Source organism: Symphalangus syndactylus, chromosome 3 (assembly GCF_028878055.3).
Source record: "Symphalangus syndactylus isolate Jambi chromosome 3, NHGRI_mSymSyn1-v2.1_pri, whole genome shotgun sequence".
NCBI classification, from domain to species: domain Eukaryota; kingdom Metazoa; phylum Chordata; class Mammalia; order Primates; family Hylobatidae; genus Symphalangus; species Symphalangus syndactylus.
The window spans coordinates 8,895,635-9,175,262 of NC_072425.2; the positions used below are offsets into that span (position 1 = coordinate 8,895,635).

Genomic DNA, 279,628 nt, shown 5'->3' on the forward strand with positions numbered 1-279,628 from the left:
TGGCCAACATGGTGAAACCCCGCATCTACTAAAAATACAAAAAAATAAAAAATAAAAAAATAAATAAATTAGCCAGGTGTGGTGGCGTGCTCCTGTAATCCCAGCTACTCGGGAGGCTGAGGCAGGAGAATCACTTGAACCTGGGAGGCAGAGGCTGCAGTGAGCGGAGATCACGCCACTGCACTCCAGCCTGGGCAACAGAGCCAGACTCCGTCTAAAAAAAAAAAAAAAAAAAAAAAAAAAAAGGCCGGGATTGGTGGCTCATGCCTGTAATCTCAGCACTTTGGGAGGCCGAGGCAGGCGGATCACGAGGTCAGGAGTTTGGCGGGCCCTGTAATCCCAGCTACTCCAGAGGCTGAGGCAGGAGAATCACTTGAACCCAGGAAATGAAGGTTGCAGTGAGCCAAGATCGCACCACTGCACTTCACCCTGGGCAACAAGAGGGAAACTCCATTTCAAAAAGGAGAGTCTGTGTGGGGTGGCTCATGCCTGTAATCCCAGCACTTTGGGAGACTGAGGCAGGCAGATCACCTGAGGTCAGGAGTTTAAGACCAGCTTGGCCAACATGGTAAAACACTGTCTCTACTAAAAATATAAACATTAGCTGGGCATGGTGGCAGGCACCCATAATCCCAGCTACTTGGGAGGCTGAGACAGCAGAATCGCTTGAACCTTGGAGGTGGAGGTTGCAGTGAGCCGAGATCGGGCCACTGCACTCCAGCCTGGCAACAGAGCAAGACTCAAAAACAAAAAACAAAAACCTAAAAAACAAAACGAACCACTGTCATTAGGGGAGATGGTAATATGTTGAAATTACCTCTTTACAAAAATTAAAAAAAAAAAAAGGCTGGGCACGGAGGCTGACACCTGTAATCCCAGTGCTTTGGGAGACTGAGGTGGCAGGATCGCTTGAGCCCAGGAGTTCGAGACCAGGCTGGGCAACATGAGACCCTGTCTCTATTATTTTTTTAATAATAAATGACCTCCTTACAGTGAGGTGAGCAAGTGTCAGCCTGCAGGCCAGATGCCCAGGAGCATGGGCTCACCCTGCCCTGACTTCCAACTAGGCTGGGGGCCAGGTGGGGAAAAGTCCTGTGCCCCTCCTGAGGGGGTGCAGGGCCCGATTTGGAAGGCCTGGGTCCAGGGCGGAACACTGCCACCTTTACGACGCTTGTGTGAGCTTGTTGCCCAGGGAGGGTCTGATGCGCTGGCCCGCTGGGGATATCTGGGCTACCAGTTGGGCCGTCCTGGGGCCACTGAGGAGGCAAAGGTCGCAGAGCTCAGCCAGGCCACGGGGCCAGGGTTTCGTGTCTCATCGCTCCCCACTCCTCTGTCCATGCCCAGGGGCATCCACAGGGCTGGTCTGGGGCCGCCAGAGGCTGTGAGGGCCAGAAGGCCTCACCCGGGTCACCACCCAGAGCAGAAGGTGAGCTGGGGGCACGGGAGCAAAGGGGAGGCAGGCAGACTCAGGGGGAAAAGCCCCAGGAGGCAGGTGTTCGGTTAGGGTTAGGGTTAGGAAGGAGGGGAGGGGATGTGTGGGTGATGGTGCATTTTGCCTTCCCCAGCAGCTGGGGCTGAAATGCTTGGGGATCAGGTCACCCAGGAGGGTGGGGTGACCAGAGGCCAGGGTTCCAGAAAGGGCCGGCACCTGACCATGTTGGACTAGGGTGACAGGGACTGAGTCCATGTGCCACAATCCACACAAGGGTGTCCCATTTGTCCCTCTACCTCCCCCCACGGAGGTGGGAACCTGGGGCTGGTGAGGGTGATGGCACCTCCCTGCAGGGCCCCCAGATTCCTGATGCATAAGGAAACAGTGCCCACTCGCCCCACTTCTCAGGTTGCTGACCACCAGCAGTCATGGAACACCGGGGGATGATCCACGCAGCATGACAGGTAAGCGGGGCCAGAGCCGGGGAGCCCGAGGCGGCCTCAGAGAGCACCTCTGTGGAGGGAGGCCCAGGGGTGTCCTGGGCTCGCCTGTCCCAGGAGCCCGATGGCCGGCCGAGCAGTGTGAGAGAGGACAGAGCCCAGTGGACGGGCAAACCCAGGAGGTGTCTGGGAGCACCAAGAGCAGACAGCTGCTCCAGTGGGAGAACAGCGTGCAGCTGCTCTTGGGGAAGGAATGTGCGTGAGGCTGAAACTCGGGTGTTCACCAGGTCTCGGGTGGCACAGACCTCTTAGCTATCCTATGGCGTGGCCGTTCAAAGCTCACCCCTACCTGGCAAAATCGCATTCCTTACTATTTAATTTCTCTCAAAAGGGAGAAATTGAATTTAATTCACTTAATTAAATTAGCATTTCCTCCTTGGGGGAGTGATAATGTGTTACGGCCAGGAAGCCCTGCTTTAAGTGTGCCTGGCTGGGTGCCACCTGTGCCAGCCTGGAGCGACCTGGCCGGAGTGTTAGGGGCTGTGATGTTCGGTGGGTATCCAGGTCTGATGGGAGATGGTCCGACTCCCTTGCATACTTGTAGAGAGTGACATTTTTCAGTGGAAGTGTCCACAGGTTTCCTCCCCAATGGTGGGTTAGCCGTGGGATGGGAGGTCTGTGAGCACCCCTGTTGGGTCCTCCCAGGGCTGGGCCCGCACCCAGCAGACAGTGCCAGGCCTGGTTCAGGCCTCAGGAGAAGCAGCCCTGAGATTCAGAGGCCAATGTCCCTAAGTCTCTGAGACTCAACTTTTCACATTTGCAAAGTAGGGGACATCTTGGGGCCCAGGTGCAGCTCCTAGTCCTGGGTCGGCACACAGCAAGTGCCCAGGAGTGGCTGGCAATGTCAGTGTGCCAGGATCTGAGCCTGCCCCGAGGGATTGGGGATGGTGCCCCTAGCCTCCGAGGCTCCCAGCGAAGTGAGGACCCATCCTTAGGGTTCATAGACATGGTGCGCATCCAAAGAGAAACTCAGCAGCTGCAGGGGCACCTCCCAGGTCCCTGGGATAGCTCAGCTTTCAGCGCTCGTGGAGCCCACCCCAACCCCAGCCCCCCATTGTTCCTGCTCGCAGTGCTCACTGCCGTGGCTCACAGGCTCTAAACTACCCCCTCCTGGCAGAACATCCCAGTGGGCCAAAGCAATCCTCCTGCCTCAGCCTCCTGGGTAGCTGGGACCATGGGCACACGCCGCCACACCCAGCTAATTTTTTTGTAGAGGTGGGGTCTTGCTATGTTGCCCAGACTGGTCTTGAGCTCCTGGTTCAAGCGATCCTCCCACCTCGGCCTTTTGGGATTACAGGAGTGCACCACGGCTTCAGTCCATTTTTATTTAACAGGTGGAGTTTTTGTGGTGGCTCTGATGGAGGCCAGAGGGGTCAGAAACCTGCCTCTGAACTACCCTTCCCATGTCACTCCTGGGACTGGGGGTTTCTGGGGTGCCTCCTTGCAAGTCAGCATGAGAGTCCTTCCTCATGTGGAAGAGTCCACAGGGGCTCTGCCGACATCCTTCCTGCTCATTTTCTGCTGAGGGTGTTTTTTGGTAGTTTCAAGATGCCCAGTGAGCTGTGACTTCCTGGGTTCCAGCAGCCCCTGCCACTTCCCCAGAAGCTGGGACTGCAAGTGGGCCCACCACACCCGCTCTTGCAGAACCTGGGAGAGAAGGGGTCAGATAGCATGGGTGGAGCGAGAAGGGGGCTAATGGGGAAGAGTGGGGGAGGTGTGTATGGTGTGGAGACACGTGCAGCGCCTGAGCTGAGGCTCCAACCCTCAGTGGATCCGATCCTGGTGAGACACCGCTGCGCTGTGCACTCCAAGATGATGGGGGCCTGGCACCATGGGGGCACCCGCCGGAGTGCAGAGATTGGAGTGCATTGCAGGTATGCAGGTCAGTGGCATTAAGCAATCACAGCAATGCAGGACCATCACCTCCCTCCATCCACAGCTCTCTCCATCTGCCCACTCTGTCCCCATGAAACACTCACTTCCGTCCCCTCCCCAGCCTGGCAGCCACCTTTCTACTTGTCTCTATGAACCTGATGACTCGGGACTGCCAATGAGTGGAACCACAGGATGTGTCCTTTCGTGACTGGCTCATTTCACTCTGCATAATGTTCTCAAGGCTCATCCGTATTGTAGCGTGGGTCAGAGTTTTCTTCCTTTTTAGGGCTGAGTAGTATTTTCTAGTGTGGTGAGGCCATATTTTCCTTATCCATTATCTGTCCACAGACACTTCAGCTGTTTCCACCCAAGTGGAATAAGCTGCCATGAATCGGGGTGTCCAAACACCCCCTAGAGACCCTTTCAATTACAGGGTCCCATGGTAATTCTGTTTGTCTGAAGAACTTCCATGCTGTTTTTCACAGTGGCTGCACCATTTTACATTCCCAGCAACAGTGCACAGGGCTTCTCGTTTCTCTACATCCTCCCTGGTACTTGCTATTTTCTAGTTTTTTGGTAGCAGCCATTCCAGTGGCTGGGAGGGGGTCTCTCGTGGTTTTTGGTTTGTGTTTCCCTACTGACTAGTGATGTTGAGCATCTTTTCATGTGCTTCTTGGCCACCTGTGTATCTTTTTTGGAGAAGCATCTATGCAAGTCTGTTGCTCATTTTTTAACCACGTTGTTTGGTTTTCTATTTTTGAGTTTTAGGAGTTCTGGATATTAATCCCTTTTCAGATACAATATTTGCAAATATTTTCTCCCATTTTGTAGGTTGTCTTTGTACTCTGATTTTTTTTTTTTTTTTTTTTTTGAGACCGTCTCACTCTGTCACCCAGGCTGGAGTGCAGGGGCACAATCTTGGCTCACTGCAACCTCTGTCTCCTGGGCTGAAGCGATCCTCTTGCCTCAGCTCTGCAAGCAGCTGGGACTATAGGAATGAGCGAGCCACTACCCCCGGCTAATTTTTGTGTTTTTTTGTAGAGATGGGGTTTCACCATGTTGCCCAGGCTGGTCTCCAACTCCTGAGGTCAAGTGATCCACCAGCCTCGGCCTCCCAAAGTGCTAGGATTACAGGCATGAGCCACCATGCCCAGCTTCTGCTGACAGTGTCTTTTAATGCAAGCAGTGTTTTGATTTTGATGATGTCCAATTTATCGTTTCTTTTGTTGCCTGGGCCTTTGGTGTCATATCCAAGAAATCATTGTCAAATTCAGTGTTACGAAGCTTTCGCCCTGTATTTTTCTTTTTTTTTTGCTACAGGGTCTTGCTCTGTCATCCAGGATGGAGTGCAGTGGTTTAATCATGGCTCACTGCGCCTCAAACTCCCGGACTCAAGTGATCCTTCCACCTCAGCCTCCTGAGTAACTGGGACTACAGGTGTGCACCACCACACCTGGCTAATTTTAAAATTTATTGTAGAGATGGGGTCTCTTTCTCTGTTGCTCAGGTTGGTTTCAAACTCCTGGGCTCAAGAGGTCCTCCTTTCTTATTTTTTGAGATGGAGTCTCGCTGTTGCCAGGCTGGAGTGCAGTGGCGCAATCTTGGCTCACTGCAACCTCTACCTACCTCCTGGCTTTAAGTGATTCTCCTGCCTCAGCCTCCTGAGTAGCTGGGACTACCAGCACATGCCACCACGCCCAGCCAATTTTTGTATATTTAGTAGAAACGGGGTTTCACCACTTTGGCCAGGATGGTCTTGATCTCTTGACCTCGTGATCCACCTGCCTCGGCCTCCCAAAGTGCTGGGATTACAGGCGTAAGCCACCACACCCAGCCTCGGGGGTGGGTCCTCCTTTCTCAGACTCCCAAAGTGCTGGCATTACAGGCATGAGCCACTATGCCTGGCTTTGCCCTTTATTTTCTTCTTAGAATTTTATATTTTTGGATCTTACATTTAGGTCTTGGATCCATTTTGAATCTATCTGTGGTAAGATAAGGGCCAAAGTTTATTTTTCTGTGTGTGGATATCCAGTATTCCCAGCACCATTTGCTGAAAAAGACTGTCCTTTCCCCACTGAATGGTCTTGGCACCCTTATTAAAAATCATTTGGCCATGTATGCAAGGGTTTGTTTCTGGGCTCGCTATTCTATTCCATTGGTTTGTATGACTGTCTTTATGCCAGTGTCACATTGCTTACTACAGCTGTGCAGAAAGTTTTGAGATCAGGAAGTGAAAGTCCTTAAACTTTGTTCTTTTTCAGACTGTTTTGGCTAGTCAGGGTCCCTTGAGATTCCAAATGAATTTTAAGATGTTTTTCTGTTCCTGCAAAAAATGTCATTGGGATTTTATAGGGACTGCATTAAATCTGTAGATTGCTTTGGGTAGTACTGACATCTTAACCATATTGTCTTCCAGCCCATGAACACAAAATGTCTCTCCATTTATCTGTGTCTTCTTTAATTTCTTTCAGCAATGTTTTGGAGCTTTCATTGTACCAGTCTTTCACCTCCTTAATTCTTGTTTTATTCTTTTTATGCTATTGTACGTGGAATTGTTTTCATAATTTCCTTTTCAGATTGTTCTTTGTATCCTACTGCTTTGCTGAATTAATTCATTAGTTCTAACAGATCTTTTGTGGAATCTTTGGTATTTTCTTCATATAGGATCATATAATCTGTAAACAGAGATAATTTTACTTCTCCCTCTTCCACTTGGATGCCTTTTATTTTTCTTGCCTAATTGCTCTGGCTAGATCTTAATAGAAGGGACAAAAGTGGATATTTTTGCCTTATTCCTGATTTTAATTTTTTTGAGATGGAGTTTTGCTCTTGTTGCTCAGGCTGGAGTGCAATGGTGTGATCTTGGCTCACCACAACCTCTGCCTCCTGGGTTCAAGTGATTCTCCTGTCGCAGCCTCCCGAGTAGCTGGGATTACAGTTGTGCACCACCACGCCTGGCTAGTTTTCTATTTTTAGTAAAGACATGGTTTCTCCATGTTGCTCAGGCTGGTCTTGAACTCCCAACCTCAGGTGATCTGCTCGCCTTGGCCTCCCAAAGTGCTGGGATTACAGGCATGAGCCATCACACCCGGCCTCTTATTTCTGATTTTACAGGAAAAGTTTTCAGCCTTTCATCACTGAGCAGTGTTAGATGTGGGCATCTATACATAAATGGCTTTTATTATGTTGAGGTAGTTTCCGTCTAGTCCTAATCTGTTGAGTGGTTTTATCATGAAAGGGTGTTGAGTTTTGTCAAATGCTTTTTCTGCATCAATTGAGATGATCATGTAGTTTTTTCCTTCATTCTGTTAGCATAGTGTATTACGCTGATTTTTTTTTGTATGCTGAGCCATCCTTGAATTCCAGGAATAAATCCCCTTGGTCATAGTGTATCATCCTTTCAATATGCTGCTGAAGTTTGCCAGTACTTTGTTGAGGTTTTTTGCATCAGTATTCATAAGGAATATTGGTCTGTAGTTTTCTTTTCTTGTCGTATGTCTGGCTTTGGTACCAGGGTAATGCTGGCCTCACAGAATGAGTTAAGAAGTGTTCCCTTCTCTTCAGTTTTTTGGAAATGTTTGAGAAGGGCTGGTATTAGTTCTTCTTTACACGTTTGGTAGAATTCACCAGGAAACCATCAGGTCTTGGACTTTCCTTTGAGATTCAGATAATGCTTTTAAAATGCCTACAAGATTAAAAATGAAATTAAAATACTTTCATCACAAATTTTAAATGGTGGTACAGTACTGCATACTGCATGTGCTTCTTTATGAATGCATTAATAATGTAATCGAGCAGTTGGTCTAGGAGTTATGGTAATTTTGAAGCAGTGATGAGCAGAATGGTATTCTGTGGCATCTGCAGCAATGGTGATGTGATGTGAGACATCCACGACTTCTGTAGGAGGTGGGAGTCCCAGACATTGCTGATGCTGCTGCAGCAGTTGGTTGCCTAGATTCATAATTCAGGAAAATGTTAAATTTTAGTTAAAGGCCAGTGATGATAAAGATGGTATTTTTTCCTGTCCCAGTTCTCAGTATCAACCTTCTCGGTGTGCTGGATATGGTAACTATCCCAAACACCCCCATGGGCCCATGTCACACATGAACATATTCTGTCATATCTTTCCAGAAAAAAAATGCTGAGAATGACCATAGTAAGGGACGTTTTAGTTTGAAACATTCCCCAGTGTACCCAGCCCTGACCAAGGGCTATGTGGAGGCTGGAGTGTGCAGGTGCAAGGGGTGGTGCCCTGTGCAGGAGGGTGGCCTTGGCTCCTGGGGTGCACAGGCATGGCCTCTCTGCAGGACCTGTGCTTCCACTAGGAGGCTGTGGTGGTTCCATGCTCCTGAGTGTGTTTGGGGAAGGAACTCAGTAATTAGTCACCATGTGTATATGTTTCCTGCAGCTGCTGTGGCAAATTACCACAAATTCAGTGGTCGAAACACAAGTATTTATTCTCTTACAGTTCTGAGGTCAGAAGTCTAAATTATCTCACTGAGGTAAAGCAAGGTGTTGGCAGGGTGGCTCCTTCTGGAGGCTCTAGGGTAGGGGGGAATCTGTCCCTGCCTTTTCCAGCTTCTAGGGGTCTCCACATTCCTTGGCTTGCGGCCCCTTCCTCTGCTTTCAAAGCCAGCATCTTCTCTCCCCTGACCCCTGCTTCTGTGTTCACATCTTCTGTCCAACTGTGAAGCTCCTGCCTCCTCTTATGACTGCACTACCTGGATAGTGCAGGATAACACCCCATCTCAAGGCCCTTCACTTAATCCCATCTCCAAAGTCCCTTTTACCAGGTACGATGATTTAAAAGATGTCATCCCCTCCAAAATTCATGTTGAAACTGAAAGTTGTCAGAATCAAAACAGTGACTAATGTTAAGAAAACCCTAACAAATAGAGCTAGGGAAGGCCATGAAGAGAGGGTCTGTATGCCCGATAACAAAAACTATCACAAAAGACTGCAAAAACCACAACCTTGCACAAAGGCCATTGAATTTTTTTTTTTTTGAGCCCAAGTCTTGCTCTGTCACCCAGGCTGGAGTGCAGTGACGCAATCTTGGCTCACTGAAACCTCTGCCTCCTGGGTTCAAGTGATTCTCCTGCCTCAGCCTCCCAAGTAGCTGGGATTACAGGTGTGCACCACCATGCCTGGCTAATTTTTGTATTTTTAGTGAAGACAGAGTTTCACCATGTTAGCCAGGCTGGTCTTGAACTCCTGACCTCAAGTGATTGGCCCACCTCAGCCTCCCAAAGTACTAGGATTATAGGCGTGAGCCACCACACCTGGCCAAGGCCATTGAAATCTTACACAAGAAAATACTTCTGCAAGGATACCTGCCCAGCAGCTACCTTCCAAACTTGGACCGGTGTCTCCCTTGCTATTAATCTTTGTAGCCAAGGGTAATCATTTCAAAATGATTATGTAATCTTCCTCTTTTCCTTTAAAACTTTTGTCTTCCTTGAACATGCAGTTACCGTAATATGCGTGTTCCCGTTGCAAAGACCTATTCCTGAATAAATATCTCTTTAGAGAGCTCCTCTGTTTGTCATTTAGGTTAACTAACAACAAACTTGGTCCCCAGTGTGGTGAAAGAAGAGGTGGGGCCACTTAGGACTAAGTCACAAGGGCTCCTCTTATAAAAGAGGCTTCCTGTGGAGTCTGGCCTTTTCTTGCCCCTCTGTCCATCCCACCTTGTGAGGACACAGCATTCTTCCCTCCAGAGGAAACAGTAACGAAGTGCCCTCACCAGACAGAGGACATGCCAGTGCCTTGATCTTGGACTTTCCAGCCTTCAGAACCATGAGAAATAAATTTATATTTTTTATAAATTACCCAGTCGGTGGTATTTTGTTATAGTGGCACAAATGAACTAAGACACCAGGTAAGGTCACACATTCACAGGTTCCAGGAATTAAGATGTGGACATCTTTGGGGGAGGGGGGCGTTGCTGTCACTGCACTATTTCGCTAGTGAGGAGTCCAGGGGCCTCATCCTGTTGCTTGTAGAATAAGCCAATGTCCACTTGGTGGGACCCTCAGGATGTGTCTAGGAACAAGAGGGGAAAAGCAGGGCAAACAGGATGAATTCTCCTCTTGTGCTCTCTGTGGGCAGGTGGGAGCCCCTGAAGGAATGTGCCCATCTAACTCCTCCCCAGAAGGCTGGGCCCTGGAGTTACTGGAGCTGTGCCTGAAGAGCTGCTATGCTTGTAGGAGAGTTCTGAGCACCTTCCCTCTACCTTCATTATATCTAATAATGCTGTAACCTAGTCTCAACATTAAAAACGAAACAAAGGGCTGGGCGCAGTGGCTCACGCCTGTAATCCCAGCACTTTGGGAGGCCAAGACGGGCAGATCACGAGGTCGGGAGATGGAGACCATCCTGGCTAACACGGTGAAACCCTGTCTCTACTAAAAATACAAAAAATTAGCCAGGTGTGGTGGTGGGCGCCTGTAGTCCCAGCTACTCAGGAGGCTGAGGCAGGAGAATGGCGTAAACTCGGGAGACAGAGCTTACAGTGAGCCGAAATCGTGCCACTGCACTCCAGCCTGGGCAACAGAGTGAGACTCTGTCTCAAAAAAAAAGACAAAAACAAATAAAACAAAAAAAAGTTCAGCCTGTTTTGCTCTAACAAAAATATTTTTCTCTTTTTCTTTTTTTTTTAGTCAGAGGGTCTTGTTTTGTCACCCAGGCTGGAGTGCAGCAGCACAATCCTGGCTCACTGCAACCTCGACCTTCTGGGCTCAAGTGATCCTCCTACCTCAGCCTCCTGAGTAGCTGGGACCCCAGGGGCACACTATTGCTTCCTTCCATTTTTTTATTTTTTATTTTTTGTAGAGGTGGGGTCTTATTTTGTTGCCCAGCATGGTCTTGAATGCCTGGGCTCAAGCGATCCTTCTGCCTTGGGCTCCCAAAGTGCTGGGATTACAGGTGTGAACTACCATGCTGGGCCAGAATTAGTTGTTTTTTTTTTTCTTTTTTTGGTTTTTTTTTTGAGACAGAGTCTCCCTCTGTCTCCCAGGCTGGAGTACAGTGGCACGATCTTGGCTCACTGCAACCTCTGCCTTCCAGGTTTAAGCAATTCTCCTGCCTCAGCCTCCTGAGTAGTTGGGATTACAGGCACGTGCCACCATGCCCAGCTAATTTTTGTATTTTTAGTAGAGACAGGGTTTTACCATGTTGGCTAGGCTGGTCTTGCAGAATTGGGTTTTAATAAGCAATGAGAAGCATTATAGCAGCCCTGATAATGAAACTTTGATGACATAGAGACTTCTTCCTCTTCTTGTGGTTTGTTCTTTAAGCCTAGGGGGACCTCTGGTCCCTGGACTCTCCTCTCTCCCCACTCCCCACTGAGGTCTGGCATCAGCATGGACCCTCACACATGCCCTCAACTGTTCTGCCCTGGTCAAAACAGCCACTGTCTAGGCTCCACCTTCATCCTGTGTTCTTGGTGAGTGGACATACACCTGAACCACCCGGCCTTCCTGTCCACTTAAGGGATGTCCCCAGAGAGGCGAGAATACTGCCCCACATCCAGCCCAGATAACTATCCTGGGCCTTCTGTGCCTCCAACCTGCCATGCCTCTGCCCTACCCTTAACCAATCATAGGGCCACCAGGGGAAAACCAGCCAGGCTCCCATCCCAGCCCAGCCCTCCTTCAGTCCTGCACCTTGCTGCCTTCTCTTCTGCTGCTGCAGGAAGAAAAAGGGTCTCTCTGCTGGGCTCCTGCTCAAGTGCACATGACACCTGCTCCCCATCATCAGATCCTGTCTACTGCATCACTCCAACGGGCACCTGTCATCACTCCCATCTTAAACACGCCATTCCGCGCCCCATGCCTCTGTCTCGCTGCCCTCCTTTACAGCAAACTCAGGGACAGAATGCAAATACTAATCCTCGGAACTCCTGCCTGTCTTTTGTCCCCACCCAAATCTTATCTTGAATTCCCACGTGTTGTGGGAGGGACCCAGTGGGAGGTAACTGAATCATGGGGCAGGTCTTTCCCATGCTGTTCTCGTGATAGGGAGTAAGTCTCATGAGATCTGACAGTATCATATTAGGGGGAGTTTCCCTGCCCAATCTCGCTCTTTGCCTGCCACCATCCACGTAAGACGTGACTTGCTCCTCCTTGCCTTCCACCATGATTGTGAGGCCTCCCCAGCCATGTGGAAACGTAAGTCATTAAACCTCTTTCTTTTGTAAATTGCCCAGTCTTGGGTGTATCTTTATTAGCACCGTGAAAACGGACTAATACACCACCATTCCACAAAACCTGCACTCGCCAAATCTGAGTCAGCTTCCAGGCCATAAGCTGGGGACCCCTCTCCTGGCTTCTCACCTTTCAGGCTGGCTACTCCCAAGTGCTGCCCCTAGGCCCAAGCACCATGCCTCCACTTCTCCTCCACCGGAGCAATGGCTCCTTGGTGCCTCTTCCTGTCTCACAGCTCTAAAGCCTCTCTCTGTGGTGACTCAACACAGCCAAAGCCACAGCCCGAACTCCGCCGGTATTACATTCGGGGGAGTTTGCGGAAAGGACACAGTGGGAGGTAAAATCTCTGCACCACCCTGCCCTGACCTTTCCCATCTTGGTTAAGGATAACTTTCTCCTTAAAATTGCTTACGCCCAAAACACTGTAACTTAAATAAAATGGACAAATTCCTCTAAAGACACAAACAGACGATCTGAATAGACCTACAACAAATAGAGACTGAATTAGTAATCAAAATAAGTAATCAAAAAAGCCCAGACCCAAATGGCTTCAATAATGAATTCTATCAAACACTTAAACAATTAAAGCTGGGTCCAGTGGCTTGTGCCTGTGATCCCAGCTACTCAGGAGGCTTGAGGTGGGAGGATCAGTTGAAGCCAGGAATTGGTGACCAGCCTGGATGATATAGTGAACACCCATCTTAAAAAAAAAAAGAAGAGGAACACTTCCAACTCATTTTATGAGGCCAGTAGGACACTGATACCGATACTAAAACCAGACACAGACACCACAAGAAAACTTCAGACCAGTATCTATGATGAATATGGATTAAAAAAATCACTCAACAAAATTGTATTAAACTGAATCCAGGAAGACAGATACTCCATGACCAACTGGAATTTATCTGAACGCAGGGGATAAGTGTCCTTTCAATATCTGAAAGTCAATTAATGTAACACACCACATTACTAGAACAAGGAAAAAAAGCACACGATCCTCTCAATGGATGTGGAAAAATCATTTAACCAAATCTGACACCTTTTCATGATAAACACACTCAACAAACTAGAAATAGAAGATACTTCCTCGGCTGGGCGTGGTAGCTCACGCCTATAATCCCAGCATTTTGGGAGGCCGAGGGGGGTGGATTACTGGAAGTCAGGAGTTCAAGACCAGCCTGGCCAACATGGTAAAACCCCATCTCTACTAAAAATATAAAATTAGCTGGGTGTGGTGGCGTGTGCCTGTAGTCCCAGCTACTCGGGAGGCTGAGGCAGAAGAATCACTTGAACCTGGGAGGCAGAGGTTGCAGTGAGCCAAGATCCAGCCACTGCACTCCAGCGTGGGTGACGGAGTGAGACACTGTCTCAAACAAACAAAAAATAGGTTTTATCAGGTTGAGGAAGTACCTTTTTTTTTTTTTTTATTAGTTTCCCTCTTTTAGCTGGGATTACAGGCACCCGCCACCACTCCCAGCTAACTTTTTGTATTTTTAGTAGAGATGGGATTTCTCCATGTTGGCCAGGCTGGTCTCAAACTCTGGACCCCAAGTGATCTGCCTGCCTCGACCTCCCAAAGGGTTGGGATTACAGGCGTGAGCCACTGCGCCCAGCCTGATAAAACCTATTTTTTAAGCACCCACAGCTATCATCATATCCAATGGTGAAAGACTGGATGCCTCCTCCCTGAGATCAGAAGCAAGACAAGGATGTCCACTCTTGCTGCTTCTAGTCAATATTGTACTGGAGGTTCTAGCCAGGGCAGCTAGGCAAGGAGAAGAAATAAAAGACATCCAGACTAAAAAGGAAGAGATAAACTGATTTCTATTCACAGATGACACACTTTTGTATAAAATCCCAAGGAATCCACTAAAAGACCAGAAGAACTAATAAATGCCACTAAAAGACAAGAACTAATACATGGGTTTAGCAAGGTTGCAGGATAAAAGATCAGTATACAAAAAGCCCTTGGAGTCACCCTTGACCTTTCCGGGTCACACTCCACATCCCATCTGACAGTGGATGGCCTCCTGCCTCCTTCTCAGCCGTTCCTAGTCTGTTCTTCACCCAGGAGTCAGAATGACCCTTTTAAAGGGCTAGTCATATCCTTCCCTGTGCTCAGTCTTCTGAAGGCTGCCCATTTCCTGCAAAGAAGGGGCCACAGTTCTGACTGTGCAGGACCTGTCCGCATCCCACCATGTCCCCACCTCCCATTTCCTACCAGTCTTTCCAGCTCCTGGGTTCTCGACTTAGCGGCCTCTGCTGTGTTTCTTACACTCCAAGCTCTGTATCTCAGAGGCTCTGTCTGCCATGCTCCCTGCTCAAGACACTACTTCTGCAGATACCCTCACCCTCGACACCCACGTCCCGCTTGTCTTTGCTCAAGTAAGTGCCTTCCTCCTATGGCTTTCCTTGACCGCTCCGCCCTGTCCACCTCGTGTTCTTTTCAGACGGCTGACTCAAGAAAAAAACAGACAATCTCAACAGACCTATTAACAAGTGAAGAGACTCAATTAGTAACCAAAAAACTACGAATCAAATAAGTCATCAAAAAAGCCCAGGCCCAAATGGCTTCAACGTTGAACTGAAGCCTGCACGTGGGTTGGTATGTGAATGACGGACTGCCTGGGTCCTCTGGGCACCCGGCATTTCATACACGCTCCGCCTCTGGCACGGGGTGTCTCGGCCAGGTACAGACAGGCTGGGAGCCCCGCGCCGGGCGCCCGCTCCCTGGAAGCTCGACCTCTCCCTGCCGTCAAGGCGCCGGTGGCCGGCACGTGGGCCGGCTCTCCCGGGGCAGTTCTCTATTTCCGCGGTGAGGTTCTTAGACCAAATCCTCGGAACGCAAACTCTCACGGCGTTCCCGTAATTCTCAGCCCAGCGCGGGCCCCGACGCAGGCTCCAGGGGAACGAAGACAGCGTCCCTTCCGGGGGATGCGCCGGCGGGGCCGCACCTGTTTCTGCCTCAGGGGTCCAAACGCCCACCTTCCCTGCACCGGGACGGGGGTCTGGAGACTGTGGCACGTCCACCTGGTGCCCGTCTGCCGGGCTGTCGCCTGCCGAGGTCGCCGCCGGCCACACCCACGAGGTCCCCAGGGCGCCGGCGGCGAGAGCTCGGCCGGCCAGGGAGCCGGGCTGTGGCTGAGGTGGGACGAGCCAGGGCCAGGGAGGAGGCTCGGCGCTGAGAGAGGGCGGCTGCGGGCTCGGCAGGATCCCTGCCGCCGACCCACTCCACCCACCCCGCGCCGCCCACTCCGCGCCGCCTACCCCACGCCGCGCACCGCGGGCCTCAGAACTTGAGGGAAGCAGCGGGGCAGGCGCGGACCCGGGCGGGTCCTACTGCGCCTGCGGAAGCGAGCGGAGAGGGGCGGGTCGACGCTCACTGCGCCTGCGGAAAGGGGCGGGGCAGGCACCGGCCGGCGGGTGCCACCTACTGCGCCTGCGGAAAGGTGCGGGGCGGGCGCGGGCCGGCGGGCGGTGCCTACTGCGCCTGCGGAAAGGGGCGGGGCGGGCGCGAGAAGAGAGCGGAGCTGGGGGCGGGGTCGAGGGCGGGGTGGCGGGCGGTGCCTACTGCGCCTGTGCGAGGCCCGGGCGGTGAGCGCGCTCCCGTTCCTTGGCCGCCGCCTCAGCCGCTGTCGCCGCCGCCGCCGCTTACCCGGGGCCGCGCACGCGCTGCCACCGCCCCCGGCCCGCGCCCGCCCCCGCCCCCGGCCCGCGCCCTCTTGCCGCCGCCTCTTTGGGCCGCGGGCTCGGCACCTCCTCCGCCCGGGCTCGGAGCCCGCAGCATGTAGCAGCCGCGGGGGCGGCGACGGCGGCGGCTGTGAGGTGAGGCGGGGGCCGCGCTCGGGCGCCCCTCCCGGCGGGCCGGCTGCGGGGCCGAGTGGGGGCTCGGGGCGCACCGGGCCCGGCGCGGCGAGGGGCGGCGGCGCCTTTGTTGCGGCCGGGCCGCCGCCTCAGCCCTTTGTCTGCAGATGGTGGACGCGAGCGGCCGCGCCGCCGCCGAGGGCTGGAGGAAGATGGAGGCCCCGCCGGACGGCGCCGCCGACCTCGTGCCCCTGGACCGCTACGACGCGGCGCGCGCCAAGATCGCCGCCAACCTGCAGTGGATCTGCGCCAAGGCCTACGGCCGAGGTGGGCCGGGTGGGGGGCGCGGGGCGGGGGGCAGGGGCGCGGGCCGGGGCCGGGGGACGCGGCCGGGGTCGGGCCGGGTCGGGGTCCGCGCGCCGCGCCTTTGTGCCGCGTCCGCACGGCGTCGGGGCTGGGCCGGCCGCCTCCGAGGTCCCGGCGGCGCCCGGGCAACGCGGAGCGTGCGGACGCGGTCACCTGGCGAGTGGGTGTCCCCGCGGCGGAGGGCGGCGTGGGTCGGGGCTTCCGCTCCTATTTCGGGAGTGCCCCCAGCCTCCCGTTGGCGGCGGCGGCGGGAAGGAGCTGCCCGGTTCTGGGCGCAGGGAGGAACCATGGGGACCCGGGGCCGCCGTCTGAGGCGCCGCTTCCCGGCGCGCCGGGCATCGTCCAGTGCTGGACCTGTGATTCTGAGCCTTTCACTTGTTATGAATTTTGATGCTTACAAGCCATCAGCTGTTGAATTCCCCAGCTAGAAATTGCGTATTCCGCGGATTGTGCTTAATCATAATGATCCCCTTTGGTTAATTCCTGTGGAAGAACTAGGTAACCTTGTTGCTGAGTCCAATTTGTTAGGCCCTAATGTGCTTAGTGGATTAAGACGCTTCTGTTTCGTGCCCTGGGAACAGGACAGACCTAGTGATTCCCATAAGTGGCTGACTCCTTTAATTTCAGGTGCTTTGTTTCAGGTGCAATTAAAGGTTAATATTTCTGTAATCCTCTTTTCATTTGAAGCATTCTTTAAAAATTTGCCTTTATTCTGGTGCAAAATTACCCTTTTTAGAGTAGGACTAGAGGAGACAGCCCTTCCAGAGAAGAGTTCAGTTGACCAGTTTGGGAAACGCTGAGTAGGCGTTGCCCTGTTTGACAGTGGCCTGTGTGCCCCAGCTAGACTCGAGTTAGTCATAAGGACAAACGCGTTTTGTAAGTTTTAGGGATTAAATACCTCGCCTTATTTCAAACTGGTTTTTGTACTGTGTAAGTAGTAATTGGGAGAGTTTTTCCTTTGACAGTTTTCAGTTTTACAGTTCTTGTTTACTGGCTCAGTGGAACCTTAGTTTCTGTGTTGTAGTGAGGAAGAAACACTGCTATATCCAAGACTTCACATGAGTTTTTGAGAACGGAATTGGTAAGATGTAGGTATAAAACTTGAGTCAGGTGCAAAGAACAGCCCGAGAGCGGACGCCTGGGTATCTTGCAGTCACTGCCGGCTGCATGGGTTCACCTGCCGCACTCCTTGTGTTGGTCACTGTTTTGCTTTTCTTTGTATTTTGCCGTATGTGCTTACACCACTAACTAGTTTTTACACCTTTGCCAGTGATGTCTCTTTCTGAGACTGGCTTTTGTTATTCCATTATCCCACGTTACGTTCTTAGGTTCTTCTTGACTTCATCTTCACTTTTCCACATTTCCGCTGCTGTGGAGTGTCTCACCGAGGCCTGTCCACCGCAGCTGCTCGTGGGTGCTGGCTGGGCTCCCGTAGGTGCTGTGGAGCCCAGTGCATTCTTGGGCATGGCTGCTGGGATCCGAGCACAAAGTTTTACTCTTGCATGTTTTTTAAGATTTTATATGTGGAGAGGGCTGAGGGCTCAGGCAGCGGATGTTAGACAAATTGCTATAAAAAGAACTTTCATGATCTGCTTTCCAATTTCTTTAGCAAGGTGCATGCATTTTTTATTTCGTTCCATTTAGCTTTGGCATTCAGCATGGGATTTGTCAGCCATCCAGAAATAAATACGCGTGTCTCTGTGTTAGTATTGGGTTCGTCTAGTTTCAGTTCCGGTACCAGATCACTCGTTAATACTTGTTGACTCATCAGGTGATGAATTCACAATCTGATACTAAAATGGGCTTTCGAGTTTTGGAATTATTAAAAGGTGGGCATTTAAAGAAAAGAAACATGAACAGGAGCTGGAGAAGACCGGATACCATCTTAGGAGCTGAGACTGGAATGCCCCTTACTGGTGGGTGGCAGTGCCTTCGCACATCAGACTCCGATTTTAGGAGGTCTGGTTTCCACTTTTTTTTTTTTTTTTTTTTTTTTTGAGACAGTCTCGCTCTATCATCCAGCCTGGAGTGCAGTGACGCGATCTCAGCTCACCGCAACCGCCGCCTCCTGGGTTCAAGCGATTCTTCTGCCTCAGCCTCCCAAGTAGCTGGGATTACAGGCGTGCGCCCCCACTCCCGGCTAGTTTTTGTATTTTTCGTAGAGACGAGGTTACTCCATATTGCCAGGCTGGTCTCGAACTCCTGACCTCATGATCCGCCTGCCTTGGCCTCCCAAAGTGCTGGGATTACAGGCGTGAGCCACCACGCCTGGCCGGTTTCCACTTCTTTTTGCCGAGAGAGGGCTTTTACATTCTGTACTTTGCTTCACAGGGGGAGCATGTGTAATTACAAAAAAAAAGTTTTGAAGCCAGGTGTGGTGGTTTGTACTTATAACTCTAGTGACTCGAAGGCAAAGGTGGGATGATCACTTGAGGCCAGGAGTTTGAGATGGAGTCTGCCTGTGTTTCCCAGGCTGGTCTCCAACTCCTGGGCTCCAGTGATCCTCCTGCTTCAGCTTCGTGTGTAATTTTCTTTTTTCTTTTTTTTTTTTTTTGTGGGGGACAAGGTCTTACTCTGTCGGCCAGGCTGGAGTGCAGTGGTGTGACCTCGGCTCACTGCAGCCTCCGCCTGCCGGGCTCAAGTGATCTTCCCGCCTCAGCCTCCCGAGTGGTTGGGACTACAGGTGCACCACCACGCCTGGCTAACTTTTGTATTTTTTGTAGAGATGGGGGTTTTCTTTAAACAATTTTCATTTTTGTAAAAATGGGGTCTGTTTGCCCAGGCTAGTTTCAAACTCCTGGGCTCAGGTGATCTGCCCGCCTCGGCCTCCCAAAGTGCTAGGATTACAGGCATGAGGCACCATATTTAGTCCTCCTGTGTAAAACTGTACAAATTGAGACTCTATTTAAATTTACAGGTTGGAGAGATCCTAATTCAGATGACCGAAATACTTGCCTCAGCTCAGCTGAAGTGATTTATGTTGTTGGGGTCACAGCCTGGGTGTGAAATGCGCTGCTACCCAGTGTGGTTGTGTCTTGGAAGAGACTGAGTGGGGAGGGGATTTTGGTAGGACAGTGTGGGTCCCCCCAACACTTCTTCTAATCCAGCAGCATCTGCTTTGTTTCTGCTTTTGAATGTCTCCATGCATCTCTCCAGCTTAGTTTTCAGTTAATCAGACATGGTTCTTTCAACATGGATGCTTTAATCGGAAATCGCTTTTGGGAGTATGATGGTGAAAGTGGCTTCAATGTTTAACTTGTTAAAGGATTGTTCATTAGGTTGCTAACGAAAGCCCATCCTCCATTTGTGTAAAGATTGAAAGCATTGAAAGCATGCTGAAACTCCAGGGCTGGCTGCTGTCTTGTTTTGCATTTGTCTTTTGAGATTTTTGGTGTCCTGGGGCCACCAGTCTGCCATTGTAGTAAGTGGGTAGGCTCAGGAGATCTTGCCCTTGGCGAGGCCTTGTGGCATATGGCTGTGCAGAAACACTTCCTCCAGTTTCATTCGTCCCTGGGGCCACAGCCAAGAATTGTGGCCGCCTTGGGCTTTTATTTTTAGGTCTCCTCCCTTTCTTTTGGTAACTCTCTTGTTTCATTGACAGTATTTGCATTTTTTAAAGAAATAATGTGTTGGACCTGTTGAAAATTGTCTGCTCAAAAATGTCTATAAGAAGGTGCAGAACCTGACTAGCCATCACATTTTGTGGTGATGTTTGAGCGAAAGTTGTAATAAACTGGTGAAAAGTTGAGGGGGTGGCTGAAGTTCCGTTTATTTTGCAGCATAGCACGCTGGACTAGAGCAGTGCAGTCCTGGCGTTGATCTCGGCCACTGTGCATTTTATACATGCCCTTAGTTCATTGGTATCTAGGCCTTGGTTTCAGGGGACAATGTGGAGAGCAAGCTTTTATTATCTCTCAAGGACACTGTTAAAAAACAACCCAGGGCAAGTACTAGCATGCACTCAATTCTTTGCAAGGATGTTGCGGTGTAGCTCAGTGGAAACCAGGTTTATCCTTTGCTTGCAGAGCCAAGCTGCCCTGATCCCTAGGGCACTGGATGGGGAGCTTAGGGTTTGCCAGTTCATCCCCTCTCCTTACTGACAGCACCTGGCCCTGTGCAGAAGCCACATGGCCTGCCCAGAGGCACACTGTTGGGAGGAATTGTCTGATCCCCTCTTCTTTTTTTTCTCACTCTTGCTAGAGTAATTTGAACTACTGATTTGGAAACCATGTTATGGAATAAGAAATCAGTGTGAGGATGCTGTGGCCTGTGAAGCCTGGGTTTTAATCCCCATCTCAGGGACCAGCGGTTTCATTATATAGGCAACAAGAAGAGTTTAGAGTCCAGTTTGCTTACTTGACATGATGAATCCCTTTATAATGAACTCCAGAGGGTCGCCATATTGTTTTGTCGTAGTGACTTTTGGTTAAAATGAAATCTGTGCTCAGAGCCCCTTTCCAGCTCCAGAACTTGGCCCTCCTGTGTAAAACTGTGTAAAAATTGAGACCCTTTATTTAAATTTACAGGTGAAACCACTGCGCCTCTTCCTCCCTGCTTTGGCAGGAGGGCAGCAGTGGCTGGAGTCTTGGCTTGAAGAGCCTGCTCTTGATGGCAGCACACTTGTAAGCACATTGCCTTGTTTCTGAAGGTGATGACTTGTTCAGATTATTGGTTTATGAGTTTAGATTGTATATTTAAATTGTCTTTGGTTATTCTTGACAAGGGATTTGGGTGTTTCTGAGATGGGGGTTACAGAGCATCTTCAAATGCTTCCTGAGCACCTGTTAGGTGGTCCTAGATACTGTGGGAGTTGCTGGTTGGTCCAGCTAGCATGACCTTTCCTCTGCAGAGGTGTCCTGAGAACCACCTGCTGCCTAGTTATGTGTGCATCTCTGTGAGGCCGGGGATTATGGTTGTCCCACTTACTGCGGTGTCCACAGTACAGAGTGCTCAAATACTTGTTGAATAGTTAGCCCCTAAGAGCAGAGGGGAGGGCAGCTGGCTACAGCCCTGTGCAGAGGAGAGGTGTCTTCGGGTGTACTGAGTGGATTAACCTTGTTGAGGCGGAGGATTTGTGGACTGAAATAGTGAGTGATTAGTTTGGAAAGTAGTCTGGGGCCAGATTGTTTATGGTGCTCAGGTTGGCTGGGGATTTCTTTGATGATGTGTGCCTGGGAGGGTTTTTAATTAGGGGGATGTCGTGCTGAGAGAGTGAGCCTGGGAAGATGTTTTTAGCAGGTTTGAGTGGGTAGAGGCCATAGACAGGTGTACTACCTGAGAGTTGATGTTGTTAGGCTGGAAATGCCAAATACTTGCCTGGTCTTGTTTTTATTTTTTTGAGACAGGGTCTTGCTCTGTTGCCCAGGCTGGAGTGCAGTGGCACGATCACAGCTTACTGCAGCTTTGACCTCCTTGAGTTCAAGTGATCCTCCCACCTCAGCCTCCCGAGTTGCTAGGATCACAGCTAGGACCACAGGCCTGCACCTCCTGGTCTGGTTAATTATTATTTTTTGTAGAGGTGGAGTTTTCCTGTGTTGCCCAGGCTTCTCAAACTCCTGGGCTCAAGCAGTGCTCCCACCCACCTTGGCTTCCCAAAGTGCTGGGATCACAGGTATGAGTGAGTGAGTTAGTCCACTGTGCCCAGATGGACTTGCCTGTCTGTCGGCAGAGGGAATAGGAAGGGTAGATAGAGCCAACAGATATACAAGCTGTATCTGTGGAGCTGGACTGATTGACAGTGGCTGTGGGAGGTGGCTAAGGGTGAGTTATGGTCAGCTGGACTGCCATGGGGAGCCCAAACACAGTAATGATGGTGCCCTTGACAGGAATATTTAGTCATTATTTCATAGCATTTTTCTACTTTCATAACTTTTGTTATCACTACAGAAAAGATATTTGAGGCCAGGCGTGGTGGCTCATGCCTGTAATCCCAGCACTTTGGGAGGTTGAGGTGGGCAGATCACCTGAGGTCGGGAGTTTGAGACCAGCCTGGCCAGCATGGTGAATCCCTGTCTCTACTAAAAATACAAAATTAGCCGGGCGTGGTGGCGTGCACCTGTAATCCCAGCTACTCAGGAAGCTGAGGCAGGAGAATCACTTAAACCCAGGAGGCGGAGGCTGCGGTGAGCCGAGAGTACGCCACTGCACTCCAGCCTGGGCAACAGAGTGAAACCCTGTCTCAAAAGAAAGAAAGATCTTTGAGTTTTTTCTATTTCTGGCTTTCCTGAGCTCCCACCTAGTCCTCTTTTTTTTTTTTTTTTTTTTTTTTTTTTTGAGACAGAGTCTTGCTCTGTCACCCAGGCTGGAGTGCAGTGGCACGATCTTGGCTCACTGCAAGCTCTGCCTCCCGGGATCACACCATTCTCCTGCCTTGGCCTCCTGAGTAGCTGGGAATACAGGCGCCCGCCACAACGCCCGGCTTATTTTTTGTATTTTTTTAGTAGAGACGGGGTTTCACCGTGTTAGCTGGGATGGTCTCAATCTCCTGACCTCGTGATCTGCCCACCTCAGCCTCCCAAAGTACTGGGATTACAGGCATGAGCCACCGCGCCCGGCCCTCTTTTTCTTAGAGTGGTTTACTATTCCCCAGTCACTCTTCTCCCATCACTTCAAATTCAACTAGTCAAAATTAAACTTATATCTGGGGGTGGAGTGTGGTGGCTCACACCTGAAATCTCAGCACTTTGGGAGGCTGAGGTGGGAGGATTGCTTGAGCCCAGGAGATTGAGACCAGCCTGGGCAACAGAGTGAGACTCCGTCTCTACAAAGAACATAAAAATTAGTTGGGCATGGTGGTGCACGCCTGTGGTCCCAGTTACTTGGGAGGCTGAGGTGGGAAGATCAGTTGAGCCCAGGAGATGGAGGCTGCAGAGAGCCATAATTGTGACACTGCACTTCGGCTTGGGTAACAGAGCAAGATGCTGTCTCAAAAAAAATTAAACTTACATGAGTTCAGTTGGGCATTACATTGTGAACTGTGGGGCGCTTCGTATCCTTTTCAGGCCTCCTGTAGCGATGGAAGTATCTGCATATGCAGAGACCCATAATGACTGGCTGAGGAGGCTGGCTCTCTAAAGGGCAGATGCTACTGGCAGAACAGGGGAGGAGTAGAGGGAGGGAGACTCCCCTGAGGGAATCTGGAATGTTGCATTAGAGTGAAAACTGAGTTTGTAGTCTAGGTGTGTGAGAATCAGATGGAGGTAAGGGAATGAATTAAGAGAAGCAAAGACAATAGGGGTAAGTGGAAGGAGTGCGTGATGTGCACACGATGTGGGAAAGGCTGGTGGCCTCATGAGGGTAGTGGCTGCAGAGTCGGAAGGCAAAATTAGACTGGAAAAAGTGCTGAGGGCACAGCGTAGAATGCTTTGAGTGGCTGATTGGTAGATTGGGGATTTGCTCTGTGAGAATTGGGGAACCACTGAAGGTTTCTGAGGAGGGGAGAGATGTATGAAATCTGAGCTTTTCAGAGAAGTCCCTGCTAGGATACAATGGTTAATGCCCATTGTAAGGTATAAAGTGAAGACTTTTGTTTTGGATTTTTTTTTTTTAATAGAGACAAGTTCTGCCAAGGATGGTCTCGAACTCCTGGGCTCGGGAGTTCCTCCTGTCTTGGCCTCCCAAAGTGCTGGGATTACAGGTGTGAGCCACCACACCCGGACATTTTGGACCTTTGAGAGAACCACTTTTATCGAGGTGTGATTTACATCTGGTAAAGCACACACGTTTTAAGAGTGTAGTTTGAGGAGTTTAAACCACTGTGACCGCAACCACAATCAAGACAGAGCATTCTCATTACCTCCCCAGTTTCCTTTGTGCCCCTCCCCGGTGGGACCCACCCAGGGCTTCACTGCTCTGCTCTGTTACTGTAGATGAGTTTCCTGTGTGCATCTAATCTGGCTTCTTTCACTCAGCATAGTATTTTTGAAATTCATGTTGTGTAGATCTTTTTTGCTTAGTAATAATATTCCATGATATGGTTAGCTCACGTTTTAGATCTCCGTTCATCTGTTGGTGATTATCTGGGGGCATTTCCAGCTTTTGGCTATTATGAATAGAGCTTCTGTGAACATTCATCTATGTGGACAGATGTTTTCATTTATCTTAAACAGCTGTGCTTGGGATTACTGGGTAATAATAAGATACATATGTGTAACTTTGTAAGAAAGTGCCCAGTTGTTTTCCAAAGTGACATACTTATTTGGCCAGCAGCATATGTGAATTCCAGTTGCTTTGCATCCTTGCCAACACTTGATGATGTCAGTCTTTTTGATTTTAGTTATTTAAGTAGGTGGGTTGTATCTCACCGTAGTTTTTGTGTGCATTTCCCTGATGACTAGTGATGAGCATTTTTATATGCTTATTGGCCATTCGAGTACCTTTTTCTATGAAGTATCTTAAAATCCTTGGCTAATTTAAAAAAATTAAATTTTAGTTTTGAGTTAATTGTGTATATATATATATTTTTCTTTAAACAATTTTTATTTTTGTAGAAATGGGCTCTCACTGTGTTGCCCAGACTAGTTTGGAACTTCTGGACTCAAGTGATTCTTCCACCTCAGCCTCCCAAAGTGCTAGGATTACAGGCGGGAGCCACCATGCCTGGCCAGTTGGAGACAGTTGTATGTTAACATGCATTTTAAAGAAATACTATACAGAGATCCTTGGTACCCTTTACTCAGTTTCCGTAATGATGACTTCTTCTAAAATTGTAGCATAATATTACACCAGAATATTGACTTTTATCTAATCCAGGTACAGATCATTCCATCCCACAAGGACCTCTTCTGTTGCCCTTTCCTAGCCACACCTGTCTCCTTCCCTTCTGCTTCCTTTAGGTTTATTTTGCTCTTCTTTTTCTGGTTTCTTGAGCTAGGAACTCGTATTACTGATTTGAGACCTTTGCTCTTTTCTGATGTAAGACTCTAGTGCTGTAAATTTCCCACTTAGTACTGCCACAGCTGCATCTCACATATATGTTGTATTTTCATTTTCATTCAGTTCCAGGTATTTTTAAAAAATTTCCTTTGATAACTACTTCTTTGACTCATTCTCTTAGTCCATTTGGGCTGCTATAATGAAATATAGTAGTCTCCTGTTATCAGCAACCTTTGGTCAACTGTGGCCTGAATATATTACATGGAAAATTTAGAAATAATTCTAAGTTTTAAATTGCATGCTGTTCTGAGTAGCGTGATGAAGTCTCACGCCATCTTTCCTGGTATGTGACTCGTCCCTTTGTCCAGCATGTCTACGCTGTATATGCTGTCTTCGTAAGTCATTGATATCATCTGCTTCTGACATCCCACCGTGGATGTCGTCATGGCTTGATGACCCAGGATCTACTCAAGCAGATAGTCCTCTGTCTGACCTATTGACAGAAGGTTGGGAGTAGCCTAAAGCTAGGTCACTACTATGCCTAATGTCATTCACCTCACTTCATCTCCGCATGCAGGCATTTTCTCCTCGCACATCCTCATAAGAAGTATGAGTAGAGTACAGTGAATTGTATTGAGGGCCAGGCGTGGTGGCTCACACCCGTAATCCAAGCACTTTGGGAAGCCGAGGTAGGAGGATTGCTTGAGTCTAGGAATTTGAGACCAGCCTGGGCAACATAGCAAGACCTAGTCTCTACATTCAAAAAAAGAATTACCTGGGCATGGTGGCTGTGCACCTGTAGTCCCAGCTACTCAGGAGGATGAGGTGGGAGGATCGTTTGAGTCGAGATTTGAGATTACGGTGAGCTATAATTGTACCACTGCACTCCAGCCTGGGCAACAGAGTGAGACCCTGTCTCAAAAAACCTTTTGTGTGTAGGAAAGTATAGTGCTGAGCCCTATATGTATATATTTTGTTTCTGGAATCCCCTGAGGGTCTTGGAGCTTATCCCTTGGGGATAAGAGGGGACAGCTGTACTTTTGAGTAATTTATAAATGACAAAATTGATTGTTCATGGTTCTGGAGGCTAAGAAGTTCAAGATTAAGGTGCCAACAGATTTGGTGTCTGGTGAGGGCCTGTTCCTCATAAATGGCACCTTCTGGGTGTCCTCATATGGCAGAAGGGGACAGGCTCCCTCAAGCCTCCTTAGTCGCGTTCATGAGGATAGGGCCCTTGTGACCTATTCACCCCCGAAAGGCGCCACCTCTCGCCACTGCCACATTGGGGATTAGGTTGCAGTGTGAATTTTGCAGGGACAGAAAACACTCCTCAATGATTTCAAACTCTTAAATTTTCAAGTGTTCAGAGATTTTCCTGTTTTGTCTTATGTATTTCCCATATGATTTCATTAAGATAACCTAATTTGATTTCTTTTCTTTTATTCTTGTTAAGGTTTGTCTTGTGGCCTACGATATGGTCTCTTTTAGTGAATGTTTCATGGGCATTTGGAAAAAAATGAGTATTCTGCTATTATTTGGTGGAGTGTTCTATCAGTTGTATTCTGCTAGTTGGTTGTGTTCTGATTTGTATCTTTGTTGATTTTATGTCTAGTAATTCTGTCTAGGGGGTGTTGAAGTCCCTAGCTATACTTGGAGATTTGTCTGTTCCTCTTTTTAGCTGTGTCAACTTTTTTCATGTACTTTGAGGCTTTATAGTTTGGTGCATGAACTTTCAGGATTTTAAGGTCTTTCTGGTAGATTGATCCTTTTATCATTATGTAATGTCCCTTTTTGCCTCTCGTAATTTTTCTACTTTATTAATGTAGTTCTTTTTTTTTAAAGTGTTTGAATGGCATATCTTTTTTCCCTCCTTTTAGTTTTTAACCTACTTAAGTTGTTGAATTTGAAGTGTATTTCTTGTAAAGAGCATGTAATGATGTTATGTTTTTTAATTTACCCTCTACCAGTCTGTCTTTTGATTGGTGTATTTAGAGTATTTACATTTACTAATAACATTATATTGTTAACAATTAGTACTGATAACGTTAGGACTTGAGTCTGACACTTTATTGTTTGTTTTCTGTTTGTTTCCTCTGTTTCTTGTTCCTGTTTCTCTTCTCTTGACTTCTTATTGGTTAATTGACCATTTTTTAGGATTTTCTCTAGATTTATTTATATTGTTTTTGGGTATATCTCTGTATAATTTCTTATTGACTGCTCTGGGTATTATGGTATACTTATGTGACTTACAACAGTTTACTGATATCCTTATTTTACTGTTTTCAGTGAAATGTGGAAACCTTTTTTCCATTTAGCCACCTTTACTCTCTCCACTTTTAAATACCACTGTCTTGACCATCTGACAGTGTTATAATTTTTGTCATCGTATGTAATTTAAAAAACTCATAAGGAGGGTAGTCTATTGTATTTACTCATTACTCACGTCTCTCCATTTTTTCTTCCTGGTCCTCCAAGATTCCTTATTTTCTTGCTGTTTGGACAGCTTCCTTTAGCCATTCTTTAAGGTTTGACAGATTATTTTATTTTCCTTCACCAGAAAACATCTTTATTTCCTCTTCATTTTTTTAAGGATAGTCTTCCTGGATATGGAATTTGTGGTTGATTGACAGTTCTTTTCCTTCAGCACTTGAAAACTGTGCCACTTCCCTCTGGCCTCCATAGCTTCAGGTGAGAAGTCTTTGGAGCTGGTGTTCCCTTGTATGTATCGTACCATTCCCCTTTGGCTGCTTCAAAATATTTTGTCTGGTTTTAGAAGTTTAGTCATGATGTGTCCTGGTGTGGATTTCTTTAGGTTTATCTTTTTTGGAGTTCACTCAGTTTCTTAAAACATTTCATTCATTCGTGTCATTCAACATGTTTGGGAAGATTTTCTGTCTCTCTGTTGCTCTTTCTCCTCTTTGATCTGGGCTCCGGTGATAGAACCTTTGGATCTTTTGTTATTCTCCCACAGGTCTTGGAGGCTCTGTTCTTCTTTTCTCCATTGCATTTTCTGCCTGTTGTTCAGATTGGGTAAGTTCTCTTGATCTGACTGCAAGGTCAATGATTTTGTCTTCTGTCATCTCGAATATTGCTGAGCCCATCCAGTGAGTTTTAAAATATCTGTTACTATATTTTCCAGTTCTTCATTTGGCTCTCATTACCAAAATTTTCTAGTTTTGTTTCAGGAGAATTTGTGATTACTTGGGAGTGATTTCATGCCAGTTGCTTTAAAATCCTTGTCAGATAGTTCCAACATTTGATTTATCATGGTGTTTGTGCCAGTTCATCGTCCTCTGATTAAAGTTATTTCTGATGGCTTCCTGATCATTTTGGCTATTTTGTTAGGAAACTCTGGGTATTGGTTTTATTTTAGCAGTAGTCACCTTGTTGAGGTTTAGCATGCAGGTCTGTCCTACTTTTGTGACTGTGGTTCTGGTGATAGTCTGACCTTTGTAGCCTTTGTGGTGCTGTTTCAGTTGCTTGACTTAGTCTCTCCCCTGGGGCTCCCATGGGTCCCTGCTGATGTTGCTCGAGGGCAGAAGGAGCTCCCTAGGCTGGGCAGCATGCTGCCTCTGGATGGACATGGGAGTCTGCGCACAGGACCAAGAGCTTCCCAGACTGGGTGTTTGTTTTATACCCCTGCCTCTGGGGGGTGGAACATCTCAGCATCACCGTCAGGTGTGTGGAGTGTGGCTCCTGTGCCGGTGTCCGCCCCTGCCCTCGGATGGCTTCCCTCAGTGGAGAGAGGAGTCCCATGACCAGTGGGGAAGGAGAGTGCCTCCTAGGCCAGGTGCTGGTGATGGTGGTCCCACTTGCTGGATTCCCTTGGTGCAGGGTGTGTCTAGTTTGTGGGAGGGGTGTCTCAGGTCTGCCTGATGGGGAAGGAGAGTGCTTCTGGGCTGAGTGATCTCTTGCTGATGTCCCTGCCTGCTGATTGTTAGTTGGGCTTGGGCTCGCCTGGTGTGGTAGGTGGGACTCCCACTCAATCCAGGGCAGAATAAGTGTACCTGGGTTGCCTCTGTTGCTAGGCAGGGAGTCAGGAAGCTCAGGCCTGGGTCACCTCCTGTTGGGTGGGGGTCATAAGAACACCCTGTTGCTGTGTTGGTCCTCCAGTCCTGAGGCCCCAAGCCAGTTTGCCTTCCTCTTCCACCTTTCAGAGTCCTCCTTTGTCTCTTGGGTTCTCTCCAGGGTTTATGGTTGTGCTTAGAGGAGAGGAGCGGGGAAGAGACAAGTCTGTGCCATTTTGTCCTGGCCAGAAATTCCTTCTGGCTGCTTGAAAAATCGTCGCTTTGTCTTTGGATTTTGTCAGTATTACTGTGAGTTCTTTGGTCTCTAGGTGTCTTTTTTTGAATCCTGCTGGCATTTTGTAGTGCTTCTTGAGACTACGGTTTCATGAGTTTTACAAGTATTGGAAGATTCTCATCCATTATATGTTTACTGTTTCTGCCCCATTTTTTCTTCTCCTTCCTGGGCCTCCAATTACATTTCAGTGGCACAGTGTATGTTATTTCTGTCTCATTGTTCTTCACTCAGGATGCTTTAATTCTCTTATCTGTATCTAATCTGCTCATCAGCCCATTGTATAAATTTAGTTACTGTGTTTTTCTGTTCTACAACCTTCTTTTGTTTTCTTTTCCTTTTTTCCTTTCTCCTTTCCTTTTCTTCTCTTTTCTTTCTTCCTGCCTTTTCTTCTTTTCTTTCTTTTTTTATCTCTCTCCTTCTCGTCTCTCTTCACTTCTCTCTTCTTCTTTCACTGTCCTCCTCTCTCCTTCTCTTCTCTCTTCTCTTCTTTTCTTCTTTCGACGGGATCTCATTCTGTCTCCCAGGCTGGAGTGCAGTGGTGCATTCATGGCTCACTGTAGCCTGGAACTCCTGGGCTCAAGTGATCCTCCAGCCGCAGCTTCTTGAGGAGCAGGGACTACAGGCAGGTTCTACTTTGACCGCCTAATTTTTAAAACTTTTTGTAGAGATAGGGTCTCACCATGTTGCCTAGGCTGGTCTCAAACTGCTGAACTCAAATGATCCTCCTACCTTGGCCTCTCAAAGTGTTGAGTTTATGGATGTGAGCCACTGTGCCCAGCCTAGAATTTCTGATTTGTTCTTTTTTTTTTTTTTTTTTTTTTTTTTTTTTTTTTTTGAGACAGAGTCTTGCTCTGTCGCCCAGGCTGGAGTGCAATGGTGTGATCTTGGCTTACTGCAACCTCTGCTTCCTGGGTTCAAGAGATTCTCCTGCCTCAGCCTCCCGAGTAGCTGGGATTACAGGCACATGCCACCAAGCCTGGCTAATTTTTGTGTTTTTAGTAGAGACGGGGTTTCACCACGTTGGCCAGGATGGTCTTGAACTCCTGACCTTGTGATCCACCCGCCTCGGCCTCCCAAAGTGCTGGGATTACAGGCATGAGCCATTGCACCTGGCCATGATTTGTTGTTTTTTTGAAAAAATTTATTTATAGAGATGGGATCTTGCCATGTTGCCCAGGCTGGTCTCCTGGGCTCAAGTGATGCACCTGCCTTAGCTTTCCAAAGTGCTGGGATTCCAGGTGTGAGCCACCACACCCAGCCTATTTTGTTCTTTTTCTAATCTGTCAAGTTCTTTTTTCTTATTCTTTTGATTTTTTGTAATTTCCACTTTTCTGTCCAAAATTTTAATCGTGTCTTTTTTGTTGCTATTGTTTGAAGCATGGTAACTGAAAGTCTATGGCTGGTACCTCAAGTTTTAGGGTCCTGCAGGCCTGTTTCGTCACCTTTGGTCTTCAGCAGTTTATTATGAACTATGTCTGCACATGGTTTTCTTTGAGTTTATTCTGTTTGGGGTTTTCTAGGCTTCCTGAGCCTGTAAATTGGTGTCTTTCACCAGATTTGGGGAGATTTGGGCCATACTTACTCATATACTTTTTTGCATCAACCTTTTCTCTACCGACACAGTGTTGGAACTTTTGACATCATCTCATACTTCAAGACTTGCCATTTTATCCCATCAGTTTCTTCTCTCTGTTCTTCAGATTGGATTCTTTCTATTGATCTATTTTCAGATTCACTGACTCATCACTCTGTCGTTGCCATTCTGTTGAGCGCATCCAGTGAATTTTATGTTGCCATTGTACTTCTTAGTCCTGAAATTTTCGTTCTAGTTTTTAATTTCTCTGCTGAGAACTCTATTTTTTCATATATTTTAAGAGAGTGTAGCTTTACCTCATGGAACTTATAATAGCTGTTTTAAAGTCTTTGATAACTAACATCTGGGTCATTTTGGGGTTGGCCTCTGTTGGTTGTCTTTTCCTTTGAAAATTGGTCACATTTTCCTGGTTCTTTGTTGAATGATTATGGATTGGGCTCTGGACATTTTGAACATCGTGCTGTGAGACTGGTTTCTGGGTCCTGTTAAAGTCCTTTGGATAATGTTGATTTTGTTTTGCAGCTGGGTTGCAATAAACCCCATTGGGTTCAGCCCAGGAGTCCGTTTTGCTGTCATGGGTGGTGGCTGCGGTGTTGGTTCAGCTTTCACAGCTTTTGCCTGTGGCCCCTGGCCTGCCCAAGGCACACACAGCTCAGGAGTAAGCCCAGATTGTGCAGGCTCATACACGTCTCTGGGGATCCCTCTCCAGCCCTCCTTTTGTGAATTCCCTCCACACTTTCTGGCTCCGAGGAACCTTCTTCCTCAGCCTCTGCCTAGAAAGATGGGCTTTCCTCCTTCCTCATCCCGTGCCTAGGCTTCCCTGTTCCGCTGCTCATGCCGCCACTGCACAGCTCTGTGACTGCAGCCAGCTGGGTCAGGCTGGGAGAGAAAAGTGGGAGCCCTCAGGATTCCCCCTCCAGCTTGTAGGGGCCCCGTTTCCTGGTCCTCTGGCCAGAGAAAGACAGGGTTTCTCTCTGAGCCTGGCTGTCTGGGGCTGCTCTCGGGTCCAGCCAGGGCAGGAAAGAGAAAACGAACCTGAGGAGTCCCCTGTTTTGGGTTCCTTCTTCAGGATGGACCCTCCTCCCCAGTGTGCCTGCTGCGGCTTACTTTCCAGAGTCCTTAGGTAGGTGTTTGTCTTTTGTCCAGAGTTTTTAGCTGTCGTCAGCGGGAGAGAGGGGCTGTCTTGGACTGTCTTCATCTTGGCAGGCTTCAGGAGTCTGGGAGCTTGCTTCTGTTACTGTTTCTGCTGGCTTTTGCTCATGATGTCTTGTCATTTTGCTTAACTGACCATTGTATGTGAAAGATTTTGGAAATAATCTGAGGCCTAAGATGTCATCTTTTCCCAGGGGGGTGTCCGTTGGCTTCCAGCGGTCCCTTGGAGACAGGAACAGATCTGGTAACCCCACACGAGGCCCTGGTGGAGGTGCCTCAGAGCCGCACTCTAGTCTCCTGAGGCTGGGCTGCTTCACGTTCACTCCTACTCCTGGGTGCAGCCCTTCAGGTTTCCCACCCAGAGTATGTGGTAGGCGTCATTGGGCAGGCCCTAGAGTCCAGATTTTGTCCTTAGAAAGGTGTGGTGCCAGAAACACAGCCTGCCATCCTTACCACCTCTCCTGGCACGGACAGCTCCTCCCACGCTCCCTCAGGGGGAAACTGCGGTCTGGGAAGAGGGGTGGGTTCTCTGGATTACGTCTTCTGCCTGAACTTGGCCTGGTGATTCCTCACCACCCGGTTGGCCGGCCAGAGCCTCCCGCAGGTGTGAATTTTGTGTGTGGAGCCTCTGCGGGTGTGAGTTGTATGTGTGTAGCCTCCCGCAGGTGTGGATTGTTTGTGCGGAGGCTCTGTGGGTGTGAGCTGTATGTGTGTGGAGCATTCCACGAGTGTGAGTTGTGCATGCGGAGCCTCCATGGGTGTGGGTTGGGCATGCGGAGCCTCTGCAGGTGTGAGCTGTGTGCATTGTCCTACCGTGTCTGCCACGGGGGCTTACTGGCCTAGCGCGGGGTCCACTGCCTGGAAGGAGGCTCCCTCCCATCCCACCCCGAGAGGCCTCCCATGCTCCTTTGCCCACGTTTGCTCTGTGCTCCCTTTCCAAGCTCAGGCTGTGCAGTTTGTGTTTCGGTTGCAGTGGCTGTGGCCCTTGGGGGCCTCGAGATTTCTTCGTGAGCTTGGGAGAGTGAGCTATGGGTGGGAGCTTACGGGGAGAGGACCTGGTACCAGCACCTTTCCTGCTGGGTCTCTGAGGTGTGAAGGAGGATGGCCGGCCGGGCCTCAGGGGCAGAGCCTCTGGCCTTAGAGTTTGTGCTCCACTCTTACCATCCCTTGCCCTCCCACGGCCTCTCAGAAGAGCTCAGGGGAAGGAGGAGGAGGGACTATGAGGGTTGCCCCTTAGTGTCTTGTCTTCCGGCCCAGTGGGGTCACTGTCGCTGCGCTCATGAGATGGCCCAGGGCGGCTGCTAGCAGGCAGGCTCTGCGGCTCCTCCAGCCTCTCCTCACCAGCACGTGGTCTCTGCTCTGGGCTTGGTCTTTCTCCACACTGGGGCTTCTCTTTGCTGGGAGTTCTCTGAGTTTCTGTGAGAGTTTTTGTTTCGTTCGGGCTTCTGCCTGTGCTTCTTGGAGCATTGTTCCACGGTCACTTTGAATTCCTTGTCAGACAGTCCCAACCTTGGGACGTTGCCTTTTCTCCTGGAAGTTGCAGGTTTTCCTGTGGGTCTTTCTTTTTTGTTAAGAAGCTTTGGGTTGTATGTTGGGCATTTGGAATATAGTATTTGGAGGCCACGGGTCCTGTTGGAAGCCTGAGGTGTTGGTTTTTGGTTTGTTGTAGCAGGTAGTCCACCCAGTTACGTCGAGACTGCAGGCTCCGACCTGCCTCCTGGGGGCTACAGTTGAGCGTAGGTTTCATTTTCGGTCTTCGTCCTGCCTCTCTGGCTGGGCTGTGGGCTGTGGCCCTCAGAGTGGCTGCCGTGCCACTGTAGTTGCTTCAGCAGTGGCCAGGACGTGACACAGATTTAGAGGGTCTCCCTATCCAACCCCCCTCTTCTCTGGGACCCTCTCCCCTCTCTGAAGGTTCCCGAGGGTCTCCCTCCCTGGCCTTCTGGCTGGAAGCCAAGTCTGCACCTGAGCCTGGTGTGGCATGGCCAGGCCAGTGCCCTGTGGGGTGTGCACTTGTCTGTGCACCTGGCGCTCCGCTGTCAAGGTGCAGTTTGTTACTGGTTGTCCCTGGGTGGGGGTCAGGTGGTCTTGGCCCTGTGGGGACCATTACATCAGCTTTTCTTACCCTTGTGTCTAGCCTCTCCAGGATGGAGCTGGGGCGTGGACTCCTGGTCGCTTTTACCTTGAGTTGGAATTATTTCCCTTGACTCCTTATGTCCAAACAGGAAGAGTATCCACGTTTTCCAGGTGGAGACGCTCACAGCCACCTTTGGGGCCTCTGCGGAGGTGTCTGTCTCAGTGTCAAATGCAGATAGCCAGGCCGCCCACGGGGACATTCTGGGAGAGTTGGTCTCAGCTCCCAGGTGGCTCAGACAAGCAACAGAGCAGAGACTCACTGTGCTGCACGTCTCAGGGCTCTGCCTGGCACTGCAGTGGCCTGGTCTTTCTTCCTGAGGCTGAGTTGGAGGCTACGGGAGTAGCTGGCTTTAGGTTGGGCAGTGGCCACAGTTGTGGCACCTGCCAGAGGGGTCTTTGCCCTGTGCTGCCGTGGAAGAGCTGGCGGTCGGTGTGGACACCTCCTCCCGAGCCCCGTGCAGGTGCCGTGGGAGGGCTGCATTCGACAGATGGCCACTTCCTCACCTGCCTTTTCATCCTCATTGCAGTAATAGCGATGGAAGGAATAACAGCTGAGACTCCCGTGTGCATCCACAGAGCTTATGCTCAGCTGGCGCAGGGCAGGAGATAGACCCTTTTGTTGTTCAGAACGGACAGGTAGGGGGCCAAGCCTCAGAGGGATCCAGTAAGAGGCCGAGCTGGGACTCTGGGCCAGGTGGCTGTGCTGGGCCCTGCCCTTGGGAGACCCCAGCGCTCCAACTCCTGCTCTCTGTCAGTTGCCACCCCTCTGAGTTCCTCCTGCACTTAGTGTTGACCCCACTTCCACTGCAGACTGGTTAGAGTCTTCTGACCCCTTCCCAGGGCCTTTCTGTGCGGCTCCCGCGGAGGCCTGCCCCACAGCAGTCCAGCAGCCACCGCGAATGCGTTGCTCATGGGTACTGACGTAGCAGTCCAAGGAGTGACAGTGCTGCCACCCTGACAGTGCCGTTGCCGACTCTGTCTCCAGTCTCCATGGGCGCCTGCCCTGCCTGTGTCCTTGACTTTCGCTCTGCCCCCTGTAGCTGCACTTCTCCCCACTTCCTCCAGGCTGGGCCCTCCCACTCAGCAGATGCCTTGCCTCCTGCTTAACATAGTAAGACAAACTGCAGGTGCTGATGGGCCACCCACCCCTTCCCTGCCTTTGTACCCTGACCCAGTGAAAGACACTGCCCTACCTTGGCCCTGCATCCCTCCCGTCCGCCTCCCGAGGGGCCTCCTTTCTCAGGAGCAGCCTCCTCCTCTTCAGCCTCTCCCATTGATAGGGTTTTCTTTCATCAACATCTCTCCAATCCTTAAAGCAGACACATCTTTTTTCGCCACAATTTCCCCTCAGAGCAGAGGCACAATTCCCACTGTTCTCACTTCCTTCCTTCTGTGCCTGTGGCTGTCTCTTCACCAGTTCTCAGAATGCTCTTCCCGAGGCTGCCAGCTGAGTCCGGCGGGCTCCGTAGTCTTCATGCGTGCATCCTTCTCAGCCTTCCTTGGTGCTCGCTGCCCCTTCAAAACCTCCTCTGGCCTCGGCAGCACCATGTTCTGGCCCCGCCCCACTCTCTGTTCGCATGTCCGTTTCTTTGGCTTCTCTCCCGACGTCTGTCCCGTGGGCTGGGTGTCCTCAGGTTGCCTTGACCAGCTTCTCCCACTGTGCCCGGCTCTCACTGGATGACTCGTCCCCCTGGGCATCGATGGCTGTGTATATGTAATGGGTTCCAAAGCACGTCTCCAGCTGGTCGCTTTACTCTTGCGCTCCCAGTCTCTACGCCTCTCCGTTGGAAAGCTCCCCTTGGGTCCCACAGGCTCATCTCTCCTGTCCCCGACTGCCCTCCTTCTCCACGCTACTTGTTTCCTGTATTAGGAAAAGGGACCGTCCTGCTCCAGGCTGGCAGGAATTATAAGTCTGGTGTCTTTGTTGTACGGCATCAGGCACAGGCCTGCTGCTCACGCCTCCTGGGCAGTGGTGCCCCTTCCCGGGGCTGCCTGCCTGTGGCAGCCTCCATTGTTTCTCCTGGCGGTGACCACAGCAGCCTCCTGGGTCCACGCTCATTCTCCACTCTTGTTTACAGGGAGCTCTAGCAGATGGGGTCTCCTTGTCCTCTGGCTTGTCTGACCCCCTTACTTGACGTGGTCTCGTTCCATTCCTTGTGTGCCCGCCTAAGCCTGTCTCGCTCTGCTGACAGATCCCACAGGGTCCAGTTCCCCCTAGTGCAGGCACGCACAAGAGCCTGGTGAGTTAATGAATGAAACATCCAGTTTGCCTCTTCTGTGCAATTCTGAACTGCTGTCATTTGCTAAAATTCTCTTAACAGGGTCATTTTCATGTTTTCCTCTCGCTGTCTCCTACCCACTCCCCTACTGGCTGCTTCCTTCCCTAAGAAACTTCTCCATCTGCACATCCCACTGCACCACTGCCCCACTCCTCAGTGTGGGACTGGTGTCTCCTGCACCCCAGTCCCCCAGCACTCATCATGTGTGACACCCTCCACATTGCGTGGAAATTACCTGTTGACTTTTCAGTTGTCTTACGAGGCTCAGCCTGAGGACAGTGACTTTATTTCTTCCTGTTTGACTCCCTGGCATTTTTGTACATTTTTTGGCTCACATGGGTACTTAATAATTGTCGAATGAATGTGTATTAATTCTAACAGTCTTACTGGTTTGTAGAAAAAACAAAAAGAAACTATTAGAAATACATTGAAGGCATTACAAAGTTTCTTTTTTAGTAGGTATTGATTTTGATAGAACGTTAAACGTTCTAGAACTGTGCACATCCAGCTCTCGCAGTAGTTGCCTTCACTGAAGCCGGTTACTCATGGACGAGTTCAGTGTCTGAGGGTAGAACTGCCACGGCAGGGCCATGGAGGAGCGTGGCCACTGTCACCCAGTTGGGGGTCCGGCCAGGGTCTTCCTTAGGTCGGATGGGAAGGAGTAACATACAGTTAGGAGGGCTTTGCCACAGTCTGAAGCTCGTGTCTTTAGTAAGTGCGTCATTTTCCTTTAACTCTCATTTTCCTGCATCTGAAATTTATGTGAATTAGTTGTGTTATGCATATTCATATATGATTCAAAAAGGTGATTATATGAATCACTTTATATTGATTAATTTTAAAAGTGGGTCACCCTGTGGCAAACGTTTCTACTTGGTAGATTGTAAAAGAGAAACTTAAATCAGAGCCATGGTTGCTTTTTCCAGTCTGGCCAGGTTTCTGCATCTGTGAGGTAGGCTCTGCCATTCTTCTTGGGGCTCACCCTGCTTCCATCTAATGCCAGCCCTCCACTTACGTGCCTGTCCCATCTCCCACTCCGCACAGAGCCATCACTCTGAGGGGTCCCCCGGAGCCTTTCTCTTGAGCTGTGCCAGTTTCTGCTCTCCTAGGGGGATTGCATCACAGTTGTCTAAGTGGGAGGAGAGGGTGGCTTGGACCAGGCCGGTTAGGCTCGAGGTGCCCCCAGATATCTACATGGAGATGTCAGATAGGCAGTTCAGGGAAGTGGTCAGGGCCAGAAATGTACATTTGGGGATGACTGTGTGTCTGTGGTATTTCTAGCCATGAGACTGAATTAGGTCATTAGGGAGGAGTGAGATAGGAAGTGCCCCTTCCAATATTTGGAGAAATCAGGGGCAGCTGGCCCAGGAGATGGGGATGGAGCAGGCAGCGAGATGGGAGGACAGAGGCCAGGCACCTCGAAAGTCAGGAGAAAGGCAGCTCCCTCCAAGAGCCCTGACTAGGTGGGCTGCTGGTGTGGTCAGTTGAGTAAGAAGAAGGCTGAGAGTGACTGTCACATCTTTCCCCACAGCTGGTGTGAACTGCTGCAAACGTTGTCAGGTTATGGGATCCCTCGCTCAGTGCCCTCCCCTGACTTCCCTCCACGGCCCATGGGTGCACACTCCACAGGCCGCCTGTCTGTCCCTGGCCACCTTGCTCTTGTTTCCTGGGACGTCTCACATCCCGGCGTGTGCGGGGTGGCTCTGTGCTCACCTTTGTAGGTCAGCTTTCCTTGAGCAGTTTGTAAGGAAAGCAGAAGTCTTCCTGCTGTGCTTGGCATTGGGGCCTGTTCCTTGTGTTACTGCTGTGCTCTGTTGTATTTCAAAAGTTCCGATGACTTCAGATTAGGGGGCTACTCGATGTGGTCAGCAAGTATAGGATTTGAGTCTGTTAATGTCCACTAAGCCAGCCTTCCATAGCTGGAGCCCTGGCCGCCCCTGGGTTGCCATGGTGACCTAATCATTGTGTACAACGGTGCTTAAAACAAAAATGCTGTGTAAACGGTGACTGCTGCCGTTTAGAAATAAACAGCTGTGAGGTGCTCAGATTGTGGGGAAATGACCAGACTCCACGGGACCATAATGAAGTGACTAAGGGCTCAGGAAAATAGTGAAGGAAGCCAGAAGAGATGGCAGCAGAGAGACAGAGAGGGGTGCTGTGGGGAACCATCACCGCAGCTGGTTCTTTCCCTGGGGAAGAGCTTAGGAGAGCTTGGCTCAGAGCACAAGACAGGTTTGTGTCCCCGTGAATGTCTCTAGTGTTACTGGTTGAACGGTAGGAGTCAGTGGGGTTTCTTCATGAGCTGTTCTGTGGAGATGGTAGTCCTTTCTAAACTGTGGAGGTGGGAGTGTCTGCACCTCCTAACAGAGTGTTGGGCACGGGGAACATTAAAGACCTGGGGGTCACATGTTTCCCAAATGCATCTGATGCAGACATCCCTCGTCCTCCGTCTTTAGTGGGACAGCTGTTGATGTCTTGTGAGACAGTGTGAGGGGCAGAGCGGCAGGGCTAGAAAAGTGGGTGAGGCCAGCCGTGACACATTCGGTGTCCCGTGTGTATGCTGCTCCTGTGCTGTTTGTGTGGGAGGTGGCGTATGTTGCAGCCGGAAGTATACAGCAGGCTCTCTGGATCAGATTGTGTGGGTTCAGGCTGGTCTCTGCCTCCTGTGGCCTTGAGCATGTCACATACTTTCTCCGTGCCTCAGTTTCTCATTTGTAACGTGCGGATGGTAGTCCTCATTTGAGGGAACTGCAGTGGCAAGATTAAGTAGCATGGTTCATGTCAAGAGTTTGATGCTGCCTGGTCCAAAAATGGATAAAGGCTGATTGCTGCTGCTGCTGTGTCGTCATGGTTACAGTGGCACCACGCCTGCCTGGCTCCCTCTTCTGTAAAGACCATGGGTGTTCAGCCTCTGCTATCACTTCTGATTTTCATGTCAAAAAGAGGATGCCAGGCTCCCTCCCTGGGCTGATGCCGGCCGTGCTCACATGCCGTCTCCGCTGGTGTCACCAGGTGCTACATGGTCCTAGCCTGTGCTGGTTTCCCCTCAGCCCCATTAACACCCTCAGGGCTCCCATGTCTACCTTCTTACTACTGTTAAGTTAGGACAGTCATCTTTTGAGGTCACGGTGGTGGAGGTCACGAAATGATTTCAGTTGTCTGTGTTCACAGAGTAGTCTGAGATGCTACAGTTAGTTGCCTTTGTAAGTACAGAAGACAGTAGAATTATTGAAAAGCCTGGAGCCTTTTCTTGTTGTTAGTTGCTCATTTAGTCAATCAATCAATCAGTTATTTTTTTGAGACTTGGTCTCCCTGTGTTGCCCAGGCCGGAGTACAGTGGCAGTCATAGTTCACTGCAGCCTTGAACTCCTTCCTTTGGGTCTTGTGTGTGGCACTCACCTGGTCATCCCCTTCCTGTCTTAGATAACATCCCTGAGGACCTCAGAGACCCTTTCTACGTTGACCAATATGAGCAGGAGCACATTAAGCCGCCTGTTATCAAGCTTCTCCTGTCCAGCGAGCTGTACTGCCGTGTCTGCAGCCTCATCCTGAAAGGGGACCAGGTGGCCGCCTTACAGGGACACCAGTCTGTCATCCAGGCCCTGTCCCGGAAAGGGATCTATGTGATGGAGAGTGATGACACCCCTGTGACAGAGTCCGACCTCAGTCGCGCACCCATAAAAATGGTGAGTGGTCTGCAGTGGCCGCCCCCAGGGGCCATCCTCTGGAGCCGCGGGCTCTCGTGTGGAGCACCTGGTGCATGGATGGTGTGAACACGGTGTGCAGCGAGATGGTGGAGACCCGTGCTTTTGCACACTGGCGTTCCTTAGGAAACTGCATATCTTTTAAAGCACAAGACTGTTGTGGAGAATGGGGAAAAGAGAGCTTTCATTGAGCTCTTTTTCTCATTGGGAATGCTCTGTGAATGCTGAGATTGGAGTGAGGCCTGTTAATAAAAATACTCAAGGCAGACTTTTTACAGATGAGAAATGTAATTGTTGCGCCCATTCTGTTAGGTTGTTTCATGCATACTTTGTGCTAAAATAACTCAGTCTGCCTTTTTCTCCCCCAAGTATCCCACCCCCATCTTTCTCTGAAGGCTTGCTACTGGTGTGCCTTTTCCAGAGCGTTCTGGGTCAGGGCCATTCTCGGTGCCTCCTGCACTGCCTTTGGTTGCTCCCATGGCATTCCCGGTGAGACTGCGGGTGCCGTGCGGTGGCTGAAGAGAGTGTTACTCCTGTCGTATGAGGAAGCTGCACTAAGGCGTGGTGCAGCTGTAGCAGGTAGAGCTCTGGACTAGGAGCCAGAGCCCTTTGGTGGGCATTTGGCCTGGGGCAGGTCTCCTGTCTGCCGTCCCACAACCACGACGTGGGAGGTGCACCGCCTTTCCTGGGAGTCCCACAGGGCTGTTGAGGAAATAAGAAATGACAGTGTGAGACAGTGCACTACGGGCCACAGGGCTGGCCTGCCTGCCTGAGAACGGACTCCTGGTTCCTAACGGTCTTGAGGCTTGGCCAGAAATGCCAGGCTTGAAACAGTGATGGTGAGGGGGAGGCAGATCTCAAGTCTGAGTATCTCTTCAGACAGAAAGGGCGAGGGATGAAGAAATTAGGTCAGGATTCTGAGTATGAGCAGGTTCCCTGCATCAGAACCTGGTAAGAGGGGTGGGTTTGAGGGATTACAGCTGCTGCCTCTGCTCCTAGAGTGCCCACATGGCGATGGTGGACGCCCTGATGATGGCCTACACTGTGGAGATGATCAGCATCGAGAAGGTGGTGGCCAGTGTCAAGCGCTTCTCAACGTTCAGTGCCTCGAAAGAACTTCCGTACGACCTCGAGGACGCCATGGTGTTCTGGATCAACAAGGTGAGTGCCCTGCCTAGATGTGGCGTGTGACTCTGCTTCTGTGGCTGGTCTCCTTTTCACTTGAGAGCAGCACACTGTCTGTCACGCTGAGACCCAGCCCTTCATTTGGGACGAGTCATATTTTGTGTCCAGAAATGTGTCTGCTGTAGTTAAAAAGAAGCAAAGCAAGCAGGCGTTTCTCCCGCAGGCTGAGAGTAGAGGGTGATGAATTTATATGTGAAAACGCAGCACATGTTGGTGCTTTAAGTGCCTTAAAAATTTTTTTTTTGAGAGAGGGTCTCACTCTGTCCCCCAGGCTGGAGTACAGTGGCACGATCATGGCTCACTGCAGCCTTGACCTCCCAAGCTCCAAGTGATCCTCCCGCCTCAGCCCCCTGAGTAGCTGGGATCAGAGGCAGGTGCTACTATGCTTGGCTAATTCATTTTTTATTTTTATTAGAGAGGGAGTCTCACTGTGTTGCCCAGGCTGGTCTCGAACTCCCGGACTCAAACAGTCCTCCCTCCTTGACCTCCTAAAGTGCTGGGATTACAGGATGAGCCACCACACCTGGCCAGTGAATAATTTCTTCTTATTTTCATAGTATGCACCTATATGCAATAAAGGAGTTTATCAAAATGCCTTTAGAAGGCATTTTGATTATTAAGGAAAAATGGCATTTTCCCAAATGCTATTTTCTCCTTTTACATTTAGAAGCTCATAGTGTAATTTTAAATACAATATATGTAAAGAATGTTTATTTTTAGTAGTGTCTAATTATTTATAAGGTTACCTTACCACAGCCTTTGGTTAGTAAGCATCCTGATATGCAGAAAGGTGTTTAAGTTTGCGCATTAACACAGCAAAGGAACTAGAAGGTTGTGTGGCCCCATGTGAGGCGGTATTAGTGGGCCTGAATAAGAGGCTTACGCAGGATGGTTCTGGAGTTACTGATGGTTAGCTTGCACATGCAGAGCCAGGCCGGTGCTCCATCTGCTGGCTCCCTGGAAGGCCCCTCCGTCGCTGTGGCAGGCGGATCTTTGTCAGGAGTTGGCAGACGTTTGTGTTTTGACTTTTTCTAAGACAGTTGCCCTGCTCTTTAGCTGTTTTCCTACCTAAGCTTGGGGTTGGTGAACCAGGTGGATGGGCAGACTCCTTACGTTTCCTTATCCTGCGGTGAGGTAGGGACAGAAAGCCACAGGGTTTTCTAGGACTCACTGGAGCCTCCGGGCCCTAGTTCAGATTTGGGTGCCAGCTAGTACCATCTCTGCCCCACTCTGCCTCTGCCCATGAGGACGCCTCTTGGTGGCGAGTGCCATGTCTCACTCATCCCTGGCTCTCACCTGACAGCGTGCATGTGGGAAGTGCTTGCAAGAATTCTGTGGAAAATGGTGTTCAGGCCTAGTTCACATTTCCAGAGGAGCCTGAGCTTCGGGGACGCTCCTGTAATGCTAGCGGAGGCTTCCTGTGATCAGAAGTCAAATTTTAGCTTTTCTTTAATATCTTTTATTGATTTTTCCTCGTATTAGAAATGATGTAGTTACAGAAAATGTAGAAACTATGGATGAACAAAAAGAATAAAATGTAAATTACCCATAATCTTATCACCTATGAAAATGGTTAACATTTTGGTAAAAATTCTGATAGTTTTTCTTTATTTGTACAACACAGTGGGGAGCTTACTGTGCTTTCTGTCCTAAGCCACGTTTCTACTTGGTACGGTACTGTGCAGTGAGTTTCTGCCCGTTGGCCGGATATCTGATGCCAGCTGTTCCAGTGACTCCCCTGTGGCTCTTCTGTGATCTTGGTGTTGCTGGAGGTCGAGTTGTCTCCTCTCCATCTGTGCAGCAGTCTCTGTCCAGCCACGATGATTGCCCTCAGGCCACGTTCCTGCGAGGGGAATGGTGGTTCATATTTAAGGACTTTTTTTTTGTTTGCTTGATTTTTTTTGGCCAAATCTGATCCTAAAGATTGTAACATTTCCCTTTCTATTAGTTTGTGTAGGCATCTTTTCCCATGTCTTCCCATATCTACACAGAAAAACGTAATTCTGGGTAAAATTGCAGATTCTGGGTAAGAGCATCTGTCTCTTACCCTCCTTCTCTGGTGAATCACTTGTTTGTTATCTTTGCCCGTATTTCTTTGGGCAGGAGGCTATGTTTCTTTTTCCCCTGCTTGGTCACGTTTCTCATTTGCTGTGCATTTATAAGTGACTTTTCAGGCCGTTGCTGGCCTCTGCGTTTCTGTGGACTTGGCGGATAAATAGAAGGTGGTCTCCTCGTAACCAGAGACATCATTTTCCTTCCATGCTATTCTCGTTTCTGCCTCTGAATTTTAAAGAAATACATTGTATTTCCGGCTCCTGACTCCTCATTTGTGGACATGATCTACTGAGGTAGGATTGTGACAAATGGCAATTACAGTGATTACAGTTCCCATGGCCCTCCACTCCCCTCCTCCTCATTCCCCTGTGGTTGCATTGACAGCTTTGGACACATTCACAGTCAGACTTGATGTTCCTGTGGTCAGGCACCCATTTCCACAGCTCATGTTCCTTTCTTTGTATTATGCTTTGTTTTTCCTGGAGTTAATACTTTAGTTTTCATGACCTTTTCTTTTTTCTCATGCATTATTTACATTTGTATTCAGTGTTTTCCATATTTTACTGTTTTCTTGCCATTTCCATATGAATTTAAGTTCCTTATGTTAGTGGTTTCTCCTTATGTGACTTTCTCCCTGGTGCGAGTCCTCAATGCAGGATGCGGTGTCGGCTGAATGCTTCCAAAGCACCTTTTGCAGTGTGAATGCCCGGGTGTGTAGGAAGTGCGAGTTCCCTGAGCATCCTCTCTCACCCGCGCTGCATTCCTAGGCCCTCTCCAGTGTGGGTTCTCAGATGCTTCACTGGCTTTGAGCTGTGCCCCAAAGCTTTCACTATACAGGTGGGGTTTCTCCCTATTGGAAATTGCTGCATGTTTAATAAGCTTGGGGCTGTTGGTACGATTTCCATAAGGGTGAGTTTTTTCTCCAGCATCAATTCCTTGATGCATAAGGTCTGAATTCCCTTTGGGCACGGGTACCATGTTTCCAAGATGCCTGCTGTGCGCGGGTGCGTTTGAGTGCAGATTTCAGCTTCTCACACCCACACCTGGGTTACTCCCTCCTTGGGTTTGGCTCTGTGTCGTCCTCTGCAGCATCTGTGGGGGAATGGCCACGTTCTGAGTTTCTCCTCCTCTGTGGCATCCCTCTGGGACTCTGTCCTGCCCCTGCCTGCATAGTTGCTGCCCCGGCCACCTGCATGTCTGCCATCCTGGACTTTCCTCCCTTCACCTCTGCTCCAGGCCGCTCACCCGCCTCCTCCTGACCGGGGTCCCTACCTGGGTGCAGGAGCCTCCCTGCCATCTGAGGAAAGGCTAATGCTGTGCATTTCCATGACCATTTCTGAGACAGCTTCTGAAGGAGCCTTCCTCCACCTTTCCTTGGTGATTGTGTAACTAGATGGAAGCGCTTTCCCCAGCTTGAGGGGGTTGCCCAGCTATCTTCTCTCTTCCAGGCTGAGGAATCTGCTGCCATGCGGGTTCCCCATCCTGTGTGTGACCCGGATGACCTCACTCGGGATTTCCTCCTTCCTAGGTGCTCTGAAGTTTCACCATGAACCACCTTGCAGGGGCTCTTTTTATTTTTTATTGATGCCCAGCCAGTTGTTGTTGTCTCTTTCTCTCTCTTTTTTTTTGGAGACAGAGTCTCGTTCTGTGGCCCAGGCTGGAGGTGCAGTTGTGTCACTGCGGCTCACTGCAGCCTGACCTCCCAGGCTCAAGCAATTATCCCTCCCCAGCCTCCTGAGTAGCCGGGATTACAGGCATGCACCACCATGCCTGGCTGATTAAAAAAAATTTTTTTAAATTAGAGACGGGGTCTCGCTATATTGCGCAGGCTAGTTTTGAACTACTGGGCTCAAGCAATTCTCCTGCCTTGGCCTCCCAGAATTGTGGGATTACAGGTGTGAGCCACCACTCTTGGCCTGTTTTTGTCTTTTTTTTTTTAAGACAGCTCTACTGAGATGTATTTTATATGAAGTCAGTGGATCTTTTTCCTTGAGTTTTGATAAGCAGTCATTTGTTTAGCATTCACCACGATCAGGGTAATGTTTCCATCACCCCAAACAAGCTCTTTCATGATCCTTTGCAGTTAATCCTCTGCCCCACAAATGCAGGTAACTACTCATCTGCCTTCTTCACTGTGGATTAGTTTTGCTTTTTTTTTTTTAGGTTTTGATAAAAGTGAAGCTGTGTGTGGTGCGTGCTCTTCTTGTGTTTGGCTTCTTTCCGTGAACAAAGTGTTTCTGAGATTGACCTATGGCATTGCATCTGTCAGAAGTTCTGTTGGTGCTTGGTAGAGTTCCATCGTGTGCGTATACCATGGTTCGTTTATCTGTCCACCTGTTGATGGACACTTGGGTTGTTTCCAGTTTTTGCCTATTTTGAATAAAGCTACTAGGGACATTTGTGTGCAGATATATTTTTATTTCTCTCTCTTTTTTTAGATGTAGTCTCACTCTGCCGCCCAGGCTACAGGGTAGTGGCGAGGTCTCGGCTCACTGCAACCTTCGCCTCCTGGGTTCAAGCGATTCTCTTGCCTCAGCCTCCCAAGTAGCTGAGATTACAGGCGCCCACCACCACATCTGGCTAATTTTTGTGTTTTTAGTAGGCACAGGGTTTCACCATGTTGGCCAGGCTAGTCTTGAACTCCTGACCTCAGATGATCCACCCATCTCGGCCTCCCAAAGTGCTGGGATTACAGGTGTCAGCTACTGTGCCCAGCAATATTTTTATTTCTTTAAGTAAAAATTTAGGAGTAGAATCGCTGGGTCATATGATAAGTATATATAACTTAATATAAGTATGTGTAAGTTCAGTCTTTAGAATAAACCGCCAAAATGTTTTCCAATGATTGTATCATTTAGAACTCCCACTAGCAAGATAGAATTCCAGTTGCTCTACACTTGTTATAGTCCGTCTTTTCTCTTTAGCCATTTGAGTGGATGTGTAACTGTCTCTCATTGTCGTTTTAATTTGTGTTTTCCTGATGGGTAAAGATGCTTGTCTACATTCTTTTATGAAGTGCTTTTTCAAATATTTTGCCCAATTTTTAACTGGGTTGTCTTACCAAGTTGCAAGAGTTTTTAGAAATGTATATATTTGGGAATCAAGGGCTTTGTCAGATGTGTGTATCGTGAAGATCTTCTCCCAGGCCGACTACCTTTTTGTTTCCTTAACAGTGTCTGTCCAAAAGCAAAGGTTGGCTGGGTGTGGTGGCTCACATCTGTAATCACAGCACTTTGGGAGGCCGAGGTGGGCAGATTGCCTGAGGTCAGGAGTTCAAGACCAGCTTGGCCAAAAGTGGTGAAACCCTGTCTGTACTGAAAATACAAACATTAGTCAGGCGTGATGGCAGGCGCCTGTAATCCCAGCTACTCGGGAGGCTGAGGCAGGAGAATCATTTGAACCAGGGAGGCGGAGGTTGCAGTGAGCTGAGAACATACCACTGCACTCTATTCTGGACGACAGAGCAAGACTATGTTTCAAAAAACAAGCAAAGGCTTTTAAAGTTTTCTTTGTAGCCCAATTTATCAGTATTTCCTTTTATGATTTGTCCTTTTGTGTCTTATAGAAGACATCTTTACCTACTCCAAGGCTGTGAGGAGTTTCTCCCATGTTTTCTTCTAGAAGTTTTTTTGTTTTAGCTCTTACATTTGCCTCTGACCCACTTTGAGTTCATTTTTATGAATGATGTGAGGGAAGGGTTGAGGTTCATTTTTTTCTTCATATAGGTAGCAGTTCTGAAACCATTTATGGAAGAGATTTTCCTTTCCTTATTGAATTACTTTGACAGCTTTGTTGACAATCAATAAACCACATATATGTGAGTCTGTTTCTGGATTCTATTCTGTTCCACTGATCTTTGTGTCTGGTTTATAGGAATACTTGAAATTGGACAATGTTAAGTCTCCCAGCCATATCCTTTGTGTTAAAAAATAATTGTTTTCGGCTGGGCTTGGTGGCTCATGCCTGTAATCTCAGCACTTTGGGAGGCTGAGGCGGTGGGTCACTTGAGGTCAGGAGTTCGAGACCAGCCTGCCTAACATGGTGAAACCTCATCTCTACTTAAAATACAAAAAACTAGCCAGGCATGGTGGCACATGCCTGTAATCCCAGCTACTCGGGAGGCTGAGACAGGAGAATCGCTTGAACCTGGGAAGCAGAGGTTGCAGTGAGCTGAGGTCATGCCACTGCACTCCAGCCTGGGCGACAAGAGTAAAATTCCGTGTCAAAAAAAAAAAATTGTTTTCACTATTCTATGTCCTTTGTATGCCTACCCTTAATTTTAGAATCAGCTTGTCAGCTTCTATAGGAACACTTGCTGGATTTTGATTGGGAATGCATTGAAGCTAGATGAATTTCAGGAGAATTGATATGTTATTAATATTGCATATTCCAGCCCACAGACATGCTTATATCTCTCCATTCTGTGTAGACTTAACAGCTTCACAGCTTCTCTCAGCCATGTTTTATGGTTTTTCAGGGTAACATTTTGTATATAGTTTAACTTTATTCTGTATCTTTTGTGTTTTGGATTCTTTTATAAATGGTGTTCTCCTAATTTCATTTTCCAGTTGTTTGTTACTAGTCTGTAGAAACGTAATTAATAATTTGTATATTGACTTTGTATTTTGTGACCTTGCTAAACTTATTTATTCTAGTGGCATTGAGAAAATTCCTTAAGATTTTCTATGTACAAGATCATGTTGTCTGTATATAAAGTCATTTGTATTACTATTTAATATGTATGCTCTTTTTTAATTATAAAGGTGTTTTTTTTTTTTTGCCTTACTGCACTGTTTAGTACCTCAGATAGAATATTGAATAGAATTGGTGAAAGAAGACATTTTTGCTTGTACTTCATCTTAGGGAATAAACATTTACTGTATTAACCATTGAAATGATGGATGTTGGTTGTAATTTTTTTTCATAGATGCTCTTTATTAGGAGTTCCCTGCCCCTGTGCCCCCCTCCTTTTTTTTGAGACAGGGTCTCACCTTGTGGCCCAGGCTGGAGTACAAGTGGTACGATCATAGCTCATTGTAGCCTCATTCTCCTGGGCTCAAGCAATCCTTCTGCCTCAGCCTGCTGAATAGCTGGGACTACAGGCACACAGCACCATGCCTGGCTAATTAAAAAAAAAAAATTTTGTAGAGGGGATTTTGCCACGTTGCCCAGGCTGATCTTGAACTCTGAGCTCAAAGGATCTGCCCGCCTCGGCCTCCGACGCCTGGCCAGGAGTTCCCTTCTATTTTAAGTTTGCTTAGGGTATTTTTTTTCATGAATATGTATTGAATTTTGTCAGATGGCCTTTTCTGTATTTATTGAGATGATTATATGACTTTTCATTTTTAGTCTGTTGATACAATGAATTACATTAATTGATTTTCAAATGTTGAACCAGCCCTTCCATCCCCAGGACAAACACAAATTGGTTGTGTTTATTATTTATTTTATATATTGATGGATTCGATTTGCTAATATATTGTTGATGATTTTTGTGTCAATGTTCTTGGCAGATATTGGTCTCTAGTTTTTTTTCTCATAGTGTATTTCTCTTGTTTTGGTGTTGGGGTAATGTTGGGCTAAAAAAGTGAGTTGGGAAGTATTAAGGTAAAAGGAAATTAAATATTAAATTCACTGGTAAAGCAATCTGGGAGTGGAGTTTTCTTAGAAGATTTTAATTATGAATTTAATTTCTTTAATTTACATATGATAATAGATTTTCTATTTAGCATTGTGCCAGCTTTGGTAATTTGTGACTTTCAAGGGATTTGTCAGTTTTATTTAAGTAGTTGAATTTACTGGCATAAGGTTTATATTTCTTTATTTTCCTTTTAATAAACCTGTGATCTGTAGTGACAATGTCCTGTTTGTTTCCTGAGGTTGGCAATTTCTTTCATTTTTCTTTACCTTGATTAGTCTGATTTATCAACTTTATTAATCTTCTAAAAAATCTGCTTTTAGTTTTTATTTTCTCTATTTCATACTTAATTTCCTTTTACCTTTATTATTATTTTGTATTTTGGGTTTAATTTGTTATCCTTGTCTAGTTTTTTAAGGGGGGAGTTAGTTATTGAAGCCTTTTTTCATTTTGAAGACAGGTATTTAAAGCTGTTGATTCCTCTCTAAGCAGCACTTTAGCGTGGATTATACATTTTTATAGGCCATGTCTTTCATCATTCTCTTTAAAATATTTTGTTTCCCCTGTGGATTCTTGTTTTATCACTGGGTTACCTAGAAGTCAGATGTTTAATTTCCAAATACTTAAAGAGAGGTTCTAGGTAGCTTTTTGTGTTGTGATTTCTGGTTTAATTCTGTTGTCAGGGAACATACTGTGTGATTCTCATCCTTTTAAGTTTATTGGGACTTAGGGTCCGCAACATGCCTTACACTGCAGAATGTTTAATATGCATTTGAAGAGAATATTCTGCTGTTTGAAGGTAGGGTGTCTTCAGTGTCAGTTCAGATTGGTTGTTGGTGGTGTTTGCGTCTCCTTTACCGTTTTCCTGTCTTTGGTCCTATTAGTAGGTTTATCTGAGAGGAGAGTGGAAGGTCCTGAGCTGTGTGCTTGTAACCCGTCGTTTGGTTCTGTCAGTTTTTACTTCGTGTATTTTCAAAGTCTGTTGTGTTTACACATATTCAAGTTTTTGATATTAGTTGATGAATTAACCCTTTTGTCATTATGAGATGTTGCTTTTTATCACTGGTGATAATCCTTGTCCCAAAAGTCTACTTCATTTAATGTGGGTGTGGATTCAAGAGTGCTTGTGAATAGTGGCTGCACGGTGTATGTTTCCTTCTTTCACTTTTAACCTCTTGTTGTCTTTTTCCTTAAAGTGAATTTTTTGCAGATGCCGTGTAGTTGCTCTTGCTTTTTTAGTCATCTGACAATCTCTTGGAGTGTTTAAACCAATTGCATTTAATGTGATTATCCATAAGGCTTGGTTTTACCATCTGGTCTGTTTCTGTTTATCTCTTTTCTTTTTCTTCCCTCTTTTAAGGGTTATTTTGGATTTTTTTTTTTTTTTTTAGTACTCCCTTTTATCCTCCAGTATTTTGTGGGGGCTGCTTTAGGGTTCCTGTCTACATCTTTAGACCATCACAGGCTGCCTGCAAGTCAAAGTGATGCCACTGCACAAGTAGCAGAAGATGCGTCTTTTCCTTGCTGACCTTTGTGTTGTCATTCATTTTACCCCAGCTGTGCTGTTTTGGCTTTCTTTTATCTTTTAAAGTATTTAAAAATTGAGAACAAAAGTCATTCATATTTATCCACATAATTTCCATTCTTCTTGTTCTTAATTCCTTTGCATACATCAAGAGTTTAGTCTCAGGATCTCTTCTGTTTTGTTTGTTTGTTTGTTTGTTTTTTGAGATAGAGTTTCGCTCTTGTTACCCAGGTTGGAGTGCAATGGCGTGATCTCGGTTCACTGCAACCTCCCTCTCCCGGGTTCAAGTGATTCTCCTGCCAGCCTCCCGAGTATCTGGGATTACAGGCGCCTGCCGCTATGCCTGGCTAATTTTATATTTTTAGTAGAGATGGAGTTTCTCCATGTTGATTAGGCTGGTCTCGAACTCCCGACCTCAGGTGATCTGCCCACCTCGGCCTCCTAAAGTGCTGGGATTACAGGCGTGAGCCACCGTGCCTGGCCAGGACCTCTTTATAAATTGCTGTGGACCTCAGATAACTTACTTTTTTTTTTTTTTTTTGGATAGAGCTGGGGCCTTGCTGTGTTGCCCAGGCCGTTCTCAAACACCTGACCTCAAGCGAGCTTCCTGCCTTGGTCTCCCAATGTGCTGGGATTACAGGTGTGAGCCAGTGCGTCTTGCCAAACTTGTAAAGAAAATTTTAATCTATCAATGTTTGCCATACTAGAAGTTAAAAATCAGAAAGTTTAAAAATATTTATTTAAAAATAACAGTAAGTTGATTTCATATTAATACTAACAATGTTTTAGTGAAAAATGACTATTTTTCAAAACAAATTAGAAGGGGCTGTGTGTGGCTCACATCTGGAATCTCAGCACTTTGGTAGGCTGAGGTGGGAGGATTTCTTGAGCCCGGGAGTTCAAGACCATCCCCGGCAACATAGTGAGACCCCATCTACAAAAATTATTAAAAATTAGCCAGGCATGGTGGTGTGTACTTGTAGTCCCAGCTGCTTGGGAGACCGAAGCAGGAGGATTGCTTGAGCCTGGGAGATTGAGGCTGCAATGAGCCGTGATCGTGCCACTGCACTTCAGCCTGGGTGACAGGGTGAGACCCCATCTCAAAATAAATAAATAAGGAAGATGGCAGTATTTTACAATTTTGCAAGTGTCTTACTATCTGGCTTGCTAGAAAATAGCTGATTATCCTATCTACTTTTGCATTTAATCTGTTACAATATGTTGTTTTTATTGAAGTTCATGAACAAAATCTGGCTTCATGTAGATATATAATTGGAAGAGGGGATAGTATTTTCACAGTCTTTTCTGAGAAGTATGCAAATCTGTTTTTGCTATTACACCAAAGCTTGACAAACAGTAGTTTCTCAAAGATTAATTATGTGGAATTTGAAACTGTCATCAATTAATGTTTTTAAGAAATTGAGATATAATTTACATGACATAAACTTCACTATTGTTAAAAGTGTACTAGTCAATGGATTTTTTTATTTTTTTATTTTTATTTTTGGAGAGAGAGACTCTGGCGCTGTCACCTAGGCTGGCAGTGCCGTAGTGTGATCTTGGCTCACTGCCACCTCTGCCTCCTGGGTTTAAGGGATTCTCCTGCCTTAGCCTCCCCAGTAACTGGGATTACAGGTGTGTGGTACTGTGCCTGGGTAATTTTTTTATGTTTTGTAGAGATAAGGTTTTGCCATGTTGGCCAGGCTTGTCTTGATATCCTGGCCTTCAAGTGATCCATCTGCCTTGGGCTCCCAAAGTGCTGGGATTACAGGTGTGAGCCACTGTGCCTGGCCTAGTCAGTAGTTTTTAATATATTCATAAGGGTGTTGTATTAATCTGTTTTCACACTGCCTAAAGAACTGTCCAAGACTGGGTAATTATAAAGAAAAGAGGTTTAATTGACTCAGTTCCACATGGCTGGGGAGGCCTCAGGAAACTTACAATCATGGCGGAAGGGGAAGAGGCACGTCTTACATGGAGGCAGGCGTGAGAGAGCAAGCAAGAGTAGGGAAAACTGCCTTATAAAACCATCACATCTTGTGAGAGCTCACTTGCTATCACAAGAACAGCGTGAAGAAAACCTCCCCATGATCCAATCACCTCCCACCTCGTCCCTCCCTCAACACGTGGGAATTATGGGGATTAGAGTTTGAGGTAAGATTTGGGTGGGGATACAGAGCCAAACCATATCAGCTTTATAGTCGTCATCACTGGCTAATTCCAGAACATTTTTATCACTCCAAAGGAACTCTGTACCTATTAGCCAGACCTCATTCCCTCCTCAGCCCCTGGCAACCCGCAGTCTACTCTATATCCATGGGTTTGCTCAGTCTGGACAGTTTTTATGAATGGTTTCGTACAGTATGCAATCTTCCGTGCCTGGCATCTTTCACAGAGCATGTTTCCAGGGTTCATCCATGTTGTAGCGTATGTCAGAGTTTCATTCCTTTTTATGCCTGAACAATATTCCACTGTGTGCTTACACCTCATTTTGTTTATTCACTTATCAATTGGTGGGCATTTGCAGTGTTTCTGCATTTTGACTATTGTGAATAATGCTGATTTCACGCACAAGTTTCTTGTGTGAATATATGTTTTCATTTTTCTTGGGTATGTACCTGCAGTGGAATTGCTGGGTCATGTATTCATTCTGTGTTTAGCTTTTTGAGGAACATCCAGACTGTCTTCCACAGCAGCTGTGCCATTTTACATTCCTACTAGCTGTATCTGAGGGTTCTAGTTTTCCCCATCCTTGCTAACATTTGTTATTTTCTGGCTTTTTTTTTTGTTTGTTTTGAGACTGAGTCTCGCCCTTTTGCCCAGGCTAGGGTGCAGCAGTGCGATCTCAGCTCAGTGCAACCGCTGCCTGCTGGGTTCAAGTGATTCTCCTGCCTCAGTCTTTCAAGTAGCTAGGATTACAGGTGTAAGCCACCACACCTGACTAATTTTTGTATTTTTTGCAGAGACAGGGTTTCGTCATGTTGCCCAGGCTAGTCTTGAACTCCTGAGCTCGAGAGATCCATCTGCTTCGGCCTCCCAAAGTACTGGGATTACAGATGTGAGCCACCGTGCCTGGCTGTATATCTTCTTTGGAGGAATTCATACCCTTTGCCTATTTAAAAATTGGATTGTCTTTTTATTGTTGTGTTGTTCTTTTATAGATTCTGGGTACTAGATCAGTGAGTTTTTTATACTCTGTTATTACTGTGGTAACCGTTTCTGGTTCTTGCATTCTTCCTGGACCTTTTACCCACCCAGCTTCATGCTTTGGTCATTTGGAAAATTGTTTCACTGAGTTACGTAGATCTTCCAAATGTTGTCACATTTCATGACACAGTATCAAAACTTATATTCATTAACATTGCCAATCTTGGCTGGGTGCGGTGGCTCACGCCTGTAATCCCAGCACTTTGGGAGGCTGAGGCAGGTGGATCACGAGGTCAGGATATCGAGATCATCCTGGCTAACACGGTGAAACCCTGTCTCTACTAAAAATACAAAAAATTAGCCGGGCGTGGTGGTGGGTGCCTGTAGTCCCAACTATTCGGGAGGCTGAGGCAGGAGAATGGTGAGAACCCGGGAGGCGGAGCTTGCAGTGAGCCGAGATCATGCCACTGCACTTCAGCCTGGGCGACAGAGCAAGACACCATCTCAAAAAAAACAAAAAACAAATCTCATCAGAAAAAGCCTTTACATATTAGGAATTTATCTAGCTTTTGGTGGCAGAAACAAGTTTTCCAAAATTTAAATTTTTTCTGAAATTCAAATTTTATTACCGGAAACAAGTAGTTTTCCTTTAGTGACAGACATTCATTTAAAAGAAAAGCACTTCTTTGGTTTTGAGATGATGTCTTAACACGTTCGCAAATGTGAGTAACTGGTTTGTTAGTGGCTCAGCTTGTAACTCAGGTGCACAAGTGCATGTCCCGAGGTCACTGTTGTCATTTGGTCCACAGGAGAGGTGCTTTGTGCCTGCTGACCATGTGGTCATGGAGTACAAAACAAGTTGTACTATAAGGTAGAGATTTAATAAAATATTTTCCATCTATATCGTTTCCTTCAGCCTAAACAACTTCTTTTAGCATTTTTTTTTTACAGGCAGTTCTACTGAATTCTCTCAGCTTTTTCTTTTCTGAAAAAGACATTATTTTGCTTTCATTTTCCAAAGATACGGCTGGATATAAAATTTTAGGTTGACTGAACTTTCTTTCAGGTGAAAATATGGCTCCATTCTGTTGTGCTGCTGGGGATACTTTGTGGGATGAGGTGGGACTGGCTGACGGTTCTTGCTGCAACTTTTTAAGACACTGACTTTCAACCGTTGTCTTGTCTGCAGCCTTGTCTCTGGTCTGAGGATGGGAGGCGTCTTGGGGGTGTTTGCAGGGCCCCTGCCTGGCATCTCTTCCGCAGCACTGGGGCTGCGCTGGCTCTGCTCTGTGTAGCTTTCCCTTGCTTCCAGGGTTCCCCTCTTTCCTTGTTTGTCCTGTGGATTTTCAGCTTTTAAATTATCTTTTCTGTGTTATTTTCACGGGGATCAGAGTTACAAGCAAATGTTTGATTTACTGTGTTTAGTCTTCTTGATTTTTTGGTAATTTATAATTATATTTTCCTTTAAAATGTTAGTTTAATTAAAAATTTCAATTAATTTACATTTTTAGAAGGATGTGTTTTTACGTGGTGCTTTTTTAGTGGCTTCGACTTTCCTCCAAAAATATGACTGTTTCATGTTATGTATTGGTATTTTCATTCATTTTCTTGATTAGCTTTTCCAAAGACTTTTTTTTTTTTTTAAAAAAAAGAGGGTCTTGCTGTGTTGCCTAGGCTGGCCTGCAGTTTTTGAGCTAAGGTGATCCTCGTGCCTCAGCCTTCCAAGTGGCTGGGATTATACGTGTGAGCTGCCACACTCGTCCTTTGCAAAGGACTCTTTTAATCATGCATACAAAACTTGGTTGTGGATTTAAATATCCTTTCTTCTACTTTCTCATTGATTGAATTTTACATTATCTATATAGCTTTTTTTTGTCTTTCTTTTTAGTTTTAAAAATACTTTTTCGTACTCCTGATTTGATGTGCATGGTGGACTCCCTTGTCTGTGTTGTTTGATGACGAAGCATTCAGCTCCGTGCCTTTTTGTCTGATCATGGCTTTTACCTCGCCCCTTTAAGCACTGCTGAGTGTTTTTCTCCATACTTTATGATTGCAATTTTGATATTGAGTTAGTAGTTGTAGGAGAGAATACTTAAATTTCTAAGAAGTTGAATTAATTTTTACGGGGTGTATAGTTAAACTTTTATAATTAGATTTGGTTTGGTATGATTTTTGCATGGTCTGGGATGTGTGGCCTATCCTGTCACAAGTCAGGCTCTTTAGTGAGATGTCTCCACCAGACTGTTTGGTAAGTGGCGTTTGCTGTTGGTGTTGGAGAAGCTTAGCTGTTTGACAGTACTTGTTTGGTGAATGACCACTGCCAAGATGTAGTGACTCTGTCCCGCAGTGACGGGGGAGCACTGCGCTGGCATTGGGGTGGGGGTCGGGGGCAGGTGGTTTCCTGGTGGTAGCAGGACCTTGTTGTGGATCATGTGGAATCCATGTACTTCTGTATCTGTGTAATTCGCCTAAACAATATCTATGTCTAGGAGTCAGAGGTAGATCAGGTGAAGTGTGGGTCTCTGGGGATAATTGTGGAGATACAATTGTGCAGGACAGCAATTACCTCTTTTAATGCATTTCTCTTCTACTTCAGGTAAATCTTAAAATGAGAGAGATAACAGAGAAAGAAGTTAAATTAAAACAACAGTTATTGGAAAGTCCAGCTCATCAAAAGGTAAAGGGTAAATTTAATTTTTCTGGAATGCACTAAGTTAATGTTGGTCCCAATTTTAAAGAATTCTGTTAGTTCCCACTATTTGCTTATTCTCTATTTTTACTCACCAAAGAAGCAGCTAGTCTCTTGGATTCACCTGGTGGGCTGATTCTCCACACCTCAGTGAGAGGTGACCACGGCAGCCTGTCCCCTGTCTCTCCCTGGGAAGGGGTGTTTTGTATTGCACTTTGTGGTGGGTGAGGGTATTTGGGGGAATTGGGAGGCTTGAGTGAGGGACGTAGGGCCCACCTGGGTGCTAGCTTCCACAAGTCAACAAACAAGGGGAAAATTGCCTATTGCTAAAGATGCCCTCGAAAAGTCCTTAAATGGCCCATGAGGTGCAGCGTAGCTGGTGGTGTACCTGTGTGCCTGTGCCGTGATTCTGCTGGATGAACCCTACGTGCCTACTGAAGTGGCATGATGGCTGGGCTACACCTTCAGCCATTAGCCTTTTTCTTCCTCTGACATTATTTTCTCTTTTGCAAGCACATGTGTGACTGAATTCACTCAGTTCAGTGCACACAAGATGCAGCCCGACCATCTATAAGGTCTCGCCTTTGAAGTGCAGTGTTCTGCCTTCCCGTGTTCCTTCTTCCCCCTCCAGTGGCACCGGCCCGTGGCCATGCATTTGTTAGCTGGGTGGGCGTGTGAGTCAGGCCGCCTGGTATGCCTCCCTCATCTGGATCTTAAGCATTGAGTTTCCTCCCTGTTCCTCAGATGGTCATGTTTAACACATGGGTACAGACTAAGCACTAGACCCTTCCCGCGTCAGAGCTGACTTCTTGCCTTTTGGTACCCAGCCCATACCAAGTTTCCGAAGTATTCTTTGCTACTGCAAAGAATAGTGTTGTGGAGGTGACTCGTGATCTTCCACTTTAATCATCTGCTAATACAACATGCCTATGGCCACGTACACTTAGAAGACTTTGCTTACCAGAGGCTCTCCCGCCTCTGCCGTGTAAACGCCGTGGGGAAGTGTGTGTTACCTCGTCCACACGTGGACCTGCTCTGCTGATGCTCCTCTCCTGCCTTCCTTCTCTCGCTTCCTGAGCAGTCTCCCTCCAAGTGGTATTGGAAGTTAGTGCCTGTAAGTGAACCCCGAGCCGCCAGCTGCCATCTACAGAGCCATCCTGTCGCGATCACTTGCTTCCATTAAAAATTGCTCGCACCCAAAACTGTTTTTTTTTGTTGTTGTTGTTTAAATGTCCCACCTTGGAGTTATTTATATAGTACAAGAATTGGCCTGATTCTGAGCCGAATAGGCCTTGTAATAAGGCACTTTGGAACTGTTAAGTTACATTTTGCCCAGTTTCCTAGTTACTTCTTTAAGTGATCAACACGCATGTAATGAGAGGGCGTTCTCTTTTGTGATAGATACAGAGGGAATGAGAAGTGTTCTAGTTGCCCAAGTTACTCTGTATATTTTGTTCTTTCTGATATTACCTTGCCTGACTGTGGTATGTAACATGACATCTGTTAGGGGCCATCAGCTGGGTGGTCCAGGTATGCGGGTGATGCACCTGGTGGACTAGGGCTGGAGGGCTGCAGAGAGGGGCTCTCACCAGCGTGTCAAATTCCTCTGTTCTCCTCCCCGGGTGTTGCAGCCACGCCTGCTGCCTCAGCCTGCATGGAGTGGGGAAGGGGCATTTCCTTATTCCCAGGCAAGGGTCTGAGTTAGGTCAGCCTGGCCACAGGCTTTTTGGAGTTAAGTGTGAATTTTCACATAAAAAGAAAGGTGAAAACAGCATTTGGTTTTCCAACCCTAGTTGTGCTCCACCTGGTGGCCCATTCTGGAAGCGGAGCCAGTTTGTTAACCAGGCCCCTGGGGAGAGTACTTGGTGCCAGTGGTGCCTTTCTTGGGAACTTTTGGATGCAGATCTTGCAGAGGGCTTTATGCGTACTCCATTAACTTCCTGTGTCCTTCAGTGTCATTATTGGGCCCCTATTTTCCTTTGAAGTCCGTCCTCGAGGCGATAGCAGTGGGAGTAAGCTGGGATACAGGGCCCCTTTGAGCAGCAGTAGATTCTGCTGCAGAGCTCACGGATCATTTTGCTTCTCTTGAAATATATTAATAAGAAGAAAGAGGAAAGCATTTTAAATCAATATAGATCTTTTAACTTTTTGAATCCTGAAGACTGAAGAGCTAAATATCATAGCACTTATGTGATTTAGTCGAGGGCTGACAGACTTCATCTGTCCCACAGGAAGTGAGGTTTCACATGAGAGTTTTATAAAAACAGAAACATGTTACCAAGAGTGGTGGGTCCCTTGATGCTTTTTTATTAGATAGTTCATAACGCGAACTTTCCGACCCCAGTGTTCAGTAAATAGGTCAGTGAGGAGAAGTGTAGAAAGGCCTGGGAAAGACGGACAGATTTAGAGGTCTAACCTCAACACTGTACAGCCTAGAGGGTCAAAACACCTGATTTGCAAGGCAACTGTGCAAGTTCCTGGACTCTTATAGTTCAGGAGTGTTTCACCTGACCTTAAGCCCACCCCATCCATCTTTAATCAAGAAACCATGTGCTTTCCCGCATGCCTGTGGCCACCCCTCACGTGTCTGCTGTCTTTGTGGAAGCCTGGCCTGGCGCATGCTGTGGTGCACTGCATGCTGGAACCTGTGGAGTTTGCACGCGTGGTACAGTATGAGGCGGGTCACGTTTTGTAGAGTGTGCCATGGGCTCCGAGAAACAAGTTAAAGTGTGTGCTGAAACAGATTTTATTGACATAAAATAAGCCTTATTGCTAAGTTTAAGAGAATGTGTTACAAATGTTTTTTGCTAAACGTCAGTATTGATTATTCTACACGATGTACTTATTGACATAACAACTTGAAATTCTTGATTTTAGACAATTTCTCCTCAAGTTGATTCAGCTGCATGACTCTCAGAAATCAGTCATTTTTTTATTGTAGATTGCGGGTTTTCTTCCTCTAGTTTGTATCGTGTATTTTCCTCCTGTGGAGAAAATGTGGTTGGCAAGAAATGCCATATTTTAAAGCTGTATTGTGGCTGTTAATGCAGAAAACACGAGTGTACTGCAGGCTGTTTGGCAGTGGGGCTGGGGCTGAGTGTCCTGCCCTCAGTGGCCTGTGTCTGTGCTCTTGTACGCTGACATGCAGATACGGGCAGATCTGAGGGTTTGATAGAGCGCAGAAGGCCACACGTGTGGCTTCCTCTAAATGCAGAAACATGGAATCCTTGAGCAGACACTTGTCTTCTGGAGCACCTTGCATGGATTTCGTCTCCTGATGCTTCAGTGCCGTTAATAGGGTGGTGGTGGTTGTGTTATGAGAAATTTTGTCTAACCTGGCTTCTGAAATTTCTCAAACTAAATGGTAATGCTGTTTTGTGTTTTTCTTAATGACTGAGGCTAGTGATATTACTTAGAAAAGTAACAGTAACTTGGGTCTTCTAAGCGTCAGGATGTTCACCATTTAACTTGTTTCTCGTTAGTGTCTAGTGCGTCGGCTTTCGGTAGTGTAGGTGTGTGTTCTGTCTCCTTTCCCGTGTGTGCCTGCACTAGTGGCAGCCTCTGCTTCCAGGTCAGTTTAGAGTAGACTGGCTCTGGTATTGCTAGCAAGTAGTTGCTGTTACCCAGTGTAGCCATGAAGCCCAGCTCCTTGGATCTTGACATATATGTTCCAGGCAAAGTACGTAATCCAGACGTTTCTAACTTTTTCTAGATGATTGCAATTGTTCTCCATGTTGTCTATTAGGCGTTATGTTAATTCTCGGTCTAACAGTGTGCCTGTAACATATATGGTAGTGAAGAGACATCACATGCAGAGACCGTTTTCCTTTTATCAACTGCAGGTCCGCTATCGACGAGAGCACCTTTCTGCTAGGCAGTCACCCTACTTCCCGTTGTTGGAGGATTTGATGAGAGACGGCAGTGATGGTGCTGCTCTCTTAGCTGTGATTCACTATTATTGCCCAGAGCAGATGAAACTGGATGGTGAGTGGAGAATGCTTCCCTGAAAAGGCTTAAAAGAAAATTATAGTGTACATTGATCCACATATAAAAAAAAAAGAGAGAGAAAGAAAATGGAATCCTTAATATAAATTGGGATGTTAGCCTATAGATGAAAAAATTGGGGGGTGATGTGCTCATACTTAACCTGCATTTTATCTGATGACAAAACTGCACTTTGAAATTAGCCGGGTGTGATGGCGCACACCTGTGGTCCCAGCTACTCGGGAGGCTAAGGTGAGAGGATCACCTTAGCCCGGGGCGGGGTGGGCAGGGGGTGGTGGAGAGGGAGAGAGAAATTGTACTTGAAAGTATTTGAGTAATGTGTGAAAGTATTTGTGACTTTACCTATGTCTCAGAATGGGTAGCTTTTGTAAATCCTTCCTCAATTGATTTAAATCACTTAGAACTTAGTTTGAGGATGGGAAAATTAATGCAAAATTGAATCTGTGTATGAACCATTTATGAACAACTGCCACACGCTTGGTGTTGGGGACATTCCGATGACAGTGTATCTCCCTCCAGGTGTTTACACCCTAACAACGAGGAGAGAGAAAGTGAATGACTATCACCAGCACAACAGTGGGTGTCTGGACAGGGGCCGGGGGAGCATGAATTCTGATTTAGCTTTTGCTAAGGACCATTCATTCTGAAGTAGGCAGATACAAGGCCAAGAGGTGCCCCCCAGACTAATATGGAAACATTTGTGTCAGACTTCAGGCGCTGGGTGGATTGAGCTGACGTTGATCTTGTTCCTACTGAGTGTAAAAATGCTAGAAAATATAGTTTTTTAGACAAAATAGTTTCACGAATATATAGCTGCACTTAAAGGAAGAGGCTGGACATGGTGGCTCATGCCTGTAATCCCAGCACTTTGGGAGGCCGAGGCGGTGGATCACCTGAGGTTAGGAGTTAGAGACCAGCCTGATCAACATGGCGAAACCCTGTCTCTACTAAAAACTAGCCAGGCATGGTGGCGCATGCCTGTAGTCCCAGCTACTTGGGAGGCTGAGACAGGAGAATTGTCTGAGCCTGGGAGGCAGACATTGCGGTGAGCTGAGATTGCACCACAGAATTCCAGCCTGGGTGACAGAGCAAGACTCTATCTTGAAAAAAAAAGGAAGAAGGAGAGAGCCTCAGGTACCAGGAGATGGTCTCTGTCATTGAGTGAAAACTCATGAGTGGAGGACAGGTAGGTGCCCTGGGGCCCCTTGGGCCTGGGTCTCCATGTTCGTTTGGCCCTGGGCCTATGTGCTGTCAGGAGCTGTGACTGGGGCCTTTTGGGAAGACGACTAGAAAACTCCATCTACTGCCCAGGAGTGAACTGAGGAGGCCTGACAGATGCCCTGGGCTCTGGGGATGTGGAGGAGAAACTCTTTAAGGAGGAAATGCAGCTCTTGGGTACACGGTGGATCAGAGGGAGGTTGAGATGTGTTCACCCATGTGGCGTGGGAATACCAGTTGAATGTTAGTGCAACAAGTATTCTAGGACTAGTGAAGCTCATGGACCCTGGCAGGGATAAAGCACAGCTTGGCTGTGCAGGGACGTTTCCATGAGCCAGGGCATGCTGGCTGCCCACTGAGGAGAACCCCTACTGGAAGACGAACTCTTTGAAAAATCAGAAACTACGCAGGGAAAGCAGGAACTGCAGCTGATTTGGCACCAAGACATGGGTGAAAGATAACAGGATATTTAAAATGATGAAGGACATTAAAAAGAGAACTAGACACCTTAAAGAAGATGGGGTCGGGGTCGGGGTCTTCAGCTGTACTGCGATTTTCTTCATCCTCCAGGTCTTGGCACGCTTTTTTTTTTGGAGACAGAGTCTTGCTCTGTCACCCAGGCTGGAATGCAACTGCGTGATCTCGGCTCACTGCAACCTCTGCTAACCAGGTTCAAGCGATTCTCCCACCTCAGTCTCCCGAGTAGCTGGGAGTACAGGCATCCGCCACCACACCCAGCTAATTTTTGTATTTTTAGTAGAGATGGGGTTTCACCATGTTGGCCAGGCCAGTCTCGAACTCCTGACCTCAGGTGATCCACCTGCCTTCGCCTCCCAGAGTGCTGGGATTACAGGTGTGAGCCACTGCGCCTGGCCATGGGACCTTCTTTTATGTGTTCATCTCTTATATTCTCCCTCCTGAGTAGTTGGGACTACAGGCACATACGACCATGCCTGGCTAACTTTTATATTTGTGTGTGTGTTTGTGTGTGTGTGTGTGTGTGGGTGTGTGTGTGTGTGGAGATAGGGTTTTGCCATGTTGCCTGGGCTGGTTTCGAACTCCTGGGTTCAAGCAATCTGCTTACCTTGGCCTCCCAAAGTGCTGGGATTCCATACATGAGCCACCACACCTGGCCCTGGATGCTTTCTGAAGTCTACTTTCTAGTTCGTAAATTTGACTTTTCCTTCATTGTGTGCAGCCTGCCCTGTATGTCTGTTGGGGATCTTAAGACAGAGTGAATTGCTAAGGATACAGGGTCATTGCCAATTATGATCATGTGAACAGTTTACAGGAAGGTGTGACTGTATTGAAGCTCATTATATGTAAGAGCAGAACATCAAAATGGATTTTAAAAAATGGCAGAGTTACAGCCAGGTGCGGTGGCTCACCCCTGTAATCCCAGCACTTTGGGAGGCTGAGGTGGGTAGATCACCAGGTCAAGAGATCGAGACCATCCTGGCCAACATGGTGAAACCCCGTCTCTACTAAAAACACAAAAAATTAGCCAGACGTGTTGGCGGGCACCTGTAGTCTCAGCTACTCGGGAGACTGAGGCAGGAGAATGGCGTGAACCCGGGAGGCGGAGCTTGCAGTGAGCCGAGATCGTGCCACTGCACTCCAGCCTGGGTGACAGAGCGAGACTCCGTCTCAAACAAACAAACAAAATGGCAGAGTTACAAGGAGAAATGGATAGAGCCACATTGCTGACTTATGTAACAGAAACTGATTGATAAAGCAGATAATTTAGTAAGGCCATAGAGGACTTCAGGCTTCATCCAGTGCACCAGCCACTGTGGAATCTGCTCACTTACAGACAGTAAAGACAAACATGGGAGCCTTTATAGAACATGCAGTCAATTAAGGCCACAGGTCAGACTGCAGAAGATCCCAAAGAATCAGTACATTCTTCACAGTACAGTAAAGTGAGAACTCACCAACTAGAAGATGCAGCCTCTTTTCCTGCCTGTGAATTAATGATGGTTCATTTCAGGTGTGAATTTGACTGGATTGAGAGATGCCTAGGTGACTGGTGAAGCATTGTTTCTGGGTGTTTCCAGGGGAGATGGGTGTGAGTCAGTGGCTTGAGAAAGGAAGACCTGCCTTCAGTGTGGGCAGAAGAGGGGGACTCTCCCTTTCTGCTCTCTCTCCCTTACTGAATGGGGCACCTTCTCTCGCTGTCCTTGGACATCAGACTCCAGGTTTTTTGGCTTTTAGACTATGGGACTTGCACCATGGCTTCCTGGGGGATTTTAGGCCTTTGGCCTTGGCCTGGGGGCTACACCATCAGCTTTGCTGGCTCTGAGGCTTCCAGACTTGGACCCAGGCATGCTGCCACCTCTGATTCACTAGCTTGCAGATGACCTGTCATGGGATTTCTCTGTCTTTGTGATCATGTGAGCAAATTTCTCTGATTAAATCCCCTCTCGTATGTCCTACTGGTTCTGTCTGTCTGGAGAACCCTGACAAATGCACAGTTATTCTAAAATCTTAAAGATTGAGTGCCTGGAAGCCAGAGAAGGCATTTAAATATTTCATGGATCATAGGGGAAAGAGTAGTGGGACTTGCTAATGTGAGCTCAGCAGGGGCAGGCTTTTACCTGTTTTGCTCACTGATGTATCCCAGTCATCTGAAATAGTGTCTGGGGCCAGTTGGTGTTGAGTAGGTATTTGTTATTAGAAAAAGAACATAGAAGTAAACCCAGAAATAGTTGAAGGAAGGAGAAATGAAGGGCAGTTTTCTATCCATTTCTGTTAGTCCGAAGTCACTCCCAAGCAAGGAGAATAAGGAACTGAATTACAGATTCCATTTTGGATGAAACTAGGATATATCTGGACTCTGAACAAGTCCTCTAATGGAGAAGTAATTAAAAAAAAAAAAAAAAGCAAAGTGGAGGAGGGGTGGGTGTCAAGCTGGGGAAGCAAAGAGGCTCATTCTATAGGACCCTGGACATCAGAATGGAGCAACAAGGATGCTGGTGGACAGCAGTGCCTGGGGGTGGATTCCTTGAAAGTTGGTCTCCAGAGGGTGGATTCCTTGAAAGTTGGTCTCCAGCAATGAGAGCTCAGGTTCGCTTTGCTTCTGATGCCTTTCTCCTCACGTGCCCTCAGTAGATGCGGGACACTTCAGGAGAACTGAGCCAGATAAGCTCTGGCCTCAGACCCCAGGTGCAGGTAGGGATGAGGTGACACTGAAATCATGGCTTTTGTGTAAAATTCTTCATACCCGAAGGTGAGACTGGTTCTCCTCCTGGTGCACCCTGCCCCAGAAGTCACCGTCTCTCTTGCTTGACTCCATGATGAAGACCTGCCCCACATGCAACACAGGGAAAGATTCTTCTTTGCAGAAATCGGCCTCAGGAAAAAGACTCACGGTGACTCACTCCTTACTAGGAGCGGCAGCCAAAGATTCCTGACATTTGAGGAAAGCCACTGACCTGAATGAGAACCCAAATCAACAGAGATGGTGCAGGTGAGCAGGAGAAAATGTTAGAGATGAGAGGGTTTGGACCTCAGAACCAACAACAGGACTCTAGGAAACGATGTCTGCAAGATAGTGGCCCATAAGTATATACAGAATCATCAGACTCAGAACAGCCGTTGGAGTGCTACAGCTTGTTTAGAATTCTCTGGCAAATTCTAAAGAGCCACCAAAAACCAGTTCTTGGGAAGGAAATATTTGGTTGCTAAGATGGGAGAGCCACTGAACTGCTAGAGGACAGAGTTGAAGAAATCTCCCAGAAAGTAGAACCAGAAAAGCAAAGAGATGGGAAATAAGGGAAAAAAGATAGAAAAATCAGGATCAGTCTACGAAGAAAGAGAAGAGAAAATAGGAGAAAAGAACTTAGTCAACACAAAATGTAGAAAAATATCCCAAGGACATGAGTGGCAAGTAGGAAGGACCCACTGGGTGGCCAGCAGGATTCCTGAAGAAGGGCCATAGCAAAGCATACCATGAGGAGCTCCGGAACCCCAGGGAAAGAGGAGATCCCAAATAACTGTGGAGAGACCAAGCAGGTTACACACAAGGCAGGCAGCCCCAATGACACCAGATTCCTCAGCCACAGTCCTGGAAGGAGGATGACTGGGAGGTGCCTTCCCAGTGCTGGGGAGCGTGCCCACGCACACCATCCTAAAGAGGAGGTGGAGGGAGGCTCAGGCTGAAATCCACAGTGCCAGCCTTCCCATGGATGGGCCAGGAACGTGGGACAAAGGCACAGACCAGGAGGAGGCAGTTGGCCTGTCCGGCTCAGAGGCAATAACATAGGTGAATAACTGAATAGGTGAATAACCAAGTATTAAATCCAGGAAAAATGAAGAGTTGTGCAAGGAGTGTAAGTAGAGATACTGTGTAGCCCAGCTGTGGAAGATGGTTACATAGTTATGGTGTACAGAGACTCAGTCTGGGTTTAATCACACATCTGCTGTGTGGCCACTGGGGAGAGAGGCTGGGGAGGCACACACAGGACTGCCTGCACTGTGCTTGTCTGCTGTGACAGTGGGCTGTAGCCTCTTAGTGATAGGGTAGGGGATGGGGCTGCGTGTTCTCTTACCAAGGCCACAGGCAGAAGGAGTGGAATGGGCAGTGATAAGGTTTGGCTCTGTGTCCCCACCGAACTCTCTTCTTGAATTGTACTCCCATAATTCCCATGTGCTGTGGGAGGGACCCGGTGGGAGATAATTGAATCACAGGGTAGTTTCCCACATACTGTTTCTCGTGGTAGTGAATAAATCTCACGAGATCTGATGGTTTAATAAGGGGAAACCCATTTCGCTTGGCTCTCATTCTCTCTTTTGCCGCCGCCATGTGACACGTGCTTTTCATCTTCTGCCATGATGGTGAGGCCTCCCCAGCCATGTGGAGCTGTAAGTCCAATAAACCACTTTCTTTTGTAAATTGCCCAGTCTCAGATATGTCTTTATCAGCAGTGTGAAAATGGACTAATATAGGCAGAGACCTATTTCTCTTAAGCTTTTCAAAACAAATAGTTTGGCTTTTTTTTTTTTTTGAGACGGAGTCTCACTCTGTCGCCTATGCTGGAGTGCAGTGGTGTGATCTCGGCTCACTGCAAGCTCCGCCTCCCAGGTTCACGCCATTCTCCTGCCTCAGCCTCCTGAGTAGCTGGGACCACAGGCACCCGCCACCACGCCCCGGCTAATTTTTTGTATTTTTAGTAGAGACAGGGTTTCACTGTGTTAGTCAGGATGGTCTCAATCTCCTGACCTGGTGATCCACCCACCTTGGCCTCCCAAAGTGCTGGGATTACAGGCGTGAGCCACCGTGCCTGGCCTTTTTCTTTTTTTTTTTTTAAATTGAGATGAAGTCTCCCTTGGTTGCCCAGGCTGGAGTGCAGTGGCCCAATCTCTGCTCACTGCAACCTCTGCCACCACCTGGATTCAAGCAATTCTTGTGTCTCAGCCTCCCAAGTGGCTAGGACTACAGTTACGCACCATCACACCTGGCCAATTTTTCAGTATTTTTTGTAGAGATTGGGTTTCACCATGTTGGCCAGGCTGGTCTCGAACTCCTGACCTCAGGTGATCTGCTCGCCTTGGCCTCTAAAAGTGCTGGGATTACAGGCGTGAGCCCAGCCAGCTTCTTAAAAGTAAAATAAAAATTTTAAAATTTTGGCATGCAGCAATAGAAAAGAATGAGATCATGTCTTTTGCAGGAATATGGATGGAGCTGGAAGCCATTATCCTTAGCAAACTAACAGAGGAACAGAAAACCAAATACTGCATGTTTTCACTTAACAAGTGGGAGCTAAGGCCGGGCGCAGTGGCTCACGCCTGTAATCCCAGTCCTTTGGGAGGCCAAGGTGGGCGGATCACCAGAGGTCAGGAATAAGAGACTAGCCTGGCCAACATGGTGAAATCCGTCTCTACTAAAAATACAAAAATTAGCCGGGGGTGGTGGTGCACGCCTGTAGTCTCAGCTACTTGGGAGGTGAGGCAGGAAAATTGCTTGAACCCGGGAGGTGGCGGTTGCAGTGAGCTGAGATCACACTGCTCCACTCCAGTCTGGGTGACAGAGTGAAGCTCCATCTCAAAAAAAAAAAAAAAAAAGTGAGAGCTAAATGATAAGAACTTAAGAACGCAAAGAAGGAAACACAGACCCTGGGGTCTCCTTGAGGGTGGAGGGTGGGAGGAGGGAGAGGAGCAGAAAAGATAACTGTTGGGTACTGGACTTAATTTCTGGGTGATGAAATAATTTGTACAACAAACCCCTGTGACATGAGGTTACCTATGTAACAAGCCTTCACATGTACCCTCCCAAACCTAAAATAAAAGTTAACAAAAATTGGCAAATTTGCTGGGTGTGGTAGCTCATGCCTGTAATTCTAGCACTTTGGGAGGCTGAGGCGGGGGGATCATTTGAGCCCAGGAGTTCAAGACCAGCCTGGGCAACCTAATGAGACCCCAAAAATTAAAAAGTTAGCTTGGCCTGGTGACGTGCACCTGTAGTCCCAGATACTCAGGAGGCTGAGACAGGAGGATCACTTGAGCTCAGGAGGCTGAGGCCACAATGAGCTGTGATTGTGCCACTGCACTCCAGATGACAGAGTGAGACCTGCTCTCAAAAAAAAAATTTTTTTGGCAAATTTAACAGCAAAAAGTGGATAAAGTAGAAAAATTCCAAAGTTCTAGAGAATATGTAAAACTAAAAGCTTATTGTTTTAAAGAATTAATAAAATAGATAATCTGGAAAGATTGATCAAGAATTCAGGTATAGCAGCTACTAAAATAAAAATACTGAGAATATTTGTGTGCCATATGTGTTTGAAATGTTAGACAAAATGGGCAATCTTCTTTAAAGCCAAAAGTGGTGGGCAGTCTAAATAGACCCATAACTACAAAGGAAACGGACTCAGGAGTCAACAAATACATCCACAGGGACCAGCTTCTTCCTGGGGCATTTCACCAGACTCTCAAGGAATTGTCAGCTCCTGTGTTATATGTCAAGTGTCCCAGATAATAGGAAAAGATGGAGTGGCCCAAAAGAGGGGATTATTCCCTGACACTGAGTAGGCTATGAGAGGAAATTCTAGGCTGGCTTTCCATGTTAGTATAGATTGAAAATCCTATGCAAAATATTAGCACAAATTGAACAGATTCTCTATGGTCATCTCAGTAGGAGTAGGGAATCACTTGTGGGCAGCCACTGCCCCCTTCTGATGATGGCCCTGGGCCTCATAGGGACTTGATTGGACCTCATAGGCTGTTGACCCCACCCGTGGCAGGTGCAGTTCCAGTGAAGGCCCAGGAGCAGCAGCGCCTTCGTGTCCTGACGGAGCGGGTTCTCTGAGCCTGGCAGGAGGAAGGTAGCGGGAGCCGTAGCCAGGGCTGCCCTGTGCCCCTGCCCTGCACTGCAGTGCCCACTCCCTATGAGCATTCTCTTGTCATATGAGAACTGGGAGGCATTTGCGAGTAAGTGCAGCAGAAAAGAGGTGAAGAAAATCCATATGCTTTTCTATTTCTCTTGGGAGAAGACTGAAACAAGTGTTCTTAGATCCCCAGTCAGTATTAAAACTTGTGATTTCTCCAGATTGTTCTGTAAACTCGTCGCCAGTCCAGTAAATACTTTTGTCTTCACAGATATTAACAAGGCAGTGCAGAAATTCTCTTGGATTGTGTTATTTCTGTGTCTCTTTCAACCATTTGAGAGTAACACAGCAAAAGTTGGGAAAGCTAACGTTGGCACACAGATCCCCAGCCTGGTCCAGACTCGCTCAGCTACCCAGGAGCACCTGCTTGGCCTAGCGTCCCCTCATAGTTTCCCTTCATCTGGAGTCATTTCCAGCCTTTACCTGTCTTGACTCTTGATGTTTTCGAAGAGTAAGGTTGTGAGTAGTGGCCCTTGGTGTGTTTTTCTGGAGTTTCCTTGCAGTGTGTCCTCCCAGCATGTCACCTCAGGGGCAAGGTACTGGGACATCTCCGTGTTGGTGACTCCAGCTTCACCTCTTGGTGCAGGTGGCATGTGCTGGCCTTCCCCACTTCTAAGCTTGCTGTTTTTGCTTTAGAATGCATTAGTAATTTGTGGGGAGAGGCTTTGGACTGTGAATACCACGTTTCTCATCAGACTCTCACCTGCTGGTCTCTCCACCCGTGGATGGCTTCCAGCCTCAGTGCATCTTCCCATCTTGTCAGCGTTTGCCCCACTTGCGTGCTTCTTTATTCATGTGTTTGTTTATATCTGGATGACCTCATGGATCTTACTTTATTCAATAGGTCATAATTCATTACTTTCATTATTTATTTTGTTGCTTAAATTGTCCCAGATTTTAGCTGAGTAGTTTTGAAGAGTAAGAATGTGCGGGGTATGTGCCCTACAAATACCAAATTTTGCTTAACTTTGCATTACCAAAAACAGTGTGGTTTTGGTTCCGGGACAGTCACATGGACCAGATGAATAAACCACATGTAGAACCGAGAAAAGAGATGCTTTGCAGGGAATCTGGTGCCTTTGAGGTGGCCTCACCGAGGGAGCCGCACTGGCTGGTCAAGAACATGGCGGCATTGACATCTCTATGGGAAAGTGCCGTAAAACCCCACCCCATCTGAGCCAGAAATACCCCTTCCTCCGAGTAAAGATGCAAACCTGAAAAGTAAAATTTAAGAATTTTGAGAAGATAAAGGAAAATACTTTTATGATGTTCGTGTAGAGATGGATTGCCAAAATTATAAAAAGCACAAATAGAAAAGATTGTTAAATGTAACCATATTAAAATGTAAAACTTTCCTGTGACAAAAGCACATCATAAACAAAATGAAACGATAAACTGTACCCATTGAAAATATTTGCAGCATATGTGACCTGATGAAGGACTGTCATCCAGTCCTTTCGTAACCACAGTCCAGAAAGAATTCTAGAATCGGTAAGAAAAAGATGCACAGCCCAAGGCAGATATGGACAGGGTCCACAGGATAGGACCCTTCATGGCCAGTAACCATGAAAAAGTAAAACCACACCAGTCATCAGAGGCATGCTCTTTGAGAAGGTGGTGTTCACACCCCTCCGCCTGGCAGACATGGACAGGTCGGTAATGCTGCGGTGCAGGTGGGAAGGAGCAAGCTCTGGAGTGCCGTGGGTGGGACTGGAGCTAGGCACAACCAGGCAGAAGGGCATTGCCAGGTGACACAGGAGGGCGTGCCTAGCTCGTGGCCCAGCGAGTCCCCTCTCAGAGTATGCCTGGGCAACACCCGTCTGTACACGCATAGACAGCACACGCAAGCTTTGTGATGGCAGCATTTGTCATAATTGTGAGAAATTGTGGAGGACCACATAGCGATCAAGATGAGTGACAGAAATCTCTCCATATCAACATAGATCTGTTTGGAAACATCATACTGAGTTTGGGGGGAAAACTGGCTGCTAAAATGAGGCATAGCTTGATACCATGAATGTAAGTTTCTCAAGGCTGAGACAACACTGTGTTACTTGTGGATGCAGTGTGTAGAATACTCAGGAGGAGTGGGAAGGGTTCCCTTTGGAGATGGAGATGACTTCAGCTGTTTTATTTGTAAAAAAAAAAAAAAAAAGATCTGAAGCCCATAAGACGTTAACATTTGATGGTCAGAACGGTACAAAATGAAACATCCTTAGCGGTGTAAGTGTGTGCAGTTCCTCAGCTTTAAAGGTTTCTTTTGAGAATGAGTGCTGCTTAGGTGACTGGAGGACAATTCATGAATGACTCTGGATGCTGTGGCTCCAGTTTGTATGTACCTCTAAACCCTCGAAAATGGTCTTTTTCCTTAGAAATAAAATTTATGTAAAAAGTTATTTCTGAAATTCTCTTTTTTCACTATGTATATATTTACAAGCAAAATAAAGTCAAGTCAGTTCTCACGGAGTCCTGAGCTGCACCGTGCTCTCTGCAGGGCTCTTTGTCTGAGGGCCGCCCCCCCACTCCACACCAGGGTGCCTAGACTGGGGAGGGGCCTGCTCTTTGGTCCTATGACTTGTTGCCCATACTGGTGCTTCCTCTGTGGAGGGTCTGCAAAGTCGTGTGCAGTGGAAAGTTGCCCTGCAGATGCTATAGCCACCAGTCTCCACCTCTTCATGGAAGGAGACTTGGGCTATGCATTATCACTTGATCTTTGTGATTAGTCACATTCCTGTGTTATCACTGAGTGGGCGTGGATGAGCCTGATGCTTTACGTTTTATTCATTTCCCTGCCCCCTGCCCTTTACAAGCACGGAAACCTTGTGCAGAGGGTTTCTGATGGGTGAAAGAAACTCGGCTCAACATTTACTCACTACATGCAGCAGGGCTCTGCTGTAAAGTGAAAGGTGATTGTTGCTGTTTGTTTTGGAAGCCCACTCTTGAGATCTGAGCGATTTCTGTTATGCTTTCTGGATGTTCACCATCAAATTCAGACTTGAGAGGTTCCTGGAGTTGTCTTGAGTGTTTTCTTTTTATACTTAGTGTTACTTGTACATCCTATACTCTCTACATCTCTCAATGTCATTACCTTCATTACTACCTTCATGTAAAATGGTTTTCAGTTTAGAATGCTTGTCTCGCTCTTTCTCTTGAAGCAGAATACCTTTACAATAAATTATGATTTTCTTTTTGTCTATTAGATATATGCTTAAAGGAGGTAACGTCGATGGCCGACAGCCTGTATAATATTCGGCTTCTGAGAGAATTCTCCAATGAATATCTTAATAAATGTTTTTATCTCACCTTGGAAGATATGCTGTATGCGCCCTTGGTGTTAAAGGTAATAACGAATTATTTGGCATGCAGTTTTAAAACCATGTGTGAATAAACTACTTATCATACTTTGGTTTTTTGTTTTTGTCTTTTAGCCGAATGTTATGGTTTTTATTGCGGAGCTTTTTTGGTGGTTCGAGAATGTCAAGCCAGATTTTGTTCAGCCCAGGGATGTTCAGGAGCTGAAAGACGGTGAGTGACAGACATTCCCCAGGTTGGCAGTGGTTTCCTTGAGAGCCTAGGTGGAGTATCAGAAAGCACTCTCCAGTGGTTCCATGGTTCTCACACAGCAGAGTTCTTGGAAGAGCTCTGTACAGTTGCCTTGCCCTGTGGAGTCAGAATCCCAGGGACGGGTGTGAGAGTGTGGGGAAAGGCTTTCTAAGTGATTTTGATGAACTATTCGGACCAGGTGTGGGGTAGTGTCTGAGAGTGCACCTTTCACCACTGCTGGCAAGAGTGTTACTTGGAGTCACTGTTTTACTTGGAGCAGCCTCTGAAGCTCTTCAGTGTTACCCAGTCCTGTGGGTTGCCTGCCCTTTGGCTCAGCAAGCCCATTCCTGTGGTGTATCCTCAGGGAAACTTGGTGCTTGTGCATCAGGACACAGGGAAAGGATGCTCAGAGCAGCTCTGCTCATAACAGCTAAAAAGAAGCTCCCAGATGTGCCTCTGCAGTCAGAGGGGTGCAGTGTTCTATGTCCATGCCACAAGATGCTGTGCAGCACTGGGCGTGTGTGAGCCACAGCCATGAGCAGCTACAAGGAAGATTCTCCTGATAATGAAGGCACAGAATCACATGGACAGGCTGGAGAGCAGGCAGAGCTCCACTGTGTTTTCCAGGGGGTGTGTATGTGTGTGCGTGCGTGTGTGTGTGTGCATGTGTGTGCGTGCATGTGCGTGTGTGTGTGTGTCGGGGGGTAAAAGGCAGTGGTTCATTGGGCACGTTGGGTGCTCCTGGCAGACTGGTGACTTTGTCTTCTGGACCCGAGTGGTGGTTACCTGGATTTTGCTTTATAATTATTTATTAAGCTCTATGTATGTTTTATGCAGTTTTTCTCTCTCTCTCTCTCTCTCTCTATGTGTGTGTGTGCACGCACTATTTTACCATAAGAAAGAGTAAAGACAAAAAGCTTAGAACTGGGTTACCTTGCTGTTAGAATGTTCTTAAGTCACCTCACTTCCTCATGGATGACCTTGAACTAATTTTTCATCCCTGGACTTACTTTCCTTCCCAACTCTTCTTCTGTGGTAACTACTCCATCTTATAGCCAGAAACACTGTGGTGCTGTTAAACTTGCTTCCTTCATTTTAATTGAGGTTAGCCCTAAGTCAAGGCTATTGCTAACTCCTGTTTTCAGATTCGTTTCTATTCTTCTTTCATTTAAGGTAGAATAGGCTTTCCTTGTTTGATGCTTTCATGACTGCAGCACCCTCTCCACTGCCCCGTCCTTTCTGGCTTCTCTTCCCTTCACTCCTTCTCCCCCTCCCCCGCCTTCCTCTTTCCTGCCCCCTTCCCCCCACTCCCCTGCCCTTCCCTGTTCTGGGATACTTGTGCAGAACCTGCAGGTTTGTTACATAGGTATACACGTGCCATGGTGGTTTGCTGCACCCATCAACCCATCATCTACATTAGGTATTTTTCCTAATGCTCTCCCTCTCCTAGCCCTCCCACCCCCCAGCAGGCCCCGGTGTGTGATGTTCCCCTCCTGTGTCTGTGTGTTCTCATTGTTCAACTCCCACTTACGAGTAAGAACATGCAGTGTTTGGTTTTCTGTTCCTGTGTTAGTTTGCTGAGAATGATGGTTTCCAGCTTCATCCATGTCCCTGCAAAGGACATGAACTCATCCTTTTTTTTATGGCTGCATAGTATTCTGTGGTGTATATGTACCACATTTTCTTTATCCAGATGGGCTTTTAGGTTGGTTCCAAGTCTTTGCCATTGTGAATAGTGCTGCAGTAAACATACGTGTGCATGTGTCTTTATAGTAGGATGATTTATTTTTTTTTATTTTATTATTTTTTTTGAGACGGAGTCTCACTCTGCCACCCAGGCTGGAGTGCAGTGGTGCAGTCTCAGCTCACTGCAGGCTCTGCCTCCCGGGTTCACACCATTCTCCTGCCTCAGCCTCCCGAGTAGCTGGGACTACAGGTGCCCACCACCATGCCCAGCTAATTTTTTTGTATTTTTTTTTTTTTTTTTTTTTTTTTTTTTTAGTAGAGACGGGGTTTCACCGTGTTAGCCAGGATGATCTCGATCTCTTGACCTCATGATCCACCCGCCTCAGCCTCCCAAAGTGCTGGGATTACAGTTGTGAGCCACTGTGCCCGGCCTATAGTAGGATGATTTATAATCCTTTGGGTATATACCCAGTAATGGGATTGCTGGGTCAAATGGTATTTCAGTTTATAGATCCTTGAGGAATCGCCACACTGTCTTCCACAATGGTTGAACTAATTTACACTCCCACCAACAGTGTAAAAGTGTTCCTATTTCTCCACATCCTCTCCAGCACCTGTTGTTTCCTGACTTTAATGATTGCCATTCTAACTGGCGTGAGATGGTATCTCATTGTGGTTTTGATTTTCATTTCTCTAATGACCAGTGATATGAGCTTTTTTTAATATGTTTGTTGGCTGCATAAATGTCTTCTTTTGAGAAGTGTGTCTATTCAAATCCTTTGCCCACTTTTTGATTTTTTTTTTTTTGGTAAATTTGTTTTAAGTTCCTTGTAGATTCTGGATATTAGCCCTTTGTCAGTTGGATAGATTGCAAAAATTTTCCCCCATTGTGTAGGTTGCCTGTTCACTCTGATGATAGTTTCTTTTGCTGTGCAGAAGCTCTTTATTTTAATTAGATCCATTTGTCAATTTTGGCTTTTGTTGCCATTGCTTTTGCTCTTTTAGTCTTGAAGTCTTTGCCCATGCCTGTGTCCTGAATGGTATTGCCTAGGTTTTCTTCTAGGTTTTTTATGGTTCTAGGTCTTATGTTTAATTAAGTCTTTAATCCATCTTGAGTTAATTTTTATACAAGGTGTAAGGAAGGGATCCAGTTTCAGGTTTCCGACATGGCTAGCCAGTTTTCCCAACACTATTTATTAAATAGGGAATCCTTTCCCCATTGCTTGTTTTTGTCAGATTTGTCAAAGATCAGATGGTTGTAGGTGTGTGGCATTATTTCTGAGGCCTCTGTTCTGTTCCATTGGTCTATATATCTGTTTTGGTACCAGTACCATGCTGTTTTGATTACTATAGCCTTGTAGTATAGTTTGAAGTCAGGTAGCATGATGCCTCCAGCTTGGTTTTTTTTTTTTTTTTTTTTTTTTTTGCTTAGGTTGTCTTGGCTATGAGGGCTCTTTTTTGGTTCCATATGAAATTTAAAGTAGTTTTTTTTTTTAATTCTGTGAAGAAAGTCAGTGGTAGCTTGATGGGGATAGCATTGAATCTATAAATTACTTTGGGAAGTGTGGCCATTTTCATAATATTGATTCTTCCTATCCATGAGCATGGAATATTTTTCCATTTGTTTGTTTCCTCTCTTATTTCCTTGAGCAGTGGTTTGTAGTTCTCCTTGAAGAGGTCCTTCACATCCCTTGTAAGTTGGATTCCTAGGTATTTTATTTTCTTTGTAGCAGTTGTGAATGAGAGTTCACTCATGATTTGGCTCTCTGTTAATCTGTTATTGGTGTATAGGAATGCTTGTGGTTTTTGCACATTGATTTTGTATCCTGAGACTTGCTGAAGTTGCTTATCAGCTTAAGGAGATTTTGGGTTGAGACGATGGGGTTTTCTAAATATACAATCATGTCATCTGCAAACAGACACAATTCGACTTCCTGTCTTCCTATTTGAATACCCTTTATTTCCTTCTCTTGCCTGATTGCCCTGGCCAGAACTTTCAATACTATGTTGAATAGGAGTGGTGAGAGAGGGCATCCTTGTCTTGTACCGGTTTTCAAAGGGAATACTTCCAGCTTTTGCCCATTCAGTATGATGTTGGCTGTCGGTTTGTCATAAATAGCTCTTATTATTTTGAGATACGTTCCATCAATACCTAGTTTATTGAGAGTTTTTAGTATGAAGGGGTGTTGAATTTTATTGAAGGCCTTTTCTGAATCTATTGAGATAATCATGTGGTTTTTTATCATTGGCTGTGTTTATGTGATGGATTACGTTTATTGATTTGCGTATGTTGAACCAGCCTTGCATCCCAGGGATGAAGCTGACTTGATCGTGGTGGATAAGCTTTTTGATGTGCTGCTGGATTCAGTTTGCCAGTATTTTATTGAGGATTTTCACATTGATGTTCATCAAGGATACTGGCCTGAAATGTTTTTTGTTGTGTCTCTGCTGGGTTTTGGTATCAGGATGATGCTGACTTCATAAAATGAGTTAGGGAGGAGTCCCTCTTTTTCTATTGTTTGGAATAGTTTCAGAAGGAATGGTACCAGCTCCTCTTTGTACCTCTGGTAGAATTCGGCTGTGAATCCGTCTGTTCCTGGGCTTTTTTTGGCTGGGAGGCTGTTAATTACTGCCTTAATTTCAGAACTTGTTATTGGTCTATTTGGGGATTTGACTTTTTCCTGGTTTAATCTTGGGAGGGTATATGTGTCCAGGAATTTGTCTGTTTCTTCTAGATTTTCTAGTTTATTTGCACTGAGTTGTTTATAGTATTCTCTGATGGTAGTTTGTATTTCTGTGGGATCAATGATGATATCCCCTTTATCATTTTTTATTGTGTCTATTTGATTCTTCTCCCTTTTCTTCTTTATTAGTATGGCTAGCGGTCTAGTTTGTTAATCGTTTCAAAAAACCAGCTCCTGGATTCATTGCTTTTTTTGAAGGGTTTTTCGTGTCTTTATCTCCTTCAATTCTGCTCTGATCCTAGTTATTTCTTGTCTTCTGTTAGCTTTTGAATTTCTTTGCTCTTGCTTCTCTGATTCTTGAGCATCGATTTCAGATCTTTCCAGCTTTCTGATATGGGCATTTAGTGCTATCAATTTCCCTCTAAACACTGCTTTAGCTGTGTCCCAGAGATTCTGGTATGTTATCTCTTTGTTCCCGTTTGTTTCAAAGAACTTTATTTCTGCCTTAATTTTGTAATTTACCCAGTAGTCATTCAGGAGCAGGTTGTTCAGTTTCCATGTAGTTGTGCGGTTTTGAGTGAGTTTCTTCATCCTGAGGTCTAATTTGATTGCACTGTGGTCTGAGAGACTGTTTGTTATGATTTCCGTTGTTTGGCATTTGCTGAGGAGTGTTTTACTTCCAATTATGTGGTCAATTTTAGAATAAGTGCTACGTGGTGCTGAGAAGAATGTATATTCTGTTGATTTGGGGTGGAGAGTTCTGTTGATGTCTATTAGGTCTGCTTGGTCCAGAGCTGAATTCAAGTCCTGAATATTGTTGTTAATTTTCTGTCTCCATCTGTCTAATATTGACAGTGGGGTGTTAAAGTCTCCCACTATTATTGTCTGGCAGTCTAAGTCTCTTTCTAGGTCTCTAAGAGCTTGCTTTATGAATCTGGGTGCTCCTCTATTGGGTGCATATATATTTAGGATAGTTAGCTCTTTTTTTTTTTTTTTTTTTTTTGAGACGGAGTCTTGCTCTGCCGCCCAGGCTGGAGAGCAGTGGCGCCGCAATCTTGGCTCACTGCAAGCTCCGCCTCCCAGGTTCATGTCATTGTCCTGCCTCAGCCTCCCGAGTAGCTGGGACTACAGGTGCCCGCCACCACACCCGGCCAATTTTTTTTTGTATTTTTTAGTAGAGACGGGGTTTCACCATGTTAGCCAGGATGGTCTCGATCTCCTGACCTTGTGATCCACCTGTCTCGGCCTCCCAAAGTGCTGGGATTACAGGCATGAGCCACCACGCCCAGCCAGCTTTTCTTATTGCATTGATCCCTTTACCATTATGTAATGCCTTTCTTTGTCTTTTTTGATCTTTGTTGGTTTAAAGTCTGTTTTATCAGAGGTTAGGATTGCACCCCCTGCCTCTTTTTTGCTTTCCATTTGCTTGGTAAATATTCCTCCATCCCTTTATTTTGAGTCTTTGTGTGTCTTTGTACATGAGATGGGTTTCCTGAATACAGCACACTGATGGGTCTTGACTCTTTATCCAATTTGCAGTCTGTCTTTTTATTTATTTATTTATTTTGAGATGGAGTTTCGCTCTTGTTGCCCAGCTGGAGTGCAGTGGCGTGGTCTTGGCTCACTGTAGCCTCCGCCTCCCGGGTTCAAGCGATTCTCCTGCCTCAGCTTCCCGAGTAGCTGAGATTACAGGCCTGCGCCACCACACCCGGCTAATTTTGTATTTTTAGTAGAGATGGGATTTCTCCATGTTGGTCAGGCTGGTCTTGAACTCCCGACCTCAGGTAATTCACCTGCCACAGCCTTCCAAGGTGCTGGGATTACAGGTGCAAGCCACCACACCCGGCCCAGTCTGTGTCTTTTAACTGGGGGCATTTAGCCCATTTACATTTAAGGTTAATATTGTTATGTGTGAATTTGATCCTGTCATTATGATGCTAGCTGGTTATTTTGCCCGTTAGTTGATGCAGTTTCTTCATAGATAGTGTTGATGGTCTTTACAATTTGGTATCTTTTTGCAGTGGCTGGTACCGGTTTTTCCTTTCCATGTTTAGTGCTTCCTTCAGGAGCTCTTGTAAGGCCTGGTGGTGACAGAATCTCTCAACATTTGCTTGTCTGTAAAGGATTTTATTTCTCCTTCGCTTATGAAGCTTAGTTTGGCTGGATATGAAATTCTGGGTTGAAAATTCTTTTCTTTAAGAATGTTGAATATTGGCCCTCACTCTCTTCTGGCTTTCAGGGTATCTGCAGAGAGATTTACTGTTAGTTTGATGGGCTTCCCTTTGTGGGTAACCCGACCTTTCTCTCTGGCTGCACTTAACATTTTTTCCTTTGTTTCAAGCTTGGTAAATCTGACGATTGTGTCTTGGGGTTGCTCTTCTCGTGGAGTATCTGTGTTCTCCGTATTTCCTGAATTTGAATGTTGGCCTGTCTTGCTAGGTTGGGGAAGTTCTCCTGGATAATATCCTGAAGTTTGTTTTTCAACTTGGTTCCGTTCTCCCCATCACTTTCAGGTACATCAGTCAAACGTAGGTTTGGTCTTTTCACATAGTCCCATATTTCTCGGAGGCTTTGTTTGTTCCATTTCATTCTTTTTTTCCTCTAATCTTGTCTTCATGCCTTATTTCATTAAGTTGATCTTCAGTCTCTGATATCCTTTCTTCCGCTTGATCGATTCGGCTATTGATACTTGTGTATATTTCATGACATTCTCGTGCTGTGTTTTTCAGCTCCGTCAGGTCATTTGTGTTCTTCTCTAAACTGGTTATTCTAGTTAGCAATTCCTCTAACCTTTTTTCAAGGTTCTTAGCTTCCTTGCATTAAGTTAGAACATGCCCCTTTAGCTCAGAGGAATTTGTTATTACCCACCGTCTGAAGCCTACTTCTGTCAATTTGTCAAACACATTCTTCGTCCAGCTTTGTTCCCTTACTGGGAAGGAGTTGCGATGCTTTGGAGGAGAGGAGGCATTCTGGTTTTTGGAATTTTCAGCCTTTTTGCACTGGTTATTCCTCATCTTCGTGGATTTATCTGCCTTTGGTTTTTGATGTTGGTGACCTTTGGATGGGGTTTTTGTGTGGACGTCCTTTTTGTTGATGTTGATGTTGTTTCTTTCTGTTTGTTAGTTTTCCTTCTGAAAGCCAGGTCCCTCTGCTGCAGGTCTGCTGGAGTTTGCTGGAGGTCCACTCCAAACCCTGTTTGCCTGGATATCACCAGCGGAGGTTGCAGAACAGCAAAAATTTGCTGCCTGTTCCTTATTCTGGAAGCTTTGTCCCAGAAGGGCACCCTCCGGATGTCAACCAGAGCTCTCCTTTATGAGGTGTCTGTTGACCCCTGCTGGGAGGTGTCTCCCAGTCAGGAGGCACGGGGGTCAGGGACCTACTTGAGGCAGTCTGTCCCTTAGCAGAGCTCGAGCTCTGTGCCGGGAGAGCCACTGCTCTCTTCAGAGCCAGGAGGCGGTGATGTTTAAGTCTGCTGAGGCTACGCCCATAGCTGCCCCTTCCCCTAGGTGCTCTGTCCCAGGGAGATGGGAGTTTTATGTATAAGCCCCTGACTAGGGCTAATACCTTTCTTTCAGAGATGCCCTGCTCAGAGAGGAGGAATCTAGAGAGGCAGTCTGGCTACAGCGGCTTTGCCCAGCTCTGGAGGGCTCCACCCAGTTTGAACTTCCTGGCGGCTTTGTTTACACTGTGAGGGAAAAACCCGCCTACTCAAGCCTCAGTAATGGCGGACGTCCCTCCTCCCACCAAGCTTGAGCACCCCAGGTCAACTTCAGACTACTGTGCTGCAGCTAGAATTTCAAGCCAGTGGATCTTAGCTTGCTGGGCTCTGTGGGGGTTGGATCCACTGAGCTAGACCACTTGGCTCCCTGACTTCAGCACCCTTTCCAGGGGAGTGAACAGTTCTGCCTCGCTGGCGTTCCAGGCACCACTGGGGTATGAAAAAAAACTCCCGCAACTAGCTCTGTGTCTGCCCAAATGGTCGCCCAGTTTTGTGCTGGAAACCCAGGGTCCCGGTGGTGTAGGCACCCGAGGGAATCTCCTGGTCTGCGAGTTGCAAAGACTGTGGGAAAACCGTAGTATTTGGACCAGAATGTACCATTCCTTACGGCTTCCCTTGGCTGGAAGAGAGAGTTCCCCGACCCATTGTGTTTCCTGGGTGAGGCGATTCCCCACCGTGCTTCAGCTTGCCTTCTGTGGGCTGTACCCACTGTCTAATCAGCCCCAGTGAAATGAGCTGGGTACCTCAGTAGGAAATGTAGAAATCACCAGCCTTCTGTGTTGATCTTGCTGGGAGCTGCAGATTGGAGCTGTTTGATCTTGCCAGCCACCTTTCTCCTGCCTTTCTTCACACTTTTCATGATACTGTCCAGCTCAAGAAGGAAGTCTTGTTTTTCCTGCTGCTTATGAGGTGGTTTCGCCTGTTCTGCCTGGTGGGAAAGGCCTCTTCCCATCGGACCCCATCGTGAGTCATGGCTGGAGCCCCCTTCTTCTCGTGGGGCTCCTCTTCTTGCCTGCTGGTCCTTAGGAATGAGGAGTCAGGAATGCTAGGAAGCAGCTGTAGCTCCAGTTCACTCTGGGATCAGACATAGCGGGGGAGGGGGACCTCATAGTCATGGGCCCACTCTGCACCTCTGAGGTTGGGGTCTTTCCCTGGTCTGATACAGTATTACGTGGGGCCCTGTGCAGTGGGTCCTGCTGCCAACTCTTGGGTAGTGGTGCCTGCTGAAGCCCTATGGCCAGGAGAGGCCAACACTCAGATGCAGAATGCAGGTCTGCTCTTGGAAAAGTGAACTGCTGGCCCTTCCAGGCTGCAAGGGGTCCGTTGTCGTTACCTTGCTGCCAAGTGATTGGTTGGTCTTCTCCAGGACGGTGCCATGTTAGGGGTCAGCACTGGTCTTGGCAGGTAGTAGTCCGTGCTCTTAGTCTCCATACCTGCCTACCTCTAGCTGCTTCATGTGCGTGTCTGTTGTCCTGGCCTGAGAGTGGCTGATGGCAGAGTTTGTCTGCATTCCCAGTTGACCCACTGTTAACCGTGCCCAGGCTTTCCCCTTTTCCATCTGTGGTCGTCAGGGACCCTTGTGTGGCTGTAGAGAGGAGCTTGGTGGGCTGCTGGTGCCCTAGTGGTAGCTCGCGAGGGTCTGGGCTCTGTATGCCTGCAGCTCATGCCCCTGCTCCTGTGCAGGCTCGGTCCCAAGGCACAACTCCGTCTTGTGGGTGCACTCGGCCTTATGCCCTGGAGTGAGTGGGTGGCAGAACCCAGCTTGTGATGGGCAGTTCTGAACACACCGTCAGCAGGCGTGCAGTGCCCTGTGCACATCAGGGGCTGTTGTTAATGTTGCGTGATTCTCTGTGGCTCTAGAGTCGCGGGATCTTGCGTTGTGCTCTCCCACCTGACTTGCCAGAGACTCCTGTGGCAGGTTCTCCCTCCACTGATACTTGTAGGCCATGGGATGTGATGTCCCCTCCCTTTCCCAGTGCATACTCATCTGGGAACGTAGCTGGTGGTCCCTTTGGGAATGACTGGGGAACCATTGCCATGCACGCTCACCTTAGTGTTGCTGGTCCCAGAGACTGGGCATTGTTGGGAGGAAATACGGCCACAAACAGACTCATAGCTCTTCATACGCATATGGTGGGCACAGAAGCAGTGGCTTTGCTGAGTAGCTAGAAATAGGGACTCATACGCCCTGTGTCAGCAGGGAAGCAGGGAGAGAAGAAGCTTGTATGGGAAGGACGAATCAGTTTCCTCAGGAAAGGCAGATAGGCTCATATGGGAGCAGAACCTAAGGGAGCTAAACCGAGTAGAAAGTGTGTAGCGAAGTGTGTCTGCAGAACGGGTAGAAAGTGTGTGATGATGTGTGTCTTGAGAATGGAGTAGAAAGTGCATGACAATGTGTGTCTATAGAACAGGGTAGAAAGTGCGTGGTGACGTGTGTCTGCAGAACAGATATAAAGTGTGTGGTGATATGTCTCTGAAGAATGTGTAGAAAGTGTGTGGTGACATGTGTCTGTAGAACAGGGTAGAAGGTATGTGGCGAACGTGTGGCTACAGAATGGGTAGAAACTGCATGATGACGTGTGTCTGTGGAACGGGGTAGAAAGTGCGTGATGACATGTCTGTAGAATGGGTGGAAAGTGCGTGATGACGTGTGTCTGTAGAACAGGTGGAAAGTGCGTGATGACGTGTGTCTGTAGAACGGGTAGAAAGTGCGTGATGACGTGTGTCTGTAGAACGGGTAGAAAGTGCGTGATGACGTGTGTCTGTAGAACGGGTAGAAAGTGCGTGATGACGTGTGTCTGTAGAACGGGTAGAAAGTGCGTGATGACGTGTGTCTGTAGAACGGGTAGAAAGTGCGTGATGACGTGTGTCTGTAGAACGGGTAGAAAGTGCGTGATGACGTGTGTCTGTAGAACGGGTAGAAAGTGCGTGATGACGTGTGTCTGTAGAACGGGTAGAAAGTGCGTGATGACGTGTGTCTGTAGAACGGGTAGAAAGTGCGTGATGACGTGTGTCTGTAGAACGGGTAGAAAGTGCGTGATGACGTGTGTCTGTAGAACGGGTAGAAAGTGCGTGATGACGTGTGTCTGTAGAACGGGTAGAAAGTGCGTGATGACGTGTGTCTGTAGAACGGGTAGAAAGTGTGTGATGACGTGTGTCTCTAGAACGGGTAGAAAGTGCGTGATGATGTGTGTAGAATGGGTAGAAAGTGCGTGATGACGTGTGTCTGTAGAACAGGGTAGAAGGTACATGACGATGTGTGGCTGCGGAATGGGTAGAAAGTGTGTTGTGATGTGTGTCTGTAGAACAGGGTAGAAGGTATGTGATGATGTGTGGCTGCGGAATGGGTAGAAAGTGCGTGGTGATGTGTGTCTGTAGAACAGGGTAGAAGGCACATGATGATATGTGGCTGTGGAATGGGTAGAAAGTGCGTGGTGATGTGTGTCTGTAGAACAGGGTAGAAGGCACATGACGATATGTGGCTGTGGAATGGGTAGAAAGTGCGTGGTGATGTGTGTCTGTAGAACAGGGTAGAAGTGCGTGGTGACATGTCTGTAGAACGGGGTAGAAAGTGTGTGGTGATGTGTGTCTGTAGAACAGGGTAGAAGGTATGTGACGATGTGTGGCTGCGGAATGGGTAGAAAGTGCGTGATGATGTGTGTCTGTAGAACGGGATAGAAAGTGCGTGGTGATGTGTCTGTAGAACGGAGTAGAAAGTGCATGGTAACGTGTGTCTGTAGAACAGGGTAGAAGGTATGTGGTGATGTGTGGCTGCGGAATGGGTAGAAGGCGCATGGTGACGTGTGTCTGTAGAACAGGGTAGAAGGTACGTGGTGATGTGTGGCTGCTGAATGGGTAGAAGGTACATGGCGATGTGTGACTGCAGAATGGGTAGAAGGTACGTGGTGACGTGTGTCTGTAGAACGGGGTAGAAGGTACATGGCGATGTGTGGCTGCGGAACGGGTAAAGGTACGTGGTGACGTGTGTCTGTAGAACAGGGTAGAAGGTACGTGGCAATGTGTGGCTGTGGAACGGGTAAAGGTACGTGGTGACGTGTGTCTGTAGAATGGGGTAGAAGGTACGTGGTGGCGATGTGTGGCTGCGGAACAGGTAAAGGTACGTGGTGACGTGTGTCTGTAGAAGGGGGTAGAAGGTACGTGGCGATGTGTGGATGCGGAACAGATAAAGGTACTTGGTGACGTGTGTCTGTAGAACGGGGTAGAAGGTACGTGGCGATGTGTGGCTGCGGAACGGGTAAAGGTACGTGGTGACATGTGTCTGTAGATGCACATGGACTTCTCTGGGTGCTTTTGGGCAGGAAGTCTGCCCCAGAGGGGATTTTGGCACCTCTCTTTCCGAAGTTTCTGCCCCTGGTCAGATAAGAGAGGCTCTGAAAAAGCTGTTTTTGAGTCTGTTGGATAGCAAATGTCAAAATAATTTTTTTGTTGTTTTTGTTTTTTGTTTTGAGACAAGGTCTTGCTCTGTCACCCAGGCTGGAGAGCAGTGGCACAATCTCAGCTCACTGCAGCCTCCACCTCCTGGGTTCAAGTGATTCTCCTGCCTCAATCTCCCAAGTAGCTGGGATTACAGGTGCACACCACCACGCCCAGCTAATTATTGCATTTTTTAGTAGAGACGGGGTTTTGCCATGTTGGCCAGGCTGGTCTAGAACTCCTGACCTCAGGTGATCTGCCTGCTCCGGCCTCCCAAAGTGCTGGGATTACAGGTGTGAGCCACCGTGCCCAGCCATCAAAATAATTTTTATGCCACTAGGGTGTAATTTGGATCCGTCCAGCATGGCATACTGAATTCCAGTGGGGGTGCAGCTGCCCTTAGCATCCAGTCATCCTTTCTTGGTTTCTTCTCATGGGATAAGCTCACCAGTGCTCTTGTTGGCTCTGCGTTTTGTGCCTAGTGAAGCAGGGCCCTGTTCTCAATTCTGTGACTTTGCTGACCAGGCCCCATGGCCGCCCCTCCAGCCTTGCCATTTACCATAGTCACTAAGGCCACCTGGTTTCTGATACCTCCGTGAAGCTTCTCACTTTGGAACTCTGTCTTCCCCTTGCCACGGTGATTGCTTCCCTGCCAATCGTTGCTTCAAACAGCCCTGGTGTACTGAAGGGGGCAACCATGGGGCTGCCTGGTGCTGCTGTCGGCACCCTTCTGACCAGCACGCTCCCCATGCTTCTGCTGTGTGTGTGAGGGGAGAGGGGTCCTAGCCCCTCCTCTGCTGTCCCTTGGCAGTTATGGTACTTCTCCCTTACTTGGTAAGGGCCTCCTGTTAGTACATGTGCATCATCACCCAATTCCTGCCAAATCCTGTGCTCGGGGGTACTCCCAAATGGACACATTTTTCCTCAGCCAGCTCCCTTGACAAGGGCCCTCAGAGTCCAGCACTTCACAGCCTCCCCTGGCTGCTGAAACTGGCTAGCTACACCCCGCAGCTCCACGGGGTGTGTGGCCCTTTTCTCCCAGGCAAGGGTTTTGTTGGATGTCACCCTGGTTATAGGCCTGGTGACCGAGAGGGAAGATGGGGGCAGGTCCTACTGAAGATTAAAAGTGTGTATAAACAGCATGATGTTTTGATACACGTATACATAGTGAACCGGTTACCATGGTCAAGCTAGTTAACATCCATCTCTTCACACGGTTACCTTTGTATGTGGTAAGAACACTTACAATCTCTCAGCACATTTCAAATAGACAACATAGTATTGCTAACTATAGTCCCATGCTGCCTTACTCACCTTAAAATGGAAACTTGGTGCCCTTTGACCATCATCTCCCTGTTCCCCTCACCCTCCAGCCCCTGGCAAACACTTCTCTGCTTAAGTTCTACTTTTTAGATTCCACATACACGTGTGATCAAGCAGTATTTTTCTTTCTGTGTCTGGCTTATACACTGTACATAATATCTTCCAGGTCCATTTGTGTTGTCACAAATGACAAGACTTCCTTCTTTTTTGAGGTTGAGTAATATTCCATTGTATGTCTCTGTATATCACAATTTCTTTATTCATCTGTTGACAAACAGATTGATTTTATATCTGGGCAATTATGAATTGTGCCGCAGTAAACATGGGAGTGCACATAACTCTTAGTGACATCGATTTCATTTCCTTTGGATATATACCCAGAAGAGGGATTGCTGGATCATATGGTAATTCTATTTCCAGTTTTTTGAGTAACCTCAAATACTGTTTTTCAGAATGGCTATACCAATTTGTGTTCCCACCAACAGTATGCAAAGGTTCACCTTTTCTCCACATTCTCCTCAATACTCATCTCTTGCCTTTTTGATAATAGCCATCCTGACAGGCGTGAGTGATGCCTTATTGTGGTGTTGATTTGCACTCCCTGATGACTGGTCATGTTGAGCAACTCTTCACATACCTGTTGGCCACCTGTGTATCTTCTTTGGAAAAAATGCCTATTTAAGACCTTAGCCTACTTTTTATTTGGGTTATTTGTATTTTTGCTATTGAGTTGAGTTACTTATGTATTTTGGATGTTAACCTCTTATCAGCCATATAGTTTGTAAATAGTTTCTCAGTCTGTAGGCTGCCATCTCATTTTGTTTGTTTCCTTTGCTTTGCATAACCTTTTTCATTTGGTATAGTTCCTGTGGTTTTTGTTTTTGTTAGTTGTGCTTTTGGTGTGATAACCAAATCATCACCAAGGCTAATGTCAAGGAGCTTATTTCCCTAGAGTTTCACAGTGTCAGGTCTTAATTCAATTAATTAGTCTTAGTTTAAGTCTCCAGTGTGAAGTAAGGGTCCAGTTTCATTCTTCTACATCTGGTTATCCAGTTTTCCCAACATTTATTGAAGGTACTATCCTTTCCCCATGGTGTATTTTTGGCACCTTTGTCAAAGATTAGTTAACCGTATACCTCAATTCTGTTTCATTGGCTTGTGTCTGTTTTTATGCCAGTATGATAGTGTTTTACTACAGCTTCGTAGTATAATTTGAAATCAGGGAGTGTGATGTTTTTACCTTTGTTGTTCTTTCTCAAGATTACTGTGGCTATTTTGGGTCTTTTGTGGTTCCATACAGATTTTAGGTTTGTTTTTCTGTTTTGGTGGAAAATGCCATTGGGATTTTGATAGGGATTGCAGTGAATTTGTAGGTCATTTTTGGTAGTATGGACATTTTGATAATATTATGTCAATCCATGAATATGGGATATCTTTACACTAATTTTGTTGTCTTCAATTTCTTTCATCAGCGTTTTATCGTTTTCAGTGTACAGATCTTTTACTCATTGGTTATATTTATTCCTAAGTATTCTTTTTGATGCTATTATAAATTGGATTGTTTTCGTGATTTCTTTTTTAGATAATTGTTAGTGTATAGAAATGCTACAGTTTTTTCATGTTGATTTTGTATCCTACAACTTGACTGAATTCGTTGATTAGTTCTAACCCTTATTTTATGGAGCCTTTAGGATTTTCTATGTATAGGACCTTGGATCTGCAGTGAGACAGTTTTATTTCTTCCTTTCCAATTTGGATTTCCTTTTTTCTTTTTTTTTTATGTATTTATTTTGACTAATTTATCTGACTAGAATTTCCAGTACTGTGTTGAATAAAAGAGGTGAGAGTGGGCATCCTTGTCTTGTCCCAGATCTTAGAGGAAAAGCTTTCAGTTTTCCCCCATTAATTGTGGTACTGGCTGTGGGCCTTTCGTAAATGGTTTTTTATTGTGAGGAGGCAAGCTCCTTCTATGCCTGTTTTGTGTAGAGTTGTTTTTTTAAATCATGAATGGATGTTGAACTTAGATGCTTTTTCTGCATACTGTTGAGATGATCATGTGGTATTTATCTGTGATTCTGTTAATGTGTTCTGCATTGATTTGCCTTTGTTGAACCAACCTGGCATTCCAGGGAGGAATTCCACTTAATCATGGTGTATAATCTTTTTGATGTAATGTTGAATTTGGTTTGTTAGTATTTTATTGAGGATTTTTACATCTGTGTTAATCAGAGATATTGGCCTGTAGTTTTCTTTCTTTCTGGTGTCTATGTCTGCCTTTGGTAGCAGGGTGATGCTGTCTTCATAAAATGAAGGATTTAAGAAGAATTGGTAGAAGTCAGCAGTGAAGCCATCTGGTCCTGGGCTTTTTCTTTGTTGGGAGGTTTGTGATTACTGCTTCAATCTCTATTTATTACTGTCTGTTTAGGCTTTAGATATCTTCTTTGTTCAGTCTTCATAGATTGTATATTTCTAGAGATTTATCCATTTCTTCTGCGTTATTCAGTTTGTTGGCATGTAAGTGCTTGTAATAGGCCCTTGTGATCATTTTTATTTCTGAGGCACCTATTATAATATCTCCTCTTTTACTTTTGATTTTATTTGAGTCTTTTTCTTCATTGGTTTGTCGATTTTATCTTCACAAAACCAACTTAGTTTTGTTGATTTTTTTCTATTGTTTTTCTCTATTTGATCTATTTCTGCTCTGACCTTTATTATTTCCTTTCTTTTGCTAACTTTGAGCTTAGTTTGTTCTTCCTTTCCTAGTCTTTGAGGTATGAAGTTAGGTTGTTATTAAAAGTCCTGCTTCTTCATTAATGGAGGTGTTGATTGCTACAGAATTCCTTTTTTTTTTAATTAAAAAAAAGAGAGATGGGATCTCGCTATGTTGGCCAGATTTGTCTTGAACTCCTGGCCTCAAGCAGTCCTCCCACTTCAGCCTCCTAAAGTGCTGAGATTACAGGTCTGCGCCACCACATCTGGCCCCAGACTTCCTTGTTAATACTGCATCATGCAAGTTTTGGTATGTTGTGTTCCGCTTCATTCAGCTTGAGATACTTTTAAAATTCCCTTTTGATTTCCTTTTTTACTCAATGGTAGTTTAAGAATGTGTTGTTTAGTTTCCATATATTTGTCAGTCATCCTGTTTTCTTGCTGTTACTTTTTTATTTTTTTGAGACGGAGTCTCTGTCACCCAGGCCGGAGCGATCTTGGCTCACTGCAACCTCCGCCTCCCAGGTTCAAGCGATTCTCCTGCCTCAGCCTCCCAAGTAGCTGGGATTACAGGCGCCCGCCACCACGCCCGGCTAATTTTTCGTATTTTTAGTAGGGATGGCGTTTCAGTGTGTTGGCCAGGCTGGTCTTGAACTCCTGACCTCAGGTGATCTGCCCGCCTCAGCCTCCCAAAGTGCTGGGATTACAGGCGTGAGCCACTGTGCCCGGCCTTCTTGCTGTAATTAATTTTAGGTTCATCCCATTGTGGTTGGAAAAGATAGATGACATGATTTTGATCTTCTTAAATTTTTTAAGACTTGTTTTATGACTTAACATATGATCTGTTCTGGAGAATGGGTCACATGTGCTTGAGAAAAATATGTATTCTGCTGCTGTCGGGTGAAAAGTGCGTGTGTCTCTGTGAGGTCATTTAGTCTGGAGTGTTGTGTAAGCCTGCTTTTCTTTGTTTTTGTTATTGTTAAATTTCCTGTCTGGATATTCTATCCAGTATTTGAAGTGGGGTATTGAAGCCTTCTGCTATTACTGTATTTCTGTTTCTCCTTTGAGATCTGTCAATATTGCTTTATATATTTAGGTCTGATGTGGGTACATAGATGTTTACAGTTGTTACAGCTTTCTGTTGAATTGACCCTTTTATTATTACATAATGACTTTTTGTCTCTAGAGACAGTTTTTGACGTAAAGTCTGTTTTGTCTGAGGTAAGTATAGCCATGCCTGCTTTCTTTGGGTTACCATTCGCATGCGTGGAATATCTTTTCATCCCTTCACTTTTAGCCTGTGTGTTCTTCACTCAAAAGTGGGTTTCCTGTAGGCAATATACTGTTGATGCTTGGTTTTTAGTTCATTTAGCTACTCTCTATCTTTTGATTAGTGAGTTGAATCCATTTTTTTTTGAAGTAATTATTGGTAGGAAAGGATTTCCTTTTTCCGTTTTGTTAACTGTTTTGTCTAACAGTTCTTTTGCATGTCTTTGTCTCTTGCTGTCTTCATTTGTGTTTTATTGTTGCTTTTTGTGTTAATGGTTTTTGCTTTCTCTTTTTCTTTTGTGTAACTTCAGTAGTCATTACCTGGGGCTTACATAAGATACAGTTGTCTGTTTTAAGATGATGACAACTCACCTTCACTTATATGCAAGACCTCTCAGCTTTTACCTCCCCCCTCTACATGGTGTGCAGTTAATGCCACCATTCATAACTATTTATGTAATTGTTAACATAACTTACAGTTATTTATTTATTTATGACAGAGTCTCTCTCTGTCGCCCAGGCTGGAGTGCAGTGGCACGATCTCAGCTCACTGCAACCTCCGCCTCCCAGGTTCAAGTGATTCTCCTGTCTCAGCCTCCTGGGTAGCTGGGACTACAGGTATCCACCACCACGCCTGGCTAATTTTTGTATTTTCAGTAGACATGGGGTTTCACCATGTGGCCAGGCTGGTCTTGAACTCCCTACCTCAGGTTATCCACCTGCTTTGGCCTCCCAAAGTACTGGGATTACAGGTGTGAGCCACCGTGCCCAGCCAATTTATTGTTATTTTAAATATTTTTGTCTTTTACCTTTTTTTCTTCTTTGAGACAAGGTCTTGCTCTGTTGCCCAGGCTGGACTGAAGTGCAGTGGCTCGATCATTGCTCACTGCAGCCTCAGACTCCTGGGCTCAAGCAATCCTCCTACCTCAGCCTCACAAGTAGCTGGGACTACAGGCATGCGCCACCACACCTAGCTACTTTTTTTAATTTTTTTTTTTTTTTTTTTAGTAGAGATGAGGTCTTGCTGTGTTGCCCAGTCTAGTCTAGAACTCCTGAGCTCAAGTGGTCTTCCCATCTCAGCCTTCCAAAGTGTTGGGATTACAGGCATGGGCCACCGTGCCTGGCCTCTTTTAACTTTTATAATGGAATTAAAAGCGATGTATCTACCATTGTTTTGGTAATACAGTATTATGTTTGTGTCTGTATATTTCCCTTTACCAATAAGTTTCGTACTTTTTATGTTTTTGTGTTGCTATTTAGTGTTCTCTTTATTCAATATGAAGAATTCCTTTTAGCCATTCTTGGAAGGCAGGTGCAGTGGTGATGAACTCCCTCAACTTTTGTTTGTCTGGGAATGTTTTTATTTCCTCTGTGTTTCTGAAGTATTGCTTCGCCAGATAAAATGTTCTTGGTTGGGGTTTTTTCCCTTCCTTTCAGTGTTTTGAATATATCATCCCATTTCTTTCTGGCCTGCAGGTTTCTGCTGAGAAACCTACTGATACTCTAATGGGGGTTCCCATGTATGTGATGAATCACTTTTTTCTTGCTGCTTTCAAAATTCTTTTTGTCTTTGACAATTTGATTATAATGTGCCTGAGGGGAGCGCATGTCATCTTGAGAGAGAGATCTGTATCATCTAAGCGTGGGGCCAGCAGGGATGCTGGCCCTTAACAGGGAGGGGAGCCCTCCTCTGTAGGCTCAAAGAATTTCAGGTAATCTGAGAATTTGAGGTTCTCCAGGCCTAGAAGTTTGTATGCCATGAGTCATAGTCTCTTTGCTTCCCATCTAGGGCCTCACCTTGGCCTTGCAGCCTTCTTGGGTTGGGGGTTTAGCTTCCCTGGCAGCCATTCATTTCTGGTCCTAGCCCCTGGCTGCAGTAGAGCACAGCTTGGTGCCCTTGATTTTGGTCACACATTGCTGCCTCTCAGCCTTCTTTATCTTTTCCCTAGACTGTCTGCAGAGCTCAGTGCAGCCGCCACCCCCTCGTCCTTACTTCCCTCCTCCGTGTTCACAACACATCACCTAGTGGGTGCCCTCCCATTGGTCCCCACCATATGGCCCCATTTCTTGCCTTCTTGAGCTGCTCCTGGCACCACCTCCCATGGGTAGTTCTCTGGGAAGCAGCCTTAGATACAGAGTCACTGTTTGGGGCTGACCCTTTGGGAGAGAGGTGGGTGAGCAGGCGTGGGCCAAGAAAGGGAATGGTGCCCCAGCCAGGCTCAGCACCTCACCTGATCCCCAGGGGCTGGAGCTGAAGGGACCCACCAGAGCAGCTGCCCACATGCTGGGCTTAGATAAGCACCCTTCTGACCCTGCCTCGGTCCCTCGCTGGCTGGGCTGGGTGAGGTGGCTCTCTGGAGCTGAGCCCCAAGCCTTCTCCCAGGAGGCTAGGTGGTGGGCATCTTGTCTAGCACCAGGCTTGGTGAAAGTGGCACATGGTTTTGGAAGCAGCCCACCAGTGGAGGGCTTTTGTGCGGGTGCTAGACGGTGACCAAGGCAGAGCCCATCAGCTGGACTTACATTTCCTCTCAGTTCTTCTTCTTCTCATCTGTGTTGTGTCTTTTAATTTTAGTATTTATTTTGGTATAATATTTTAGTACTTGTTATTACAGAATACATTTGTTAAACTTGAAACCAGTTTTTTTTTGGGCAGAAGTTTGGTTTCAATAAAAGGTTGAGTTAGTGCTTATAAAAGCTGCAGGTTTGGCCGGGCGCAGTGGCTCACGCTTGTAATCCCAGCACTTTGGGAGGCCGAGGCGGGCGGATCACGAGGTCAGGAGATCGAGACCATGGTGAAACCCCGTCTCTACTAAAAAAATACAAAAAATTAGCCGGGCGTGGTGGCGGGCGCCTGTAGTCCCAGCTACTCGGAGAGGCTGAGGCAGGAGAATGGCGTGAACCCGGGAGGCGGAGCTTGCAGTGAGCCGTGATTGCGCCACTGCACTCCAGCCTGGGCGACAGAGCGAGACTCCGTCTCAAAAAAAAAAAAAAAAAAAAAAGCTGCAGGTTTTTTTCTGTGCTTCCAGTTAGTGTTGTAAGTAACGATGCAAAAACACTATTTCTGCAGCGAAAACAGTGTTACACCAGAAGAGCAGCCGGCCTCCTGTACCTATCTCCAACGCGACCAAACGCAGCTTCCTAGGCAGCCCCGCTGCAGGGACCTCGGCTGACCTGCAGCCCCCCGTGCAGCTGCCGGCGGAAGGCTGTCACAGGCACTACCTGCACCCCGAAGAACCTGAATACCTGTAAGTCTGTCTTTCTGCTTTCAGAATCACTTCACCATCTTGTGTCCCTTTTTGTGTTAGTTTAAAATATTCACTGAAGTTACCTTTTTTTAAAATAAGCAATTTGTATTAGCTTATGAAAGATTTTCCTTCTGTCCCTGCCCTTCTGGCCATTCGGTCCCCTTTCCAGAGGCCGGGAATGATACTAGCAGGAAATTCCTTCAAGGATGTGTACCTAATTCTAACATTGTTTATGGAACAGGTGTTTTTCTGTTCTCTTTTCCACCATGTGTTACACTGTTTAAGAAATGATCTAAAGATTAGAAAGTTGAATTGGCAGTTTAGGTGTGCTCTTTATGGTCTGATAGACATAAAGAGTGAAATCCTCTTGCATTTCAAGTATTGTGAAGTCTTCAAAGGAGAGTATTTGTTTGCTCTTCGGGGAAGAATTAGTTTGATTCTAGTGAAAAAGGGTATAGAGCTGCTTAAAGGCTAAACTACTCTAGAAAAAGAGTTGTTTAAAAAACGTTTATTCGAGAATGAATTTTCATCATGAAGACCTAATTTGGATAACCATATCTGGGGTAGAATTGACTGTGCCAGAATTGGGGGAGGGGATGAAGGAACCTTCCCTTGAAGTAAGAGTGAGCTTTGTGCTTCGTGTGATAGGAGGGCCCACAGCTGATTCCAGCCTGGAGCCAGTTAGCACACCTAAAGTGGAGAAACATTTTTAACATGTGGCGATTTAAGTTGGGATTTAAGATGAAGACACTATTTAAAAGTGGTTTTAAATAATTCACATAAATGAATGGTTCAGTGAGACAGCATGGTATAGAACGAACTCAGTTGTTTCAGGTTGTTTGAGAGGAGCTAAAACCGGTGACCATGTTGAGGGATGGGATGCGGGGGCTGCCGGAGTCAGGAGGAAGGAGTTGAGAGGCCCTTGTGATACAGGCAGTGTAGGGGGGTACACACCCAGGGTTGGGGCGTAGCTGAGGGAGGGGTTTGGATGTGTTCTGTGTTGGGCGGCTTTGAGACTGGGGTGTCTGTCCCCAGAGCTCAGAGCAGAGGTGGGGCGGTAACTCCGTGCCCGCGGGCACAGGTGGGGTCACTGAGTGAGGAGAATGGCTGGAGGCTGAGCCGCCCCTCACACCACGGGGCCAGCGTGGACACTTGGCATCCTCCTTTCGGTCTTTGCGTGTCTGTTGTTGAGCCCTGTGTGTGTGTGTGTGTGTGTGTGTGTGTGTGTGTGCATAAGAAGCTGGTGACCGTGTACACGCTGCTCTATTACCTGCTGTTTGCACCCAGCAAGCCTGTGGTGAGAATTTTCCCACTTGGTGCATCCTCCTCTACCACAGTTTCAGCAGCTACCCGGTCTTTCACATCATGGGCATGCCGTGATGGGTCCTCTGTCCCCACGGTGTCCAGGCTGCAGAGTTTGCATTGTGGCCCTGGCACAGGTCCCTGTGCCATTCCTGCTCTGCCCAGCTTCTCCCCGTGCTCCCTGCCTTGAGCCCCTCTCTCCGCAACCCTTTCACTTGTGTGCTCCTGCATGCGTGCTCTCACTGTGTCTCTGTGGTGTCTGTGTCCTGGCTCTGGTGTCCTCTGCCCGTCTTTGCCTCTTCAGGCCTAGGTGTGCTGACTCTGGCCCAGGGTGCCGAGCTGTCCCCTGCGATCTCCCCAGCCTGTCTGCACCTGGCGAATTATCCCTTTACCAAATTCTCCCCAAAGCGAAACAAGCAAGATAGCTGCCCTGCAGTGTGAGTGCGCTTGTTTCTCGGGGAGCTGGTGCCTGTGGAGTGGCAGGGGCTGCTGGGTGCCGGTCTCATGGGTGTTGCTCTGTCAGAACTGTGTGATCCGCACATGTGTGACCTCAGCCTTTCCCCCATGTGCCGTTCTTCCTGGGAGTGAGGCCCTCACACCCATGCTTCTGTGTGCACCTCTCATCGTTCTTTCTCTTAAGCTATAATCCAAGGAGTGGTAAAGGTGTGAGTGATTTTAGAGGTTTTTGTGGATATTGCCATATTGTCCTCTAAAAATGCACATTTTTACCCTCCCACCAGCAGTGTGGGAATGCTCATGCTGCTGTCTGTGATGGGTTTAATTACTCATCAGTATCTTCACAGTTGTGGCTTAGTACGGCGGGCATCGTCCTTGTGGTCTAGTTTATCTCTGAAGTTCTCTTTTTTTTTTATTGAAGCAGTAATGTGCATTTTTGAAAACTTGCTTGTCAAAGGATCACTTTTTCTTTTTACTTTTGCTTATCTCAAAAAATCACTCTAATTGTACGCTTGGGTTTTGCTTTTCCCGTGGGAAGCTGTTTGTGTTGTAGACACATCGGGGAGTCAGCGTGCCCCTGTTTGCAGTGTGTGGATGTTCATCCCAGGTTGCCTGGTACTCTTGGCTCATTTTTATAGTCATTTTTCCCAAACAGTCCGAGTTTCTCAAAACTTGGTGTGAATTCAGGATGGTCCTGTACACTTGTGCATTTGCTGTTGACCTTGAAGTTTGATAAAGGAATGATTTTCCCTGTAATTCTTTTTCCATTTAGTGGGAAAGGAACTGCTGCCTTCAGCCCATCCCATCCTTTATTGCCCCTGCGACAGAAACAGCAGAAATCTATACAGGGAGAGGACATTCCTGGTAAGAATGTTGTTTCCTCCTTAACGTTTTTCCTTAATTTCTCCTTACTATAGATTAGTAAAATCATATTTCTCAAAATTAAATCATTTTATTCTGATATAGTGAATTTCTTTTTTTTGAGATGGAGTCTTGCTCTGTCACCAGGCTGAAGTGCTGTGGCGCGATCTCGGCTCCCTGGTTCAAGTGATTCTCCTGCCTCAGCCTCCCACATAGCTGAGATTATAGGCGCATGCCTCCATGCTCAGCTAATTTTTGTATTTTTAGTAGAGACAGGGTTTCATCGTGTCAGCCAGGATGGTCTCGATCTCCTAGCCTCATGATCTGCCCACCTCGGCCTCCCAGAGTACTGGAATTACAAGTGTGAGCCACTGTGCCCAGCCGATGTAGTGATTTTAGTTAAGACTGTAGCCAAATAAATTTTAACTTGTGTTGATGTATCACAGAATGTATAGTCTTGCAGTGAAAATACCGTTGAGAGCAATTACCTTCTGTGTAGTAGACACAGAGTAATTGCGACATAAGCAGGGCTCACACGTGCTGAAGCTCTCTCACAGTTCTGAACCGTGTGTTACCATCAAAATATGGGACAACTGTGTGGTTTTGCCTCTCTGCTTTCCATGGGGCCCTTCTGGTGTACTGACTTGGATGCATTTTTCTGGAGAAATGGTCATATTGAAAGAATTTCCAGTGATAAAAAAATTGGTTACTTAACACTGTCTATTTCCTCTGTACTGCAGATCAGCGACATCGATCGAATTCTTTGACCCGAGTTGATGGTCAGCCTCGAGGAGCAGCAATAGCCTGGCCAGAAAAAAAAACCAGGTGAGTCTCTGTTTCAGCGATGTTTCTGTTTGGAATGTTTTTTATACTAAACAGCAGTTCTTAAGATGTTGCTCCGACCCCCTGAGGATCATCGAGACCCTTTTGGGGAGACCCTGAGATCAGAATTATTTTTATAACAACACTAGGACAACAACTACTGCCTCTCTGCAGCCTCACTCTTGCGAGTGTGCCGTGGGATTTTTCAGAGGCTGCACACCATGTGGTGTGGCAGCAGGTGGAGTCAGGTATGAGGGTCCAGCCAGATCCTAGAGCTATACAGGTGTCAAATAGTGCCTGCCCTTAACACTGGAAACTTCCATTCTGGAGAATATAGTCATTTGTCATGGAGTGGGCTAATTACTGTAATTTTAATCAGTGTTTAGAAAATGTCTGAGCTTTAATTTCTAGGATGATAAATAGAGATTAATACTGAAATAGAAACAAAAGCTCTTTGAGGTCCTCAGTAATTTTTAAGGATATCAAGAGGTCCTGGGACTAGAGTGTTTGAGAATCACAAAGCTGACATTATCTCTGATTTTCTTCTGCCCCGTGGAAGAGTGAGTTTAAATCTCCTGCATATGAGAGGCGTATTCTCTTTGCATGGCTGCCGTTCTCACCACCCGGTCCGTGTTGGGGGTCTCTGGTGTATACAGCAGCGCACCCAGTGGGCCTTCCCTGTGTTTCAGGCCTGCGTCCCAGCCAACACCTTTTGCTCTACATCACGCTGCGAGTTGTGAAGTGGATCCCAGCTCTGGCGACAGCATCAGCTTGGCCCGCTCCATCAGCAAAGACAGTTTGGCATCCAGTATTGTTAATCTGACCCCACAGAACCAGCCACACCCCACGGCCACGAAGACCTATGGGAAGAGCCTCCTGAACAATGTCAGTATTGAGGATGAGGAAGAGGAGCTTGTGGCTATTGTTAGAGCAGACGTGGCTCCCCAGCAGGCTGACCCGGAGTTCCCCAGGGCCTCACCCCGGGCCTTAGGCCTTACAGCAAATGCCCGGTCTCCCCAAGGACAGCTGGACACCTCGGAAAGTAAGCCTGACAGTTTTTTCTTGGAGCCTTTGATGCCAGCGGTGCTTAAGCCAGCGAAAGAGAAGCAGGTGATCACCAAGGAGGATGAACGGGGGGAAGGGAGACCGAGGAGCATCACGTCCAGGAAGCCCAGCGAGGGCCCCCAGCCTTTGGTACGAAGGAAGATGACTGGCAGTCGTGACTTGAATAGGACTTTTACCCCGATTCCATGCTCAGAATTCCCCATGGGCATCGACCCCACTGAGACAGGACCGCAGTCAGTGGAAACCACAGGAGAGGTGTGCGGTGGCCCTCTGGCCCTTGGTGGATTCGATCCGTTCCCCCAGGGACTATCCACGGATGGCTTCTTCCTTCATGTAGGCAGGGCCGATGAAGACACCGAGGGAAGATTATATGTTAGTTGTTCAAAAAGCCCCAACTCCCACGATTCAGAGCCGTGGACTCTCCTCAGGCAGGATTCTGACTCGGATGTGGTGGACATAGAGGAAGCCGAGCATGATTTCATGGGTGAGGCCCATCCTGTGGTTCTCAGCAGATACATCGGGGAGGAAGAGTCGGCCAAACTGCAGGAGGACATGAAGGTGAAGGAACACGAAGACAAAGATGACGCCAGCGGCCGCTCGAGCCCCTGCCTGAGCACAGCCTCTCAGATGAGCAGTGTCTCCATGGCGAGTGGGAGCGTGAAGATGACCAGCTTTGCGGAGAGGAAGCTCCAGAGACTCAACAGCTGTGAGACCAAGTCCAGCACCAGCAGCTCCCAGAAGACCACGCCAGATGCGTCTGAGAGCTGCCCAGCTCCTCTGACGACGTGGAGGCAGAAGAGGGAGCAGAGCCCGGGCCGGCATGGCAGGGACCCTGCCAGCCTCCTGGCATCTGAGCTGGTACAGCTGCACATGCAGCTGGAGGAGAAGCGCAGGGCCATTGAGGCCCAGAAGAAGAAGATGGAGGCGCTGTCGGCAAGGCAGCGCCTGAAGCTCGGCAAGGCTGCGTTCCTGCATGTGGTGAAGAAGGGCAAGGCCGAGGCTGCCCCGCCCCTCAGGCCGGAGCACTTTGCAAAGGAGTACTCTCAGCACAACGGGGAGGACTGTGGGGATGCCGTTGCCAAAACCGAAGACTTTCTCGTGAAGGAGGAGCAGATAGAGGAGCTCCTTCACGAGCCTCAGGATGTGGACAAAGAGAGCCTGGCCTTTGCTCAGCAACATAAAGCAAAAGACCCTGTGGCTCTGCACGAGCTGGAGAGAAATAAGGTGATCTCTGCCGCCCTCCTGGAGGACACCGTTGGGGAGGTTGTTGACGTGAATGAATGTGACCTTTCCATCGAGAAGCTCAACGAAACCATCAGTACGCTGCAGCAGGCCATCCTGAAAATCTCTCAGCAGCAGGAGCAGCTTCTCATGAAGTCCCCCACAGTCCCAGTGCCGGGCTCTAAGAATAACTCGCAGGACCACAAAGTGAAGGTGCCAGTCCACTTCGTGGAGCCACTCTCTCCCACAGGCGTGGCTGGCCACCGCAAAGCCCCCCGGCTCGGTCAAGGCCGGAATTCTCGTTCCGGAAGGCCGGCGGAGCTGAAGGTCCCGAAAGACAGGCCACAGGGCTCCTCCCGAAGTAAAACCCCAACGCCCAGTGTAGAGACACTCCCGCACTTGAGGCCGTTCCCTGCCAGCAGCCACCCTCGGACGCCCACAGACCCTGGCCTGGACGGTGCCCTGGAGCCCAGCGGTGACCCACATGGGAAGTGTCTCTTTGATAGTTACAGGCTCCACGATGAAAGCAATCAGCGGACACTTACTCTGTCCTCTTCCAAAGATGCCAACATTCTTTCAGAGCAGATGAGCCTCAAAGAAGTTCTGGATGCGAGTGTGAAGGAGGCGGGGCCCAGCTCCTCAGATGTCTCGGGAAAAGAGAGCGTCCCCGTGGAGGAGCCTCTGAGGAGCAGGGCCAGCCTCATTGAAGTGGACCTCTCTGACCTGAAGGCCCCCGACGAGGATGGGGAGCTGGCAAGCCTCGATGGCTCGGCGGACCTCGTCAGCGAAGGCGACCAGAAGCCGGGGGTGGGCTTCTTCTTCAAGGTAAGGGATTGGTAGCATCTGTTTCAGGCACTCGTGATGTGTTGCCACCTCACGTGATTGTGAGTGAGTTAGAGAACACAGATCTGCGCCAGGCTGGCCGGCCGCTCCCGTAAGAGGCCAGGGGATGTGTGTGTTTAGCTTTGTGGGCCACAGAGTCTCTGTCCCGAGGACTTCACTTGGCCAGAAGCAGCCCTGGGCATTACGCATGCAAGTGAGCGTGGCGTGGCTGAGATGACTTTGTTATGAGCCCTGAAACTGGAATTTCATGTGATTTTCAACACAGTTTTTTTTTGCTGGTTTTCCAGTCAAAACTCTGTTGTCGCCCTGTCCTGCCCCAAAGTGTAAAAAGCGTTCGTCATTAGAATGCTCTGGCGGTGGCCAGGCCTGGCCTGTGGGCTGAAGTTTGCCAGCCTCTGATACAGCAACTTCAGAAAACATTCTTGATATGTTTTTCTTGTAATTTTTTCCTTAGAGATGAAGGGAAGCGTAAACTGAACTGTTTTAATAGTCAGTGCGCCACATGATGTTTCGCTGTGACGTTCGTTGTCTCCTAAGATGATAAGACCATATATCATCATCTCCTAAGATGATAAGACCGTATTTTCGTGGTAGTTTTTCAATGATAGATTTTGATACACAGTTACTTACAGTATTGGGTACAGTAATGTGCTGTGCAGGTCTGTAGTCTAGGAGCAGTGGCTGAGGTAGCCGAGGCCTGTAGGGGGCGCTGCCATCCAGGTGTGCCCACACTCCATGATGCTCACACAGCAGCAAAGTCACCTGAGGACGTATTTCTCAGAACGTTTTCTCTCGGCAAGCGACACGCAACTGTTTCTGCTTTGCCTCCAGACAGTTATGAATTTGACTGAGAGGATACCAAATCATCAGGCGGATCTTAGCAAAAGAGGCAAGCGTTATTTGGTGGTTGCACTTCTGAAATGTAAACAAATTTGTGACCAACTTCAGTATTCACTTTTTCACCTTTTTTTTTTTTTTTTTTTTTTTTTTTTTGGGCAGAGTCTGGCTCTGTCGCCCAGGCTGGAGAAAAGGGCATGATCTTGGCTCACTGCAACCTCTGCCTCCCGAGTTCAAACGATTCTCCTGCCTCAGCCTCCTGAGTAGCTGGGATTACAGGCATGTGCCACCACGCCCGGCTAATTTTTTTTTTTTTTTTTTTTTTTTTTTTTTTTTTTTTTAGTGGAGACAGGGTTTTGCCATGTTGGCCAGGCTGGTCTTGAACTCTTGACCTCAGGTGATCCACTCTCCTTGGCCTCCCAAAGTGCTAGGATTACAGGCGTGAGACACCACATCTAGACAATTTTTGTGTTTTTAATAGAGACAGGGTTTCGCCATGTTGGGCAGGCTGGTCTCGAACTCCTGACCTCAAGTGATTCACCCACCTCAGCCTCCCAAAGTGCTGGGATTACAGGAATGAGCCACTGTGCCCAGCCTCGCTCTTATTTTGGAAATATACTTGTACTTTTTAAGGCAAACTGGATCTCATGTGAGATGTTTGGAAAGTTGGGTGATGCCAAGTGCCTTTGAAATGCCCTGGTTTGTCTTCATTCGTATTTTAGAGTCTGTAACAGTTAAAGAAAAGCATAGAAGTCTTTATGCGTTAAACTTTTAAAAGTGTGGTGAAAGTCGGCTGCTGGGTCGAGTGCGGCGGTGTCGGGCGTCTGAGGGGGTTCTTGTCATGCTCTGCGTGGCCTCTGTCTTGCAGGATGAACAGAAAGCGGAAGATGAGCTCGCCAAGAAGCGGGCGGCCTTCCTCCTGAAGCAGCAGCGCAAGGCCGAGGAGGCCCGCGTGCGCAAGCAGCAGCTGGAAGCGGAGGTGGAGCTCAAGCGTGACGAAGCCCGGTAAGCGTCCCGCTGGGGGCGGGAAAGCAGACTGAGCAGGAGCCTAGTGGGTCCCTGGCGGCCCCGGTCCCATTCCTGGCGCTGGGCATGGACCATGGCAATGAGTGCATGTGACGGTCTTACTCCTCCCATGGACGACCTCCCCGAACTTTCACGGCTCCTGCTGATCTGCAGTGAGGACGTGCGTTGCCGGTGGCCAGGGAGGCTGTGTGGCCTTGGTGGGTCATCTGCAGGACTGCCCTTGCAGCCTCTGTGTCCTGCTTGTGGAGGCTGGCCACCCTTGGTCCCAGCGGCGGGGAGAACCCGAGAAACGCGCCTGGACAGAGCGCCGCGGCGCAGGCGTCGTGGAAGAAGCCCCGTGACCGAGCAGGGTCTGGGCGTGTGTTCCTCTCAGGCGCAAAGCTGAGGAAGACCGGGTGCGGAAGGAGGAGGAGAAGGCGCGGCGCGAGCTCATCAAGCAGGAGTACCTGCGGAGGAAGCAGCAGCAGATCCTCGAGGAGCAGGGGCTCGGCAAGCCCAAGTCAAAGCCGAAGAAGCCGCGGCCGAAGTCGGTGCACCGGGAAGAGTCGTGCAGCGACTCCGGCACCAAGTGCTCCTCGACCCGTAAGCAGCCCCAGCCCTCACGCGGGCAGTGCTTCCTTCCGCGGGCGGCGGCCTCACGTTCTTCAGCTCATTTCAATTTTGTCAAGAGTGGTGTGAGGCGGGAAGGGCGGAGATGATTATCCCCGTTTCATGGATGGCAATGTTGAGACCAGATGCTCTGAGATGTGCGGCACATCCAGGCGCAGCCCGGCTCCCCGGGGCGAGGTGGGGATGCGGCCTCTGTGGCCAAGCTCTGCAGGGCGAGGTGAGGGGAACAGGTACAGGGGACAGGTACGTCTGTCGGAATCTGTTCATGAACCGTCGTCTGGTTCTGTCTCTGGCAGCTGATAACTTGAGCCGGACTCAGTCAGGCTCCAGCCTGTCCTTGGCCTCAGCGGCGACGACAGAACCCGAGAGCGTTTATTCCGGGGGCACACCATCTCAGCGGTAAGGGGCCTGAGACGGCCGCCGGCACGGGGCTGGAGGAAGTTTGGAGGGGCAGGGTGGGACGTCCTGATTCAACACGATGAGAGAGGCTTTCGTAACTTTAATTTTGATATAATTTCACATTTACAGAATAGTTGCAATCATGTCATCAGGAATCCCAGTGCCCTTCACACGGGCTCCCCAGCTGGTTAAACGTGGCAGCCTTCACCTTGTCACCCTCCCCTGTCCCCCACCCCACACGTGCACACCTGCTTCTTCGTCGTTTTGAGTCCGTTGGAGTCCAAGCATGGTGGCTCACACCCATGATTCCAGCACTTTGGGAGGCTGAGGCAGGAGGATCACTTGGGCCCTGGAGTAACAGACCAGCCTGGGCAACAGAGTGAGACCCCCCATCTCTACAAAAAATACAAAAAAAAGTTAGCTGGGTGTGAGGCATGCACCTATAGTCCCAGCTACTTGGGAAGCTGAGGTGGTAGTATCGCTTGAGCCCAGGAAGTTGAGGCTGCAGTGAGCTATGCTCACGCTACTGCACTCCAGCCTGGGCAACAGAGTGAGACGCTGCCAAAAAAACCCCAGAAGCAAAAATAAACAAAAAAACCACTCCGTTGGAGATGTCTGGCCTTTTATGCTTAAATACTTAAGTGTGTATTTCCTAGAACGAGAATGTTTTCTCGTGTTATCAGTTACCAAGGCAGCACTTTCATCCGATTTGCGGTCCCCATTCAGCTGTCCTCAGTTGTCCCAAGAGTGTCCATGACAACTGTGTTGTTCCCTAGTGCAGGATCTGGTTTGGGGCGACAAATGGCCCTGAAATGCCATGTCCCTTTAGTCTCCTTCGATCCAGAGAGTTCCTTAGCCTTTCTGTGCCTTGACTTTGGTAACCACAGGTCAGTTATCCTGGCTGCCTCTCAGTATTGGTTTCCTGTGATGAGGCTGAGGCCTCGCGCTTCTGATTGAGCAGCCCAGAAGTGAGCATGCTTCTTTCTCAACGCAGCCTCTCAGGTGGGCCCCAGGACTGCTCCTGTGATGATAAAGTAACTTCAGGAGGGAGGCTGGGGACTGGTCTGGACCTCACGGAACTGTCCCGCAGGGGCTTTAGTGACCACCACAGAGCTCCTGCTCACTGCCTCCTCCACGCGTGTTGTCAGCTCTTGAGGAGCAAGGGCTTCCCCCGCCCATGTGCCCCTTTATTTTTATGTGCACACCGTGTGGCTCCTGCTCTGTCTGCACCTGTGGGCCGTGTTTTCTTGTCTCTTCACCTGTCTCATGGCTCCTTGTTGTCTCTGGGCTTTGTGGCAGATCCCTCCGAGGGACTGCAGATTCTGTTTGGGTTTTTGTTCTGGTGGTCAATTACCCTGGCTGGTTTCAGACTCCAGCTCTGTCTGCCTCCCTTGTGAGAGCAGCAGCTGACATCTCTGAGCAGCTGTGTCCAGCCTTTCGGCATCTGTTGTGCTCAGTGGAGATTTTCCTGCAGGGTGGAGGTCAGGCCTTCCAGGGATCAGAGTCACTGGGACCCAAATTTTCAGACTTAGCCCGCTGTGGCCCCTCCTTCCCTAGGTCTCATCCCTGGCTGGGCAGCAGCACAAGTGGCCCAAACTTCGTCCTCTGGCTTCCTGAGCCAGCAGCACTGTGCCCTGTGCTGTGCCTGTGCCCTGCTCAAGGGGGCGGTGCCTGGAGCAAGGGCTGCGTGGAGGTGAACCCCTTCGGTGAAGGGCTGACTCCCCTCTGTCTGTCTTTGTCACTCCCTAGTGCCTGAAGTGTTTGCTTTTGTATTTTGCTCGGAGTGTCTGTACTGTGTGGGAGTTGTGGCAACTCGAGCCCCCACCGTCACCGAAAGCCTCCTCCGCTGCTGATGTGCTTCCTGTCCTGGTTGTGGGCCAGCCCCTTGCCAGCGGTGGTGAGAGGAAGCCACCGCTTCACCTGCCTGTCTTGTCTGTTTCTGCCTGCAGAGTGGAATCGATGGAAGCCCTGCCCATACTGAGCCGTAACCCGAGCAGGAGCACAGACCGAGACTGGGAGACCGCGTCGGCGGCGTCTTCGCTGGCCTCAGTGGCCGAGTACACAGGTGACGGCCTTTGCCCTCCTTAGAGGTCATCGTGGGCATGGCCGCACACCTTTGCGTGGCTCTTTCAATATCTGTTCTCTATTTTGGTCTAAAAAGTATTTTTCTAACAAAGATGTTTGATGTAGTGAAAGAGCTATTTTTAGCTCTTTGGTGCTGAAATGGGCATGTGGTTTAGTAGAAGCTCTTAGGCCTGCCTTGCCCTCGTGGCCATCTGCCCTGCTGTCTGCTGTGCAGGGGGCAGCAGACCTGGGGGCGGCAGAGCCCGGGAGTGGTGGGAGTGCTTGGCTCTCACCAGCTGCCCTCGGAGCAGGCGTGGGCTCAGGGCACGGTGAACTGGATGTGCTGCTGTGGCTGAGGCGTATGTCCTGGGGCCTTTGAACTTTAGACTTTTTACAAGTTATTTACCTGGTTTGGTCTTTTTTTATAGTTAAGACACTGAATTTAGAAAAGGGGATAAATTATTGATTACTTTGTCTTTAGTTGTCTAAAAATTTATAACTTAAAATTCTTTTGAATAAATTTAAGTGGTTTTTACTTTGCATTTTTAAATAATCATAAATATCTGTAATTCAGCCTACCCATTGCTTGCTTCTAAGACATTGTTGGTTTTCTTTTTTGTGTGTGTTCGTGCCTTAAAATAATAATTTTGCCAACCCTGGCCTCGTTTCTTAGGTCCCAAGCTCTTTAAGGAGCCCAGTAGTAAATCAAACAAGCCGATTATTCACAATGCCATATCCCATTGCTGCCTGGCTGGAAAAGTGAATGAACCCCACAAGAATTCCATATTGGAGGCAAGTATCATGTTTCAACCTCAGTTTTTATGTGGAATAAAAGTCTTTATAAATTAAGGGTTCTTTTTAAAAGAAAACACCCCTAATCTTTGATGCACGAGAGTTACTAGGGAGGATGCAGATTTCAGGGAAGGCCGTTCCAGGCAGGTGGGAGTGAGGTGTGCCAAGGTCCAGGGGCTGCGGCGGGCCTGTGCTGGAGGAACACCCAGGAGGACGGGGCAGGGTTCAGAGGCTACATCCCCATGTGGTGCCTCTGGGTTGAGGAAAGACTTAGCTTTACTCAGAGTGAGATAGTGGATGCAGGTGTGGGCAGAGGAGAGCCAGGGACCCACCTGTCCTTCCCAGTAGATCAGAGCAGTCAGCAGGGAAGCCAGGGAGGCAGCCTGGAGGTGAGTGAGGAACAGGGGCCAGGGCTGGAGCGGTGGGTTGGAGAGGACAGAGGATGGAGCGGTGGGTTGGGGAGGACGGAGCAGTGGGGGGAGGACAGAGCAGGGAGGGTGGGAGGAGGCGCGCATCCGCTGAGCGTGTGGACTCTGGAGCACCCAGTGTGCATGTCCAGGGAGGGGCTTGGAAGCAGGAATCTGAGCGTCCTGCGCGGGGTCTAGGCTGGCCCCTGAGGGGCAGGACTGGGATTCCAGGGGAGAGGAGGCAGAGCCACTGGACCCCGCCCCAGATTCAGGCTGGTGTGTGGCCTTAAGTTGCTGGCCTTGGGATACAACGGCTTGTGAATGAGTGAATGAAAATTATGCAACAATCTGTCATCCACCAGAAATTCTGCTTTTTGATAATTAAGACAACCCCTGGTCCTTAGTTGGTTTAGTTGTAAAAATTAAAGTGACATACGGAATTTGTGACCCACTTTAAAACGGATGTGTTCTTTTCTTGATAGTGAAGATCATTTAGACTAAGAATGGCCCCGACCTAGGCAGGTCTCATGGCACTGGGGACAGAAGAGGCCATGGTCATGCCCTTCCTGCTTAGATTTCCACACGGAGAGGTGGTTGGCCCCTTGTATCAGTGGCCCCCAGGATCACCCTGCATGCGGAGATGCGCTGGAAGGACTCGTGGCCCTCAGTGTGGAGCTGACCCATGGCTTAGATGTATTCCAGCACTGTGGAGGGAGCCAGAGCCACTGGGTGAAGAGGGAGAAGACAGAGGTGGGGCCAGGCCCTGTGTAGCTCCCTCTGCTCTCGTTCTTCCAGCAGCAGATCCACAGCAGCCTGTGGGCCATGGGAAGCCCTTTTGAGACTGGATGCCCTGAGCTCTCCCTGGGGGCTGGTCACCAGGCACACCCCCTCCCCAGTGTACAGCAGTGTGCCTGACGCCTGGGAGGAAACCAGCGTCAGCGTGCAGACCAGCAGTTCAGGCTCAGGGAGGCCCTCCTGTCAGCCAGTGAGTGACTGGGAGCTCTGCAGATAGCAAGTTCCCAGGCGCCCACCGAGGGCCGCCCAGCAGGCAGGCCTTTCTAGGACAGCAGCCCTCTCAGCTGTGCCACGTAAGCTGTGGGCACCACACGCTTCCTTACCGCGCAGGCAGCGATAAGTAAATAAGGTGAACCCCACTCCCTACAGTCCCACTGTCCCTACAAATTAAATGTTTCTTTCTTTTTGGCATCTAATTCTGTTCATATTTAAACACAGTGTATAGGGTTGAAATCAGTATTATATATACAGTTTTGGATTCTTTTAAAAAATATGTATTATTTGCTGGGCACGGTGGCTCACGCCTGTAATCCCAGCACTTTGGGAGGCCGAGACGGGCGGATCACGAGGTCAGGAGATCGAGACCATCCTGGCTAACACGGTGAAACCCCGTCTCTACTAAAAATACAAAAAATTAGCCGGGCGCGGTGGCAGGCGCCTGTAGTCCCAGCTACTCGGGAGGCTGAGGCAGGAGAATGGCGTGAACCCGGGAGTCGGAGCTTGCAGTGAGCCGAGGTCGCGCCACTGCACTCCAGCCTGGGCGACAGAGCGAGACTCCGTCTCAAAAAAAAAAAAAAATATGTATTATTTAAAATAAACCCCATTATATGCTGATATATTGTATATTTATGAAAAGTAACTTTTCTAAAGCCAAATAAATAGAAGAGTGGCATTGACATAAGAGGGCTGGCATCTCAGCCGCTCGTGCCCTCCGTCCATTACAACCATACAGCCCAGTGCCTTGGGAAGGTTCCGTTGCACACTTGTGAGAGGCAGTGAGGCCTTAGCCTTTCGAGGTCAAGGGCTTGACCCTGAGATTCCTGGGAAGGCCTCAGGATGCCTGGGCCGCATGTGGAGAACTGCTAGGGCAGACCTACGTGCTCCCATTCCCAGGCATATGGAGGGTTTGTTTTTAAAAGTTACCAAAACACATGAAGATATGTTTTAAACTTTAGAATACAATCAACAAACGGGGTGACAGGCATCAGCAGTTTGTCATACTTCAGATTCTTCTTTTTTTTTTTTTGAGATGGAGTCTCACTCTGTCGCCCAGACTGGAGCGCAGTGGTGCAATCTCAGCTCACTGCAACCTCCACCCCTCCAGGCTCAAGCGATTCTCTGAGTAGCTGGGACTACAGGCATGTGCCACCACAGCCGGGTAATTTTTGTATCGTTAGTAGAGATGGGGTTTCACCATATTGGCCAGGCTGGTCTTGAACTCCTGACCTCAAGTGATTCGCCTACCTCAGCTTCCCAAAGTGCTGGTATTACAGGCGTGAGCCACTGTGCCCGGCCCAAACAGCTTTATAAGATATCATTCACATACTGTAAAATTCACCCTTTTAAGCTATAGCATTCAGTGGTTTTTAGTGCATTCATAGAATAGCACAACCATCACCACCGCCTAATTCGAGAACATTTTCATCCTCACAAAAAGAAACTCCGTGCCCGTGAACAGTCACTCCCCTAGTCTTTTCCTGCACCCAAGCTCTTGGCGGTTGCCAGTCTGTCTCCATGGATTTGCCTGTTCTGGGCATTTATATAACTGGAATCATAATTTATATGACCTTTTGGGTCAGGTTTCTTTCACTTAGCGTGATGCTCTGAGGTTTCTCAGTGTAGTGTGTACCGGGACTCCTTCCTTTTCATACCTGGATAATGCTCCATTGCGTGCTCTGACCCCATGCTGTTCATCTCGTCATCTGCCGATGCACACTTGGGTTGATTCTACTTAAAACATTTTTTATTGATATGGAACAGATGTACATGTTTTTGGGGGTACATGTGATATTTTCGTTTCTACTTTTTGCCTGTGAGGGATAGTGCTGTTACTCATATGTAGTGTTTTATATGGATGCATGTTTTCATTTCCCTTGAGTGCATACGGGAGAGAGGAATTGCTGGGTCCCACGGTAACTTCCTGACGATTTGGAGAACAGCCAAGTTGTTTTTCACAGCAGCTGCTGTGCTCTGTATCCTTCTGGCAGTGAATGAGCCTCATGGCTTGCCAGCACTCGTTACCGCCCTGCTTCTGGGTTCCAGCCGTCCTTGTGGGCATGACGTGGCATCTCTTTCTGACTGGCATTTCTCTGGTGGCTAATGATGAGCATCTTTTCATATGCTTTTCCACTTAATCGTAAAAGCATTTTTTCCCCCTTGCTTGCTTAGACTTCTTAAGTAAAGTCTCAGTGGCATATAATGCCCCCGGACAGGGGTCTGCTGTATTGTTTACAACAGGCAGGCTGTAGCTGACGGGTGGGAGAGCTTCCCACGGAGCAGTGCTGGTTGAGCCGCTGTGGGAGCCCAACTCGTGGTGATTGGAGTGGCCCTGAAGTGTTTGTCTCTTCCCCTTTTCTCTCTCTGCACAGGAGCTGGAGAAGTGTGATGCCAATCACTACATCATACTGTTTCGTGATGCTGGCTGCCAGTTCAGGGCGCTTTACTGCTACTATCCTGATACTGAGGAAATCTACAAACTCACTGGCACGGGGCCAAAGAACATCACCAAGAAAATGATCGACAAGCTGTATAAATACAGCTCAGACCGAAAACAGTTTAACTTGATCCCAGCCAAAACCATGTCTGTCAGTGTGGACGCACTCACAATCCACAACCACCTGTGGCAGCCCAAGCGGCCTGCAGTGCCAAAGAAGGCCCAGACTCGTAAATGACCCCGGTGCAGCCGGCGTCCGAAGGGTGGCCCAGACTCGTAAATGACGCCCTTGTGGCCAGCATCCAGAGGGTGCCACGGGGTCCTTATTTATTGTTTTCATCTATTCGGGTACGAAGTGTGCAAAGTCACAGACCTTTTGCAAAGAGGTTTCTAGACAGAAGAAAACCCCTCTCTCAGCGCTCATCTCACGCAGAGGATGCCAGGCAGGGCGAGGATGGGGGAGTAGATGCCGCTTTTGCAGTGGCTCGCACTGCTGTGGCCACCGCTGACCACTGAGGCTCCCAGAGGAGGGTGTTCACAGCCAGGTCCCAGGCCACGGAGCTCCCTTACTTGAAGTTCTCCTTCAGCATAGATTAGATGTGATCCACTTTGCTTTCTTGCTTCTCGCCTCGCCCCCTTGCACATTGCCTGACACCCTCATGTTGGCCAGCTGTAATCTCATGTGACTATAGGACTGAGGCTCAATTTGGCTTGGGGTGTTTGAATGTCTATAGCAAAGGAATTCATAATGGGAAACCTTTTTCATTTGAGAAATTGTATGATACTTATTGATTGTGTCTACTGCCAACATTTATATCCAATTCTAAGATTTCTGAAAAAAAATTCTTATCCCTTGCTGCTCAGAAAAAGTTTACTGAAAATACCAGTTCACTAAAAGCACTGAAATCTGCAAAGTCTGTCTTCTGCTAAAATAACGTTTACAAATGTGAAGATGATTATTTCTGGCACGCAGTCATGAGGATGGGGAATGGCACTAGGAGCTGATGTTTGCCTCATTTAAAGTAGGCAAGCCGAGCTAACTGCAGCCATCATTAATTAAGTTTTGGATAGTGCTCTAATGATTTGTTCACTTTAATAAAGACAGATTTTGGTAAAGTAGAATATTTTTCATTCTGAGCATGTTTGTCCCAAAAGGTGATGCACTTAAGCTGACAGTCCCTTCAGTGGTTTTGTTAGGTCACGGCTTGTCCTGTCTGGATTCTGCATCTGGAAGCGCTGCATGCTCTTAGAGGAGCGTGCTGTTTTCCGTGTAGATGGATGCTTTTGTTTTGTTGCCTATTTAAAAACAATTAAGTGGTTATTTGCAGTTATTTCAGAACTCCAAGTAAGTGGATGGCTTTGGGTTCTTTCTGCCTTGGTCCCAATGGTGTTGATGCTTCTGTGGAGCGGACATTCCCGGGAGCAGGTGCGTGTCAGCCATGGCTGCCAGACGCTGCTGCAACTGACCAGCTGCCGGAATATTCTGGAGCCACTAACATTAGTTTTGCACATATTTTCTTGGGAGTGTTACTTGAATCTATCTCAAACTGCAGAAAAAATTAAAGATCAATAATTGGGAGAAAAAGAGACAAATTTAACTGTTACATAATTTTAGATAGACAAAAAACATGAGTGAGTCGTGTACATAAGGAAGGAGGGAACGTGGTACAGAAGGCTAGAAGGAATTACAGGTCTTATTCCCCTTTCCTCAGTCCTTTGAAGAAAAGTACAGTCTCTTGCGATTTTGTATATATCGTGTTCAACACAGCCGCTCTCTGTCCTGTAAATAGGGAACTAAAGGCTGTATGATTTCTCAAGTGCTGAGTTACACAGTCCTGAGTGAGCTTTCGGTCAGCATACTTTCACACGTGGGCTTTATTTCTCACTGTATGTTTGATATGATATTACCGTATTTATTTTAAGAAAGCACTAAGATGTAATAAAGTGATGAACTAATTTGCTTTACATTGAATCGTATGTGTGAGGTTGCTGTGGCTCATTTTGCTGACCAGGCGACACCAACTCCTTGCTTTATAGGAGTTTCATGTTGTTTTTTACCATGGCCCTATTGAAGTCAGTGGAATTGGATTCTTTTTAATGAAGAGCTAGAAAATATCTGGCATAGAGCTGGAAAATTGCATTCCCATGGGACGTCTGAATCAATTCTGGATTTTCTCCATGGAATGAGTCAGTGTGTGGAACATCCTGAAACTTGTCCTTAAGCGTGTAGGATTTTTCACTGTTTGTTGTGAGTAAGCACTAACATGGCGCGGGCATTCCTGATGTCCCAAGTCCCCAGGCCAGTGTTCGCCTAATGGTTGACAGAAGCATCCCTGCGTTCTTCATTCTTGGACACAGCAACCCTTTTAATTTGTCTTGAAAAGTTTCAGACACAGGATTAATTTTTGTGGTGGTGCTTTTGGGCCTTTCTGGCTTGGGTGGTGGTAAAGTCATGATTTTGCAGTTGATAACACTGACTTACAGCTCTGTTTATCAATGTCTCTTATTTTCAAAGCCCCTGCAGTGGTATTTGTGTCTCGTTGCAAATTTCTTTCAGCGGAAAGCTTGCACAACTTTCGTTGCGTCTCAGAATTCTAACCTTGTTATTTAAGACAAGCTGCTCTACTCATTTAGTATATAACTTTGTAAAGAAAGTGTAAACCAAATGATTCAATGTATGACGAAGTTTATGTGTAAATCCTTGGTAATGCTAGAATTCTGGGAGCCCAGAAGGTTGAAAGAGAAATGAAACTTGGTGAGTCCCATTATTTTACACATGTATGTGCAGATACGTTCTACCCACACGTGTGCGTGCACATGGCTGTGTGCGTACACCAAAGACGGACTGCTTTCCATGTGTCCTTTTGACTTTCTATGCGTGTTACTGCGGTGCAGTCTCTTAGCAGACTTCAGGCCCAAACTGTATTCTTCACTCAGGCAAAATTGAAAAGTGGAATAATTCTAAATTACTTCTAGGTTATACTTTTACCTCCCTGAAATTGTAGTTGTCACTTGGAGGGCAAAATATTTATTGAAATAAAGTTTTCTGTTAAAAATTCATCACTTGGAGAACGTTTTACAATTGATTGTGATTTATTTTGTGCAATGGGGTTTGACCTGTGAGAAGTGCGAACGGGCATCTCTAAAGGAGTTGAGTTTCACTTTTTCTGTGAATGTTTTTGAAAAGGACAGTAGCTGTATCTCTCCATCATTGTTTTGGTCAAGTCTGTCTGCGTTACTGGGAAGCAGACACACCCAGGACTGCATCTCTGACTTTCACACCTGCCGTTTCTTACAGGGCTTCAGTGGGTGCCTTGCTGTTTGTCTAGAATTTTTTCTGGCGTCGAAGGTGGAGGTGTATTTTTAAGGGCAGTCCAAGGGATTCGGACGTCACCAGCGGAGCCGTGTAGGATATTCTGTCATTCACAGTCTCCATTTGCTTCAGTTTATCACATTTGAAGGCCCAGGCTGTGGGGTTTGTTAGAGGGTTCAGAGAGCAGAACTTACTCTTGTAAGAAACTTGGGCTCCCGGGAGCATCTCGCCGTACAGATGGCAAGTTCCTCTCCTTCCTCCTCCTGCCGTTTTCCAGGATTATGAACTGGCAAAGTAAATTTCAGCTGTGGAAGTCAGTGCCCTCGTCCGTCCGCCATCTAGAAGAGGGGTGATCTCTACCTGCAAGCTGTTTGCAGATGCCTCGTTTTGTTCTTTCTCCTTTAGAAAGAGCAAGTTAAATTTCCCCAGTTATTTCTCACGTAGCAATACTTTACCAAAGCAACATATAATGGGAATGAATGATAGGGCAAAGAAATAGATTAGCAGACTCCACATAGACAAGCCCAGGCACAAAACTTGCGAATGAATTGCTGAATGATTTGTTTCAGGGTATAATATTTATTTGCAATGAAAAATTCGGGTTGCTTCTGGTTCAAAAGTATTAAACCACATTTCCCATACAAATGAAGTTCTATGCTAGTATCGCGATGATGGTCAGCAGCTAACCAGCTTGGCCTTGGAGCCACTTCTCAGTAGCTCTCTTTTTTCATCTGGTAGATGATGCTCTTGAACTGCAAACTAAGGTACTTTAGCTCTGGCAGCCTGTGATTGAGGGTGCGGCCTGCCATTCAGATGTGCATAGCATGTTGGCTTCATCTGTGCACAGCCTTCGGGAGGAGGATGATCCTGCTCTGAGTGTGGCTTGCCACAAATGGGGCTTGAGAAATGCTGTCGGGGGACACGGGGATGATGCTTGCAGGATCCATGTTGCTGCCACAGGGCAAGGTCAAGAAAAGCTCACATGGCACTTGGCTTGCTTACCCCCAGTTGGAGGAGATCTCATGTCCTTTCTCATTGTGGAAAGAATGATACACATCCTTCTAGTTTCATGCTACCATGAAAAGTAAGTTCCCTTTATAGTTGAAATGATTAATAACATGGTGGGTTAGATGGAGACTCCTGTATGATAGGTGTGCTGGCAGAGGCACCAGCTGTTGGAGTTGGGCCCAGAGGACCCCAGTAGGTGCTGGGTTTGTGTCTTCCCCGGGCAGCCCCTGGGCCTGCGTCGGTGTGCACTGTGGGGTGCTGACGCTTCGGGACGGGCATTTAAAGTCTTGGGTTTTTTAAGGCCGAGTATGGTGGCTCATGTCTGTAATCCCAGCACTTCGGGAGGCTGAGGTGGGCAGATTACCTGACAGGCCAGGAATTTGAGACCAGCCTGGCCAAAATGGTGAAACCGCATCTCCATTAAAAATACAAAAATTAGCTGGGCGTGGTATCGTGCGCCTGTGGTCCCAGCTACTCAGGAGGCTGGGGCAGGAGGATCACCTGAACCTGGGCGGTGGAGGTTGCAGTGAGCCGAGATCATGCCACTACACTCCAGCCTGGGTGACAGAGTGAGACTGTCTCAAAAAAAATAATAAATCTTGGGTTTTTTAAAAAGTTATTTTTTAGTTGAACTGATAAATCTCTCTAATTTCCATTTTTTCCAGGAGACCTTTTTTTTTCCTTTTATACCAGGTGGTAAATTTTTGTTTTCATTACAATGCAATCCATATTCTTTTAAAATTTAAAGTAGAACATACTTAGAGAAAAGCAGATCCCAAGCATCCAGCCCAATAAACTTTTGACAAAGTGCTTGTTCTGGTTTTATAATCAGTGGTTCCCAATATGTGTCACCAAAGTTCCCGCCTATAATATTTTGCTCCTAAAGTATATGTATCGATACATATTTTTGCCCTATTTTAGTAGACATTTAACTGCCAGTACAAGTTGGCCGGCCGGACAGTCCCTGTGGCCCGTTGGAGGTGCTGGGAAGGCGGAGCGTTGGGCGTGGTAGGCACGCGGGTTTCTGTTCCAGTGTTGGCATTATTGCTGTGTATGTTTCTCCAAGTCGGACTCTTGCTCAGCTTGCAGGTTGCCGTGTGGTTGCATGGGTAGTGTTTCCTCATCAATTTCGTGGGACACAAGCGTTGTCATTCCCGGGGAAGACTCCGGGCTGCTGGCTGGCCGCAGACTCGGTCCGGGAGGCGGAACTGCTGGTTGCAGGGCCTGGACGTTTGGTGTTTATTTTCCTTGAGGATGATTTTTGCTGTCATTCTTCCATTACAGTCTTCAAGGGCCAGAGGTGGACAGTGTAGCCCCCGGTGGCACACAGCCATGTGAGGGGACGCGGGGACCCATTCGCACCCACAGGTGGGACAGCAGGGCGTTTTCCTTGGTGAGCTGTGGTTGGCTCTGAGATCGTGGTGGCTGCCCCAGGCGGTGTAGGTAAAAGCTAGGGAAGCCTCCTGTTGGGGTGAGGTCAGCGACACCGCCCTTGCTCCTCCAACAGAGGAAGCTTGTGTTGTGTACCCCAGTGTCCCCTGCGGCCCACAGGATGTGGGGATGTGGTGGCGGTGGCCGTGGAAGGGGAAGGGGAGGGTGCGACCACCCTGAGCTCTGCAGTGTGGGTCAAAGCGCAGCAGTAGGCCAGTGGGCAGAGGCCGGGCTGTCTTCCCTGCGGGTGCTGGGTGAGTGCCAGTGGCCGGCACACGGGACAGTCAGTGCGTGGTGAAGATGCCGCCCTGGGCCCGGGTCTTGGTGGAGGCTCTGTGCCTGGAAGCCTCCTTGCTGTTAAGAGTGCCACCATGTTCCCAAGGGAAGGGGGAGCGTTTTTCAGGAAGGAATGGTAGCCACGGAGTAGTCAGACAAAATTAGCCTTATAAGAACTGTGGGCCTATCTGTTAGGGAAAGAAAAGAAATGAGATCACCACTTATATGTGACTATTTTAGCTACAAATTGGGTTTTTAAACTAAGCTGCAAAACTTCAAGTCATTTGGTGCAAAGGCTGTGTCTGAATGGTGGAGACCATGGGGCTCCCGGCCTGAGCCCTGCCTTCCAGGCGCAGCGAGGGCCCGTGGGCTGCGAGTGGCTCGGGAGTGCTCTCTGGAGGGCCCCAGTACACACACCAGGCCAGACATGCGGTGAGGCGGTGGCACCCTGAGCCTTGTGGTTAAGAGTCCCAGCCCTGGGCTGGGCACCCTGGAGAGGGCTATTCCAGTCAGCTTCCCACTGACTTCCTCAGGAGGAGGCTTGGGTGGGCGCGGGGGTGGGGGCCCGTGGCAGGCATGGGAGTGAGGAACAGGGGTCAAGCCCAACGGTAACCACATCGCGAGGACTGTTCTGAGGGTGGCAGGCAGGTACACAGGGCAGAGCCCACAGCGTGCCAGGCTGGCAGTTCCTGTAGAGCAGCCGTGTCACGAGTGCCGCCTGTGAAAACACTCTTGTGTTTGGCACCTCGTCCCCCGGGAGCCTGTTGTGGGTGGAGCAGTCTTGTGAGTGTGCAGACTTCGACCTGGTGCTGGGAGGGGGGTGACAGCAGACGATTGGTGGTTAGGCTGAGGGTCACCTCCCCACACTCTGTCCGTTAGAGACAGCACCGGCCACGCCCTCCCTGCAGAGCACTTGGGCAAGGTGTGGACCCAGCTGGAAGGTGGGTGGTGGAGGGTCCGTTTATTGTTTTGAAGATGAATCTGCCTTTTTTTTTTTCTTTTTGAGATGGACTGTCACTCTGTCGCCTAGGCTGGAGTGCAGTGGTGCGATCTCAGCTCACTACAACCTCCGCCTCCCGGGTTTAAGTGATTCTCCTGCCTCAGCCTCCCTAGTAGCTGGGACTACAGGCACATGCCACCACGCCTGACTAATTTTTGCATTTTTGGTAGAGACAGGGTTTCACCGTGTTGGCCAGGTGGGTCTCAAACTCCTGACCTCAGGTGATAGGCCCACCTCGGCCTCTCAAAGTGCTGGGATTACGGGTGTGAGCCACCAAGCCCGGTCTGAATCTTCTTTTTTGTCTGAGAATTCAGAAGCAAATGGGTTTTCCTCCATTTACGGAGAAGCTGCAGGCCTGACTTATATGCTTTCAAATAAAAACTGGTAATGTAGATCTTGTTTTAGAAGCCCCATAGAGGTAACATTTCAGCCTCAGAAAATTAGGGTACAAAGGAAAGGCCTCATTCTGAAGTGCGAGGCAAGGGGTGAGGAGGGTTTCCCAGAAGCCTGGCTGGGGCTGTGGTGGTGGCTGGTGCCCCTCTTCTTCCCGGAACATACCCAGGTGGGTGCCCTGCAGGAAGCTCTGGGCTGCAGTCTCTCCTTTGGAGTTAATTTCCTTGCCCTGCACTGGAAGTGAATTGATGCATACACAGCCCTTGCTATATATATATATATGCTTTCCTTGAAAGTATCAGCTGTGCAAACAGTTCAGAAGTGCACAGGAGAGAACAGAACAGAAAGCTGCCCACCCTGCCCTGCCCCTTCCCCACAGCACATGGCTGTTGGTTTCTCCAGACACTACGCCCACCTCCACACCCTGCACCCCACACTGGAGTCGCCGTGTGAGCAGGTGCACCTTGTGCCAGTGCTTACCAGCTCTGTCCTCCTGGAGCTTACAGGCCGGCCAGTGCACAGGCAGATGAGGATAGCAGCATCCAGTGACAGCTTTGTATTTCACGGAATCTAAGATGTCCTTCATTTTAAGATACATCATTTTGTGCCACCAAGAAAGAAATGCTGCCCATCAAACCACGCCACGCTGTTGATTTTAAGATGCTCTGCTTTCAAAGATGTTGAAGTGTGTATGGCACTGGTGGGGGTGTACGGCTGGGCCTCAGTGGAGCTCACGGGGGTGGGGCAGCTATTTGAGAAAGTGGCAAGAGGAGAGGAGCTGTCTGCCCAGCTGGGGTGGAGTCGAGGGCCTGAGGATGACTCGGGGTCCTCCCCGCGTGGCTCATGAAGCAAGCCTGGATGTGCTTGGGTCTCAGCAGGTGGGGGAGGATCTGCCCAGAGCGTGCCCTGTCCCAGGCCCCTCCTGGCACCGCCACTGCTCTGCTGAGCCTGTCTCCAGCCCCGGGCCCAGGTCCTGGGAACGCTGGCCAGGGGCTGGGATGCGCTGGGTTCGTGTGGGATTCTCAGGGCCCCAGGATTGGACTTTTCGTGGACTCGTGGGTGTGGTGTGGGTTGTCACTGCTTTCCCTGTTCCTTTCCCGGGCACTAGGGAGGTTGACTTGTGTTTTCAAGTGGGGATGGGCCTAACACGCTGCTGCTTCTAGGAGATTTCCGTTCACTTCCTTGGCCCACTTTTAATGAGGTTGCGTAAACTGGGTGGGCTTTTTTCCTACTGATTTGTAGAACTTCTTTCAGCAATCAAGATGACAGGGCACCTCTCCTTTTGTGAGCGGCAGACGTGCCAAGCTGGGGCCTCTCTGTGTGACACTGGCGTTTGAGACACCACACGCTGCCCAGTGCCTTTGATTGGCATTTTTTTTTTTTTTTTTTTTTTTTTTTTAAGACAGTCTCACTCTGACCCAGGCTGGAGTGTAATGGCACGCTTTCGGCTCACTGCAACCTCCACCTCCCGGGTTCAAGCGATTCTCCTGCCTCAGCCTCCTGAGTAGCTGGGATTGCAGGTGCCCGCCACCACGCCCGGCTAATTTTTGTATTTTTAGTAGAGACAGCATTTCACTATGTTGGTCCAGCTGGTCTCGAACTCCTGACCTCGTGATCCACCCGCCTTGGCCTCCCAAAGTGCTGAGATTACAGGTGTGAGCCACCACGTCCGGCCGATTGGCAGTTTCTTGATGGCAACAGAAGTTGAGCCTATTTACATCTTTTTTTGGTCACAGAGTTTCTTCCCGTGAAATGTCTGTAGGAGCTTTTTGCCTATTTTTCTCCTGAGTCATCTTTTCCTAATTTACAGGAGATAAATTTTTGAAAGACAATATACAGAAGGCATAAATATCTTCCATTCTGTGACTTTTCAATTTTTTTTGTTTGTGGATACACAGAAGTTTTTAAGATTACGTGGCTAGATTGTCAGTGTTCTTATTAGAGTTTAAGAAATCTAGGCCAGGTATGGTGGCTCACGCCTGTAATCCCAGCACTTTGGGAGGCCGAGGCGGGTGAATCACCTGAGGTCAGGAGTTTGAGACCAGCCTGGCCAACATGGTGAAACCTCATCTCTACTAAAAATATAAAAACTAGCCAGGTGTGGTGGTGGGCGCCTGTAATCCCAGCTACTCAGGAGGCTGAGGCAGGAGAATTGCTTGAACCCAGGAGATGGAGGCTGCAGTGAGCTGACACAGTGCCACTGCACTCCAGCCTCGGCGACAGATTGAGACTCCATCTCCAAAACAAAACAAAAAATAAAACCACAAAAAACTCTTTCCCTGCCATGGAGTCATGAAGGTATTTTTGAAACTACCTTCTAAACCTTCTTTGGCTTTTGAATTTCAGCCTATAACGCACCTGGACTTGCCTCTTACGGCTTGTGAATAAGGTGGAAATCCATATCATTTTTTTTCTATGAGGGTATCTAATGATCTCAGAGCCATTTCTTGGATACACCATCCCTCCTCCACTGTTTGGCAGTGCCAGCTTTGCTGTGGTTTTGTTTCAGTACTTACTTCCAGTCCGTTGGCATCTGGTGAGCAGAGCAGTGCCCACCCTACACCCTCAGAGATGTCCATATTCTGATCTCTGGGTGTTTTGTTACACGGTGAAGGGGAATCAAGGTTGAAGATGGAATTCGGGTTGCTAATCAGGTGATCTTGAGATGGGAGATCAGCCTAGACTGTTAGGGGAGCCCCATGTCATCACAAGGGTGTCCCAAGTGTGGGACGGGTGCAGAGGACAGAGCAAGCCTGGGCCGATGGAAGAGCGCACAGAGCTGCAGACCGCTAGTTTTGCAGATGGAGGGAGGGGCCGTGAGCCAAGGAATGCAGGTGCCCTCTAGAAGCTGGAAAGGCTTCCAGATTCTCTGGACGGTCTCCAGAAAGCTGGGAGCTCTGCTGATAACCTTGATCTCAACTCAGATATTTGTTGGTCTTCTGGTCTACAGAGTTGTTAATACGTTTGTGGTGTTTGAAGCCACTAAGTTTGTTACAGTAGCAACAGGAAGCGAATCCAGTCTACTTGTCTATTTGTGCAATACACAGGCAGGATCCTGATTCCTGTCGCTTGATAATGAGACTCAGTCTCTGGTAAGCCAGCTGCTTCCGATAAGAGCGTTTTGGATATTTTTGGCCCTTTGCATGTCAGGTTCTACCCAGCCTCCCCTTCCCTCCCCAACCCCCAGTAATTGAGATTTGGTTTGGGGTTGCCTTGAAGTTAGAGAGATTTGACATCTTTATAGTATTGGGTTCTTGATCCATGAACTTGGTGTGGCTTCATTATTTAACTCTTAAAGCTTGCAAAACATTTGATAATTTTCCCCGTAGAGGTCTAATACTACTTTTTTTTTTTTTTTTGAGATAGAGTCTCGCTCTGTCGCCCAGGCTGGAGTGCAATGGGGTGATCTCAGCTCACTTCAAGCTCCACCTCCTGGGTTCACGCCATTCTCCTGCCTCAGCCTCCCGAGTAGCTGGGACTACAGGCGCCCGCCACCATGCCCGGCTGGTATTTTATATTTTTAGTAGAGACGGGGTTTCACCGTGTTAGCCAGGATGGTCTCCATCTTCTGACCTCGTGATCCGCCCGCCTTGGCCTCTGAAAGTGCTGGGATTACAGGCGTGAGCCACCATGCCCGGCCTAATTTCCTCTTCTTATAAGGACACCAGTCAGATTGGATTAGGGCCCACCCCGGTGACCTCTTTTTAAGTTAATTACCTCTTTAAAGGCCATGTCTCCAAAGACAATCACATTCTGAAGTCCTCAGGGAATGGACCTCCACCTGTGGGTTTGGGGGACACTGTTGAGGTCACGCGTGGGCAGCGCATCCACTGCTTGAAGAGCTGACATTGCCAAAGGTAGGTGGACCTTGCAGGATATCTATTTTTTATTATAAAATATTCAACCTGTAATCCCAGCACTTTGAGAGACTGAGGTGGGAGGATTGCTTGAGTCCAGGAATTGGAGACCAGTCTGGGCAACATGGCGAAACCCCATCTCTACCAAAAATACAAAAATTAGCCGGGCTTGGTGACGCCTAACTTGTAGTCCCAGCTACTTGGGAGGCTGAGGTAGGGGGATCATTCAAGCCCAGCAGGTTGGGGTTGTAGTGAGCCATGACTCCACCACTGCGCTTCAGTCTGGGTGACAGAGCTAGACCCTATCTCAAAAAAATAAAAAGTAAAATATTTGAAAGCCATCCAAGGAATAGAGTTGCATATGTTAGTCATGAAGCAAAATAGTAAACTGGGTGCTGGTGACTCTCATTTTAATAATTTTATAACGAGATTTCTAGAGATGGAAGGAGTCACAAAGGCCAGTGCTCTTGCCTCACTTATCCAGGACTTTGGGCATCACGTCCCTGGGTCTGTGGCACATGGTAAGTCTGCGTTTCTCATGTGGTGAGGCCACACTGTCCCTAAGTGTGTACCAGAAGCACCCATGGAGTAAGGTGCTGTGGGGTGGATGCGGGGCACTGAGCACACAGCCCTGTGCGTCCGAGCTTTGCAGGCTGGTGGAGGAAGGTCAGGCAGGTGGACTGGGCAGGACCTTTTCCAGACCCAAAGAACTGACCAGAGTTCGTTGGGAGGTGATTAAGGAGTCTTTGCAGAAGCCAAGAAATGTGCGATGCTGAGGAGCTCAGGCTCCTGAGCCTGGAGCTGGTCTGGGCAGGTGATGGTTGTGGAAGGATGCAGGAATGGGAGGTCCCAGGGCTGATGATCAGGGCAGGGGGTGGGCCTTCTGGGCCAAGTGACCAGCAAGTCCTACTGCTCTTGTTCCCCAAGTGCCAGTACCATCACTGGAAGTCTGGGCCGGTGTGGTGGCTAAGGGGCAATATGATGGGCTGAGCGACCGACCATGGCAGCTGCCATCCAAGGGAGGTGGCTGCAGGCAGGTGGTTCAGGAATCATGGCCAGTGCCTGCTGCTCACTGCCCTCTTAGAGAGGTGGCCTTCTCGGGTTGGGAGGTGGTGGTAGATGGGGCACCAGACTTTAAGGAAAAATCGAGGCCACACTGTCGAGGACCCTGGCCACAAGCTGCCATCTGGCCTCTCGGAGTCCGTATTTTGAGTAGAACGACCATGCACTCACCTACTCCTCCACTCACTCATCTGTTCATTCGTCCATCTGCTCATTCACTCACTCATTCATTCTGGAACAGGGCTGGGTGTGCTGTTGGGTGCGGTGCAGGGCTGGAGACAAGGAGGCAGGGGTCCCAGCCAGGGGTGGCTTGCATTAATTCATGGCATCTGGGGGGTGTTGAGGTTCATGGGCAGTAGAGAGATATGACCCTGAGGCCGCAGTGCCATGGAGGAGTGGTGGAGAGGAGGTGCGGCTCACGACTTAAGGATGGAACATTAGAGGCGAGACACTGGAGTGTGCGGGTCCCAGGGGACAGGAGGAGGCAGGAGGGTGTCCTCAGGGAGGAGGAGGCACAGCCTCAGAAGAGGTTGAGACCAGGCAGGCTTGTCCACCACTTCGCAGGGCCCAAGCAGGGCGGGTGGAGGGCGGTGGGCGGTGGGAACAATGCATGGTGCCTGGGCAGGTGCGTACCGGAGACTGCAGCACGGAGCTGGTGTTTTGGTGTGTGGAGCTGCCACTGTGGGCTGCTGCCTCCAGACCTGTCCTGCCTGCCACATGCACTGCTCTGCAGGGCTGGTCTTGCTGCAGCAAAGAACTCGGGACCGGGGGCAGGGCCTGCCCTGGCCAGCTCCAGAGCACGGCCAGGGTGAGGCTGTTCCCAGGGCCTTCCAGGGGTGGCCGTGTTTGACCCATGCCTGGAAGAATGCCTGGTCCCAAACAGCCATCAGTGCCTTTCATGAGCATCCTGGGTGCCAGGCGCTGTGGCCAAGCCCCCAGGGCCCACCCTAGCATGAACTCACAGCCACTCTCAGAATTTAGGGCTGCATCGTCACGCTGCACCCCAGGATTTTAGACAGTGATGGGGTAGATTTGAAGGTCAGCTCTGGTTACAGAGAACAAAGGGCCCAAGGCACAGGAAGGGGAGCGTTTCCCAGCTGCGGTGATGCTGGAGAGGGCGGAGGCTGCTTGGGAAGCAGAGGACAGAGGGCAGAGTCACCCCCTAGTGCCTGTGTGAGAGATGGCGAGTGGCCGCAGGGTGTTGGTGGGGGACACTGAGGAGGATATGGGGTCTCGAGGGTGTAAAAGACGGATCGGCTTGGACACGTGGAGTCTGAGGTGCCCCCAGGACAGCCACTTGGAATGTGGAGTGGGCTGACGAGTTCCCGGACTTGAGTGTGGATGGACTTCTAGAGGGGCTGGTAGACGGGTCAGCACCGGCAAACTTCAGTAGTCTGGGGCTGTGTGAGGACAATCAGGAGGGCCAAGACAGACTCTTCGGAGGGTGGGTGGGGTGAGTGTCCAGTGGAGGTCAAGTGAGGTGAGAACCAGCAGCACCCTTCAGGTTCAGTGGCCAGGAGCCATCCTGACTCAGGGTGCGTTTGGGGGGTGCTGGGAGTGGGGTGAGGAGGACGGCATGCGGGGAAGGCTGGAGAAGCTCAGCTGCTCAGAGGGGAACAGAAAAAGAGAGTGAGCTCACATGTAGAGGTGGTGCCAGAGGGTGGGCTGAGCGAGGGCAGGGGCCCAGGAATGGCTGGATGGGAGCTGGAGTCCTGGGAGAGCGCAGAGCTCCGGGGTTGGGGGTGAGGCTCGGCGGCACTGAGCAGACAGGAGGTCAAGCCGCTGTCAGTCCCCTGGGGATCTGGGCTCCTCAGAGGTCAGGAGGGCTCCTGGCTGCTGTCCTCTGGGGCGGGCTGGGAGTCGCAGCAGTACATCGAGTGTGTGAGTTGGGGGCTCTGTGGGACTCTGCCCTGGGTGCCCTGTGGCCCCCCTGCAGCCTTTCAGGAATGCCAGGGCAAGTGGAGCAGCGAGGCTCCGGGCAGGTGCAGGGGCTGGACCGGCTGCTTTCTGAGCATCCTCTGTCCTCAGTCCTGCCTGACTCCTCTGCTCACGGAGAAGCCCTTGCTCTGCAGCGGCCGCGCCTCAGTGCCACTCACAGGTCCTCAGTGCCTTCCATGCATGCAAGGTGGGGCCTCTGGAGCCTGGCCCTCACACACAACCGTCCAGGCAGCTGTGGGGCAGAGACGGCAGCTTTCTGGGACCTGGCGGCACTGCAGAGGCTGATCATGGTAGCTAATGCCTGGATACCTGGCAGGCGGCATGGCCATGAAGTGTCTGTGCCTCAGTTTCCCCACTGAATGAGGTATATGCACCCTCAGGCAACTGCATCACTCACCTGTCACCTGGCACCTTCAAGCAGGTGCCTGCCTGGAGGAGCTCTTCCTGGCTTCCAACAAGCTGTGCCACCTGCTGTGGGTGCCGTTTGCAGCCTGCACACCTGACCAGGTTGGACCTCTCCAGCAGCGAGCATCTGTTTGCTGAGCGGGACATCTTCCTGTACCCTGGGGCCCTTCAGGAGCTGGAGCTGCAGGGAACTGGCTGGCCACACTGCCAGCTGTAAAACCATGCACCATCTAGGGGTCACTTTAAAACCCTCCAGCCTGGACACACATCCAGGATTGAGGTGTGTGGGGGAGGTGAAGGACAGACAGGGCTGAGGACTGCTGAAGCTGGGGCTGACGTGCTGGTCATGTGACTCTCCATAACTTGGGGACTTAACAAATCCACTATCAGTCTCCATCTTTTTTTTTTTTTTTTTTTTTTTTTTTTTTGGAGACGAAGTCTTGCTCTGTCGTCCAGGCTGGAGTGCAGTGGCACGATCTCGGCTCACTGCAGCCTCTTCAAGTGATTCTTGTGCCTCAGCCTCTGGAGTAGCTGGGATTACAGGCACACACATCACCACGCCTGGCTAATTTTTGTATTTTTAGTAGAGTTGGGGTTTCACACCAGGCTGTTCTCAAACTCCTGACCTCAGGTGATCTGCCCGCCTCGGCCTCCCAAAGTGCTGGGATTAGAGGTGTGAGCCACTGCGCCTGGCCAGTCTCTGTCTTTTAATTGGTACATTTAGACTAATTAATTTACACTGAATGTGATGACTGGTTTTGTGGGATTAATATCTACCATATTTGTAACTGTTTTCTATTTGTCGCCCTTGGTTTTAGTTTCCATCTCCCTTTCTTTTCTGCTTTCTCTGGTTTCAGTTAAGCATTTTATATGATTCCGTAGTGTTGTCTTTCATAGCATATCAATTATACTTCCATATGTAGAAAAAAATAAAAAGAAAAATAAGTATATATATTTTAGTGGTTGCCCTAGAGTTTGCAGCTAATCCGAATCCATCTGTAAGTTACACTGTGCTGCTTCTCAGGTCACACGGTAACTTGTAACTGATGACCCCGCCTCCTCCCGCCTGTCCCTTTTAACGTTCCTCTTTCATTTCACTCACCCTTAAGCGATAATCACCCAGTACACTGTTGGTATTCTGATTTTGAGCAGTTTTCTTTTTTCTTTTTTTTTTTTTTTGTTTGAGACAAGGTCTCTCTCTGCCACCCAGGCTGGAGTGCAGTGGTGCAGCTCACTGTAGCCTCAACCTCCCCGGCAGGTGATCCTCCTTCCTCAGCCTCTTGGGTACCAGGAACTATATGCACATGCCACCACGTCTAGCTAATTTTTTTTGTTTTTTGCATTTTTTGATAGAGTCAGGGTTCGTCATGTTGCCCAGGCTGATCTTAAACTCCTGGGCTCAAGCAGTCCACCTGCCTTGGCCTCCCAAAGTGCTGGGATTACAGGCGTGAGACACTGTGCCCTGCCCAGTTTTCTGTTAGATGAATTAGGTATAAGGAAAATAAAAACAAACAAAAAACAGGAATAAGGGAAATAGCAGATGTCTCACTAATTTTGTATGTTTCAAATAATTCTACCGTAAAGCATTAAAAAAAATTCTTTTTGCTTATTCTAGGCAGTGATGACAGGGAATTCAGTTCCTCAACCTTTGCTCAGATCCTGCTTCACCTGGTGTACTTTGCAGGGGGACCTCTTATGGGTCAGCAGGACATGAGGCTGGAAGTGATGGTGGACGAGGACGGCTGGGAGCAGGGACCCACCTTCCTGATGTCGTGACTGTGCAAGCCGGGGCTGCTCGTGAGTGGGCTCGGGACAAGCAGAGAGGCAGCCCAGGTGCTCCCTAAACCCGGAGATGAAGAATACTCGAGGCCAAGGAGAGCACAGAAGGTTCCAGATGCTGCAGGCAGCTTTTCTTCGCTGACAGCTGGCATCTCGCAGTCACTGACCTGCCTGGTTCCAGCCCCTGGCTCCCAGCCTTGCCCATGGGAGGATTCACAGGCTGCTGGATGCTGGGTGCCACCTGTGTCCATGGCCGCCCACATGAGCTCCAGGCAGAGCAGGGGGCCTAGAGCCTGGCATCTTCTGCAGTTAGTGAAGGGGCAGGGACTGCCCGCCCCCTCCTCGGATGTCCAGGGCTGGACCTGAAGTGGCCTCACTACTGGAGATTATGAAAATGCTGCCACTTGCCGCTGACATGCAGGAGGGAACGGACCACTGATGTTCTCAGAGGCCCCGAGTGCCCACCCAGCTCCTCTTGGGCAGCAAGCCCCCAGCCCTCTTTGGGGGACTCCACTCACCCTTGGAGACAGGCTCAAAGGCTAAGATGCCTCCCGGCCTCGCGGCGGTGGAGCGGCCACAAGGGACTCTGGGAACACCGTCCACATTGCAAGTCAATCCCGAACAAGTCATGTGACTCCCCCATGGTGCCTCCTAGAGGCCAGCTCTTCCCAGTGTGGGGCTCCAGGGGCTACAGCTCCCCCTGCTACTGCTGAAGCTGTGGCCCTCCCATCCCAGCAGCCAGGCTGGCTTTTCTCTCCCCTCTCCTCCCTGCAGGTGCTGTGCAGCAACCCCCTCGCCTGGGGGCCAGGGTGTGGGTGACATGAGAGGCCGCCCAGGTGAGGCAGACTTGGGCCTGCCTGCTGCAGGGTGACTGCGGGGCAGGGTGACTGCGGGGCAGGGTATGCTCGCCGGTTGGATCCCGGGAACCCGACAGACCCCAGCCCTGCTGGGACAGGCTCTGGCCACCCTAGCCCAACATCAACCTCTGCCACTCCATCAAGGTCCTGGGACTTTCTGGCCCCCTGAATCCACACAGCCTTTTCCTGACCACCCATGTCTGGCTCTGTCCCCCATCGAGGGCTAGTGGGCACCTTCTGAGCAGGAGGGCTCCAGGCAGGCCGGGAGTAAGGGAGTAGCTAGTCTGTGTGGCCAGGGCCGGCCCCTCCCGCAGCTGCTGTGTTGTCTGCCCTGACAGCAGGGAGGGGCTGCACCTTGGCTTTTTGGTCCTTCCCCTTCCTTCAGCCTCTTGGGGTACCCTGAAGTGAACATGGTGAGGTGCACACACATCCCCGCCTGGGGCAGCCCTGACCCCCAGTGTAGGGGAATCCCCAGCAGCCGCTGGCCTCAGATGAGTTCTGTGCCACTGCGGGCAGAGCCTGGGGTCTCTGTGCCCACCGCAGGGACATGCCTGGCTGCAGGGGTGAGGCTGATGGGCAGCTCACCAGACAGCCCTCCTGGACTCTGGGACCCCCACCACCAGGCGGGTTTCCTGGCTACCAGGATCCAGTCACCAGTAGCCAAATACAATTTGGTTGCCGAGTTTTGGAAGGACTGTCCTGGCCTGGCTGGGGAATGGGGGCTTGCCTATGGGGTTGGGGTGGGGACCCCTGCAGGTGTTTCTAACCCTTAAAATGGGGTGGCTGGGAGGGGTGAGAGCCTTGGAAACACGAGCAGGGCGACTTGTAACTTCATGCCTCCAGAATGCATCTGTTTAATAGAAGGTTCCAGCGCTGACCGTACAAACCAGTAAGGAACCAGCAGCCAAGGACGCAGGGTGGCGCTCCTGCTGTCAGCCGCCGCCCGGGATTCGCCTTGCTAAGAAGATCCTCTCTCCCCACATGGCCCAGCCCGGAGGCTGAATTGTGCTTCACAAGTCAGGGGTTTAGAAAATGAGGCTTTGCTTTAAAAGGTAAGTGTAAAACGGTCCGTGGAAATGCACCATCTTCCCCCCAACACCCCCCAGACGCAGTGGCTGGGAAAGTTCAGTGTGAAGTAGAGGAAACGGCGTCTTCTGCTTCCTTCAGAAAGGTCCTCGGCAACAGGGCCCTCTGAGGGACCTGGGGACGCACCCCTCTCACGTGCCCGGCTTCCCCGGGCCCTTTGCTGCTTCTAACTTCCAGAAAGGGCTCAGGACAGCAAACAGCTCAGAGTCCCCCTCACCCGCCCCACAGAGTGCAGAACAGCAGCCCCGGCCCCCAGCCCTTGGCTGGAAGGAAGCGAGGCCGCTTGGCCGTGAAAGCTCAGGCCGGCTCTGAGTTGGGTGTGGCCCACGCGGGGCTCCTGGGTTCTGTTCCCCTCCCCATGCACCCCAGCCCCACCCTCCAGCACAGCCTGGGCTCGGCCCTGCAGGGCGTCCGCTCCCTGCGTTGCCCTCCCAGCCAGCCCTGGTCACGAGTTGCGGTACATCTGTGTAAAGAGAAGTGGACTGCATCGATGTGTAAAAATAGGTTAAAAAACTCTCCTTACTAGCCTGCAGGTGCCCAGGGGCGAGCTGGCCCTCCCCCCTACACGACGGGCTCCTTTCCAGGGTGGAGTCCCAGGAGCCACGGTGGGCAGTGTGTGGCATCCCCAGGGTCACGCTAGTACCACCGTGTCCTCACACGCTCCTCCACGTCCTTCCTGAGGACCCTGGGCTTGGCGGCCCGAGCTCTGTGCAGGGCTGGTTCAGAGCTGTGTCTCGTCGCGCGTCTCGGGGTTGCAGGACGACAGCTTGTGGCTGCAGCTGCTCTTCCGGCTCTGGGAGCTGCTGGCCACGTGAGCCAGGGGGTCGGAGCGGATGAGATAGCTGCGGGAGGGCACAGAGGACCCTGGAGTGGACGTGGGCCAGGCAGCCCCTGCCCAGCCCTCTGGTGAGCGGCCCCACTGTGGTGCCTGTGGCCTCGTCTCCCCAGTGCCCACCTGGTGCTCAGGGGGTCTCCACACAGCCCCCAGGTGCTACTCACACAATGTCGCTGGGCTCCAGCCTCGTGTCGGGCGGAGGGTTGATGAGGACGTAGGAGAGGGTGTTCTGGTGGTCGTTCATCTCGTCTGCAAAGGACACAGCCGGGCACACATCACCCCCAAGCCCTGCCCCTCCCAGCTCTGCAGGGGCCCGGAGGTGTGGGGGCTCCAGGATGAGCCGAGTCTTTCCGGCCTTCCTGACCATTCTGCTCCAGCACCTCATCCTGGTGAGCTCAGCCAGGGTCCATCCCTGACCGACACCCGTCCCTGGCCCATCCCCACAGTGGGCAGGGGGCAGCCAGGAGGGCAGCTGGGAGCCAGCTCCGACCCGCACCCACCTCTGGTGCCAGGTGGCATCGCAGCAAAGGGGTGGCCCTGAGCAGAGGCACTGAGCACACCTGTACGCACACGCCCGTCAGCCTGCACACACCAGCACACACCTGCCACATACTTCAGCCTGCACACACCGGGACGTGTCTGTTCACCTCACATGCATGCACGCCTTCATCTACACCTGCACACAACTGTGCACACACCCACATGCCTACACACCTGCAGATTCACCTCTGTATCCCACACACATTTGTGTCTGTCTGCATGGATCTTCACAGCCACCCATACCTATGCTATCCACAAACCCCTGCACACTCACTCACTCATATACACACCTGCATGCCGTCCTCCACATCCACACACACCCACCCCTGCCTCCAGAGGCTGCTCAGCCCCGTCCCTCCCGCAGGGCCCTGCAGCTGCCGCTGTCCCCGGGTCTGGGCAGGCCACTCCCACTCGCTGTGCTCAGCCCTTTGCTTCAGACTGAAGTCCTGAGTGGCATCAGCCCAGAGCACCCCCACCCCCCAGCTCATCCCTCCGAGAACATGGCCTCTGCCCCTCACGGGAGACAGCCTGGCGTCCAGCTCATGGGGTGGGCATGGGGATGTGTCCCATGGGATGAGAACGGTCCTGGAGAAACACCCCCCATCATCTCAGTCTCCGCGGGGCCGGCAGGGTAGCCCTGCCAAGCACAGGGAGGGAGAGGCCACCGTTCCAGCAGTGGCCCTGGGTTCGCTGGTTGGGAAGGAAGGGTCTGTGGCCTCAGTTTATCCATCCGATGCTGTCTAAGGGAACCTCCTGGATTCCCGTTCCAGGACTCCAAGGACAGAGAACAAAGGTGACCCAGGACAGGGGAACCCCAGGGAGCCTCCACCCTGGCTGCTGCCGTTCCCTCCTCTCTGCCCATCCTCTCCCCTTGGGACAGCCCTGCCATGGCCCCTGAGAAGGGAAAAGTCGGGGAGGCTGCTGGCCAGCCAGGTGGGGGCCCTGCTGGTCCCTCTGCAGTGGGGCCTTTCGAGTTCCCACAGTGTGAGCACAGCTGCTGCCAGGGAGGCGGGGGCACAGGCTAGGACTTGGGGGGGGGGTGACCTGGGCAGCTCTGGCCAGGAGACCAGCTCTGCCTCAGGCCTTTCGCACACAGTGGCAGGTCATTTGGTGCCAGCTCCTGTGTCCACGCCTGCAGGATGGGATGGCCTGGCACTGCCCCTCACAGCTGTTTTGCTCTTTTCCAAAAACCCATGGTGGGGTCTTTCCCAGGCCTTTGGGGAAGGCCCAGGGGCCTCATGCTGAGGCTGTGCAGGGAGGCGCACCCTCCCTGCCCTCGTGCCCACACACGCCTCTGGGGTGGCCGTGTGACAGGTGGCACAGGGAGCGGGTGGTGTGGGCGGTTCTAGTAGGTTCTTGGGACCCTGCCCCCCCCGCCTGACTGGCTTTGTGACGAGCACCCAGTGGGACACCAAGAACAAGGGGCCACCAGCTCGTTTCATTCTGGCAGGCACGGACTGGCCCCCAGGCCCCAGCTTCTACCCCTGGGGTGCCCGGACCACACGCTTCCGAAGTGAGCGCTCACTGGGCTGAGCCGGGCTGGGCTGGGCTGGGGGCGGGTGGGGACGCCAGGCCCCAGCTGCAGTGCCAGGGCCTGGGTTGTGGTCAGTCATGTGGCACTGGTCCTGGCTGCCCAGGATGGGCACAGAGGACTAGCTTCGCATGTCCACGGTGCTTGGTGAAGGCTGGCAGCAGGTGTGCCTGAGGGCCTGGGGTGGGGCAGGGGCTGGCTTTAGCTCTTCTGGTGAATGTCCTGGGGCAGGGCCACCTCGTCCCTTGTCCCCAGGGCTACCTGACTCCTCCACCCTGACCCTCCGACCTTCACTCCAGGCCTCAGTGGTAGCTCTGCCCACCTCCCACCCCCAACCTGCTTCCTAACCCTGCAGGCCCCAGAGGCTTCTAGACCCCCTGGCCCTTGGCATCCGCAGTCACTCCTGCCCGAATCCCCCACGCCGGGCCAGAGCTACCGCCACCCGAGCCTCAGTTTCCTTCTGTATAAACTGGGGATAACTAGTGCCTCCCTCCAGGGCAGCCGTGAGGAAGGCGTGAAGAGGGGGTTTGTGTGAGTATCGGGGCTGGGGTGGCTCCTCCCGCTGTGTGTGTGGGATGGGGGCTACATGCTGGAGGGGCCCCAGGATGCTGCCCACCCTCCCCGCAAAGGGCGTGACTCTTCCTGTTCTGCGTCCTGGCCTAGGCTCCGCTTGAATCCAAACATGGGGGTGCAGCTCCCCAGCCCTAGAACCCCGGCACTGTCACCCTCCCGGGCATGTAGGCTGAGCCCAGGAAATGCCTGCTGCGTGAGTCCTTGCCCCCCCAAGCCCGCTGTGGCCGCGCCTGCCCTGGAGCCGCAGCGGGAGCCGCAGGAAGCCGTGGGGGGTGAGGGGAGCGGGTGACGCAGGCGTCCCACTCATGAAGGCCACTAGCTGCAGGTCCGAGCACCACAGTGCCCGGCAGAGCGAGGGTCTTCCATGAGCACCATTGTAGGGAAAAGCACGGAGCTGGGAGAGGCTGGAGCGTTACTTCCGTGGCTGCCCCAGGCCTGGCCCTGCCTCTGGCTCCAAGGCCATCCTGGCAAACAGGTCCCTTCCGAGCTAACACCCGTCCCGGCTCAAGAGGCCCTTCAAGCTCCTGGGTTACCCTGTAGGGAGGTGTGGCAGCGGGGGCAGGCTCTGAGCTCCCCTGAGGCTGCCAGGACCCCCAGGAGCGCCCCGGCCCAGACTCTGCTCTGAGCACTGACGGGAGCAGCGTGTTCTTGGAGGAAACGGGGTGCTGGGCGGCTCCTGAGCACCCCGAACAGAACAGGGTGTGGAGCAGCTCTGCCCGAGCTGCGCAGGAAGGATCCCCTCGTGGAGCCCCAGCTGGGGGACGAAGGTCACCATCCACCTGGCCTGGGCAGCCACAAAGCCTGCCCACTCCTGTGGCTCGGCGTCCCCACCCCTGCATCCAGCCCAGGCTTCACCGAGCTCCTCCCGGGGCCCTGGCTCGGGACCATCGGGTGCTTCCTGAGAGAAGAGGAGCTCAGGGTCCTCGGACCACTCGTGGGGCTGGCTGCAGGCCAGGGTGGCCCACCGGTCCCATCAGGGCTCGTCGTAAACAGCAAAGCAGGAGAAGCAGCACCAGGGTGAGCCCGAGAGCTGGGCAGTCGCCACTCTGCCTGGCAGCCAACAGCACCTTGACCAGCACAAGCCCTGGACCTCAACCTCAGGCCCGTCCTCAACGCCCAGCCAGGGGACGCTCTGTCGGCATGTGAGGCCTTGCCCAACAGGGCCGCCTGGGCTGACACCTGGGATGTGCCCTCACAGCTCCTGTCCACCTGCCTGGCCGGGACGGCGCGGCAAGGCTGCCGGCGGCGAAGGGTTGGCGAGCCCCGTTGTGCAGCGGTCGGCACCCGCCAGAGCAGAATTACCTTGCAAATATCCCAGGTTTACCCGATTCATGACATCACTGGCTGTTAAATTTGCTACGTCCTCTACAGAACACACAGAAAGAGGCACAGACAAACAAAGAGAGAGAGAATGTCAGCAAGCGAGGTGCGGGCGGCCGGCACAGCGGGTGGGTGCGGGGGCAGCTGCACAGAAGGGCGGCCACCCCAGGACCTGCAGCCAGCGCCGGCCACCAGAAGCTAGTTGGTCACCAGAAAGGCAGTTGCTCCTTCCTTGCCAAGCTCTGGGGGCAGGCAGCGGTCGCAGAGGCAGGCATCAGCTCTGGGGGTGGCCAGACCGGGGGCTGGATCATCCTCTGCCAACAGTCACAGGGGGCCACGAACATGAATGCTGGGCACCCCCCTCAGCCTCATAGGCCTCACCTGAAATGGCATGAAGTCCCTCCCGGGACAGGAACACTGTGGGGACAGAGGGAAGCTTCAAGGTGGGGACAGGGGGACGCCCTCCACAGCGCCCACAGGGCTGGGGCCGGGAAAGGTCTTCACGGGCCACCTGTTCCCCAAACCCTGGCCTCTGAGTCTCCTTCGGGCCCGCAGAGCCAGCCCAGCCCAGTGACCCGTGAGCAGCTCCTGGGCCAGCCCTGAGCTCCTGACTCTCTCTGCTCAGGGGACTCAAGACCCCGACCCAGGTGACAGACGCAGGAAGCAGGATTGGGAGACCGGGCACTTCGACGAGAGTTAGGCAGCCCTGAGCATTGGGCAAGTCCCCGAGATGGAACAAAGGGAAGGTGGAGCCTTGACCCGGCCCAGGGGTGGACGTCACTGGGCAGTGGCCCGGTGCTGGGGAGCTGGGGCCCGTGGCCTCATCAATGGAGGTGGCGTCTCTAGAGTGAGTGAGGGAGGGGATGAGCTTCTCTCCACGACAGGCAGGGCATGGAGGGCCCCGAAGCCCAAGCACACTTCCCACCACAAGGCACAGAGAGGGGGACTACGCGGATCTGTTGCTGAAGATGGACGCCAGGCTCCCTGAAGCGGCAGGAGGGGCTGTGCCTTGGGAGTGGCAACAGGCCCATGGTGGACAGAGGCGTGTCCTGGCATGGACCGTTCCCCCAGCCGTCCCCCCAAAGACAAAGTCTCCCCCCTACCCTGGCTGCTGGGAGGGCCAGGGGCTCCAGGAGGGGGTCCCCACCACAGTCTTGTCCTCTGCGAGAACTCGGGCCCTGGGTATCTGCTGTCCAGCAGGACTGGCTGCAGCCGGCTGGCCCATCTCTAGCTGACACCCGTGACGCGGGGAGCCCAGCCTGGCTCTCTCCACCCTACAGCTGCCTCCCCTGGCCAAAGGGCTCAACCAGCTCCTGTCTCTAATTTGGCAGAGAGGGAAACTGAGGCCCCAAGGCAGTGGGAGCGAGTGCCTCCCTATGGGGCTCAGCACCAGGGTGGGCCATGGCCACTTCCCTCCTCTGCACGGGGCCTCTGCTGGGCCGTGGTGGTGGTGCCCACAGCTGGCCCCACAGTAGAGGCAGGCAGAGCGTGGCCAGAAAGGCTGACAGACAGACAGATGACAGATGACAGACAGGACGACGGCCCGGGCCCCGGGATGCCGTGGGCGACTGTTCCTGGCTGTGGCCCGACCCTGGCCCAGTCCGTCCGTCCGGCCCCCACCCGCGCCGGGTGCCCTTACCGTAGCCGGTGGTGGGCAGCCCCAGGTGCTTCATGCGGTTCTTCACCAGTTCGGAGAGCTCCTGGCGCTCAGAGCGCCGGTACAGGCTGAGGCGCTGCTGGCTGATCCACTCCGCGGCCGCCGCCCGGCCCGCCTGCTTGGGCCCCTTGCGGCTCAGCCTCCGGGCCCACTGCAGGCTCTTGTGTCGCAGCAGCGGGTGCTCTGCGGGGTCACTGCCGCCCGTGTGGCGGCTCTGGGAGCTGCCTCCGGTGCCAGCGCGGGAGCCCCAGGGCCCCTTCGCGTCCCGCGTGTCCTCACAGTCCTCCATGTTCACCGAGATCTGGGACTGGGCAGGGCGGGGAGGGGTGAGGCTGCTGGGAGGGGTGCGGGCTTAGGGGCAGGGGCTTAGGAAGAGGTGTGGGCTCTGGGGCTTGGGGCCTGCGTGGGAGCGGCTGGGGGTGTCAGGGAAGAGGAAGAGGACGAGGACAGAGCCCAGGGTGCACGTGCCTTCCTCCTCCGGAAAGAACGCGCCTGGTCCAAGGTTTCCTCCTGAGCACAGACCGCCGGGCCACCCACCCTGCCTGGGTCTGGTCAAGGGATTTGCCAGGCTACTGAGGGCAGCTCCCTTCACCTCTGAGCCCTTATTTCTGTGGGTCTGGCCTGGGACCCATCTAGACCCAGCACATCCTGGCCTTGCCCTGAGGGATCACCCCGTGTGTATCAATTTCTCCATCTGCAGATGAGCCCTGATCCCTCTTGCAAACACACCCTTCGGAGGCCCCGAACCGAGGGAATGTGGGGTGCCAGGGCCTGTGGGGCATGGGGTGCTGGGAAGAGGCGGGGCTCCCCACCTGGGTGGCACCTTCAGAAAGGCCTGGGAGACTGGGGGCTGGATGGTCAGGCCAGATGGGCATGGGGGCTGCCTGCCTTGGTGGGGCCTGGGAGGGGCGGGGGTGTACCTGGTGTCCAAATTCACAGGCTACTCCCCCCAGGCCTCAGTTTCCCCACCTTCCCCACCCCAGTGCGGGAGGGAGTGACTGTCAAGAGCCTCCTCTGAGCCGTGCTGGGGCCGACACATCCACGGGACCCGCTCCCGCCTCGGCTTTCCCAGGGTCCCGTGGGCAGGTGGGTGGGTGGGTGGGTGGGGGGGGCCTGGCAGGCTTCTCCGCGTGAAGCTGCGATGTTCTGGTGCTCGGCAGAAGCTGCGTGGGCGCGGAGAGGTTGCTTACCTGGGCTCTGAGGTCGTGGGGCTGCAAAGGAAACAGGTGCAGTCTGGGACCTGTGGGCGCACCCCTGCCCCCCACGCCGCCTCAGCCTGAGGTCTGCACGGAACATCTCAGGGCTGGCGGGCATGGTGCCTGCTGCTGTGTGGACTGCAGCACAGGGGCTGCCCGTATTCTTCCTCACGCCTCCCCTGAGCCTCTCTGTCCCCGATAGGGGTCATAGCTGCTCCAACTGGAAGCACTGCATGTGGGCACACGGACCAGATGGAAAGAGCTGCCAGCAGCGGCAAAGCTGATCTAACCCAGATCCCCGACACTGAAGGTGGGGATGGCATGAGTCACGCAGCACAGGGGCTGCCACGATCCCAGCCCCAAGAAGGTGGGGATGGCATGGGTCGCACAGGACAGCGGGGCTGCCACGGTCCCAGCCCCGAGAAGGTGGGGATGGCGTGGGCCGCACAGGACGGGGGGCTGCCACGGTCCCAGCCCCCATTAGGTGGGGATGGCGTGGGCCGCACAGGACAGGGGGGCTGCCACAGTCCCAGCCCCCATTAGGTGGGGATGGCGTGGGCCGCACAGGACGGGGGGCTGCCATGGTCCCAGCCCCCAGAAGGTGGGGATGGCGTGGGTCGCACAGGACAGGGGCTACCCCAGAACCTCCGAGGTGGAGAAGACGTGGCTCTCTGTCCGGTAGATGCCAATGGGGATCTCGGCGCTGGAGGAGCAGAGCTTCTGGAAGAGGCGGCCGTATGTGCGGATCCACAGGTCACCCTCGGTGATTTTCATCTGTAGGGCGGGAGCCCTGAGCTGGCCGGGGCAGGTGGCGGCACCCAGAGCCTCCCAGCCGCTGTGAATCAGGGGCGGGTGCCCATCCACCCGCTTGGGACAGCCCAGCACGCCCCCAGCCCGGCCTAGCCTGAGGCACTTACGGCACAGAGGTACCCCGAGCCCGGCGTGGTGTCCAGGCCCAGCAGCAGCCGGGTGATGGTGATCATGTAGTCCTTCACGAAGGACTGGCCAGGGAGGGAGAGGGCCACAGTGAGGCGCGTGGGCACGGGCGTGGGACACAGGTCCACACTCCACCGGCCACGGGCTCGTTGCCCCTCACACACACACAGAGCCACCAGGTCCCCAAGCACCACATGACCCACAGGCAGAGTTCTGGGAGGCCTTTTCTAAGAAGACTCCCTTGCCAGGCACCCATAGGTCAAAAAGGGCCCAGAGGTCTCCTTGGAATCCAAGGAAGGTTGTTCAGAGGAGGCCTGTCACTCAGAACGGGGACCAGGCTGCAGAGCCGAGGGCATGACGGGGGTCCCACCCAGACACCGCCCTCCTGCCGCCGCTTCCCAGCTGACCTGGTAGAGCAGCGTGTCCAACATGCTGATGCTGAAGACGCGGCCGGCGGCAAACGGCAGGCGGAACATGAAGGCCAGGTTGGAGCCGTTCTCTCGCTCCCTCTGTGGGAAAGGAGGGGCCTCAGATGGGCTGGTGCTGACGTCCCTCCAGTGGCACGGCAGCCACGGGGGCGAGGGCAGTGTGTGTGCACCGTGCATGTGTGTGCATGGTACCTGTGTGCACATGTGCATGGTGTGTGTGCATACATGTACACGGTGTGTGTCGGCATGTGTGCACACACCAGCAGGCCTGAACCAGCTGTATCTTCCCAGACACACTCAGGACCAGAGCCCGGGAGGAGTGACGTGGGGCTCTGATGAGAAGGCGGACTCCTGGCGGCTGCCATGGGCACTGCGCTTGGTCAAGCGCCCTGCTCTTGCCATCCCGAAATCCCAAATCCTCCTGATAGTCCTCTCCTGTCCCGGTGTTTTGTAAGTGGTGTCGGAGGCCGTGTGGGGCCTGGGCTGAGGAGGAGCGAGCATCCGGCTGCCTGCTGTCCTTGGCCTCCCTGTCCCCGTGCTCCAGGCTCGCAATGGACCCACTGAGTTTCCTGGGACTCCCGTGACAAACGACCGCAAACTTAGCAGCTAAAACGACACCCGTCTCCTCTCTCCCGGTTCTGGAGTCGGAGTTTGAAGTGTCTCAGGCTGGATCCAGGCCCGGGCAGGGCCCTGCTCCCTCTGGAGGCCTGGGGGGCTCCTTCTCTTGCCTTTTCCAGCTCCTGGAGGCCACCTGCCTTGGCTTGCGGCTCCCTCTTCCGAGCTGGCCGTGCAGCTTCTTCCCACCGGACAGGGACCTCCAGCCTCTCCCTAGGAGGACCCTGCTGGCATGAACCTGCCGGATGCTCCAGGGGAATCTCCCATCTCAAGGCCCGTGTTTAATCCCATCTGCAGAGGTCCTTTTGCCACGTGAGGCGGTACATCCATGGGCTCCAGACTCGGCTGTGGCCAACTCTCTGGCCATTCTTCAGCGGAAGGCCCCAACCCTGGAGCTCGGCCTCCAAGCAAGTGTGCACAGGCAGGCGTGTGTGCCCACAGAGGCCACGCTTCCCCCTGGAACCAGAACTCGATTCACAGGTAAAAGACATGACAGCAACCGGACAAGCAGGCAGAAGCCCCCTTTCCTCCTTTTCCTCTGGGTCCGCCCTTACTCATCAGTGGCTGGCGGGAAGGCCGGGGCGCGAGAAACAGCGGAGTTAGTCTTGTGCGGGAAGGCCGGGGCGTGAGAAACAGTGGAATGAGTTTCGTGCAGCGTTCCCGCGCTTGGGGCAAGAACCAGGTGCGATGCGCTGCGATGGGCATGTGAGTTTGCAATCACGGTGATTTGCATCCAGAATTCCAGCTGCACTTCATGGAGACGAACGTGAAATTCCTGAACAACTTGCAATTTTAATTTTCCTTTACTCAGAACAACGCTAAACAGGAAACAAGAACCACGACAGGGCCAGAGAGAGACGTGGAAGGAAAGAAAAAGCTGGACGTTTCAGGATCTTCCAGAGATTTCCTCCTGCTTTCTGGACAAGAAACTTCTTTGTTCTGCTGAAGGCCCTGCAGATGACGGCCCTGGAGGGACAGGAGGGCTTCAGCAGGGGCTGAGCCGGTCCCATTCACAAGTGACAGCGAAGACAGGAGCACACAGGGGCGGATGAGCCCTTCCTGAGAACCAGACCCCTGGTCAGAGGGAGCAGGACAGGCACCGTGCAGCCCCGGGACGGGCAGAGCCAGCCTGAAGGAAGGCTCCTGGTGAGAAGGAGAGATCACACAGGCTGACCGTGTGAAAGCGATGAAGTGGCGGAGGAGTCCTGGGTGCTGGAGACCAGGGGAGGTGGGGCGGCAGGGGAGGGAGGTGGGGCGGCAGGGGAGGGAGGTGGGGCGGCAGGGGAGGGAGGTGGGGCGGCAGGGGAGGGAGGGGGGGCGGCAGGGGAGGGAGGGGGGGCGGCCGGGGAGAGACTCCTCTCTCACACTGGGGCTCTGAGAGCTTTCCGGAGTCAGCCCACCAGCAGTGTCCTTAATAATAGTTTCATTTTTTTGCTTTGTTTTTTGAGACAGGGTCTCGTTCTGTCACCCAGCCTGGAGTGCAGTGGCACAATCTCAGCTCACTGCAACCTCTGCCTCCCGGGTTCAAGCGATTCTCCTGCCCTAGCCTCCCGAGTAGCTGGGATTACAGGTGCCCCCACCACGCCCGGCTAATTTTTGTGTCTTTAGTAGAGACGGGGTTTCTCCATGTTGGCCAGCCTGGTCTCGAACTCCTGACCTCAAGTGATCCGTCCGCCTTGGCCTCCCAAAGTGCTGAGATTACAGGCATGAGCCACCACACCCAGCCATTAAATTTTTTGTATAGATGGGGACTTGCTATGTTGCCTGGGCTGGTCTCGAACTTCTGGCCTCAAGTGATCCTCCTGCTTCAGCCTCTAAAAGCGCTGGGATTCCAGGCATGAGCCGCTGCACCTGGCAGAGCGTCTCACTGACGGTCGTGTATGCCATCTCCACCTCCTCCCTTTTTCCTTCCGGAGTCGTGCCTGGAATCCTGTCTTTATCCTCCACTGTGCCTGAATGTAGAAGATGTTGGCTGCAGGGATTTGGGGCAACTTTTCTTCAATTTTTTTTTTCTTTACTTTCAGTATTCTTTGAAGTAAAATACATAATAAACATGTACATTTTTATAATAATAAATTGGCATTAATGTCTTTTAAATAAGGGTTTGAAGCTGCCACAGGTGTCCCTGTTGGAAGCAGGTCACCGTATGCTGGCCCGTCTGTCAGAGAGACCCACGGGGGATCTGGGGCCAAGGCCACCCAGGCTGGAGAAGATGCAGCCCCTGGTGCCTTCTACAGGCTCCTTGCACGCCAGGGAGGCGGATCCCAGCCTCTGCAGAGGGCGATGGGTCAGGTGGTCCACGGTGCCCTCTCCTCCCTCAGCCCCATGTCTCTGTATATGCCTGGCCCTGCCCAGGGCATCTGTCCCACATGGACGCCAGCACCGTGTCAGCCCAGAGGAGCTCACGGCTGCTTCCAGAGGCTTTGCTGACGTCCTGAGTTCTCCTTGGCCCCCGTCACACAATTGCCGCGGAACCACGTGACTGGAGCTGGAGCCCAGGACTCTTCACTGCCCTGAGATGGACAGCTGGCCGCACCCGCCCCGGCAGCACAGAGCCCCAGTGGAGGCGATGCTGGGGAAGGAGCTGGGCCCCATGGCAGGGCGGAGCGTGGGTGATTGGCGATGGCTGCCTGGCGGGAAGGCGGGCAGGAGCGTGTTGGCCGCAGGCTTGCTGACCCAACCTTCGAGCCACCTTGTGGGACAGAGAGGTGCAAGGCTGAGGCCGGAGGAGCCGCGCCAGGATGACTGCCTCGACCCCGACTCCACGGCAGCATCCCTGTCCACACTGGGTCAGACTCGGTCTTCCAGATCCGGAGAGTCCTCCCAGCCCTGGGGAGCGGCCCGGCACCTGAACACAGAATCCTGCCACCTTGCTCCCCTTCCGCGGTTCGAGCTGCGGAGCACAGCCGTCTGCTGGCTGAGCCGGGGACTGGGGCCAGGAGCTCCCGACGCCGGGTGGTGCTGGCTCCAGGGTGGGCTTGGGCGGTGGGCAGTGTAGACAGAGCCCTCTCCGGTGCTGAGACCGGCTGCCGAGCATCCCCCTCCACCTCAGGCTGGCATCTCCGAAGCAGGAGCCCCTGTGGACCTGGCAGCTGCCCAGCCCGGCCTCCTCTCGCTTCTCTGGGGCAGAACTGACTCCAAGATCCCCGTGGGCTCTCGGTCCATGGCTGGCCGGAACACACGTTCACTCTCCATCCGGTGCAGGTGGGACAAAGGCGTGTCCGTGTCGCAGGGAGTGCCCGTGTGTGTACTCTGCCAGGTGCTGGTGGTCAGGCTGGGCCTGGCTCAGTAGATCCTCCACGGTGTCACACTCCTGCAGCCACGCAGACCCCAGCAGCTTCAGCCCAGACCAGTGAGCTCGGGGTTCGTGTGGAACAGACAGCATCGCTGCTCCTGACCAAGGTGCCCGCTCCCTGGTCTCAGCCTAGGGCTGCCTGGGCACCGGCCCCCGTGTAGACAAGGTGGTGCTGTCCCAGCCTGAGCAGGTGGGGAATGGGGTGGGGGTGGGGGTGGGGTCAGCCAAACATCAAGGCAACAGCAACGGTGGCCGTGCCCTCCGCAGCCCTGGGTGCCTGTGTCCCTGGGTTCCACACCTGACCCTGGGTGGTGCCCTTCATGGAGCTCCAGGGACAGAAAGCCAATTCCAGCTCTGCCACTTGCTCCACTGTGCGAGCCGGGGCAGGCCCCTTCCCTCTCAGGCCCTCAGTCCCTTGTCAATACAAGGAGGCAGTGGTTACAGTGAACCTGTTTCAAGGTCGGGCGTAGTGGCCGGGGCAGCAGAGGCGTCTGGAACGGCGCAGTTGTGTGTTATTTGTACTAAGAGCTACTGGCCAACCTATGTGGAACCACTGATCTGAGGGCTCCCCACGGGGGTTCTGACCAACTGACCATGCCAGAACAGATGGCCTTGGCCTCCAGACACGGCTAGGCCTGGTCCCTGCTCAGGGAGATGGAGGGCTGTTATGGGCCACATTCCCAGTGCCCCACAGGCGGTCAGGGAAATGCCTGCCTCCATCTCCTGGCTCCACCATCAAGAGCACCCTGTCCATGCTGGGCACCCCCCACTTCTCCTGAGCTCCCCGGCAGGAGGGGGCAGGAGCCCCACCTCCCATGGCACTGGCCGCCTTTCCCCTGAGCCCCTTTCTCCCACTCTTTCTGGGCTCCTGGGGTGGCAGCTGGCATGGGGCAGGGCTGCTCACCTTTTCTAGTTTGGAAAGAGCCAGAGAGTAGCTGTCCTTGGCACGGAACTGCATGAAGCGCATGTTGGAAGGGTGGGTGAGCTCCGTGGTGATGCTGAGGCTGGGGAAGAGCCTGGGGGAGGCAGGCGGCTCAGGGCGGGGCCCACAGTGGTTGCGGGAGGTCTCAGGGTGGGAGCCCATGGTCATGTGGCCGTGGGGGGTCTCCAGGCAGGGCCCATGGTCTTCGCTATGGGGGTCTCCAGGCAGGGCCCATGGTCTTCGCTGTGGGGGTCTCAGGGCGGGGTCCCAGGCTGTGGCTGTGGGGGTCTCAGGGTATGGTCCCATGGCTGTGGGGGTCTCAGGGCGAGGGCCCGTGGGCGTGGCTATGGGTGGTTTGGAGCCGAGCCCCGGACACTGGGCGCACCGGAACATGGTCTGCACGTTGACGATGGTCTTGGCGTCCGCCATGTAGTCCTCCTCGGCGCTCATGGTGCTCTCCTTGTCCACCACCACCAGGTTGTCCGCATAGATGATGCCGCACTGCAGCAGGCTGTCCAGGCTGGTGGCGGGACCGGGAGCCCGTGGCTGAGGATGCGGCCCACTCCCCACCCACAGGCCCCCAGGATTTGGTCAGAAGGCAGGAGGACCTCAGCCCCCCACCCCACCTGCGGTCGGGGTCACCCCAGACTTTGGAAGAGGAGGGGAGGGGTGGGTGTGGAGCCCCCTCGAGCCTCGGCCGACCACGCCTTACTTGTCCACGGAGCCCTCCATGTAGTAGACCATGGGGAAGCAGCAGATGGCTTCCAGGAAGTGGTGGTCGGGCCTGTGGGGACAGCGGTCCTGGAGGGGCCCACCCTGTTCCAAGGCCTGCCCTCCCCAGGCCCAGTGGGGCCCTACCTTCCATGCGCAGAGCTGGGCCAGGCAGGGGTTACCCAGAACTGCAGGATGTGGGACCTGGGGGGTACTTTAAGGCCAGTGGGCCATTCTTTATTTTATTCAAGGGGAATTCAAGGCCTGGGAGGGTGGGACTTGCTGAGGTCACACAGCCAAGATGACCCTGGGCTCAGCTGTCAGGGTCCTAGGGTCCCCTGGGCAAAAAGGTGCCCATGAGGCCCCAATCCTGGGGCTCACAGTCAGTGGAGCAGGAGGCAAACAGGACAGAAGGCGTGACAAGGGAGGAGGGGGAAAGGGGGAGAGAGGACCAGAGTGGGAGCTGGGAGCCACAGGAGCTGAGAGCAGGGAGGAGCTGGGAGACAGAGGAACTGGGAGTGGGGAGGAGCTGGTGCAAGGAGGAGCTGGGAGCGGGGAGGAGCTGGAAGTGGAGAGACACTGGCAGTGGGGAGTAGCTGGGAACTGGGGGAGCTGGAAGCAAGGAGGAGCTGGGAGTGGGGTGGAGCTAGGAACTGGGGGCGCAGGGAGGACCTGGGAGCCAGAGGAGCTGGGGGTGGGGAGGAGCTGGGAGCAAGGAGGAGCTGGGAACGGGGAGGAGCTGGGAGCAAGGAGGAGCTGGGAACGGGGAGGAGCTGGGAGCAAGGAGGAGCTGGGAACGAGGAGGAGCTGGGAGCGGGGAGGATCTGAGAACTGGGGGAGCTGGGAGCAGGGAGGAGCTGGGAGCCAGAGGAGCTGGGAGTGGGAGGAGCTGAGAGCCGGAGGAACTGGGAGTGGGGAGGAGCTGGGAGCCAGAGGAGCTGGGAGTGGGAGGAGCTGAGAGCCGGAGGAACTGGGAGTGGGGAGGAGCTGGGAGCCAGAGGAGCTGGGATTGGGGAGGAGCTGGGAGCCAGAGGAGCTGGGGGCAGGAGTGGGAGTGGGGAGGAGCTGGGAGCATGGAGGAGCTGGGAGCAGGGAGGAGAGCCCCCCTTTTTAGGAAAGCTGAGAGGACCAGGCCAGAGGTCCCATGTTCCCGTGCCCTCTGCAAAGGTGAAGGGTGGGCCCACTTGGCTGCAGTCTGAGGGCCCAGGTGGGCGGGGTGGGCTGAGCCCCAGGAGCCTCACTTGTTGTCCAGTAGCAGCACGATGGGGTTCAGCTCCTTGCGGGATCTGTAGTAGGCCCGCAGCGGCACGATGAAGTTGTACAGCCCGTTGCCGGCCGTCTCTGCCGAGACGATGATCAGCTTGTTCTTGAACCCGTATGCCTTGGCGTCTTCATAGCTGTTGTGCTTGCAGCCCTGGGGGCAGATGCTGGAGTCAGGGCTGGCTCCTGATGGCCACTGGAGCCCTCCCACACCCCTCACCAAACATCCCCCGTGAACACCCAGCCATCAGCCTCTCGGCCCACAGCCCTTTCACGGCCTACATGCGCCTGGGGGGAGCTACAGGCACCACCAGATGCCACAGCTGTGCCCACAGGCGGCACAGAGCAGAGTCATGTCAGGGGTGGAAAGGGCGGTGTCCATGGGAACATGTGGTTTTGGCATGTGGCTAGAGATCTAGGCATGGGCATAGATACGTGTCGTGTGTGTGCGCACACATTTTCTCAGAGCAGGGATGCCAGCAGCAGTGAGCGTGCCACGTGCCCAGGTCTTGGTTTCCAATCATCATTTTCCACTAAAAGGAATCAGGGTTCCTTGGAGAAGTGGTTCATTCCAGACTGGAGCAGGGGAAGGCCAAGATGTGGCTGGAACATCTCCGGTTGGAAAGCACAGATGAGCTCAAAGGGGGGTGAGGGGGTCGTGTCAGAAGCACCCAGAAGCCACTTGAAGGCCCCCACCCCACCCAGCGAACTGAGAAGGTCCTAGCATCAGAATCAGTAACGATCTGTCAAGGATGATGCTGCTGCAATGACCAGCCACAGATTACAACCCACAGAATATGCTGGGAGCCCGTGGTCCGTGAAGGACACACACGAGGAAGGGGAGGTCCCCTCCGTGGCTGAGCCCTAACACACAGCTGGAGAGAGATTCCGGAACTGGAAACCATCCACTCATGGCCGGCATGGTGGCTCACGCCTGTAACCCCAGCACTTTGGGAGGCCAAGGTGGGAGAATCACTTGAGTCCAGGACTTTGAGACTAGCCTGGGCGACACAGTGAGACCCCATCGCTACAAAAAAATAAAATAAAATAAAATTAGCCAGGTGTGGTGGTGCGTGCCTGTGGTCCCAGCCACTTGGGAGGTTGAGGTGGGAGGACCCCTTGAGTCTGCGAGGTGGAGGCTGTAGTGAGCTGTGATCCCACCACTGCACTGCAGCCTGGATGAGAGGGTGGGACCCCATCTCAAAAAACACCAAACAACAAATAAACAAAAAAGAACCCACTGAGGGATGCCGAAGCCGCTGGGTCGAGTGGTTTGCTTTCCTGATCTCAACACGTCCCCCACAGAGAAGCTGCTAACTCCAGAAGGAAAACAGTCATTTTCACAGTGGGGAAACCCTACTGACCCCAGCTTGCCACGAGATCCAAGTAAACATCGCCAGTGACCTGACAACTGACCCCTGAGTTTCCAGGGAGGGCTGGCCCCACATGCAGGCAGAGTCCCGCCACCAAGAAACATCGCAGACCCACCAGCCACCAGGTCACTGGTCCCTGCTTGGCAAAAATATTAAGGTCAAGAGACCCCAGGGAACATTCCAGATTAAGGGGGAGTAACGAGAAAGGAGTGCTACCATGCAGCCGGGACAGGCTCCCAGCGGGGAAAGCACTGCCACACAGGACACTGAAGGCCGTCGGGGCCCTCGGTGCAATCTGAACTTGGACTGTGGATCAGACACTCATGCCAGGCCGGGGTCCCTGTCCTAATGAGCTGTAGTTACGAGATGGTTCTTGATCTTTGGGAACGCATGTGGATGTACTAGGGGAAAGGGGTGTGGTGGCTCCAACCTGTTCTCAAAATGGTTCAGAAAACACGTGCCTCTAACATAGAAACTGCGAGAGGGAGGGCCCAAAAGGGACAGGAAGGGACCGTCGGCTGAATCTGGGTGAAGGGTCTGCAGCTTTCCCTTGTAATATTCGTGCAGCTTTGCTAGAAGTTTGCAATGATATCGAAATGTAAAGTGACCAAAGAGAAACCAGGGCAGGTGTGCACGGCCCGGTGCTGGCGTCTGGGGGTGCAGAGCGCGGCAGAGCCGCCAGCCTTACCTTGTCCAGCCGCAGGCAGCAGAAGGGGGCTTTCACAGGCAGGAGGTGGCACAGGGTTGGGGAGCTGCCGATGTAGGGCGAGTTGGGAGGGTAACCCTTCACGTACCTGGGGCAGGAGACAGGATCCCTCAGCACAGCTGCATGGAGGTGGCTGGGTCTGCTCTGGGGCCCCCCTCGGGGCTGGGGGACTCGAGAGCACCCACTCCACCCACAGCCACGTTGCTCGGGGTCAAGCACAGCTGGCCCAAGGTGGCCTGTTCTTCCGTCAACCACCTGTGCATCAGCAACCGTTCCTCCAGCTGAGCATGTGGTCACCGTGTCATGGGGCCTGCCTAGCCTTGGCACCCAGGACCCAGTGTGTCCTGCAGGGCCGTCAGGGCAGTGCCCAGGGCACCCATGCAGGTGCCAAACTTTAAGGACCCGTGCCTGCCTGACGGGTCAGCAGCAGCTGCAAGGCCACAGCTGGGGAGGCATGGACTTAGCCCCATCAGAGCCTTGGGGGACTGGAGGAGGCTGAAGGGTGGGTAGGGCCCTCACTGCTGCTGCCCTCACCTAGGTGTGCGAGGGGGTGGCGGTGGGGCTCAACCCTCACCTGGTCAGCCCAGGACCCCCCATGGTCAGCCCTCGGCATAACACATGGCCACATACAGGCACACGGAAATGGACACACCCGGACTCAACACATGCAGACGTATACACACGTGCACCACGTACATGGACACACAACATATACACCACACACACAACATGCACCACACACACAGACACCACACACCCAGGCACAACATACACAACACACACCACACTGACACAACACGTACCACACACGGACACACAACACACACACAGACACACTACACAACACACAGAACACACCACACACACAACATATGCAACACACACCACACGTACCACACACGGACACACAACACACACACACCACAGACACATACCACACACACACATGGACACACAACATACACAACACACCACACACAGACACAACATGCACCACACACAGACACAACACGCACCACACACAGACACAACACGCACCACACACGGACACACAACACACACAGACACAACACACAGCACACACACACCACACATGGACACACACCACATACCACACACACCACCACTCACACACACACCACACACACGGACACATACCACACACCCACACACCACACATACACGCACGTGACAAACACGTTGACACACACCACACACCACACACACACAGACACACACAGAACACACCCCCCTCGCACACCCACCCCCATGCCCTACGCGGTCTTTCTCCTCCCACCACAGCCTAGACGAGGCTTTACAGCCACACGCAAACCCCACAGGGCTCTGCCCACCCGCCATGCCTCCCTGACGTCCCCAGCACCCCAGGCTGGTGGGGCAGGCACTCTGGCCTTGGGCTCTTACCCACATACTTTTCCAGCCAGGCTGTTGTCCCCAGCAGGCCACCACCCTGTCCCCAGCAGCACCCAACACACACACGCAATGGTTCAGGGCTGTTTCCCAGCAGCTGGGCTGTCATTACAGTGTGTTGACCCCACCCCAGAGGCAAAGGCCAGGACAGAGTGAGGCAGCCCCGCTGAGGACGGGCCTGGGGCCCTGCAGCTGGGGCACTTGTCTGTCCTGGCTGAGGCCAAGAGGCGGAAGCTGCTGAGAACAGAACGGGGCCTCCTGTCTCATCATTTGAAGCAGGAGGACTTGGCCCCAAACCTAGGCCAGGACAACAGCTCAGGACGGGCTGTGGATTCCAGGCCGGGACGATGCCTTGCCCAGGGGTTGCACAGGGACCCTGCTCAGAGGACACCCACCCCTGTCAGGCAGGCTGTGCCTCTCTGTGCTCTGTGGTGCTAAGGGGGAGACCTAGGGCACTTGGAAGAGGATGGCCTGGGGTCGCTGCCCAGCTCCATCCTGATTCAGAGAGTGGCCGGGCCACTGTGGGGCTGGTGAGGTGGGTGGAAACGGGCCCCTCTCTGAGGGTGGCGCTGTCTGGTGCCTGACAGCCCCTGCGCCAGTGAGCTGCCTCGCCCCAATTAGCTCTGCACCCCACCCCCAACTGAGAAGTGTATAGCCCAGCACACCCCATCTCAGTGACACTCAAAGTGCTCCCCAGACACGAGAGTGCTGTGGCTTTGATGTCTGTGTCGGGCCCCCTGAAGATTCCATTTGTTAAACAAGGACTTCCACGGAGCTGCCCAGAAGCTGCAATTCAGAGCATGGGGGACCACCAAGGATGCTCCGACACCCAGCCCCCGCACTCACGGGCGGCTCCTCCCCCCACTGGGAGCCGTCTCCAAGGCAGCACTCACTCTACCACGGAGAGCCCCTCGTCGTCCGATGGCGTCACCTCATCCTCCGACTGGTCGCTCAGCAGGTCGCAGGGCAGCAGGGCCGAGCTGTCGGCCAGCTCCAGGACGGGCGCAATGCTGGGCCGCCGGCTGCCCGAGCCGTTCTCTGTGGGCAGTGCCAGCTTGCTGCCCCCACCCCCGCCGCCGCTCTGCGTGGGCCGGTGCTCTGTGCCCTGCAGGTCCATGGCCACTGTCCCTGGAAGAGAACCCTGTGCTTGGCTGCAGCCTGACTCCCACCCTCCAGGGGCGGCAAGTTCCCAGAGCTCAGGCGAACACAGTCAGCACTGGAGACCCTGTCCCGGCCTGGCTCCTGTGTTCCAGCTGGGACCTTCAATCTCTCTATGCCTCAGTTTGCCCCTCCACACGACGGGGACAGCAGCCTCCGGGGTGGCGATGATGTTGAGTGAAGACCGGGGGCCCCAGTGCCCCATCGGTGCCACCCAGGCCAGCTGCTGTGGCCTCAGTACCAGCCGCCTGAGGAGGGGGTTGGCTGATCCTGGGCTCCGGGGTCTCAGCCTTGGGGGCCCGTGCAGCTAGTCAGGCTGCCTGGCGGACAGGGCAGGGTGGGGAGCAGCGGGGTTACTCAGTGCCTGTGGGAGCAGACTCTGCCACTCCTGCACCACCCCCAGGCTGCCAGGTGGGTGTTGTGGACCTCCAGGTACGGCCAGGGCCTCTGGGGGTGCAGTGAGGGTTGCCCGAGTCACCCTGGTTTCCTGGAAGCCACCTGGGGGCAGAGTGCCCACTGTGCAGGTAAAGGTGGAGGTGTGGCTAGGCAGCACCAGCCTGCCTCCCCAGTGCCCTGCGGCCAGGCCCAGCCCCCCAAGCGAGCTGCCGTAGATGGCGGCCGGGAAACTGCAGGGTCTGGCAGGCGGCGGGCTCTGCATCAGCACGTCTCCAAACCCCAGGGCCCTCTGGGTCTTGGAGACTGTGCCCCACTGCACTGAACCACCTGGTGCCCCAGCAGCCACCGTGTAACAACTCCCCAGGGTGGGCGTGCCAGGGTGCGCCATAGGGTCAGCCCCTGCCTGGACCACTGTACGGAGGCGGCAATGCGCTCGCCCAGCTGTGGGTCTGTGGCCTGAGTGGCTTCCTGGCCTGGCCCTGCTCCCTAACTGTCCCCCCAGGAAGGCCTGGCTGGGGAGGGGGCAACACCACTATGGGTGGTGCCCTCAGGGCCATGGGCCTGCACCTGCTCAGAGGCAGCCTGACCCTGTCTGGCACGCAGCACCCCGGGAGGATCCCTGAAGGCACGAGAAGAGGCCAAAGCCCTCAGCCACCAACAGCTCATCCTGCCAACTCCCGGCCCCATTGGACATCAGAAACCCCAACTGAGGGACACACGTGAAGCAGACCCTCCGGGCTGATAGGACTACCAGGAGCCTCCGATTGAGCTGCCAAGCGGTCCTGTGGGCGGCCCCACTTGGACAGGCACTTGGACACAGTGAGCAATGCCCACAAAGGTGGCCACAGGAAGGCGGGGACACTCCTGTTTGACAGATTCAAAAACAGGCCCAGAGAGACTCCACTTGTCCAAGGTTGGAGGCACGGGCCAAGAGGAACTGGGTCTGGAGGCCACACTGGCCTGGTCTCCTGCCCTGTCCCGCCTGGTCTCCCCACAACCTGATCTCCCATCCCACCTGGTCACTTGCCCCTGTCCTGCCTGGTCTCCCATCCCACCTGGTCTCCCATCCCACCTGGTCACCTGCCCGTCCCGCCTGGCCTCTCGCCAAAGGAACAGGCCCAGGGAGTCCCGCGTGCCCGCCCCGGCTCACCCATGGAGGCAATGATGCTGTGCACGGGCAGGCGGGCCGGACCCTCGTGCAGCCCCTGCCCCGGGAAGGCCCTCTTCTTCCGCTTCTCCTCCTGCTTGAAGATGAAGGCTGAGTTCTCTTCCTTGGTGATGTTGATGTAGAAGCAGGTGTCGGAGGCGGCCAGGATGTGCCGGGGCCCTGGGTTCAGCAGGATGCTCTTGTTGTCCTCCCGCTTCAGCCCGATGAGACACACGCCGTACCTGGGCGGGGGCACCGGCAGCTTCAGGTACCACTGCTCGCCCGCCCTGTCCCGCTCCCTGCCTGCCCTTGCTGCAAATCACCGGAGTCCCCACCGGAGCTCCATGTCTTCCTCCTAGGGACCATGTGGGGTCAGGGACCATGTGGGGTCAGGGATCTTGGCCGAGCCTTCCCGTCCCAGAGATGTTGGGGACCAGAGAGCTGGGGTCAGCCCACAAGCCTCAGGGAGGAGCCGCGTGGCAGGTTTTTATGTGGACCCGGAGCCCAGTCCTGTGGCTGCCCTCGCCAGGCAGGATGACCGGATGACCTGATGCCCTGCCCCCGAGCCCTCTGCAGGGCCACCCCTGTGCCTGACCAGGCGGGTGGGGAAGGCACGGAGCAGCCCTGGAGCGTCAGCCCTATGGACGCAGCCCGGCCTTACTTCTTGTGGGCGTGGAAGGCCGCGTAGGTGAAGCTCTTGCCCTCGTACTCGCGGAAGAACTTGCTGTCGCCCATGCGGATGTGGTACACCTCGTTGCCTGAGCAGCGTCCGTACATGCGCTGCCACTGCTCTGGAGACTCCTGTCCCTCCCTGTGGGCCGGGGCGGGGCCAGGGGATCGTCACCCTCGGCCGTGGCTGCCCCTCCTCCCCGGCCGGGTCTGCAGGTGGCCCCTCCGCTTCCCCTGGCATGGATCCCCTCCCTGTGCAGGACTTCTGCCCGCCATGCGCCCCTCCTCCGGGAAGCCCATCCCCGCCCCCATGCAGGCCCTGCCTTGTCTCCCTGCGCCAGCCGGGCCATGGAGGTCGGTCCCCCGGGGCCCGGGGCACTCACTGGCCGCGGGACGTGTGCACCAGCAGGGTGATGAGGGTGGAGGTGGCCGGGCAGATGCAGTTCAGCGCCAGCATGGCGTACTTGCACTCCTCCTCACACACCACGTGGTCTGCGGGCAGTGGGATAGGCCGGTCCACCTGCTGCGCTGCCGGCTGTCTCCTCCCCCACAGCACCTGCTCACTTCCTGAAGGCGCTGTGCAGATGCACCCTGGCCTGGTACCCCCATGTCTGCTGTCCAGCTTCAGCATCTCTGCCCCGAGAGTCTGTGGACCTCAACCCCCTACTTGGTCTGAGCCTTGGTGGACCTTCCACCGTTCCTGTGCTTCTCTCCCAGCTCAGCGAGGAGCTCCAGGGCGGGGCAGGCCCTGGCCCCTGTGCCCCGGGCACTCCATGTGGGCCCTGACACCTGTCCCCCGGGCACCTGGCATGGGGCCTGTCCCCGTCCCCCGGGCACCCGGCATGGTCCCTGCCCATAGAGGTGCTCATCAGATGGTGCTCCTGCCCCCCACCTGACCTCTGACCCTACTTCACTGACCCCAGGGCCCCAGCATAAGACTCTTCATCTAAAGAGGTCGGACCCCCTAGGTCCCTTCTCGGATGCAGTAAGGATGGGGGTCTGCCGTCCCCTCCAGCACCTCCTGGTGTGCTTGTGTGAGGAGTTCCAGGGCCAGCCCCTCCCGCTCCCCCACACAGCTCGCCTGTGTGCACACGCACCCCGCCCCAGATGCAAAATCACCCAACAGCATGCACACGCACCCTGCCCCAGACGCACTCATACAAATGTGCACATGCGCCCTGCCCCAAACACGCCATCATACAAATGTGCACATGCGCCCTGCCCCAGACACACCGTCATACACGTGTGCACACGCACCCTGTCCCAGACGCACTGTCATACAAATGTGCACATGCGCCCTGCCCTGGACACGCCGTCATACATGTGTGCACACGCGCCCTGCCCCAGACGCACCATCACCCAACAGCATGCACACGCGCCCTGCCCCAGACGCACCATCATACACGTGTGCACACGTGCCCTGCCCCAGACGCACCGTCATACAGGTGTGCACACGAGCCCTGCCCCAGACGCACCGTCATACATGTGTGCACACGTGCCCTGCCCCAGACGAACCATCACACACGTGTGCACACGAGCCCTGCCCCGGACGCACCGTCACCCACGCGTGCACACGAGCCCTGCCCCAGACGCACCGTCATACACGTGTGCACATGAGCCCTGCCCCAGACGCACCGTCATACACGTGTGCACATGTGCCCTGCCCCAGACGCACCATCACACACGTGTGCACACGAGCCCTGCCCCAGACGCACCATCACCCACGTGTGCCCTGACGCACCGGCAAACTTGACATGAAACTTGTTTTCGGGTTTGAGGATCTGGACATAGAGGGGGCAGTTGGGGGCGAAGTCCTTCACAGCCCAGGCGCGCAGGATGGTCTGGTGGTCCTGGCGGGGTGGGTGGTTGGTCAGTGCAGCCAGGCTGGCCTCTGTGGGTTGCTGGGTGGCACCGGCAGCCTGGGGCAGGTCTCTTCCCTCGGGGAGCCCCGCTCCCCTTCCCGCCCGGGCAGGGCCTCAGCCTCACTCACCGCGGCCGTGCGGTCCACCTCGTTCCTGCTGCTGAGGATGAAGCAGGCCTCCCCGTTGTCCATCCTGCAATGCACCAGGGCCTGAGCGTGGGTGGAGCAGGGGAGGGGGCAGCACAGCCGGGGTGCGGAGGCGAGGTGGGGAGGACCTCCCCTAGGAGGAGGCTGGAGCAGCAGGTGCGCAGGAAGAGGTTGGGAGGACGGCTGGATGGAAGGCGGGGCGGATGGAAGGCGGAGCGGATGGAAGGCGGGGCGGATGCAAGGCGGGGCGGATGCAAGGCGGGGAGGATGCAAGGCGGGGAGGATGGAAGGCGGGGAGGATGGAAGGCGGGGAGGATGGAAGGCGGGGAGGATGGAAGGCGGGGAGGATGGAAGGCGGGGAGGATGGAAGGCGGGGAGGATGGAAGGCGGGGAGGATGGAAGGCGGGAGGAGGCCCCTGCTCTCTGCTGGTCGGGCATCACAGTGCCCCGTCAGTGGGCATCCCCGTACTGCCCCCCAACCAACCCATATCACAGTGCCCCCTGGCGGGCATCCTTGTGTGCCCCTCCCCCCCCCCAGGTATCCCAGTGCCCCCCCGCAGGCATTCTGGGCCTCTCCAGACTCCCTGGCCCATCCCTGGCAGGCTCTGAGCTGGGTCAGGACTCCTGGACACCCTAGGGAGACTCCAAGCTCCGACAGTCGAGAAGCCACAGGAGCCACACCTGTCCCCCGAGCGTGTGCAGGCTGACAGTGGGTGGGGGCAGGGGGGCAGACGCCATGGACGGTGTGTCCTGGAGACACCAGCTGACAGCTTCTCCTGGCCACGGCCCTGAGTGGGAGCCCATGGTGCTTCCTAGGGCAGTGCCTGCCCTTCCTCCCCCAGGCCCTGTTCTCTGAAGCAGCCCCCCAGCTTGTCCCTGAAGTTGGCCAGGTAGGAGCAGCATCAGGAGGTCATGCGAGGGGGCTCTGATGGCTGGGCCGCCTGGAATTGTCCATACTCCCAGGTGTCAGGGGCTAGGGGTCCAGGGTTGGCACGAGCAGGCCCGGTGGAGACCCCACCTCAGTGTGTGCCAGTGACCTGGGCACCAGGGGAGCTAACCTGACCTGGGCACTGGCTTCTGGGGTACCCATCTTGTACGTTGCCATTAGACATTCACCCAGGGCTGGGTTGGGGTGCAGGAGGGAGGGGGGAACTCGGGGGCAGAGACCCTGTCCGCTCCCTGGCCTGGCTACTCTGTGGTCTGGGAACCTGGGTGGTCACTCCCAGCGCCTCCTGGGTCTCCTGAACGCCCAGCTGCGGAAACTACCCAGCACTGCTGAGATGCTGTCTGAGAAACTGTCGCCTCTGCCCCAGGGCAGGGAACCCCACCACATCACTGGCACCACTGCCTGCTCCGCAGGGGCCCCAGGCCCTGTACCCACAGCCCTAGGCTCATCCCTGCCTGGCTGGGCATGGCCTATGCCCTTGCCCTCTCCCTACTCCCTGGGCCCAAGCAGGTGCATTGCCTGTGTGTGCTGGGGACGGGACCACAAAAGAGGCGGCGTTCCATAGGCAATGGGTCCCAGCTTGGGGCTCTGGACATGGCAGGGGGAGGGGGAGCGATGAGGAGAGACCCTGGGAGGTACCACCCACACTATGCCCCTAAGGACACATTCAGGCTCCTGGAATGAAAACATCACCAGGAGGGTTTTCCGGGGAATGTCCCAGAAAGTGCACCAACACATTCTGGAAAGTTCCAGGTAACAATATACTCTGGTTACCTTGTCACTCTGTCGATTTGTCTTTAAAAGGAAGCTCTACCTTCAGCCCCCGTTATCCCACCTTGATTCACAGCAGCCGACTCTCCCGCCCCTGTTCTATTTTGAGCCTCCCTAGAACTTGACAAAGATTTCCCTAGACTTAGAGCAGGGGAAGGTGGAGCTCGCAAAAGGCTGCCCCTCACCCTGCAAAAGGGAGACGGAGACTCGGCTGGGCTGGGCTGCCCCACAGTGGGTATGGTGCAGGGACAAGGGCCTGGCTGCAGGGTCCTGCTCATCTGGGCCTGGGACCTTAGCTGGAGAAGCTGCAAGAGGTCCCGGACAGTCTACCCCAGACAATCCACCCCAGAGGGTCCACCCCAGACAGTCCACCCTGGACGATCCACCCCAGAGGGTCCATCCCAGATGGTCCACCCTGGAGATCCACCACAGACAATCCACCCCAGATGATCCACCCAAGAGGGTCCACCATGGATGGTCCACCCCAGACAGTCCACCCCAGACAACCCCAGAGGGTACACCCCAGATGGTCCACCCCTGATGATCTACCCCAGAGGATCCACCCTAGATGGTCCACCTTGAATGGTCCACCCCAGATGATCCGCCCCAGACAGTACACCCTGGATGGTCCACCCTAAATGGTCCATCCTAGAAGGTCCACCCTGAATGCTCCACCCCAGATGGTCCACCCTTGACAGTTCACTCCAGATGATCCACCCTGGACAGTCCACCCTAGATGGTCCCTCCCAGACGGTCCACCCTGGATGGTTCACTCCAAATGATCCACCCTGGGGATAGTCTACGATGCTCTCATGGCTCTCGTTAGCCAGGAGACCGATGGTCAATGCCTCAGCCCTGAGCAGCCGACCTGACTCAGGAAGGTGCCCCCACGCCGCCCCCTGCGCCCACCAGCACTCACTTGGCTCGCATGAGGTCCTGGTCTTTGAGCGCAGAGCCCTGGAGGTAGATGACCCGCTGGGACCACAGAGGGATCTGCAGGACTCTGCGCACCTGGACATCCATCTCCGTGGGGCACAGGATGACCACGTAATAGTCCTGCCGGCCAGGCGGAGGGTCAGACCCTCTGAGCCAGCCCCCGCCCGACCCGGGCGGCCCTGCCTTCAGGACTGTGTTTGTGCCCACCACCTCTGGGCCCTGGAGCTCACTGTGATCTTGCATCTGGTGGGAGGGAAAAGAGGGACCCCTGCAGGGCCACCCCCACCCGAGTGTGGGCTGCCACCCTCACTGAAGGGGTAAACTGAGGCTGAGAGGACTCAGGGACTTGCCAAGCAGTCCTAGGGAGAGGATGGCGTCTCTGGGGGCCGGAAGGGAGGCGTCTGCTGGGCTGCGGTCAGGGGCCTCACCTGGAGCCGGGGGTGGGCGTAGAACTCGTTCAGGAAGTCCATGAGAAGGTCGATCTTGAGGGAGCTGACGCACAGGACCACGTGCTTCTCCGTCTGCGCACGGTGGCGGCTATAGTTACCCCCTGACTTCTGCCGCTCCATCCAGAGGTAGACGAGCTCCTCAAACTGCAGATGAGAACCAGGTGAGCACCAGCGACCAGGCCCGGGGAGCGAGGGCTCCCAGCGAAGCACCTGGGCCCTGACACACGACTGTCTGTTGGGGGCCTGGGGCAGGGCCAGCCGGGGGGTGACACCTACATTAGGGGGGCCTTTCCCACATGGAAGCTGTAGATGCTGATAGCCTCAGATGACACAGAGCAGGACGCAGGCCCAGCTGGCAGGATGTGTGGGGACCAAGGGAAAAGGGGCAGCTGGAGACTGTGGAGTAAACCGAGGGTGGGGAGGCTCAGCCCGTGGAATTGGAGATCACTCTCTTGATGGTAAGGGTGGCCAAATCAGGCCTCAGACCCCGGTCTTCCAGGCACTTGCAGGCCTCACAGTCAGAAGCCTATGTCTGGCGGGGCAGGTGGTTTGAGGCTGCTGGTCTGAGGATGCCGCCTGCCCTGGCTCATGCTCCCCAGATGCAAGCTCTGGGTGTTGAGACTCAAAGGGGACAGACCCAAAACAGAGGCCACTGGGGCCTCAGCACCGGCCCCACTTGCCTGTAGGTGAAAGTCTTTGGTTTTTTTTTTTTTTTTTTTTTTGAGATGGAGTCTCACTTTGTCACCCAGGCTGGAGTGCAGTGGTGCAATCACAGCTCACAGCAGCCTTGACCTCCTGGGCTCAAGCCATCCTCCTGCCTCAGCCTCCTGAGTAGCTGGGATTACAGGTGCGTCACTACCATGCCCAGCTACTTTTATTTTTTGTAGAGATGGGGTCTCACTACATTGCCCAGGCTGGTCTTGAACTCCTGGGCTCAAGTGATCCTCCTGCCTTGTCCTGAAGTGCTGGGATTACAGGCTAAGTCATGGTGCCCGGCTTCATTGAACACGTGTTAAATGAACAATGGCAGCAGCTCCCATGGACTGCGGCCTGCACAGGTGATGTGCTGTCATCTGGTCTAAATCGGACCATCTCGTTGCACTTATCCAGTGCCCGCTTTGTTCCGGTGACGAGGCTCCACTGCCTTGCCACACAAAACAGTTTCCACAGCTGGGAGGTGCTCAAGACTCCAGGGCGACTGGAACAGAGGCTTCCCCGTGGGTGGTACTGGCGGGGGCTCTGCTGTCAGACACCCCAGGGCTCACGTCCCCCACTCTGAGCCTCAGCTTCCTCACCTGCAAGATGGTGGCATGGCACTTGCCTCCAGGGCTGCCGTGAGGATGAAGGAGCTAATGACGGTGGCTCCGTAGTGACCCTAAAAGTCCTATCTGCCCAGAACCTCGCCACGTGATCTAATTTGGAAATAGGTCTCTGCAGATGTAATGATTTAAGATAAGGTCACCCTGGGTTGGAGTGGGCCTTAAATCCAGCGAGAGATACAGAGAAGAGGCCAAGTGCAGATGGGGCAGAGGCTGAGGTTTCTACAGCCACAGAGCCCCAGGGATTGCGGCACCACCAGAAGCTGGAGAGAGGCGTGGGACAATCTCCCTCAAAGCGGCCTGATAGGGTCAGCCCTGCCAACCCCTCGACTTCTGATTCTGGCCTCCAGGGCTGGCAGAGGATACATGTCTGCTGTTTAAGCCGCCTGTCTGTCTTGCTGATCGAAGAGCCTGGAGGATGCTTCCAGGAGAACCCAGCCGGCGCTGCTATGTTCCAGAAAGACGCTTGTGAGCGAGAGCCTGGGGGTCATCACTCTGCTTCAAGGGTTTTTACTGGTGAATTCAGCTCAGTGGAGACCGAGGGCAAGGGCACCGCAGCCCGCCCTTACCATCTCCAGTTAGAGGCTTGGTCTTTCCAGTTATTCGGAGGAGGCAGGGAGCGGCTTAGACGGTGGAGTCAGTGGCATCACTGTCCCAATCACCCCCAGCCCTGCCAGGGACAGCATAGGCCCACCCTGGGTCAGGTTTGAGCACCAGGCCCGGCAGGGCTGATGGGGGGGAGGGTGCGCCAGCCCCCAGGCCCTGCCCCCACCTTCCTCCCTGCCTCACTCAGAGCTCGTCCCACTCAGGGCCTGCTCTGCCTGCCCCACACGGAAGAAAGGAGACAAGGCGGGCAGGCGGTGGCTGATCTGAGGGACCCCACTGTGGACACGGAGCCCGAGCTACAGTGACGCCTCTGCGTGCAGGCTGCTGGGCTGTTGGTCACTTGTCACCATGGCCATACCCATCGATGCAATCAGTTCTTGTGACGATGGCGCATTTGTTCCGTGAATCTACCTGTAGAGCAGTGCAGGTGTGATGCCTGCAGGACTTGGTGCACCTGGAGTCACCTTGTCTTGTTTTTTTCTCTAAGATGGTGTTGAGATGGCATCTCACCCTGTCACCCAGGCTGGAGTGCAGTGGTGTGATCTTGGCTCACTGTAACCTTTGCCTCCTGGGCTTAAGTGATCCTCCCATCTCAGCCTCCTGAGGAGCTGGGACTACAGCTGTGCACCATCATGCCTGGCTAATTTTTCCTATTTTTTGGTAGAGACGGGGTTTTGCCATGTTTCCCAGGCTGGTCTTGAACTCCTGATGTCAAGCGATCTACCCACCTCAGCCCTCCAAAGTGCTGGGATTATAGGCAGGACCCACTGTGCCTGGCCCTTTTTTTTTTTGAAACAGGGTCTCACTCTGTTGCACAGGCTAGAGTGTGATGGCGAGATCACAGCTCACCACAGCCTCGACCTCCGGGCTCAGGCGATTCTCCTGCCTCAGCCTCCCAAGTAGCTGGGACTACAGGTGCACGCCGCCACCCCCAGCTAATTTTCATACTTTTTGGTAGAGATGAAGTCTCTCTATGTTGCTCAGGCTGATCTCAAATTCCTGGGCTCAAGCGATCCTCCCGCCTTGGCCTTTCAAAGTATTGGGGTTACAGGCATGAGCCCTGCACCTGGCCTTGTCTTACTTCTTAATGGAGATAAGGGGAGGTGGGGGCTCCCCTGGTGCTTCAGGAGCAGAATGGGAAGGCAGCCCCGGCCCGGAGGCTGTGGACACAGCAGAGGGACACGGAACAGGCCTGTTGCACATCCTGATTTGGCCCTTACCCGTGGGTGCCATGGTCTCATGAGAAGCCCAGGAGAGAGCGCTTCGCTCCTGCTTTATTTGAAAGCAACCCTGGGGTTGGCTGGGGCTGGGGCTCCTCTTCACTCTGGGGTGTGTGGGGTGGGGAGAGGAGCCGGATGGAGCATGAAGGTGGAGCTGCATGTGGCTGGGCCGTGGGCCCACAGGGGAAAGGGGGACGCATTGGCTCTGCTGACCCATCCTCTGACCTCAGCGGGGCCAGGGGCCTCTCGGATGCGTCTCTGGAAGGGCTTTGTGGGGGAATTCAGAGACTGGATTGGTCAAGGCCTCTGCAGAGCATCTGGGTGCAGTGGCCTCAGCAGGTGCTGGCCACGTGGTGAAGTGTGGGCCGGGGAGGACCAGGGACAGAGGCTGGGGGCCCGTAGCAGGGTCAAGGATGGCCCTGAAAGCAGGGCCCCCTGCACCTCAGGATGGGTCTCCATTTGCAAAAGGGTCTTTGCAGAAGTAATTAAGGTAAAGAATTTGAGGTGAGGTTTACGGACTGGGGCAGGAGGGCCGAGGCGGGAGGCAGTGTCACCGTACGGAGTGCCTCCCACACTGTGCTCCTGCCCTTGCCTGGTTATGAAATGTGCAGAGAAAGGAGCAGAATGCGGGGTGTGGGGGAGCAGGCGTCAGAGGGGAGAACCCAGCTCCAGCCCCACCCCACATGGTGGTTCCGGGTGGGTGAAACCCTCCAGGTGAGAGGCGAGCTTCACACTTTTAGAAGAAAATAGGAAGCCAGGTTTATGATCGAGGGAGGGAATGATCTTTTTAAGTCGAGACAGGAAAACAGAAACCATAAGGGAAAGATTGGTGAATCAAAGCCAAGCCGCCTGTAATCCCAGCTATTTCTAGGGCTGAGGCAGGAAGATCGCCTGAGCCCAGGAGTTCGAGGCCAGCCTGGGCAACAAAATGAGAGTGAGACCCCCCGCCCCATCTCTTAAAAAAAAAAAAATCAAGACCATCCGTGAATGGAAGATTCTGTAAGCAAAGTGAGAGGGGAGGTCACGGAGCAGGAAGTCACGGAAAAGCCACACACAGCTGGCTTCTTCTAGAACACTTCTCTCATCAGCGAGAACCAGGGGGCAGATCAAAGAGGAGCGAGCAGCTCACAGGAATGGGACTCGCGGCACTGGGCGGTGGAGTGGCCGACAACCAGGTGGAAAGACGCGCACGCCCCCATCTGACATTAGGGGAACGGAAGCTGCAGATGTGGAGAACGTGGCCCACCCTGGGGGTCGTACAGCTGGTGCCACAGCTTTGGCTCGGATATAGTGAGGGGAAGAGCCAGGCCTGGCCTGGGCCCATACCTGTGCCACGCCCGCTGCTGTTTAAGGGGAGGGAGCTGGGGCTGAGCCCGGGGGCGGCAGAGGCTCCCTGGGAGCACTGCCCTGTCTCTCCGGCATCCTGCAGCCACCTGGGGGTCTGGCTCCCAGAAGGCCCTGCCCACCTCTTCGGGCTCTTCCTCCTACCCAGGCTCCTGGAAAATGTTCCACCACCCACAGGGGGCCCCCCCACTCCCATCTCCCCAATAGCAGGGTCCCTCCAGGGTGGGCTGGGGTGCCTAGAGGAGGTGTCAGAGGCAGTCCAGCCCGAGCACTCGCACCCTGGGGCAGCTGCCTTCTCCAGGCCTCCACCTTTCCCGTGGGGTCGTGCCCCACCCCCTCCTCTGCTCAGTGGGCAGTGGGCCTCAGCAGTGGTGACGGGGTGGCCGGGGGGTATGCCCCCCGTGGGCCTGGCAGCTGCTGCTGCACCTGGCTGTGGATGGGAAATGGACCGGCTGTCTACCTTGACCCTTCTCTGCACTCTGTCCGGGGCCTGGGAGGGGCAGGTCACCCTGGCACCGGAGACCCACCATATCCCCAGAAGGAAGAGGCCAGCTCATGGGACTCCATCATTATCCACCATGCTGAGCACCACCGGACCCGCCGTAGACCCTCAGTGGGGGCATGCGACGGAGCAGGCACCACCCGCCTGGCCTCGCTGTCCCCTCCTGGGAGTGGCCCCTGCACTGTGCCACAGCCTCAGTGGCACCCTCCCTCTGCCGGCGCCCACCTGTCCCTTTGCTGGTGCCACCCGGGGCTGGTGCCCAGAGGACCCACCTGTAGCGGGAGCACCACGAGGGCCACGCAGATCATGATGACCACCAGCAGCTGCGACGGCCAGATCTTGGGCGTGACATCGCCATAGCCCACGGTGGAGAAGGTGACGATGCAGAAGTAGAAGGAGGTCAGGAGGGACAGGTTCTCGCCCGCCCGCTCCAGGTGCTGGATGCCGCAGGTCCTGCAACCCCTGGCAGTCAGGGGCGGCCTGGGGCCCAGAAGCTGGGGGGGCTGTGGCCCCTCAGAGATCCTGCCTGCCCACGGGACCCTCACTGCCCAGGAGACTGAGCTGTGCATCACCTGATCAGGTGAGCCCCGCCCTCCTGACAGTTGGGTGGCGTCAGGCCCTCAGCCCTGCCCATCTGTCCCCAGGCTCTGCCGGAGCCACCTCCTGCCTGACGCTGGCTGACAATGCTACTGGCCCCTCGGCCACAGCATGGCGGCCTCTGTTCACAGCGAATTCCCCGGAGCCTCCCTGCCTACCTGGTGGCGCTCTCCTAGGGCCCTGGAAAATTCTCTGGGAGCAGGGGATGCAGGGCTGTGTCATCAGCGTGAGCTTGGGTGACACAGGGGTGGACCTGGGGTCTGGCCTTCTACCCCCATCTCAGAGCCTTGCCCCTTTACCCACCACACTCAGGCCTCTGCCCGGCACAGCCAGACAAGCCACCCAGGCCCGAGACTGGGAGGTCTAATGGGCAGGGCTGGGGTCACGGCCAGGTCTCAGATGCTATCCTCATGGATGCCCCAGTCTGCCCACTGAGCTCTGTGTCTGTCACGAGGGGCAGTGGGGGAAGGGAGGCGGGAAACGCAGGGCACTCTCCCTCCCCCAGGGCACAGTGCTTGCCTGACATCCCTGCCTGGGGACAGGAAGTGGTGACCAGGCCTCGCTGGGACCCAAGGCAGAGCAGCAACATGAGCCCTCCGTGGGGACACAGGCAGGTGGGCACAGTGGGCGTGCTTGGGTGGGCTGGAGGCCCTCGCAGCTCTGGGCGCCCCCACCTTTACCCTGGCTGCCTCTAGACCCTGCTTGCAGCTGGGCCTCAGCCAAGAGACCCCATCTGGCCTAGGGGCCAGTCCCCTTCTCTATGTCCATCGCATAGACCAGGAAGCCAGATCTGGGTATCTCTGGCCTTGGAGGAGCCAGGCTGCAGGGCTGCTTGTGTACTGGGGACGTGGGCTTGGAGCTGCCTCCTGACCTCAGTCCCAGCTGGGTGGCCCGACACCCGCAGCCCAGGCACCGCGGCCTTTTCTGCCCCCTGATCCCTTGGACACAGGCGTCTGGATCCCCTCGCCCGGCCCTGCTTGCCTCTCGGGCCCTCCCCAACGTCCTGGGGTGCTTGCACCGACGGCCGGCACTCACCCCGTGAAAACGAGGCACAGCAGGGTGCAGAAGAGGATGAGGACCTGGTTGAACATGGCTGACTGTGTCCGCAGGATGGCACGGTGGAAGTCATTCTGTGGAAGGAGCGGTGGCCGTCAGCAGGCAGGGACTGTGGACCCCGCCAGGAGCCAATAAATAGAGACTAGAAGGACGGTGGAAAGCAGACGGCCCGGCCACACCTGCGTCTCCGCTGAGGCCCACGGGGCAGCCTGCACCTGGCCACACCTGTGTCTCCGCTGAGGCTCATGGGGCAGCCTGCACTTGGCCACACCTGTGTCTTCGCTGAGGCTCACGGGGCAGCCTGCACTTGGCCACACCTGTGTCTCCGCTGAGGCTCACGGGGCAGCCTGCACCTGGCCACACCTGCGTCTCCGCTGAGGCCCACGGGGCAGCCTGCACCTGGGCAGGGCACCCCCTCTGCTGTCCTCTCTCAGGACGGGTCCCCATCTTAGTTACGTCCCCGGGGATGAGGCTTAAGTCTCAGGTCAGAGGGCTGGTTAGTGTGCAAGGCTTGGACCCAGCATGGTAACGCCGACTTACCGCTGGGGCAGGAATGGGGGCTGTGAGTCAAGGGGTCTGGCTTGGAGAGGGTGGGCGCCTAGGGAACCGGCTGCTGCCATTCACATGACAGGGACCGTGCTGAGACACTCAGAGCAGGGCCTGCCTGTGGCCCCGTGGCCCCGGTTTGCTTATGGCCTGGTCCTCATGGCCTGGGTTTGTCACACCCTTCGCTTTGTCCCTCCTCCTCCCGCCAGCCATTTAATTTCCAGGCTTAGGAAAAGCTCTGGGATTGAGTTTCTTTCTGGAAGGAGGGCATTTAGGGCTTGGCTTGGAAGTTTTCCAGGAGCAGAGACAGAGTTTCTGCTGCCCTGGCCTCCTGGTCCTCTACAGGTCACGCCAGGGCCGGGGCATGGCAGGCCGCATCGCACAGTGTCTTCCAGGGCCGCTGAGGCTGAGGGTGGCCCCCCCAAGTCCCAGCTGCATCCCCCGCCCCGGCTTACAATCATGTTTTCCAGCGCGTGCTTGGCCAGCCAGCAGTTCAGAAAGACGGGGATGAACAGGTTCCGCAGCGGCGGCCAGAAGATCTGTGAAGGGGACAGGTCAGGGCTGCGGCTCCGGGGCCCGCACTCCAGGGCCAGGGCTCACCCACCGTGATGATGAAGGGCAGCGTGTTGATCATCTCCAGGACGAAGGAGACGCGGAAGATCTGCTCCCAGATGTTGCCCTGGGGCCAAATGGGGGGTGTCAGCGGGGGTGACGGAGAGTGGGGGTGAGGCCCAGCAGGGGAGGGGCAGGGTGGGGAGAGGGTGAGGAGCCCACCCTGGAGGTCAGGGGATGTGGCCGGGAAGTGTGGGGAAATAGGAGAGGGTGGGGGAGGTGGGGGAAGGTGGGGGAGGTGGGGAAGGTGGGGGAGGGTGGGACAGGGTGGGGAGGTGGGGGGAGGTGGGGGAGGTGGGGGAAGGAGGGGGAGGTGGGGGAAGGAAGGGGAGGTAGGGGAGGGTGGGGAGGTGAGGGAGATGGGGAAGGCAGGGGAGGGTGGGACAGGGTGCGGAGGTGGGGGAAGGAGAGGGAGGTGGGAGAGGTGGGGAAGGGTGGGGAGGTGGGGGAAGGAGGGGGAGGGTGAGACAGGGTGGGGAGGTGGGGGAAGGAGGGGGAGGGTGGGGAGGCGGGGGAAGGAGGGGGAGGGGGAGACAGGGTGGGGAGGTGGGGGAGGGTGGGGAGGTCGGGGAAGGAAGGGGAGGTGGGGGAGGTGGGGGAAGGAGGGGGAGGTTGGGGATGGTGGGGACCCAGGGGAGGGTAGGGACCCCCTGTGAGGTGCCACCCTGGGCAGGCACTCACTTTGTAGCTGAGGTAGATGAGCAGCATCGTCTCCAGGAAGCTTATTATGGCCACGATGACCTGGGAGTCAGGAAAGGGAAGGAGCTCTGGAGTAGGCCGGGGCTGGGGCTAGGGCCTGACTCCACAGGCCTCGAGGGCAGGTACCACACAAAGCCAGGTGTGTGTCTGGGGGGCTGCCTTGACCCTCACTCCCATGTCAGGACAGTCTTAGCCACCAAGGCCTTTGGCTGACCCCCGCCAGGGCTGAGGGCAGATGGAGTCTTGAAACCATGGTCCTCCTGGGCCACCCACTCTAGGCCCAGGCTGGGATGGAGGGTGCAGTGGGTGAGGCAGGACGCTCAGGAAGACACCAGAGAGCGGCTATTCTCGCTGCCCCAGTGGGGAGGGAACGGAGATGGAGGCTCGGTGGACCTGGTTTTCCCAGCGGAACCCCTCTCAGCACAGGCATCTCCTGACCCCTCTGGAACATGATAGGGGTGGGCGTGAGAGACCCTCTCTAGGCTCAGATGGAGACATGGGACCCAGTCATGAACTGGGTCACCTACCCAGGAGCCAGCCAGGAACCTGGCCTGTGCACTCTCCACCCCAGGAAAACAGCAAGGACACAGATGGGTCAGCGGAGGGAGAGATTCAGATGGTGAAGCAGACAGAGGGGGTCAGGAAGTCCTCAGGGATCCCTGGGAAAATTGTGTGGACAGCAGTAGAGCCTGGGTTGGTCCTCAGCACTCACTGAACCTGGGACCCCTGCTTACTGAGCCTGGGTTTGTCTTCAGCATTCACTGAGCCTGGGTTCCTTACTTACTGAGCCTGGGTCTGTCCTCAGCATTCACTAAAGTCTGGTTTCCCTGCTTACTGAGCCTGGGTCTGTCCTCAGTGCTCACTGAGCCTGGGTCCCCTGTTTACTGATCCTGGGTTTGTCCTCAGCATTTACTGAGCCTGGGTCAGTAAATGCTGGGTTTCTCCTCAGTGCCCACTGAGCCTGAGTCACCTGTTTACTGAGCCTGGCTTTGTCCTTGGCATTCACTGAGCCTGGGTCCCATGCTTACTGAGCCTGGGACTGTCCTCAGTGCTCACTGAGCCTGGGTTTGTCCTCAGCATTTACTGAGCCTGGGTCAGTAAATGCTGGGTTTCTCCTCAGTGCCCACTGAGCCTGAGTCACCTGTTTACTGAGCCTGGCTTTGTCCTTGGCATTCACTGAGCCTGGTTTCCCTGCTTACTGAGCCTAGGTCTGTCCTCAGTGCTCACTGAGCCTGGGTCCCCTGCCTACTGAGCCTGAGTTTGTCCCCAGTGCTCACTGAGCCTGGGTCCCCTACTTAGCCTGGGTCTGTCCTCAGTGCTCACTGAGCCTGGGTCCCTGTTTACTGATCCTGGGTTTGTCCTCAGCATTTACTGAGCCTGGGTCAGTAATTGCTGGGTTTGTCCTCAGTGCCCACTGAGCTGGAGTCACCTGTTTACTGAGCCTTGGTCTGTCCTCAGTGCTCACTGAGCCTGGGTTTGTCCTCAGCATTTACTGAGCCTGGGTATCTCCTCAGTGCTCACTGAGCCTGGGTTGGTCCTCAGTGCTTACTGAGCGCCACTGCAGTGGGGAGGGGGGCAGGGTAGGGCACTCACCTGGATTGCCCACAGTGTCATCTTTCTCTCCACCCACAGAATGGGAGCCCTGGGAAGAGAAAGGAGGCAGCACAGTAGGGCACTGCAGCCACTGGTGTTCCCCAGCCACCCTGGGGCTAGGGCCATAACCATTGGCCTCCACCGGCCCCAAGCATGTGCCGCTCATTGGGGCTGGACCAAAGGAGCCTACCTTGCCTTTGGAGGGGACCATAAGGAGGAGGGAAGGGAAGGTTCCCCAAGAGAGGAGGAGGGAGCAGGACTGAAGCGGGCAGGCCCCCCAGGAGGTACTTGTGAGGCCGGGGCCAGTGGCTGAGTTCCCCATGGAGCCTCGGCCTGCAGCCCATGACACTGCCAAGGGTGGCAAAGCTTCTCCTCTCTGGACACAACGGGCAACAGCAGCCTGGGCCCCAGCCTGGGTAGCCTGTTTTTTTCACCTGGGTCCCTGGAGCCAGGCTAGCCCGAACTGACAGCCCCCTGGGTTTCCCCAAGCCTCGGTTCCTCATCCATAAACAGGCAGGGGCATGGCTACAGGGGGCCACCTGCTCCTTGCCTGATGCGGACAGGGGCTCAGGCACTGGGGACACACCTTGCAGGGTCTGGGGACAGGTCTTAACCTCTGGACCAGGCATCCCAGTTGCCCCACAGTCACCTCCCACTGCCTGCCCAGGGCAGCCACCTTCCTTGGCCGTAAGATGGTGAACTGGAAGAAAAGCCGCCGACTCACTGGGGGACGGGCTTCCCTGCATCTCTCACTGGGCTTAGGAAGAGTGTGTGGAGGCTGTGGAACTGGCTGGGAACTCATAATTCTCAAACTGCTCCTCTTGAAGGGGACATTCCCAGCATTGACCACAGCCAGGGCCAAGGGCATATGTGTCCTGGGGAACCTGGGTGGCTGCTGGGCTGAGGCTGGGCATTGTCCCTCAGGGACCAGGCAGTGTGAGCCTCTGTCCATCCACCCCACCCTGGTCTCAGGCCTCTGAGTGCCTCGCTATTGGGAGCTGGAGCGTGGACTCATCCCACCCCACCCTGGTCTCAGGCCTCTGAGTGCCTGGCTATTGGGAGCTGGAGCGTGGACTCACCAGTTGATCTCGGAGGACGAGTCATTGAAGGAGTAGTTCTGCTTTGGGCAGCCCCAGCTGTGGAGAGACACAGCGCTGGCCTGGACTTGGCCCCTCCAGCACCACTGCAAGGACTTGCTGCCCGAGGGTTTCCACAGGCTCAGGTTCATGGGGGCCTCCTACTCACCCACCCAGGGCTAACCCCCACATCCTGGAGGGGTCAGAGCTCTAACACCTGGGAGACAAGGCAGCCTGCCCCCTCCCTGCCCACTGCAGAGATCCTGCAGGAGGGCCTCTAACTGAGGAAGGCTGGGGTGGCCTCTGCTCAGCCCAGCAGGCAGACAGCGAGGGTACATCCCACATCTGTGGGATTGGGGGTAGCCCCGACCCAACAGCAACATGCTGGTTCTACCTGTGCTGACAACAAGCTCCCAGGGAGGGGCCGTACATGGCCAGAGAGAGCACTTGGGAACACTCAGGGCCTCCCCAAGGCCAGAGCTGCCTTGAACAAGGCTGGAGAGTGCTCAAGAGACAGGGAGAGGAAGCTCCTATCCCCAGGTGCTGACTCCAAGAGGCACGTCCCTAAACTGCTTCGGAGGACAAGCGACCCCCAAACCACCTGGAACCAGCTGCTGCGACAGTGACCAGGGCATGGCCAACACGCTAGTTTTATCCCAGACCATCACCAATGCCAGGGACACTGACCAAGGAGACCTCACTGCTCACAAGGCCCCTGGTGATGGCCAGCTCCTGTCTTTTCTTTCAACTGACCCACTTTCCCCTGATTTTTAATGGGGTTGTTGCAAACTAAATGCCCACAGAAGTATCTGGACATCCATCTATCATCCAGCCACCCATCTATCTTTCCACTTACTCATCCATCCATTCACTCATCCATCCATCCTCCATCCATCCACTTCTCCATCATCCATTCACTAACCCATCCATTCACCATCCATCCCTCCATCCATCCACTCATCAATCCATCCCTCCATCCATCCACTCATCCATCTATCCATCTACTCATCTGTCCATCCATCCATCCCTCCATCCATCCACTCATCCCTCCATCCATCCACTCATCCATCTATCCATCTACTTATCTGTCCATCCATCCATCCATCCATCCATCCATCTGCTTGTCTCTCCATCCATCCACTCATCCCTCCACCCATTCACTCATCCCTCCATCCAACATCCTTACCTCCACCCATCCACTCATCATTCCATCCATCATCCACATCCATTCATGCATCCATCCATCATCCACCCATCCACTCATCCCTCCATCCACCATCTACCCACCATCCATCCACCCATCCATCATCCACCCATCCACTCATCCCTCCATCCATCCATCCATCATCCACCCATCCGCTCATCCCTCCCTCCATCCATTCCATCCATCCATCCACCCATCCATCCATTATCCACCCATCCACTCATCCCTCCATCCACTCCATCCATCCATCCATCCATCATCCACTCATCCACTCATCCCTCCATCCACTCCATCCATCCATCCATCATCCACCCATCCACTCATCCCTCCATCCATCTATTCCATCCATCCATCCATCCATCCATCCATCCATCCATCCATCCATTATCCACCCATCCACTCATCCCTCCATCCACTCCATCCATCCATCCATCATCTGTCCATCATCCACCATCCATCCAACCATCCATCCATCATCCACCCATCTTCCCACCCCTATCCATGTCCTGGACACTGTGCTAGGGGACGGGCAGTGAACACAACAGACTTGGGCCCTGTGGGGATGTGAAACCAGAAGCCCCAGGGGACCCTGGGACTTGGGGTGGGGGGTGACCCAGAAAAGTAGCTTGAGAGTCAGTTAGGGCCCAGTTCTCCTTCTCAAACTATCCTAGTGGGTTCTGCCCTCTTCCGACCTAGACAAAGACATGAGGTTCGTTCTTAGGAGAGGGAAAGTCTCTGGCCTGGGGATGCCAGGCCCCCCTGTGATGGAGTAACAGGTGAAAAGGGGGATTGAGCAAAAGTTTACATGCACGCCTTTAGGCCCCCAGAAGCCAGGCTCCTGGCAGTCAGGCCTTCCTCTCCAGGGAAGAACCTGCTCTGCGCAGCCAGAGAGGGGACCAGCATGCAGGCAGGGTTCACCCCGATGGCTGGATGGTGACAACCACACCACACATGTGGCTGCAGAGCCCCTCAGTGCCTGAGCACTCTTACGCACAAATGGCACCAGACATTCGAGGAAATCTATGGGTATGAAAAAATCAGGGCCCAATGTGAGCTCGGGAGAAGCAGGCCCAGCAGATGGGGAAAGCGTAAAACAGGAGAGGACTGGAGACGTCATCCTCGGAAGGACATTCAGAGGAAGGATTTCTGGAAACCAGGAGGCAGGATAGAACAAGTGGACAAGGGAACGAGGCAGGAGAGGGGAGAGAAGAAACAGCACACAGAGCACAGCATCCAAGTGCCAGGGAGCCAGAGTGAGAGGCCTGGGGTGGGGGACTTGTCCCCAAATACATGACTCAGGACAATCTGGCACCGAGGGCCACAGGGCCCTGCTGATGCCCCCTGGGACACACACAGAGGTGAGCAGGAGTTGCCAAGGCACCCTGGGCACAGAGTAGGTCCCAGCAGCCGCCACTTCTCGAAGCAGCAACAGCAGAAGGAGACAGAACAGGACTCAGAGAGAGCAAGTTCCCACCCACCCTCATGGCGGCTGCTTCGAGGCTGGTAAGGACCTGACGGTGCAGATTGCTGCCCCCAGCACCTCTCCCGGAAGTCCCTGGAGCATGGGCCCCAGGACGATGGGCCCCCGGAAGGGGACTCCTTGGGACCCAGGAGAGGTAGAAGACACCCCAAGAAACAAGTAGGGGCTTTACCCAGGGGGACTGGGCGCCCCCTTCCCTGACCTGCAGAAGCTCAAGTGAGCACGGAGACAGTTGTGGGGGCAGGGAGGGGCTTCCTAGATGCTCCAGCCTTCCCGTGGACCTTCTGGGTTGGCTAGTAGCTAAGGGCACAGCTGGAAGTCTACGATGGGGACCCTTTTCCCTGCGCTGAGCTGTCTGCGGGAGCCTGGGCACTGAGTCCTTGGCTTTTTCCATCCTGGGACGGGCACTGGGGAAGGAGGGACTCCCCAAGGCCCCAGGCACAGGGGCTCCCCCAGGGACGCCATCAGCTTCTGTAATGGCCCAGCAGGAAGGCTCAGCCCTGGGACCCGGGACCCCTCGCCCGGCCGCGCCAGTGGCCCCACCATCCAATGCCCAGGGCCGGGTCGTCGAGCAGGACGCGCACGATGTAGAGCAGGCAGGTGAGCAGCTTCAGGGAGAAGTTGAACAGCCGGATCCTCAGGCCTGCGGGGAGGGCAGCGGCCTCAGGGCTCTGACCCAGCCCTGGGCTTCGGGGAGCAGGGCCTGCACCCGGGTCTGGCTGGGCTCTCTGGATGGCCCCAGCTGGGCTCCCCTCCCGCACCCGGGCTGCACCCAGAGCTCTGGGTGCCCTGCGTTGCTTGGGAGCTGATGCTCCTGGGTCAGCCTCCGAGAGGCTCCGTCCCTGGCCCCACCTTACAGGTGCCTGAACTTGGGGTGCAGGGGATTTTTAGAGGCCACTCCACTTCTTAGGGGACAGGATGGGGATTGGGGAGCAGGCAGGTGAATGTGGAGCCCCTGGGGAAACCCCCAAGTCCTCATCTGCATCCCTGTGGGGGCCATGAGGCCAAGCTCTGGCTGGGAACAGGGCAGGGAGCTGTTGGGGAGGGTGGGTCTGTATGGAGGGGTGGGAGGCAGGGCGTGGCCACAGGGGAGACCTTGCTGGCCCTATGGATGGTCCTGCCCCATCCAGCCCAGTGTCCAGCAGGCAGGACAGTGTCCCCATGGGTCCCGCTGGAGAGGCCCTGGTCTCAGACAGTGTGAAGCTAAGAGGGGGCTACCCTGTGCCCCACTCACCATGCAGACCCATGCCCACCCTGCTTCCAAATCCCCCCGCAGCACTCAGGCGGCTACCACCCCATGGACTCCTCCCTGAGCTCACAGCCCCAGCCTTCGCCATTGCCAGGCTTGCTCCCGGCGCCCTCAACACCTCCCTGCCTGGGAGTGGCCCTCCAGGCACCCCACTCACTCGATCTTTGGTTTTTGATGAAGAACAGCTTCAGCCGCTCCTTGAAGGTGTTCTCGTTGACGTAGAACTCCACCTGGACCCTGGGGGAGCAGAGGGGGGTGTGGGGGGCTCAGGGCCAGCGGGGACTGGGGGCTCAGGGCCAGCGGGGACGCAGGCTGGGGACACGCCGGGAGCCCCAACCTCACTGACTGCTTCCAACTTTCCAGCTGCAGGAGTTGAGAAGTCAGACGGGGCCCAGCAGGGCCACTGCCTCCACCTCAGACCCTGGAGGGCCCTGGGGTCCGTCACACCCAGCAGACAGCCGACCCAGCCTCGGCTCCTCTAACGATTCCTCCCTGCACCCCTGGGCACTCGCTGCTGTGAGTCTGGGCCCTCCAGGCCGCCCTGTTGGGGCTCAGGGTGCGGCACTCACTCCACACACCCTCGCCCAAGCCTCCATGGGTGCAGGGCAGCTGCCAGGAGGTAAAGTTGCCCATATGGCCCTGGGCATGGTGCTCAGGACACTGCAAGCGCTCAGAACATGCCATAGGACCTGCGTCATACAGGATGTCCACAGCTGATGGTCAGCTGCTCTGTCTGGAGGCCGCTGGTGGCTGTGCTCCCAGGCTATGGGCCACTGCAGCCTTAAGGGCTGTCAGGGAAGATGGGCTGGTGGGAAAGTGGTCATCCCTGCACCCACCTCGCTGCCAGCTATGGGGCCCCTCCAGCCAGGGCCGCTCCTCTTCCGTCAGGCTCACCTATGGCCGCAGCCACTGGTTCCCAGACACCCCTCAACCCCCATGCACACCACTGCTCATGGGGCCTGCCACCCAGCCCTCTGGCCTCCAACTGGGCCCCGGCGGTCCTGAGAAGAGACCACAGTGTGCCAGTTGCCCGGGGTGGCAGGTGGGGTGAGGTGGGGTGGGGAGATTGCATGGCTCACCTACCGTGGCCACCTGCATGACCCAGGCTGGCCACCAAGAGTAGGATGGAGCCTGGGGGTGGATGGCTGCTGCCCCCACAGCCTTGGACGCAGGGCCTCCTGTGCCCGGCTGTGCTGGGATGCAGGCCAGGCTAGGCCAGGGTTTAATGATCCCCTGAGAGGAAAACTCCAATGCTGCCAGCCTGCAGGACAGAAAGCAGCAAGACCCAGAGCCAGGGTTCCTGCAGCAGGCATGGCCGCCTATGGAAAGGGGGAGCACGTGTCCCCCTAAACGACCTGTGCCCTGGGGTGCTGGGCTGTCCTCCATGGGACCCTCGGCTGCTCCCAGCCATGGCCGCTGTGCCCTCCGTGACGTCTGCGCCTATCAGTCGGCTGCCTTAGCCCTCGGGCGCTGCCTCTGGTGCCTGGCCTGGCTCCCTGGGGTCAAAGAGAGGTGCCCCGCCTCCCTCAAGGATGGTGTGGGGGCAGAACACTCAGTCCAGGTGAGCTCCTCAGCATGGGCCCCCTGCCCAGTGCGGTGCGAGGGCCACAGCACAGTAGGGCAGACAGACAGGGGAGCCCGGAGGAAGACTTGTGCTGCCTGGAAGGATCCTGGAGGGCTGCATGGAGGAGGCAGCGTTCAAGCAGAGGTCCCAGGGCAGCTGTCCAGAGGTGGGGGGAGGTAAGCACCAGCCCAACCCCTGTTCCTGCCTCAACTCCTTTCTTGTCACTGTCCACCAGGGCAGGAGGCTGTGACACCCAGTGGGTAGGCTGTGAGCCTCACCTCCCCTCTGAGCAGGCACTGGCTCCCATCAATCGAATCTGAGAATTTGATGTCACTGCCTGGCCTGGGGCTGGTGACCCCAACATCTCCAAAAGTGATTAAAATATTCGATATTTCCCAAAGCTCACAACACTCAGGATAAGTGATGTGGACCAGGTGTGTGCAGCAGCCTTCGTGGTGGGGCTGCTGTGGGGCGGGCGGGAGGGGCCTTGGTAGAGTCCCAGCACCTGCCGTGATCTGCCCCAGTGGCCACAGTGGCCTCTGCTGGTTACAGAGCTCAAGAAGGGGCCAGGGGCTGGTCACAGTGGCTCATGCCCGTAATCTCAGGACCTTGGGAGGCAGAGGTGGGAGGATCGCTTGAGGCCAGGAGTTTGAGACCAGCCTAGACAACATAGCAAGACCCCCTGTCTCAATAAAAAATAGCCAGGCATGGTGGCACGTGCCTGTAGTCCCAGCTTCTCGGGAGGCTGAGGCAGGAGAATCGTTTGAACTTAGGAGTTTGAGGCTGAAGTGAGCCATCAACACGCCACTGCACCCTAGCCTAGGTGACAGAGCGAGGCCCTGTCTCAAAAATGAATAATAAATAAATACATGAAATAAAGAAGGGTCCAGGGTCCAGGAAGAGGCGTGTGGCTCTGGGTGCCCTTGCCCCATGCTGAAGAGGAGGCTCAGGCCAAGTCCTGGGGCAGGCTGGTCACCCCACCTGGCATACTCAGGGCTTCTGGGGCCAGGCAGTGGGACAAGCCTCCCACAGACCAGTGGCGTCTGAACCCAGTGCTAATGGGGGGTCAGTCTGCCCCCAGAGTGCCCCATCACGCCCTGGAATCCCTCAGCGCAGACAGCTCTGCTGTGTCCCCCGGCCCCTCCTCCTGCCCCACGCCTCTCCTCTGTGTGCCTGGAGCCCTGGCTGGGGAGGCCCCTCGCTGCATGAGTGTCTCTTTGGGGGGGTCTGTCCGCCGTCTTTCTCTCTGAATGAGAGGCTCAGACAGGATGCTGGAGGTCCAGGCTGTGCTGGGCCTGGTCTAGCCATGTCAGGGGTGCAGGCAGGGCTGAGCCCAGTGTCTCCTAAGGCCCTCCTCCCCTCACTGCTGGGGGTACCCAGGGACCATGGGGTCCTAAAAACATGGAGCTTAGGAACCCGCCCTCCCTGCCTCCCCACCACTGTCCTGCCATCCATGGCAAAAGCCTCAATGTGGGGGGTCTGCTCACCTCACTTGCTCCTACTGCCTCCCACCCTCTCCTCTCCAGCAGGGAGCCTCACCACGCCCTTCACGGTGACCAGGCCCCAGAATCTCCTCTCCTCCCTGGGCCTCTCAGCATGGCCTCCCCGAGCTCTGTTTTTCTCCTCTCCACTCCGTTCTCCTTGGGGGACCCCCAGGGCTGGCCACAGGTGCCTCTCCCCCACCCAGCCCGGGAATTAAGTGCCACGCAGGGATGACTTCCCAACTGGCTCTGCTGGCAGCCATCCAGCCCCACTCTACCCTCTGGCATCCACCGCCCCCCCTCCCTGAGGCAGAATTCTCCATTCCTGATGGCACCAAGCCAACCATCCCCCACCAACCTCAGGCTCCTGTACCCTCCCCTCCCCTAGACCACAGCCATCAGCAGGTCCCGCAGCTCTGCCCTCAGGATGTTTCTTCCCTCCGACCTCCCTCTGGGCCTGGGGCTCATGCCTGGCCACTCCTCCTAGGCGGGGGTGCCCAGCTCCGCCCTGACCATCGCCCCACACTCCGCTCCAAGGCAACGCCCAGCCAGCTCCATCTCCCCAGCCAGCTCCGGCCACACCCCCAGCCCTCCAGTGGTCATGGGCCTCCAAGGAGCTCCTGCTCCTCCCTTTACCTCCCCGTGGACCCGGTGCAGCTGGACCTCTGGGCCTTGGGCCTCTGCAGCTGCCTGGCAAGACCAAGAAGCCAATGCGTCCCCCTGGGCTCCCCTTGGCCTCCACAGCCAGGAAACAGAGAAATGCAACCCTGCCCACTGCCAGGACCTCACTGGCTTCCTGAGAGCCAAGTTCCTCCCCAGGCACCGTGGGGTCGAGGGCTGCTCGTCTGGGACTAGTCATGCCCCCAACAGCTTCTCTTTGAAGCTCCTTGACCTCCTCCTGGCACTCCAGAAACAGAGCACTGAGCCCCCCCTTAGGCAGAGAGCCCAGCCAGACCCTGGTCCCCTCACCCAGGGGCTGCGGGCCCCAATCTGGGCAACCCCCACAGAGCTCAGCGGGGAGTGCCCACCCGCACAGATGGCACCCTCCACGTGGAGCCAGAGAAACGCTGGGGCCTGGCAGGCCTGCTCCCTGAGAAACTGGAGCCTGCAGTGCCAGAGAAATTAATGAAGCCTCCTCTGCTTTTAATTTTTAATGAACTGTGGCCGCCCACTTCTCCTAGCACCACCACAAAAAGGAGATGAAAACGATCCATTTTCCCCTGAACTGTATTTCAGGTGACTGGTGTGATCTGCCTTAACGAATCACGCAGCGGCACCTGGGGAGGGTGCCTGTGGCTGCAGAGGCTTGGCTGGGGTCACCTCCAGGCCGACCCGGCTGGGGTAGACCCGCCTAGTGGTTCCTGCCAGAGTGGCCCAAGCCTCCTTGCTGCGCCAGAGGTTCATGGACACTGGTAGCCTGGAGGGCTCCGCTAGCTCCTCAGAGTCACAGAGTGCCCCTGGCCTGGCAGCCAGAGGCCCAGGGCTGAGACCCAGTGAGCCCTGTGAGGCCGCACGGGCCCTGCTGCTCCTCTGCCCGGCCGCTCCTCCGCCCGGCTGTTCCCCTCCACCTGCCAGCGCCTGGGCCTCCTCCCTGGGGAATGGGAACCAGGACACGGACCAACTCCTGGGGCGTCCCGAGGACAGCGGACAGGTGGAGGAGCTTTGTCTGTGGTGAGACAGAAACAATGGCCTCTGTGTCCCAGGCTTCTCTTGGGACGACGCCCTTGCTCGGTGGCTCCAGTGAGAGGCTGCCCCGGTGCTCATCTGGGGGCCAGCACCCGTCCGCTCAAACCATCAGGACCCACGTCAGCCAAAAGAGACAGCACAGGCCTTCGACTCACCGTGGCTCCCAGGCTATGAAGCCACAGGTGTGGACCACAGGCAGAGGCGGGACCCCGGGTGGGGCCACACGCTCCGTTTCCTGTCAGGGCCCGGCCCGTGGGAAAGCAGGGGACCGGCTCATGGCAAGTTGCTCCCGGGAGCCGGGCGTGGGCTTGGTGGAGCACCCTGAGAGGTGGGAGATGACTGAGAACTCCCGTGGGGAGCCGCCCCCAGGGCTGAGAAGAACCTGCCTGCGAACACAGGCTCCCAGGACAATGGGCAAGGACGGGGCGGAAGAATCTACTTCCTGTGCCCATTCTCATCCACTCATCAGTTCACTCATAGCAAGTGAGCGCTCATGGCGGCATCCGTCTGGGAACATCGCCATTCCCAAACAGAGTCCACACCCGGCAGCGGGCGCTGCATTCCTGGACCCCCGGCCACAGGTCCCGACCCCCACCCTGGGAGGCGGGCTCAGGACGCAGCCACACACTCACCACAGGGGACCGGGCCCGTCTGACCTCTGCCAGTCTGCATTTCGGCTGGTGGGGAGGACGGGGCACACCAGGGACCACCACTGCCCACAGCCTACAGCCCAGGAGCAAGGCGCATGGCCGGTGGGACTCATGGGAACATGCGGGCAGGCCTGGCCAGGGGGTCCCAGACGCAGCAGGGAGCCTCAGACAGTCCCTTGTGTACCCCCTGGGGTGAGGCCATGGTCCCTGAGGAATCCACAGGCCAAACCCTGGCCCTGGCACTGGCCCTGGCCCTGGGAGAGCCGTCAGCAGCGCTGGCCCGTGGCAAACAACTTGTCCCCTGCACCGTGAGGACAGGGCAGCTCCCGGCCAGCCCCATCCCTACACGGCTGCAGCCCGCTGTAGCCCCCCGAGGCTCCTCGAGGCCTACACTTGCCCCAGTCACTCAGCAGGTCAGAGGCAGTGCCGGGCCTGGGTCTTTGGGGCTCCCTGTAGGGGCAGCAGGGAGTCTGTCCCCAGGTGGCGGCTCTGCCCCAGTCCTGCAAGGCTGGTGTTGAGCCAGGCCTGGGCCCCGTGTGTACCCATGCCCACTGCCTGCCTGTGCCCAGGGGCTCGTGGCACTGCTCTGCCTGAGGAGGCCCTTGTGCTGCAAAGGGGCTGTCACAGTGCTCACCCCCTCACCAAGACGGGACCCTTTGAGGCAAGTGCCGGCTGCCCTGTGACAAATGGGGTCGGCAGAGGCCGGGTGGCAACGGTTCTCCCTGCTGACCGGCAGGCCAGCTGCAGGCTGGGGGACTGGCCTTCCAGGGATTTCTGGCAGGTGGCCATACACAGATGGCCATGCCAGGAAGCCCCACACCAGCTCCAGGCTGCCAGGCACATGCCTCGGGCCCACCATAGCCCTGCACTCACATGGGGCCGAGGTCCGAGCTGCCTCTCTCTGGCAGTGGCTGGGTGCCGGCTGGCTGTTAGGCAGGTGCCTGGGAGCTCCACGCAGGCCTCTGCCCCCGGCACCAGGCAGGCAGGAAGAAAGGGCAGGCTTCAGGCCCACTGCCAACCCTGGGGCCAGCTATTCTGAGCCTGGACAGAGCATCTGACACGCCCAAGGGCCCAGAAAGGGCACACACATGGCTCTGTCCCCCTGGGGTCCCTGTTTTGACACCCTTGGGCCTCTGAGGCCCCTCATAGCTTGGCCAGGGGCCCAGGTGAAGCTGGCCCAGGGCTGAAGGGTGAGTCCAGCTGGGCCTCCAAAGGTCCAGGAACATCCGCTGTGTCCAGACAGTGCCACGGCGGCACAGACTATAGCCTCGGCCGCAGACACATCCATTTCCTCCACAGGTCTAAGACCTGACTCCTCGGGAGCCTGGGGTGGGGCCAGGAGAGCCCTGGGTGGTGGGCACGCCTTCTATCTCACACCCGTCACCCTCTGCACCATGGGGCCCTGGGCTGGGAAGATGGAGGCCCGGGGGTGGCCACTGGCCTCCCAGCCTCCAGGACTCTTTTGGGATAATAATAGGCCCCACCACGGGTGCCGGGCAGCCCCTGGATGCTCAGCAGCCGTGAGTGCTGAGTGCTCGGTGGTTTCTGCTGCTGGTGCTGCTGTGCATGGAATAGTAAGCCTGGGGCCCCTCCTGGAGACCGCGCTGAAGGTGGATGGCGGCGGGGGGCTTCCCAGGAGTGCGCAGGGCCCAGCTGCTCTGAGGGGCTCTAGCTGCCCTGGCCTCAAAGCCTCTTCCATTTGACCTACATCTTAGCCGAAGTCAGGAAGCACCACCGGCAGAGCCCCGGCGGCTCAGCGGGGAGTGGCACAGCCTCCGAGCGCACATCCCAGCTCCTGGGAGCTGGACCGGCACAGGCAGCCAAGGTGGGCTGAGCCAGAGCTCACTCAGGCCCCAGCAGCGGCCTGCCAGCCTGTCCCTGGGAGGCACCATGACAAGGGCCCCTGCTCTGCCATCTGCCTCTCCTGAGGCCGTGGCCACCACTGCAGGGGCTGTGGAGCACCCACCTCTGGGAAGCCGGTGTCCCAAGTTCAGGCTCCTCTCCAAGGGGGGACACTCACTGTCCTGTCTCCAGCCCCAGTATCTGGGACCCAGAGGCACCAGCGGGTGCTGGGAGGTGCTGGCGGCCCTGGCCCAGCTGCAGGGGATGCTGGGTTGAGGGGACCCCCCAGAGACAAGGGCTCTCATGCCTCTAAGAGCCCTTGTCTGCCACCAAGACAGTCCCTCCCTTGCAAAGCACTTACTGAGACAGGGAGGAGTCCAGGCTGAAATCTTCTACAGGAAGCCTGGGGACACAGAGGGGCATCAACCAGAAGGCGGCAGACAGATGGACGGATGGAGAAGGCAGCAGACAGATAGACGGACGGATGGAGAAGGCGGTAGACAGACAGATGGAGAGCCTGGGCTCTGGGACCAGGCGGGGCACAGACACGCAGGGAGGCTCTGGGGGGCCCGGACCTTTGGCGCCCCCCGGCACGGGAGAGGTGCCTGTGGGAGGCAGCCCACGTGCAGAGCCATGTGGGGCACTGAGCCAAGCCTGGCCCCCTCAGGGCCCGAGAAACAGCACAGCCCGCTTGGGGGTCCCCGCGCATGTACCCTCCTGTGCCTGGGCCAGATGGGGGGTGACACCTTTCAGCCATGCAAGCAGGTGACGATGCTTTGGGCACTCGCCCTGGCCCTGCTCAGCATAAAGCCAGCCCAGGCCTCATGTGTGGTCCCCAGCATCCAGGAGCTAGCACTGTGAGCTCCACTTCAAGCCGAGGTCTGCGAGGCTGTCCCTTGTCTCCACTCCCCTGCCCTACACACAGGCCAGCAGGTGAGGCACCCGCCAGCCCTGCCCCAAGGCTTCCTGCGATAGGACAAGCCAGGGCTCAGAGCTGATGCCTCTCAGGGGACCTGGACACACCGCCCTCCACCAGGCCAGCAGCCACACACCTGCTACCCCTTCAGCCTGGCCCCAGGCAACCTGGCCCCAGTTGTCCCAGACTGGCCAGCAGGCGGCTGACACCAAGGTGGTTGCAACCTGCACGGGATGCGGAACTCTGAGGAAGACGCTGGTGGGAGCTAAGGGCTCCGGAGGACTGGCCTGGTGCGGGGCTGGGCAGGGTGGGAGTGCCGAGGGTCTTTGCCTTCACTGACTATGTGCCTGTCCTGGACCAGCTCCTCCTCAAAGGACTTCGGAGGGACCTCTCTCTTTTAATCCTCAAAACAACCATTTTTTCAGAAAGGAAAACAAAGGTTCAGAGAGGACCACTGTCTTCTGAGGCCACACAGGAAGGAAGGAGGAAGCCAGCCTGGGGTCACAGGCACATGCTCACCGGCCTATGCCAGGCCCTGCGGGTGGGCAGGCTCCCTCCTGGTGCCCCTAGCCCTAGCAGCTTCTGGTCCCTGGGGGAGGCAGAAGCTGGACACACCCCTGGGAGGGCGGAGGTCCCGGCTGGGCATGGTGGCCGGGCCAGCAGCTCCACACGGAGCAGGCAGAACCCCAGGCTTAATGGGGCTGCTCTTTGGGTTTGCTGGGAGCTTCTGGCAGATTCTGCGTTGTTTGTCCGGCTCAGGTTCCCTCTCGCTGGATCCCGGTGCTGCCCAAAGCTCTGAGCCAGGGCAACAGCTGTGTCAGAGGCTGGCAGGAGCCTGGCAGTGCCTAGGCCCATGGCAGCGGGTCTGCCTGGCCTGTGGGGTCAGGTCCGGCGTGGCCAGGCCCTGGCTGGGCTCCTCCCTGCTGGGGCCCACTGTGTCCTCTCTCCCAAGTGCTCCCTGGCCGCATCCCTCTGCATCTCCCGATACAGCCCTAGCTAAGTGTCCACTGAGCTGCACGTGCGGCCTCCCATCTATTCTGCCCAAGGCCCTGTTGTCTGTGTTGAGGAAGCCACCACCTGTCAGACGTCCCACAGCCTGAGGCCCGGGACAGCCGTCCCCGCTGATTTTGGGAGGGGCCACCAAGCACGTGGGTAGAGGATCCACCCAGGGGCTCCCAAGGGGGAGGACAGTGGCCTGTGGGCAAAGGGACCTGGGGCTTTGCTGGCCTGTGCAGAACCTGGCTGAGGACTGGAGCCCTGTGCACACGGGGTCTGTCGGCTGCAAAAACCCTGCCAGGTGAACTGCGGGGTGAGGGGTGGGAGGGGAGGGGAGCTGAGGAAGCTGGGCCTCTATCCGCAGCATCCAAACCCACGGTGGTCCAGTGGGACCCTGATGCTCGCCTGTCCCAGCGGTTGGTGGCCTGGGTGTCACTCAGCGCCTCTGCCAGCCCTAACTTAGCTGGTGAGGGCCCCATCCCTGGGCCCACCCACCTCCCATGGCCGGGCTCGCTGTCAACACACGAACAGAACCTGCACCCGAAGCCGTCACCTCCCTCCTGGGAGAGGGTCTCAGCCCTGCTTAGGGCAGCAGTGGTCAGTGGAAGGGTCTGGGCTTAGCCCTGCCTTCCCTGCTGTGTCCTGCAGAGCCTGGGGTCGGGGTGGGGAAGGAGCCCAGGTGAGGAGGGGCCATCCCCCCTTGACTTGTGCCCATAAGGAGCAGTCTCAGCTGCCAGCCTCGAGAGGGAGGGACCCTCTGGGCTCTCTAGGAGCCCCTCTGGGCTGATGGGGGAAGAGTGGGGTGTCCCTCTGCACCCCACAACCCCAAGTCCCATAAGATGCTTCAGGGAAGAGGGGGTTCCCTGCTCGGGGGAGTTTGGGGGCCTCTGTTTTCTAAACCTGGGGAGTGCCCACAGCACAGCCATCCTGAGAGCTGCCAGGTCCCGGCAGGGTCCCACACACGACAAGCGCACCCCCTCATCTCTGGCGGAGTTTTGTCCCCCCAAGCTAACATGCTGAAGTCCTGACCCCCAGTATCTCAGCATGTGGCTGTGTTTGGAGAAGAGGCCTTTAAAGAGGTCATTAAGGTAAAGTGAGGCCATGAGGGTGGGCCCTAATCCCACAAAACCGGTGTCCTTATAAGAAGAGGAGATGAGGACACAGACACACATGGAGGGACGGCCAGGAGAGGACACAGGGAGAAGACGGTGTCTACAAGCCAAGGGGAGGGGCCTCAGGAGGAACCAGCCCTGCCCATACCTTGAGCTCAGACCTCCAGCCTCCAGGACTGTGAGAAACTGAATGAGGTACGCGCCCAGCAAACTCACCCCTGAAAGACAGGGCCTGGCGTCCCCCGAGGGCCTGGGAACACAGCCCCACCCCTGCGGCTGGCCACTCCCTGTGCACGCCCCCGGGTCAAGGATAAACCAGCCGCCCAAACAGGTGCATTCTAGGGTTGGGGAGAAAGAGCGCAGAGCACTGTGTGGAAAGAAGGTGCACAGCCCGGATGGGGGCAAAGCCAGAGGAGGGCGGGGGCACCTCAGGGGTGACGGGGCCATACTCAGGAGGGGCCCTCCTGGGAGAGAGGCCATCTGGGGCGAGCTCTAAGGGGGGCTTCAGGCCCAGGGGAAGGGGTGTGCCGAGCCAGTGTGAACACCATGAAGAGGGCAGGGTGCCGCGCGTGTGCCCGGGGTGAGGGGGGCGTGGAGGAGCAGCCAGGTTCTTGGAGAGGAGAGGGGTAACCATGAAGGTCTGGATCTGCAGAGGAGGGAGGTCCCGGCAAGGGTGTCCAGGGTCGGGGGGCTCAGGGGACCATCTCCTGAGCCAAGGAACATCAGGGCCAGGGGCTTGGGGCGGGGCCGGGGCTCTGCGTGCCACAGCTGGACTGACAGGCCTGCGGCTGCTGCAGACACTGGGGTGCTGGGCACAGTGGCAGGAGAACTGGACCACACTAGACCTCAGGCTGTGTGGGGGCCTCAGGCTTTTGGGCCAGCAGAGGAGGATGGGGCTGGGGGAGTGGCCCCGGAGAGGATGTGGGGAGGGGGCTCCATTGGTGCCTTAAGTCAGGCATGAGGCTGGGAGGCCCCAGCTGGGAGGGGCAAGGTCGCCTAGGTCCAGGGTTGGTGGGGACACAGAGGGGCCCAGGGCCTTCTGACCCAGCGGGGTCTCACTGAGAGGCCCTGTCCCTCCACTGGGCCCTTTTACTCAAAAGCTCTGCAGTGATGGTCTCCTGACCCAACACTGAGGCCACGCTGTCTAATCAGCTCCCAGTCCCTCCCCAGCCTCACACAGGGGAGTGAGAAGGAAGGAGGAGACCTCAGAGCTCAGGGCTGGGGGAGCTCGACTGTGTGGGAGGAGGGACAGACGCCGGCCCGCAGCACCCATGAGTGGGCGCAGGGGTGTTAGGGGATCTCTGGGCAGGGGCACCAGGAGCAAGCACCCTCCCCCAACAATGCCTCCTGTGGCTCAGTCCCTGGTGGGCAGTGGAGACCTCTCCTCTGCTTCACTGTCTTCTCAACAATGAGACAGGCAGAGGCCGAGAGGGCTGAGGGAGCCCGGACCCTGGCTGGCCCATGAAGGCAGCTGCGGGCACTGCAACCCCCAGCTCCCTGGGGCAGACCACACCTGCCTCTCGGCTCTGGCCTTGCCTGCGTTTTCCGTGAGATCCACACTCCAGAAGAACAAACCCACCAAGTCCTCCTCTGCTCGGGAGCCTGCCCTACTCATCTCAGCGCAAGCCCCGTGGTGTGAACGCTCCAGGCCCAGGGGCTGCTGAGTCCAGCTGGGCAGCAGCTCCATTACCTCTGCTCTGCAAAAGGGGGCTATAAGGATTCTGCACCTCAGGGGCTGCCGGGGGATGAGTGAGACCACCCATGTGGAACCGTCAGCACAGTGCATAGCCCACAGGGCTGGGATGAACATGCGGGAGGGCTTCCTGGAGGAGGTGGGCCTAGGCTACGGCTCCCATGCTGCACTGCACTGCGGGCTCAGACGCAGCCTGGGCAGAACCTGCTATCCCTGTGGGCCCTGCAGGAACAGGGATGGGGCAAGGAGCCTGCCCCTTGAGGGCTGGCTGTAGCAGGGCTTCCAGGATCCCTGCCCTGCCCCTTCCCCCAACCCCAGCATCCAGGAAGAGGAGGGGGAGGGGACTGTGGTCCCCAGGGCCTTGGCCAGTGCTCGCCTCCCGGGTAGAGGCTGCCCATTAGCTGCAGGAGGCTGCAGCCAGGCGCTTGACCTCAGCCTCAACAGCCTCTTCTGCAAATGGGACTAAGCTGGGCAGTGCCCCCCAGGGCTGCTGTGAAGAGCTAGAAATGGGGGCGCGGGGAGGGGCCCAACAGCCCACGGCCAGGTGGGAGGGGCAAGGGAGAGGCTCCTGGGCACCCTTGGCCCTGCCATCTGCCAGGCCCAGCTCTGCCAGCCCTGCCCCCCAGCCCTGATGAAACTTCAGCCCTCACTGCTCCCGCTACCTGGAAGGCCCCTGCCCATCTCCCCATGCTCGTCCCAGAAGGACCAGCACCCCAGGAGGCCTCGGCTCTTCTGTCCTGTCCTGGCCTGGCCTGCACTTCTCTCTCCCAGGAACAGGTTCCGTGCCCACGACATGTGCCCACACCAGGCCAGGTCTGATTCATCCTCATTTCCCCCGCAGCATCTAGAATGGCTCCTGGCACGGGAAAGGTGCTGGCTAGGAATTTGCTGCTGCAGACGAGGCCTCGGTGTCCTCATCCGTGAAATGGGGGTGCTGCGTCCCACCCTGAGCTTGCGGAAGAGCCGGGGAGGGGTAGGCGCTGCTCCACCTGCCCAACCATCCCCAGAGGACGTCCACCTGCACCCCACCTGCCACAGGCACCAGACGCCAGCCCAAGCATACCCCACAGCGGGGCTCCCCAGGCAGCCTGAGCCCTGTGTCCCAGCCCCGACCTGCTATGCAGGTTTCAGCCTCACTCACCTCTGGGGTGGGGACACGGATGCCGGCCCTGTCTCCCCGAAAGTGGCGCTGGCACCAGCAAGATCGGGGCTCCTGTGGGACAGGGCTCGGGCAGGGGCCCCCAGTGCCTGGCACAGAGCCGGGTCCACTTCCTCCCTCCCCTGCAGTCTCACCTGCAGCCCCGCCGTGCTCAGCCTCTAAGTGGGGGGAGTGGGGGTCCCGCAGGCTCTCAAAGGCTGGAGACACAGCAGGAAGCAGGGCGCTGTGGTGGGCTTAGGAGGGGAGACCCTGGCCTCCCCGCTTCCCCGGGCTGCAGGCAACGCAGGTGCAGCCCAGCCAGCGCAGCCCGAGCAGGATGCAAGCGCGATTTGCCAAGCGGAGTCCCAGGCCCGCGCGCCCCTACCTCTGGCCCACGTCGCTGCCCACGGAGCCCCCGCCGCGGGCCGGCAGCAGCGGGCTGAGCCCGTGCGGCTCCTCGGGGGCCGCGGCGCCGGCTGGGGCTCCCCCCGGGCCCGCCTTGCCCTCGGACGGCGAGCGCGGCAGCTTGGCCCGCGCCATCCTGCGGGGAGCGCTCGGCGCGGCGGGCGGCGGGCGGCGGGCGGCGGGGGCGGCGCCGGGCGGAACCATCTCAGCTCGCGCCGCGCCGCGCCCTCCCCGCGCCGCCGCGCAGTGGAACGGCCTGGAGCCGGGGCTGGGGGGCTGGGGAGGGCGGGGAGGACCGCCCGGCTCAAACCACCGCCAGGACGCCTCATGGAGAAGGTTCAAGCACCCGGCGGTCCTGCGGCTGCTTTGGCAGAAGCCAAGCAATGGTAACAATGACAGTCGCGCACGGGGGGAGGGGAGGAGCCGCTAGGGCTGGTGGTCCTGGGCGTCTACCCCGGGCAGCAGATGCTGGAGAGGAGCCGGATTCCCGCTTGGCAGGGCAGGGCCCTCCAGCCGGCCTGCCGACCAGACCTGGCGCTCAGGATGGCCTGCCCAAGCTGTGCCCACCCCTGGCCCCCAGCCCTGGGGTGGGTGTAGTACCCTGGCCGGGGGTGGGTGATGGCTGAGTTTGCCTGTCCTCACCAGGGTCCTCACCCCCCAGTTCCTACCTCCAACGCTGTCAGGGTACAGCCCATGGGGGCACTCCGGGATGGTGCCTGTATGCCAAGCTGGGCACTGGGCACAGATCCCACCTGTGTGTGTGCAGCGCTGGTCTGCCCCAGATGCCCGGCTGGACCCGCACATCTCACATGATGTGGCTTTTGTAACCGTTCCCTTCCATGTCACAAACGCGGCTCCAGGTGACTCGCCCAGGTGACAGGCAGGTAACAGCTGGGAGGTGTTGGCGCCGGGAGGCCCGGCTGCCCCGAAGCCAGCTCGGTAGAGGCAGGAGGCTGTCAGATGTGCCCCTGTCCTCAGCAGTGCCAGGTGAAAGAGCCCTCCGGACTTGTCCACACTCTGACCCCAGACCTGGAGTCCTTGCAAGCCAGGGGTCTGTCTCCATTTCTTCCCCCAGCCGCGCCCCAACCAACAGCCACGGCCCAGCGAGTACAGAGGCCTGTGGGAGGCAGGTGGGCCTAGGACCCCCTGACAGCACCAACTCTAGGGAGTGGGGCGGCCCGCCCCAAACTCACACCAGAAGCCCTCCCGGAGCCGGCTGCCTGTTCCCCCACCCTGAATCCCCCCACCCTTGGCTGGACGGTTTCTGACCTCACTAGGCCCTGATGCACCCGTGCCACAGGGGACTGGGTGGCCAACGCGGATGGGGTGGGGGTAAAACTCCAGCCACAGGTCCCTGACAGGCAGCTCAGGCTTCCATTTCTTCAGCACCCATGCTGAGGGAGGGCTGGACCACTCGAGGGAGACCGAGGCATAGGGCCCTGCTCCCTCTGGGGGTCCAAACGCTGAGCCGCCATCGTGCTCAGAAAATGAACAACTCACTGGCGCTCCCGATACCTGCCCTAGCGCCCTCCCCGATGTGGCTGAGTAAGGAAAATCCCCCGAAAAGCCACTGTGTGTGGTCTGAGCACACAATCCTATGCACGTCGCCCTGGCTGCCTGTTGTGGCTCGGGTCTACCCCAGGGGAGAGCGCTGTTTGTCCCTGCAAAGCACGAGGACCGTCTGCCAGCCCCTGGTGTTGGGGAGCACCAGCAGATGGAAGCCCCCTTCAACCCTCCTGTGGAGTGCCCCAGAACGGCTGCAAAGAATGAGGCTGGGCGCTTCTCCTGGGCGCGCTGCTGAGTGAGCCCCATGCCGTGCTGGGTGTAAATAGACCAGGCGGAGCTCCGCACCACCCCTGGGCGCCACCTGCAGGACCCTTCACCGCACCATGACTGCACAAAGGGCCGGATGGACATCAGGGCTGCCCACACATGGTCACCCTGGAGCAGGGAGGAAGCCAGGAGGGAGGGTGTCTGGGCTGCGGATGCTGTGGTTCCACAGAGAAACAGCTCACTCACTCCCTGGGCACCAACCCACAGCCCACCGCAGTGCCGGAGGAAGCCTTACGCAGGAGGCAAACGCACGCTCCCACCCGGGGCGGCTACTCCATGATGCAGTGCTGTGACTTTTTCTGTTCCTGCTTTTCGAGAGTGCAGTGGGTCTTCACTTACTCGTGGCCTTTGAAGCACAGGATCAGAGTTAGGTGATAAGAGAACATCTGTGCAGTGTTGTCCATGGAGTGCCCACAGCCGGCTGCAGCAGGTGCAGCCTGGGGTGGGGGGAGGGGAGGAGGACCTTCCCAACTTGCTGCTGCACCACGTCTGAAGTTTGATTTATTTTGAAATGACTTTCTATGTTCGTCACAGAATGTCCAGTGAGTTGATTCCCACGTGGGAAAGACAATCCCTTCGGCATCGAGCAGTGGTCCCAGAAGCCCCCTTTCCTGGCCTCAGGGCACCAGGACGGGTGCAGGGCACATGGCTAGAGCCAGGTGAGGAGGGGAGGGTGGGCTGCGGCCCCAGGCTTGGGGTCCACAGAGCCACATGAGCCTTGAGGTGTCCCCAGCACTTTCCGCTCCCATGGAACCTGGAGAGGCTCAACCCCATGGCTACACAGAGGCAGACATCCTGGAAACTCAGGAAAAAATAACAACTGCCCTTTTAGGGAGCACGAAGACGCTGTGGTTCAAACGTGCGTCCAAACAGCCCTGCGGAGAGGGCAGGGCCTTGCTTTGCCTACCGTGAGCTGAGTGGGACTGCGGGTTGGACAGAGGACAGGGGACCAGGTGGACCCAAGGTGTGTTTTGAAGGTGGCACTGGCTAGACTTCCTGAAGGACTGGGGGGAGGGACAGCACCCAGGCTTGGGGGGAGGGAACAGGCAGGTGGCAACATCCCAAGGTGGGGGAGACAAAAGCAGCAGGCGGGGGGTGGATTATGACACCCATTCTGGACATTCTCAAAGTGCCTCCCAAGTGACGTCTCGTGGGTCGGCACCCACACCTGGTGCTGTGGGGGGCTGCCAGTCTGAGACTGTCAGTCTGAGACCCATCTGGGTCTCCGGCTCAGCAGTGGGATCTGAAGCCCCAGACCAGCTGTGGTCACCTTTGTGGAGTGGTGCAGCCTGAAACTGGCCAAGTGGGAGAGGACTGCAGGGCTGGGCAGTGTGACATTTACAGATGTGAGGTCAGGTGTGGGGGCAGGTGTGGGGGCAGGTGCAGGGGCAGGTATGGGGGGCAGTTGTGGGGGCAGGTGTGAAGGCAGCTGTGGGGGCAGGTGTGGGGGAAGGTGGGGCAGGTGTGAGGGCAGGTGTGGGGGCAGGTGCAGGGGCAGGTGTGGGGGGAGGTACAGGGGCAGGTGTGGGGGGCAGGTGAGAGGGCAGTTGTGGAGGCAGGTGCAGGGGCAGGTATGGGGGGCATTTGTGGGGGCAGGTGTGAAGGTAGGTGTGGGGGCAGGTGCGGGGGCAGGTATGAGGGCTGCACCAACCCAGGACAACGAACAAGCATAGTAGGAACTGGAGATGAATGACTCAGAGCCGACAAGGAGAGGGCAGGCCAGCATCACAGACCTCCTGGAGGGTGTCCAGGGGGGTCACAGAGGAGGTACAGGCGGTGCTGCTCCCCACACTGCCCCCATCTTCTGAGTCCAAACTGGGAGTGCTGGAATTCTCACCCTTGGTCCCCATCAGGAGGCAACCAGGGGGTGTGTCCTGACTTTGGTCACTGGCTGGCTGGGGAGACACCAGGGCTGACCCTTGGACTGAGGTGAGACCTCTTGATTGCCCCCAGCGGGAGAAGGGCATGGAGCCCCAGGAAGGAGGGAGGGAAGAAGGAAAGGAGAAAAAAGAGAAGAGAGAGAGAGAGAGAATGAACTTCAGCAGACAAAGAACCCGGCCAACAATAAAACAAAACCCAGGGAAGAAGGAAGTTCCCCAGGAGGAATTTGGGCACTGGGTCAACTTGATAAGGACAAGGTGCAATGGAAGCCACACTGGAAGATGAGATGAGCCTGTTCATCTCAGCAGCCAGTGGCAGAGGGGGAGACCACAGAACTCCAGAAGCAAGTGGAGAGCCCACACGCCATACAGTTATGACTCAATGAACCCAGGCCAGGAGGAACAGGAGATGCATGGCTGAAATCGCATTATAGACATGTGGCTCTGACCATCATAGTGAAGGCACAACAAGATCCAGGCACCGGAGTAAGGGTGACGACACTTTCACTGGAGGATTGCTTGTGCCCCTGAGTAGAAGCCTCAACCAGTTTTTGGTATTTAAAATATATTTGAGGCCGGGCGCGGTGGCTCACGCTTGTAATCCCAGCACTTTGGGAGGCCGAGGCGGGCAGATCACGAGGTCAGGAGATTGAGACCACAGTGAAACCCCGTCTCTACTAAAAATACAAAAAATTAGCCGGGCGTGGTGGCGGGCGCCTGTAGTCCCAGCTACTCGGAGAGGCTGAGGCAGGAGAATGGCGTGAACCTGGGAGGCGGAGCTTGCAGTGAGCCGAGACTGCGCCACTGCACTCCAGCCTGGGCGACAGAGCGAGACTCCGTCTCAAAAAATAATAATAATATATATATATATATATTTGAAGCTGGGTGCGGTGGTTCATGCCTGTAATCCCAGCACTTTGGGAGGCTGAGGTGGGCAGATCACCTGAGGTCAGGAGTTCAACACCAGCCTGACCAACGTGGTGAAACCCCATCTCTACTAAAAATACAAAAATTAGCTGGGCATGGTGGTGGGTGCCTGTAATTCCAGCTACTGGGGAGGCTGAGGCAGGAGAATCTCTTGACTCCAGGAGGCAGAGGTTGCAGTGAGCTGAAATATCATGCCACTGCACTCCAGCCTGGGTGACAGAGCGAGACTCCATCTCTCTCTCTCTCTCTCTTTCTCTCTCTCTCTCTATATATATATGCATATTTGAAAAGTATTTAGATATGTGATGATGAAGCAAAGAAAGAACTGTGCATGGTGTCCCAGGAAAACAAGACACAGGATGCATTCCATCCAGATATGGATCCTACTCCACCTCTTCAGCTGAGGGTAAACAAGGTTCTGCAGGTGCACAAGACAGAACCAGCGAGTCACCATGAAAAGGGTGAAGTGAGCTGGCTGCAGATTTTCTGCAGAGGATGACGGTCCCATGCTGATCAAGTTCTAACAGGATTAAATGAGGTCTAGGACTATTATACCCAGCTAAAATGTCCTCCAATGCAAAGGAACGTGAGAGAACGCAGCACAAATGCAGACACCCTTGTTGGGAGAAAAACCACCACAGCCACCTCAAACATGAAATGAAGCTGCCAAAAGAAATGCCAAGGAAAGAATTCCAGCATGAAGAAGCCGTATGAAAGGGTGGGTGGGCAGCGGGAAACCCATTGAGGGGGCTACAGAGCGTTAGAGAATTACACAAAATATGGTTATAGAACAGGTAAGCATTTAAACCTTGGTGGAGTAAAAACAATGATAAAATTAGTAACATTGTGGGTATGTGGGACACTGTGATCCAAAATGAAGACACGCCAGGCGACAGATTCTAATGCGAGCCGCAGTGAAAGACCCATCCCCAGAGAATGACTGACTCCAGGGCAGGGAAGTTTCGAGAGTGTGGAAAATCTAGTTTTGCTAGAGAACAAGGAAGTTGCAAAGAGGAATGGGGTCATGTCCAAGGGTACGGAAGCCAGTGGGAAGGGCTCCCACTGGCCAAAGTGGAGGCAGTGGGATCTCAGAGGGGACAATTATTCAAACATGGTGTGTGGGCTTCCTGCTGCTGTGGTTACAAATGACCACAAATTCAATTGCTAAATCACATTTTTTTTTTTTTTTTTTTTTTTTTTTTACCTTGAGACAGGATCTCACTTTGTTGCCCAGGCTGGAGTGCAGTGGCATGAACGTAGCTCACTGCAGCCTGGACCTCCTGGGCTCAAGTGATCCTCTTGCCTCAGCTTCGCAAGTAGCTGGGACTACAGGCATGCACCACCATGCTCGGCTAAGTTTTGTATTTTTTGTAGGGATGGGGTTTTGCCATGTTGCCCAGGCTGGTCTGGAACTCCTGAGCTTGAGGGATCTGCCTACCTTGGCCTCCCAAAGTGCTGAGATTTCAGGTATGAGCCACCGTACCCGGCCAACACAAATGTTTTAAGCACACCATCCCGGAGGTCAGAAATCCCAAGCCCGAAGTGCTGGCAGGCTGGCTCCTTCTGGAGTCCCAGGGAGGAATCCATTTCCTTGCCTCTTCCAGCTTCCAGTGACCACCACCCTCCCCAGCCGGGCCCCTCCTCCCATCGCTCCAGTCCTTGCTTCGGCCGCTCATCTCCCTCTCCAGCGACTCTGAGCCTCTGCCTCCCTCCCCTAGGAATCTGTGATGATCTTGGCTCACCCAGATCATCCACGATAATTTCCCATCTTCAAGGCCCTCCACTTAATCATATCTGCTAATCCCCCTCGCCACGTGTGGTCCCTCTCGCCACGCATGGTTACATAGTCACAGGTTTCTGGGATCAGGACATGGACATCTTCGGGGGAGCGTTATTTGGCCCACCACACACGGCAGGTCCACAGAACTCCATGGGTCCACACCTGATGCTCTGAAGGGGGAGTCCAGGGAACCCCTCTCCTTGTTGTCACCACTAGAGGCTGCAATTCAACACTGCCTTACTGTGAAAATCTGCCATGAAAGAGAAAGGGTCGAGGGTGTTTCCAGCAGGAATTGTATTTGGGGGTCCATAGCTCCCATGGATGAAGGATCAGCACAGTGCAGAGGAGAATGTGGGTAACGCTGATGGAGTGAGGAAGAGAAAAAGGCGGCCAGCACCTCCCAGGCCCCAGTGGAAGGACGGGCTTGGGCAAGGGCCTTCAGAGGGGGCCAAGCGCCACAGAGGGGGCACTGGGTGCTTGTAAAGCCACAGGCCACCTTGAGGTGACCAGGGGGAAGTACCTGCCCAGTGGTGGGGTTGGGCTGGCCCCAGCAGGTCCATCGGGCCATCTTTGACATGGGCAACCAGGACCTGAGGCCACACACAGACACCAAGGGCACGTGCAACATTTTTGAGCCTCGATCAAGTAAGCTCCGTCCAGCAGGCCTGCAGACCCAGCTTCCACTTTGCAAAAAATACTGGAGGCAGAAGAACAAGCTGAACCACCCACAGAGAGGCCACCGGACACGTGCAGACGGTGGAACCTTCTGCAGGACGAGAGGCCTGGTGTACGTGCTACCTCTGTTGCGTAACGAACCACCACCAGCCTGGAAGCTCACAGCAGCACCCACTTATCACTTCTCAGTTCTGTAGGGTAGAAGTCCGTGCACAGCTGAGCTTGGTTTTCTGCAGAGGGTCCCGTGAGGCTGAGACCGAGGCATCTGCAGGGCTGGGCCCGCATCTGGAGCCCAGCAGGAACCTGCTCCCAGGCTCATTCCTGCCATCCGCGGAATCCCCTCCTGCACTGTGGGACAGAGGACCCCCTCTCTTGCTGGCCGCTGGCAGGGAGTTGCTCTCAGCTCCCCAGGGCCACCTCCTTCCTTGATGTATGCCCTCATCTCTAAAGCAAGCACAGATGTGTTCAGTTCCCTGCTGCCTCCAGTCACTTCACCTCTTCCACTGCCAGCCAGAGGAAACGCTGCTTTCAGAGGGCACGTGTGAGTAGACGCAGCCCACTCGGATAGTCACCCTTTGATTAATTCAAATTCAACTCATCAGCGAACTTAATTATATCTCCTGTGTATACCTGTCTCCCCACTCCTCCTTTGTATAAACAGGGGCCTTAGTCCTATTGAATTAGGGCCCAACCGAATGACCTCATTTCACCTTAATTACCTCTAAAGAACCAATGTCCAAATACAGTCATATTCTAAGGTACCATGGGTTGGGGCTTTGATATATAAATCTTGGGGGACACAGTTCAATCCCGAACACCATGTCACATGACAATCATGGTGTGATGTCTCAGATTCACAATCCCGGGGGTAGGGTGGGAAATCCTGGGGGACCCGCCTGGTGGGAGCTGTTCCAGATTAAAAAGGGGTTTGTGAATCATCATAACCAGACCCGACAAAACACTCCTGGATTGAGCACACCAGCTGGTGAGGACATGCCGGGGCCGCTCTCGGGCAGATGTCTCTCCAAGCTGGGCTTGGGCTGCCCCTCTCCCAGGACTCCCGCCCGACCCTCTCCCCTTCCCAGCCCGTGGCTGTGGCCCTCACTTTCCGGCCCCCCGGCTCTCCGCCCCTCCGTGGGCATGGCCTTGGCCTCCCTGAGTTCTGGGGAGATGCCTCCCCCTTCCTGTCCCCCGGCACAGGGCGTGAGTCTTGGGAGACCTAATCAGGGCTTCCTGAAATCCGGGCTTTTCCCAGGCAGGCCGTGGGTGGCGGCTACATCCTCAGTGAGGCTATGGGGGTCTCACTTCCCAAGGAGGGGCCTGGGGGTGGCTTGGCTGCTGGCTCTTTTCTGCCCCACATAGAAACCAGGTGAATCTGCCCCATGTTCTCCCTCCAAACAATTATGCAATTTCCTGGTGTCGGGTGTCCTGGGGCTGCCATAACAAAGTACCACAGCGGGGAGCTTGAAGCAACAGTTCTGGAGGCCAGAGTTGACATCAGTGTCCCTGGGCTGAAGTCCAGTGTCACAAGGCTACGCTTCCTTGGAGGCCCTAGGGAAGGTCCTTCCTGCCTCCTCCAACTTCTGGGGACTCCAGGCACCCCTCGGCGGTGGCCACATCACTCCAGTCTCTGCCCCCCCCTTCACACGGCCATCTCCTTCTGCCTGTGTTAATCGTCTTTTTCTTTTTTCAGTTTTTCTTAAGGCAAGCTTGTTTTTGTAGTAAATACGCGTAACACAAACGTTGCCATTTTAACCCTCTTTGCCGCCCTCTTTTAAGGACCTTGTGACTGCGTTTTGGGCCAGGATGGCCTCCCCACTGCCACATCTTTCCCTCACTCGCCTCTTTAGAACCCTGCACAGCAGGTCCCAGTCCCAGGCTGCGTGCGGATTGGGACGGTCAATCGGGATGGTCATCCTTCGGCTGGTCTGAGAAGGGCCCTGGCGCGGACCCACGCCCTCTGGGTGGCTCTTTGCTCCCCTGCGGGCCCCACCTCTGTCCAGAGAATCCAGGCCAGCGAGTAGGGGCTGGAGGAGCAGTACCCAGGGGCCGGGATGCGTAGTGGCCTTTGGCATGGGGGACACCGCCTGGCCTGGTGCCACACCTCCCTTCAAAGGCACGACAGCACCACTAGGCACGGAAGAGGTCCTCCCCTCCCAAAGGTGACACACGGCTGGGCTCCCCCTCCCCATTCCCAGGTCCCTCTGGCTGGGCCTTGGCTAATCACTGTGAAGGGGGCCCTACAGAGAGTGGGGAAACTGACAGAGGAGAGGGAGAAAGAGAAAGAGAGAGGGAGAGAGGGGGAGAGAGGAGGAGAGAAGGGGAAAGAGAGAGGGAGAGAGGGAGGGAGAGAGAGAGAGTGGGAGTGGAGAGAGAGGGAGAGAGGGGGAGAGAAGGGGAGAGAAGGGGAAAGAGAGGGAGAGAGGGAGAGAGGGAGGGAGAGGGAGAGAGAGAGGAAGAGGGAGGGAGAGAGAGGGAGAGAGCGGGAGAGAAGGGGAAAGAGGGAGGGGGAGAGAGAGATGGAGAGAGAGAGAGAATGGGAAAGAGAGGGAGAGAGAGAATGGAAAAGAGAAGGAGAGGGAGGGAGAGAGAGAGGGAGAGAGAGGGGGAGAGAGAGAGAGAGAATGGGAAAGGGAGAGAGAGGGAGAGAGAGAATGGGAAAGAGGGAGGGAGAGGGAGGGAGAAGGAGGGAGAGAGAGGGAGGAAGAGAGGGAGGGAGAGAGGGAAGGAGAGAGGGAGGAAGAGAGGGAAGGAGAGAGGGAGGGAGAGAGGGAGGGAGAGAGGTAGAGAGTGAGAGGGAGAGAGTGAGGGAGAGAGGGAGGGAGAGAGAGAGGGAAGGAGAGAGAGAGAGAGGGAGAGACAGAATTAATTAGCTAATCATCAGGTTGGGGGCGGGACTGGGGTGAGGCCTCGGCAGAGTCTGATCTGGGTCCCCAAGGGGCCCCGTCCGTAGCAGAACTTGGCTTACCCGGGGTGCCTCGCTTTACCCTCCCAACAGGTTCTACCTACTGAGGGACCCACTGAGGCTTGGAACGGGATGGGGGTGAAGATGCGGCCCTGGCCACATGGCAAGCCACGGAAGCCAGGGGGAGCTCTGAGCTCAGACCCCTCCCCAGTGGCCACCCAAGACTGGGCTGGCTTTGCTCCCAGGGGGCTTCTGTCCCTGGGGGTCTGGCCTCATCCAGGTCCCTGGAAGGGATCTGAGATCCAGGGAAGCTCCAGAGGGTCCTGCAGGCTGGGAGTCTGCCCTGGGGGCTCCTGGCCCTTTACCACGTAGTGGTGTGCAGAGGGGCTGGGAACATCCACGCAGGCCCTCAGCTGCCCCTGCCCCAGCCCAGCCCCCAGCCCAGACAGCGTCCTGGCTCCTCCTGTCCCCTCCCCTCATCCCCCTGCCCCCACGACTGCAGGCCTTTCCCCAGTCCTTTGCTGGCCCTTTTGTGGATCAAGGTCAGGGGAGGATGTGGGGGTCTCTTGCCCTGACAGGCCCCTCCAAGCCCCCACAGCCGTGGCTCCTGGGTGGTGGCTGGGGAGGCTGCTGCCCACCAACCCTTCTTCCTCCCCAGACCCCTATTGCCCAGGTGGTTCCTCCTGCCAGACCTGGGCTCCCAGGGCAGGCAGGAGGGGGCCTCTTTTCCAGCATTTCGGCTTTCCAGCATATATTCAATCAACTTAGGACACACCCAGGCGAACCGCCCAGCAAAAGGACGGGGCTGTGCTGGAAACAGACTCTGTCCGCCTGGACCTGGCTGAGGGTCCCAAACCCAGCAAGGGCAGCCACAGCTCCATGTGGGAACCTCCTTAGTGGCCCCTGGGCCCCCCCAGCTTTTCTGCTGTCCCACAGTGACCCCTGCACCCTCCGATGTGTGCATCGGTGTCCTGGGGCTCAATACCACAAACTGAGTGCCCAAAACTGCAGAGGTCTCTTCTCTCCGTTCCGGAGACCACAATCCAAAATCCTGGTGCTAGCAGGTCCACCCTCTCCCGCAGGCAAAGGGGGTCCTCCGCCGTCTCCAGCTCCTGGTGGCCCTGGGCTTGTGGCAGTGTCGCTCTGATCTCTGCATCTGTCCCGGCGTGGCTTCTGCTCTGTGTCTCTGGGTTTGTTCCTTCTCTTCGTATGAGTCACCGGATCTGAGCCCCTGAGTCCAGAATGGCCTCACCCTTCAGATCCTCAACTAATCACATCTGCAAAGACCCTGTTTCTACATAAGGCACATTCTAGGGTTCTGGGAGGACAGGAATCTTTCGGAGGCCCTGTTCAAACACTATAGGGGACCTGGAGTACTCTCCACAGACCCCTCCTTCTGAGGTCCCCCCAGGCAGCTGTGTGGCCCTCGACAGGCCCCTCCCTTCTTAGGACTCCGTTTTCCTGTCTGTACAGGGAGGGGATTGGGAATTGAGCCACCAAGGGATCCTGGGCTGGGTTTGTCATGTGTCCACCACACACCCCCTCACGCAGCTGCCTCCTGTCGGGGGAGGGGGGGCGGGCAGGGATAGGCCCCGGCGCTGCTCCCACCAAGATTAACCTCAGGATCACATGGGGGAGCCCAGCACCCGCTCTCGTCGGGGGAGGACCCTGTCAGATCTGTTGTCTGCTAGAGGGAAGGTTCAGGGTCATCCTTGAAGCCAGCGGTGGGGGGCCCATCTGTGCCTGCAGGAGCCCAGACTCTGGCAGGGCAGAGGAAGCTCCAATCCAGGTGGGTGGCCGGGGCCTTCAGGTTGGGCCTCTCGGGGCAGCCCAGCCCGGCGCATCTCAGCCCAGCCGACCCGGCCGGAGCTAGGGATCCCAATGAAATACATGACACACCTGGTGAGGTTTCAATGTCAGATGAAAAATAATCGTCTTCAGTATAAGCACGTCCCCGATATTGGATAGGATACACTTCCACTGGGAAATGATTCACTGTTTATCTGACAGTCATATTTAACCAGGCATCCTGTGTTTGTATTTGCTGACACTCAACTTGACCTCTGTTGCATGACTGAATGAATGAATGCCTGCATACGTGGAGGAAGGAACAAGCAGACTGGCCACGCCCCTCGCCCAGCACTGGCCTGCCTGGATCCTGCAGGTGAGGACCTGGTTCTCCGGCCCCCACAAGGCTGTGCCTGCCCCCATTGGCCTGTGCTTCCCTGGGCGCTGCCTTCACTCTTGTTTGAGGCTCAGGGGGCTCAGGATGGGAGTGCACACAGGGCCCGCTGTCTCTACCCACCCACTGCTGCCCCCTGTACAGATGGTGCTCCCTGAGCCACCCCCAGCCTGGCCTCCAGGGATGAAAGGCACCCCATGGGGAGGACACGAAGTTGAGGCCCCTGGAGGCCTGACCCTGAGGCTGGCCTGGACTGCGAGGCCCTCGGTGCCCTCCCCCTGTGCCTCTCGAGCCTCTGAGCCCAGATCCCACAGTCAGCTCTTATTCAGGGGCCCACGATGGATAAAAATTCAGAGGGGAAAGCAGGAGTGCTGGGAGGAGGGCGTGGAGCTTCCCGGGGCCTCTTATGAAAACCTGGAGAGGAAGACACTGGCTCAGGGCAAAGGTGGCAAGGATACCCGGGCCTCCCCAGCCCACAGCACCCTCAGGAGAGTGGACGCTGGTCTGGGACGGGGCTGCCCTGAGCCATGGCGCTCAGACTGGATGGAAGAGGGGGTGTCCAAGGACATGAGGCACCTGTGCTAGGCCAGGTGCAGCCGGACACCAGGCCTGCAAGCCCCGAGGGATGGCCCAGCACTGAAGGCGGTGATGCCTTTGATGGACTTGGCAGACTGGCAGAATTGTCAGTAACAAGGTCCCTGGGACAGGGCACTTCCTGGGACAGCTCTAGATGCTCCGGAGGCCCACCAGGAGAGCCAGGGCCCCCCTCCTACTGATAGGGCTCTGAGGTCCCCCGAGCCCCGGGGTCCCTTCAGAGGCAGCATGGCCATGCAGCAGACACGTGGGCACAGCTGTCGGTCGCACAGGCACAAAATGCCCCTTTGGGAGCCACAGGCTCACGTGGTGCACAAGAACGTCCTGCCAGGGAGCAGCAGCCTCTCCTCCCCGCCTGCCACCCTGTGGAGCCGAGCCTCGGGCAATGGCAGTGAATGCCGGTGCTGGCCCTGTTCATGCAGGCGGCACTCCGTGCTGACCCCAAGATGGACAATACCTCTTGGAACAGGATGCGGGACAATTTCTAGGTACAGCTGGAACTCCTGACACCCCACCAACATTTTTGCTTTTGGGACCTGGTGGAGGGGTGACGGGTCACGGGACAGCTCATCCACCCTGCCAGGCCTCTGGGGTGCTGCCCTGCAGGCGAGCTCTCCAGCCCCCAGCTTCCTGTGCTCTGCAAGTTCACTGCCTTGGACAGCCACGCCCGTCACTGAGTGCTGGGGAGGCACAGGCAGTGTGGCCTCGACCTTCACTCACACAGTGGCCTGAGGCTAGAGGGGACCAGCAGGGAAGGACCTGATGAGTGCTGGAGAGGAGAGGGAAGCTGCACACAGGAGGCTCTCTCTAGGGACCTGGCAGACGCCCTTGAAGTTTAAGGAATTTGAAATGAAAGTGCAACTTAACCCCCCGGAGGATTTCCCATGACGTCTTTTGCAGCGTCTCCTTCTTTCCCTCCAAGCCTGCTCCAGACTGAATTGCGCCCCCCAGATTCCCTTGTTGAAGCCCCCACCCCTGATGGGATGGTATTTAGAGACAGGGCCTTCAGGAGTCGAGTAGGCTTAGACGAGGTCATGAGAGTGGGGCCTCGGGATGGGATCAGTGCCCCACAGGAAGAGAGCAGAGAGCCTGCATTCTCTGCCCCGCGGGTGCAGCGAGAAGATGCCATGTGCAAGCCTGGGAGCTGCTCTCACCGGGAGCCAGGTCTGCCAGCGCCTGGATCCTGGGCTTCCAGCCTCCAGAACTGAGAAATAAATCTCTGTTGCTGAGGCTGCCGGGTCTGTGGTGCTTTTCCATAGCAGCTGGGAAGACTGAGACGAGGCATAAAAACACTTACACCCATTCCATTTCAGCTGGACGCGCCGGATGATGGAGACGGAACACTGGAGGGAGCGCATTGGGAATTACAACCTGAAGCCCAAACGGATGGTGGCTTCCTGACGCGGAGGATGCCAGCCCCTCCCACTGGGCATCTGTGTTCTGTTTTACACTAATGCGGGAGGAATTTCATTTTGTGTCACGCACATGAGTCCCTGCGACATAGGCTTGGTGACGAAGCCGTGTGCCCTGTTGTGCCAGCCCCAGGGGTGGGACGGGGGATGCAGCCCCAGGGGACGTGGGATTCGCCCTCTCAGGGTCTCCCTGGATATCCCTGGGGTTTGGTTGGGGAAGCCAGAGCCCCCCGCTTAAGTCATAAAGATGCAAAGGCTGAGGACTGAGCCAGCCCTGGGCCCAGGGGTATCACGGACCCTCCTCCATGCCCCTGCAGCCAGGTGATGCCCCATAAGACACCGCTCACATGTGGTGGGCCCTGGTCACCGACAGCCTCTGTGGCCTTCTGGCCCTCCTGTTGATCCTGCCCACTCCTTGGCCACCCAGGGCTGGAGGCGACCCAAGCCCCTGGAACCCACCGTCGGAGGGAGACACAGGGCTAGGAGGAAGGTGCAGCCCACCCCAGGAGGCACAGTCTCCACAGCAGAGGCGTCACCTTCCCCCAGTCGGACTCAGGCCCACCTTCCAGGACCCTGCTTACTGGCAGGGAGCCCAGGAGACAAGGGTGAGCAGGCCCGGCCCCCAGCCCTGTCCACAGCCGAGTGGGGGCGACACAGGCAAACCCTGAGCTGGAAAGAGACTGGAAAAATCATGACGCGCAGTTCACTCACTCAGGACACCGTAAAGCACATGGAACCTGCCAGAACTTTCAGACACCATCCCGGGCCTTTCCTGCTCCAATAAACCAGACCTTGACTCAATCACGCAGGCGGCAGACCAAGGGGGTCCAGGAAAGACAGACAGGCAGCCCCACAGCTCTGGGATTGGTTCCTGGTATGCACACGGTCGGCACCCTCCCCCGCCCAGGAGTCCCCAGCCTGCCTGGGCCCCACTGGCCTGGCCAAGGCCATTTCTCAGGCTGGCTGTGTCCTCCCAAGCCTGTGGGTGTTTGCTCTGGAAAGGGACCCAGGGAGAGAAGGGCCAGGGGCAGGACTGGGATCCCACCTGGCCCCTCCCTGCCCTATCAGTATGCCTGCACACAGCAGGATGGCCCCGGGCAGAATGTTCAATATAACCACCCCCCACCTCACCACCCCTGGGCACTGAGCAGGCTGGCGTTTCCCTGAGCTCAGCAGCTCTGGGCAGGAGGCACGCCAGGGGACCTGGTGCTGGAGCGGAGTGGCTTCCAGGCTGGGGCTGGCCCAGCAGCTCAGGCTGAGAGTGTTGGGGGCCACTTCAGCCCCTTCTGGGGGGGTCCCCCAGTCCAGGGGCCACGCTTCCCAAACCCAGCTCCAGGCCTCTCCCACCCCAGCCGTCACCCTGCATGGCTCCCTGACTCCTCCTCAAACCTTCACTGCCCCTAAACCACCACTGCCGCTCTCGAACCTTCACTGCCCCTCTCGAACCTTCGCTGCCCCTAAACCACCACTGCCCCTCTCGAACCTTCCCTGCCCCTCTCGAACCTTCACTGCCCCTAAACCACCACTGCCCCTCTCGAACCTTCACTGCCCCTCTCGAACCTTCCCTGCCCCTCTTGAACCTTCACTGCCCCTAAACCACCACTGCCCCTGAACCTTCACTGCCCCTAAACCACCACTGCCCCTGAACCTTCACTGCCCCAAACCACCACTGCCCCTCTCGAACCTTCACTGCCCCTAAACCACCACTGCCCCTGAACCTTCACTGCCCCTTGGGCTCGGCCGTGTGTCCCCCATTCCCCACCCTCACCTTTGGGTCAGGCCTGGCCAAGCCCTTCCTCCTGACTGTTCCACCATTTCAAAGCTCCAGCCACACCTGAGTCTGTCACATGGGGACCCGGGGTGCTAAGGCAGGAGCAGGGTGCTGCAGGCGCAGCCCAGCCCTAGCTTCCCCAGAGCACCCCCGAAGGAGAGCCAACCTGTGTGCTAGGTCCTGCCCAGGCCACTCACGGGCCTTCACACAAAAACTCTGGGCTCAATGCCCTTCAGGGAGCTGGGGCTAGCTCCAGGTCCCAGATGTGCCTTCTCAGCTCAGGGTCCCAGGGTGGCCTTCGGAGAGCAGGTGGGGGTGGGGGTGCAGGCAGGACCCAGCCCCCAGCCCCAAGAGAAGCGGAGCAAAGCTCCCTCCGGAGGAAGGCTGCCTGGGCCCCCTGCTTCTTCAGCAGGAGCCGGGCTGGTGTGTGGGGGCAGGATAATGGGGGTGGGGAGGGGACAGGAAGAGATGATGGAGCCAGGAGGGCTGGGCAGGAGGAGGGCACTTATTGCAATCCCAGGCTTTTTGCAGAAGGGATGATTCTAGAAGGCCCTCAGCACACCCAGTCACCCGGGGCTCGAGGCACTTCCCCGATCAGCTGGGAAATTGTTCAGTTATTAAGGATGACAGATGAGGGCTCAGAGGGTGGGGCTGTTTCTAGAGACATCCCCACCGCACCCCCTCCTGCTTGGAGGCCTGGTGGGGCCTTCACCCTGTGAGAGAAGCCTCTCTCTGTTCCCAGCCACCCTGTCCCTGTGCGGCAGCTGGATTAACTGTGGGGTAGGGTTGGGTGAATGGAAGGGGTGCACCCAGCAGGGCCAGAAAGGGGTCTGGGCCGTCCCCTCCTTCTGCACCCATCCCTGCTCCTACGAGGCCACCGCTGGGTCCCTGCTGGCCCTGCCTGGCCCGTCCACAGTTGCTGCCTGTGGGGCCGGCAGGGGTCCACCCTCCACGCAGGCCCGCTGCCCCATGTTCCCAGCAATGCCGGGCCCTGTTTGTGGTCCACTTCTCAGCTTGTTGTGTGAAAAAATATTTGCTGTTGCTCAACTCCAGAGAACCAAGTCAAGTTCCGTTCTCTGCTGTCGGAGGAGCTAAGGAAACAGCCTGGTCAGGCCCCTCTGGGGCAGTGTTCTGACCCCGGGAGGCCTGCACTCGGGCCGGCCTTTCTGCAGGAAGGCGGCCGCTCCATTCCCAGGTGACCCTGGTGCCTGGGCCCCATGGCGGGGGGTGCTGGGCTCAGTTGGGGTGGCCCAAGGAGCCAAGGCAGTGGCCCTGGCCATGCTCAGGGACGAAGCTTCCTCTTGCCTGCCAGGAGCCCCAGCCAGTGGGCAGGGCCTTCCTGGCACCTCTCATGTCCTGCTTAATGCCTGGGAGTGTTGGCGACCCTGACGTTGCCTCCAATGGTGGCTTCAGTGGCCCCGGTGGGCTGGGTCCTGGTGCAGCATGGCGGGGGGCGGCTGCCTGCCCCACCCCTCCCCACTGGGACTCTTTGTCTGGAATCTGCCCCTTTGGAGAGATGGGCCTGTGGTGTGACAGCCCCAAGTATCCCCAAAGCATGCATCCCCCGACGCACACAGCATCTTCCTGGGTCTCAGTGCAGGGCAGGATGGAAGCCGCGCCTCCACTGCCACAGACCGGGGTCTGGGCAAGGTGCCCGGGACCCAGCTTGGGGACACTGCCAGGACCCAAGCCCTCAGGCAGCCCCTGTCCCGCTGGCTCCTCAAGCTGCCCTTTGGGGGCTGTTAACCCCTCTGCAGAAGAAGAGGCCAAGTCTGTGTCCTCCAAGGGCCATGATGCTCACTTAGGCTTCCGGGACACTCTCGAGAGCTGGCTCTGGCTGGGAGGGCCAGGGCCTCCCTCAGCTGCCCCAGGCCTCCCAGGCAGAGGGGCAGTGAGACTCTCAGCATGGCTCAAGGGCTCCAGATCCTGGGCGCAGGTGGGCTGTGGCTGAATGCTGCTCCAGGGAGCACCCGAGACACCATCTAGTAGGCAGTGGGGAGGGTCCACCCAGGACCCCATCGGGTCCCTGAGGCGAATGAGCTCCCAACTCTGCCCACTTCCCCGACCAGGCGGTACCGACAGGCTGGGTCATCCCCGCTGGGAGTGGCCTGCCCAGCAGTACAGCCTCCTCTGCCCACGTGGCCAGCCGAGCTCTTCCCAGCCCAAGGCCACAGGCGATGGAGGCTGTGGTGACTCACTGCCAGAGGCTCTACTCCCCGGGGAAACAGGAGGCCCGAGTCCTGCCCGCCCACCTGCTCGCTCACAGCCTGCCAGGGGTTGGCAGCAGCACCCGTTCCCCTCACAGAGCCTGCCCTGGGGTAGAAACAGGGAGGGAGTGAGGGGCACCGGTCTGTGCTGAGCCCCCACATTGAAACAGGGAGGGCGTGAGGGGCGCTGATCTGTGCTGAGCCCCCACATTGCACCTGCCCTGTGCTGGTGGTTGGGTCTCCCTGCCCCCCAACCTCTTCCCCTGGTGCAGAGACAGACCAAGCGGCACTTCCACCTTATCCAGACCTGAGACACCCCCATGGCCAAGGCCACCGTGCTGGTCCCTCAGGGGCCTGAGCGGAGCCTGTGCTGCCGTGTCTGGGCACACCAGCCCTTCCTTCTGCAGCCCAGGACCCCATCCCAGAGTCCCCTCCCCTTCACCTAAGGGCTCTCTCACCCAGAGCTGGCAGGCAGGTCTTGCTGGGCTCAGCCCTCTCAGACCTGGGCTCCCCATGGCCTCCAGACCCCCACCAGCGCTCCCTCCCGCATTCAGATAAGCACGTCCTCACACCTCACACGGCCCCTGTGAGTCACTGCGGTACACAGGAAGGGGGTCCCACCAGGCCAGGCAGACGACCCCGGGTCTCCACTCCAGGAGGGGGAAGGCATAGGCACTGGGGATGAGGAGGAAGATGAGGAGAGATGGGGTGGGTTCTCATGGCAGGTAGAGGCATCAGACCCCACCCCAAGCACCCAGGAGGGTCCTCCAAGCGGCCAATCCCCTCCTCCAGGTCAGCTTGGGGTTTCCACAGAGCCAGGGCTGGGGTCCCCACATGCGTGTCCTTATGGATAGGGGAGGGCTTGGGTGACCTCAGGACCCCTGGCAGCATCCTGATTTCCCTCATTGTTACCCACCCATTCCAGCATCAGGGGTCATGAGAGAGGCCAGGCCAGACTCACCCAACCCTGCCATGGAGGCTGAAGCAGGCCCCTTTGGGCAAATAAGTTTGAGGAAGAGAAACCCTTCAGGCCAGGCTCCCTGAGCTGCCTTTGAGAGGAGAGGCCCCCACGCTGCTGCTGAGACCAAGGAGCTTCCATTCGTGGGTGGGGTAAGTGGGGGTTCCCTGGGCTCCCAGACCTCTAGGGCACCCTCTCCTACATCCAGTCGAGGCAATCTCAGGAAGGCCTGAGTCCACGTGAGGAGTGGGTTCAGCTGTGCAGGGGGGTGGCTGGCGAGCTGGCAGGTGACTCGGGCAGAAGCCCCCAACTCACTTGCCCCTGCGCCCCTGGAAAGCTGCCCACTCCTGTACTGTGCCCAGCCAGCCTCACTGGCCCCCGCAGCCTCCACGGGGAGCCAGGCAGAGCTGCTGGGAAGCGAGCTGGAGACCAGCCGACCAGCAGCCCCCCCACCTTCCAGATCTCAGGGTGCCCAAGGCCACCATCTCCACCAGGCCCAGGCTTCCTCTCAGAGGTGAGAAGTGGGGAACCACTCTAAGAGGGAAGCTAAGTCCCCTCCCTGTCCCGTCCTATAGACACCAACACCACAGGAGCCAGGTCCCCTTCCCTCTCATCCTATAGACACCAACATCACAGGGCCAGGTCCCCTCCCATCCTTCACACACGAGGAAAGGTATGCAGCATAGCATCTCTGAGGCCATCTTGAGGGACAGCGCCACAGGACAGGTACAGTGACCACACAGCCCTGATCTCTACACCCCTGGCCACTCTCCCTCCAATAGAACTTCACTGTATACTTCATTTCCAACCAGACAGAGCAGGGCACTGGTGGCTGGCACAGATGCCCTGTACCCCATGGGCCTTTCCTGGAGAGGACCCACAGCCACGCACCAGCCAGCACACACAGCCACACACATCCAGCGGTCCACCTCCTAATACCATCGGCACACAACCCATGCGAACACTGGGCACAGCACGCCAAGGCCACTGGAATGCAAATCGGTGGCTGCCAGGGGCTGGGGGATAAGGGAGCACTGGGGAGTGAGTCCCAGTGGTAAGGAGCTTCCTTCTAGGGTACACAAATATTCTCGAATTACAGTGGTGAGGGTGGCACAATGTTGTGTACTAAATGTCACTAACGGTAAATTCTGTTTTACGTATTTCACCGCAATTTTAAAAAACCGCACCCAGGATCAGGGACTCATTGTGAAATCCCAGCTTCTCCTCTCCCAGGGACGGGCACGGTTCTCTCCAGGCAGACAGCGAAAGCCTCTGCTGTCCACTCCTGAACACTCAGGAATACAGCACTACAATTAGATCAACCACAGCCACAGGCGTTATCGAGTCATCTGGGAGCCCCAGGCACCATTAGGCGGATGGACACCACTTCCTGCCCAATATTGGAAGGATCTCCCAGGGCTGCTGTTTTCAAGAATTAACCAAGTCCCAGCTGAACAAGCACCTGAGGGGCTGGTGCTGGCTTAGAAAGATGTTGAGTCCACCGATTCCGCCTAGGGAAGCTTTGTGTGGCTCCTAGGAGAGCCTCCCAGCCATGCACGCCACCCTGGGACCAGCCTGGCTGACTGCCCTCTGCCCACACAGGGAGGTAAACTAAATTCTTCACCTGGGCATTTGCGCTTAGGTGAGCTCATTATTAGAGCACTGAGTTCAATAAGATAAAAAACCAGTTTAAAAGGCCTCTCTGCAGGACGCGCACTCCCTGATTCTGAGTGTTCAGTCCCCACTCCTGACTCTTGGTTCACACAACCCAATGTTATGGGAGGTCTGGCAGAATATTCCATTCCCCGCAGGCAGAGGGGTTTTAAGATCCCCTTTTTACAAATCTTCATGGTCCTGGTGGATACAGTCCCTAGGACTGACCCTAGTTACAAACATGATTTCTTTTTCAGCTGCAGTTTCAGCAGTAGATTACTCTGAAAGCTCAGTTTGTGTCCTGACCATTTTCAACCTCATGTACTTTGTGTGCCAACCTGAATAACTGCGTTGTTGGGGGAAACTGTGGATTTACTAGCTGAGCCCAGGGCTGGGTGGTGACGGAGCCCTGGAGACAGTGACAACTCCGACCCTGCCATACCCTACCCGCTGGAAGGGCAGCGGCTCCTGACCTGAAGCCCCCGCGGGCTCCAGCTCCACGTGAGTCCTCAGAGCACTTGCTTTCACTTGCAGGCAAAAAAGCGCCTCCCCGGAGCCTGGCAGAGCTAAAGTGCTGGGTGTTTACCCAAGACAGCTATTTGGGGAAAAGGAGGAGAGAAAAGCAACATTTCTTCCAGCTTCCTGCCAGCCCCCTCAGCGGATGAATTATTCCCATGGGCTCATCCTGTTGGTCCTTAACTGAAAGCCACAATTCATTTTGCCTTTTTAGCCCAGGAGATGTTGAGGGGACGGGGACACTGACTCGGAATAAGTGACCAGGTCACGAACCTGAAGGACACGCTCCCTCACTGAATAATTAATCAAGGACCGCTGCCTGAGCCTGGAGGACGCCAGCCCTCAGCCAGGCTGCGGGCTCCGCCACCGGGGCGCTTCCGGCCCTGGCTTGCCCCCAAAACCAGAAAAACTGGGGTGCTGGGGGCTGGGAGCAGACACCGGAAGGCCAGGCCGCCCTCCGCCTCCGCGCCCCAAGTCGGGCTGTGGAAGACTCCGCAGCTCCGAGCATCCCGCGCCCTCCTCCGGAGACCCCCTCCCGAGAAGATGCTTCCCATTGCCCCCACCCCCTCCGAAACTTCTGCGTCCCCAGAGGCCGGGAAAAGTTGAAGGGCGCCGGCGGCTGCGGGGGCGCGCGGGACCGGCCGTCAGCACCGCGGACAGCTCCGGGCGTGCGGCGGCCCCGGGATGGCGACCGCAGCCTCCCCGCAGCCCCTACCTGTCGTCGTTCTGGAAGGACGGGTCACCCAGCAGCAGGTCCCGGAAGCGGTAGCGCGGCGGCAAGGGCAGCACCTCCGAGTCCAGGTCGCTCATCTTGAAGCCGGCGGTGTCCAGGAGCGCGCCGTCCCCAGCGCAGGGCCGCCTGCGGGCACACGCCAGCGCCCCTCAGCCCGCGCCCGGCGCCCTCGCGGACGCACGCAGCCCCCGGCCCGCCAGGCCCGGCCCGCGAAGCGCAGCCCGCGGCCACCGCGACCCACCGGGCGGGCGGCCGGGCGGGGGCGGGCCTGGCGGCACATGCGGGCGGGGGCGCGCGGGACCGGCTGCGCCGGGCTGGGGCTAGGGCGGGGGCTGCGCAGGGGCAGGGGGCGGGGCTCCCTCCAAAGCGGCCCCGGGGCCTGGCAGGAGGTAAGGGGGACGGGAGCTGTCATGGCCAGCTCAGGGACAGGCGCGCACCACTCCTCCCTGATCCCCCAAGAGCCAGGATGGAGGCCCTCCCCCTGCTCTGAAGCCCCGCCAGACGCCTGCAACCCCTCCCAACTCCCAAGCTCCCCTCCCCGTCCCCAGGGTCTTTGCCGAGGCCGGCTGCTCAACCTTCCTTCATGGTCCAGCCCCAGAGACCCCCGTCTCAGACCCTCAGGCTGTTGAGGGGTGAGGGTGGAGTGACCAGGAGGCCTAAGAAGACACCCTTGTTTGCAGCCTCCCCAGGCGGAGCAGCTCAGCTCAGGTCAGAACCCCGGGGGGCTGCCAGGCCCTCTGGGCCCTGAGCTGCCCTGCCACTGTCACCAGGTGAGGGATCAAAGAGACACAGAGAGCTGGCAGCGCCGGGTAGGGGCATCGTGGCACACCGGGTAGAGTGAGAGGTCCCCTGGTGGTCTGCAGTTCTTGGGGACCCAGGCAGGTGTCTTCCAGGGGTCTTGCGTCTTTCCTGTCCCCGTGTCCCCCATTGAAGTGAGTTTTGGCTGCTCCAGAAGAAGCAGGAGCTGAGAGGCAGGGAGCTCCTTACCTGGCCCAGGCTGGCCCTTGTTCAAGGCTTCGAGGCCAGCAGGAGAGCAGAGGGGGAATGGAGGGGACTGGCTCCCTCACAGGCAGGGGCAGGAGGCTCTGACCACACCCAGCTCCCCATGCTGTGCCCGTAGGCCCTGCAGAGGCCACTCACTTGGAACACCAGGTCCAGGGAGGCTACAAAACTCTCTTCTCTCTCCTCAAGTTGGGAGGGGTGGGCACATTCCTTGAGCCCCCACCAGTGCCTCTCCTGTGTCCCCTAACCCTCAGACAAGCAGCAGGTAAGGAGCTATGGGCACCCCAGGCTGAAGCTGCAGGCAGCAGGTGCGTGCCCCAAACCCTGCTCCTCGTTCTGAGGTCACAGGTTCAACCCCCAGGATCTGGCAGCGTTTGAAAAATAACATTTTCCTAATTGCATCAGCGTAGCTGCATGTTTTTCCTTAGTCACAAGCTGGCTGGGCCATGGGGAGGTGCAGGCAGGCAGGGGAACCACGTGGCCAGGGGTCGGGGCTCTATTTTCTTGATTTTGTGCCTTCGTTACTGAAAGCCCCTTTCAATGGCAAAACCCCAAGAGACTGCCGGCGCCTCAAGCATGGCTGCCTCCTCCCGTCCCCGCCCCGTCTGCCGTTTGAGCGGCTCTGGTTCCTCCTCCTGGCCTCGAGGCCCGGTCTTGGCAGGGCCCATGGACAAGCTCAGGGGGGTTGGACCTTGGCTTGCTTCAGGGGTCACTGGGGGAAGGAAGTGCACCAGGAGTCCAGAGACCTGGCCCCACCCCTGCTCCCCAGATGTGGCCTGGGGAGGGTGACAAGGACAAGCTGCCCTTCCTCCCTCGGGAAGCTGCTTTGACACTTGAGTGAGCACATGGCCATGAGCAGGTGTCCCGCAGGCCTCCTGGCATCCTGCCTTGTTCCCCCCACAGAGCCAGAAATCTTGAAAATACTTGGCTGTTGTGTTGGCTGAGGGCCGGGGCTACAGGGTCTCTGGAAAGGTGCCCATCGCAGGAGGACAGCAGCAGAGCAGCTGCTCCCCGTGTCCTTGGGGTCTGGTTGAGACTTTTCCCAAGCAGGAAGGCCTACATCGGCCAGCTTTTTTGGGCACAAGGGGATAGGGGAGTTTTGGGGGGTCCGGTCCCTGCCGAAGCTGGCTCAGGTAGAACTGGAACACAACCCTGGCATAGCCAGACATGAGGACCCTGGAGCCCACCTTGAATTCTGCACCCCCTTTTCTCTTGCGCTCTCCTCCCTGTGTGACCCAAGTGGCCCTGGAGGACATCTAGGACCCCCAAGGCCACATCCATGATCTTTTTATTCTCTGAGTGACGGCTGTGCCAAATAATTACCAATTTCCATAAGAATTCTGTGTTTGGTGGCTTAAGGAAGGTGTCCATCTCCTCAGCCCTTACACTACTTTCTGGACAAGGTGTGGAGCTCAACCTGTGGGACTCACACACCCCTTGGAACCAGGGCTGAGGTGACGGGACAGAGCACACCCCCTAGGCAAGGCCAGGGGCTCGGAGCACCCCCTGCTCCTCTTGGGGACTCTCTGGGCTGTCAGCACACACCCTGCAGGCCCAGAGAGTGGCAAGAGTCCCGCTGGCATGAGCACGGCTCAGTCCTGGCCCATCAGTCCTGCTGGGCAGCCCCCGGCGAGTCACTTCACCTCCCTGAGCCTGTTTGCTCATGCGTGAAGGGAGATACTGACACCTGTTCCCTTACAGGACGACTGTGAAGATGTAACCAGACAGCACGCCTGAGGCACTCAGAACAGGGCCTGCACGTGAGTGCTTCAGCTACAGCAGGTGTAGTGTGGCCAGCAGTTTGGCTGAGCTCTCATGGACAAAGGCTATGACCCAGGATGGCCGGCACCCAGCGTGCCCCCTCCGCTCAGCTGAGGCCCATCAGAGAGCTCAGGCTTGGGACACTGACTTTTGGAATCCATCTGGAGAGGCCAAGAATGAGCAAGGCAGTCCACACCCGGGCACGGCAACAGGAAGTCCCTGTCAGCTGTTTGGTGCACACATAGTCACGTGCACTGACCCGGACAACCCCATCAGCCGGGAGCCCGGCAGCTGTGCTCAGTGCCAGCTGCCATGGACTGAGAGCCAGCTGCACGCCAGGCACCCTGGCAAGCCAGGTGGTGGCACGGAATCCTGAGAACAGTTTTGAGAAGCCAGGACAATCTCCATCCCTAGTGCCTGGCGAGGACAAGTGGCTCCTAGAGCCCAAGGAGCGTCCTGAGGTCCTGGCAGAGGCGCCGGGGTGGGGGCCAGGTCCCGGTTCACCTCGGGCTGTGCTGCCTTTGGCCAGATGGGGGGGCTCTTCTGATAGCCGGGACTGCCTGCTTCTCACTCCCCCTGCATCTGTCCCCGGCGGCCACGGAGCCAGGGCTGTCTGACAAAGTGCTTAAAGACAAGCTTCTCCCGCCAAAGGCCCGGGGCATTCCCGTTCCAGTTGGGAATGCAAGGCTGCCCGTGCCACCATAATGGAGGCTTTATCTGTGCACTGCTGTGAGAAAAAGGATAAAAGGAGAGAGTCATGAAGGGGGCTCTGTTTGGAGCTGAAATGATTACTTACTGGAACACCCAAGAGGAATCAACTGAAAACCTACCAGAGCAAACACAGAACCAAGTACGGCGGCCAACCCAGGAGCACCACGGAGAGGAAGAGCAGAGAGCCACCAGAGAAAGCCCTGCTTAGAGCAGGTGCAGGAGCTCTGAGCCCGGGCTCCACCCTGCCCCAAACCCACAGGGGCACACTGCATTCCCGAGAGATGGACTGGAAGCTGTTGCTGGCGGGAGACAGAGGTCTTCTTCCCGAGGGTCCAACAGTCCCTTCTCCAAATACACGGGTAAAGGGAATCGCCGCCAATCAAGAGCGCATCACTATTTTCTCAGAATTTGATGAACTGTTTCAAAAATTAATCCTGAAGAATATATGTGCAAGAACAGCCACAGCGGTTGTGAGAAGGAACAGAGAGGGCCCTCGTCTTCTCCTGCCAGCACTAATGTCCAGCCACAGCAGCTGACACTCTGCGGTCTGGCCCAAGAAAAGACAGAGAGCGGCAAGACACAGCAGAGTGCCTTGACCGGCTGAAACCCATGTTGGAATCCAGGCTTGAGAAAGGAGGCGGGGGGCACTCCTCGGTCCTATGGTATTGGAACGAGTGCAGCTCCACCTGTCCCGACTCAAGTCATGGTCGCAAATATCAGGAGGGGTGACATCCTTCCCATTGTGTTGATGGAGAAATGGAGGCCGGAGAACTTCAGAAACGCACTTGACCTTGTTCCTTATTTATCCTTGTTTATCACTTGTCCCCTTGCCTCGGGAGGGCCGGTGCTTGAACCCAGTACCTGGCTCCAGCCTATGCTATGCAACGTGTCTTCTGTTGGATAAAATAAGATTAGACTCCACGCTGCAGCCCCAAACCAAGCACAAGATGGAAAGAAAATACAGGGAAAAGTGTTCAGAGCTGAGAAGCCCTTTTATTTAATACACAAAGCCCAAAAATAATCTATTCCAAGAGGAATAGATTTATAAAAGCTTCTACATCTGAACAAAACACTGCTGTTTAACAAAAGACATCACTGGTAAAAGGAAAGAACAAGCGACCAACAGGAAGAACATATTTGCAACAGAATAATCACCAGAACACAGCCTGGTGTCTACAAGTCCCGTGGAAAGGAAAACAAAATCTGGCAGAAAACATGGCCAGGTGCGGCGGCTCACGCCTGTCATCCCAGCACTTTGGGAGGCCGAGGTGGGTGGATCACCTGAGGTCGGGAGTTCGAGACCAGCCTGGCCAACATGGTGAAACCCCATCTCTAGTAAAAATACAAAAATTAGCTGGTTGTGGTGGCACACGCCTATAATCGCAGCTGCTCGGGAGGCTGAGGCAGGAGAATTGCTGGAACCCAGGAGGTGGAGGTTGCAGTGAGCTGAGATCGCACCACTGCACTCCAGCCTGGGTGACAGAGCAAGACTCTGTCTCAAAAAAGAAAACAACTCAAAGGATGGATGAGTGAGGTTCAAAGAAGAGGAACGGAAAACAACGCACAAGTAAAGACAAGCCACCTAGCTAATAATTAGAGAGATACAGAGTTGGACGGTCTCCTGCGCCAGTGATCGGCTGTGGTTAGAGAACGGGGGGTTCTGCAAGCCAGGGCTCTTGTGTAGTGTCCCGCCGGGAGCAGTGGATTAATTACGATGGAATCGTGGGTCCTCTCCAACTTGGAACCTCTACCTGGGGACATTTTTGATCTGTGTCCGAGGAGGCCCAGGCATGGATTTTCATCACGGCCTCACGTATGAAGGTGAACACTGCAAACAGCCTGCACGTCCCTGAATTCAGGAGCGGCTGACAGCTACAGCCAAAACTGCTCTGTGAAGGCACAGGTCTCTGTGAGCCTGTGTTTAGCCCGCGTGGATGCATCACTACACAACCTGAATGACATATGATGAACCCCATTTAAAAACTAAACACGACCTCTTTCCACAGAACCCTAAAGAGGAGGTGGGTTTCTCTGGGCACCCAGCTTGTAGGTGATATAGAGACTGTCCCCACACACTGGCAGCCACAGTGCTGGGGGCAGGGTGGGGTTCTAGGGCAGTGTCTCACCCATTGTGCCTTGCAAACTGAATATATCCTGCATGACGGGTGCTATGGCAAACGGAACGGCTAAGGGCTAAAGACGTCCTTCCCTAAACTCCAGCATCACCAGGCCCTTATTTCTGCCCCCGGTTGGGGCTCAGAAAGAAGCAAGGAGCCTGCCTCTCAGGATCAGCATAGGAAGTCCTGGATAAAATGTCCTTTCCCGCAAAGACTTCTTTTAACATTGCTTGTGGCCCAGCATGGTGCCTCACGCCTGTAATTCCAGCACTCTGGGAGCCTGAGGTAGGCAGATCACTTGAGCCCAGGAGTTCCTGATCAGCCTGGGCAACATGGCAAAAACCTCCCTCTACAAAAAATAACAAAAGTTATCCAGGCATGGTGCCTGTAGTCCCGGCTACTCAGGAGGCTCAAGCGGGAGGATCATTTAAGCCCATGAGGTTGAGGCTGCAGTGAGCCATGATTGCGCCACTGCACTCCAGCCTGGGTGACAGAGCTAGATTCTGTCTGAAAAAACAACAACAAAAAAAGATTGTGACTGTCTTTGGCTAAGGGAATGAGGTTTCTCTCCTAAAATACATTCTTGTTCACACTCAGTTCAAAATTTCCAGGAGCTGGGTGAGCCATGTTTGACAGAGAAGTCAGGGAGGAGGGAGAGGAGCACCATGTAAGCATGTAAATACGCACATGCATGCTGATGTGTGTGTAAATGAGCATGTATGTGCATGCAGAGGTATGTGTATGAATACGTGCATGCGTGGATGGGATTGCATGCATACATGTACAATGTGCATGTATGCATACATGTACCTGGGCATATGTATGCATGTGCACATGTGGACATATGTGTGCATGCACATGGATCTGTGTGCATGTGCCTGTATGCGCGTAGGCATCCCTACCCCGCATCCAGGAGAGCCCCCCAGGCAGGCACAGCATCACTGTGATGGGGGCGTCTGAGTGCTGGGCTTAGCGTCCAGCAAGTGCAAAGCTGCAGAACCTCTCTGCTGACCATGGCAGAAAAACTCAATGCTTCCTTTGCACAATGATTACAAAGTCAGAACTGCTCAAGATGCCCAGGCAGCTGGGCAGGCAAGCGTCCTGGGTGACGTCTCTCTTTAGGGGAGGGGCTTCTTGCCCATGCGAGGGTGGCTGCTCAGCACCGTCTCCTGAGATGCTTTAAGATCCAAAGTGAAAGCTCAGAACACGTGGAGGAGCCGAAATCAAGCTGTAGATTTATCCAGACAGACTTCAGAGCAGCTTTCTCCCAGCCCGGAGGGTAGAGGGGAAGGCCAGCCGCACAGTGGACACAGGGGCCCCAGGCGAGGCTGTGGGGGCCATCACCCCTGGATCCGTGCCCAAGGTTGTCGGGGGAGGCAGAAGCCTGGGCTTGGGCCAGAAGCCAGGTGAGCTCTTCTGCTGTCCCCACCCCCTGCAGCAGGCAGCAGTGTGCTGGTCACTCAGGGTCAGATGGCAAGTCCATCTCAGGGTCCTGGGTGCCCGGGACCCTTGGCTGGTCCTTCTCACAGGCCACACCCTGTTCTCCAGCTGCATCAGCCCACAGCCCCTGCCCCCGGCCACGCTGTGGCTGCTGGGAGATGCTTGGTGACTGCACACGTCAGCTGTCAGTACCCTCGAGCTGAGCTGGCTGCTGGGGGCAATTGTGATCGTAGCAAGAAGCACAGCCTGGAGCCCGCAGGGGACCCTTGGGGACAGCCCTGCCAGGGTGGACAGCCTGAGGGTGGGGAGGCTGTGGTGGGGGCTGGACCTGGAGGAGAAGCCGCCCCTCTCCCACAGCTGTGGGAGGTACCACCATGCCCCTGCTCATTCCCCCAGAGAACTGTGCCAGGTCCCTGTGCTGGTCATGCTGAGCACCTGAGGGCTGGCATGGCCTGCAGGGGTGCACCGGGCCTTATCTGATCTTAATTTTTTTAAATTAATTTTTTTTTTGTAGAGACAGGGATCTTGCTATGTTGCCTAGGTTGGTCTCGAACTCCTGGCCTCAAACAATCCTCCCGCGTTAGCCTCCAAAAGCACTGAGATCACAGGCATGGCCCACTGTGCCTGGCCTTGGGCCTCTCTGGAAACTGAGGCACAAGTGGGGCTTCCGTTTCCTCAGCACCAGTGAACTCTGGGAGGGCTGGGCTGCTTTAGGGAGGCCGAGGCACAGGGCCCCTGCTCCATCTAGGGGCCCTTACCCTGAGCTGCCATCGTGCTCAGAAAATGACCAACTCACTGGCGCTCCCAATACCTGCCCCAGCCCCAGCCGCCTCCCTCAATGTGGCTGCAGTCAGGAAAATCCACTGGAAAGCCGCTGTGTGTGGTGGTCTGAGCCCTGGCTGTCTGTCACAGCTTGGGTCTGCCCCAGGCAAAAGCACTATTGGTGCCTGTGAAGCATAAGGACCCATTTCTGGCCCCTGGAGGGAGTCACAGGCAGATGGAAGCCCCCTTTGCCCCGCTTGTGGAGTGCCCCAGAGTGGCTACAAAAGAGGAGGCCTGTGTGCCTTTCCTGGGCACCAAGGGGCCAGCTGTGTCTCAGCCTCCAAGGCCTGAGTGGTGCCTGGCAGCACACAGGTGCCCCAGGGCGACGGTGCCAAGGAGGGGACAGTGGCAGCTGGCACACGCCGCACCCTGGCACTGTTGTGAGGGGGAGCCATTCCCACCCCTGGGGGCCGTGGGCCATGTGGCAAACATTAACACTGTGGGAATCTTTCAACCGGGCAATTCCACTTTTAAGAATCCATCTCAGGGAAGTCACTGGACAAATGCTTAGCTCTGATGTGTCGACACAGGCTGGTGCGTGACGAGGCAAAGACGAACTGGCCGGTGTGCAAGCTCCTGACACCAACACAGCTTTGTAAACACTGAGTATGTGCTGTCAGCATGGGCTCAACACAACCTCGTAAGGTCCATGCTAGCACTCCCATTCTACAGATGAGGAAACTGAGGCCCAGAGAGGTGAAGTGACTCGCCAGAGCTGACACAGCTACTGCATCTCACTGCTGGGATGGACCAACCTCACAGACACAGTTCCCAGAAGCTCCTCCAGGCCCTCTGCTCCTCCCGGGGCGCCCGCCTTGTGCCAGTCCAGACCCTGGTCCTGCAATGCCCTCCATCTCCTGATGCCCCCACCTCTGCTCCAGTGAGGCCACCCTCCTCTCCCATCTCCCCACCTTCCGCCCCCGATCTAGGGAGCAGCTGGAGGCCCCCTCTCAAGGAGGGCCTTTCCAGGGACCTACCCCAGGAAGCTCGTGGCCTCTGCCCTGCCACTGTCCCCTGCAAACCTTTTACACTTGCCAGTTGCTAGTACTGGTCTCACCTCCCTGGGCCAATCGCAGCCTGGCCTCAGTTCCAGCCCCGCTGGCTCACTTCCAAGTTCCACAGGTGGAAGTGGGTCTGGGTGAACATGGGTGGCCTTACCCACACAGCTGGGAGAGGTCCCAAGACATCTTTGAAAGATGCCCATTTAACCGGGCCTTGGCACCCAGCCACCTAGCACGGGCACACTGAGCCCAGCCTGCCTTTCCCCAGACTCATGACCAGTGACTTCAAGGTCACACAAGCTGGCTGGCGAGCCCCACATATCCTCCTCCAGCTCTCACACACGTGCCCACGTGCGCCTGCCTGGCTCACGGAGCGCCCAGGTTCACAGGCACACACAGCACTTGTTTTTGGGTACACGATACCCGTTCAGCATCCCTCACCCATGCAGGGCTGGGACACACTTGGACAAACTTTCCTGTTGCAGAGAAGCCTGGGATTTTTTGCAGGAGACACAGAAGTGCCACCCCTCCCAGGGCTGGTGGCACCTGGGGCAAAGCCTGCAAGTTTGCATCCCTGCGAAGCAGGACAAAAAGCCTCGGGGAGAGCCTGAGACGCCCCCCAACACCCTCCGAGGGCATGAGATGGCCCCACAGCAAGCCCCCGCTGCTGCCACGCCAGGCTCGTCCCAAGTCATTTTCTGTGTTAATCAAGAGCTCCGCATACAGTGGGTGAACCAGACCAGCACGCTTGGAGGCTGCCGGGTGCAAGGACACAGGCCACACCCAGGCCAGCCATTGGAACAGAAGCAGAGGCCCTCGTGGGGACCCCATCCGCTCCCTGCTCACTCACCTCTGTCCTCCTGAGCTGTTGTTACCGTGGCCATTCCGGGGCCACCGCAGACCCCTGAGTTCCCCGTGGCCCGAGCCGTCCCTCCTGCCGGCCAGCGCTGGGCAGTACCTTGGGCCCTCAAACCTTTCCCACGGGCCCTGAGCTACTTCTTGCTGCTAAAGGCACTGCTCCCTAATATGGGCCTGGAGGGCCGGCCAGGACCTTGGGCCAGGCATGTACCCTGGCAGGATGCCAGGGCCCGATCCCATCAGGGCCTAGAGGGTCCCAGGCCCGCCCTGGAGCAGGGCTGCTGGGAACTGGTATTTCCAGGAAAGGCCTGGCAGGGGCTCTGATGCGAAGAGCATTGGGCACTGGCCAGCTCTGGGGCCACCAGGGCCACTGGCCCCTCCCTCTCCTACAACAGCTGTCATCTCCAGGGCCTGTGGGGAGGCAGCTGAGGGCCTGGGACTCCACGGCATGGGGGTGGGAGCAGGGAGCCTGCAGGCCAGAAAGGGGGCCAGAGGCCCGTGAAGACCCGTGCAAACTGGAAGGCCAGGAGCTCCTCTCTGGAGCCCCACTTTCTGGTCTGGTGGCCTCGGGGCTGACGCAGGGACACCACTAGCATGGAGCTGGGGGTTTGAGCTGGGGCACTGGGGTGGGGTGGGGTGTCCAAGCACCTCCTGTCCCCTCTGAACCACAGCACCAAGGCTGGCATCCTCCAGCACCCGGGAAAGACAGACGCCTGCTCAAGGCTGGGCACCAAGGCCTATGGATTCCAGGGCCCGGGTTCTGACCATGCTGCTGCCTGGCACCCACCTCCCCACGTGAGAGCTGGTGCGGAAACCTGCCCCGCAGAGCTCCCCCCACCACCAGGCAGCACAAAGGTTCTTCTTTCGCAGCTGAAGCCACCTGTCTGGGCCGCAAGCCTTGGCCTCACCTGGAGCTCAGCTCCCCGCTCCGGAGCCCAGCCAAGCCCAGGTCCTGCTCCCTCCCCAAGCCTGACGCCTCCCCAGTGCCGGCAGCTGCTCCGCCTGCAGTGTGACAGGGAATCTCTGCTGCAACGGAGGCCAGCTCAGTCCAGCGAGGAGGAGGAGCTGTCCCGGGCGGGTGGGCAGGGCCAACTGGGAGACACAGGTGTCTGGGAGGACCCGGAGGATGAGGCCTGGAGCTAAAGGCCGGACCCTGAGGACACAGTCCTGCCACCTTGTCTGGAGCAGGTCAGGCCCAGCAGGACAGGTGATAAACTCCAGCAGAATGGCCAGGGAGAGCAACGCTAGGCTGGGGAGGGAGATGGTAGGGGCCGGCCAGCACACAAAGACAAGGGCAATCCAGGACCCCCTTGGGGTCATCTTCTCTGTGCCTGACAGGCATCCCCCGGATAGCCCCTCAGAGCACATCCAGGCCATGCCCACTTCCCAAGGACATCACCAAGTCACTGTCCACCCTCAGAGCACCTGCTCCTCACCCACGCTGTACCCCGGACTCCCCCGGGTGCCAGGTGGGTGCTGTGCCTGCCTCTTGATGCTGGGAACCTCCTCTCCAGCCTGGTCCCTCACCAGAAGCAGCCCTTAAAGACCATCCGGCCTACCCCCTCATTTTACACATGGGGAAACTGAGTCCCACAGAACAAACAAGCAGCAGCACCAGGCCTCCCGCTCTCACGTATGCTCTTCCACCCCCTTCTCTAGCCTCAGGACAGCCTGAGACTGGGCAGGATCCAGAAGAAAGGGCTGTGTCCTGGTGGGGAGGGGCTCACTCAAGACAGTGACTGGCTCTGCCCAGGGTCCCCTGGAGTCTGGCTCTGGGGACAGGGTGAGGGGCAGACCTGCCTGTTTTCAAGAGCCGAGGGATGGGGGAGAGGATGGGGAACCAGGATCCTGGGGCAACCTCCGCTCAGTACTGTCCCACTCGGCTGCTGGTCCATGCCTCTGCACTGGTCACTGGGTGGGTGGGAGCCGTGTGGCATCCCAGGACACTGCACAGGGAACAGCTGGCTCCAGGTCACCTGAATGCCCTTCTCAACTGGCCCTCTCCTTCCAGGGACGGCCGGCGGGGAACGAGGAGTGACCAGAACCCAGGACTCCTGCCCTCATCTGACAGCCACTTAGCCCACTTCCCACTGGGGACTCTTCCTCGGAAGGTTGCTGTGGAAACTCCCTACTGTGTGGGGTAACCTCACCGGGCACCCCACCCTGGTCCAGCACTGCCATGCCACATAAGAGGAATGGACTCTTCCTCCCCAAGCTGGGGTGGGGGAGGGGCTGGGGGGATGGAAGGCCCTGCAACGCCCCCAGCCTCCCTGCCACTCCCCCCACCTGGGAGATGCTCAGGACCCCATGTAGCCACAGCCGCTCCCCCCAGCTTCTTACCAGGCCGAGGACAGATGGGGACGGACGCTGCTGCCTGGGCACCTGCTGATTAGCGTGACCCACCCTGAGGGGCGCCCCTGTTCCCCAAGGTGGTTGGGAGGGCACTCGCGGGTCCTGGGAAGTTGGATGGCCCTGGGAATGGCGGGTCCTGGAGGGTGCGGGAGCCTGAGGGGGAACTTGGGGGGTCTTAGGTTAGACAGGGGCCTCCCCGCGTGGGGGACTGTACCTGGGGGCGCATCGGCCGTCGTCAAACTCGAAGGTCCGGTTGGTGTAGCCCCCGCCGCGCGCCTCCCGGTAGACGCCCCCTGGGCTACGCGCCCCGTCGGGGAGTGGCATGCGGCCCGGCAGCTCGGACCCGACCCGAGGGAGAAGCGAGTGGGAGCCGCCACCTTCTTCCCTCGCTTTGCCCTGAAAAACATTTTCCTCGCAGATTAGCGAGGAAAAAACGCCAGTTTCAGGGTCGGGTGCGGGCGTCTGTCCGCGCGCGCCCCCTGCCGGCCGCGTCAGGACCCGCGGCGGCTCTGGCTCAGGCGGGGACCGGGTTGGGGCGTAGGGAGGGTGAGGGTCCAGGGATCCGCCCCCGCCGCGGCCCTCTGAGCCCTCAAAACTCCGAAAAACAGGACGGGGTTCGTCAATGGCTAGGAAAGCCCGAGCGCGCCGCCACCGGGCCCTACAGCCCTGGGAGGGCTCCGTGGTGGGCGGGGGCTCAGGGGGCTCTGGGTCCTCTGCGGGCAGCAGGGCACATGCGCTGCTCTGACCGCCAGCGTCCAGCCGCTGCGCCCGGGGACCGTCAGCACCTCCCCCTTGTGCTGCTCTGCCGTGGTCAACACTGGTCATTCAACACAAGCCAGATTCAAGACGACTCCCCGCCCCCCCCGCCCCCACACCCCTCGCAGGCTGCGGCATCTGTCGGTGGGCACCGCATCCTGGGCTTGGCCTGGGGGAGGAGGATGACTGCACCCCGCCCTGTGCTCTCACCCAGACGGGCACACACAGCACCTTTAGACGGGTAAGGAGGAGCCCCAACTTAAGATGCTGCAGGCCAAAGACTAGGAAGCAGAGGGTCCCCCTGCGGGCCCCCTTTCCCGCGCACGTGCTCACACTGTCGCACATGCGTCACCCTGGCTCAGCCTCACACAGAGCTCTGGAGAACTGCGATTTCTGTCCCCAGAGCTTTGCTGGTTTGCAGGGCGGACCAGGCCCCTCACTAAGCCAGGACTGTGCCCACGAGGGGCAGGGGGAGGGCCAGGTCCATTTGGAGGGCACATGGCATGTACTTCGTGGTCCCTGGCCTCCCCAGTGTCTCTCCAGAGGGTCCTTCCCTGTTCTCCAGGAGGCAGCAGGCTAAACACGGATGCTTTTAGGGGGTGAGTGGGGAAAACTTGGGGAAGTCTAGGATTCCAAGTCCCCAGCAGAGGTTCAGCCTGTGCCCTCGCCACACAGCTCGTGGGCATCTTGGGGATTTTTCCTCAGGTCCCTAGAGAGGCCGGTGCTGCTGCCGGGGTTCCACCACCCCTGGGCGGGTGCCGCCGGGGCAAGATGGTGGCCTTTCTGCCAACGCCCTCCTGCCTGGGAAACTCAGAAAAATCGCCACTGAGAGGCCTGCACCGTCTGCATCTGTGATTAATTAGCAGTAATTACACATGTTGTCAGCGGCAGGAAAGTCGCAGGTTTGATGACGTTCCGAGGGCTTTAGGGAAACAAAAACTTGGCCCCACTCTGCCACTGGGGAGCCCCAGATCGCCAGCCCGTCCATCCCTCCCTGGCCAGGGGCAGGGCCGGGAGAGGCGCCCAGGTCCCTGAGAGCTTTTGCCCTCCTCTCCAACCCGGTCCTCCTCCATGTCTGACCTGCAGCCATGGCTGGGTGGAGCAGGGATGGAGAGACCACCTTATATTACATAACCTCCGTCTGTTCCAAACACCCTTCACCCATCTTTGGCCCAAAGTCCAGAATGCCAGCCTGAGGCCCAGAGCCGCGCCTTCTCCACAGGAGATTGGGGCACCCCGGGCAGACGCCCCCATGTGGTGGCACCTGCCCAGGTTCCTTCTTGCCGCCCCTCTCGGGAGGAGAACCCCTGCCACCCACCCCACCTCCTCCAGCTACGGACCTCAGCACGAGCCGGGCCAGGGATGTCCTCCCAACAGTCCAGCCTCACCCCCCACCCTCGTCCCCTCTGCTTCCCTGAGGGCCCCCCCACCCTCCATGAAAGAGGAAGGGTCTCCACCTCCCCCTTCCCTCCGTCATCCCCCAAAAAGTATTTATTGGGGGACTCAAGCCCAGCGCAGGGCGGCTCCTTGAGTTCAGCGGGGAGGTGAGCGAACACCTGGCGCCGGAGCTTTCTGAATTTGGATGGGCAGGACCCCCGCGACCCCACAGAAACCTGCTGAGAGTGTGAGGGCTCGAGCTAGGGCCCCAGGGCATAAAGCGGGGGCGGTGCTTGGGCAGGGCCAGGTGAAGGGACAGAGGGTTCTGAGGTGCCCGGCAGAGCTGAGAGGGAGGAAGAGCACGGACGATGGTGGCCTGGGAGTGGGGACAGGATGCCCCTGGCTCTGGGCGACCCAGAAGGGCGGATGGTGACCCTACCCTGAGGCGCAGCACCTGCAAGCGTGCTAGATTTGGCGGAAAAGGGAGGCGTGGGGGACTGGGGAGCAGGCGGGTACGCTTCCCGCTTCCCCCTTCCCCCTTCCCCGGGTCCCCCAGGCCGGGGCTAAACGGCTCAGCCCAGCCTCGCCCACTCCCAGCAGGGGCTGTGCTCCTAAGGGCAGGGCCCGCGTCTCCAAAGTGCCCAAGGGCACCGAGACGCATAAGTGGGAACCGAGGCGACCCCCGGGAAGGTAAGGGTGAAGGCAGGGCCACCTGGGCTGGGGCCCCTTCCCCTGGCGTCCTGTGGGGGCATAGAGTGGGTGGACCCCCCAAGTCCCTTTCCAGCACCTTCTTTGCAGGAACGCGGGTCACGTGGGCCCCGGGCTGGATGCGTGGGGAGGGCTAGAGCGCATGCGCTAGGAGGGCGGATTGCAAGTGGGGGTGGGGGCGGGCTAGGTGGAAAGCACGTGGCAGGTGGGCAGAGCACACGTGAGGGGGCGGGGCTGCCTGCGGAAGGGGCCGTGTGCGTGGGGTCGCTCCGCAGCTGCGAGTTCATGGCGTCTCGATGCTCCGAGCCCGACCCGGAGGTCTCCGGGGTCCCCACCGTCAGGAGATGCAAGTGAGGAGTTGGGCTGCAGGCCAAGGGTGTGGGTCCCTAGGCCTGTACCTAGGGGTGCTTCCGCAAGTCGCCGGGCTCCGCCCATCCTGGCCCTCCTGGGGCAGAGCCCTGAACCCTGGGAGAGGGGAAGGGGTGCAGAGAGGGGCAGGCCGTGTCCCTACGTGACCCAGTCTTGGCTTCCACCCACACCCCAAAGGCGCCCATTCTGGCATCTGGGACTCCTGGTGGCCTTTTCTGGGGTTCTCAGGGCCCGGTGCTCTTGGCTCTCTCGGCAGCGGCTCCTCCCTGTCTGGTGCCCTCTCCTGGTGCGAGGACTCGGCCCAGGGCTCGGGCCCGCCCAAGGCCCCTAGGGTGGCCGAGGGTCCCAGCTCCTGTCTTCGGAGGAACGTGATCAGCGAGAGGGAGCGCAGGTGAACGGTGGTGCCTCCCAGGGGTGAGAGCGCTGTAAAGGGGTGGAGCGGGTGAGATTAGGTTCGGGGCCGCCACCAGGTGTCAGGCAGCTGGAAGGGGCTCGTGGCCTGTGCCCAGGAGAAGGACAGACTGCACATTTCCAAGTAAACCAGAAAAGCCGCGTTGGGGAACATCCTGCAGCCCCTCTTTATCCTGAAGCCTTGGCCTCTCGAGGCTGTGCACCTGTGATCCTCTGCCCTTCTGACTGCCTCTGACCCTCGCTGTCCTCTCCAGACCGCAAAGCAGCCATGGTTTGGGCCTGAGCTGGACAGCCTGTCGCCGGGGTCCGGGGGTCAGGCCCAGGCTGTGCTCTGATGTAGATCTCGGGGCTTCAGATCACGGGGGCAGCTCTCAGTCGTCTTGTAGCCCCCTCTACCTGACAAGCCCCCAGGGGTTTGTTCTAGAACCTGCTGGCAGGTTCTAGCAGTTGCTGTCCCTTCTCTGGGAGGGCGGGAGGGCCCACAGATATTTGTTTCTTGATCGGAACCAGGAAGCGGATCTCGTTGAGCTGTGAGCGTCTGCGGGCCCTGCTGCCCCAGTTCGATGGCCGGCGGGAGGACATGGCTTCGGTCCTGGAGATGTCTGTGCAGTTCCTGCGGCTTGCCAGCGCCCTGGGGCCCAGTCAGGAGCAGCACGCTGTGAGTTGTAAGGGTAGACGCCATCAGTCCTCTGGCGTCGCGGTGATGGGACATCTCACCACCTTGCAGGCAGTGCGTCCCCTGTCATCCCGTCTCCTTCAGCCTTCTCGGTCTCCACGGCTAGAGCAGGCCATGTTTTCGGCAGGGCACTTCCTGATTTGTTCAAGCCTTACCTGTTGTTATTCTGTCCCTGGAAAGGAGCAAGCTTTCCTTTCCAGCCCTCATGTGCCCCTGAGTCCTGTTCATTGATGGGTTGCCCAGATGCTCCGTGCCAATTTGGGGGAGTTGGGGTCCCCCGATCCTCCCTGGCTGAGCACCCCCTAGATCATTTCTCTGCACGCCCCCAAGAGAGGCTCCTCTCCCCTCTCCAAAGCCCTGGGGGCTCTGGCTGACCCCGTGAGTGCTGGGGCTGAGGACCTGCGTGGGGAATGAAACTGTGTTGTCATCTGTGAAGTCAGGGGTCCCAGCATTTGCAGTGAGGGCCCTGAGTATGCACTGCCTGATTCAGGAATGGTGGGGTCTTTCCGGGGTGGAACCTCAGCCTCGTCAACCTGTACTCTCGCCCCCGAAGTCCCAAGCGGGGACCGAGCTCACAGTGACCCTCCAGGCCCCGGGGTAGCAGTCTTGTCATAGTGTCTTAGGTTTCCCAGCTGACTGTCTCTGTCCTTGTTTTACGTGTTTACTTAAATTTCAGATTGTTGCTTCCTCCAAGGAAATGTGGCACTCGTTGCAGGAGGACGTTTTACAGTTGACGCTGTCGAGTCAGATTCAAGCAGGCGTGCCAGACTCTGGGACGGGAGCGTCCGGCGGGACTCGGTTAGTGTCTCCTGGGGCCCGCTCTCCAGGGCTGGGTGACCCTGGGAGCAGCAGACCCAAAGCCCCCTGGCACGTCCTCGGGAGGGTGCGGCCTGGAGGCCTGGCTCGGCCTCCGCAGGTGGTGACCTGCCCAGAGCCCTGCCAACTCAGGTGGCCAGGCGTGAGGTGACCAACACGGGCGAGCTCCAGCAAGGGGGGAGTGCGGTCAGCAGAATTGAGGGCCTGGGCTGGCGTGGAGGTGGGAGGTGCCCGGGAGGAGTCTCTTCTGCTCCTGTGTGTGGGGAATTTACAGGTGGTCAGGGAGGTGTCATACTTCTCCCCATGGGCAGCTTCAGGAAGGGAGTTTTCTGAAATCAAGATAATTTGGTTCTTTTCAGAATGGCAGCTCCCGGGATTGAAGGACTGCCTGCATCTTGTGTTTAAATGTACCCATTTTACTCCAAAGCAGGCTGGGGCATGGGGCTGGTGGCTAATTAGCTATGGAAGAATCTAGAACCGGGGGAGTTGGGCAGAGGGAAATTGGGCAGACAGCTGTGGAGCTTGGCTGGCCCAGGACCCCTGGGCAGAGGCTGGCTTGGTGGTGGGTGGTGCCTGGGGTGTCCTGGGGACGGGTCCAGCCCTCTGCTCCTGGGGTGGGTGGGTGGGGGCAGCCTTCCGGGAGGCTGGGGGATAGACCCAGGATCCTTGTCATGTTGCTCCTTCTAGAACCCCAGATGTGAAGGCATTTCTGGAAAGTCCTTGGTCCCGGGATCCGGAGGCGGCCAGCCCAGAGCCCCTGCCGCACATCCTTGCGTCCTCCAGGCAGTGGGACCCCATGAGCTGCAGGTCCCTGGGCACGGACAAGTGTGAGGCACTGTCGGGGCTGTGCCAGGTGCGGGGTGGGCTGCCCCCTTTCTCAGGTGAGTCCTGGGTGTGCATGTGGGGTGCCCTTGGCCTGGGGAGCGGGGCCGGGCTGTGTTTTAGCCCTAAGAACAGGGGGGCTGTTTGCAAACGCGAGTTCGAAGTTTTCCCAGGCTCATGTGTTGGCGAGAAACCCATGTGTTGAGGGATGAGCTTGATTCAAGGCCCCTGGGCTGTGCCTGCTTTTGTGCAAAGGAGGACGTGTGCTCTCGGGAGGGAGGAAGTGTGGCTCGAGGAAGGGAGAGTCCTGGGCAGAGGCCACCATGGGGCTGTTCCCTCCATCCTGTCTCCTCCTGGGACCTCCGTGTGCTCCAGGGAAGGGAGGGCCTGACCTCCTCCTCCCTGGATCCCTGGGTCTGTAGGAAGCATGGGGACCTAGAGGGACTTGGCCCCATCCTGGTCACTCCCTGGGTCTGCGGGAAGCGTGGGGACGTAGAGGGACTTGGTCCTGTCCTGGGTCTCTGGGTCTGTGGGAAGTGGGGATGTAGAGGGACTCGGCCCCATCCTGGTTGCTCCGTCCAGCTTTGTGGCCCTGCTTCTTTCACCCGCCTGTGGCTGGTGTGTTTTGGATGTGGCCAGAGATCTGTTTTCCCCGGGGTGCCCCATCTGCCCTTCCACCTATGCTGCCTGCCCATGGCAGGAACTGTAATTGGGGTGAGCCAGGGGCCCGAGGCCTCCCAGCTGTTCCCTCTGCCACCCGGGGCCTTTGTCCCTAATGCCACCCACAGCTGAGCTCTGGTCCCTCTGTGGGTGGCCCTGCAGGGCGCCTCTGATGACCGAACTCCCTTCGGCCCCTGCTGTGGTAGCGTCTGAAAGTCGCCAGGTGCCATGAGAGGCAGGGCTGTGCCTTTTGGCTCCCCGTGAGTGTGGCTGTGGCTGGGAGCAGTCATGCGGTTGGCGGGGCTGGTGGCAGAGCTGGGGTCATCAGGGCACTCCAGAAACCTGTCAGCCAGGCACGTGGGGAGAGAGCAGGTCTGAGGGCAGAGCTCGAGGTCCGGGAGGCGGTGCTGAGAGGGTCCCCAGATCCAAGCCCCTTGCAGCTGGCCAAGCCAGCACCCCCTCTAGGAAGCCCTCGGCCCCCAGGTGTTGGGCACCCCACCTCTGGGTGTTCGTCTTCTCCCGGTTTACCTGTGTGCTACCCACTTCTGAGCTTCCTCCCATGTGTCCCTGCTGCAGGGTGCAGGCAGCAGGGCAGGTGCTCGGTCAGCATGAGTGAACTGAGCCCGTGAGTCGCAAGGTCCTTGGGGGCAGCCTGTGGGTCCGGGCAGGGAAGGCTGACCCGCATCTGACTTCTCTCCCAGAACCTTCCAGCCTGGTGCCGTGGCCCCCAGGCCGGAGTCTTCCTAAGGCTGTGAGGCCACCCCTGTCCTGGCCTCCATTCTCACAGCAGCAGACCTTGCCTGTGATGAGCGGGGAGGCCCTTGGCTGGCTGGGCCAGGCTGGGCCCCTGGCCATGGGGGCTGCACCTCTGGGGGAGCCAGCCAAGGAGGACCCCATGCTTGCGCAGGAGGCCGGGTGAGTGCCCAGGCGGTGTGCATGCCTGTGTGTGCGTGAGCGAGCATGTGTGTGTAAGCCTGTCCCACCTCCTGCCAGTCCTGCCGGGGCCCACTCTCTCAGCATCTGGAAGCTTCCGTCCCTGCTTCTGTGCCTGTGGGAGGGAGGCCAAGGCCACAGCCCAGGACAGGACCGACCAGCCAGCCTTGCCGTGTGGCTTTCTAATGTGTGTTTCTGGAAACACTTCTGTCTTCCTAATTGTCATTTGTTTTGGCTGATAGTAAAATGAGTTTGTGTTTCCTGAGCACATACCAGCTGGGGTGTGGGAGGGGGAGGGGAGGGGGAGGGAGGGGACGAGATGAGCGAGACTGCGGCTGGAGAGAAACCGGCAGAGATACTCTGCAGGACGGATCGGGACCCACGAGAGCCACTGGCCCGTGTCCTCAGTGGCCGTGGCTTCTGCATTTCTCCCCGCTGGGCACGGTGGAGCCTGTCAGGAGTGGTGCCTAGATCTTTGCATTTGAAGCTGCCTTTGCAGGACTTGGGCCCAAATGTTTCCTTGAGCTCCAAGGCCCGGGTCCACTTGTGACCACTGAGGAAGGGCTTGTCGCCTCCAGGTCTGTGTTGGGGTCTGATGTGGAGGATGGGACGTCATTTCTGCTGACTGCTGGTCCCAGCTGGTGGCCGGGTGAGTGGGGCCCTGGGTCCAGGGCTGGTCCCCCCGCATCAGCACCTGACATGAGCTGGGGAATTGGGACTCAGGCCCAGCGTGTGTGACAGGGGGCACCAGGGTCTGTGTCTGAGCCCTTATTTTCTCCGCCGTTGGTGCTTAGCTATTGGGCCGTGTCAGGTATTGAGCGTTATAGGTGATATGTGAGTGTGTGAGTGAACGTGGTGTGGGCGAGCCCGCATGAGAGCTGGCGGTGCTTGGAACCCTATATTCTTTCCCCTTGACCCCGTGTCAGCGAGGCCCCTGGTCCAGCCCGTGCTGGCCGGCAAAGGTGTATGGCCCTGTGATGTGGCGTGTGTCCATTCCATTTAGGATTTAGTGTCTGGGAGCCCGTTCCTGGTTCTGGTCCAACAGGTGTCCTGGGCCTGGGGCCACCAGGTATGAGCTCACCCACCTCATCACAGCCTCTGTGCAGCGGGGACAGGACAGGGCAGATGGACTGAGGTGGGAGCTCTGTTCCTCCGACCCCACCTGTCTGCCTCCAGCTCCCAGAGCACCTGCCTGCCCTGCCGATGTGTCCTGTTTGCTTCCAGGATCCCTGGAGGGCCGAGGAGGCAGTGGCCCTGCGTGGGCCCCAGCTGAGAGCAGTCCACTGGATGATGGAGAGCCAGGCTTCCTAGGGGCCCCTGAGCCTGGCTCCCAGGAGCTCCAGGACAGCCCTCTGGAGCCGTGGGGCCTGGATGTGGACTGTGCAGGCCTGGCCCTGAAGAACGAGGTGGAGAGCATCTTCCCTGACTTCTTTGCCTGCTAGCAGCCAGGCTGTGGAGAGGAGGCGGGCGGGGCCGGCGGATCTGGAGCTGTGTGTGTCCCTGTCGCATGCTTGGGCATTTTATTTTGGGTTTGGGTTGCAGCTGCACCCTAATTTGAGCGAGGCTTACAGGCTGTGAGAAGAGGATACTGAATATTAAAGAGGGAAAGCAGTTTTCCTGGAGGAAGCAAAACCCGTGTGGCTTCTGTGTAATTAGCCCGATTCATCAGGCAGATCGAGCCACCTCCGTTCAGCGTGCAGGCAGCTGCCGGGGATTTTGTTCTCCAAAGTTCTCAGCACTGCGAAATCCCGGAATAACCCAGTCCTGGTGCCCTGGGGTAGGGGCGCTCTGGGACCTGCTCCCTGGAGGCGATGTGGCCTCACGGTCTTGGTGCCTGGAGGCTGCTCTGTGAGCTGCTTTTCCTGCTGGGTGCCACTCAGAGCTGCAGGGAGGAGAGTCCTTTCGGAAAAGCCTGCTGTCCTGTCCCGGCCCAGGGGGCTCCAAGGGAAGGGCTGGCTTCCACCTCCACTGTTGGTCACCTCTGCACTCACTGTGCATGGGGAATAGGGGATCCTGGGCAGAGGTTACCTGGCCTCAGTGTCTGGTCCTGTTCCCAGCCCTATACCCTGAGATCTAGAGGGGGGCTGGGTTACTTCGGGGTTAGGGGGGGCAGGTTACTTAGAGGAGGGGCCGAGCTCTTTGGATGGTGCTTAGGTGCCCATCTGTTTTTCAGCCACAGCACAGGTGGTGCTGGTCTCTGACCCCGGATGCTCAGGGGCTCACCCTGCTATCCCCATCTGGAGACATTGGCTCCAGGCCCCGTGTGATCACCCCCGCCAGGGCAGTGTTCCAGGGGCCAGCGCAGTCACTGTCGCCCAGGTAGAGGAAACAGGTCTGAGCGTGGGCTCAGAGCCCCACCAGGCTGCGGCCCTGTGCCTGCATGCAGCCGCCCCCGCAGCCAGCCAGAATGTTCCATTCATTGCTCTGAGTCATTCAGACAAAGGCTCAGGAGGGCCTGCCGTGGGCAGGAGGTTAGGAGGCTCCAGGGAGCAAGCGCCGTGCAAACACCAGGCTGTGGGTGGCGGGCAGACCCCAGAGAAGAAGGGGGTAGGGGGCTTTGGTGAGGGGCCCAAGGCCATCAGGACTGGCTCTGAGCACCCGTCATGGTCCCTTGGAAGGAGGTTCAGGTCCAGCTGGATGCCTGAGACATGGCTGTTGGCTGCAGAACAGCATTCTTGGGATGCCGTGCCACTGGGCACTGATGGCCCATGTTGCTGAGACCCTGCAGCAGAGGCGGAGGAGCCTTCAGACCTCTGGGGGACAGAGTGGTGGTTGGGGCCCAGCCAGGAGCATGAGGCTGCTCTTCCGTGTCGTGCTCATTAGGGGTCGACTCAGGCGGCCAGATTTCAAGAGTGTCTCCTAGAAGACCATTCTGTTCACTACTGCACTGCTGTAAAGCAATACTTAAGACTGGGTGATTGAGGAAGAAAAGAGATTTAGTTGGCTCACGGTTCTGCAGGCTATACAGGAAGCGTAGTGACTTCTGCTCCTGGGGAGGCCTCAGGAAACTTCCAGTCATGGCAGAAGGCAAAGTGGGAGCAAGAGAGAGGAGGGAGGTCCCAAACTCTTCGACAACCAGATCTCACATGAACTGACAGTGAGGACTCACTCATCATCAAGGGGCTGGCACTAAGCTATTCGTGAGGGACCTGCTCCCATGGTCCAGTCATCTCCCACCAGGCCGCATCTCCAATACTGGGGATCACATTTCGAAATGAGATTTGGAGGAGACGTCCAGACTGTGTTACCGTGTGTGCATGTGTGTGCACACGTGTTCGTGGGTATGCACAACTTCGTGCTAGTACTCGAGTGTTCACTCATGTTGGTGTGCATGTGTGTGTTCCATGTGTTGGTGTGTGTCCACGTTTGCACTGTGGTGTGTGTGTGTGCGCCCTGTTGCCATGTGTGCGTTTGTGTGCTGTGTTGCTGTGTGTGCGTTTCTGTTCCCATGTGTGTTGGTAGGCATGCTTTTGCACTGTGCAAACTGCAGTTGTGTGTGTGCATGGGTGCTTGTGCTAGTTGGTGTGTGCATGTTTGTGTGCAGTGTGCTCGTGTGTGTATGGTGTTGGTGTCTGCATGTGTGTGTACTGTGGTGTGCATGTGTTATGTCTGCACTGTGGTGTGCATGTGTGTGTGCACTATGTTGGTGTGTGCATGCATGTTTGTGCACTGTCGGCCTGTGTGCATTGTGTGCGTGCACTGTGTTGGTGTGTATGCATGTATTTGTGCTCTCGTGTACATGTGTGTGCACTGGTGTGTGCATGTGGTGCGTATGTGTGCACTGTTGGCAGTATGTGTGTGTGCACTGTACTGGTGCATGTGCATGTATGTGCACTGTGTTGGTGTGTATGTATGTGTTTGTGCTCCCATGTGTGTTGGTGTGCGTACATGGTTGTGACTATTGGTGTGCATGCCTGCATTTGCACTGTGTGCATGTATCTGCTGTGTTTGGTTTGTGCACATATTCATGTGTTTGTACACCCATATGTGTTGGTGTGCATGCCTGTGTGTGCACTTTGTTGTGTGTGCATGTGTTTGTGAATTGTGTGTTGGTGTGCATGCCTGTGTGTGCACCCGCGTGTGCTGGTGTGCGTGTGCATCTCAAGTACAGGCCAGTGCTGTCTCAGGAGGGTGGGACGTTGCAGGCCTCTGAGGTCCTGCTCAGCAGCCCCACGTGTGCTCCCGCCCACCCCATGCCCATTGCCTCTAGGAGTTGGGGGTGGAGACAGTGAGCTTGTCCCCCGATTCCACCTTGAGCCTAGCAGGGAGGTGACTGAGCATGAGCTGCCCTGGGGCTGAGGCCAGCACCTGGCCCTGCTGCTGTGAGCTTCTGGTCTACAAGGCAGGAGGGGGCCTCAGGGCAGAATCAGCGCTGGCCTCTCCTTGGAGCAGATGGATAGGCCTCCCCTTTCCAGCTCTGCCAGGCTCCCTTCCACAACTGGGCTCCAAAGTCAGAGGCCTCACTGCAGACAGGTGCTGGCAGGCAGGGAACAGGGCCCCGTTTCAGGGCAGACAAGCCTCACCTCCTGCCTGGAGCCCAGATTCAGAATGACCCTGAGGCCCAGCCTGGCTTGTGAAGTGAGAACAGTGATTGATTAGCAATGCCTGTCCCAGGAGTGGGAGGGGGAGCTTGGAGCTGCAGGGGCCACCCTGCCCCAGCTTCTGGTGTCCTGTGGTCTCTCCCTCATGTCATGGGACTGTGGACAGTCCGTTTCTTTTGGTCTTTTTGCTGTATCTTGGGAGGGTCGGGGGCTTCAGGTGCTCCCCCAGGCTGGCTGTGCCAGGGTCTGGCCCCTTTCCTTCGGGCCATGATGGTGGCAGCCTGGGGGACCTGGAGGGTGGGGTGTCTGGGCCATCACTGGAAGCCGTCTCTTCTCCCCAGCTGAGCACCGGACAGGGCCTGCCAGGGCCTGGTGGGAGCCTGGCTGTGGTTGCTCCTGGGGCTAAAAGGAGCAGGTGGGAGTTGAGGGGAGCCATTCCTTGAGCAGGTCTGTCTCCCGGCCCCCATCTCCCCATACCTCCCGGCTCCTGGGGCCTCCTCTCTGGACCAAATTACCACTCCTGTTGGTGGTGATTGCGAGGCGGCCCCAGTTCAGAGGTGTGTCTGGAAAACCAGGGGCAGCTGCTCCCCTTGGAGTTCTAGCTGGCGAGGGTGGGCTTATTTACAGGAGTCAGGTGGGGGGTCTGTAGGATAACTGCCCCACTCTGCGTCTGCCCCCACCAGGGTGTCCTGTTACCTGGGAGGACAGCTGGCATCTCCCTGTTGGCCCCGACCCCAGGTGCCCCACGAATGAATAGAGATGGGCACCCCCTTTTTTTCCCACCAGCATCCAGGCCTCCCTGTTACCCTGAGAACCCGCCCTCTCCACGCTGCCAGTGCCCACCCTGCGGGGCACCTGGGCAGAAGGGAGGCCCTACCAGTCCCGAAAGCCAGACTCTTGGCTCTTGGAGGCCTGAGGGAGCCAAAACCAGGCCTCAGCCCTGCTCCGGCTGACCAAGGAGACCCTACCACCCCTCCGGCTGGCACCCAGCTGCCCCTGGCTGTCACGAGCTGAGTGGGGCATGGCTGTCCAAGCATGAAGGTGGCTGTGGGTGGCGCGGCAGGGTGGGCCACTGTGCTGCCTGGCTTCCCCTCAGGGTTCTTCGGTGGTCAGCGTGGGGAGAGGGGTCTGTGCTGCACCCCAACTGGGAGCCAGGGTCCCCAGTCAGGGCCTCACCTAGTCACCTTCCACGGCCCAGCATGAGGCCCTCCCTCCCCTTTCTTTCCAGAAACTTCCAGAATCTTCCTGACCCCTAGACTTCTCTGGCCTTTTTTTTTGACCCTCATCAGCTGTCCCTGCAGTGGTCCCTGGCATCCAGGTCATGGCTTGTGTGTGTCTCCTCGGCCCACAGTGTGTGAGCAGCCTTGGTGCTCCTTAATGCCCAGGGGTTCCTTGGAAGAGGAGGCCCGAGGAGAGGATGGCACACCTTGGACCCTTGAGGCAGTTTGGGGGAGGTGCTGGGTCACATGAGGGTGGGGTGGGAGGTGGGGTCCAGGGAGGCCCCAGGAGTGAACTCTGATTCCCATCTGAAGGGTCTCCACCGACGGGTTTCGGGGCTGGCAGTGGGAACTGGCATGCAGATGGTGGTGGGGTGCCCTCCCCCTGCCTGCCCCCAGCTGTCTCTGAATCTCTTCACCCAGGAGGTGCAGGAGGCCCCCAGCTCTGAGACGCCCATCCTCAGCTGCCCCTCCGGGAGCCACATTCCCTCTCCAGGCGTCCATGCTGGGGTCGTGCCTGGTTCCCTGAGGGGAGGGGCGGGGTGGGCAGGTGTATCAATCCCTTTTCACGCTGCTGTAAAGAACTGCCCGACTGGGTAATTTATAAAGGAAAGAGGCTTAATTGACTCACAGTTCAGTATTGGCTGGGGAGGCCTCAGGAAACTGACAAATTGTGGCGGAAGGGGAAGGAAACACATCCTTCACATGGTGGCAGCAGCAAGGAAAAATGCAGAGTGAAGCGGGAGAGAACCCCTTAAAAAACCATCAGATCTCATGCGAACTCACTCACTATCACGAGAACAGCATGAGGGTCACCGCCTCCATGATTCCATTACCTCCCACCCGATCCCTCCCACGACCCGTGGGGATTACGGGGACTGCAATTCAAGCTTTGGGTGGGGACACAGCCAGATCACGTCTGCAGGCTCCAGGTCCATCTCCGCGGGCAGCATGAGCAGGAGTGGGCAGGTGGGCTGCCTGGAGGAGCCCCCAAGGCTGTGGGCTGGATGCCCGTCTGCCTGAGGGTGGCCAGCGTGTCCCCTCCCATGGGCCCTGGGAATGGACATCTGAGTCTGGGAGGTGCAGGATTCTGTTCTTTGGTGGGGGTGAGGGAGGTGAGAGGGGGAGGCTGGCGGTGGGTGCGTGTCGGGTTCGGGCTGCTGTGGAGGCTCCCATTCACACCTGGGTCCTTGGACACCTCAGACATAGGAGTGGAGCATTCGGGCCTGGCCCTTGGCCCTCACTGTCCCTTCCCTGCTCCCCGTTATCTCTGCCGTCCCCAAAGTTCACGCCTCCGTTGGTGGCACCCGTGAGTACCCCTTGCCCTGGGCCCCGCCTGGCCTGTGAGTTGTTCCTTTGGCTCTGCCTTCCGGGTTCACCCACAACCCCTGGCCCGGCCGGCAGCCGAGCCAGGCTTAGTTCTGTCCTGTCCTGGATGCTGCCTGCATTGCAGCCTCGCCAAGCCCATTTCTCATCTGTCAAATGGGCTTGGTAGAGAGGGGAGGAGTGAGAGTGGATAGAGGTAGATCACTCAGAGTAGTGTCTGATGCTAGGTAGACACCTCATAGGGTTTCAGACTCATCTCTGGGAGGATTTATTGAGCTGATGAACGCGCAGCTGCGGACGCAGGCAGAGGGCTCCACGCACCTGGGGGTTTTGTTTTAGCAGCTGCATCGAGATGGAATTCACATCCCATACAATGTGGTCGGTGTCCGCAGGCACCATCCAGGGCCATCAGCATACTGCACACATCGCCTGCTTCTCCACACCCCTCCCCACCTCCAGGACCCCATCACTCACCTGCATGGAAGTGGCAGCTGCCTGCCTGGTCTCCCTGCGCTGTCCTGGGCCTGCAGGATGCTCTCCTCACGGTGCCCAGCGTGAGCCTGACATCACACATGACGGTGTCACCTGCTTTTACAAGTATGTCTGGGCTCCACCCATCTCCTTGGCTTGTGAGGTCTGCAGGGTCCTGGGTGGCCACAGAGGGGATTGATCAAGAACGTGGCCTGTGATTGACACATAATTGTGTCACAGTGATTGACAATAAGGTTGTGCTCGACCTGGGAGCGGCTTCTGGCTGGAGGGGTTGTGACCCTGCAGGATGGGGGTCCAGCCTCGCTGACACGGAGCAGTGGCTTCCAGGCTGGAGGGCTGACGGCCACACCCTCAACGCTATGGGATTTCCTGGTCCCTTGGTCCCCAGAAGCGTGGTCGCTGCACCATCAAGGCTCCCTTGGCTCCAGGCAGCGACGTTGCCACCTCCACTGTGTTCAAGCCAGTCCTGGCCTCCCTGGATACCCCTGCTGGCTCCTCCCTGGGACCAGAGAGACCCTAACACCCAGCCCTTGACCCGGGAGGCAGCCCTGTCTGCCCTCTGTGGGCTCTTAGAACGCTGAAGCCCCGGGAAGCCGCGGAAACTTCTGGTCTGCACTGGGACCGCCTTCCTGAAGTGTGGCCCACAGACCCCTTCCTGAGAGAAGACATTGGGGGAGTGGGGGCATCGGGAGGGTCTGGGCCAGTCCTTCCCTGGGAGGCCGCTAGCTGTTTCCCAGCCTCTTTGGCCAGGAGCAGCGGGAAGGCAGAAAGTACGGCTGGCGGGGCCGGCAGGAGTGTGGCCTGTCAGACATCGCCACCCTGGTCGGCCTGGAAGGTGGGCACTGCTGTGTCCTCAGGTTACATGAAAGAGAAGCAGAAGTGGGGTTCCCTGGGGTACCTCTTGGGAAACAGAGCTTGGAGGGATCAGCCGGACCTCAGGTGAGCCCACTGGCCTCTGGGGCCCAGGCCTCCCTGGAGCCTGGGGTGTCAGCCTCTGCTGTTCTGAAGCACAGCTTGGCCCTGAGGGCAGGGAAGACCCCACCCCCCACTGGCTCTGGGACAAGATGCTGAGGTTGGTCCCCAAAGCAGTGAACTAGGGCAGCCATGTGTTGACCCCGGAAGGGGTGGCACCTCCTTTTGGACTCCCTGTCTCCCTGGTCCACTCCCACCGCACGGTCCTGGCTCCCCCGGGACCCACCACCTCAGCCCGTTTCTGCCCAGGGGTGTCCCCCCAGGCCCAGCCCCAACAGCCAGAAGTCTTGGTGCTCCTTCCTGCCTCCCCACGCCATCCCGCCGCGGCCTCGCCTGCCCACCTGGCCCCCACGGCAGTTAGGATGGATGTGCCCACCTTTCCACACTGCACGGCTGGTGGGCCCACCCCGAGAGGCCGAGTCTGCTCGCGGTCAGCAGGCCATGGCCCTCCACATGCTGGTCACAGCCCTGGCTGGGGGCACCTTCCACTGGGAGGGTGTGGGGGTCTGGGCAAAGCCAGTGGTGAGGTGGGGAGGAGGGTGCTGACAGCCCCTCCCTGGCTGTCAAAGGGGCCTGGGCACCAAGGGAGGGGGCATGTCCACAAGGACTGAGGTGGCCGCCTGGTTTTTATCCAGGGCCAGGACCCCCCCTGCCCCCAGGGAATGTACTTAATGGTGCCAGCTCTAAGGAACGTGGGTTCTGGGTCCTCCCAGAACCTCCTGGAGTACTGGGGTCTCAGCCTTCTGGGGTGATGAGAGAGACGTTTCTGGATCAATGTGAGTTTCCTCATTCCTCTGCTAACTTAAGGGGGATTCTGGGTTGGACCAGAAGAGTTAGCAGGACGGACAGACGCTCTGTGGCATCCTCAAGGGGGGTGGCAGCTGTAGCCACATGGAATCGCTCGTTGGAGAGGTGGGGTTTCCTCCTTAGCGAGCACGAGGACCAGTTATACTTTCCTTGCTTGCCTGTAGCCCTCCAGCCTGGGAGGCAGAGACGTCGGCCAAGGCAGGCCACAGGCAGGCGGAGTTGGGTTTGCGCCAGAGCCAGCTCCTCCCGACCTGGCCACCCTCTGGGGCAGATGGGGGCAGAGCTGGGCCAGCCAGGAGCAGCCTTTATCTGCGGCCCGCCTCTGCCTGGGGACAGGCCGTGCTGGGTTTTCTGAGTGATTTGTTGCTGCCCAGCCTCCCCTAGGCTGTTCCAGTCACTGCTCCTAAAGTGCCCTGTGTCTGTGTTTGGGATGGGCCTCAAGGCCCCGATGACAGCACAGTGGCCACCAAGATGCAGATGCTTTTTGGCAAAGACAATGAACTTTGGACCTTGAGGTCTGCCCTGGTCCGGCCCCCAGGTGCCTTTCTGAGGAGCAGGAGCTGGGCTAGGGGCCTGGGGCTTCCACCAGGTCAGACACAGCCAGGCCAGGCTGCCCTGTGCAGGCAAGACCTTTCCTGGCCACCGCTGTTCCAGGGCCACCCTCCCTGTGTTCCCACGGATGCACATCCTGCGGCTGCTGCCCCCAAAGACACAAGGCCTCGAGCTTCACAGAGACATGAACGGGGCCTGTGCTTGTGTGCGCCGTGGGCCTGGCCGGGTGCGAGGCCGGGGAGGGGGCTCTTCAAAAGGATCATGAGCGGCACAGCACACACTCAGGAAGAGGCCTCAGCTCCTGGAGCCTTGGCGCCACTGCAGGGGGCTGGGACAGGCCCATCCACCGAGGGTCCTCTGACCCCACTCTTCCTAGAGCACAGCTGTGCAGGGCTGTCTGCAGCCCGGGGCCCAGGCACTCCCCCTGCAGTGACCAGGAGCCCCAGGGCTGCCCTTTTCAGTTCTAGGGAGCCAGCCAAGGAGCACCAAGGCCACCCGGGAGCAGAGCTGCCCCCCCCAGGTAGAGGCGACCCAGTTTCTCATGCACAAATCCCTCGGGGACTCTCCAGGGCTCCTGGTAGCTGGGCCCACTGAGCAGCTCCGACTCCCACCCCCTCACCGCGCTGCTGACCTTCTCCCCCAAGTGTCACCCCACTCTGGCCCACCCCGGGTCACCCCACCCCCAGGCCACCGCACCCCTGGCTCACCCTACCCACGGCTCACCCCACCCCCAGCTGTAGGGAAAAGAAAGAGAGATTAGACTGTCGCTGTGTCCATGTAGAAAGGAAAGACATAAGAGACTCCATTTTGAAAAAGACCTGTACTGTAAACAATTGCTTTGCTGAGATGTTGTTAATTTGTAGCTTTGCCCCAGCCACTTTGCCCCACCTGGAGCTCACAAAAACATGTGTTGTATGAAATCAAGGTTTAAGGGATCTAGGGCTGTGCAGGATGTGCCTTGTTAACAAAATGTTTACAAGCAGTATACTTGGTAAAAGTCGTCGCCATTCTCTAGTCTCAATAAACCAGGGGCACAATGCACTGCGGAAAGCCGCAGGGACCTCTGCCCTGGAAAGCGGGGTGTTGTCCAAGGTTTCTCCCCGTGTGATAGTCTGAAATAAGGCCTCGTGGGACGAGAAAGACCTGACCGTCCCCCAGCCCAACACCCGTAAAGGGTCTGTGCTGAGGTGGATTAGTAAAAGAGGAAAGCCTCTTGCAGCTGAGAGAGAGGAAGGCCACTGTCTCCTGCCTGCCCCTGGGAGCTGAATGTCTCCGTATAAAACCCGACTGTACATTTGTTCAATTCTGAGATGAGAGAAAAACCGCCCTATGGTGGGAGGCGAGACATGTTTACAGCAATGCTGCCTTGTTATTCTTTACTCCGCTGAGATGTTTGGGTGGAGGGAAACGTAAATCTGACTTACGTGCACATCCAGGCATAGCACCTTCCCTTGAACTTAATTATGATGTAGATTCCATTGCTCACATGTTTGTTGCTGACCTTCTCCTTATTATCACCCTGCCTTCCTACTACATTCCTTTCTGCTGAAATAATGAAGATAATAATCAATAAAACCTGAGGGAACTCAGAGGCCGGTGCCGGTGCAGGTCCTTGGTGAGCTGAGTGCCGGTCACCTGGGCCCACTGTTATTTCTCTATACTTTGTCTCTGTGTCTTATTTCTTTTCTCAGTCTCTCATCCCACCTGACTAGAAATACCCACAGGTGTGGAGGGGCAGGCCACCCCTTCAACCATGTTGGCCAGGCTGGTCTCCAAGTCCTGACCTCAGATGATCCGCCCGCCTTGGCCTCCCAAAGTGCTGGGATTACAGGCGTGAGGCACTGCACCCGGCCTCACTAGACTTTTATTTGACTGAGTGCCACCCCAAATGCCAACAATAAGGGTGGTCTCTTGGTGGTTCTTTCATGCCCTGCCCACCGCCCTGTTCCTTTGTCCACCTGAGGCCCCTGGAGTTGGGGCTGCAGGAGTCTGAGGCCAGGGCCAGCCTGGTGCTGAGCAGCTGATGGTGGGGTGGGTGCTGGGGGCACTCAGCTCTGGCTCGGCTCCCCTTTGTGCCACCTTCTGGGGTGGGGCTAAAGGCTTCTGCCTACGTCCACATCCACCCCCACGCCCAGGGGAGGGACCAGGAGGGGAGGATCAGGGAGGGGAGGGGCAGAGAGGGGAGGGACGGGGGCGGGGCAGAGAGGGGAGGGGTAGGGCCTTGGTTGCCAGTTGCCATCTCACCCACATCTTGGGGCCACCACGCACCACAGGTACATCCACTCCTTTACCCTCAGGGACCCTCATGCAGAAATGCAGAGGTGCCTTTAGAGGCATATCTCTGGGGCCCAGAGGCTCCCCCTGCACCAATGGGCAGTGGCCTCCCAGCACCCCTTTCTGACAGCCTTGGCTCTGCTCCTCCAAGGCCAGCTTTCTGCACCAACAGGCCCCGCCGAATGGGCAGCTTCTCGCGTGTTCCCGCTGCGGCTCAGCAGGCTGGGCCCAGATCCAAACGGGGCCGGAAGCTGGGCAGCCGTGGGAATGCCAGGTGCCTCCCACTCCCTCTCATCCCAACGGAGCTGCTCCTTCCCCAAGCCTGGCACCCATACAGCGGGCACTAAAGCTCTACCCAGCCTCACCCTACAGCCTGGAGCTCCCAATGGAGGTGGGGTGGGGGGGGCACCCGGACCCTCATCCTGGGACAGCTCCACTTAGCTCCTTTACAAGCAGGCGCTGGCTTTGGGGACAGGTTCTTTCTGAGCACCGGGACTGTGACCCGCAGGATGGCCCCCTTGGAGAGCTCACACAGGTGCCAGAGTTGGGGCCGCCCAGCGCACGCCCCCGGCACAGACGCTTCTGGGTCTCAGGCTGCAAAATGTTCTCCCCTGGGCAGGGGACAAGGCCAGCGGCTTCTCAGACAGAGCCGCATTTTTGCTGCACCTGCAGGGTCGTGTGTCCACTGCCAGGGTCACAGTGCAGGACGTTCCATCATCACCAGGGCCCCTCCTGGTGCCCCTTTCTGGCTGAATTCCTACTTCCCATTTGTAACCTCCGGAAATCACTGACTCATGTCCCCCTCTGCGGTTTTGTGATTTCAAGAGCATCACACAAATGCAGCCATTTTCACATCTCTCTGACAGATGCCCAACCAACAATCACTTTTAACCCACAAAATCACCGCAGATTGGCTGGTACCTCCCTTTTATTCACCAAAACATGGAGGGGGGCGCAGGCACCTGCCTCAGCTGTGACATTGTTGATCATCTTCCCCCAAAGGCAGTGGCTGAGCCCAGGCACGGGACAGGAGGGGAGGCGCAGAGAGGGGAGGGACAGGGAGGGGAGGGGCAGAGAGGGGAGGGACAGGGAGGGGAGGATCAGGGAGGGGAGGGGCAGAGAGGGGAGGGACGGGGGGGGGGCGGAGAGGGGAGGGGTAGGGCCTTGGTTGCCAGTTGCCATCTCACCCACATCTTGGGGCCACCACGCACCACAGGTACATCCACTCCTTTACCCTCAGGGACCCTCATGCAGAAATGCAGAGGCGCCTTTAGAGGCATATCTCTGGGAGGCTCAGGCTCTGGGAAGGGAAGGGGGCCCTGGGGGTTTTTACTGGGCCGGGACCATTTCTGAGAAGGGAGGGGCAACTCGGAGAAGGAGCCTGTGGTGGCCTGAGTGGTGTCCCTCAAAGGACATGCTCCTCTCCTAGTGCCTGGAGCCTGTGAAGGGCGTCTGATGGGAAAGGGTCTTTGCAGGTGTGAAGTTAAGGATCTTGACAGGAGGAGATCATTCTGGATGAAGATGGGCCCTAAATCCAATGACAAGTGTCCTTAGAAGAGACAGAAGAGGAGAAACAGATGGAGGCAAAGGCTGGAGTGACACAGCCACAAGCCAGGGACGCCTGGGGAGCCCCCAGCAGCCAAGGCAGGAAGGACCCTTCCTGGGAGCCGGTGGAGGGAGCACAGCCCTGAGGACCTTGGGTTTCAGACCTCAGGCTCCAGGCTGTGAGAAAGTAAATCCTGGTTGTCCTAGTCACCCACGGGTGGTGACATCAGCCCCTGGAGACTCACACAGGGCCCCATCTCACTTCTTGCTCAGACCCTACCACCCTGGAAGGCCCCGTCACTGCCCCAATGCCAGGATGCTTTTCACAGCATCCTTCACCAAAGCACCTTGTGTTCGGTTCCCAGACCGGGGGGAGGGGTGGGCACTCCTGGGCTGGGACTCCCAGCCTCTGACGTTGGCCCCAAGCTCCCCCCATCCAGCCCCCTGCCCGTCCCGAGTCGCAGCTCACGCATGGGAGGCCTGGGCGGGCTCCTCTAACGCTTGGAGTAGCAGGGATCTGGAAGGACAGAGGGGGCTCTCAGTGCAGGGACAGGGACCTCGCAGGCACACCTCCCATCCCCACCCCGTCCCAGCTTCCGCTTGGTCCGGGAGCAGTGAGGCTGACCTTTGTTGGTCAAGTCGACGATATTTTGTGAGCCAAGTCCGTACTTTCTGCAGGTTTCTTCAAATCTGCTCAGGAAGGAGGGTTCCAGCTGTGGGAGCCGTGCTGGGAACAGAGTTGGTTCTGTGTGGAGCTGGGCCTTGCTGGGGCTGCTCAGGCAGTGCCGAGGCTGGGCAGGGGTCACGCCCGGACCAGAGAGGGGCTTTGTGCCAAGTGAGGTGGCAGGTGACAGATTGAAGCACCCAGCACCCTAACGGTGTGTCTGTGGGAAGGAATGGCCAATGGGAACCACCTCTCCAAACCCCAGGGCCACTGCGAGACCCTCCACCCAGGGTTGAGTCAGACTTCAGAGGAGGTGGGGTCCCCGAGGGGGTCAGAGGGGGACCGCGGAGGTACCATAGAGCGCCAGCGCGTGGGTCTTGGTCCCGTTCCTGAAGTTCTGGAGGTGGAAGGTGATGAACAGCCTGTAGTCAGTCTCCGAGACGGCCACCGTGTTCTCGCCCTCATCTGCGTGGAGACATGGCTCAGCGTGGCCTGGCCCCGCCACCCTCAGGGTCCTGTGACAGGTGTGCTGTGTAGCCGCAAGGGAAGATGTGGGGTCAAGTGGCCTTTTGAGGGGGGAGGGGAGTAGCCCACGGTGCTCGCCCAGTGGAGACCCCTGCAGAGGGCGTGGGCAGCAGCGCCACAGTCCCCTCCCTCCTTGTCATCGGCTTGCAGACCCTGGTGGCCCCTCAGTGGGCTCGCCCCCCAGAGCCCAGCATGACACACCTGCCTCCCTGCTTCCCCTGGGCCAGAAGCCCCCCTGGGGTTGGTGCCAGGATGGGTCCCTCCAGTTCAAGGTCAAGCTGCCAGGGGCTTAACTAAAATCCCCAGTGTCAGTGCTCACCAGAATGTGGCCCAGGCCCTGGAGAAAGGTGACCCCTGGTTGTGAGACCAGGAGGAGCCTGGCTTCCACTTACAGTTGATGGAGTATTCCCCATTCTTCTCTGTCTTCTCACAGACCACGACCACGGCCACACACTCCCCCTGCACCCTGGAAGCCAGCCAGGAAGATGCCAGTGGAGCTCCAGCCCCCTGGACGTTCGATGGCAGAGTGCACCCCTCCTCTAGGGCACAGTCTCCCCCTCCCAATGCCCGGGCCTCATTCCACAGCCCTGAGTTCTGGGGCTGGGCCCTGCTGCGGCCCACCGGACACCCTCATCTCCTCGAACCTCACCCCAGCCTCGGAAACGGGGCGATTTCATCTCTATGTTTCAGGGAAGAGCACAGCGCCAGGCAGACCAAGTCCCTGCTCCCACCTCATCCCGCCCCCAGGGGTCACACACGCAGGCTCAGGCTCTCGCCGGAGTGCGAGTCAGTGAGTGTTCAAGCATCTGTGTGCAAGAGTGAGAGTATGCGTTGGGGTGGCAGGGGCGTGGGTCTTCCTGATGCCAGCTGAGACGGGCAACACGCACATGTATTCGAAATCAAATTTTAGGCTGCCGTTCTTCAAGTGTTCAATATTCCGGACGAAGACCCTCAGGTCCCCATTTTCTTTAATCCGATTCAGGTCATCTGAGGCCATGAAAATAGAATACCAGACCCCCGAAACCTGAAGACAAAGAGCTCCAGTGGGTGGGGGCCGCGGGACAGCCCTGGGGATGCTTAGCACCCACAGTCTTCCCTCCCAGGGCCCGGCCCCTGAGCATCTGGCTCCCAACCACAACCCCTCCACCCTTCCAGGGCCCCCTCTGACCCGCAGGTCTCCCCTCTGTCCCCAGATCCCCGCTTTGCCCCTAAGGTCCCCCCTCTGCTCACAGAATGCCCTCTGCCCTTCCAGGGCCCCCTCTGACCCACAGGTCTCCCCTCTGTCCCCAGATCCCCCCTTTGTCCCCAAGGTCCCCCCTCTGCTCACAGAATGCTCTCCGCCCTTCCAGGGCCCCCTCTGCCCCCCAGGTCTCTCCTCTGCCCCCCCGGTCCCCCTCTGTCCTCTCAAGGTCCCCCTCTCCGCCCTCTCCCACTGAGTCCCCCTCTTTTCCCCAGGTCTCCCCTCTACTTCTAGGAACCCCTCTGTCCTCTTAGGGCCCCCGTCTGCCTGCTGGCTGCCACTCCACTCTCCAGGTTTCCCCTCTGCCCTCCCAGGGCCCCCTCTAACCTCTCAGGGCCCCAGTCACTCTCCCAGGCCTCCCCCGCCCGACCCTCCGGGAGTAACCCCTGCTCTCCCAGGCTGCTGTCACAGCTTGGGGAGGAGAGGTGGGCTCCTCTTGGACCAGCCGCCCTGGTCACAGGTCAGAGACCCCAGGCTGGGGGAGGACAGGTGCCTTGAAGCCTGGCCCCTTCCCCACAGACCCTGACGCAGACGCACCCTGGCCATGTTGTAGTTCCTCTGCACGACGGTACAGGGATTGAACTCCTGGGCTGCGACCAGGCTCAGCCCCAGGCTCAGCAGAAGCAGAGCCATCCTTGCCGCGGACACCTCAGCCCTCGGCCCACCCCCTTTATACCCTGCTGCCCTGCGGCTTCCAGCCCCGCGGGGCAGCCCACTCCCTGGCCCGTCCACACACATCCTGTGCCCACTGGGCATGCAGCCAAAGGCCCCAAGGCAGCTGCTCTCTCTGCCTTGAGGAAAATCACCCCACTCCCTTGTGGGAGCTTCCTGGATCCGTGGGCAAAGGAACCTGCTGTCCCCTCACTGGAGGCAGGCACCTTGTCCCAAAGGCAGGGGACAGCCTCTCTCTCAGCCTGCAAGAGGATCCATGGTGGCTGTGTCCGTGGACTACAGGGTGTCCCCGTTCCCCTCCCGCCCCCTCCCGCCCCCTCCCGCTCCTTCCCCAGCACAGCATCTGGGGTCGGGGCCCATGGTGAGTCACAGTGTCCCCAGACTCAACCGAGGGCCGGGCGCTTATTCTCTCCTTATTCTCTCAGCCCAATAACGAGATGCAGACAAACTGGGAAATAAGAGAGTTTGCTTCTGTCACCGGCTACAGGGAGAAGGCCGGGAAAATAGCACCAGACCAACTCAAAATTGCAGTTTTCCAGAGCTTATATACCTTCGAAGCTGTATGTCTGCGTGTAAGTGTGCATTCATCTAAAGACAGTGATGAACTTCTTCTCATCTATAACGAACGCCTGAGTCCTGAAGACCTTCCTCAGGAGCCTCAGTAAATTTACTTCATCTAGAGGGGTCCAGGTGCTGGGGTGATTCCCCTTATCTCGTCTCCGGCTAAATCATGGACGTTTGGGGCGTTCCTTTAGACCCCAGTAAAACTTGTTTAATCCTAAACGGTCCTGTTAAGAATTCCTTTGTTATCTTGTCATGCTTCAAGGCCCAGGAGAGGCCTGGGCAGAACTCTTGGTGGACTTTTGTTGCATTCCAGGCTTTGTTGAAGGGCGCTGGCTCACTCAGCTTTTAATATTTAACTTCACCACACAGTCAGTGCTGAAACGGTTGTCGTGGAGGCCGGTCTATTCAGCCGTTAGTGAGCCCTGGCCTGCCACAATCCCCACGGTCAAATTATGCATGATGCTATCATGCTTGTATATTTATTTATTATGAGAATCATGGGGGGATGGGGCATTATACTCTTTCTGGCTATTTCCTGCTGATAGGAGATCGTTGTTATGGGGCACCAAACGCAGTCTTGGAGTGAAAGAGGTTGATTTGTTCCCCATAGTACTCTCTGTTTTTGGGGCCTAGAGGCAGCGCCTGCTGAAATAGTGTGAGCTGGAGGGATGTTTTGGAATAATATGCAACAGCAATACATTCCGCAACGTAACACGATGCCGGTGCCTGCAAGGACGGCCTGGACTGCGAGGACGTTCAGCCCCGAGGGAGGCCCTCCGCTAAGCCACGATGCCATCCGATCATTAACCGATAACCTAGGGCTGGAGATGACCTGCATCTGTGGATGATAGCCTTAGCCTTTTTTTTTTTTTTTTTTTTTTGGAGTCTCGCTCTGTCGCCCAGGCTGGAGCGCAGTGGCACGATCTCAGCTCACTGCAAACTCCACCTCCCAGGTTCACGCCATTCTCCTGCCTCAGCCTCCTGAGTAGCTGGGACTACAGGCGCCCGCCACCACGCCCGGCTAATTTTTTGTATTTTTATTAGAGACGGGGTTTCACCATGTTAGCCAGGATGGTCTCCATCTCCTGACCTTGTGATCCGCCCGCCTCGGCCTCCCAAAGTACTGGGATTAGAGGCATGAGCCACCGCGCCCGGTGGATGATAGCCTTTAATGCCAGAGAAATATTCCCACAATTGTCAGGTACATGCATGCAATATTCGGTTCTGATGAGGGCACAGGCTCCCCGCTGGGCCGCTGTTAGAATGTCTAGGGCCATTTGATTTTGCAGGATAGCTTTCCACCTATGGTACATTTCAGCATTCACAAGGGAAACACTTTGGAGACTGTCATTTAAGGCTCGCTGTGTAAAACTAGAGAGTGCCTCTGTGTGCCATATGACCATTTCTACGCCTATTGAGGGTGTAAAGATTGCAGCCAGATGACCGTATCTGTGAAAGACTGGCCTGGTCCATCTGTTAAGCATATGTGGGAGATTGGCTGGATTTTGGATGGTTTTTACCAGGGTTCCTGTGCCCATAGGAGGCCTAGAGTGCAGCATCTCAACATGCCCGAGGGCAGCCATGGCCATAAAATGGTGCCACAAAGCCACTGGCTTCCGTCAGGGGCATACCAATGTAGGCCAGGCTATTGGGACCAGTCGGTGGCAAACAGATCTCTTTGTTGAGGGCCGGGCACAGTGACTCACACCTGTAATCCCAGCACTTTGGGAGGCTGAGGCGGGAGGATCACTTGAGGCCAGGAGTTCGAGACCAGCCTGGCCAACATGGTGAAACCCCGTCTCTACAAAAAAAAAAATAAAAATTATCCAGGTGTGGTGGTGGGCACCTGTAATTTCAGCTACACGGGAGGCTGAGGCAGGAGAATCGCTTGAGCCCGGGAGGCAGAGGTTGTGGTGAGCCAAGATTGTGCCACTGCACTCCAGCCTGGGTGACAGAGACTCCGTCTCAAAAAAAACCAAAAACCAAAAACCAAAAACCATACAAAACCCACATCTCTTTGTTGTAGCACTATATGTGTGGCAGGATCTGTCCCATGATTCGTGTTACGTTAGGCCGGTGGTTAATGTGTGCCGGAATCTGTCCCATGATTCCAGTTGTTGGGCAGGTGGTGAATGTGCAGTGGAATCCATCTCATGATTTGAGTTATGTGAAAGCCGGTGGTCAAGGGAGGGGTTCTATTGTTTGCAGCATAAGGGGGCTATTTGGTTTCAATGTCCGGTGGAGGCAGTTAGCCAAATAAATCCATCCCAAATTCAAAGAGAGCCGTTTTTATACCGGACATTTTGTGGTATAATAGCCTGGACATCCACCTTCAGACTCAGCAAGGGCATAGCTGAAGTGGTTGCATCATCCCTTGTTTTGTTTACTGAGAATGGCCTTTTGTGCCCTGGGCCTTCTAAAGTTTTGTTTATGGGCCACTCTGAGACATTTGCCCTGGTTACTCCTGTCATGTGTGACCCAGTCCAAGATTTTGGATTTCCCTAAAAGGTATGCAGGTAAATCCAGTCCTTCCCTTGGATGGGCGACCCCCGCCAAGGCAACCCTGAGGTGCTAGAAAGGGGTGAGAGGCCACAGACCCTGCAGGAGGCTGGCTGCAGGTTATCTGCATAGTCCTGTGCCCAGCGTAAGAGAAGATGAGAGGTAAGAGCAGGAACGATGGGAGGCATCGCAACACAGAGCGCTAGAAGAGCAAGTCTTAGCGTTTTCTGAATAGAAACCTCAGGCCTTCTAGGGGTTCTGCTTCCCAGCCATGGCCAGAGACTCCTCTGCTGCAGGGCTCTTGGCCAGCAGGGATCTTTCCACTCGCGTGTGATGGACCCAAGGCTTGATGCCTGCCAGCTTCAATGCTGTGCCCGTGGTCAGGAGCACGTGGTAGGGCCGTTCCATTTCTCCCATAGCAGCGGCTTCCTTCCCTTCCCTCAGCAGCACTTGATCGACAGGTAGGAGTGGGTGGCAGGTGTCTGTGGAATTCACCGCATCCGTGTTGGAAGCAAACTTATGCAAAACGTTGAGTTTGTCCTAAGTGAGCAACATGATTCTTAATAGCTGACTCCCTATCTAGGGGCACTTTGGTGGCCCAAGACAGATTGGCTGCGAAGGGTCTCCCAAAGACGGTTTCACAGGGGCTTATTTTAATCCCGCTTACAGGGAGCAGTGCAACGCTAAGTACCTGAGTCCATTTCAATGCAGCCTCTTGACACAACTTGGCAATGAATGTTTTTAGGCTGCAGTTCATTCTCTTAGTTTGTCTGGAAGATTGAGGTCTCCACGCTGACTGCAGCGTCCACTTCATTTCCAATGCTTTGTTCATTTGTTGAGTTACCTCAGAGGTGAATGAAGGCCCATTATCATTTTGGATTACATCGGGGAGCCCGTATCGTGGTATGCTTTCCTTCAGCAAAACTTTACTTCAGTTGCTCATTTGGAGTGACACGGGCACGCTTCCACCCAGCCAGAGAAAGTGCCCACTAGAACCAGGAGGTATCTGCGTCCCCAGGGGCTGGCAGCATCTGTGTGAAGTCTATTTGCTGGTTTTCTAGTGAGTGCCTTCCTCTTTCTTGTTGCCCAGGCTGCCCTAGGCTATGATTATTAGGCTCATTCCGGGCGCACATATGACAATGTTGAATGATATTCTCTAAGTGGGCCTTTACTCCTCTCCCTTTCAAATAATTTTGTACAAAGGCCAGCAAAGCGACTCCCTCAAAGTGCGGGCTATGGTGAACGTACTTTAACAGCGGGTGGACGAGACGCACTGCCGCCCAGACTATGCCTGTGCTGTTTCCTCTCTAGCCTCCACCCTTCCTCATTTAGTTTGAATCCCTTATCTTCTGCAGCCTTTTTATCTTCAGAAGCATCCTGGGGCTCGAGGGCTGTGAAGTCTATTTGGGGAATTTAAGGGTGCCTGGATTTCGATGCTGTCACTGACTGAATGCCTGGCGGTGCGGTCTGCGAAAGCATTGCCCCTTGCCACTTCAGAATTACTGCATCGATGGCCAGGCAAAGCATTACGGCTATTTCCTGTGGGCCTTTATTGCTTCTAACTTTTTTTTTTTTTTTGAGATGGAGTCTCCCTCTGCCACCCAGGCTGGAGTGCAGCGGCACAATTTTGGCTCACTGCAAACTCAGCTTCCTCAGTTCAAGCGATTCTTTAGCGATTCTCAGCCTCCTGAGTAGCTGGGATTACAGGCATGCGCCACCACACCTGGCTAATTTTTGTATTTTTAGTAGAGACGGGGTTTCACCATTTTGGCCAGGCTGGTCTCGAACTCCTGACCTCAGGTGATCCACCTGCCTTGGCCTCCCAGAGTGCTGGGATTACTGGCGTGAGCCACCGCACCCGGCCCACCTCTAACAATTCTAACACTTGCTTAGCATTTTTAACTTTGGAGTTATCCGCTCTTAGCCACCCTCCTTCCCTCCAGATAGCTCTGTGGCATGAACTATCATGAATGCGTACTTGGAATTAGAGTGTGTGTTGGCACTCTTAACTTAAATTAAATGAGACCTGTCTCAGATTTTGAGGGCTCACATGGGCATGTCCTTAACCTTGGCAAAAGAAATTTCTAAATTCATTGGGACCTGTCTCAGATATATTTTGGCTTACAGTCATCATTTAAAGTTATTTCCCTGTTGACCATTTTTATAGCCAGTGAATTTCAGGTATTTACCTAAGTAAGAATCTTAAGGTTAAATGAATGGCTTTTTTTGGCCAATAACTCAGGATTTACTGTTTTTATTAAATTAATATTAGACCAATAAATCTAAATAATAATGTATGTTGACAATTCTGAAGACATTTCTAATTTTATTTTACCAATTATTTTAAAGTTAGGTTATTTATTAAAGATTTACTGAAGTCATATGAACTTGAAAAGTATTTGCACTTATTTACTTAATTTATTAGCACTCCTTTATTTTTAAGCCAATTTGGTACCTTGTGGTCACAACACATAACAAAACACATGCACACATAAACACACCTAAGCATGCACGTGCACACACACACACATGCACACAAGCACACATGCACACACACATGCACACGTGCACATGCACACACCGACACACATTTGCACACACTTGCACACACACTCGCACATGCACACACCACACATGCACACACTCGCACACACACAACTCACATGCACACAAACACGTGCACACTCACGCACACACGTGCACACACACTTGCACACACCACACACACACGCACTGCATACATTCACGCACACACCACACACTTGCACACGACACGCACATGAACACATTCACATACATGCACACACACATCACACACATGCACACACATGCACACTCACACACACTCACACACTCACACATGCACATGTGCGTGCACACACACACACACACAAAGGTCCCATAGCTTTTGCCTTGGAATTCCAGCCAGGAGGTACCAATGCAAACTCACCAGTTTACACAAGAACGGTTGGATGTGAATAGTAGTTTTTATCTCAACGCCAGCAGAAAGGTCCTCTAATCTAGAAAAAAAAATATGTTTCATTAAGCAAAAACCACATCCTCATTTTTTCTTATAAACTTCACCAAAAATGCACCTTACTTTCCTACTATTCTCTTAGAAACCCTAATTTCCAGGAAAAAACCTAGGATGACTTAATTTAACACAACATGACTTTAAGATTTTCAATTACTGGAGAGAATCGTGAGACTATATTTACCAAATTAATCTTACCAAAGATTACTAAAGTCATGTGAGCTGAAAGTCCTCTGGGCTAGCTTCTATTAGTCTACACTTACTTTTCTTTAAGCCAACTAATTAGAGCTCTTTCAAATGATTGGTAGTGAAATATTATTTCCATGTGACACATAAACACACAGACTTAACAGACCCAGACAGAGGCAAATCTTAGAGATTTAAAATGTTTCACTTGCCTGTTTTCAAAGCTTTTTTCTTCCCTACTTCAGACCACTAATCTCTTGATTATTTATTCCATGTCTTAAACAATTGTTAACTAGGTAACTCTAAATTTGCATCTCCAAATACATGACTTAGGTGAAGCAAGGTAAAAAATGTACATCTCAAAGGCACAGACTTGGATCTAAAAAAGCAAGGTCTGTTATGTAAATGAAGCCATCGTCTCCCCCTTAGTTAAAGTTCCTAGTGGTTTAGGCGCAGACACAGAGATGTCCTTACAAAATGGAAATTTCCTTTAAAGACATAAATTTCCTTTACACAGAATTTTATTGAAGTGACTTAGTTTGATAGGTAGTATTTTCAGCTGAGGTTGATTAGATCACTGGCTTTAGGGTGGAGCCCTCTAAGGAACAGAGCCGAGAAAGCACGCACAATTTTCTGATCTAAATATGCAATGAGTGGCCCCCTGTATTAATGACCATTTCCTGTAGACTGTCCTCAGTCTTCCCTAACGTTGTAGCTCTCATCTGCCATGACACATGCCAAGGTCAAATCCTCTCAAGGTACAGAGTAATCTCTGGTATCTCTAAAAGCCGAAGAAGTCAGGTAATGTAATACAGGAGAGCGGAACTTTAGACCTAAGAAAAACCTGCCATGACTCTGGAAACTCCACACAGAAAGCAGAACACCCCCGCACAGGGTGAGTGGTGCCTTTATTCTGAGTTATTTAAGGATCCAAGTCATTATGATACAGGAATGAGAAAGAAATTTAGGCAGATAAGGAGGGTGAGACAGTCCTCAGCAAGGTTTCCTTTTAATAAAAAGCAGCCCCCAAATCATTTCTTTCCTAACAAAAAGCAGCCTGAAAAATCAAGCTGCAAGTATAGATAAACAAGCTAAAAGCTTACATAGGTAAATGCTAGCAGCTGTGGCAATAGAAAAGGAATACCTGGAAGCCAAGTCTGTTCAACATGGAGGATCCCCCTTCCCTTTTCTTGGTTGCCACCTGTGCGGTAAAAAGCAGGCAATATGACACTGGCCAGGTAGAGACCCCATCTAGATAATAAAAGATTAGGGTGGGTCAGCCAGCTTCTTCCTGCACTATGCAAATGGAATGCCTAGTCTGACCAATCTCTCGTGTCCTATGTAAATCAGATAGCGCCTCCTCAAGCTCATCTATAAAACCCCATGCATTTCACCAAGGACCTGGAAGACCCACTCAGATGCCCCTCTCTCTCCACAGGTGAGAGAGCTATCCTCTTTTCTCTTTCCTCTGCCTATTAAGCCTCTGCTCTTAAACTCACTTCTTGTGTGTCTGCATCCTCAATTTCCCTGGTGTGAGATGACGAACCTCGGGTATTTACCCCAGACAATGATGCCACTTCAATTAGAACTCTTCTGTAGACATTTTTTTCACTTGGTACCAAAGATGGTAAAAGGGTTTCCCCTTTTGGGGAGAAATAGGGTGGAAGAAAAATAAAAGAATAATTTTTAAGAAAGGAAGCACACAGAGAAATCAAATGAATGTTTTTTTTTTTTCTTTTTTGCAGCTTCAAGGAATTTTAGCCAATCCAGAGGGCTTGTTACCCATAGTGTGGAATTCTCATTCGAATTTGACCAAGTCAGGTAGAGATGGTCAAATCCAATGGGAGAAAGACCAAAACAACAATGAAGCCAAACTATATTGTTAGAAAGAAATGCTTGGTGCTGCAAAGAAAACCAGGCAGAAAATTTCTCAGCAAGGCACATTTACTCCTGCAGAAGGGTGCTGCCTGCATCAGTCATGATCGCAAGAGCACATCGAGCTGGGTAGGGCAGGGGTTTTTATCCCTAATGCAGTTCCTGTTTCTGTGTCCTTTCCTGATTGGCTGGAGTCAGACTGCACAGTCTAAACTGACCTGATTGGCTAGTGTTTGAAATTGAATTAAGGCCAATTATGCGGGAAGGGAGAGGCTGTTCCTTACCAACTAGGTGGGAAGAGTTGTTTACAGAGTAAGAGCTTTGCTGGTTACAGATTAAGCAGAAAAACAAGTGCTCATTACGGATTAAGCAGGAAGGGCTGTGTACAGAGCAAGAAAGACCAACGAAGCTTTGAAGAGGAACTTATAATTTCTGGCAATATGATTACTGAACTCTCTAATGGAAGCAGAAATGAAGACCAGCTGGTGGTCGATCTTAACTTTTAGTCATGAGGGAGAATTTTCAAGACAAAACTCCAATTCAGCTACTTACCTAGAAATGGGGCCCAGGCTGAAGACTGGTCTCTACCATCTCAGAAACAGGAAACGTCCCAAACTCGCCTCCCCTGTTGGAATTGAGCTGAAACTCCAGAAAAGGAGTTGCTCAGCAAAAGAAACCTCAGATCTCAACCGAATATTGGGGGATCAGGGATTCTCTGGGGTAGAAGGGGATACTCCTGGACTTCTTCAGCAAATTGTCCTATTCATTTGAGCAGTAAAGATAGCCCAACCTGACACTGAGCATGGATAGGAGTGTCTACAAAAAGAGTCAAGCTTGGTAAAATATTTGAAGGGATTTGTTCTGAGCCAAATATGAGTGACCATGGCCTGTGACACAGCCCTCAGGAGGGCCTGAGAACATGTGCCCAAGGCAGGTGGTTTTATACATTTTATACAAGCTTGGTTTTATGCATTTTAAGGAGGCATGAGACATCAGTCAAATACGTTTAAGAAATACATTGTTTTGGTCCAGAAAGGCGGACAAAGCGGGGGCTTTCAGGTTATAGGTAAATTGAAACATCTTCTGGTTGACAATTGGTTGAGTTTGTCTAAAGACCTGGGATTATAGAAAGGAAATATTCAGGTTAAGATAAAAGACTGTGGAGACCAAGGTTCTTTTGGAGTCTTACAGTGGCTGCCCTTAGAGACAATAGATGACAAATGTTTCTATTCAGATCTTTAAAAGGTGCTAGACTTTTAGTTAATCTCTTTAGGATTGGGAGGGCCTGGAAGGAAAAAATTTAGCTATATTAATTCAAATTGTTTAGAGATGCAAATTTTCCCCCACAAAGGACAACTTTACAGGGCCATTTCAAGATATGGCAAAGAAACATGTTTTGGGGGTCAAACATTTTAATTTTCTTCCTTGTCTCATATTATGCCAGAGTCAGGTTGGAAAGTAAGTCACAATATATAGGGTTAAATAAAACCCAGCTAATGATAATTTATGATTTGTATGGCATGACTCCCCAAGCCCCTTAGATAGGAATTTGGGCATGATAAAAAATCAGTTTAAGGAGAATTGCTTGAACTTGGGAGGCAGAGTTTGCAGTGAGTCGAGATCGTGCCACTGCACTCCAGCCTGGGGGACAGAACAAGACTCGGTCTCAAAAAAAAAAAAAAAAAATCAGAGTTTAGTCCTCAGGAGATTTGTCAAAGGACCACCTCCACTCAGAGTTCCTTCTGTTGGTCACAATTTGTAAGCCAAAAAGTATCTGAGACAGGTCTTAATCAATTCAGAAGTTTATTTTGCCAATGTTAAGGAAAAGAAAACCAGAATCACAGAAACAGTCTGTGGTCTGTGTCTTTCTCCAAAGATGACCTTGAGGCCCTCAATATTTAAAAGAGTAAAGTGGGCTGGTGGGGAAAAGGAGGGTGTGGTCATCCACAGGTTGCAAGAGAAAAGGAACATGTAGGGGAACAGTCAATCATGTATTTGTCTTGTGCTCAGTAAATCCATGCTTTTCATAAGGTCAGGTGAACATGGAGTAGCTACCTGTGAAGATACTTAACCTTTTATCTGTAGCTTTCTGCTTAGGAACAAAAGGAGAGACGGCTTCTTATATGACTCAGCTTCCAGCTTAATTTTTTTTTCTTTCGGGCGAGTGAATTGAGGTCCCAAGTTTTTTATTTTCCTTTCACAAATCAATTTTTTAAAAAGAAAGTACCATTTAAAATAGCACCAAAAATGAAATAGTAGACATACATTTTTACTGAAACATGTTCAGAATGTGCATGCTGAAAACTACAAAACAAACAAAAAAACAACTCTCAACATTCTTTAGGTTCTTATTTGATAGAAAAGTGTTCTCCCTTTTTACTTCCAATGTCCCATTTTTTTGGTATCTCTTATAAACAATATGTTATTGACTTTTTGAAATGTTGTCTAAGGGTCATTTTCTTTAAACTAGAGAGAATAACCAAATTACATTTGCTGTCATTGCTGTTGTAGAAAACTTATTTCTGTCCATTTGCTTTGTATTTCCATTTGCTATCAATCAGTTCTGCTATAATGTGACATACATGTTCCTACATTCACCATGCTCTGCAAAATAGTGCCAAAAAAATCACATGGCTGGTGGGAAAAAACAGGCGTTAGGATCACAATATTCAAAAACTTCATCAGTAACACACAAAAAGGGGAACCTAATGAAAATGGTAAGGAATACGTAAATACTACAATTAATATGGCATTTGATCTTGGAAAGGCCTGAAAGTTGCCTGTGGATAGGGGTAGGGTCTGCAGCCTAGGAGTTAGTGTCAAGTGCTGGAGGTCGGGGCCCCTGATTGGACAGGTCTGGACAGGTGTGGCTCAGCTGACCCAGGATGAACCAAGTTTTTAAAATGTAAAGAGACAAAGAACTTAACAGAAAGTGAAAAAAAAGCTCCAGTTTACAGACAAGCAATGCAATGACTCTCAAACAGGTGAAAAGATGCTTAACATCAGCCATAGTAAAATAAATGCAAACTGAAACTACAGCAAGAGAACATTTCATATGTTAGAAATAAGAGCTCAGAGTCGCAAGGAAAATGAGCACTTGAACAAAGGATTTCTCAGCAAGGCAAACTTACTTCTGCAGAAGGGTGCTGCTTGCACTTCTGGCTGCTGTGAGAGCACACTGAACAAAGGAGGGAAAGAGTTTTTATCCCTAACGTGGTTAGTCTCTGCTTCTGTGTCCTGTCTCCATTGGCTGGAGTTGGACTGCACAATCTAAACTGACCTGATTTGCTACTGTTTAAAACTGAATATGGCTAATTAGGTGGGAAGGGAGAGGCTGTCTGTTATGGTACAAGGCATGTTTGGGCATGTCAGAGCATGGCAAAGGCGGGCAGGGTAGTTTCCACGGGAAAAGCTGTTTCGGCGGGAGGGGCAGTTTACAGAATGGGTAGCTAGGAGTGAAAGAGGACTCTTTCCAAATAAGGTAGAGATGTGAGTTACAGATTGGGACTGGTGGGAGAAGTTTACAGAGCAGGTAGCTTAGGAGAAGGGACAAGGAAGTTGATCTTGAGGACAAGGAAGTCAGAAATTAAACCTTTGAAGAGGAACTTACTGTATCTGACACATACCAGCAGATTGCCAAGTGCTCACCGTGTTCACAGCACGTGTGTTGCTGGGGACATAGGGAAGTGCTCTTCCATCCATTGATGGTACAGTGGAACCAGTCCCACCTCTGTGGGAAGCACCTTGACAACAGCTGCTTAAATTCTAAATGGGCAGAATCTTCAACCTAGTGAGAACTAACCTCTGAATTTTTATCCTGCCCAGATTCCTACCTAAGGGGTCTAGGGAGTCATGCCCTACAGATCATGGATTCTCATCAGATCGGTTTTATTTGACCCTGTATATTGTAACTTGCTTTTCAATTTGACTCTGGCGTAATATTATGAGCCAAGGAAAAAAATATTTAACCCCAAAATATATTTCCTTGCCATGCCTTGAAATTGCCCTGCAGAGTCTCTTGTGGGAAAAATCCACATCCTATAAAGAATCCGCTTCCCCCTTTGTTTTCCTTCCTTTCTTTCCAGATCCAGGAGATAATCAACTAAGAGCCAGGCACCCTTTTAGGTTCCATAAGAAACATTTTACAACCTGCTCTCTCTCTGAAGTCTGCTATCTGAGAGATTCCTCTGCACAATAAAGCTTGGTCCCCACAATCCTTTGTCTTGACCCGAACATCCTTTCCATTAATCCCAGGTCTTCAGACAACCTCAATCAGTTTTCAACCAGAAAATGTTTAAATTTACCTATAGCCTGGAAGTCCCTGCTTTGAGTTGTCCCACCTTTCTGAACCAAACCAATGTATTTCTTAAATGTATTTAATTGACATCTCATGCCTTCCTAAAATATATAAAACCAAGCTCTACCCCGACCACCTTGGGCACATGTTCTCAGGACCTCCTGAGGGCTGTGTCATAGGCCATGGTCACTCATATTTGGCTCAGAATAAATCTTTTCAAATATTTTACAGTTTGACTCTTTTCATCCACACCAGCAAATACATTTCTGGGGATCAAGTCAGTGTCAGCCAACACGTGGTCGCAGAGCATGTCCCAGGATTGTTGTGGTGGCATTTCTTGTAACAGCAAAGATAGAACCATCAGAATGCATGTCAATAAGAGACTGGTTACGTAAATTATGGTACACTCATATAACGGAATACAGTGCAGCTGTAAATAATGAGTTCTATTTGAATGAGATGTAATGGAATGAACTTCAAAATATACTGAGAGAGAAAATCAGAGTGCTGAAGAGTGTAGCACATCACCACTTGTACCCAAAAGAGAACTATAGACAAAACTCTGTGTGTCTCTACATGCATAGAAGGGTTATGGGATAAAACCCAAGGGCTGTTACAGTGTGTGCTCCTGGGGTGGACGAGGAGGAGAGCCAGGGCCAGCAAAGAAGTAGACTTGGTGTGCATTGCAGAACCCTTTGTACTGTTCAGTGTTTTGTTTTTATTTTGAGACAAGGTCTTGCTCTGTCACTCAGGATGGAGTGCAGTGGTTTGATCACAGCTCACCAGAACCTCCGCCTCCGCCTCCTGGCCTCAAGAGATCTTCCCACCTCGGCTTCCTGAGTAGCTGGGACTACAGATGTGTGCTACCACACCCAGCTAATTTTTCTATTTTAGTAGAGACATGGTTTCTCCATGTTGCCTAGTCTTGAACTCCTGAGCCCAAACAATCCACCCACCTTTGCCTCTCAAAGTGCTGGAATTACAGGCATGAGCCACCATACCTGGCAGATGCTTTATTTTGATTTTTTAACCAAGTGTGCTTGGTTGAATGGTATTCTTTAAAAACAAATGCCCAAGTCCTAACCCCTGGTATCTGTGAATGTGACCTTATTTGGAAATTGGGTCTTTGACGATTATAGTTAAGGTGTAAATTAAGATGAGGTCACACTGCAGTAGGGTGGCCCTTAGTGCAACATAACGATGTCCTAAGAAGAGGAGGAAAGACACAGACACAGACATACACACACACAGAGAAAATGCTGTGTGATGACAGAGGCTGAAAGGAGGGATGTGTACTCAAGGCAAGGGAGCCAAGAATGGCCGCAGCATCAGACACTGGAGATATCTCGATTTTGGACTTCTAGGGTCCAGAATTGTCAGAGAATAAATTTGTGGGTTTTTTTTTTTTTTTTTTTTGAGATGGAGTCTCGCTCTGTCGCCCAGGCTGGAGTGCAGTGGCGTGATCTCGGCTCACTGCAAGCTCCGCCTCCCGGGTTCACGCCATTCTCCTGCCTCAGCCTCCCGAGTAGCTGGGACTACAGGCGCCCGCCACCACGCCCGGCTAATTTTTTTTTTGTATTTTTAGTAGACACGGGGTTTCACCATGTTAGCCAGGATGGTCTCGATCTCCTGACCTCGTGATCTGCCCACCTCGGCCTTCCAAAGTGCTGGGAGTACAGGTGTGAGCCACTGCACCCAGCCAAATTTGTGTTGTTTTAAACTACTCAGTTTAATTTGTTATGGCAGCTATGCCAAACTAACGTACATATGCTAGTTTTTCTTTCTTTTTTTTTGAGACAGAGTCTGTCACCCAGGCTGGAGTGCAGTGGTGCGATCTTGGCTCACTGCAACCTCCGCCTCCCTGGTTCAAGCGATTCTGCTGCCTCAGCCTCCTGAGTGGCTGGGATTACAGGCCTGTACCACCACACCTGGCTAATTTTTGTACTTTTAGTAGAGATGGGGTCTCACCAAGTTGGTCTGGCTGGTCTTGAACTCCTGACCTCGTCATCTACCCACTTCGACCTCCCAAAGTGCTGGGATTACAGGTGTGAGCCACCGCACCTGGCCCATGAGCCACATTTTCAATGTCCAGTTTCCTAGTAGCCACACTACAAACAGTAAGAAGAAACAGGTGAATTAATTTTCATAATTTGTTTTTCATTTAACTCACTATTTCCAGACTACAACACCCAGACTGTTACCATTTCAGTGTGTGATCGATATGAAGTTATGAGTGAGATGGTAAATTCTTTTCTTTCACATGTGTTTGACTTTGAGACCCCACGTGTTTTGTACACTTGCAGCTCACCTCATTTCACAGGAGCTGCATTTCACACACTCAGGGACCGCATGTGGCAAGTGGCTATGTTGTGGCTATCAGTGCAGAGCTAAAGTGTCATGTTTGTTAAATGAGTGTTCGAAATTGAAAATCGTTGGGAGGCTGAGGTGGGCAGATCACCTGAGGTCAGCAGTTTGAGACCAGCCTGGCCAACATGATGAAACCCCGTCTCCACTAAAAATACAAAAATTAGCTGGATGTGGTGGCTGAGGCAGGAGAATCGTTTGAACCCAGAAGGTGAGGTTGCAGTGAGCCAAGATTGTGCCACTGCACTCCAGCCTGGGAGACAGAATGAGACTCCATCTCAAAAAAAAAGAGAAAATCGGAGAATCAGAGACCTGCATTTTGTGTGGACACACAGCCCAGTGGCGTGTTCCCGATGGGCTTGTAAACCAAATCCCACGTGAAGCCTCCAACACAAGCTCAGGCACTGGTGAGAGTCCAGACTTCCATCTTAAAGTCTAATGCCTTTAACTTAGACTTCATTCCCTGTTTACAAGCTCTACCTTTGAGAGCACTTGTAAATTTTTAGACTGGCATAGTCTTGGAACAAATTATTCATCTTACTGTCTTAGGAAGAAAGAATAAAAAGTCGACTTTGGGGGCAGAATACATTTTCCTAGGTCAAGATGACTTCCTCATCAAGACCTCGTTCTATTTTCACAGCCCTGCAGTGGAGAGATTTATTGCTTTTCTTTTATGCAATCAAGGCAGACTTCAATGTGAACATGGGGAGAGACAGAGTGCACGTGCAGCTGGCCCACGGGGAACAGTCAGCCCTGGGCACTTGAAGGAGAACAGATGCTCTCCTAACTCAAGTCGCTGTCTCCTGACAGCTGAACATTCTAGAAGCAACCTCTAAGGTTGGTGTCCAATGCCCATACATTAACTCATTGTTAGAAGATGACAAACATGTCATTTTTTATTGCTTAAAATCTAATTTTTTTCTCCCTTTTTCCCTAGGAGAGAATGAATTCTAAAAGAATGCTGTTATTGGTTTTATTTGCTTTTTCACTGATGTTGGTTGAGCATTATTTCAGATAAATATAAAATATTGATGAACCATGATCTTTAGTGATTGGCAGAGGTGGTTTTAATTTAATTAATTTAATTTTTGAGACAGGGTCTTACTCTGTTGCCCAGGCTGGAGTGCAGTGGTGCCATATTAGCACCCAGGCTCAAGTGATCCTCCTGCCTCAGCCTCCTGAGTAGCTGGAACTACAGGCACATGTCACCACACACAACTAATTTTTGAATTTTTTTTGTAGAGACCTATGTTGTCCAGGCTGGCAGAGATAATCTAAACTGCTGAGTTTTGTCCAAAGATATCAATACTACTCTCTAAATAAATCAGAAGTTACTTTCCCTTTGTGGGACAAAGGAAAATATACATATTTTAATTCTTTCATTATTAAACATTCAACAATTATTTATAGAGTGCCTTCTAGGGGCCAGGCTGTATTCTAGGTGCTGGGGATGCAGTGATAACGAAAGTGCCTGTCCTCAGGGAGCTTTCATTCTATTTGGAGAAGGTAGACAATAAATACACATAAAAGACAATGCCAGGGATATAATATTTTGTAAAATAAGCATAATAAAAAATATATAATATTTTGTAAAACAAGCATAATAAAAAATAAAGGTGAGAGTGCCATTTTAGATGAATTATAAACTATCTCAAGGTTCTATCTTTGTGTTTAATATAAATAAGACTAAAGGTTCCATCTTTGTGTTTAATGTAAACAAGACTAAAGTCAACCTATTTCTTTTTTTTTTTTTTTTTTTTTTTTTTTTGAGACAGAGTCTCGCTCTGTCGCCCAGGCTGGAGTGCAGTGGCGCGATCTCGGCTCACTGCAAGCTCCGCCTCCCGGGTTCACGCCATTCTCCTGCCTCAGCCTCCGAGTAGCTGGGACTACAGGCGCCCGCCACCGCGCCCGGCTAATTTTTTGTATTTTTTAGTAGAGACGGGGTTTCACCGTGGTCTCGATCTCCTGACCTCGTGATCCGCCCGCCTCGGCCTCCCAAAGTGCTGGGATTACAAGCGTGAGCCACCGCGCCCGGCCAAGTCAACCTATTTCTATACATATAGAAACACGTGTACTAGAGGACACATCTGTAAACCTGCTGGTATGGTTTGGCTTTTTCCCCACCCAAATCTCAACTTGAATTGTATCTCCCAGAATTCCCACGTGTTGTGGGAGGGACCCGGGGGAGGTAATTGAATCATGGGGGCTGGTCTTTCCCATGCTATTCTCATGATAGTGAATAAGTCTCACGAGATCTGATGGGTTTATCAGAGGTTTCTGCTTTTCCATCTTTCTCATTTTCTCTTGCCGCTGCCATGGAAGACATGCCTTTTGCCTCCTACCATGATTCTGAGGCCTCTCCAGCCATGTGGAACTGTAAGTCCAATTAAACCTCTTTTTCTTCTCAGTCTTGGGTATGTCTTTATCAGCAGCATGAAAACAGACTAACACATCTGCTAATATTTTCCCATCTAGAAAAACTCAAATTCTAGCTTTCTCCATACCACTCCTCATGGTCTTCTTCATAAGCAATGCAGTGTTTCCAGAGGCTATTTGAGCAGCAGTAGTATGAGAGATAATGGTTTTTAAAAATGAAAGCTTTGCACAACATGTATCTGATAAGGAACTTGTACCCAACATATGCAAAGAGCTCTTAAAATTCAACAATAAGGAAACAAACACCTAAATTTAAAAACTGAATATTGACATTTAAAACATTTAAAAATGAGGAAAATAACTGAATAGAATCTCACAAGAGAAGATATACAGATGGGAAATAAGCAAATGCCAAGATGCTCAGTCTCATTTGTCATCAGGGAATTGCAGTGAAAACAAGGAGATACCACTACACACCCATTAGAATGGCTAACACCCAAAAATCTAAAATCTGAAAACCAGCTTCTGGTGAGGAAGTGGAATGACAGGAACTCTCGTCCATTGCTGGTGGGAATGCAAAATGTTACAGGTACTGTGGAAGACAGTGCAGCAGTTCCTTAGAAAGCTAGATAGAGCTTTACCATGCCACAGAGCAGCTGTGCTCTTAGGCATTTAGCCAACTGATTAAAAAACTTACGTCCACACAAACCCTGCACAAGATGTTTATAGAAACTCTATTCATAAATGCCTCAAGCCACTAACAAACTAGATGCCCTTCAGCAGGTGGATGATAAACAAGCTATGGTTCATGAAGCACTCCAAACCAGAAACAAACAAGATGCCTTCCAATAGGAGAAGGATAAACATGCTATGGCTCATCTGTGCAATGGAATAACACCCAACAGTAAAAAGAAATGAGCTGGTCGGGCGCGGTGGCTCATGCCTGTAATCCCAGCACTTTGGGAAGCTGAGGCAGGTGGATTACCTGAGGTAGGGAGTTTGAGACCAGCCTGACCAACATGGAGAAACCCCATCTCTACTATAAATACAAAATTAGCTGGGCGTGATGGTGCATGCCTGTAATCCCAGCTACTTGGGAGGCCGAGGCAGATGAATCACTTGAACCTGGGAGGCGGAGATTGCGGTGAGCCGAGATCACGCCATTGCACTCCAGCCTGGGCAATGAGAGTGAAACTCCATCTCAAAAAAAAACAAAAGAAATGAGCCATCAAGCTGTTAGAAGACATGGAGGAACCCTAAATGCATATTGCTAAGTGCAGAAAGCCTATCTGAAAAGGCTGCATGCTGTATGATTCTCATGCGACATTCTGGAAAAGGCAAAACTATATTGGTAGGAAAAAGATCAGTGGTTGCCATGGGGTGGAGGTGGGGGAGGGGATGAATAGGTGAAGCACGAAGGAATTTGTGGGGGCAGTGAAACTGTTCTGTATGTCAGTGTAACCACGGACACATGTAACTTTGCATTTGAAAAAAAACCCACAGGACGTTACAGCACGAAGAGTGAAATTAACATATGTAAATTAAAAAAATTAGCTAGGAGCTTCGAGGTATCCTAGGAAGCAATACAGACTGTGAGAACATAATCTATATCCCAAATGTACAGAACAAGCCCACCGGAAGGGGTCAGGGAAAAAGCTACTGACCTAAAATAACTTGGGAATGAGTGGAGTTTTTTTGTTTTGTTTTGAGACAGAGTCTCACTCTGTCACCTTGACTGGAGTGCAGTGGCACGATCTCAACTCACCACAACCTCTGCCTCCTGGGTTCAAGCGATTCCCCTGCCTCAGCCTCCCGAGTAGCTGGGACTACAGGCACATGCCACCATGCATGGCTAATTTTTTATTTTTAGTAGACATGGGGTTTCACCATGTTGGCCAGGCTGGTCTCAAACTCCTGACCTCAGGTGATCTGCCCACCTCAGCCTCCCAAAATGCTGGGATTACAGGTGTGAGCCATGGTGCCCAGCTGGGAACGAGTGAAGCTTAAAAGTAAAGGCAATAGAAACTGCACATGAGCACTGTGTTTGGGTCGATAAAGGTTTTTTTCCCACAGGAGTATGAGTTAACAATTCTGCTGCTGCTATATGTGTATATTTGAATCAATTAAATAAATGGATGAGGCATGGGGAACAGGGTTTCTTGCTATTGGAGGGAACTTCATAGATAAGCAAGAGAGGGGGCCGCAGTGATCCAGGTGGGAATGGATTGAAGCTGGAGACCTCAGCATGAACTCATAGTTTACCTTACTATGAACAGAGATGTTTACGTGTCAACATGTTTGAAGATATGTGGAAATACACACAGGTTAGTGTCTATTTCCTTGCTCTGTTAGCTGAGAGGGCCTTGGAGCAAGGACACCCCGGAAGCAATGAGCACACCTGGTACCCAGATCTTGATTTCTAGCACCATTCTCCAGGAAAGCAACCAAGGCTTCTTGGAGAAGTGGGTGGTTCTAGATTCGGGCAGGAGATTTACAAGATGAGCCCAGAGCATCTCGTAGTGCCAGGAAGGATGGAAGGGATTTTTTACAAATTCTATATTGAAGGGAGTATGTGACATAAATGGGACATGGGAGCTAACTGGGAGAGCTCCCAATGGCCAAAGCTGGAGCCATTTGAGCAAGAAAAGAAAGTAACATTGAATTATAACCCAAAGTATGAAACGAACTTCCACAAGTTCATACTGATGTAAATAAATGATTGGAGGAACAGAAAGAAGGAAGAAGGGAAGGAAGACAGGTTGGCTGCATGTTGGAAGGATAGAAGGAAGGAAGAAGGGAGAAGAGACAAATCTCCCATATGCAGAAGAATTCCAAATCATGTCTGTAGATTCTCCACTACCAACGACACAGAACCTGACGCCCCAGTCCTGAAGGGTGGGTTGCGCTCAGTGCTTCCGTATAAAGAAAGCGGGGAGAAAGAGCAGTCTTTGCGTGGAGAAGCCCGAAAACAGAACCCTAGCCAAGCGGGCAAGGTCAGCATCACCGGGAAGTTGTGATGGGGTCTGAGAGGTGGCTGCAGTCATGAGGATCCTGTGCAGACAGGAGGCTGCGTGGAGTGTGGGGTGCTGGGTGGGATCCAGACAGGAGGCTGAGTGGAGTGTGGCGTGCTGGGTGGGATCCAGACAGGAGGCTGAGTGGAGTGTGGCGTGCTGGGTGGGATCCTGACAGGAGGCTGCGTGGAGTGTGGTGTGCTGGGTGGGATCCTGAAAAAAAAAAGCGACATTAGGGGAAAACAAGAAAATCCAACCAAAGTGTGGACTCTCGTTAACAATAGAGCATCAGTGTTGCGTCATGAATTGGAACAAAAGTACCCAAGTTAGATGTTAATAATAGGGGAAACTGGGTGGGTGCAGGGGATTCCGCACACTAGCTTTAGAATGTTTTTGTAAAGCTGAATCTTCTCTAAAAATAAAGTTGATTGCAATGAAAAAGGGGAAATAAAGTAAAAATAAATCATGCAAAAAAAGAAAAAAAAAAGGAAAGGAAAAACAAGGCCAGGCGTGGTGGCTCACGCCTGTAATTCTAGCACTTTGGGAGGCAGAGGCGGGAGGATCACTTGAGGTCAGGAGTTTGAGACCAGCTGGCTGACATGGCAAAACCCTGTCTCTACTAAAAATACACAAATTAGCAGGGTGTGGTGGTGGGTGCCTGTAGTCCCAGCTACTGGGGAGACTGAGGCAGGAGAATCGCTTGAATCTGGGAGGCAGAGGTTGCAGTGAGCTGAAATCGCACCATTGCACTCCAGCCTGGGAGACAGAGTGACTCTGTCTCAAAAAACGAAACAAAATGACCCCTCCCCACTGCTTTGGTGCCGTGTATTTTGTGTCATTTGTCCTCCTGGAGGATTGTACCTTAATGAAAAGGATGCATAGCCAGTTATAAAGAGTTTCAGATGATCAGTTTGAGGATAATGATGGAGTAATCTTCAGCAGAAAGGGGACAGGGACCCACATGCTAATCCATGGCACGGATTCTGCCATCTACCCCAGAACCACAGCTGGGGGCCCGGCATGTAGGAGGTGCTCACTCATTATCTGGTAAGAAATGCATAAATAAATGGATCTTGATTCTAGATATTTTGTTGTTGAAATTGCAATGGGTCTTTGTTCAAATTTAAAACTTAAATGATTTTTTTTCGTTTATTTAAAGAATTAGGAGTTATTCACTGGCTGGGTTGATCCATTTAGGAAATAAAAACATACAGGATGCTCAGTTACATTTGAATTTCAGGGAAACAATGAATCATTTTTAGCAGAAGTATGTCCCATGCAATAGTTACACTAAAAATTTATTGCTTATCTTAAACTGAATAGATGTCCTGTGTTTTGTCTGGCAAACCTCTCTATAGAAAAGGAATCTCAGGCCAGGTGCGGTGGCTCATGCCTATAGTCCCAGCATTTTGGGAGGTTGAGGCGGGCAGATCACCTGAAGTTAGGAGTTCCAGATCAGCCTGGCCCTGTCTCTACTAAAATACAAGAAAAAAGAAAATTAGCCAGGTGTGGCAGTGGGCACCTGTAATCTGAGCTACTCGGCAGGCTGAGGCAGGAGAATTGCTTGAACCTGGGAGGCAGAGGTTGCAATGAGCTGAGATCATGCCACTGCACTCCAGCCTGGGAGACAGAGCAGGACTCCCTCTCAAAATAAAAATAAAGATAGAAAAGTCACCTCAGCTGGTGAGAATATTTGTTGTCTAAATATTCCACAAACTGCAAAGCCAGGCTGGAGGGGGTCAACTGGGTCCTAATGGCGAGACAGGCAGGGGAAACAGCAAACCACTGTCTGCGTATGTGTAGGCTGATGTGTGTGTAATGCACGTGTGTGTGCTTGTACGTGTGTGTGCACGTGTGTGTGGTGAGCTTGAGGATTTGGGGTTGGTTACAGAAAGGACAGGACAGGCCAGGCTTGGTGGCTCACGCCTGTAATCCCAGCACTTTGGGAGGCTGAGGCCGGTGGATCATTTGAGGTCAGGAGTTCGAGACCATCCTGGCCAACATGGTGAAACCCCATCTCTACTAAAAACACAAAAAATAGCTGGGTGTATTGGCGTGTGCCTGTAATCCTGGCTACTGGGGGTGCTGAGGCAGGAGAATCACTTGAACCCAAGAGGTGGAGGTTGCAGTGAGCTAAGACTGTGCCACTGCACTCCAGACTGGGCTACAGAGCAAGACTCTGTCTCGAAAAAAAAAAAAAAAAAAAATCTCTGTTGAGGGTGATTTTTTCTTTAGGTTACAATAACCCTCTTCAGCCAAAGATGTTCTCTGCTCTGGTCATTCTGCAGGGCCCCAGAAATTAATAAGATCAGCACAGTCAAAGAATGGGGACTTTTTATTAAGTTCCCCCTTTGTCGTTATTAAGATCCCCCTTTGTCGTTTCATGTTTTTGATGAAGTCTGGGATGCACAGTTTGGATTTCGATGAATCTACCCCGGTGGAATCCAATCATGGAATGTCTGTGGCTAAGGATACTCACAATGCCAGAAAGGGAGACAGTCTTGAAGTCATTTCTTTTACTTAAAAATATCCCAGGGTTACTATCCTAGGCAACGCAGGGAGACCCCGTCTCTACAAATAATTTAAACATTAGCCGGGCGTGGAGGCACACGCCTGTAGTCCCAGCTACCTCGGAGGCTGAGATGGGAGGATTGCCTGAGCCCAGGAGGTTGAGGCTACAGTGAGCTGTGATGGTGCCTCTGCACTCCAGCCTGGGCGACAGAGTGAGAGCCTGTCTCAAAAAAAAAAAAAAAAAAAAGTTCCTCCCAGGGTTATGAAACAGAGGTTGCCTAATAAGCAAGCTTGCTAATTGAATAATTAGCTTAAAAGCACAATTACACTCTAGATGAATGCAGTGTTGAAATGCAAAGGGAGGTAGCTTGTGCCTGTGGTCCCAGATACTTTGGAGGCTGAGGTGGGAGGATGGCTTGAGCTCAGGGGTTTGAGGCTGCAGTGAGCTGTGATCGTGCAAGTGAGAACGCATCTCTTAAAATAAATAAATAACGCATGCAAACAGAATCAAAGACGAACTTCTGGATGCCTCCTCCCCACCTCTTTACAACATACAGCAAAGCCACTTATGTTTGGTAAATAAATTAATTAAATCTATGTTTTTGTCTGAATATACATTCTCTTAGATGATCTGTTCATCTCCTTTTATTAAAAAATCTTCCTCCCAACACCCATACTCTTTCCTGACATTCTGCCTTTGGCCATGACCTCCTTTCCCTACATCCCTTCCCTAGACCAGCTCATACCCTTCCCTACCCAGCTGAGATATCTCTTCTCCGGGAGGCTTCCCCTGACTCTGATTTGGGTTGACGCATGTTGACGAAATGCCAAACAGGGCCTGCCCATCACAGGCTCAATAGACATTGAACAGGCTCCTGTAATCACTCGATTTTCTCTTTGTACCCAGGAATCGCCAAGTAGAAGAACTTTGGCTCTCAGACTGGTTTCATCCTAGATAAGAACAAAAATGCCTGTTTGCATGCACACACGAACAATATACTTCAATTTGAAGTAACAGGTTTTTCTTCCCCAGTCACCAAATTCAGCTCTCCTAGGAGGTTTCCAGAATTGGAGTTTTATTTTTGAGGCTCTTATAAACAAACTAGGGTCTGTTGATCGAGAATCAGGCGACGATGGTGGTCATGAAGAAGCAGACGCACTCTACCTGGCTTAGCTTTCCTGGTTTATGCAGTGCGAGAGAGTCTCTTCAGAACCAGCTTGAAAATGCCACTGATGACGCTGCTTGACTTTGGTGGCAGCACTCAGGGGCAGCCTCGTCCTTTGTAAAGTGTATGTAGTTTCAACTTTGTGTTGTGTTCCTATGTAGCTTTGGGGTTATTTACAGTTTGGGGGCTATTGTAGGCAAAGTTCTGGTGACTAAATGTAACCCCCTTTTTTTTTACACAGATATATGACTTCCTGTGTGAGATACATTTCTAAAATGAAGTTATTAGGCCAAAGAATGCAGACATTTAAAGTTTTTGATGTAAATTTTAAATTGCTAAATTTACTTTTAATAATGGTACCATTTTATCTTCTTGTCTACAGTGCATAAACTAAAGTATTACCAGCTTTTTCATGTTTGGCAAAGCTGCTAGTTAAGGCATCTCAATTCAATTCGCATTTCTGTAATTGTTTGAGTATCTTTTTTTTTTTTTTTTTTTTTATAGAGACAGAGTTTTGCTCTTGCTGCCCAGGCTGGAGTGCAATGGCGTGATCTTAGTTCACTGCAACCTCTGCCTCCTGGGTTCAAGTGATTCTCCTGCCTCAGCCTCCCGAGTAGCTGGGATTACAGGTGCCTGCCACCACACCTGGCTAATTTTTGTATTTTTAGTAGAGACAGGGTTTCACCATGTTGGCCAGGCTGGTCTTGAACTCCTGACCACAGGTGATCCACCTGCCTTGGCCTCCTGAGTATCTTTTTATATGTTTACCATTCGTTCATATTTCATCTTTTTTGTAGTCTTTTTTTTTTTTTAATTTTTTTTTTTTTGAGACAGAGTCTTGCTCTGTTGCCCAGGCTGGAGTGCAGTGGTGCGATCTCGGCTCACTGCAAGCTCTGCCTCCCGGGTTCACACCATTCTCCCGCCTCAGCCTCCAGAGTAGCTGGGACTACAGGCAACTGCCACCATGCCTGGCTAATTTTTTTGTATTTTTAGTAGAGACAGGGTTTCACTGCGTTAGCCAGGATGGTCTCGATCTCTTGACCTCATGATCCACCCTCCTCAGCCTCCCAAAGTGCTGGGATTATAGGTGTGAGCCACCGCACCCGGCCAAAATTACATGACATATAGAAAATAAAATGTCAAGTTTTATTACATCTCATAAATGGGTAAAACACTCCAATTAAAAAAGGCAGAGATTGTTAGGATGTATAAAAACATATTTATATGCCGTCTACAAGAGACATTTTAGATTCAAAGATGCAAATTGGTTTAACTAAAAGAATTGAAAAGTGTATACCACACAAACAGTAACCAAAAGAGAGCCAAAGTGGCTCTATACAAATATCAGACAAGATAGACAAAGACAAAAATTGTTACTAGAGAAAAAAAGGGGCGTTTTATAATGACAAAAGGATCAATCCATCAATAAGATACAACAAATATATAAACATTTGCATCTAATAATAGTCCTAAAACACATGAAGCAAAAACTGACAGAATTGAAGGGAGAAATTGACAATTCAACAATAGCTGGAGACTTCAGTACTTCACTTTCGATAAGAGACAGAACAACTAATCAACAAGGAAATAGAAGGCTTAAAAATACTACAAACTAGGCCTCACAAACAGCTATAGAACCACCTAACAAGAGAAGAACATATATTCTCAAGTGCAGATGAGACATTCTCCAGGATAAGCCACATGTTGCACAATAAAATCTCAGTAAATTCAAATGATTGAAATCATACAAAGTATGTTCTTTGATCATTTTTTCTAAATTCTAAAATTAAAAATCAATAACAGAAAGTAATTTGGGTAATTTATAGATGTGTGGAAATTTAACAGTTCACTCCTAAATAATCAAAAAAGAATCATAAGGGAAATTAAACATTTTTTAAGGTGATTGAAAATAAAAACACTACATTCCAAGCTTATGGGATGCAGCAAAAGCAGTGCTTACTGAGAAATTTATAGCTATAAATGCCTACATTAAAATGAAAGATCTCAATAACCTCCTAATTTTTAAATTTTTTTATAGAGATGAAGTCTTGCTGTGTTAACCAGGCTGGTCTTAAACTTTATACATTAAGGAAAATTTATACATTTAGAAAATCAGAAAAGAAGAACAAAATAAGACTAAAGCAAGCACAGGAAAAAAAGAGGAGCAAATCAATTAAATAGAAAATAGAAGAATAATAGAGAAAATGAACAAAACCAAAATTGGTTTTTTGAAAAGATAAACAAATTTGCCAAAAGTGTAACTTGATTGACCTAGCTAAAAAGGGAGAACTGAAATTACTAGAATCAGGAGTGAAAGAGGGGACATGACAACCAACCTCCAGAAATAATGATTATAAGGGAATACTGTGATTAATTGTATGCCAACAAATTAAATAACCTATATGAAATGAAGAAATTCCTAGAAAGACTAAAGAAGAAAGGGAAAATTTGAATAAAGCTATAATAAGTAAATACATTGAATTAGTAATAAAAAATTTTCTACAAAGAAAAGCCCAGAAATACAAAATGTCATTGGTAAACTATGTCAAATGCTAAAGAAGAATCAATATCAATCTTTCACAAACTCTTCAGAATATTAAAAGAGAAAGGAGTGTTTTTCAACTCATTCTAGACCAGTATTATTACCCTGATATCAAAACCAGACAAAGGTATCACAAGAAAACTACAGACCAATATCCCATATGAATATAAATGCAGAACTTTTCAGCAAAATACTATTATAGAAAACTGAATCCAGCAACATATAAAAAAGGATTATACACCATAAACTACATAGTGGGATTTATTCCAGCAATGCAAGGTTGGTTCAATGTATGAAAATCAATTAATGTAATACACTGTATTAATAGAATACAGAATATAAAAACCACAGGATCATCTCAATAGATGCAGAAAAAGCATTTGACAAAATTCAACACTTAAAAAAATATAAGTACCCAACAAACTAGAAATGGAAGGGAACTTCCTCAACCTGATGAGTCAAAAGTACAACAACAATAAAAAATAGGTAAAGTGGACTTCATCAAAACTAAAAACTTTCATGAATCAAAGGACATTATCAAGAAAATGAAAAGACAACCCACAGAACGGGAAAAACATTTGCAATTCATATATCTGATAAGGGCCTAATATCCAGAATATATAAATAATTCTTATAATTAAACAACAAAATGACAAATAGTAATTTAAAATGGGCAAAGGATCTCAATAGCCATTTCTCCAAAGAAGATATACTAGTGGCCAATAAGCACACGAAAAGATGTTCAACGTTATTAGTCATCAAGGAAATTCAAATTAAGGTCACAATGAGATAGCACTTCACACTCTATGATGTATAAAGATGTGTAAAGTAGGATGGCTGGAATAAAAAATGTAACAAAAAAGTGTTGGTGAGGATGTGGAGAAATTTGAAATTTCATATACTTTTGGTGGGAATGTAAAATGGTGCAGCTTTTATGGAAGACAGTTTGTCAGTTCCTCAAAAAGTTAACCATAGAATTACCATATGACCCAACAATTCTACCTCTAGATATATACCCAAGAGAATTAAAAATCTATCTTCACACAAAGACTCACATATGAATTTTAATAGCAGTATTATTCATAGTAGCCAGAAAGTGTAAATAACTCAAATGTTCATCAACTAATGAACGTATAAACAAAATGTGGTCTAGCCATGCAATGAAATATTATTCAGCCATATTTCCAGAACAGGCAAATCTACAGAGACAGAAAGTAGATGAGTTGTTGCAGGGATTGTAGGGAGAAGGGAATGGGGAGTGACTGCTTTTGGGTAGTGATATATCAAAGTATTTCATTTTCTTTGGAGAAACTGTAAATAGCATTGTGTTTTAAATATTACTTTCTGCATGTTCATTGTTCATAGTAATTAGATTAATTTTTTAATGTGCTGATCTTGTATCCTGAAACTTTGCTGAGTTCACTTGTTAGTTCTAGGAGATATATTTTTTTTTTTTTAGATTCCTTAGGATTTTCTATGTAGACAATTATGTAATCTGCAAATAGGGACGGTGTTGTTTTTTTCCTTCCCAATCTGATGGCTTTTATTTCATTTTCTTGCCTTACTGCAGTGGCTAGAACTGCCATCACTATGTTGGAACTGCCACGTTCCTCACTGTAGGGAGAAAGCATTCACTCTTTCACTATGAAGTGTGTGAGCTATAGGATATTTGTAGATGTTCTTTGTCAAGTTGAGGGGATTCCCCTCTATTACTTTTTTTTTCTGGGAGCTTTTTTTTTTTTTTTTTTTTTTTTTTTTGAGACGGAGTCTCGCTCTTTCACCCAGGCTGGAGTGCAGTGGCGCCATCTCGGCTCACTGCAGGCTCCGCCCCCCGGGGTTCACGCCATTCTCCTGCCTCAGCCTCCCGCATAGCTGGGACTACAGGCGCCCGCCACCTCGCCCAGCTAATTTTTTGTATTTTTAGTAGAGACGGGGTTTCACTGTGTTAGCCAGGATGGTCTCGATCTCCTGACCTCGTGATCCGCCCGCCTCGGCCTCCCAAAGTGCTGGGATTACAGGCGTGAGCCACCGCACCCAGCTTTTTCTGGGAGCTTTTATCATGAATGGACATTGAAATTTGTAGGGTGCTTTTTCCTAGTTGAGCATGTGATTGATCTTCTCTAGCTTTCGATATGGTGGTTTACATTCATTGATTTTCAGATGTTGAATAGCCTATCTTAAATCCTGCTGTTGTCTTGTTGTATTGAAGGCAAATCGGATGGCTCTCTCCGTTTTTGGACTCATCTCTCATTTCTGCTGTATTGCACTGGTGGGCCTAAAGCATGAGGGAGAAGCTGAAAAAAAGGGCATCCCCAGAAACTTGTAGGAAAAGGGGAGAGAGAAAAAGAAAGCAGAGAAGGAGGGAAAAATAAAGGCATTGTGTAAGGGAGGTGATCTCCTGCCTCCCATCCTGGCTTCAGCGAATGATCGGAGAGTGTTCTGACTCTGGGTTGCCTAATTTTGAGCTGTAGTCAGAGCTTGGAAAAGGCAGCTCCTGGGCTCAAAGGCAGGTGGCTGGGGGAGGAACGCACAAACCCAGGAGCCAGGTGGGCTGGGTGTGGCATCCCAACCCCCACGTGTTAACTGTGCTGTGTCAGGCAACTTACTCAACCGTGAGTTGAGCCATCCGATTTGCCTACAATACAACAAGACAACAGCAGGATTTAAGATAGGCTATTCAACTTACCCCACGTGGAGATCAGGGGTGGTGGCGCTCACTGCATAGGGCGTTGTTGCAGGGATGAATCCGGTGGGATAATGCACTCAAACACAGAGCCGGGCGTGCAGTCAGTGCTCTCTAAGCATTAGGCATTACTGCTCGGCACCTGCTGCCGGAGCCTCAGTAAAGCACTCCCTGTTTAACTTGGTTCTTGTTCCACAGAAAACGCCCTGATGTTATAACGAAAACAGACTGGCTCGCTCCCATCCTATGGGAAGGGACTTTCAACAGGCGGGTCCTGGAAAAACATTACAGAAGGCGGAATATCACTGTGGGCCTGGCCATCTTTGCTACTGGCAGGTAGGTGCCACTCACATTTGCCCTTTTTTATTTTGGGAAAATGTGGATCAGCATTCACCAGCCTTTAACCTCCAAAGAGCCGACCACAATTAAGCATAATTAATGATAACAACAGCCACGATTTCTGGGAGAAACAAACTCACCTGTCCAAACCCAAAGAACGGACTCAGAGACCTGGAGAACAGTGAAGGTGAGACTTTTAGTGACAGTCTTGCAAAATCGGATGTCTGATGGGCAGGCACACCCAGCACAGTTTCAACTGCAATTTATCCCCTAGTGCACAGGCCCCTCCCCCAGTTCCTCATAGGCTGAGTACTGTTGGGGGGCGGGGGTGGTCACAATCTTCCCAGACGTTGCCTATTGGTTGTTGGGCAGGGGCTTTAGGTGTTTTCTTTAGGGTGGTCTCGCTGCATTTTGTTGCAGCCCACAATGCATTGCAACCCTAGTGAGCTCAGGGGCTCTTCAAGTATCTGACTTATGACCTAAGTAGCTGAGCAGGCTAAGAACAGACAAAGTGAGCTATTTTGCAGACTAGTAAAGTTTTATCTTAGACTAAACTTTTTTGGTTTGGGTGAGGGCAACTAAGGCAGGAGGCCGACAAGCAGGCATTGGCTATTTAAGTGGGGGCCTAGTATATGCTGTTTCTTTTGTAGTTTGCTGACCTAAGCCGATTTAAGGCACTTTGTCTTGGAGATGGTCTACTGTAGACATGATTTCCTTCCATTTCTGGCTGTCCTGTACAAAACGTGTGCTGGCTTTCTCTGTCGATGGCCGAGTCCTTAACACCAGTGGGAACCTTTTGACTCATACCCATTTAGCTCCTGCTCCCTTTCTTCACAACAGCCATTCCAAAACATGGTGGCTTTTCTCAGGCCCTCCGGGTCAGGACATTCCTTCCCACTCACCAACTCAGCTGAAGCTGTGGGCCCAACTCCTCCACACTTGTACATCCCGAGTTCCTTAGCATCAGAGACACCCATGTTGGTGCATTCAGCCACCTCTTCTGATCATGTTTAGAAAAGTAAGTGTCGGCCGGGCATGGTGGCTTATGCCTGTAATCCCAGCACTTTGGGAGGCCGAGGTGGATGGATCACGTGAGGTCAGGAGTTCGAGACCGGCCTGGCCAACATGGTGAAACACCGTCTCTACTAAAAATAAAAAATAAAAATTACCCGGGCGTGGTGGCGGGCGCCTGTAATCCCAGCTACTTGGGAGGCTGAGGCAGGAGAATCGCTTGAACCCGGGAGGTGGAGGTTGCAGTGAGCCGAGATCACGCCACTGCACTCCAGCCTGGGCATCAGAGCGAGACTCCATCTCAAAAAAAAAAAAAAAAAGAAAAAGAAAAAGAAAAGAAAAAAGAGAAAAGTAAGTTTCTTCCTCAGTGTGTGTTTCCTAGGTTTGCAGAGGGGTGCCTGAGGCTGTTCCTACACTCTGCAGATAAGCGCTTCCTGACAGGCCACCGAGTGATCTTCTGCATCATGGTGGACGCCTTCTTCAAGCTGCCGGACATAGAGCCCAGTCCTCTGTGAACGGTCAAAGCATTTAAAGTGGGCACCGAGAGGTGGTGGCTCGATGGCCCCCCGGTGCATGTGAAGAGCCTGGGTGAACACATCGCCAGTCACACCCAGGACGAGGCGGGCTTCCTCTTCAGCGTGGCTGCCAACCAGGCCTTCCAGAACGAGTTCGGGTGGAGACCCTGGGCCCGCTGGTGGCCCAGCTCCACGCCTGGTGGTATTTCAGAAACACCAAGAACTTCCCTTATGAGAGGAGGCCGACCTCAGCAGCTTGCATCCCGTGTGGACAGGGGGGTTTCTATTACGGCAGCTTGATGGTTGGTGGCACGCCCCATAATATTTTAGACTTCACCAAAGAATATCTGAATGCAGTCATTCATGACATTGAAAATGGACTTGATAGCACCTATGAAAAGCACCTTAACAAATATTTTTACCTCAATAAACCCACCAAGCTGTTATCACCAGCATACAGCTGGGATCTTGCATTTTCTCCTCCTCCACAGATCCAATATGTCAAGGTCGCACATGATTCCCAGAGGAAATTATGAATTACGCCATTAGGTTTATAACAAATAAATGAATCACGGCAATTTCTTTTAAATGAGGGAAGTCTTAAAACCTTCCATTTTTTAGAGACATACGAATTTACATCCTTCCCAAATAAATGTTTCTTCTTGCCATTTTGAGCCATCTTATTTGGCTAACGTAGGATAAAGAATAAAAGGATAATTACTTAATACACAGTAATGTTATTATCTATGTATTGTAGATAATGTGAAAATACATTTGACATAGAATGAATATTTTTAATGGAGACTCTAGTTGAGAAAAAACATTCATAAAATGGGAAAGTAGTTCACGCAAAGGAAAAATAAATGCCAGGCCACCCACTGAGTAGTCACCGTGTCTCTCCACACTGGGATATGTGTGCCTTGTGGTCGACCTCACTTATTGTCTCAGTCTGTCCAGTGTGTGATTCGACACAGGTGAGCTAGAGGAATCCAGCCCAAGCCACGTCCTACTATTACGGTTTCAAAGTGAGATATTCAGTTCCTCTTGTTAAAAAGCTATAGGTATTGGCCGGCTGTGGTAGCTCATGCCTGTAATCCCAGCACTTTAGGAGGCCGAGGCAGGCGGATCACCTGAGGTCAGGAGTTCGAGACCAACCAGCCTTGCTAACGTGGTGAAATCCCATCTCTACTAAAAATACAAAAAATTAGCTGGGTGTGGTGGTGCACGCCTGTAATCTCAGCTACTCAGGAGGCTGAGACAGGAGAATCGCTTGAACCTGGGAGGCGGAGGTTGTAGTGAGCCAAGATTGCGCCATTGCACTCCAGCCTGGGTGGCAAGAGTGAAACTCCATCTCAAAAAAAAAAAATCTGTAAGTATTTTATTTTTTTAAAAAAGATATTTACTGAGCTCAGTGGTAAAGGTGCTCTGCCAGATGCAGACAGGGATAGAAAAGAGTTTGGAACACCTGTGTCCCTGGCACCCCACACTGGCAGAGGTTGAGGCTGTGTGCTAGGAGTGCATGCTCAGGGTGCTAAAAGTGACAAGGAAGATGGTCACCTGAGCTCTGTGGTGGTCCGGGAGCCAGCACCTCCACCAGACGCTTTGTGTGTCACACAGGGAGAGTGTTCCTAAGTCCGTGGGCAGTGGCAGCTATGAACAGCTTTAGTAAGTGTCATGGCCCACCCCATTACTATGCTGAGGTCCTAACTCCGTACCTCACAATGTGACTGTGTCTGGAGATAGGGCCATTAAAGAGGTCATTAGGGTAAAATGAGGTCACTGAGGTGGGCCCTAATCCCACAGGACTGGCGTCCTTATTAAGAGATAAGGACACAGACACACAGAGGGACGACCGTGAGGACACAGGGAGAAGAGGTGTCTGCAAGCTGAGGATCGAGGCCTCAGGAGGAGCCAGCCCTGTAACACCTTGATCTTGAACTTGCAGCCTCCAGGACTCTGAGGACGCACATTGCTGTTGTTGACGCTGCCCAGCCCAGTCAATCGTACTCTGTTACGGTGGCCTGAGCAAACGAATCCAGTAGGTGTCCCAAAAATAACAGCAGTTCAAACACCAGATTGCAAGGAGCGCTGACCACCGTTTCCTGGGATGGAAGATGAAGGCTGAGAAAAGCCTCCCTGGGTTCAGAATTAGACCTGGGGCTACCACCTCAGGGTCCCCTTTGTTATGTCACCCAGCCTCCCCTTCATGCCCAGTTCATGACAGGGACTGTCTTAAAGAACCTGTCTGTCAAGGCTTAGCTCACCCTCCCTCTTTTTGGCTGTCATCTCCTTTGACTAAAAGAAGGTGATTTTTCGGCGACTCATTCTTGCATCTCACAGAGTAGCTCTGCATTAAAAAAAAAAATCTATGAAGGTTTCAAAAGGATGAAAATAGATATTACATTAGCCACAAACCCTATATATACAGTATTAGTAATTACTTGGGCCAGATCTGTAAAGGGTGGGGTGTACTGAACTAAATTTTTTTTTTTCCTGCCAATTTATGGATAAGGCTAGAAGACTTACTGAGAGGGCTTCTAAAGTTTTTTCTTTAAAAATTATGGAATCAATATTAAAGCATTATAAATGTCTTGATTTGCATGGCAGAACAACAGGTAAGCTTGCCAATGTTTAGAACTTCCAGGTCCCAAGGCAAGCCTGCTTAGGAGACTTAGAAACCAGGTCATCCGGAAAAGCCAACATCTGTCCCCACCAGCCAGCGTGTGCCTCCGTCACGGTGAGTACTAAATTGATTTCTAAAAGAAGTTTAATTTTGCCAATTTGATGAGCAAAAATAGCCTCTCTTTTTTTTTTGACTACTTATGAAGTCAAACCTTCTTTTAATCAGCCTTTTGATCTATGCAAATATCCTTTTTCTATCTTTTGCTCAGTGCTTTTTTTTTTTTTTTTTCTTTTAGAGACAGGATCTGACTCTGTTGCCCAAGCGGGAGTGCAGTGGTGTGATACCATGGCTCACTGCAGCCTCAACTCCTGAGCTTGAGGGATCTGCCAGCCTTAGCCTCCCAAGTAGCTGCGTCTATAGACGCAGATCACAATGCCCAGCTAATTATTTTTTCTTTTTCTTTTCTTTTTGTCTGGGGCTGCTTTTTGTTTTTGTTTTTTTTTTTTTTGTAGAGACAGGGTCTTGCTATGTTGCCCAGACTGGTCTCAAGCCATCCTTTAGCCCCCAGCTTTCCACAGTGAAGGGATTGCAGGCATAAGCCGCCGTGCCCGGCCCTTCAAGGAGTTTTGATTTACATATGTATTTACATATGCGATATGAACCCTTTGTCACATTTGCTGCAAATGTTAATTTCAGATTGTTCTTTCCATTTTGATTGTGTTGATGATGTCTTTGACATGCCGAGTTTAAAGTTCTCATCCTTTCCCCTGGTTGATACTGTCCGTATAGGCACCCCATCCGCAAGTTATAGAAAATATAGAGGTTTCAAGGTTTCCTTTTATTCAGACTTGATCAGGAACGAATTTTAAGATGATGTGTAGGGGAGATAGCTAATCTTATTTCCCCCCATCTGTCTTGCCCATTTCCCTCAACACTAGTTATTGAATAAATAATGGTTTTTTAGGACAGGCCATTTGTACCGTCTATGAAGTTGTTGTGTATATTCAGGTTCATTCCTTGACTTGATACCCAGTTTCACTGCTGTTCTTCTGCCCTGAGCTAATGTCACATGCTTCTCATCATTGCTGTTTTATATTAGGGTAGAATGGTAGATCCATCTGCATGACGCTTCTTTTAAAAATGTTTCCAAACTTTTATTCCTTCATGTAAATTTTAGATTCAGAACTGCAGTTTGGGGAAGAATCCCACTGGAAGAGTAATTGAATTGCTGAAGTGTATGGGTGAAGCTGAGGTTATCAACTCTACAGTGTTGAGAGAGACACAGCACTCTCACGTCGCTATTTATCCTGGTCATTTTAGGGCCCCAGAAAAGGCTATTTTTTATGATCTTACAAATTCCATAAACCTCTTGTTAAACGTGTGCATTGTGATTGTCATTTTTCCTTGTGTTTTTCCAGCTGGGCTTGTTGGTTTGCAGGAGAACCGTGGGGCTTCGTCATCAGCTTCACCACCAGCTCTGGGTTTCGTTCCATTGTGTTTATCCCACGTGGGGGAGAAGGGGGAGAAGGGGGGGTAGGGGGAGAAGGGGTGGAAGGGGGTGTAAGGGGAGTAGGGGGAGAAGGGGGAGAAGGGGGAGTAGGGGGAAAGGGGGGAAGGGGGAGGAGGGGGAGAAGGGGGAGAAGAGGGAGGAGGGGGAGTAGGGGGAGAAGAGGGGGAAGGGGGAATAAGGGGAGTAGGGGGAGTAGGGGGAGATGGGGGAGAAGGGGGAGAAGGAGGAGAAGGGGGAGACGGGGGAGTAGGGGGAGAAAGGGGAGAAAACGGAGAAGGGGGAGTAGGAGGAGTGGGGGAGAAGGGGGAGTGGGGGAGTAGGGGGAAAGGGGGGAAGGGGGAGGGGGGAGAAGGGGGAGACGGGGGAGACGGGGGAGTAGGGGGAGAAGGGGGAGAAAAGGGAGAAGGGGGAGTAGGAGGAGTGGGGGAGAAGGGGGAGAAGGGGGAGTAGGGGGAAAGGGGGGAAGGGGGAGGGGGGAAGAAGGGGGAGAAGAGGGAGGAGGGGGAGTAGGGGGAGAAGAGGGGGAAGGGGGAATAAGGGGAGTAGGGGGAGTAGGGGGAGATGGGGGAGAAGGGGGAGAAGGAGGAGAAGGGGGAGACGGGGGAGTAGGGGGAGAAAGGGGAGAAAACGGAGAAGGGGGAGTAGGAGGAGTGGGGGAGAAGGGGAGAAGGGGGAGTGGGGGAGTAGGGGGAGAAGGGGAGATGGGGTAGTGGGGGGGGAAGGGGAGAAGGGGGAGAAGGGGGAGACGGGGGAGTAGGGGGAGAAGGGGGAGAAAAGGGAGAAGGGGGAGTAGGAGGAGTGGGGGAGAAGGGGAGAAGGGGGAGTGGGGGAGTAGGGGGAGAAGGGGGAGATGGGGTAGTGGGGGGGGAAGGGGGAGAAGGGGGAGAAGGGGGAGAAAAGGGAGAAGGGGGAGTAGGAGGAGTGGGGGAGAAGGGGGAGTAGGGGGAGTAGGGGGAGAAGGGGAAGAAGGGAGAGAAGGAGGAGTAGCGGGAGTAGGGGGAGTAGGGGGGAAGGGGGAAGGGGGAGTAGGGGGAGAAGGGGGAGACGGAGGAGACGGGGGAGATGGGGGAGAAGGCCTCACTGGAGGCTTTTTCGGGACAGCCTCTGGCCATACCTGTCTTGGGAGTTCCAGACGACAAGTACCGAGTCCCTGACCCAATTTCCTCAGAGCCTGCCCTGCAGATGGGCGGTCCTGGCTGGCCGGGAGCAGAAGCGAGCGCCGCCCTTCAGAATCCTGGGCTCCGAGGAGTGGGCGTTGGCTGGTCTCACCTGCCACACAGGTACAGCCGTCTGTGTTTACCTGGCAGCCTGGCTGGGCTCCTGTGGGGAGCAGGGTCTGGGGCTGGGCTCACTCAGGGCTCTCGGACCTCGGTGGGGACATACGCGTTTGCTCACGGAGCATGGAGGCCGCCTCTCTAGACGGTCCCCAGTCGACCCGGGTGAGGCGGGTCACAGTGGAGGGGAGCTGGAGTCTGAGAACAGCCTCTGTGGGGTCATGTTCCTGAAGGACACTTGAGGGCCACCCCAGCAGCCCTGGGGGGTGCATCGGAGGCACCTGGGACTACAGTGCTCCACTCACTGTGGATGTTTTGGAGGTGTCTGGCGCTGCGGGCAGGTGCTCAGGGGGCCATGTGCCCCCTCCTCACCACCCTGGGTGCGCTCCAAGCCCA

At 53.3% G+C, this 279,628-nt stretch overlaps 6 protein-coding genes and 2 long non-coding RNA genes across 18 annotated transcripts in view; 4 read left to right on the forward strand and 4 right to left on the reverse strand.

The window, feature by feature from the left end:
* Positions 1 to 8,243: 8,243 nt before the first annotated feature.
* LOC134736275 (uncharacterized) lies at positions 8,244 to 15,314 on the reverse strand. The gene is made up of 2 exons (XR_010120178.1): positions 14,236 to 15,314; positions 8,244 to 14,158 (listed from the first exon to the last, which is right to left on the reverse strand). It is a non-coding gene; the product is annotated as an uncharacterized lncRNA (long non-coding RNA).
* Positions 15,315 to 15,610: 296 nt separating this feature from the next.
* On the forward strand, positions 15,611 to 112,670 carry CAMSAP1 (calmodulin regulated spectrin associated protein 1). Of its 5 annotated transcripts, XM_055270402.2 has the most exons (18): positions 15,629 to 16,145; positions 39,942 to 40,204; positions 41,222 to 41,383; positions 56,369 to 56,449; positions 57,543 to 57,575; positions 60,304 to 60,445; positions 72,267 to 72,406; positions 72,495 to 72,591; positions 93,281 to 93,458; positions 95,989 to 96,080; positions 96,818 to 96,902; positions 97,589 to 100,010; positions 101,734 to 101,870; positions 102,265 to 102,473; positions 102,797 to 102,899; positions 104,849 to 104,964; positions 105,637 to 105,755; positions 109,546 to 112,670. In XM_055270402.2, exons 1-18 carry the CDS (start codon positions 15,986 to 15,988, stop codon positions 109,846 to 109,848), a joined length of 4,842 nt encoding a protein of 1,613 aa, XP_055126377.1. In that variant the 5' UTR covers positions 15,629 to 15,985; the 3' UTR covers positions 109,849 to 112,670. The 5 variants fall into 5 exon arrangements, with proteins under 5 accessions (XP_055126378.1, XP_055126377.1, XP_055126379.1 ...); XM_055270403.1 differs by lacking the exon at positions 57,543 to 57,575 and having other exon boundaries at positions 15,611 to 16,145; XM_055270404.2 differs by lacking the exons at positions 56,369 to 56,449; positions 57,543 to 57,575.
* A 15,082-nt stretch (positions 112,671 to 127,752) lies between these two features.
* On the reverse strand, positions 127,753 to 219,024 carry KCNT1 (potassium sodium-activated channel subfamily T member 1). Of its 6 annotated transcripts, none has more exons than XM_055270407.2 (32): positions 218,712 to 218,899; positions 206,416 to 206,559; positions 171,082 to 171,161; positions 170,219 to 170,318; positions 166,995 to 167,051; positions 165,916 to 165,964; positions 164,305 to 164,364; positions 163,616 to 163,690; positions 163,467 to 163,550; positions 162,445 to 162,539; positions 161,085 to 161,265; positions 155,801 to 155,965; positions 155,356 to 155,492; positions 152,702 to 152,765; positions 152,453 to 152,561; positions 151,095 to 151,203; positions 150,704 to 150,853; positions 150,046 to 150,284; positions 148,235 to 148,469; positions 145,896 to 146,001; positions 143,816 to 143,988; positions 142,576 to 142,647; positions 142,249 to 142,383; positions 141,846 to 141,957; positions 137,011 to 137,112; positions 136,585 to 136,668; positions 136,313 to 136,441; positions 135,662 to 135,682; positions 134,454 to 134,778; positions 132,797 to 132,859; positions 129,015 to 129,099; positions 128,402 to 128,857 (listed from the first exon to the last, which is right to left on the reverse strand). In XM_055270407.2, the coding sequence occupies exons 1-32, from the start codon at positions 218,819 to 218,821 to the stop codon at positions 128,737 to 128,739; spliced, it is 3,771 nt and encodes a 1,256-aa protein (XP_055126382.1). In that variant the 5' UTR covers positions 218,822 to 218,899; the 3' UTR covers positions 128,402 to 128,736. The 6 variants fall into 6 exon arrangements, with proteins under 6 accessions (XP_055126383.1, XP_055126384.1, XP_055126382.1 ...); XM_055270410.2 differs by lacking the exons at positions 206,416 to 206,559; positions 218,712 to 218,899 and adding exons at positions 178,509 to 178,550; positions 184,388 to 184,590; XM_055270408.2 differs by lacking the exon at positions 132,797 to 132,859 and having other exon boundaries at positions 127,753 to 128,857; positions 218,712 to 219,024.
* Positions 192,945 to 199,939, forward strand: LOC134736278 (uncharacterized). The gene is made up of 3 exons (XR_010120180.1): positions 192,945 to 193,664; positions 194,501 to 196,571; positions 198,497 to 199,939. It is a non-coding gene; the product is annotated as an uncharacterized lncRNA (long non-coding RNA).
* Positions 219,025 to 221,349: 2,325 nt separating the features above from the next.
* SOHLH1 (spermatogenesis and oogenesis specific basic helix-loop-helix 1) lies at positions 221,350 to 227,657 on the forward strand. Of its 2 annotated transcripts, none has more exons than XM_055270420.2 (8): positions 221,350 to 221,688; positions 221,964 to 222,098; positions 222,629 to 222,776; positions 223,471 to 223,592; positions 224,298 to 224,491; positions 225,794 to 226,007; positions 226,604 to 226,674; positions 227,250 to 227,657. In XM_055270420.2, the coding sequence occupies exons 1-8, from the start codon at positions 221,624 to 221,626 to the stop codon at positions 227,465 to 227,467; spliced, it is 1,167 nt and encodes a 388-aa protein (XP_055126395.1). In that variant the 5' UTR covers positions 221,350 to 221,623; the 3' UTR covers positions 227,468 to 227,657. The 2 variants fall into 2 exon arrangements, with proteins under 2 accessions (XP_055126395.1, XP_055126394.1); XM_055270419.2 differs by having other exon boundaries at positions 221,532 to 221,688; positions 223,510 to 223,592.
* An 11,888-nt stretch (positions 227,658 to 239,545) lies between these two features.
* Positions 239,546 to 242,835, reverse strand: LCN9 (lipocalin 9). The gene is made up of 7 exons (XM_055269900.2): positions 242,718 to 242,835; positions 241,828 to 241,964; positions 241,333 to 241,406; positions 240,770 to 240,880; positions 240,377 to 240,478; positions 240,221 to 240,268; positions 239,546 to 239,755 (listed from the first exon to the last, which is right to left on the reverse strand). Exons 1-6 carry the CDS (start codon positions 242,811 to 242,813, stop codon positions 240,246 to 240,248), a joined length of 543 nt encoding a protein of 180 aa, XP_055125875.1. The 5' UTR covers positions 242,814 to 242,835; the 3' UTR covers positions 239,546 to 239,755; positions 240,221 to 240,245.
* Positions 242,836 to 258,614: 15,779 nt separating this feature from the next.
* Positions 258,615 to 274,361, forward strand: GLT6D1 (glycosyltransferase 6 domain containing 1). The gene is given in 5 exon segments (XM_055269901.1): positions 258,615 to 258,682; positions 266,474 to 266,542; positions 272,159 to 272,296; positions 273,693 to 273,982; positions 273,985 to 274,361. Coding segments are annotated over 5 exon segments (942 nt in total).
* Positions 274,362 to 278,986: 4,625 nt separating this feature from the next.
* The window catches only part of LOC129478271 (beta-lactoglobulin), a 5,871-nt gene continuing 5,229 nt past the window's right edge, over positions 278,987 to 279,628 (reverse strand). The window contains exon 6 of the mRNA XM_055269902.2: positions 278,987 to 279,628. This exon is cut by the window's right edge and continues 313 nt beyond it. The gene's annotated coding sequence lies outside the window, so the exon portion shown is untranslated.

Bases quoted from the DNA above. Each gene is read 5' to 3' on its own strand.
- CAMSAP1 (XM_055270402.2), top strand. From the start codon at position 15,986: ATGGTGGACGCGAGCGGCCGCGCCGCCGCCGAGGGCTGGAGGAAGATG. The intron at 96,903-97,588 runs GTGAGTCTCTGT...CCTGTGTTTCAG, and splicing joins TGGCCAGAAAAAAAAACCAG to GCCTGCGTCCCAGCCAACAC. The intron at 105,756-109,545 runs GCAAGTATCATG...CTCTCTGCACAG, and splicing joins ACAAGAATTCCATATTGGAG to GAGCTGGAGAAGTGTGATGC.
- KCNT1 (XM_055270407.2), bottom strand. From the start codon at position 218,821: ATGCCACTCCCCGACGGGGCGCGTAGCCCAGGGGGCGTCTACCGGGAG. The intron at 164,365-165,915 runs GTGAGTGCCCTA...CCTGACTCCCAG, and splicing joins TGACACTGTGGGCAATCCAG to GTCATCGTGGCCATAATAAG. The intron at 143,989-145,895 runs GTAAGGCTGGCG...ATCTGCCCCCAG, and splicing joins GCTGCCTGCGGCTGGACAAG to GGCTGCAAGCACAACAGCTA.
- SOHLH1 (XM_055270420.2), top strand. From the start codon at position 221,624: ATGGCGTCTCGATGCTCCGAGCCCGACCCGGAGGTCTCCGGGGTCCCC. The intron at 224,492-225,793 runs GTGAGTCCTGGG...CTTCTCTCCCAG, and splicing joins TGGGCTGCCCCCTTTCTCAG to AACCTTCCAGCCTGGTGCCG. The intron at 226,008-226,603 runs GTGAGTGCCCAG...TGTCGCCTCCAG, and splicing joins ATGCTTGCGCAGGAGGCCGG to GTCTGTGTTGGGGTCTGATG.
- LCN9 (XM_055269900.2), bottom strand. From the start codon at position 242,813: ATGGCTCTGCTTCTGCTGAGCCTGGGGCTGAGCCTGGTCGCAGCCCAG. The intron at 241,965-242,717 runs GTGCGTCTGCGT...CTTTGTCTTCAG, and splicing joins GGAACTACAACATGGCCAGG to GTTTCGGGGGTCTGGTATTC. The intron at 240,269-240,376 runs GTCAGCCTCACT...CTGTCCTTCCAG, and splicing joins CGTCGACTTGACCAACAAAG to ATCCCTGCTACTCCAAGCGT.